This window comes from Carassius carassius, chromosome 28 (assembly GCF_963082965.1).
Source record: "Carassius carassius chromosome 28, fCarCar2.1, whole genome shotgun sequence".
Taxonomy (NCBI): Eukaryota; Metazoa; Chordata; class Actinopteri; order Cypriniformes; family Cyprinidae; genus Carassius; species Carassius carassius.
Genome location: NC_081782.1, coordinates 25,131,098 through 25,357,576, shown reverse-complemented (window position 1 = coordinate 25,357,576; position 226,479 = coordinate 25,131,098). Strand labels below are relative to the sequence as shown.

The following is a 226,479-nucleotide window of genomic DNA, read 5'->3' as shown; positions in this document are numbered from 1 at the left end:
AGCTTACTGTATTAGTACGAAAACTTGCTTAATCATTGTTTTACCTAATTAGTTAGGTATAAAATACCTTTCATAATTCAACTGCCTGGTTGCACTACATATTAGACTGTCATTTTGGCATTGTTTTGCAATCATGAATGAGTCGTTTGGCAGTTTAAAAGTCCTTATCCAACCAGGGGCGCGTATAAACTCTGGCCACCCCTGCGGCCACCCCTAGGATTATTTACAGTGGGTCCTATTCATCAGTGTTGGGAAGGTTACTTTGGAAATGTAATAGGTTACAGATTACAAGTTACCCTGTTTAAAATTTAATAGTAGTGTAACTTTTTCAATTACTTTATTAAAGTAATGTAACTAATTACTTTTGAGTACTTTTTGATTACTTTTCTAAATTTGTGAAAATTAAAGAATAATAAATAAAAGCATATACATCAACTTAAATACAGTTATCTAATAAGCATGTGACGTATTCTGTGTACTAAACTCCTGAAACATTGGTGTTTTTTTTAAACTGCTGTCTCTTTGTATATGATGATAGTTTTCTCAAAATAAGTAAAATGCACATGAAGTGACACAGAGCAGTTCTAGAAATTATGTTTATGTGCTCGTGTACTCCTATATTGAGATGGCAGAGGTTGAAAACACTGCGAGCTTCAGTAGGCCTATATATGTGTAGTAAATGAAACCATGTCTTTGCCATTAATTTACAGGAGGGGCGGACTGGGAAAAAAATTCTAACTCATACAAACAAATTCATGGACAAAACTATTTTTTTGTATGGACCTGACATAAAAAAAGGTTTAAATCTTTAATTTGGGGACATGCAAAATAATTTAAAGTTCTCTCCTAACCTGCACGTTCACTTCCATTTTTCTCTTCAGTCTCTTTATTTTGCCCTGTTATCCATCTCTCTCGTGACTTTAATACTCAAGATTGAACAAAACTATACTTTACAATACAATACTCTACAATACTATAATATCTTTAAAGAAAAATCCTAATACTGTAACATTACAACTGATAATAATGATGTCCTTTATATAGTATTTTGAGTGATGACTGATGAGCAACGTGCTGCTGCTTGATTAAATAAATAAAAAAACAAAGACAAAAAAGCATCTTTACAGATGAAACTGACCTGAAACCCTGAACAGTAGTTCTGCTTCTCTGCTCCAGCTGTCCACTCTATTCTCATTCTCTCATTCTCTCATTCATTCTCTCTCTCTCTCGCATTGATTACTCTGAGTCTGATCCAAACCGTTTGGCGGAGGCGCGGAGAGCGCGCGAGTCATGACTAACACTTGATCGCTTTAGTATACAATAATGATATTAAATAGTGGGGCAAAATCAGCTGCCAGGCCACCGGGAATTGTCCCGGTTCTCCCGGTGTCCAGTCCGCGCCTGATTTCCGCAGAATGTGCAAGTCATATATTGCATTTTTGGGGCTTTATATTAACAGACACTAGTCGATGTCATGTTTTGATTCAAGTGTACTGACCTACTTTTGATTTAGTCATCCAAAATGTGGCATATTCCGTCCGCGTTATGCATTTCGTTTTTATGACTGGATTCTACGAAACAGACTGTATTTCCGCATCCCGGAAATTATTAGGGCGGTATGTCTCAGAATAGTCAGTGCAATTTGGGAAAGAAATCAGTTAAATCTGTATGTGGATGTGTGTAAATATTCAAATGTAATCCCCTTTGTAATCGTTAAAAATTTCATAAGTAACTGTAATTTAATTACTCATTTTTTCGTAGTAACTGTAACTAATTACAGTTACAATAATTTTGTAATTAAATTACGTAACGCCGTTACATGTAACTAGTTACTCCCCAACACTGCTATTCATTTAAATGCAGAATGTAAATTCACAATAGTTTAAGAAGTGAAAAAAAAAGTGCAGCACCTGCTGCAGCCACAATTTTGCATCTCTGAGCAACATTAAAGTGTTTCGTTCCTGAATGAATCAACCGTTTAAATGATTCGGTTCAATCGCAATGACTCACTTATTAACAGTGACTCGCTGCCACCTATTGGCGGTTTTAATTTCACATTTAATGGAACCTTTTCATTTTTTAAAAAATTTCAAAAATCAGTTTTCAATGTTTTATCTTTAAAATATCAAAACATTATTTATTCATTTGTAACTGCAGGTTAAAGTATTCCATGTTCCACGGAGCTGCATTAAACAGTGTGTAAAAACATCTAAATGGCACTTCATATGCAGCTTCTGTTTTATCTGCATTGCAAAGATCAATTTTGTTGATACTGATTGCATTTGCTTGGTAACAGCCCAAATGCAAGTATTTGACCTAAATTATGGTGCACTCTTTTAGAAACAATGGTGTAAAGGTAAAAAAAAAAAAAAATCAGGTGTCAGCACAATCAAAAATAAGATATCAGCACAACAACACTCAGCAAAATAATGTAATTATCGTTATCAATAAAATCCTAGAACTCACAGAGATATAACTTTTTGTCTATATTGCAAACCCTTAATTTTTTTTTTCTTTATTTTAATGTGCCACCCCCAAAATTTACTGTGGCCTCATTTGGCCACCCCTGTTAACATTTTCTGGGGGCGCCACTGTATCCAACCAGGGTTTACATTAGCATTGAGGGGACAGCATTTCCCCATTGTTGCTTTAATGCTTTGTCTCCCATTCTCACCGACCTTGTCATAAACATCATAAAATTCTTTTAAATGATCATACGCCTTCTTGCTACATGCTGCGGTCGTTTGCTGTATTTTTTTTGATGGCGCGTCACGCATGCGTCGGACGGCTGGTGTTGCCAGATTGGATGTTTTTCCGCTACATATTAAGACCTGTTTATGGTGTGTTTTAGCCGGATTTTCGCATGGAAGGCTCTATAGAAATCTGGCACCCTATTGAACGAAGTTAACCCGAGAGAGCGTGCCGTTCACAGACACCAGAATGAACGAGTTCACAGTAACGTTCATCAGGCATTAATACAGCACGTTCAGTTCACGTTCGCCCAAAATATGAACGAGTTCATGAACTATCGTTCAATGAACGCGTTCAGGCACAACACTGGGTACTATTATATGCACAACATGAAAATAGATAACTATCATAGTGTCCCTTCTTCACTTTTTCAGTAATGTGTGATAACTTGATAAATATATTGGCAATACTATTAAAATAAGATCAAACTGAATGGTATTTAGGAGATGATCGTCTTTGCATAATTACTATATTGGGTTTTATGAAAGTTTATAAAAAAAATAATGAATATTTATTCTTTTTTTATTTATGCACATAAATGAAACCTTTTCAAGTCTTTGAACAGATGAGGTGTGCTATATCTTTTCTAACTGATTGGACTTACGGTTTTCATAAAAATAAATATTAAAAATCATAAAAATCCCATAGACTTTAATTGACAGGATGTTCAGATGAGCCAAGCTCCAAATCCCATTAGACTCAATCAAGCTTTGCTTCTATGAACTATTATAATCAATTTAAACTCATACAAACTCATCTAATATTTCTAATCTATTTATGTGCATAAATAAAAAAATTATAAATATCCATTTTTTTTTTTAAACTTCAATAAGGCCCAATATAGTAATAATGAAAAAACTATAATCTCCTAAACACCATTCAGTTTGATCTTATTTTAATAGTACTGACAACATATTTCTCAAGTTATCACACATTACTGAAAAATTAAAGAAGGGACACTATATAAGTTATCTATTCTCATGTTGTGCTAGTACTCACAGAAGGACTCATAATTTATTTGATCAGCGGATTCTGCCTTAGTTTCAAAAATACAAGTGAATACATAAATTGTCTCTTTTCAAGTAAAGTCACTTTAATATTCAAATCCAGTATCACGATCAACTTCCGATTTATATATCAAAGGTTTATGTTCACATGGCTGTTATGAAAGGGGCACATATTTATTGAAAGATTACAAGTATTTAATGATTAGTTTATTGAAATAGCTCCATTGAAATCTAATTTACTGAAAGCAGCTGGTAAATGCAGTCTCTTTTAATATTCAATCCAGCATCAATACCCATTTTCGATTCATTTCTCAACAGTTTATGTTCACCTGGCTGTTTTCGTTTATATTTGCCAAGCTATTATGAATTTTGAAATAATCGTGTACTTGATTTGTCCGATCTACCGACGAAAAGCCAGAATCACTGTCCTCTGAAGCTGGAGAGATGGATGTTATTTTCACCTAAGACAAAAAGATCACACAAGCACTCATTTTAATCTCTATAATATATTCTTCTAATTGTTTTGTGTTGATTCGCTGCACTGTTTTAATTTAAAAGGCTGTCGTGACTTTTTTTCCTTCCAGTATTCATAAGCTGTATCACGCTGTCAAATGATATTTCATTTTGCACACATACACCGCTCAAAAACACCTGGAATCTGCTCTTGTTGTGTTCTAATGGGTGGATTAGTGCATTCGCTGTGATATTTTATTTTTAAAAGCTCTTAAGAAATATAAAAATGCTTTTATTCTGAGCTCGTAGTGATAACTGGGCTGGCTCATGCAGCGCTCATTTCTCTCGTCTTTCTCTGGTTCTTTGGCCAGAGACATAATTTATTAATGAGATCTGACCCGGTAATAATAACATATGTTGGTTTAGCTTGTCAGTGTGAATCAGTGTTGCCAGACGTACGATAATTATCGTATTTGTACGATAATCTTTACCTTTGTACGATGTACGATCAATAATGAAAAAAATCCCGTAATGTACGATAATTTCAGAATTTTATGAAAAGTTAAATGATGACAGTTGCAGTCATAGGGCTTCTTAATCATACACTTAATCGGCTCATTACAGACACTCTAAATGTGTTCGTGTGCGCCTCAGGGAGGGTGGGTGCCCTGCTTTAAGGCCAACGAGCACTATGTTGCGGTCCATGACAGCAAGAAATCCTTCAACATCTGGCAACACGCAGTCTTCCAATGAAAGCGGCTCAGATGTGTAGTTATGAGTTAACTGCGCCACACTGCAACAGCTAAATTCCGCCTACACTGGACGCGACAAAGCAAATGTTAAAATCATTTTAATATGTTTTAATATGCGCTGCGACGCAGACAGTCACTGAAAAAAAATGGGATAGTATTTTGTTGTACTGCTTCCATCCAACCATACGGCTTATCGCTTATTGGTCATTTGCAGGCCGTGTTAAAATGTAGTTGGTTTAGAATAGATAACTCTTTTGACTGGTGTACGATAATTTTTAACTTCTGGTACGATACTTGGACATTTACAATCTGGCAACACTGGTGTGAATGAAATGTGTATTTATTTGTCCGGCTGGAAACGCGGCTGTCAATTCATGTGACTTTTTTTTCCTTCACAATGTCAAATAATATTTAATTTTGCATACATACACGGCTCAAAAACACCTGATTTTGCTCTTGTTGTGTTCAAATGGGTGGATTGTGTGCATTCGGATTAACATTTTATTTTAAAAAGCTTTTAAAAATCTATATAAATGACTTTACCCTGTTGTGCAGCGCCGAGCAATCGATGTGACGTTCAGCCTGACAAAGAAAATCTCACAAGCACATATCGCTTGTGGTGAGAATGCCTGGGCTGAGCAGCAGTGATTCTTCTCTCTCTGACTGCTCTCTGCCCAGAAATAAATTATTAATGAGCCCTAACTCCTGTAATAATCAGATATGTTGGTTTAGCTTGTCAGTTTGAAGGAAATTGTATTATTTACTTGTATTTTTAACCGATTTAAAAGTGAAACTAAGCCAGTCTCCTCCCTTCACTCCCGGGAATTGCTCCTCTAGGGGCGCAATTTTTCTCAGACATTGGAAATTGATTTTAAAAAATTAATAAAAAATATTTTTTTTATTTATTTAGCCTAGTTATTTACACTTGCTGTTTACACCTGGCCACTTCATGCATTTTCTCAGATCGGATAGCTATCTGATTTATCAAAACGGTTCCATTTACACCTGGTCACATGAATGTGTTTTTGCGAAACGGATTTAAATCCGATCTTCAATTCCCGCGCTATATGCAGATTTAATGGCGTGCACGTCACCGAAAGCAACAGATATGAGCTGCATTTTATTGATCATCAGCTAAAATTTCAAAATCAAAGACCGCAATAAGAGAGAGCGGCAACAGCACTGGTAAGATCATTTCGTTTCTCTACTATTAATGATGATGATTGTGTGTTAAGCGTTCGCGACTTACTTTCACTTTGATTTGCGATAGTTTGCACGTTGGTTTAATGAATATTTGCTCAGCTTCTCATCTGGTGGTGCGTGTTCCAGTAGCGTCGTCATATCTGGCTATAACATTACATATAGCCTATAACACGCCCTCACACGTTTATTTTTTTAGCATTTTGGGGAGGAGTACAATTTACATATGTGGTTTTAACAACCAGATGCATTTACACTTGTCTAGTTTTGTCTGGAATGCGGCCCTGACTACCTCCTGAAGTGGTTTGAGCGATCGGATTCAAATCCGTCTCAAATGCGTTTCGGAGGGCATTTACACCTGGTCTTTTCACGATCGGATAGCTATCCGATCTGAGAAAATATGGAGGTAAATCAGTAGCTAAACTCGAGAGGTTGAAGATCTGAATGTGAGAACTTGTCATATTAATATTTGTATTTGTAAGTTAAAATTTACACTCACAGCTCTGATGTGAAAATCTGAATCTTTCAATTTGCACACACAGACAATGATCAAAACACCCGTGTTTTGAATTGGAAGTTGTAGATTAATAGTCACAAATGTGTAGAATGACATTCACACAAAGAAAATGACATACACACATGTTTACGACATATTTACTTTTGCAGTTTCGCTGCACAACGTCAAGTCGGCACTTACAACCTCTCAGATCTGGAAGTACAAGTTCAAATCCTAGCGCTCTGACTTTTGCTACTCTTTTTGCGGTATTCTGTTGCAAAACTCACTTGTGCACTTGTATATGCAGATGTGAGAGAGCAGAGCTGGGGGCGGGGCTTTGGTGCGAATGAAGACATTTTATTGGTCGATGCCCGACCAATGAACAACGCCAATTGTTTTCACTGAATATCCTTAGCTTTGACAGGATTTTAAGACACTGCATTCATTTTGCCATTCAGGTATTATCTAGTAGACAAATAATGCAACATATTTTATATGTATATCCCACTGCATATTGCAGAGTAAACTCGCTTTACCAGAACATGCTTTGATCTCACTGCCACGCGGTCACGTGGTTCATTATATTTGCAGCGATTTCTAGTAATTTGTAACACATAAAGTGCATTGAGCATGCATGGATAACTACGTTGACTAATGACTATGCGTTACAATAGCATTTTATACTGGAAAATGGAACAGCATTATGTTCTCATACTCCTCCTTGGCAGTTAAATGTGACTAAACAATTAAGTGTAGCTTTTAACCAATAAAATAACTGTACTACATGTTAACTCAGTCCTGTTTAGTTAATTTGAAGAGATCATGGTACTAAATAATATGCGCAATAATTATGATCCATGAATGACCATTTGAAATATAACATTTTCTAATATGGTTATTTATACTACAATAACTGTAGTATTTAGGTTTAAATTCCAGTGCAAAGAGGCACGCTTTAAATTAGAGGCATATGCAAATCCATTGCTTAAACACTAGATGGCATTGTTGATGTTTAATAAATACATGTATTTAGCTCTACTAGTTGCTCAAAACAGTATTTCTGGTCATAAGTGCTTATTTTTTAGGTTTTGCTGTTTAATGTACATTTAGACATTATTAAACACTCGATTTTTATTAAAAAAATAATAATAATGTTGCATTTAAAAAGGTTCATTACTGACAAGCAAATTAGGAATTTAACCCAATGAAGATGTTAAAATTATTTTTACAAAACATAAAAATAATAAAAACAGCATTATATTGCAACTCTGGTAGAGTGATATGCAGTGGGATGTACATATAAAATATGTTGCATTATTTGTCTACTAGATAATACCTGAATGGAAAAATGAATGCAGTGTCTTAAAATCCTGTCAAAGCTAAGGATATTCAGTGAAACAGTTGGCGTTGTTCATTGGTCGGGCATCGACCAATAAAATGTCTTCATTCGCACCAAAGCCCCGCCCCCAGCTCTGCTCTCTCACATCTGCATAAACAAGTGCACAAGTGAGTTTTGCAACAGAATACCGCAAAAAGAGTAGCAAAAGTCAGAGCGCTAGGATTTGAACTTGTACTTCCAGATCTGAGAGGTTGTAAGTGCCGACTTGACGTTGTGCAGCGAAACTGAAGTAAAGTGCAAAAGTAAATATGTCGTAAACATGTGTGTATGTCATTTTCTTTGTGTGAATGTCATTCTACACATTTGTGACTATTAATCTACAACTTCCAATTCAAAACACGGGTGTTTTGATCATTGTCTGTGTGTGCAAATTGAAAGATTCAGCTTTTCACATCAGAGCTGTGAGTGTAAATTTTAACTTACAAATACAAATATTAATATGACAAGTTCTCACAATCAGATCTTCAACCTCTCGAGTTTTGCTACTGATTTACCTTTATAGAAAACGCATGAAGTGGCCAGGTGTAAACGGCCCCTATGTGTCTTTTCATGTCTGCTGCCTTTACTGATTAATCACTCACATGGTGTTTACTGCTCATATGATTGGCTCAAAGCAACCTATTATCTACATAATATTTATATTTTTGGATGGATTGAAGCTAAAACTAAAAAGAAAGACTCCTGAATAAGATGAGTGAAAAGTTTTCATTAGAAATATTCGCTATATTTCATAAAGGGGGATGTGGTTTCACTGTGGGTGGGATCAAGGGTTTTAAATCAGTGCTTCTGGCTCAGACTCGCACTGACTCACAGAATCAAAGACAATGAAAAACTCCACAGAGTCGTCTTCAGAGTATGTGTGGGATTACGAGTACTACTACGATTACATAGATCCGGTCTCCGTCAACGCCAGTGCACTCAAGTACAACAGATGTGAGATACTTGACATCCTCCTTTTGATCACCTCCTTTTGATAATCTAATGCCTAACTGTGTTCTCTTTATTATTAGATTCAGTCGTCATAATATTCTGGATCATTCTAGCTGCATTTATTGGGTTTTTCTTCTTGATTTTGTCACTTATATCACACTCAAGGCAACTTCCGAGGTAAGCAAGTATAAACCGTATAAACATTTTACTATTATTATTACAAAATTTGGATTTTAAATGCATGTTTATTTTTTCATTGTTTAAAAAAAAAAAAAGTACAATACAGCGTTTTTTTAAACGAATCCTTTTTTAATCTACAGAGATCATAATACTCATGCAGCTAATTGTTTAAAAATATCCATTGGGATATTAATGATTAAGAAAAGAACAAATATTTTATGCAGTGGATATTCATTTTCTTTTGTTTATGTAGAGGCCCTCGTGTCCAAAAATCTGGGTTGCCACTGATGAAAAGCTATGGATCTCCTCAGAAAAGAGACAAATAATAAGCAACTTCAAGAAGAAACTAAACCGATGAGGATCTATTTCATATTTCATTTCAAGTGACAACTGAGCCTCTGCCATTAAACCACATCATGATGAATGTGTCGGTTTATTTATATGAACTTTAATAATGACAAACGAGGTGTACATACAACACCTGAAATTAAAATGTATTGCATACAACACTCACTGAATATTAACTCCAACGGATGAGAATATATTCTAGACTTTGGCATGGTTTCTGATATTCTAGATGGATATCTGATATTCTCAGATTTTAACAGCCAAATATTGGGACGTATCAGTATCAGTGAAGAATACATCCTTAAATACAACCATCGGACTAAATCAAATTTTAAAAATGATTCAAACCACCACAAAAACCTGTTTGACGATCTTTTTTTATTTTTAAACAACTATAAAATTACAAAAAGATCCACTCAACTTTTTTTAGGGCTATTTTGTAAAACAGTGTAATCATGACTCGGACAGGATGTCTTCACACATGCGCAGGACGTGAGGTTTGGGCGTCCTGATGGCCGTCCTGTGGCGCAGCAGTCTGGCATGGGTCAGCAGGAGGTCAGGGCACCGCGCTCCACTCCAGAGCTCACTGATGTACAGCGAGAGCAGTTTCAGTCCGCTTTCTGTCAACAAAACCAACATCATATCAGTGGAAAGAGACAAAAATTCAGCCTTGCATCACAGAACTAAACTACACTCTCAAATACACAATCATACTTCACATTAATAGTGTTTTTACTGCATTTATGACAAAATGTTATGGACCCCAAAAAATATTTGCAAGCAGCTCATACATATGCGATCGGTTTAAGACTGCTCTATTTCGTGACATCACTGTGCTTCATGGGACTGGATATTTGGCAGAGATTTGCTATTCCAGACCACTCTCCCCAGCAACCGTTCTGATTGGTGGATGGCTTTTCAGGATTATGGGTAGTGTAGGTCATCACAAGGACATGCACTTTTTTTGCTTACTTTTTATTAAACACAATCACACTCTTGGCTTACTTAAATAGAAATCGAAATGCTGAAATTGAATGGGATTGACTGTAGTGCTCTCGGACTGTAACCTCACCTCTCTCGGCGTCATCGCCTGTGTTTGTAAGCAAGCAGGTTCTTAACACTGTCTGGTGAAAGCCATTCAGAGAAGTGCTGTGTGCCTCCAGCAATCGGAGCATGACTCTAGAGAACAGCTGCAGGGTGTCCACTGCGGAGCCATGCTCACATGTCCTGTGATATAATCTGAGGAAGTCCATTCGCATGCCTTCATCCATCAGAATGGCATCTATGATACTTGTACGCGGCAGTATGATGCTACTGAACCATTTTAAAATAGCTACTGTGCTGCTTTCATCATAGGGACTCTCCGTCAACGTCTTGAGGGCCCACTTGAGAATTAAAGACGCGGTGGCATCATCTAGATCGCTCGACTCAGGTTTGTTCGTGGTGAAGGCTTCAGGCTTGGAACTAGAAAGGCTTTTTTCTTTGGGTTCCCAGTGTATGAGGATGTTTCTAAGAAGCGGTTTACACTCGTCCAGCAGAGCCTGCTCCTGATTTCCCTCTTGTCCATTAACAGTTTCTGTCTGCTTTTCCATTCGAAATGGAGCGTGCCTCGCTGAGTGGCATTTTCCTTGCCCTTTCTCTCTTCCAGAGCCTGAATAAACACAAGAAATGTTTAGTTAGGAACAAGAATGTGTCAAAACACGTGATCTGTGTGTCTAACATTCATCTAGCTTCCACAAGGCCAAGGACTGGCTATATACACTAGTGTTCAAAAGTTTGGGGTTGGAAAGATTTGTTGAATGTTTTTAAAAGGAGTCACTTTTACTCACACCAAGGCTGCATTTTTTTTTTTTTTTATTAAAACTTACAGGAACAAAACTGTATATTGTGAAACATTATTATTTCAAGTTAAAATAACACCTGCTTATGTTCATATATTTGAATGTTTTATGTAGTTTGTAACCACAAAGCTGAATTCCCAGCAGGCTTTTGGCCAGTCTTCAGTGTCACATTATGCTTTTTGATGAACAGATTTCAAAATAACAGCATTTTTGAAAGAAATCTCATGTAACAAAAGAAATAAAATTCACTGCCACTTCTATGCAGTGCATGCACATGAATTAAGCAAATAAAAAGAAACAGGAATGCTAAAAGAATAATACATTTTCTGGCAGTCAGTTCTTCAATAAATATAAATAAATAACTATATATATTATGGCTACAAAACGATAAATTGCTTTCAAAATAAAAGTCTGTTAGCATACTATATGTGTGTGTGTACTGTGAGTATTTATTATGTATATATAAATACACACACACACACATATATAAAAATGTTTGTATATTTATACTGGTATATAATTTATATTATATATAAATCAAACATATTTTTCCTTAATACATACATGTATTAAGGAAAATACACCCAAACGTTTATTTTAAATGCAATTAATATATATTAAATAACCAAACAATGCATTTGTTTTTGATCACCACAGTTGTTTAAGTCTTTTTTTACCATCATTTTGGCATTTATACAACTGCCAAAATGAAAACACAGAAAAAAGTTGCTGTTGTTGTTTTTCACTCTAAAATCAGGTTAACATTGTTTAATTTTGTGTTTATACTATTAAACTTATACCCCATTCACTTAATTTTTTTAAAGAGAAAATTACAATTAACCTTTGAGGTAATCAACACCACACCACACATTTACAAAAACACGTGATCATGCTAAATACTACAATGCATGCTACAAAACATGGACACTTGACAGGAAACAGTCGTGACAGAATTTGTATTGGTAAACTGGAGTGTCAGTTTGAGTGGTTTGGAGTCTTACCCATCAGCTCTTTGACTCTGTGTTTGTTGACGAGCATCTGCAGAACAGACAGCAGTGAGGCATCGTGGGCCAGTGCCGCCCAGCGCTGCAGGAGACGGAGGACTTCAGAGCACTGTAGCTTCTGTGGGTGCAGTGTCAGCCAGCCGGCCTCCTCGTGAGCACCGAGAGCTGTCCCACAATGCAACAGTACAGAGGAGAGTGTGTGCAGGAACGCCTTCATCTGAGGTGCATTCACACCACTCCTAATCAGGAACAGAAGAACAGAAAACGCCTTTTTTGGAATGATTTTGTTTAACTAGACCTTTATCATTACCTTTATAGTCATCTTCCTTGGTGTGAACGGGCCTTTTGTAATTAATTTAATCAAATGTAACATTAAAATAAACAAAAGGGTCTGCACAATGAATCAAAACAAACTTGAACTTACAATCTTCATATTAAAATCAAACTAAAGTCTCACTAAAAAAGACTGGGGAAAAAGGTAGGCATCTATTTATTTGAATCAGAGAACCGTGAACATGAACGTGTCGCTAAATTACAGAAATATTAACTTAAAATGCAAGTACTTCAAGTAAATACTTGACCTATAACCCCTGTTCTACGGTTCAAAAAGAAAGTGGAAATTGGTTGTTAAAAAGTTAATATATGGCTGTTTTGGAACAGACATACCCATAAACCTATTATAATGTTGTAAGTTGACCTCATTGAAATAAATTATTAATTTGAATTTAATTTCAGTTTAATCTACCACTAATTTATCCTCACAGGAAGCCCATCTTTATGGATCAAGGTTGATCTTTTGATGCTCTTACCCCAGGTGTCGGGTGATGGAGAGCAGTGTGCACAGGAACTCATTGATGATCGACAGAGGAAGACATTTGCCTGAAGTCTGCGGCCGCTCTGATGTAGTGCTCTTTGCTTCTGGTTTACTTTCTTTATTACCCAGATTAGTGAACCACAGAGCATGAAGCAACTCGATGACTGAACTCAACAACTTGCTGTCAAAATACCTACAGGGAACAAACCCAATCAATGGCTGCAGGGGCCCAGTGAAGCACGCACACTTAAGGCACACGCCAAGGCGTCCCGTTTAGCGAAATCCACCCCTCACCTCTTGTCTATAAGCTGTAATATCCATGTCAAGACTCCATGTTCTTTGGTGAGGTTGTAAGCTGCCTTGTTCACATGAGCGGTCTGCCGCAGAACATTCACAATCTGAATCTGGAACAGCAGAGCAGAAACTTCAATCTTAAATTTCAAGCCATAGTAACCCATAATATAACGAAGTATAATACGATCCGTGACAATTGGGAAACGTGAACCGTGAAACGTGACTTTCTTTAGGGAATCTTTTAAAGAATTCTGAATTTTAGGTTTTAAATCTATGTCTGAGAAAAAGAGTTTAGGATATCAAACATTTAATTAAAACAAAAATATTAAGGATTTTTGACACATTTTTTGTCTAACACTTTTGTCAATTTTTTTTATTAAATAAAAATTTTTATTAAAATTTAATTAAAATGTAATTTAATTTAATTTTTGTCAAAAACACTCACATTTCACTGCTGGTTATATTTGCTATATATAATTTCGTATGTGACGAATAAAAATCTTGAATCTTGAATGTGCATCCTGTTTAGACCAGGAAAGGGCACATCTGAATATAATCGAAGGATACTAGAGTTTAATATAACCTCCATTATGTTGCTTTGCTCACTAACACCACATTTAAACAAAAGCGGAGGCAGATTTTGGGTGCACCTGAGAGGCCTGGTCACAGAGCGGTGTGCTTGCGAAACCCAGCAGGGTCTGATAGATGCCCTGCTTCTCACAGATCTCATAGCAGTGCTTGTCCCGGACCCCTTCCTCCAACACGCTCAACACCCACTCGCGCTCCTGTTTGCGCTGGACAGAGAAACAAAACGGTTCATTTGGAGACTACATCCTAGTACATTTCTGAATATATACTGTATACTCTATTAGCATGCTATGCAGCCCAAAGAGTCTAATAGCAGTGAGGTCGTCTTTTAAATCTGATGTTTAATACCTCCAGATCAAAACTGTAGAAGAGTTTGAAGAAATCAGGAACTCTCTTGAGGTCCAGAAACTGAGTTCCCAAAAGGAATTTGTTTACCACCATGTACATGTGTTCCTCTGCAGTGGGGGAATAAAAAAAAAAGTTGACCTCTTGGTTTTGGCAAACTTGGACGGAATTAATATTACAATGTGGAGTTAGTTTATACGGCTCTCTGAACTCTCTCACCGGGTCTCAAGATTTGCTGAGCAACTTTAGTGATGTAGGCCACGTGCACATTCGGCATCCGTTGGTTTTGCTTTGGGATCCCGTTCTTCACAGTGTCAAGCAAGTACAGTAGCTGGATGTTACATAGAAACAGATTACATTATATTGCACTGCATTATTTTACACTATTTAAAAATGGAGTCTTTTTTTGAAAGACGTCTCAAAGCAGCAATACTTCTAATTGCATAAATATGGGGGGTAACAAAAGAAAGCTTTTAGAATCTAACACTATTCAAATAAATCTAGCTACAGGAGTTAACGGTGAAAGTTCTCTACCTGTCTCTTCTCTCTGAACCGAGCGCCCTCGAGGTGTTGATAAAAGGATCCCAGGACTTGGTACGCTGCGGCCCTCACTTTAGGGTCGTAGCTGCTCAGGGCCGCCACTGTGACGCCCAAAGCATGACTGGAAACAAACTTCTGACAGTCTACTGCACACTCTGACCAGAGAGAGACCGGTGACAGCGCAGGTTAACACAGGAAAATATAACGTGACCTTCAAGATCAGGCTCAAGTACATGTACAGATTTAAACTCAAAACAAGTCCAATGCACAAAGCAAAAAAGAGCATTCTGGGCAAGACTCGTCAGGTTACCTGGCCGAAGGATGAAGCTGAACAAAGGCAGGAGGAAGCAGGGGTCGTACAGAGATGACAAATCTGGAGAAAGCTTGTCTTCCTGTGTGTAGAACAGGTTTTTACTCTCCTGTAGAAAGAGAGATACATGCTATTCAAGCAGCACGTAAAAGTCTGTACATTAAAAAGAGTAAAAGGAACAACACACAATAATATTAATAAAAAAATATATATATATATTAAGGCTGGACGATTATGGCCTAAAGTCAAAACCTCGATTAAATGAACACTTTACCTCGATTATGATTAATGACCGATTATTTTGTTTCTGTTTAGTTTTTTTTGCCCTCATAGGTTCACTTACAAGGATTGTACTGTAAACAGGGCCGTAGTTGGGGTTTGCGGGGCCCGGTTCAGGTTGTACCAGTGGGCCCTGTTTGAAAGTGTTTAATTTGTATGTTCATCAACATGCCCGCCACGTCCCAGAATGCAACGCGGCGCCCAAGCCCTATAAGGCGCGGTCACTTTAAGAGACAATGAATGCATCCAATATAATACACATACGATTTTTTCTCAACTGTTTACTTTAACTTAAGACATACCTGACAGTTTTTTTGAACATACTATCCAAGACGGGTATTTGTCGGTACAAGAGCAAAAACAGACAAATTGGGTGTTCAAGCGTTTTGAGACGCCTCTCTCTGCGTGACCTGAACACCAGAACACCGCGCGCGGTGCTGAAGTGGGCTCTTACACATCCTTTTCTGTTTGTTTAAACTGCCATTTGTTTTTGTTCATTGAGGTGCAGGAGGAACTTAAAGGAGAACTTCGCAAAGGAGAGCTCGGTTAAATCACAGGATTGTGGTTCGTGCCGCAATGCAGCTGCGAGAACATGGGAGCTCGATATAATAATACACATCCGATCGTCTAATCGCTTGAACGTCCAAACCATAAAACAAATACAACTAACAAAGTTTAGTGAAGACTCCAGGCTCACCGCTCGCGCGCCATCACTATGTGTTGAACCGACGTTCACCTCTGGGTTTTACTTTTATGACACTGACTGGCAGAATCATGTGGCTACACACGCTTTTAAGGGGGAGGTATTAACAGGAAATAACCGACATGGGAAAATTACGTCGGTTAGAGGTTCTAAATTTCGGTTTCGATTACTTTTCGATTAATCGTCCAGCCCTAATATATATATATATATATATATATATATATATATATATATATATATATATATATATATATTCTCCCTCATATCATTCTAAACCTACATGATTTATGTTTTAAGTGAAAAAAGGACATTTTCAAATGGCATGTTTCTTTCCATACAACAAAAGCATTTTTGGTTTTAGAGCTGAAACAACGAATCGATTTAATCGATTAAAATCGATTATTAAAATAGTTGTCAACTAATTTAGTCATCGATTCGTTGCTAAATAACTTTTATTTGCCGTAAGCGGCTCATTTCGTGCATATTTCAAATCTGCGGTGACCAAAGTGTGGCAGTAATGAGCCACCGGAGGTTTTACTCAGCCAGTACAGCAGGAGAAGTAGCAAATAGCCAATAGCTGGCCTCGTTTTATGTCACGTGCTTCCCGAACAGCGTCTCTGCAGCCATAGACATGATGTCTGCAGCATTCAGCGTGATGTGGGAGTACTTTACATTGAGCCTTTAAAAAAGAAGAGTAGGCCTAACCTGTAAACTCTGCACTACTGAACTGTTTAAGGGGACGTTCACATATCGCGTCTTTTGCGCGCTCAAGTTCGTTATTTCCAACACCGCACCGCATCGAGTTAAAAACATTTAAACTTTTCCGAATGCCGCAACCGCACCGCGGGTCATGTGACAAGAACTAACCAATCAGCTTCATCCTTTCCCGTAACAACGTTAAAAGCTCAGTCAAGATGAAAGGAACAGCTGATCATAGTTGTATATGGATTTCCATTTTGAAATAAATTTAGTAGCAGATTTTAGTAGCACATTTTTTGAGCTGCAAATCCATTTATCCTTTGCTGAAATTTCCGCGTCTTCAAGGAGAGAGCACGTCATGGTTGCTTAGCAAAGGCAGACGCCTCAGGGGCGCTTCTGCACGAGCGCTTTGGAAAGAAGGAGAAAGCGGTGCGCCTAGCGTTTTCCACGCGTTTTTAGGCGCGATTTGTGAACGGCCCCTAAGACTTTCATTTGTGCAGATTCTCCAGTACAATGTTGTTTGCAAATGTTTAGTTGTAAAAGCTGATAACATTGCTTTTTAACAGTTAACATTTAAAGCTTTACAAACATGTTCTGTGATCAGTTTGTCGTTTACCAGTTCATAATTCAGTCTTGCAGCCTAATTATGACTGAATGAGAGCGGTAAATGTAGATATTTGAAATGCACTTTTTTTTCCTAAGTATTATTCACTGCTCTTTTTCACACAGCAGGTTTTTTGTGTGTGTCCTATTTTTTTTTCTGGACAACCTTCTGATGGATTTTACTTTAAATTGTGAGTTCCATTCAGGTTTCATGCCATTGGCACTCTATTCGAAGGATTGTTTACAATTTCACAGCAAAAGCTATAAAGCTTTTTCCCAGTAAATAATAAAATACAATGCACTGCAATTTTATTCTGTTTTATCCTTATTCTTTGTGAAAATATGTTCTGAAAGATTCCTTAATAAGCTTTGTTCAGGATGTTAAACTACTTTAGGAGCTCTAAGGACTGCCATGGTGAAAACATTATTTTAAATCTCCTTGTGAAATTTGCTAGAGTATAGGTCAGTGTTCTGATTGCAGAAGAGTTCGACAAAGGATTACTAACACAATAAAACAACTCCAGGTATATTTTTGATGAGGATATGACAGTGCAAAATGGTTAAAATCTCTTAAATCTATCTATGATAAAGACCATTTATTAATAATTTACTTGGGGAAAAAATGGGAAAAACTAAAATATAAGTACATAAACCGATTAATCGTAAAAATAATCGACAGATTAATCAATTATCAAAATAATCGTTAGTTGCAGCCCTATTTGGTTTGTTCTTCACACAAAGCTATGTGTGTATGGATTATTTTTATGGTACCTCATTACACTTTTTGAACATTCTTTAAAAAGTCTTCTTTTGTGTTCTAAATTAGAAAAAACTAAACAAAGCATAACCAGCAATGTAATGTGGGCGAGTCACTTCTGTAGGTGAGACACTTTGTTTTGACTCCACCATACTTTCAATGTTTTACTTGATGACAGATTTGGAGAAATGTAGCATTACATCACTTGCTCACCAGCAGATCCTGTGCAGTGAATGGGTGCATTCACGTAACATCACGTAAAGTGAGAATCTGCATTTTTAAAAACAATTCTATCATTAAGGCGTTTTAACTTTAAACCATTGCTGCTGGCCAAAATAATCAATAATAACACTTTCTCTAGTTTTAAAATGTCCATCTCCGGTTGTCTCTCACATTAAAATCCACCCACATGCTTTGTTTAGAGCTGTTTTGGCCTATTTTTCACTTTGTAAACTGCTTGATCTGTGAAGATTTCCGAAGACTTGATTATTTTTCACTGGAGGAAGCAACACTTTGGATCGAGCACTTAATGAAAGATTTGTTTATTGCAAACATACGTTTCACTTCATAAATAATATGAAGTGACAGACTGACACTGTGTGGATTACTTGAGGATTATTGTGATGTATTTCTCAGCTGTTTGGACTCTCACTCTCACGGCACCCATTCACTGCAGAGAATCCTTTAGTGAGCAAGTGATGTAATGCTACATTTCTCCAAATCTGTTTCAGGTGAAGAAACAAACTCATCTACATCTTGGATGGCCTGAGAGCGAGTAAACATCCTTTAAAAGCATCTTTTATAATACTGTTTGTCATTTAGTCTAACAGACTGTCACTACTGACCCGAGGGATGATGTGTCGCTGCTGTGGGAAGTGTGTGACGGTGTTTAACATCCTGTCTGCAGCGAGCAGAGACAGCAGCTGCTCTGAGCTGGGCTTCTGCCACAGTGAATGTCCCAGACTCTTCCGGGCTTTATGGTGCTCAACCGCGGCAGGGCCCCAGAGCACATACCTGACAACAAATAGACACGAATAATGATGTCTGCACTAAACAACCATTCTCTGTTAGTGGAAATGAATGCTGAACACGTACTGAAACTCTGTAAGACTAATGTTGTTCTTCTCATATTCCTGGAGCAGGAGTAAAATCTTCTGATCTGTGAAAATCAAGAGATTTGACTAAAACACACAACAGACTTCATCTACAATCCAAACCAAATGAACCATGTCTAAGGGACAGGTCTACCTGTTGTGCTCAGCGAAGCTCCATATGCACCAAGAAGCACAAGGAAGTGATTAATGTTACAAACTTCAGGACATTTCTTCACCAGCATGAGCAAGAGAGACACCAATGACCCTGGGGAGGGAAAAAATACAGATCATTCAGACGGGGTTATATGAATACATAATCCCAAGTATAGTAATACTGTATACACACACACACACATTTTATATATATATATAGTGTTCCTGTGGCTCAAGTGGTAGAACATTCCCAGGGAACACATGTTAGGTAAAAAAAGTTAGTCTGAAGGTTGTTTTGGATAAAAGCATCTGCTAAATGCATAAATTTAATTTAAATTATTATTTTATATTTATATATATATACATACACATACATACAGAGACTTGGTTGAACAAACTCATTGTAAATATCACTTTGAGTGGACAGGATTTTTTGATGTTAGACAGATTCAAAAAAACAATCTTCTGGGTCATGTGTTCAGAAGTGTCTCTGGAGAAGGATCCAGAACTGCTGATATAACTTTACCTTTAGACAGATGAAGACTGTTAGAATCGTCCTGTGTGGAGAGCATTGTGGGTAAGAACAGAGAGTGACTGGTGGTCATCATGTGGACGGTAGCCAGAGGCAACAGCTCTTTAGGGGTCCCTGGTGTCTCATAAATGACCTCCAGCAGTGTGGTTAAGGTGTCCAAGAAGTTAGGGTCACGGTATCGATACCTGAGAGTGACAACGGTACTGTCAGCGGAGTACAGAGATAGCAAATAGTTTAGATCCAATTTAGTTTTGTTAATTAAGAGAAGAACCACTTACTTCAGCCCAGACTTAACGAAGGTGTTCCAGTCTGATGCAGTGATATTTTCTGGAAAGATCTGTAATAAACCCAACATGCAGCATACATCAGCTGAAGACTGAGCATTATACATGCTAAACAAGTACATAATACTGCTATAGTTATTAGGTCAGTACGCTTGTGACATTTCAACTAACAGCAGTTAATATCTGTAAATAAAATGATAAGTGTTGTGTGTTAAATACAACAGTGACACAACACAAACCCATTTATTATAAAAAAAAAAAAGTGAATACTTGGTCAACACATTACAACTGTGCTGTACCTTTGAATATAATTAATATGGATGATTGAAATTCTGACTTAGTACAACAATAATACTTATAATTGTTGGCAAGTAATATTGTACTTGTAAAAACTGCATCACTAATCTTTTTCAACCATCAACCCATCTTAATCTGGAAAACTCTGCATCACTTGAATAATACTGACACACTGCTATCAGAAAGTACTGTTTACAAGCTGAAACCATGGCCAGGACCATACGGACTCACCAGCAGTGACCTGAGTCTTGTCAGCATGGTCTCTTCATGATGGGATTGGGATTCTTTCTGTTCTTTATACACATCAGAAAGCCAGAGGAGAGCAGCTGAAAGCAGAGACTTCCTCCACTGACACAGTTCCTCTGAACCGGACAGTTTTTCACTGATGGAGTCGGCCAGCTTCCACCTGAAACCAGAAGTTTTAGAAAATGTTATGCAAATAAAAACTTTTGAATCCTCAAAGCTTCAGTTCAAGTATGTATCAATGTAAATGCAAAGCATACACAGAATAAAAGTAGGATGTGTCCAAATGACAACCAATTTACACCTCAAGTAACAAAAAAAGGAAGTTTCAATCTTTCCATGTATGAATATTTTTAATGCATAAGTTAAATTATTATGATTTAAAGCCATGTGTATAGCTCTATATGACCCCAAAGTTTTTGTCAAACAAACCCCTTTGATCTAAAATATTTACTTGAAGTGTCCCTCAGATTTTAAGTTTCACACAGTCTCTGATGTTTATTTAAAATCACACGTTGGTTAATTACATTATATGCAGACAAGCAAACTAAATATTTTAAGTAAATGTTTTGACTGTTTTTTAGGGCTGCACAATTAATCGAATTTCTAATCGCGATTAAAATTATGGATGCCACAATTATGTAATCATTCAAAGCAGCAATTAATCGTTCAAAGTCCTCTTATGTTTTTTTTTCTTTCTACATGTTATCTTAAGGGTTTTTCCTATTATTTGAATTTTAGTTTTAGTATAACATTTTAATACCATTAATATTTTTTCATTTTAATAAATATTAATCAATGTATAGTTGACATTTAAGTCTTAATACTATAGAAAAGCACTTAACGATTTTCAGTTATAGTGTTTTCAGCTGGTTTATTTTCATATAAAAATACGGCTTGCAGTTGCATCAGACAATGGTATAAACATAATTCAATGTAAATTGTGTTAATCGTAATTAATAATCGCAATTACACTTTCAAGGGAATAATCTACAATTATGTTTTTTGTCAATTGTGCAGCCCTACTGTCTTTAATTTCAAACTTTCTGTTAATAAACGTTTTAAATTTGACTTTTTTTGTTGTGTTTATATTATCTGTATATGTTTGTGTGTGGGGGGGGGGAGGGGGTGGGGGGTTGGGCAAGTTAACGTATTAATTAATTAACACAGACAGTTTTATCTTGCATTAACACTTGCAATTTTGTATTATTATTATTGTTATTTTGAAAGTCCGTCGCTCAGTGGCTCTGAATACACATACAGACAAACCGTGGGTCACAAGACGTTGACCAGTACTGGCTTGGGATGGGCATCATCACGCGTCTCATCCAATGAGAGCATCTGGGGTGGGCCTCAAGACTGCATCCCTCACATGAATGGTGTTCTGTCGATTTGTCCTACCCTGTCAGATTTTGCTACCTCCCATTAAATCAATAGGTAATACAATTCGACAATGAAAAATGCTACGCGTCAAATTATGGTTTATTGACAACAACACAGACCACAACACTAAACCTACCCCTTACAGTAATGCAAATACATTAAATATTGTTGTTCAGCATAATAAAAAGGATGCAATATTGATGTGTGCATGCAAAGTAAGCCCTGGTAGGACAATCTGACAGGTAGGATAAAACGTCGGACACCCGGCGCTCCCGAATAAAATTATTTAAGCATTAACATTCACAAACCAGTGGCAAATAGCTTTGGTTTTAAATTTAAGATAATTACATTAAGGTTTAAGTTAAATAATTTAACTGCTAACTATGTAAAGGGAACACTTCTGTAAAAAGCATTATTTAAAATGTTTGCAAACAAATGTTATTGAACTTCATATAGCAGTAGTTTTAAAATGTAAGTGTGCAATACACCACATTTGAAGTGTGTTATGTGAATTTTGCAAATAATGCGATTGACTGCAGAAAAATCACGTGATCAATCACGATTAAAATTTGTAATCGTTGCCCGGCACTAATATAAACAAAAACGTTTATTTTTTGATGCAGTTAATCGTTTGACAGCATTGATGCGAAACGATTCGTCGCGATTAATCACTTCCAAAATAAACGTTTTTGTTTACAAAATATATATGTGTGTATAGTGTATATTTATTAAGAATATACATTTATATACATAAATTACTTTAATATATATATATACATATATATATATATTAGTGTTGGGCAGTTATCGGCCTTAACGTGAGACTCTTATCGGGCAATAAAAAAAAAAATCGCCGTTGATCTATTCTTAAATTGGAATGGGAGCTGGGTCTATACTACGCGAGCTATGATGACTTTCACCTTGATATGTTAGTGTGGATGTATACCTAGCCGAATCTGTAGGGGGCGAGAACGAGTATTTAAACCTGTGTGTATGCCTACTGTAAAATTACCACATCAAACGTGATGTGCTAACATGGATGCAGATGAAGCCGCCAGGTTTGCTTCAGGGAATTTTTTTTTAAATAAGCTTCCCAATGGAAACCTCGACAAGACGCACGCCTGTTTCACACATACTCCGTCTGCAGTGCGTATGCAGTCCATGTGCGTTACATATGTGGTGCAGAAGCAGCACGGACTCATACTCATTGAGCTTTCACACAGGACGCGTTTGCAGTCCGCTACTCGGTTGGTAAACGATCGATCACCTGGAACGGATCATGAACGCTGGAATCAGTTAACATGGGTGCGTAAAAAAAATACGAAACGCATACGCACTGCAGACGGATTATGTGTGAAACAGGCGTAAGGTTGTTTGCACCTTGTGCAATGTGGAATTAGTTTACAGCTTTCTCAGTTTGTGATGCACTTTGGAAACAGGAGATGAGCAACTGGTCTAATGCACCACCTGTCTTGAGAAACCTGTTCTCAAAGAATTAACGTTACTTTTAGTCATCGTTTTATTTGGGTAGCACACATATTCTGAATGCCTTCGGCAGAATTCAAGTGAGCCATTTTAATCTAGATTAATCTAGATAAACTCTGACTTATTTCATGTCAGGCTTTCTGAGTTTACCTTTCATTACTGTCGGTTTTCTGAAGGATGGCAGGTAGATCATTCATAAGTAGTGTGAGGTCAGAGTTCACCGCAGTCAGTCGGATGAGGCCGGACACAACCTCCACGTGCAGGCCAGTCCCAACCCCAACTTCTGCTTGCTGCACTGTGTGCCACAGCTCGGAGAGTAAAGCCTTCTTCAGGACCTTCAGGACTGACTTCTGAACTGTGCGAGGTGACAGATGAGACCACATGAATCAACCTTTGGAATCAACTTGAACAGCATTATTTGAGCCCTTCTATGAAAGCAGCAGTACTGACTGTGCTTAGGGCGAGTGGGGTCATCAGTAGTGGCTCTCCTCAAGTAGGCGTCGAGTAAAAACAGGAAGCCGCTGTTTTGGGAGCTGATCTGTGTAAGGTTAGAGGCTTCCAGGCACCAGAGCTCAAAGCTGAGGACATGTGTGGAGCAGTTCTCCAGAAGAAGAACCCCCATAGCCTGAGCTGAAGGACTTTCTCTCTGGATGCAGTGCAAGAGAACGTCTGTCTGAATGAGTTTGGCAGTGCTTGGCTCCTGCGAGAGCACCTAGAGAGAAACATTCTGTTGATGAACTGTATCAGTGAGTGCATTACTGCTACTTTAAAGGCCCCGCTATACATGCAAGCGAAATCGGAGAGCAAACAAGTGTGAGATCATTCAGAACAACATCAGAACAAAACAAAGATCATTTTGGAGTTTGTTTGGGGAGACTGAAATAAGCCCGAAAATGTAGCTCTGGCTTTTAAACACCTTCAATCTAGCACGGATTGGCCCGTTGAGAATTTAAATATCTCCCAAGTACTTTTTCATTTATTAAAAGAACTTAAGGTTCTGCTAACAAATACTACAATATGAAAATAACTTTTTACGTGTCATCTGATCATATCGCTAAAAAGTGATGTTCTTTCTCAGTATTTTTGTCTTGCTTTCCAGTGCAAAAAAGATTCCTAAATCAGGATGATGATTAACTGACAAACAAGAAAAACGCAAGATGATACGTCTTGTTTTCTGTCAAAGTTATCCAAATGAAGTGAGTTTATGAATAACAAAATAACAAATATCTGCTAATGTGCTGAGAAAACTTGATTCAAAAGGAAAGTACGTTTTCATACCCCACCGAATGATATTTCTTCTTTGAAACCAATTAAATTTTGTTCAATTTCTCATCTAAATTTGCATCTAAATTAATAGTTTAAATGGGATTTAATGGTATAAATTAAGTCATTTCTGCTCCAACTGAAGAGTTTAAATTGAGGAAGGGTGTGTTATACGAAATAAATCACTTTTGAATCAATCAATGTTCTCCATTTATTCCTCTTCAACACACTTCGTCACAACGCACGTTCAACAACAACCCCCCACAGCCCGGAACTTGATTATAAGAGTCCCTTTTTAGTTTCGATTAACTGGCATGTGAAATACTAAACAATTTTCAGCATAGAGGTATAATGTGCATTAACACATTTTATAATGTCCTAAACTTAACAGGGTGAACTGAGGACTTTTTAAGAACTATATGGGTGGCTCGAGTGCAGTGTTTGTACCTGTAGCAGGAAGTCCTCGAGCTGCACACACTGGCTGGATGTGAGGAGAGCAGCCAGACCTCGCAGGTGGGCCTGAGACAGAGCAATGCAGCTGCTGTGGTCTTCAGAGAAGCGTCTCATGCTGTCTGAGAGCAGCTTCAGCACCGCACGGCCGTACACGCTCAGCTGCTTCTCAGGGCCCACCAGATACTTCTGAGGAAGCAACAGCAGGGCGGACACCACCTCCTTCAAGCTTGATGGGTCAATGTAATCATGTAGAGCCAGGAGCGCTCGGACAGAGAGAGATTCCTTTTTGGGACAACTTCTGAAAAGCAACAGGGATTTTTTCAGTGATGCATCAAACAAAAAATTTATACTTTAATATAGAATAATAGAATTCATCATAACATTTTTGCAGCATATATGTTCAATCCTTTTAAAATGTTTGGAGTATGATGTAGGTATCAAAGGAACAGCTTTAAAATGGTTTCACTCATATCTGCATGATAGAACATTTTTTGTTTGTTTTGCAAATGCTTCATCTTCGGTGGCTCCTTTAAAATATGGTCTTCCTCAAGGTCCTATTCTGGGCCCTACATTATTTTCATTGATGTCGTTGCTATGATATTTCCTATCATATGTATGCTGATGACACTCAGATATATTTACCACTTAAAGTCGGGAGCGAGCACTCGCTACAGGCCCTATTACTCTGTCTGGAAGAGGTCAAAATTTGGTTGTCAAAGAAATTTCTCCAGCTAAATGAAAAAAAAAATCTGAAATAATTACTTTTGGTCCACCAAAATTTAAAGAGATGATTTCTGATAAAAAAAAAAAGTGTAAGAAACCTGGGTATCATAATTTACTCAACTCTCACTTTTGACAATCAGATAAAGTCTGTAGTAAAACGTAGTTTTTACCAACTTAGAATGATCTCCAGGTTAAAACTCATACTTAGTTTTAAAGATTTAGAGACCGTTATCAATGCATTTATTACATCTAGATTGGATTATTACAATTCTCTTTATGTTGGGATCGATCAGCGACAACTTTCTTGTCTGCAAATGATACAGAATGTTGCAGCCAGGCTTTTGACAGGGACAAATAAAAGGGATCATATTACTCCAGTATTATCTTCTCTCCATTGGCTACCAGTTCAGTACAGGACCAATTTTAAGATTTTATTGATGGTTTTCAAAGCGCTTCATAACATGTCCCCAAGTTATATTACCATTCTTTTAAAGTACCATACATCGTCTAGGACACTGAGATCAGCAGATAAACTGTTACTGGAAGTTCTTCGCTCCAAAAGAAAGTCCAATGGTGATCGAGCATTTAATGGTTGTGGCCCCCAAATTGTGGAATAGTCTTCCACTTCATATCCGACAGGCTTCATCCTTAGAAGTTTTTAAGTCTCAGTTATTTATTTATTTTGTGAAGCACTTTGGGCAACAAAATTGCGTTACAACTTGCTATACCAATAAATAAAGTTGAAATAAAGTTGAAGTTGATATATAGTGAGCTCAATATGAAATCTTTCTGTACTACATGCATTTAATATCCTGATAACTAATTACAATTGTTAAAAAGGACATTACACATCCAGAGCACACTGCATAATACATCCCATAACTTGACCATCCATTTCTAGAGTAGGAATAGAAATGTAATATTAATCTCTTTTTTTGATGGATCACAGGAGTGTCAAAAGTTCCACACTTTTCTGTAAAATGTTTAAAAAATGCTAAACCATACTATACTGTTCAGAAGTTTGTGGTCTGATCATTTTTTTAAAGAAAAATTTATTAACATTTATGCTTTTGTCAGAATCTTTTATCCAAAGAATTGAACTTTATCCAGCATTTTATTCTTTTATCCAACAATGATTTATATATATATAAAGATATATATAAAGAGTTCAGATGCAAAAGCCTCTAAGTGCCATCTGAAATTTTCATCTAAAATTAGGATTTTTATCAGGCTCCTATATATATATATATATGTTCAGTTATTTCACTTTAATAGCCTGAAAAAAGGACCTGCACATTGCCATTAAAGTAAAATGACTCAAACTGAGCATAGGAGCTTAATAAAAATCCTAATTTTAGATAAACATTTCAGATGGCATTTAGAGGCTTTTACATCTGAACTCTTCATATATATATATATATATATATATATATATATATATATATATATATATATATATATATATAAAATATTATCTTGTGACATTGAAGTCTGGAGTAATGATGTAGAAAATTCAGCGTTGCATCACAGGAATAAATTCTAAATATATTCAAATAGAAAGCAGTATGTAACAAATTGTAATAATATTACACAATTTCCTTATTTTGCAGTATTTAGAAGCAAACGAAAGCAGCTTTGGAGAGCAGAAAAGACTTTGATGATAACTGGGCATCACTGGCTGAATTAAGAACGTTGTGAGGTCTACTGTTGTACAAAGTCTACTACTTTTATATACTACTTTAAAAATTACTTTTACCATAAGTTGTTCCATATACACTGCACAGTATGGTGTAAGCAGTATGCTAGTTTTCTATTCTTTATGATCACAATATATGTGATGCGATCTAGGAAAACCCGTCAGTTTTGGAAATGGCTTGAACCCAGCTGTTATATGGTATCAAAATGGTACCTTTTAAAATTTCGCCCAGTGGTGGGTTTTCCTAGATTGTATCATATATGATTCAATACAAAATCAGAAAAACTGAATATGATAGAAACCCCTTAAAGAAATGACGCAAATGAAATACAACTCATCGCTAATAATTTTTTTGTGTGGAGTAGCCCTTTAAATTGCGGTTCACTTTCTTCAAATTCTTCAAATAAGCACTTGTAAATGATGTGTCACATACTTGCTTCTCTTTTCCTGGAGTTCTCTCAGAACGGCTCTCTGCGCTGCGGTCGAGTATGTGTCTACGAGCTCTACAGAGTCCAGGTGTCGGAGCGCGGCGGCGCTGGACTCCAGCAGAGTGAGTGTCGTCTCAGTCAGACGGCCACACAGCTGCTTCAGCCGCACTGGATTCAGAGAGTGAGGAGGAAGAGAGCTCAGCTCCAGAGCCAGAAACCACTGCTCCACCACTGGGTGTTTAAACACTGATCTGAGGACAGCCAGCTGGATCTGGAGGACAGAAGAGCTGCAATGGATCGGTCTACCTCCCCATAATAATGCTTCTGAAAGCATCCCGGATGAAGATCAAGGCTACCTGTTCGGTGTTGTGAGCAGGTACGTGGTTGGTATCGAGGAAGAGGTCTGCCTCGTCCTGCTGCTCTGCGGGTTCAGGTTGAGTGGGCTGTTGTGTCTCGGAGCTCAACAGCTTCAGGATGAGAGAGTTCAGCACGCTCATCACACTGCCCAACACCTCTGCTGCGCTCTCTTTGGGGAGCTGCAGGAAAACACAGTGACGACGGCTCAGGAGCTATTCCCAAAAGCTGAATCAATTCCTAAAACACTACCCCCTGAGATTTTAAGTTATTATTTCCATAATCTATCAACATATATGGATGTTCATGGTTCTCGGATGTTGGCTAATTGATACAGAACATTCTTTTCCACTAGGAAATGGGTAAAAGGATGACTTTTTATAGTGTTTAACTGACTAATCATGCTTCACAAAATCATTCATTTAAATGTTACTAAACATACAACAGATAGTTAACACAAAAATGAAATTCGGTCATAATTTCCTCATCAACACGCCAAACCAAAAGTGTAATGACATTCGGTCTTCTGTAGAACCTCAAAGATGATACTTTTTTTCCAAACAATGGAAGTGCTCCATCAAATGCTCACCAACATTCTTTTTATGTTTCACAGAAGAAAGAATGTCATACGGGTTTGGAATGTCATGAAAGTGAAAAAAGAAAGTGAAAAAAGTGACATGACATACGGCCAAGTATGGTGACCCATACTCAGAATTCCTGCTCTGCTTTTAACCCATCCAAAGTGCGCACACACACACACAGAGCAGTGAACACACACACACACACTGTGAACACACACCCGGAGCAGTGGGCAGCCATTCATGCTGCGGCGCCCGGGGAGCAGTTGGGGGTTCGGTGCCTTGCTCAAGGGCACCTAAGTCGTGGTATTGAAGGTGGAGAGAGAACTGTACATGCACTCCCCCCACGCACAATTCCTGCCGGCCCGAGACTCAAACTCACAACCCTTCGATTGCGAGTCCGACTCTCTAACCATTAGGCCACGACTTCCCAACCATGAAGGAGAGTACACAGCAACAAAATGTTTGTGGTGAATTATCCCACTGAAATGAACACTAAACGCAAACTTTATAGTTCCTAGACAAAAACCATTCAAATATATGTCTGAAAGGCTGAATACCGAATTGAAAGTGAGTACGAAGTTTCTGAGGTAGAGAAGCACTTGATTGACAGCCACAGGGAACTGGGACACATGCAGAGTGTTCAGAGCTTCCTGTGCAGCCTCCTTAAAAGAGTCCAGCAGGAACGCATTTGGCCCTTCACTGTAGCAGGCCTTCAGCAGCGAGGAGAAGTCAGTGCCAGATGCACCATCCGCGACGTCTTTAGTGACAAACTGGAAGAAAGTTTGATTAGTAAGAAAATAAAAAAAAAAATTCAATTTTGTGTGAAATATTCCTAGTTTATAAAGGTCCTTAAGTATAAAAGGAAATTTATAAAATACATAAATGTTAAAAAAATATGAGAGAAGAAAATTTGTACATTTTGGTGAGAACTAGACCAAAAAATTAAATTAAATTAAATTATACAAAACAGTGAGCTCATCTGTGCCATATTTGATGTCACTGTTCTCATGATGAACCAAGAACACTTTATCAAGACTAGAGAGTAGAGTTGTTCCGATTCCGATACTAGTATCGGAAATATCTCCGATACCACAACAAATTCTGGCATTGGCATCGGCGAGTACAGGAACCCATATACCGATCCGATACCATTTTCAAGACCTAGTTATGAACGCTAGCTTTGCCTAACCGCTGCACGGTTCTTCTTCGCTGCTCAGAATGCATTGCAAACACAGGACGATGTGCTGTAATGCCACAAGCAACCCCTGTTTAGAGCAGCGAAGAAGAAATGAAAACGCGTTAGCAGCACTGATCTATATATGACTGGATCGCTCATCGCGTTCTAAACTGCCAACAGACAGTGAAGCCGCTTCAATATTACAGATCAGTGGTTAGCAGTATGTCCGCTGTTTAGCAATATTTCAGACTGGACCAACCAGACAGTAAAACGGCGACTAGGGATGCCACAAGTACTGGCACTTCACTACCAAGACGGTGCTGAAAATTTTAAAATGTGATGATACCAGCGTCTGTGTAGAACCGGTAGTAAGTTTGAGTATATTCGTTACCCGCAGCTGCGTTCAGTCGCTTCCGTGTTAGTCTAAGCGCAGGGCTCCAGACTGTAGCAGAATATATATACTAGTGTCTGTGAATATTAAACTGCAAAATACTATTTAAATATTACTCCTGCAAAGTCTACATCTCTGTGGGAGACGGGCGCAGATGCACGGGAGCTCGCTGTTTTGTGGCTTCTGCCGTGTGTCACTATATGAGGACATGAACGCATAAACCGTCACTTCATGACAATTTAACGTTTCATTTGAGAAAACTGTCATATCATAAACACAGACACTCAAAGATCTTCATGGCGAGTAAATTGACAATATATTAAGCTACTGTTGTAGCCTACAGTAGATTTAGCTACGTCTCTATGTAGTAATAATACGTCTCTATTAATAATAATAATTATGCCTAGACGGTTGCTTGTTTTTTACTTGTTTTGTTGTAAAGAGATTATCTGATTAATATAGAATTTTTTATATTCCTAGACTTATTTGTTGCAGTTTTTTATACACTAATATTGTAAAACTAAAATACTAAAATACCTTTTTTAGTTTGCGGTGTTAGATTTTTGGCTGCATTTGAAGTTCTTTTTCGCTTAAGAAATTAAATAATATTACTGTCAAATTCATGTCAGATAATAAAAATACTGTAATAAATACAGTAGTTAACCATGTATTTGTTCATGTTTTATCAAGGGATAAGTCTGGAGCACACCATAAAATACTTCTAGAAATTTACACAGGGCTAGTAGTATATACAGCTGTATATACAGATACACACCCAGGTATCGGATCAGTACTCGGTATCGGCCGATACCCTGAGCCCAGGTATCGGAATCGGTATCGGGAAGAGAAAAAGGGTATCGGAACATCTCTACTAGAGAGTCCAAATTTGCTTATAAACTGTCCTCTATCTGTATGCCATATTTCATAACTTTTCTATGTCCAGTTCTATACTCAAGAGAAGCAGAATCAGAAAAAGAAGAAGCAGAAACGAAAGGAAAAGGAGAAGACAGCTAACAATTTCCTCAGGTGCCTCTGGATCTGAGGTGCAGTGAAGGTGAAGGGCTCACCGGGGGGTCCTGTGTGTGTTTGGGGAGCCACTGAGAGTAGTAGCGGTAGAAGGAGACGACGGAGGCGTCTGATGAGTTCAGCTCTTTATCGTAGTGCTGGAGGGTCAGACACAGAGCCAGCGGGTCTCTCTGACAGTGCAGGACATCACACAGGACCGCAGCCATGTACCCAAACACCACACCTATACAACAGAGCACAGATGGTAACATAACAGCACACGAAAACTGTCCTGTCCTACACACTGCATTCTCACTGAACACTCCCAGGTATACAACGGTGAAGGGAATCTGGGGGCAAAACTATTATTATTGTTAACATTATTATTATTTGAGAATTTAATAACAATGATAACAACTTTACTTCATGGAAAAACAGGTCACATTTATTTAATTGCTTTCAAACATTTAACCAAAGAACTTTTATTTTGAATAAAAAACACAGATCTTAAAGTCCCTAAGCTTCTGTTTTGTTGACACAAATAATAAAAAAATAATAAAATAAAAAAAATAATAAAACTATTATAATAATTAAACATATCAATAAAGCACAAAATATTTGTATATATAATACAAGAGTTTAAAAAATATTATGGCATTTAATTAAAATACTCATTTTATTTTACAGAAGAAAATAGAGACTTTCATTTTGAAGAGAAATGACAAATAGAGCTTAAAGTTTCTAAGCTTCTCTTTTGTTGAAACACCAACCAGTTAAAAAAATTAATCGGCTCTATGACATATTTTGGATTACAAACTGTGATTTTCACCCATAAACGGACAACTCTGCAGGTAAATGTTACATTTAAGTACACAAAAAAAAAAAAAAAGTAAAAATGGATTGCAAATAGCAAAGATTTTTGCCTTCTGAGACGCAGGCTGGACTCTTTTACATGAGCACCAGGACTCAATGTGTACACACACCCCACAGCTCCGATGTCTCATTTTGTTATTTAATGAAATTGATTGATTAGATCATATCTATCTGTAAACTTTACCTTTCCCATCTTTAAAACTCTCCGGCAGCTTGTTGCGAACCTCTAGCACAGCTGGTACAATGGCACTGAACGGGAACGTCTGGAGGATGATGTCATCAGTGAGCGAAGGTCCGATCTCCTCAACATCCCCTTCGCTGTCCTCCACTATAACATCAACCATGTCGAGCACATCTAAAACACAGCAGAATACACACATAAGCATTTAAACAACCCAGAATAATTCGCATCGCTGCACCAGCTCCTCAGATCACAGACACACGTCTAACCGTCGATGTGTGATATGGGGATGCTAGCTTCATCTCCCTCCTGACCGCTCTGGTTCGCCTGTAGATACGCCGCCTCCTGAACCATACTCGCTGCTTTCTCAGTGTACACGTGTGGGTTACACACCACTCTCTTCAAAACCTGTCACACAACAGAGATGGACAACACTAAACAGCAAATATCAACCTTTTTTATTCAGAACTCTGAAAGGATTCTCTAAGAACCAAGTAAAACCAGATGTGAGAGGTTAGAATCCAGTACAAGGTCTAAAAACTGGATAACGGTCTCCTGCTGGGATGGGTCCAAAGGCGCCAGATGGTCCAACCATATCTCCAGCTCTTTCCACGTGTGCTCAAAAACACCACTGTCCCGCAACACCTGGAGAACAGAGGAGGTCAGCCATAGATACAACTTCTGTCTTTACTTCCTCTCCCTCGTGTCAGTCCAAATTACTGATCTATACAATGACTGGACACGTGGTGAAGTAGTTTTCCCTACTGGCAAAAACCTTGACCTAAAACCACCCGGTTTGAAGTGGATCAGTCACACAGGATCAGATTTTAAGAGGTGTACGTCAATTAATTTTTCCTTCAGATGTTATCTGCAAGTTTATGGTCTTTTCAGACGGGATAAGTGATATATTTCAATCATTAGGGTGGATGTGTCCGCTGCGCACATGCTGATTGATACAGGTAACTGATCAAACATAAAATCTATTTCTTTACGTACATAATATTGCAGGAAATATTTAGAAAATCTATTTGTAGTAGTATTTTTTTATTTAATGCCATGTCAGCATCTTAGGCCGAGTTTTAAAGTCAAAATCGTGAGATATAAACTTGCCATTGCGAGAAAAAAGTCAGAATTGCACGTTTTTCTCTCGCTATATATTGTGACTATATCACGTAATTCTGAGAAAAAAAAAAAAGTCAGAAAGAGTCAGAACTGTGAGATAAAATCGCAGCAATCTATTTTTTTTTTTTTTATTCAGGTGTGAAAACGGCCTCCCATAAATAATTAAATACTTATAATACATTTGCATTTTGAAAACATAGGTTTTGTATGCAGTTTTCTGTTGTTGAATGAGAATGAAACTTACTTTTAGGACCAACATCCTGGTTGAAGTCTTCAAGTAGTTACTGTTACTACTTACAAACATTTTAAGAAGCAAATAGAAGACTGATCTCTCTCCTTTTTCAGGATCTGTATCTGGCAGATCCTGCGTTTCGGGAGAAAAAAAGAAAAGGGGGGAAACATGATGATCTTAAGCTTAAAAGAAACAAAATACACATATACACAAACATCAGCAAACCAAATGTAGAAGACAAATGTGATCACGTAGACCATGGATAAAAAAAAAGCTAATAAAAAATAAGTTTTTACCTGAACACGGAACCAGGAGAATTTGCTTGCAGGAAGTTCCAAAGCCAGCTGTAGAATTTGATACTGTAGAACTGGAGGAACTTCCTGTTTCATTCCACTCTCTGTCACAATGCCTGCAAACATTGTGATTAGTCACTTATATCCATAGGTGAGAACAGGTGAGAAGGTAAATGCACTATATTTGTTATATCAGTTCTCAATCAATGTTGTCTACCTTTCAGGAGTTTGCTGAAGTCGAACTTGCTCTGGCTGACGAGGTGAGGCACCACCCTCTGATACAAACACATCACCCGCAGCAGCAGAGCCTTCACCAGGATGAGCTGTGGGTCGTCCTGCCGCGCTGTTTGAGGAAAACCATTTCAGAATGATAGTGTTTGAGCAAGACTGTAGCTTTAAAAGACGTTAACTATTACTGTGTTCTTCGCTTTGTTTTTGTCCTGTGCCCATCGTCTTTACTGCATCCTCCTTCTCCTTCAAGTGCGACTGCCAGTTGGAAACAACGGACACCGTGTCCGGTAGAATCTGAGGCAGCAAAAGGATGAATATTCATTGTGAAATAATATGATAGCATGAAATGTTAAAACCCTTTCCCATCATCCTCACCTTGCTCAGTGCATCTCTGTAAAGCTGCACAAACTCCTCCATCACGGCCGGGCTGTAAATGTCTGAACTCTCCCAGACTGTTTTGTCCAGACAGTGTTCGATGTTTTTCTGGGCTCGCTTCAGAATAAATGCCAGGAGGGAAAGTGTTGTGTGCTGGACCACCAAGTTGGGTAGCTGTAAGAGAAATATTACAGATTGAGCATACTGAGGTGTCCCTGTAGCTCTGTGGTAGAGCATTGTGTTAGCAGCGCAGAAGGTTGTGGGTTCAATTCCCAGGGAACACAGGTACTGGTAAAAAAAAATGTATAGCCTGAATGCACTGTAAGTCACTTTGGATAAAAGTGTCTGCTAAATGCAAAAATGTAAATGCATATTACAATGATTTCTGAAGGATCGTGTGTATTTGATGTGTAATAATATTTCACAATATTACTGTATTTTTGATTAAATAAATGCCTTGGTAAGCACAGAAGTCTCCATTAAAAAACATCCAAATCTTACAAGCCCCAAACCTTTGAAGAGTAATGTACAAGTCAAATTATTATGAAAACACATCTGCTTCTAATATTAATTAATTTGGATTTTAAAAAAATAACAAATACACTGAGATTGGCCTCTAATGGTACTGTGCATCACAGCTTGTGATTGTCTGATGGGTTGAATCTAGCGCTTACATTGAGACCTTGAGTGAAGAAGGCTTTATTGCACACTGAAGGAAGAGACGTGACCAACACCATAGACAGCAGACGAGGTAAAGGAATCATTTCACTCATCTGGAAAGCCTTGGACACCTCCGGCTGAGCCTCATAAATCTGCAACAATATCAAACCATGAGTAAGTCACACCTGTAAACCATTTCTGAGTCGAGGCAAAAGGACGCACAATATAAATAAGATGTAAAATGGCCTTGTTATTACAGTCAAAACAAAATGAAAGCATTTGTATAAAATCACTTAAAGCAACTAGTGCAGTCAAAATTGTCTAGTTAACGAAGGGGCGGAGTTTAGGTTGGCCACCCCATTCACAACTGCAGTTTCAGTCTCTTTTTTTCTTGACAAGGATTGCATTTATTTAGACACAGAACGTCTTAAAGAACACATTAAACGGGAGATTTTTATGTTAAAAGCACACTCCAACTCCATCTTCACCTCAGCGCTAGGCTCTAGTCAAACCTGCGCAGAAATAGTACAGGTGACGAGGAGCTTCAGTAGAACAACAATGAACTGCAGTCAGATGAGATGCTGTCAGTGATGTCAATAAAAATTTATTTTCCTGTCCTGTAGCCTGTGCTTTTCGATTGCATGCACAAATACAGCGGTGTGCGCTGTAGCCTGTATCATTTCATATTAAAGTGCAAACTACAAGCATCCGTGTCAGATCCGTGTCACGTTCAGCAGTGGCAGCTCTTAAAGTAATAGCAGTCAAATAACCTAATAACCCAGCTGCTGTGATGTCTGTTCATCAAAGAACAAAGTAAAAAAAAAAAGAGGAACTCAATAACTTTTGCAGCTTAAAGGATTCATCTATATTTAATTTAGTATTTAGTGTTTGATAACTTTATTAAATTGTTATATATTTCCTATTATATTATATATATTCCCATATTTCCTACTTGCTGAAGGGCAAAGGTAAATGCGCACAAAGGCTTTAGACTCACTTTCTTGAGTAGAGTGATGTTTTCCAGCCAAGTGCTTTTGTTTCGTGGACTGAATGAGAAATTGGTTTCTTTAAAGTATCTGGTCAGTATATCAGGACTGGCCTTCAGGACACCAACAACCAGCTCCGCTACCATCTCATCCTCGGCCGCCTGCTTCAGCCCCACCAGGAACTGCAGAAGAACAATGTTTCCTGCTCTGGATGGGTGCAAACGAGGTCATAAAAATACAGTGAGGGGAAAGCATTTAGGCACATCTGATTTGGCCTTATTTCTTCTACACTTGGGAGATTTTGTGCTAGTAGAGTCATATTTTACTCGGACAGGATTTCAAAACAGTGATTTAAAAAACAATAAGATTTAGCTGAAAGAATCTCACAGACTTACCTTCCAGCGGTGCCCAGGCTCGGGTCATGAAAGCTGATGCCATGTTTGCGAGAGCAGCAGAGGTCCAGCAGGAAGTTATGCACCAGCTCCCTCACTATACGCTTCCCTTCACCTTCATCACGTTTCTAAAAGACATTGGATACAAAAAGCTTAAAGACATTCTGAAAGGCATGCACGAAGCATTGGACATTTGTAATTTGATGCGTTCCAGAGCAAAACCTAAGAGGGGATTTAATGTTATCTATCAGAGTTTAATAAAAAATGTTAGATTATGACATTATTGGTTAATATTATTTTCATTCACCTACAACTCCTGTAATAGAAATAGGATTTCAGAGGTAGAATTACATTGTTATTACCTTCTAATTACATTGTTACTAGCAGGAACATGTCAAATAACTTCTTTTTAATTATCTAGAGGTCACAAGCAAGATTTCCCACAATGTCGGGTTTTTAGTACACAATTATCAAGGCCAAAAGAATTCACAATAACAAATAATATTTTGATATCAATGGAAATTTGGGGATAAAATAGATAACGCTAAAAGTTAATTTAACCTTTGACTTTGTTTATTTCTTGTTTTCTCTGTTTTGGCCTATGAACCACATTCAATAAGTATAGAGAGGTGGAAAGAGAGTTTATAACCGTGACTGTACAAAACCATATAACATTAATTTTCAGCTGATCAGCATAACACCCAGTCTTTTTTTTTATTATTACGCACTGCAAAATATTATGCAGCAGCAGCAACAACTTCTTTCTCTTCATCTTATGATATCACTGCATGTGTAGTATTATTAACATGATATCAACATTTCCGTTTTTTGCCAAGGTCCTTTTAGCTGAAATTAGTTAATGCATTAGCTACACGGTAAAAAATGACTGTGAATTTAACGGTAAAAGACTGCAAAAATGCTACAGAAAAAACCTGTTAAATGGTTAAGGGTACGTTCACCTTACTATATACGGTGAAAACCTGTATTGCTAATTACCGTATTTTCCGGACTATAAGTCGCACTTTTTTTCATAGTTTGGCTGGTCCTGCGACATATAGTCAGGTGCGACTTATCAAAATTAATTTGGCATGAGCCGAGAGAAATGACCCAAGAGAAATGAACCAAGAGAAAACATTACTGTCTCCAGCCGCGAGAGGGCGCTCTATGCTGCTCAGTTCTCCTGTAGTCTACACTGAAGACATAGAGCGCCCTCTCGTGGCTGTAGACGGTAATGTTTTCTCTTGGTTCTAGGGTCTAAATAAATGCGACTTATAAAGTGAGTGAAGTGAGTGAAAAAGTGAAGTGACATTCGGCCAAGTATGGTGACCCATACTCAGAATTTGTGCTCTGCATTTAACCCATCCGAAGTGCACACACACACAGAGCAGTGAACACACACACACACACACACACACACACACACACACACACACACACACTGTGAACACACACCCGGAGCAGTGGGCAGCCATTTATGCGGCGCCCGGGGAGCAGTTGGGGGTTCGATGCCTTGCTCAAGGGCACCTAAGTCATGGTATTGAAGGTGGAGAGAGAACTGTACATGCACTCCCCCCACCCACAATTCCTGCCGGCCCGGGACTCGAACCCACAACCCTTCGATTGGGAGTCCGATTCTCTAACCACCAGGCCACGACTTCCCAATAATCCAGTGCGACTTATATATATTTTTTTCCTCGTCGTGACGTATTTTTGGACTAATGCGACTTATACTCAGGTGCGACTTATAGTCCGAAAAATATGGTACATGTAATTTTACGGTGGTGTACCGTTTTTGGAAGTGACAAATATTGTATAATTTACAGTGAATAATGGTAAATTTACATTCCAAAACTTTCGGCATTACAATTCAATTTTTGTTGAAATAACTATGTTTCTTCTTAGTTTTTTTTCTTATCAGTTGTGTGCATTAGGGTTGTGTGTTACATTTAATGTTTATTGCATTATTTCAGTTTCATGTGTATTGTTACCGTGATGGTGTTTAGTGTACATCTTCTATATAGATATTAATTTTTAAAAGCTGGTTTATCATGTGATTATCTAATCACCACCTGCTTTTGTTGCAGTGTTTACAAAGGTACAGATTTCAGTACTTCAGTGGTGTGGTATATTAACATTATATCAGTTAATGAAATTACAATATTGAACTGTAAATTTAAGTTAAAACCATAAAACCTAAAACGCTATTACCATATTTTTATTTTTTTTTGTAAAATTCTGGCAACCATAACTGTCGGTTTTTTTTACCATAAATCTTACAGAATATTTTTACAGTGTAACATTAACAATGTGCAATAGATTTGCTACAGTTTTTCTTAATTAGTTAATGTTAGTTTATAACAATAACACCATCCGTTGCTAGTTCACGTGTATCTAACAGATACAACTTTTGATTATGTATTACTAAAAGCTGAAATTAACATCAACTTAGATTAATAAATTCTTCACAGATTTCTTTTAATTATTAGTTCGTGTTTACTAATAGAACCTTACTGTAAAATGTTGTTATGCACTTTTAAATATCAAGTTTATTGTCAACATCAGTACTTTGCGACAGACACCACAACCATAGAGTTAACAAATGTACCCATTCATATCTGTGGAGAATCTTCCAACAGATTTGACAATTTAGATTTGGGATTTGAATCACCCATGCAAATCATGCTCTGTGTAAAGAGACAGAGTCCACTGTACCTCTTTCTCAGCCACACTGACATCCACAATCCCGTTCCACTTATAGAGAGAGGCAATGTGTCCCAGTATGGAAGGACTAAAGAAACGCACTTTCTGAGTTTTCGTGATGGTTTTATTCTGCACAACCTATGGTTAAATACATTAATAAGTTATGACATTTATGGACAGCACTCACTCACTTTGGTAAATGGCATTCATAAGGAAGGGTCTTACTCTGGTTTGCAGGGTGGACAGAATCAAGTTTACGATGGATAATCTGTCATCTTTAAGTCCACTGGTCAAGATTTCAGACAAAAAATCTAGAGAACAACAGACAAATACTAATTTAAAACCATTTAAAGACGCAATTCATAATGCACACACAGATTTGGTTTGTTGATACCTTTAGCCTCCAGTATGTGGCCAATAGTTGTATTGTCTCCAGACATCAGGAATGAAAGGACAAACTGTATGTAAGCCATTCGAACATCTGGCTTTCCCTAGAAAATGAACACAATAATTCAATTGCTAAATGAATAAATGCAAATGTCATGTAAAAGTTATGTACTATTTAGAGTTTGTAAAGCACTTAACAGTTTTGTCTCTTCTCCGTGTGAGGCTGGTGAGACCTTTACTGATGTGTATTTGACTGAAGACATCCCTCGCAGCCTCCGAACCCTGAGATACCACTGCGGACAGGAAACACAGACACTGGCGGACAAACCTGTCCAAAAAACACAAGGTACACAAACCACAATGAGTGCGTTCAAAACATTCCAAATTATTCATTTCGCCTGCTTATCATATCATACATAAATGTAAATATCTGATTAAGATTTGCATAAGAAATACCTGTGATTCTCCGAATGTAGAGAGGACAGTATAAGTCTCATGTGAGTGGAGACAGTCTTCCTAACGATGTTGGAGCCCACCATGCTCAACTGAGAAAGATCACTGGCCGTCCGCAGCAAAATCATTTCTAGACCCTGAAATATCAGCATCATCTACAAAATATATTAAATAGAATTTAAGCTGTGATTATGATGCAAACAGTAAACTCTTTAACTGTCATCAACTGCAACTGCATATTTTGGGCACCAAAAATAACTAATGTTGGCAAATCAGCATACAGCATCTAAGTTTATTTTTTACTGTATGCATGAAACACCTCAATAAACTTCTTTAATTGCCAAAATATAAATAAATTGTTATCATTCAACTAGACCTTTCATTTCCTATGTGATGAAAGAACTGGAAGCGTATTCTCTCACTTTCTTGACTCACTGTATGATTATGGATTCTTAAAAGAAAGACATTTTACACTAAAGTAAATGGAAAATGCAAGGCATTTCTGTATTCAAAGAGTAGAACATGGCACTAACAATGGCTAGGCCACGGGTTTGAACCAGGGAATGCATGAACTTATTAAATATGTCTTGTGAATGCAGTTTACGTTGGATAAAAGCATCTGTCCAATGCATAAATGTAAATGTTATGTAAAATGTCCATGATTATTATGCAGTGTAAAAAGTAAGCTAATATAGCAATCCAAACACAGTGTGAATAAAACACAATTAAACACCAGTATTCAATAGACAAGGTTGCAACTGCTCAAGCCTGGTTAATAAAATAAAATAAAAAAGACAGACAGACAGATAATTGACTCACTTCAGACTCTGAATTATTTTCTTCCTCCAGTAATGCAAAAATTTCTGAACATTCAACTGAGATTTTTATGTATCCTTCGACTACATCATAGATTTCTGCGCATGGAAGTTTCTTCGCAAGTCTTACGAAGGTCTCCAATCCTACATAATATACAAAATAAGTTTAGGATTAAGTACAGTGTTAACATTTGCATTCTTACAGTAAGATAGGTACACATTTTGAATTATTTCTGCGTTTTTCCTGTAACTACAGCCAGTTCTGAGCACCATCAAATGAGAAAACAAAATAAAAGTCTGGTGGAGCGAACAGTGGAAGCGTGATTATTAGCATTTAGAGAAAACTACATTGTACACGAATCGAGCATTTACAAATAAAATCTAAAAACTGCACACGTGACCGGTCTTCAGCTGAAGGCAGATGACTGAGTAGCTAAAATACACTGAAGTTACCCTTTAGCGCTTTAGTTGAATCCTTTAGCATGGATTTAAAGACCGTGCCAGAGAACTCGTTTTCGTCTGTTTTGGTTTTCTTCGCTGTTGTAGCGGACTCGACAGGATCCCCATTTTGTCGTTTAGAAGCCATTGCTGTATCTCACTGTAAATGAAAACAGACACATGGGACAGCGGAAGTGTAAAACCAGAGCGACAGAGGAGCTAAACACGTGGAGACGCTTGTCTCATGAATATTAAATTTGACGTGCTGACGTCTCTCTATAGCGTCACGTAACCTCATTAATATTTTAGAAGCGTCTCGCGTAATGTGATATATATTAATGAGTTCTTTCAAATCTTGCAGCTAAAACGGTTTGCGTCACTGGTCTGCATACATTCCATTTAATCAGAATGAACCAACTGACTGGTCGAAGTGTTTACAAAATCAACATTTCACTATAGTTTCAGGACCAGTGTTGGGCTAGTTACTCAAAAATGTTATATATTACTCATTACAAGTTACTCCTTCAAAAGTTATATTATTAAATATTACTTTTTGGAAATAGAAATTAGCCCGTTTAATCCCAAAATTTTCCTAAGACATCAAAATATCCAAATTATGTGTCATTAGTAACCCTTTGAAATAATCAATATTATTTTTTGAATTTTAATTTTTTTGGAAAAGTGTGTGAAAAAAAAGTGTTTTATGTTCGTGCGATAATATAACATATTTCTGCTGTCATAAAAATGTTTAGATCTTAGCCCAGCTATTTTAAACTGTTTGATCGCATTCTAGGGTTACTATTATGCATTAAAAGAAAAACTTTTGCAACATTGATAGGAACACTGAGATAAATAAATCAATAAATACATAAATAAAAAGATTCATACATAACCGCATTTCAAAAATTTTTATTTTGTCAAATATAACATCAAATGCTTTGAGTATTAAAAAATAATTATTGTAAATGTTTTGTAACATTTGAATTTTTAATTTAGTGCAATATTTTGTCATTGCAATATTTTATTGTCATTTTCATTAGCAACTGCAGTCGGATTTATATTGTACACCTAAATTCACTGTAATCCCAGCGGTCACTACTGTGACCATTAACATGTTTACTCATTCTATGACCACACTCAACAAAACTGAATATATGTAAATGGATATATTAATACTAGACACCCTAAAGATCATGTGTACCAAAACTCATTGTCATATATTTATGTTAAGACACTTTACTAGTCTTTAGTGTTAGAGCCATCATCTTCTCAAGGTGCAAACAGGAAACAAGCTGCTCTGGTCATGTGACAGTTTGCACTAATCACGTGAAACTGCACGTTTAATTGAGACCCTTTATTTTTTCATACTTGCAGAAAGTGCAATGAAAAATCAGTCAGTAAGGTTTTTAGAGCTTTATAAATTAAAACCTTTTTTACGATCGTGGGATTAAATGGGATAATTACACTATTTTCATTTCTTTCACGAACCACATAAGTTGCATATCCCCTTAAAATTCTTCTAAAATGTTATTAACAACATATTTCTGCCTCATCATTAGACAAAGATCCACACTGAATCAGTCAGAAGTAAGGCTATTACAACACTCAGTGGTTTTGTAGCTATCATTTCTGTTATACCAATATAAAATTACATTCCATTATGTATTTTATCAAAATAAATCTTACAAGTTCATAAGAAAATGTTTCATTCTCAAAAAAGATTTTCTACAGTTTATATCAGGATCAGAGTGATGTTGATGGGCAAGCCATGTCATGCCAGAGTAAAGTAATTCTACAACTTCCAGAATGCCACAAATTACACATCTGTGTTCAGATCATCTTTGACAAAGTCAATGTAACGGCAATAATTCCATCCAATGAATGTAAGCTTTTTCATATTCCACTGGTGACTTCATGAGCCTGCCTGTGCAAGTTGTGAAATCTGAATGAAAATAAATCTAGGAATTATTGAATTATCGAAAGTAACTAACTAGCTGTTTTTTGGATAATAACTGTAATATTATTACTCAAAGCTTATTAGTACTATTTACTGCAAAGAGTAATATTATTACTGCAACTAGTTACTAGATACTGCCTAACAATATTCAGGACCATGTCACTAATGCTCTCTGATCATTGAGCCCCTGTCCCTGTAACGGCCAATGATATAGTGTGTTGCTTTCGGTCATTTATGGATGTAAAAATACTGTGTAATCATTAATGTTTTCAAACCAGAGGTCAAAAACTGTTAAAAAATAAAATAAAAAATTGGTCAAGTATTCTTAAATTCAAACTGCATTTAATAACTTTAAAAAAAGTGGACATTAGGGAATATATATATAATATAAACAGTATACATATACTTCAGATTTCAGCTTTAAAAGAAATGAGGAGAATGATTTGAATAGGGATGATTTTTCAGGAACTGTGCACATAGTAGTTTGAAGGTGAGTGTGGTTACATGATTCAGCCAGAAGTACACTTACCATGTACCATGTTACTTGACTGAGGTTTCCCAAAGAGCAGGTTTGGTGAGTACCCGAGGAGATACTCCTCCTGTATCTCTGTGCACAACCCGTTGACCTTCACGATGGGCTGAGAAACAGATGTCTGGAGCATCACTGTGCAGCCCTGGGTTTTATCCCTTGGATAATAATAACCCACCAATGTGGAGAAACACATGGACAGCCTGGACCTTGGTTAAGGCTAGAAGGGATACAGATAAACCTACTGGGCATGCGCACATCAATATAGCGTAATTGTTGTCACTCTGTACAACAATAATTGCCATTTTTGCATTACTGTAAGGGTAGGTTTAGGGTTGCGGTATAGACGTTAATAAAACACAATCTAATAGGAATTTAGTTTATTGTTAGCTTCGGTTTTAGCTGTATCCCTTCTAGCCAAACCCTGGACCTTCTCACCAGGTCAAACACGAGTGAGCCAGTTCAGAGCACCTACAAACTCAGGCAGTTAGGTTCAGATATGACAACATGGTGTTCAAGAAAAAAAAAGATATTTGATATTTTTGTTTTGTTTTAATATTTCAAATAATTTATCATATATTAGAATAAATAAACACGACCTGAATTATCATGAGAACTTCAGGTGTCCAGGTTCAGTGCAGTTTCAGTAAGAGCATTTAAAAGTTGGAACAATTTATGCAACTGAAATGAAAGTGTAGATTTGCTCTCCTATCGATGTCACGCAGCATGAGGTATTAACCATTTCTTGAACATACTATCCTCTATAGTTTTCAGTAGTGTGCTTTACATATATTACATTACATCATTCGGAGAGATGAATCTTCTGTTTCTGCTGCTAGAGAAAGCAAGATAGCTTTTGGACTGTTCTCAAACAGGGCAGCTCTGTTCTGTGTCTGGCCCTTCTTTACCCAGTGTCCATAAATCTTGAACGCACAGGCATCGATGAGCTTGCGGATAGGCTTTACTGCATAGGGGTCGCTCTTGATCACTTCTTTGGTAACTGGCTTGGCACGGCGATAATTGCAGTAAATGTGCATTGCTGCCAAAACTGTCAAGCAGATCACCTGAAAAACACAAGTGTTTGCAATAAACCTACATGGATTTACATTGGGACAATTTTAACCATTATAAAGACAAACCTTTTCTGTATTTGTCATCTTTTCTGTCAAGTTCTTACTTAAAAACTTACTTAAAAAGCTTACTTTTAAAAACTACAACTGGTTGTCTTAATAAGAGAGACATTGAATCATTCATTCAACCAATTCATTCAAAATGGCTATCCAGAACAATCCAAGTAACTGGTTTTATCGATAGATCATTGAATCATTCGCTCAGCCGATTCATTCAAAAATGATGTTTTCCTCTGGTTTGTTTATTGGTAATAACTACATATTATTCTCAGTTATATAGGCCCCACCTTGAACTTCCTGTAGGGGCTGAAATGTCGCACCTCTGCGACCACATACTGCTGGAAGAAAGGGTGGTTTAAGGCATCTTTGGCAGTGTAACGTGCCTCAGGATTCACCACCAACAACCTGGAGATCTGAGAGAGTTCGCAGGGCAGGTTAGCGGATCTATTGTAGGCTTTATTCATTGGCTGCTAAAGTTTAATTCCACTACTTTGATAATCCCAGATCTGCTACAGACGCACCAGGTCTTTGACAGTGTCTGAACGGTCGTCCCACTCCGGAGAGGTGAACTGGTAGCTTCCCACCAGGATCATGTGCAGCATTAGCATCTGCTTCCTGTGCCAGAAAGGAGGAGAACCTGCAAGAAGGGTGTACAAAATCACCCCTGCGCTCCAGCTGAAAAACACAAGAACCGGTGCCATTTCTCAACCCTACTTAGAAGTAGAATTTAAATTGGTTGGTCGTCAAGACTGAGCTCTTATAAGTCTATTTCTAATATATGAGCGTGTACTCATAGATCAACGGCGGTCCCGTAACCTTGGTGGTGAGGATCCATAGAGCATTCGATAATCTCTGGGGCTAGATAGCCTGGGGTTCCACATACCTCTATGTATGACAACACAATATCAAAGGAGACTCTAATGAAACACATTTCTATTTGGCTGTTATATGATGCATGCACATTCTATGTATTTGGAATCATATTTACTTTTTGATGTAACGAGTAAAGAAACGCATTACAAGTAACATGCATTATGTAATCAGATTACTTTTTGATGTTATGAGTAAAGAAACGCATTAAAAGTAACATGCATTACGTAATCAGATTACTTTTTGATGTTATGAGTAAAAAAACGCATTACAATAACGCACATTACATAATCAGATTACTTTTTGATGTTATGAGAAAGGAAACGCATTACAAGTAACATGCATTACATAATCAGATTACTTTTTGATGTTATGAGTAAAGTAATGCATTACAAGTGTCATACATTATGTAATCACATGACTTTTGATGTCAATGAAAATTACATTCTAATAATACAAATACATTTATTTACAGTAGAAAAAGTCAATGCATATTAAGTTTTTAAGTTTTAAATTTCAAAAACAATATTCACATTATAATTATGAATTGTAGCTGAAATATAGCCATTGCATGCATGACGTCCACTACAGTGGACATGTGATTAATCAGAGTTTTCTCTCAATCTAAAATCAAAACTGGGAAAATTTTACTGTGATATGACTCATTAGATATTGCTTTATGCTGCAATATTTTTTTTACCTACCTTTTTTAATAGCTGTCCACTGTAGTGACCACTATGCGTGAAAGGGTTAAAGGCAGGACAGACCCATATCATATTACCACTTACGCCTATGCAATCTTATAAGAACGAAATCAGTTCACACTTACATTTCTGTATCAATTAATTATCTAAAACAATAATTTATTCACAACAGATTTTTTTTATATTATTTAAAGGTGCCATCTGTCATGTCTGGCAAAAAAATCAAGACATACTCCACATTCCATACCAGATGGGGGCAGTATGCCTCAATAAAGTGAATTGGTCTACTCTAGAGTAACTAACGAGAAACTGCATAGTCTCTATGCTCCGCCCCTACCTTCACTACAACCCTAGAGCCATAGCCGAAGCCTAAGAGGACATTTTGCCTCCAGAGGAACGTTGGGTGATGTCAAGTGATTTTGAAACATGACATCTTCAGGCTACTCCCGTTCACCTTTACCAGTGAATATGTTCATATTCGTTTTGTTCATATTACATTTTGAGTTGTATATACACATTATTTGAATTAATTTGTCAGACAGCATTCTGTCAACATCATTGGTCAACATCAGACAGCTGATGTTGACCAAGCTAGCGCCAACCAACTTAACCAGAGCTGCCAACTCTCAAGCATTCACCGTGAGACACACGCAATTGACTCTTTTCATACGCTTTCACGCCACACATCAATTTTCTCACGTACAGAAAAACCACGAAGCAAAGAGGACACGGAGACCAACAGACTAAGTTAGACAGAGCAGGTTAGTTATGATATAAAAAATGGGTTATTTAAGTGTTATGTTAGCTAATTATCAAACGCAGCTACGGTTAGTCATCGCTAACATTAGCACATTTATCGAACAGCCTTCGATACATTTCTATGTTATAACCCGAAAAAAAATACACAAACATATAAAGCAAACTTATAGCGAAATACTAACAGCATCTTACTTACCAATCCAAAAGAAATGTTGCAAGTTCGGTGTCGAACCTAATTTCTTTCAGGTCCATCAGTTGTCTCCAGCGATGGAAAGCAGTGCCAATGTTTACTCTGGATCGGCTCCTTTTCTTATCGGATTTGATTTGTGATACCGAGCGCGGTTGTTTCCCTGTAGCGGGTGGTGGTCTCTTGCCAAGGGCTTCAGTCATCCTTCCGCTCTCTTCCCTGAACTGAAATGAAGTAGTGGGCTGTACTTTCCACACGATTGACATCAGGTTCAAGTACGCCCACAAGCCGTGCGAGTTATTCGTGTATTGCAGGTTGGCTGGTGGTTATGTTGCCCGCATACCGCCTCCCATGGCCGAAACTGGTATTACGACACCTGTCGGGCCGGGGCTAGTAATGCTAATACTAATTAAGGTTGATATCTTTTAATGACATCATCGCCCTTATTTCTTCTCATTCTTTTGATGCGTGTAGGTCATTTTTTGGATATTTTTACCTAAATTTTTGCACATGGCACCTTTAAAGGGGTCATATGATATTGCTAAAAAGAGCATTATTTTGTGTATTTGGTGTAATGAAATGTGTTTATGCCGTTTAAGGTTAAAAAACGCATTATATTCCACATACTGTACATTATTGTTTCTCCTCTATGTTCCGCCTTCTGAAATGCGTTGAGTTTTACTAAGCTCATCGTCTGAAAAGCGAGGTGAGCTGTGATTGGCCAGCTATCCAGTGCGTTGTGATTGGCCGAATACCTTAAGCCTGTGACAGAAATGTTACCTCCCTTAACATATTGTGATGCCCTGTCCGGCCTGAGCGATGAGACATAAACATTAAACCCCAATGTAAACGTGATATAAACATGATTTCTAGTGTGTCCTCTTTTGGAAGGCCAAACTAAGTAGTTTGTTTTCTCAACGAAACCGCGTCACACATGGCCTTGAGTGAGTGAAGGCCGGAGGCGGTGAGCAAGATTTCACCAAGTACAACATCCTTGTTGATCATGGAACAACATTCCAATCAACCAATCAGAATTGAAATATAACTTTTAAGAAAATATCTGTTTTAGGCTTATAATCAGGGTTAGGTGCTTCTACACTCTTGTTAATCAGCTATATTTCACCACGATTTTAGGAATAAATTATGGGTAGGTTAGTTGTAGGTTTAGGGGTAGGGATTGGGTTAAGTCTATATTTTTGGACAATAATGTTGATCCAGGATCATCAGAAGATGTTGATCCAGGAACATGTCTTCCTTGGGCTAGAGTGAGCCACGGTCTTGGGTGAGCAGAAGAGGGCGGGCTTGATAACGGCGCGGCCGGCAGATTCAACGAAGGAGCTTGCAGCAACCACATGTGATGACCGCGGACTGGACAAAGCCGCTCCGGTGATCCTCAGTGCAAAATGTTGATGTATTTCCTGAGCGACCAGCACAGATCAGCTCCAGGCATGACGAAGCAAATATCGTCCTCTTTTGGAAAGCCAAACAAAGTAGTTTCGCATTCAGTGATACACACAGCATCTATACGACATAGCAGCAGCAGAAGCAGCGACAACAATACTACAACAAGAATAAAAGGTACGCCATCGTGAACATCTGGGCTGTTATGCAAATCTTCCCACATAGTGATGTAGAGATGTGGGGGCGTGTTAGAACGAGCCGTTTTAGGGTGTGTGATTGACTCTTAACTTTTATAAAGAAAACCTCTTTGGTTTTGAGACTTTAGTCTTTGCAACTTTACAGATTTAAACCTTTAAATGTTGCCTACAAACATATATGGGAGATGATTTAACATCTAAACTTATTACAGAAGTTGAGATGACTGTAGTGTCAGCTAACTGCATGAATGACTATATTAAGGCATTAGTTATGCTATACTTGAATAGACACTGTGGGGAAAAAATTACAGCAAAGAGCAATGGGATGTTTCTGATCCTTTTATTCACTATTCAAGACCAAATCATTTGAATTAAACTTGTTTTAATAATATCACAAATTCTCCTGCAGAGAAATACACATTGTGATCTCTTCTACAGTCACTCAAGCAGAAAAGAAAAATCACCACATATATAAATACTATGCATCACATATGTTACACAGCATTTCTTCTTTTATTTTTCACATAGGTCCTAATATCTGATTGAGATGTATTTTTTAGAGGAATCATTTTCCAGAAGCAAGCAGACGGTGAATGGCTATGGGACAGTCGTATTCGTGTCTCCGATCCAAACCTTATGACAGTCCTGTAGGAGGAGGTGGGGAAAAAAAGAAATCAATCTTTTAATTACTTTAGAACAATACAACCCATATCCATTAATAATTGAAAAATACAGCAAAGGAATGTTGTTGAAGCAAACTGTTGTAGGCTAGTCCACTACATAATCAACAAAACTGTGTCACATACACCATATATTGCAACAAGAGAAAATATAAAGAATGAATAAATAGAATGGTTCGCGATAAACGGAAAATAATTTACCCTAACGTCATTCGCAAACCGTAAGACTTTCATTCATGTTCAGAACACAAATGAAGATATTATGAATGACATCAGAGACATTTCTGTCTCTCCATCGACAGTTCACAAAGTCCTACAGGCTTGGAGTGACATGACGGAGTAAATGATGATTTCTGGGTGAAATATCCCTTTAAACTAGCTTTATTTCAAAAGGTGTTGGAGGCAGACAATTGTGGAGGAAAGCAGAAAAAATAAAATATTTCTCTGATCTCATAAGAAAGATTGCTAATAATCTGAAAGTGCTATTTAAAACAACAGATTCGGTTTAAAATCCTGATTTAGCAACTGGACTTGATATCACTCAAACAACATGTTTTTTATTATTAACAAAACTGATATTCTTAGAGCTAGTATTCTACCCCCAGACTTTATCCTTGATTATATCATCCCACCCTCATTAGTACATTATTGAAGTGAGTTTAAACTGATTTCATTATCTGATTTCATTGACTTAAGCCCTATTCGGACGGGACTAGTTTTCTAAACTACGTTTGAGTTTCGATTCTTACCACCTGACGTCTGGGATTTTCATGTACCTATTCAGACGGGACTAACATCTCCGTGTTTATTACAGAGGTGGGAGGGTCTGTTTTGTGCATCTGGGCGTCAAAGAGATCACGCGCTCTGTATGCGTGCATTGCGTATATGCATTCTGATTGATTACCATTAGTATTATTCCACAATATATACTAATTTTTTTTTGTAGTAGGCTAAACCCATGTTTCATTTTCATGAAGGTACATCTGTATTTCAAACATTATGTAACTGAGTGCATAAATGAACGTGAGTAATCTTACCTGATGCTGATATTACAATAGCCGGTATTAACAGTTTACGTGATCTGGCTCTTGATTTTATTATTATTTTTTATTATTATTATTATTTCTTTGCCTGGAAGCAAATATCTTAAACATGCGCGCGGTAAGAGCGTCTACGGTAATTCACGTTGGCTAAAACACACAAGGAAACGCGTTGTGAAATAAAATATCACCGGCAATCACAGACATTCGCATTCGGACGGGATTAGTTTTCTCAGAGGATCACGGAGTTTGCTGGAAAACAGTAGGTAATTTGCTCTGGAATTATCACAGAGGTTGTGTGAGAAAAACACAGATGTGGCAGATTCGGACAGGATTAAAATCACCAAGTACGTCTGTGAAACACAGATTTCTCTAAAGACCCCCTGTAAAACTAGTCCCGTCCGAATAGGGCTTAAGTCTGCCATATGAAAGCCACTCAGTGTTCTTTGGACATTGTTCATCCCCGTTTCCTTATTCTGGTATTAAACGTGACTGGCCTAGATCTTTTGTCAGTTGTGAACTCCAGTTTACTGAGTGGCATCCTGCATCCCATTTGGATTCATCCGATTTAAAAAACTACCAGACATTTTCAAAACTGTCTTTCCTGTCAAAGATTCTGGAGAGGGTTGTCTTTCAACAGTTTTCTATTAATTTAAATAGAAATGGTTCTTTTGATAAGTTCCCATCAAGATTTAGAGCCCAGCACAGTACAGAGTCAGACTTTCTCAAAGTGTCTAATGATCTGTTTTTGGCTGTCGATTTGGGAAAGCATGCAATTTTTTACTTGATTTGACAGCTGCATTTGACACTATAACACATAAAATACTGATGGAGGACTTAAGAATGTGAGCTAGGATCCAAGGTATTGCTCTTAACTGGTTTAATTCATATCTCTCTAGGAGAACTTATTCTGTTGAATTAGGAAATTTCACATCCTCTTCTGCTCAAATGAAGTGTGGGGTTCCACAAGGATCAATACTGGGTCCAGCCTTATTTTCTATTTACATGCTTCCTTTGGCTGATATCTGTCAGAAACAATGTATATTATCATCTTTATTGACGATACACAGCTTTATCTGTCTATAAAAATGGGGGATAATTCAGCCTTACAATCTCTATTTGCATGTTTTAATGATATTAAGGAGTGGACTGAAGACTGAAGTGTTATTTTTTGGCCCTCCGAGTTCTTAATTTAAAGACTGATCTCTTCTCTCTTGCATTTGATTGTAATTAATTCTATGTAATTTTGTGATTGTTTCAGAGTTTTTAGATTGTATGTCTTATGTTTGATATGTAAAGCACTTTTGCCAATGTCTGTTGTTTTTAAATGTGCTATAGACTAGACTAATGAACTAGACTTAATTATACAATTTTGCAAACTGGTGCCACTAACAACATCTGTGTACATACCGCTGGAGAATTTGCATTGTTTCAGTACTTCGCTGAAGCCCTCACAGAGTTTGAGGTCGCTCTGTGTCTGAGCGCATTCAATGAACTGCTTCAGCTCATAAGCACATGGAACCTGCTCCTGCTGCTGGTACATGGATGGCTGCTGCTGCTGGTACATGGGCTGAGCCTGGTAGGGCTCCTGTGGGAAAGTTTAGGGAAAAAAAGTGTTTTAGGATTCTGTTTTTATGTGAATGTAGAAATCCTAAAATCATTTAGCAAGATCAACCAGATTTAAAAGATTATTAAATAAAGGAATTTAAAAAATATTTTGAGAGACTTTACTAAGTGCTTAAATGTATGGAATGTGCACTTGTTGTGTTCTTCCGTTCTTAGAAGTATATTTGGTATTTTACGGTGTCCTTGTTTCAAATTACATGTGCTTACTTTATTGATAACATCAAATTAAGCATTATTACATGCAACTAACCCCAAACCAAACCCTCATTCTAACCCTAAGCACATAGTAAGTACATGTGGCTAGCTAATATTACTTATTATTTACATTTATAATTGCACTGTAACAAAGACACCATAAAACAATTTTACTGTATATTTTAAACTGTACTTAAAGAAAATGAAATAATCTTAATGAAATAAAAAGACACTTAAGTGTACTTAAAGAGAGACTAACACACTTTAAAAAGTGCACATAAATACTTTGTAAAAACATACAATTTGCATTACACTTATTTTGATTTGTTGACCAACCTTCTTAGCCACATGTAAGGTACTTGATTATAATTTTATGTAATGTTATAACTTTTTAAGTTAATATATTTTAAATGTAGTACACTTCAAATATATTTAGATACATGAAATACAGTTGAAGTCAAGAGTTTAAATACATCTTGCAGAATCTGCAAAATTATTTTACCAAAATAAGAGGGATCACACAAAATGCATGTTATTGTTTATTTAGTACTAACCTGAATAAGATATTTCACATAAAATATGTTTACATATTTTACATTGTCCAAACTACTGTGTCATATTGTGTTGTTACTTGATTGATCCACAGCTGTGTTTTTTTGTTTAATAATAGTTGTTCATGAGTCCCTTGTTTGTCTTGAACAGTTAAACTGCCTGCTGTTCTTCAGAAAAATTCTTCAGGTCCAACAAATTCTTTAGTTTTATAGCATTTTTGTGCATTTGAACCCTTTCCAACAATGGCTGTGTGATTTTGAGATCCATTTTTCACACCGAGGACAACCAAGGGACTCGTATCGTGTAATGACATATGAAGAAGTACCTAAATCCTACTGGGAGAGCTGGGTGTAACTATTCAAACGGGTAGTTTGGCTTCGAGTTTACCTGATAGGTGACATCAGGCCTGGCAGCCTCTGAGTTTCCACCTCCGCTGAAGCCGCCGGTCATGGCGTGACCTATAGTGTGTCCGACAGCAGAGCCGACCGCGACGCCCGCCGCGGTGGACGCCATCTGAGCAAACATCCCCGGCTGACGGGGCGCAGCAGCAGGAGCAGCTACCGCCGATGGTGGAGGAGGAGCGGGAGCTGGGGCGTAGGAGCGTGGAGGAGGAGCTCGAGCCATTGGTGGAGGGGATGAGTAACTAGAGTGAAAACACACCATCATCTACCTGTACAGGAAGAGCTCCTAATACAAGGTTCACACGCTAATCAAATTCAATGACAGATTTTGGTTATCATCAGTATTTGATGTTTTGTTCTTATATGGTTGCTTGGGTGTTGGTATACAGGATCAAATAGTGACTGATACACAGTGCATATGGGAACATTATGGATTTTCAATAAATTTTATATATATATATATATATATATAATATTTGTCAGTAGATGTTGTACATTACTCAACAATTAATAAATATTTACTGATGTCTGTTAATTTCCATATTTTTTTTTTTTTAGACATTTTTTTCTTCTCATCTAATGTTCAATATTAATGTTTAAAAACCTGAATAATTTTTCGTATTTACCCAAAGCCTGGAAGTTTTAAGAATAGAAAATTTAAACAAAAATAATTTAATACACTTTTAAAGAATTCGTAAATTATAAAACAACTGCATTTTCATAACAGTGCATTTCTACTCAAAAAAAAAAAAACATTTCAGAGCAGAGAATAATTAGAAATGTTATAGACTGTATTCGATTTGATATTGTACACAAATATTATCCAAAGCGCCTCGTTCATACACTTATGTTCATATATAAATGCAAGCCATGTGTGTCCTCTGCAATCACCATCACTATAGCTAATAACTAATATGCTTAAAGAGACATTAAAAGAGTTTGTCTTGTGAAGCTGTAGCTGTCAGTGATGGTAAAGAAGTTTAAACCCGATTTAAAACGTACTGACGCATGACTAGCACGGACACATGTAACGTTAGTTAGCTCATGATAGCCCGCTCACCTTGGAGGACTCATCCTCGAAGTTCTGCTTCGGCTTCCTCTTGGCATGTTGTTTTTATATGACTAATTCCAGAAAAAGTTCCGAGATTCGCAAAGAAATTATGTTGTTTTAATATCACTGTAACGGCGTAAGTGCGCTACTGACCTTCGCAGTTCACACTGTACTTACAATCCGGGAACTTTCCAGTGTATTACATCATAACGTTTGACATCCGCTCATGCGCGTGCTGTACTTCCGGAATATGCCGCAACGAAGTGAAACGGTGTTTGTTAATCTTCAATCAAATAAAACTTGCTACTACTATTCTATTTTAATACTAATTGTATAGTTTATGTAAGATATTTTCAAAACTGAATTGCAAAATGTGTCGATAGTGTTTTGCTCGTAGTTAATTTGCTCATAATTACGTACAATGCATATGATACATAATTCATGTTTAGTAGTAATATAATTTATTATTTTTCTTCCTTATTACTTAACTGTGACTGAAGCTTTTTTCTTCACTATTTGTATCATTTTACGAGTATACACATTATATAGACAAGTATAAAACAGCACAGTACACGAAAAAAAAATACCAATTTTATAGTGCATTATAAGAATCATAGTACACGGTTATTAAAATGTTATGACCCCTGTATTTGACAAACCCATCATAGTTTTGTCATTTTAGATTGGCGAGTGTCGGTCTTGACTTTAAAGATCATGACTTTCTTCTTTATTACTGCATAGCGTCTTAATAATTTGATTTGAAAGCATCTCATCAGATTATTTGGGTTTCTAGGCCTTGCACAGGACCATCAGAGAAATTTACCTTGACTGTAGAAATATAATTTTCATTTCTGTGAGTTAGTTATCAGCAAGCGGCAAAACCCATTTTTGAATATGCAGATTATTTCTTTATTAAACTGATTACATATTTTATCTTCCAGATTCCTAATATACACTGGGCAATAACATCCAGGCAGCTTTTGAAAAAAAAAAACTAAAAAGATTAAACTGCTTTATACCATTTTAAACCACTAGTCACAATTGTTCCCTTGCAAAAGCAATAACAACAGAGAGCCATTATCACCATTTTTATTTTAGTCAAAAAAAAAAAAAAAAGGAAAGAAAAATGCAGTCTTCTTTACAGAGTGACATTTCTAAAAGTGAGGTGCTGAGCCCACAGCTAACAGTCAATCATGGCAAGCAATAAAAAAAAAAGGACCAAAACCAAAATACTGGTACAAAAGCATTTCAACTCTCCTCTTCCTTAAAAAACTATGAGTTCAGTCAGTTTTACTCTCAGCTTGTGTTGCTGCTCAATAAACATAAGATTAACTCAACACGTCTGCACACCCTCTCACAGATGAGCCGTTAAGGACAATAAAGTAGCAGGAAGGTGAAGTGATGGGGTGAGCGATGACTCTGGGACGTCACCATGATGATGGTGATGGGGACGAGATGCAGTTCAGTTTGCATGCTGTGCAGTAGAGAAGCACAGCTTGAGTGTGTATGGATATGGGCCATCTGCAGAGAGAAACAGAAAAACAAAGGATAAGTCCACATTTGTTGGTGGGAAAAGTGTGGCCAAGAAAGAACCAGAGATATACACATTACTGCTGCAAACTATAAACTGTCTATTTGACATCACGTGATAATTTCAGTTTTCTTTTGCAGCTTATTGTGTTTGAACGGGCAATTAAGACACAGCTGTTAAAACGTGCATTCTACAAGTGAACACAGTAGGTTCTGTCTTAAGTAAAAGTAAACAGCTGGGTAAAAAAACATTTCTCTGTATACTGGATCTGTGCATTCTTTCCTAAAAGGGACATCAGCCCAATTCTGCTCTCTGTGTCATGAATATTAAACAAACAACAAAACGAGAAAATCCCTCACTGCTCTTGACTAATGAATTCTTAGCAATGCAGATCACCAATCAAAAATTAAGTTTTGATATTTACGGTAGGAAATTTACAAAATATCTTCATGGAACATGATCTTTACTTAATATTCTAATGATTTTGGTATAAAAGAAAAATCAATGATTTTGACCCACACAATGTGTTTTTGGCTATTGCTAAAAATATACCCCAGCGACTTAAGGTTTTGTACTCCAGGGTCACATTATATAGTTACAGTGATATCAATTTCTCATACTATGAAATTTGGTCAACAAAATATTGGTCATATTTCCAACCCCTAGCAGCCAAATACATACATATATTTTTATTAAGTTCGCTTTGATTTTGTAGGAAACCCTGACACAACCAATTAATGCCAACAATATCTGAAACACAAGATGAAGTAACTCACTGGGGTTTTTCATCTGGTAATGGTTCATCATAGCAAGAGCTTCCATGGCGTCATTAACAGACTCCCACTCCAGAAGCCCTGACGAACTCCTCTCTGATGTGGAACCTATTCATTAAAGATAAGGAGGCACTGGACACATTACAATAATGAAGGGCCATGGATGACATTAGCAGTTAATAGGGCACACTTTAAATGATTTCATGCAGAGTTTGGCTTTCTATGTCATTATTTACACATTTTCACATACCTTTAGCTGCAAAAGGTTTGACATTGGAAGGGCTCTTTACCCCAAGTTCTTCACAGATCTGAAAACAGATGAGGGTGGTAAATGTACAGATCAAATAACATCATGTGACCTGACTTGATGGTCCTGACTTCCTGTATTGTGAACTGACCCTGGTGAAGGTGTCTGGTGAAGCCTCTGGTGCTGCGTTGAAGAAGTGTAGGACGTTGCTGGGATGCTGAATGCGGTTCTTTGCCGCCTGCTCTGGAGAAGTGAAACGGTTATTTCTGCTCCCGTGAAAGTCTTTGAAGCTGCTGGACCCGTCTTCCAGCTCATAGGACTGACCGGGCATGATGGCCTGCTGCTTGGACACACTGAGCAAAACAACAGATCAAACAGCTGTACTATACTAGTATGTGTTCATATGAAATCAGATTTTTTTTTTCTAAATAAATAATAAAATTTGCATTTGACTTTGATTCTCCTTCTAATTCTAATTTCCCCATAATGTAAAAAAAAAAAAAAAAAGAAGAAAAATTGACAAAACTAAGTATTTTAACACACTGGATGCCTTTAATGATTAAACATAATATATTGCAAAGCTGTCACAAATATATTCAAAATATCGGAATCTTATTTTCTTCTATTAAACACTATGTAATGAATCAGGCTGCTATTGTTACAAAACTTCAGTTGCAACAATTACCAAACATTGAGCTTCTGATTGAACAGGAAGTTGTTGTTGAGATGTGAGATGGCACGATCCACAGCATAGCAGTCTCCCATCTCCACCATAGCAGCTCCAGGCTTGCTCTTCATGAATTTCACCTACATTAAAAGGGGAAAAGTGGATTTCAGATAAAACGGTTTGCATTTTGACAGTAGCCAACCTACTTTTAGCCGTTCTACATACCCGTTCCACATTTCCATACAGGCAGAAGATGTTGAAGACCCTGTCTGCGTTTATTTTTGAGGGCTCCAGGCCATACACCATGATCACCGGTGAGTCTGCATGTGCGCCATATTCACCGGGGGGCGGAGGTGGGGGGCCGTACTGTGCACCGTACCGCTGACTGGTTCCACCACGCCTTGGACCACCCATGGGCGGCCCCATCCGTCGGCCTTCATAGGGTCCGCCGTAGCCCTCATCTTGGTATCCGTGATAACCTCCTTAGAATCCACAAACGACAAACAGAGCACGTTTGGGTGGGGGTTGTGGGCAGGATAGGGGTAAACAAACATTTGACACAGCCTTCACTTTAGTTTATGTTTTAACGTCAACACAGCACCATCTTGCTGCCACTGTGATAAAAGCACCCCAAATTTGTTTTCGTTTTAACATCCACTCCCCTGTTTGCGAGCAAATGAGGCAAATGTGTTATCACGTGTGCCCCCGCAAGCCTTACCATACTCTGGAGGGTGGTCTCCCAGCAGAGCCGGCTGCCTCTGGCGCTTGTTGGGGTTGGCGTTCATATCTGAGAGGCGAGAGAAGGAAGAGGGTGAAGAAAGGAAAGGGGGAGGGGCCAAAAAGAGTTTGGGGGAGAGAGAGAGTGAAAGATGAGTTCGCTGAGAGGCGACAGGACAGGACACTGGCTTTGTGAATGTTAATGTGATTGGCACAAGCTTTAAGTTCAGCAGAGAAGGGGACATCAGAAAAAAGGGCAGATAATATTAGGGTTACATTTCACCCCCCACACCAAAAAAACTAAAACAAAACAGGTACATTTGTGTAAAGAAAATGAAACCTACTTTTAAATAACTGAATTTTGTATGGTAACATTTTTATAAATCAAGTTCATTTTCTCCTTAAACTGTCATTATCATAATGTCTGAACATCTTTTGCCCTTTTGTATAAAAACACTGCAATGGGGCTTAAAAAGACCACGGTACATTCACAGCAGTATAAGTCTTTTTAAATTGAGGTGGGTTTTTATATTAATGATCATTACAGGGTTCATTTTCTTCATTTCATTGTTTTCATTTTAGGGTGAAATGTCATGTTACGACAGGTTGATGAGACTGACCTATGAAATGACTACTTACAAACCTGTCTATCACAGACAGCTGGATAATAAACATACAGGCTCTCTTTTGGGGTGTACCGGCCCCTGAACAAACTGCTGTGTTGGCTGTCAATGTAATTATTTCATATATTATGTTTGAGAGTGTGTGTGGGTGGGGGGGGACAGGATGTCTACTGCAGACACACACCTTGATTGCCCCCATTGCCATCAGCATCTGCACCTGTTCAGGTACACACAGTGCAAACATCAATCTCACGGACATTTCTGAACATTCACATAAGTTTCTTACTCTATTTAGGATCTTAAAATGCTTAGGGCACCATGCCTTTATTAACGTTGCTATTTACAAAAGACGCAACTGAAAATGATGGCAGGCCTTTCTTCTCTTATACCCCATTTACCACCAAAATGGTGCTGGTGATCATGCTCAGCTGGGTCTCAAAATGGACTCATGTTTTTACTTATTACATCACTTCACTGCAAACGGATATGGCTAATTACGTCATCTGCTAATACCTTTGAAAATAAACGTTTATATTTAAAGCAATTCTGTGACTGTATTTAAATCACAAGCTAGCTTTGATGTAACTACCAAAAGCTTAATTACATTTTTAAAAATGAAAATTGTTTCAAAGTATGTTACAAAGTATACTCCATTTGACAGCATGGGCTACATCACGGGCAACTGACACACGCTCAGTAAAGTTTCATCACTGGCTGCGCAATTTCTCTCCAGAATTTACGACTGATAAAACGTCTTTGCACTTAACGCGGCAGTATACTGTTGCTGGCGTTTGCTGTTCCATCTCATCCACTTATTTTAATTTTTTTTTTAAAGCAATTACAAAACAGTGTTGCCAGCTTGTGGAGCAACTTTTTAACGCAAACATTTTAGCCACATATGAGAACTTAATATATGCATGGTTAGAAAAGCTATACACACGTACAGTATTTCAGTGATAATGAAATTCACATTGAAAACTTTATGCACACTTCAGCAAATGCATAAAATTCAAATATATTCTAGGCTTTAGTGGCATAGCAGGCCATATTATTAGTTTAAACACACAAAATGGTGCCAGGGTTGGGAACTAGCGCCCCGTCGGTGAAAAAGGGGGTGTCAAAACATCTCTGAAATCACAAGTATAATAATGTTGCTCCCAGAAAAACAACCCATCCCAGGAATATACATTTTAATGCATCTTGCTGATCTACATCAATGTGTAGCCCAGTGAGGAAGACAAAAATTAAAAAAACTGGAGAGGAAAAGATCAAGTTAGTCAAACATTTGGTCAAACACCCCCATGAAACATTAGACTAGAAGCGTATCACTCCAAGACAACAGAAGCTTGGGGTTACTTACAGTACAAACGCAAGGGTTCGGGGTTGAAGGATGGTGCAAGAAGAACATGCCGTAAATTAGCCATCGTTGAGTGTCTTCATGGCATCCTCCTCCATATCCCACTTAAGAACTTTCCATTTCTTCCCCCACCAGTCCATTCCACTGATTTCCCAAGTACTCTTCCTCGTTTCAGATGGGTTTCAATGCTCCAATGATGCCAGCACACACGCCGTATTCTCATTTCAATGCCTGTTTTCCCATGGTGGTTGAAAAGCTGGAGCAATTTATGCCCAATTCAGACTGACTGGTACTTCCACTAGAGACACAAAGCCAACCTGCATCATACGGAAGGTGTTATACAGTAGTCAAACGACTGGGGAAAAAAAGGGAAAAAATGTCACATATTGACAGAAAGAGAGAGCAGGATTCGTGAAAAGAAAGGAATAGAGGAAGAGGACACATGTTGGGGGAAGAGAGAGTATCTGAAACACCAGCCTCCAGGGCAGAATGTCAGGGCTTAGAGTAAAAAATAAAATAAAAAACTTGACGTGTCGGCTGTCTGCATGTCAGTGCATCTGCTTGTCAAAATGTTGTCTGCAGTGTCTTCGGTGTCTCGAGTGGATTAGTGTCATCAGCTGGTGACGAGTGAAGAATCGGGCATGTCGATTTGTAGGTGTCTGGGTTTGTGTTGTAACGATCGGCACGGCGAGAAAGGCGACATACCCCAGAAAAGACAGACAGGTTCAGAAAGGCTGTTTGTCTGTGGATGTCAGCAGTTTGCCATGAATGAAGAGAAGAGGTCTGTTTGCATTGTGTTGTGGTGTCACTTGAGGATGCTTGTCAAAATCATCCCTTGTTAGCAGTGAGGTTAAGGTGGTGTGTGTCTTGCTCTTGACCCGTAAGAAACAACAGGAGAAAGTTGAATGGGTGTGGGAGACTTAACTACTTGCACCGACAACCCCAAATCCTTCAATGTCTTTCCTGGCAGTGTATTTTCTGTAGGAGGTGATGAATGCTAAATGTTGCGTGATCAGGTGTTTGTCAGGATGCCTTGAAGTTTCACGAGATTAAAATGCATGTTTGTCCTTCTGGAGAAATATTCTCGCAGGTATAAGGCAGTTGTGGTTTGATGACTGATACAGTGGTGGAAGTCTGAGGCACTTGTGTCTCCAGTGAAATCTAGGAAATGTCCCCCAGTGTCCAGATGTATTAAGTGTTCTGTTGTTGCACTTGATATTCTGGAAAGTTCTGTGCTTTCGTTTTGGTCTCTAAAATGTACCGCATGAATGTGAGGGGCAAATGGCCCTAGCAAGCACCAAAGAACATCCTGTTCAAAAAGAACATTGGTTGGTTGACCTGCAATTTGTTTACAACAGGAATTTCTTTGGGCACACCATTGTCCATGAATACCCATGGCCCAAATCACAAAATCGTAAAAGTCAACATGAAATTGTTCCCATTTACTTTGAATACGTTACTCGTTTATTGTGTACAATTAAATCAATGCATGCTATTCCGAAGAACAACATAGCACTGCTCGAAAAAGAATGAACACTTTTTTTCAGAGTCTAATAAATTCCCCCCAAAAAACAATCAAGTTGCACTGCAGTTTTTCTTCTTAAAGGTGCTGTATGTAAGATTTAGTCTCTACTAAAGCATAAAAATACCATAATATTTTTGCAGATATTTAAGAAACATAATAAGTTAGCATACTTGTTTATCTGAAAAACAATAATACAGTCAATTATTCTCCTTTGAAAATCTGTGTTCTGGACCGGAATGTCTGTGTTTGTTTTGGTGTGTGAAACCTGCCCAGTGCCAGGGTACCCAATTGTTCATCGCCAAGTGTGCTTGTTCCTGTTTGTCTACTAAATCTGGCAACCTACGAGTGCGTCAAGTCTGAGGAGGTGGTTCCAGCTAGGGCTGCACGATTAATCGCATGCGATTGTCATGCGTGTCTTGTCAGTAAAGCCGGTTCTGTGATTAGCAGTAAATGTCCCTCACCTGGTTTCAAATGAAGCAGCACTTCCCAGCTAGAATTGTTTTTGTTCTAAAATGTTCTCAGAACATTCTAATGGATTGTTCTAACAATGTTTTTAGCGGGTAATTTAATTTTTGTTTCCAGAACGTTCTCTGAAAAGATAGGATAAGGTTCTCTAAAAACATTCTAAAAATGTTTATTAATAACATTATTAGAACATTATCAGCTAACATTCCAATTAAGATTTAAGCAGATGTTTAAATGTTGATGTTGATGTCTGTTTAAAAGTAATAGTTTTGTCTGATGTCACCATAATGGTGGTTAGTGTTGGCTTGAGGTGTGCAATTTGACACTTGACTTGTCAGTGTCGTTCTTTAACTACTGTCATCTTTCTTGTGGTCCAAGAAAACATGTGGTTTGATGGTGCTATTTGCTTGCGGAGGATTTATATATCACCACATATGTGGTCTGGTTACCTGTTTTCACCCAAGCTAATGTGTGGTGTTAGGTAAGTATAGTTTATTAAAGTGACTCAATGGGTCAACAGCCTGACACCCAGGTGACATGCTTCATGCTGCAATGTATTCTGGGTACATCATGCAAAACTCATCCGTGGCACCCAGAATGCATTGCGGCATGAAGCATGTCACCATTGTTGAGATTCATACACTAATTCTTGAGGTGTCTGTGTGTCTAAGCATTCTGTGGTTTGAAGTGATTCATGAACAATGTAATTTAAAAAGATTAGACAAAAAAAAAAACATTATTCTGCAGGATCTTGTGTATTACAACACATCTGCTATAATCCCTAATATTAAATTAATAGCATAGGGTAGCCTCCTGATAAAAAGAGTTGATCAGACTGTCACATGAGGGAGTTTTTAAAGTCAGCAAGTAACCAACATCACCTGATGACATCTTTCTCTCTCTGTTTTTGCTGTAACAAATATAATTACAACCGCTAAATGAACATTTACACTGAAAAGACTTATACTGCCTAAATACCTATAACCATAATGGTGTCGTCAAACTATATTATTTTAAATAAACCATCAACAGCTCTGTTAATCTCAATAAGAACTTATTTACATTTATGACAGAAATAAATCTTGATTATAATAAGTAATTGGTAATACTGTTTTTGGAGTATTTACGCTAGAGTTTGGGACCAAACAGAGGTTGTGTTTTCACTTTCAACCAACATCTGACTTCTGAGCAATGTCAGTCCACAACTAGTGTGATGGGAAGCCGTAGTTCACTGACAAATTGCGCAATATTGTGTTCAGAAATCGCAAATAAATCGCATGCGGTTATGAACGCGATATTGCATAGCTTGTCAGCGGCTCTGTATATTAAGTGCGGCTCCAATTTGAAAGCAGCTGATGGACATTTACCGTTAATCACAGAACCATCTTTACTGACAAGACACGTATGACAATCGCATGCAATTAATCGTGCAGTCCTAGTTCCAGCTGAAAAAAACCTTCTCCAATATTTTGAGTTTGGACTGCAATACCTAGTTCAACCACTCGGTGTCAATCCTACATACAGCACCTTTAAATATTACTTCAACTGGAAAATGTAAAATGGGTTGTGAGCGTAGTTTCATGTTAACTGCATAAGATGTCTGATAATCTGCCTCTATGGTGCTTACCCAGGAAACCACTTGCCCCTCACACTACTGGCATGTGACAGGCTTTGCTGGAAAAAGAAGTTTGTGAGATATCAGCAGCACAACATTCTGAGGAAGCCTTAAAGATCACAGGGATACAGCTTTACCCTCCCCTCAGAGAGTCACGAAAACGTGGTGTAGACGTTGGTATGCCTAACACTCGGCACAGGGGAGGTGAAACAGCGGATTAATTGTCTGCGATTTTAAAACGTCCCAATCCCACCCACTTATTTTCCCCACAGTGGCAGTAAGGGCGCAGAGAAATGTCAGAGTAAATGTAGAGTAAACGGTACCTTGGCTGCTCAGGTTCGGATTGGTGTAGTCCCATGTGTCCTGGTCATTCTTGAACACATTAAGGCGTGTTGGCTACGAGTACAAAAAAGTAAATAAAATAAGTTCATTAAAAAAAAAATCTTTCTAGCAGCTTGAGTAGGGATGGGTGATATTGAGTATATACTTAAAATATGTGGGTAAACAAATGTCAACAAAAATAATTTCATTATTATGCATTAGTATGTTTGTTATTATATATTGGTGCATTGATTAAATAAGCTTTTATTTTTTTTACTTATGTTTTACTTCCTGCTTGAAGATTTTGACTCTAACTGGCTACAAAAAAAAAATTCCCTATAAAACCAAATGTGTAGACAGAAAATGCACAGAGTATTGTCAAATGTCTGAAAAATAATGAGTGAATTATTGTACCATTATCTCCGAGTACATCTGAAATGACCCTCACCTTGGCATACTCGATCTTTAGTGTGCAACAGCCAGAGTATATATCAGCTCCATTGAGTGAGGCCTTGGCCCTTTGGGCACTCTGAACGGAATCAAATGTGTGAGGAATTAAAGAAAAACAAAGGTAATCTTGTGTTCCCTGACTACAGAGATTATTAATTGAAGTATTTATGGTAGGTAACATACTTTAAATGGTTAGTTCACTGAAAAATGAAAATTCTGTCATTAATTACCCTGTCATTCCAAACCTGTAAGACCTCCGTTTAGCTTTGGAACACAGATTAAGGTATTTCTGATGAAATCGGAGAACTTTCTGACACTTCATAGACAGCAAGGGTCCTACCAGGTTCAAGGCACAGAAAGGAAATAAAGACTTGAAATAGTCTGTGTGACATCAATGGTCCAACCTTAATTTCATGAAGCCACGAGAGTACTTTTTCTCTCCCTAGGGCGCCATTTTGGAGAGTATCACTCTACATGTATGCTCTCCTTTAAGTATAAACAAGGCGTTTTTAACTTCAGCTGCACTATGCGCATTTGTTGTGTACATGCAGGAAAATGGTGCCCTAGGGTGGAGAGGAATTGTTGAATAAAGTCTTTTCGCACAAAAAGTACTCATATAACCTCGTAAAATTAAAGTTGAACCCCTGATGTCACATGGTCTATTTCAATAATGTCTTTACTACCTTTCTGTGCCTTGATCGTGGAAGTTTCCCTTGCTGTCTATGGAGGGTCAGAGAGCTCTTGGATATTCAAAATTCTCTTAATTTGTTTTCAACATGCTTGGAACAACAGGAGGGTGAGTAATTAATGATATTGCTTTAATTTTTGGGTGAACTATCCCTTTAAGATAATTGATTAACAAAGCTTGTAAGACATTCAGAGTCCACATTCAGAACTTAACTGACAAGAGCGTAAGGACTCATGAACACAAATTACAGCTAGAAGAATCTAACAAACAGCTTTGATCTGCAATGTGAAACAGTAAAGGATATTCCACCATGGCCTGGACACCATTCTTCCTAAAGATGACGATTCTTTGAACAGGACCACAGTTGTTGCAAATAGTATAGAGGACATCCTGTAGAACAACAAGAACTTTAGTGTCTATGGAGGATCATGCAATTTCATCAAAATCTAATTTTGTATAATAACAGGCATCATTGATATTGCACAGAGGATGTGGGCAGTACCGTGGTAATAGGATAAATGGGATTCATGATTGTAAGTAGCAAAACATTATTAACACTGCGGGAATCGTCAGGGTCACCCGGCCTGGATATCTTCTGACTGGTAGAGTAGTTTACAAACGCAGGATGTCCGGCGATGTAGATCTGGTTGTCGTTGGCATAAGTAACAGCATTGCAAGACCCATTCATATCCTCATATTCAACCAGGGCTTGACGCTTCTTCGGCATGAGTACAACATAACTGCAGAGAGATGGAGAGAGATGATCCTCAATGCCTTTCAATTACATTATGGCACACCTGACGGAGACGTAGCACAAGTTACCTGATGGCTCCAAACTCTTGCAGGGCTTCAACGATGTCGGCCTCCAAAACTCCGTCCACTAAACCTCGGACATGCACCACAAGAGAGGGCAGAGTCTTGTGCGGGTCAACATACTCCTCCTATGGAATAAATCATCACGTCAGTCCAGCAAACTGGAAAAAATAACAATTCTTTTTTTTTTTTTTTTTACCAAGAAATAGTCTAAATACATACTGCAATTTCTGTGTAACATGCACTTTTTTTTTACAATATGAGTCCGTTCTTAAATGTATATGTATTAATCATTATGTAAGTTATATTTTTCCCACTCGTTGTTATTAACAAAACACAATTCATGTGTTTGGTCGGTTTCATACAGCATAACTCATTCATTCAGCAGCTTTTAAGAATATATGTTTGGCGTGGAAAATAAAAGCGTTTCTTATGAACACATCAAACATTCGGTACATAATCATTACATGGTTTTATATTTTTGTTTTTGTAAAGCTTTGGGTGCAGAAAAATCAGTGTACTGTAGCTCAATTGTTTGATTAGCTTGTTCGCTAAACAGTGCTGTTTTAGCCAGCTAGCTAACTAAAGAGAAGTCAGATGAAGTCCGTAATAAATTAAATGATAGGGTGTAAGGAAAGATTTGGCTTACTGTCGCCATTCCCCCTTCGCCTTCCGTTTTTTGGCGTTTTGTTGCTCTGCCTCCTTCGCTGTAGTAGCGGGCCGCCTGCGTCGCCATGTTGTCCCGTTACGATTCACGCGCATCAAACTGAAATGGACGAAAACTACAGAAAATGGGAGAGGTGGGGGTGACGCCTTCCGGAGAAGAACCGGCGATATTACTGGTCAACAGGAACTGTCAATCACCACTGTAGTCCAATAAAAACAGCGAGGCACTATGTTGAGGTCAATGATTGGACACTACAGTAAAATTTTTGAAAAGCTTTCAGCTTTCTCCGAACTTGATACACAAAGGAAGCCCATTACAGTGATGAAATCAATGTGGTCAGAGTTTAGAGGAACTCAGCTTAGTCTGACAATAGTTTCCCAGCAGAAGTTACCTCAGTGACTGAGTTTTAGTTATGGTAATTTTGTTTTCGGAAACCAAATCAAGTGTCAATATATCAGAATAACTGAAATAAGCCTGGCTTATTGGGAGACTAGTTACGAACATTTTCTCACAAAAACAGATGTTCTAGTTTAACTTCAAATTAAAAAAAGATTGAGAAGAAAAAAAGACTGAATATCCATTGTGTTAATTTAATATACTAACAATCACAGGGGGACAATAAATATACAAATAAATAAATAGGGCTTACACTGAAGAATCAAAGACTATAACCAATTTATTGAACTGCAACAATAACCAAAAACTCTTCTCTGCACAGTAAAATACCCAGTGTCAAATTAACACTGATGGTTGTCTATATATGTGTCCACAGTACAGAGTGTTAAAAGTAATTCTGAGGAAGTGTCAAATTAACACTGCTGGGTGTCTATAAATGTCCACACTACATAGTGTTAAAAGCAACACTGAAAACGTGTTAAATTTAATGACGTAATTGAGAGATTTATTGAGAACTGATTGATCTTTATTTAAGACAACTGATGTTAACAGGAAAAATTACCAAAGAAGAAAATAAAATTTTAAGTCACCATTGTAGTGGTCAGTGTTTACTTTAGTTAAGGTCTTGACTTTTTAATAATAAATTATATTTAGTTTCTATATCTGAATTAGAGCAACTCGTTTTTCGCAAAGAGCAAAAGTCATTAGGTTGTGATGATTATGTTCTATCATAGTCACTATTTAACCTGAATCACTGAACTCATTCAGAGTCTAATCTCTGAGATAAATTTAATTTATTAATTACAACAATCTTGTGACTCCACAGTGAAAGATTGTTTTTTTTTTCTATAATTTTTGAAAAGGTTCCTTACAAGCTGTTCTGATCCCAAATAAAAAAATTCACAAAAAGTTTCTGTTCAGGCACACAGACATCAAGAACCAGCGTATGAATCTCAACAATGGTGACAAACAGCATAAACACATCAACTCTGAACATCACAAAACAGGCTACTAAACAATCACATAACAACAGCAAAAATAAAAGAAATAATAAGAAATGGAGCAATTCCAAGAGGGTCCTCGCACCTTGGTCCTCGGGTCCTAAATAGTAAGAATTAAAGAAATTACAAAGACAATTTGGCTCATAATTTATACATGCCACAATGCATGATGGGAGCCATGGATGATTTTTGATTGGCTACAACATGCTTTTTTGATGGTCACCATTGCTGTGATTCTTATGCTGATTCTTGATCTCTGTGTGTCTACACAGACAATATTTTTGGAGCCAGGAAAAAATTGGTACATTTGGGACCTGGTGGAAGAGGCCTGTGGATGGCGGGTGCATGTCAGCTCAAAGCGATACTGACTCCATGTCAGGTGGATGGCAACAGCTGGGCTGGGAATGGTCAGGAGATGGAGGAAGTGAGTAGTAAGTGAGACAGGAGAGTTGGGCAGCATTGGAGAGTTGGAAGACAGCAAGGGTAACAAAGAGTGGAATATTAATCAAAGTAAAAAGGAAAATAATAATACAACTGACTGTGGTGAAAGTGTATCTTTAAAGGATGGTGGGGAACAATATAAGGTATTAGTTAAGTTGGGGCAAGAAGGTACCACGTTCAGAGAGGGAAATCCGATACAACTTACATAGTTCTGAGAACCTCACTAAGAAAGCACAAGTGAACAGAAGGAAAGTGTTAGAAAGTTTCCCAGATGTTTGAAAAAAGAAAGGACATTCAGGAAATCCATTAGATGAACCTTTAAGTATGTTTGAGTTGAAAAAAGCAGTCCATAATGCAAAACAAACTACTCCAGGAAAAGACATGGTATGTTACAAAATGGTAGCAACTATGACAGATGAGACACTAGAAATAGTACTACATTTTTTTAATACAATTTGGGAAATTGGTCAGCTTCCATCAGTGTGGAAACATGTAATTATAGTACCTATTTTAAAGCCAGGTAAAAACCCATCTGACCCGTCTAGTTACAGACCAATTGCTTTAACAACGCAGTTGTGTAAAATAATGGAAAGAAAAATTACAGATAGAATGACCCATTATTTAGAAAGCAATTACCTTTTTCCCCTTATCAGAGTATACAACTTTCAAAAAATCATTGAATAACAGGGTTGTTATAATCAATGAGTTAATCAAATCTGTTTAGGCTTTAATTGAGTTTGGTGATTCAGGTCAAATGCCCATGTTTAGATTTTTTTCTTGTCTGTTTGTTACAATTCAGTTGTAACAGCCAAACCAAATCTGACTTTAAAAATGTAAGGCTCAAGAGCCCAACTAAAGCAAACACTGACCACTATAATGGTGACATAAAAATAGTGATTTTCATCTTTGTTGATTCTGCATGTTAACATCAGGTCTCGTCAATAATGGTCAATCATCACTCAATTAATCACTTAATTATCTCATTAACTTTAACTCAGCTTCAGTGTTAATTTAACACTTCTATTTTAACACTTTCACACTCTTGAGTGTGGTCTCACATATACTCCCAGCAGAGGTAATTTCACTCAGATTTTTTTGCTGTGTGGAAATGGGTGAGATGCCTTTGAGGATCAAAAGGGTACAACTGATGTTAGCATACTTGCTTAATGTGAAGGGACAAGTTGATAGCCACCAAGTTAAAGCTTTGCTGCAAGTTAAAGGATTGCTGGGAACATAGTATATCCAATTACAAAAGTTTTGGGTAGATTGGCGATGCAAAAGCTGAGAATATAGGGTTACATCAGTTACATTACTGTTCAACGGTTTCAGTCCCTCCTATTCCTCCTTGGTTTTTCCCTATACCAGATGTAGATTTAGGCGTTCATAAGGAAATCAAAAGTAAATTAAAGGAAGTAGCAGTGACTTTCAGCACCTAGAAAGGACCTCTACATCCCTGAAAGACAGTGGAGACCAGGACAACTAGAGCCTCAGATACAGATCCCCTGTAAAGACCTTGTCTCAGAGGACCACAAGGACAAGACCACAGGAAACAGATGATTCTACTGCATAATCTGACTTTGCTGCAGCCTGGAATTGAACTACTGGTTTCATCTGGTCAGAGGAGAACTGGCCCCTCAACTGAGCCTGGTTTCTCCCAAGGTTTTTTTCTCCATTCTGTCATCGATGGAGTTTCGGTTCCTTGCCGCTGTCGCCTCTGGCTTGCTTAGTTGGGGACACTTCATCTACAGCGATATCGTTGACTTGATTGCAAATAAATGCACAGACACTATTTAACTGAACAGAGATGACATCACTGAATCCAATGATGAACTGCCTTTAACTATCATTTTTGTATTATTGACACTGTTTTCCTAATGAATGTTGTTCAGTTGCTTTGACGCAATGTATTTTGTTTAAAGCGCTATATAAATAAAGGTGAAATTGACATTTACATTGACAGTGAGGGATATTGTTAAATATTATCTGGATATGCATTTTTCTGACTATACATTTATATTTACAGATGGTTCTAAGGATCCAAAGACAGGACACGCTGGGTCAGCAGTATATATTCCAAAGAATGGGGTAGTATGTCAGGAAAGAATAACAGATAATTTATCAGTATACACAACAGAGCTAGTTGCAATTTTGTTGGCCTTGGAATGGGTAGAGGGTAATGAGTTAAATAACTCAGTGATTATATCTGATAGTTATTCAGCTTTAGAAATCATGCAATCCGGGAAATCTATAATAAATTATATAATTTATACAATTTGTATGGTTTTGCATAAGTTAAATGCAAAGGTTTTAAAAATCAGGTTTCTTTGGGTTGTTGGAGTGTTGGAGTGAAAGGGAATGAGGAGGTTGATAACCTTGCAAAACAAACACTGAAACACAATAGAATATTACTAGTTCAATATATCAAATCTGAAGCTAAAATGTTCATTAAAGCATATGCAACAAGTAACGTGTATTAATTTGTTATTAAGTTTCTGAGAGACACAGACTTAGCCAAAAGGATTAAAACAATTATTTTAGTTCCAATGTCTCCTGATTCACACTCCAGCCCAGTCGGTGGCGGTAATGCACCATTAAGTTGGTTTTCCAACCACCATAAAAAAAAAACAAAAGAAGAAGACAATACTTGTTGATCAAAATATCATACTGAAAATGCCAGCTTTCGTGTTAACTCAGTTATTCAGGTCATTACATGATGATTATGCCAAAACAAAACCACCACCATCAGATGATGCTTGCTCTTTGCTTGTCTGCCTGTTATAATTCAGTTATAGCAGCCAAACAAAACACAATATTAAAAAGTCAAGAGTTCAACTAAAGCAAACACTGACCACTATAATGGTGACTTAAAAAATGATTTTGTTCTTTGGTAATTCTGCTTGTTAACAAATAAAATATACAAATAAAAGCTAGTCAAAAGACTAGCAGAATAAACTGCATAACCTTTAATGCAAATCAAACTGAAGCTCCTCTATTTCTACCCAATACTTCTCATCACTATTTCTTTGAAAATATATATATATTTGTATTCCATGTCAAATATTATTCCTTGGGAGTATGAGCAAGGTTAAGCTTATAGTCTGAAACAATGCATCCAGGCCCATTTCTGGCTAAATCATATAAAATAATATGAACCATATGAACTTTGATATACTGGTCTCAATAAAACACACCTATAATTAAACTGGATTATACACCTCTTAATGGAAGTTATTATTAATTCTTATTTAACAGCAAAATTATGAGAAACTTTTATTTGCTGCTTTGAAATTCTCTCAGATGGAGCACCAAATGAGTGTATTTGGTTGAAGCTGTTTATTAAAATTTATTTAATAAATATACACAGCATAACACCAAACCCAGGTGTGAATATCCTGTTATTTATTGAGCATTAGTTTTTTTTCTTGAAGACTTGATGGCAGAGTTTGTCCTGACAGTAGATCTCCTAAAAAGAGAGAGTGGTCAGCATGATAACTGGACATTTAGAAAATATGAATAAATATACACTTAAAAAGTGCCAAATTGGAATTGTGACAGAAGTTACAGTATCACCTTGTTTATTTGGGTATGTATTTTGATTTTGGGGTGTCATGTATGTTAGTGCAGTGGTATATTATATGATAATAATTCAGTACCCTGGCATATAATAAGGAATATTGTATGCCATAAGTGTAATCATTGATTTCTCCTTTTGATGATGTATCAATTGTACAAGTGCAGTTCTTTACCAAGTGAAGCAGGTCTCCTTCGATCCATTGCCTCCAGCCACGGTTCTCCTTTTCTCCCTTTTGCACACACAACAGTTTATCACCGTCCCACCTCACCAGAGTCTGAAAGAAATATTTCAGTATTTTGTCGATGTAAAAGATGAGTACTCTATATGGGACACCCCCACTCACGTACGGGACCCTGACCTGCACCTTTATGAGATTAAAAGTCAAATATTATTATAGTTAAATTAGAACTATATGGAACCCAAAGTGCATTAAAGCAGTAAATATGCTGTATTCATCATTCACAACAATGCACAAGTATAAAGTACTCAGGACTAAATTTAAGATTTTTTTATTTTTTTATTTTTACTGAAATTCCCTCATATTTGGATAATGCACATTTAATATAAACAAACTTAATGCAATTTGTGAAACCAGCAAAAGTACGATTTCTGAACACATGGCATAGTTTAACTACTATCATCTACTGGACAATTTTTTTTAGCGTGTTTTCAAAATGTATTTATTTATATCATCAAAAATCTGTTCAATATGAAAACAATTACATTTATTCAGTTTAAAAGGATGAGTATGGTTAAAATAATTGTGAAAAACACTAAAATAATTAGTTAATACGTAAAATAGTATGAGGTTAAAATAAATTGGATTTATTGATTGTAAACATATACGTAGACCTGGTCATTTTCTATTTGTGTTTTTTCAGAACTTATTGCCTGTTTCTTTATGTGTATGCATCTAATTGATTAGTTTATGTTCAAAATCCAAATGGATTAATATTTTTTTTATGCAACTCAAATCTGAAATATTTAATATTTGGACTTTGTTGCATTTTGAACACCTACCTTAACAATTCTGTTGTCCAGGCCTTTTGTGTGCTCCTCAAACTCCTCCCCGATGGTGAAATCGACCTCATAGTTTCTGAAGGTGCTGAGTGTTTTGGTCTCAAATTTGTCTCCATTCTGCACAATGACCTTAGTCTGTTTGAGATGCACTGCGATCTTACGAGTGGCAAAGTCAATGTCTGTTAAGGAGGAATAGAATTAACTATATAATAGCCTTGAAAAGGAAGTATCAGCACATTCCAAGTAGCATCTCAGCAGGCACCTTGATATCAATCTGACATCAGTATTTATCAAGACTTGATCAAGATGCTGTAACATCATTTTAAATTCAGTTTGGATGGCAATTTCTTCCAGTGGTAATTGAGTGAAAATAAGAAGTTAATGCCACATTGAAATTGGTTAATGTATATGTAGACCAATATGTTTGATTGAATTTACATCACAACAATGTCATGCCACGTTTTTGACGTCAGTTTGATTTACTTATTTGACCCTTTTTTCGACCCTTATTTGACCCTTTTCAACATAAATTTCCATGAGTGTAATGAAAGGAGACTTTGAAATCACTGGGGACACTGAAGAAACAGGGCCATATTTCTTCTGTTATGCAATAGATGGACAGAAATTACCTCACACATATTGATACGTTGGGACAAAGGTGGCTGAAGTGTTCAAGTTCGCTCATCTCCCACCTTTATCAAAGCCACTGATAAGATACTATGACCTTGCATGAACTTTGATCCTGAAAAAGCAACCCATTTATTGATTCATTTCTTGCACAAGTAAAGATACTCAAAGAGTTTTCTTCATTTCAATTTATTTATTAATTAACAAGGAATTCATTCATTTATTTTCCTCAAATTGCTATAACAGTCTGATCACCATTTATTATTATTATTATTAAGCATGAGTCCATGCAATAAAATCTGTTGAAAAAATGATGACTGAATTTTATGCAACCCCAGTGCATGCACAATTTTTCGTTTTCAAGTTTATTTCAAGCTATGCATATTTTGTTATGATTTTAGTTGCAGTTATTTATAATAACCCATATAAAGTCTCTAATATTAAGTGAGTACATGCATTCAAATCTGTTGCAAAATGACAAAAAAAATTCGAACTCTATTACTTTGGACTATATCGTCTTCTTTAACCCATTCTTTTGTAATAACTGCATCATTTATGCAGGGTTAGAGTGAACTCTGTCCTCTATGGACAAGATAAGTTACATGTAGATGCAAGAACCCAATCTGGATCTCTGGTGGTGTGTCTATGCTCCTGTTGATAACTACAGGATTCTAGTAGGCATTCAGTAATAGAAATCACATACCCAAAGCCTTCATGACATCCTCAAAGTTGTCATTGCTGACCATCTCCCATGTTCCATTGAAATCAACCGGCATTGTGAAGCTGGATGTTGTGTGAGAAGAGCAGAATGAGACGAGCCAGGGCCTTCTCTAGCAGTGTGTGTGATCAGATGAACCGTAGGGACAGAGTTCTTTTGATAAGACCCTTTATCTTCACTGAAAAAGGGGTGGGCTTTAGAAATGGGATGTACGTGTGCTAGCTTTTAATATGGTTTGAGAGAAAGATACAGACAAGCTGTGCAGATATTGCAGTTATCATGCCATTTTAAAGCTGTGACAGCTCTGTATTTCTATACTTCCTCATAACGGTCTAAATCAGCAGTTCTCAAGTAATCATGCAATGTGCGTTCATATTCTAATGTTTTTAACAATTGCATCATTCTTTGGAATACTCTCAAATCTAAAGTCCAGTAACAACTTGAGTTCAATAAGAACTGAACCAAAACGGGGTCAAACCAAATACTAAAAGTGTCATTCTGAATTTCTTGCTTTTTTCTTTTTGTTAACTCACCCTCACCTCACTCATCTGTATATACATTTTTTTTACTTGATGTTTGAAGTTTATATATATATTGGAAGAAGTCCGCACCATGGCTGCATTATTTTTAAATTCAAGAAAAAAATAAATAAACACAAATTAAATTACAGTAAAAATAGCTCATACATACAACAGAAATACTGAAATATTTTTACAGTTTAAAATTGTAATATATTTTAAAATGTAATTTATTCCTGTGATGCAAGCTGAATTTTCAGCAGCATTACTTAAGTCTTCAGTGTCACATGATCCTTCAGAAATCATTGTAATATACTGTAAAACATTTCTTATTATCGGTGTTAAAAAGAGCTTAATATGTGGAAACCTTTATACGTTTTATTCAGGATTATTTAATGAAAAAAAAGTTCAAAGAACAGCATTTTGTCTGAAGTATACTGACATGTAATTTGACAAATAATTCCTATGACAATGTGGAAGTCTTTATGGTCACTATGATCAACTTACTGCACCCTTGCTGAATAGATGTATTAATTTCTTTCAAAAACCAGAACCAGAATTTTTGAATGACAGTTGTATGTTTAGGTTCATTAAAATGTTGTTGCAATGACCCATGTGCAATAAAATAGCAAAGAATGACATGTTTGATTAAATTAATTTAAAATGGGATTAGATGTTTTATTGCATGTGCTGTATCTTCAAGTTTATTAATTGTATTATTATTACTGTACAGTAAAATCATCAAGTATTTATTATTATTTTGATACAATACAACTTTGATGTACACTAACAACTAAAATAAGTGTATTTTATTTTCTTCTGACTTAGGGGTAAAATTATAGTTTCAGCCAGTCTTAAGGTGAAAGAGAACATGAGTGATTTATCTGCATGCAGCTTTCACTGTAAAAAAATGTTAGTGTCAAAGGGCATATTGCTTAAGAAATAGAACTGAGGGAATTTTTTCTTTCATATCGATCTCATATCATTTATTGTTTTCAAGAATCTTCAGAGAGTTTAAGGTTTTAAGTCTGTTCTTAAAAACAATCTAGCAATTCTTATCCCATCAACGATATGTTTTTCTAATAATCATGTGAGGCAAAGAACATTTCAAGGCATTGATCAAACACAAAAAAAACATCACAGAAAAAAAAAAAACGTATAAGATCATAATTTTAGGCTGAATAAAGAATCATTAAAAGTGCATCAAATTTGTTCACATATAATCACATATACTTCAGGGGCCTCATTTATAAAGCGTGCGTACGCACAAAACGGGGCTGGAAACGTACGTACGCCAGTTCCCACGCAAAGGTTGTGATCTATAAAAAACAAACTTGACGGGAGAATGTGCGCACCTTTAAGCAAACTTTGAGCCGTGCGTACGCACATTCTGGAGACAAAGGGAATTGGCGACACCGATGGTGAGGTCGTGAACTGAAGTTAGATTGTAGAAAATAAATGTGAGAAGAACGATTATAAGAATGAATGACATTTAATTTTCACTCCATTTCATACGTTATATCCACATTATCATGAAGATTAAATCCAACAGTGTTATTTGTGCCGATTGTTTTAGGCTATATACATCTAGTAAAATCCAAACGTAATTCAAAATGTATTAAAAGTAAAATTAAATAATAATCAGCGCTGCCTTACAGTCACATTGTCCACAACGGGAGCACAGGAGGACATGGCGCGATACATGTGATAGCCTACAGAATAGCATGAAATACCCTTTTATTAGAGAACTGCAGAACACAGTGTAAAAAGGAAATATTTTCCTTAATGTACATAGCCTATATCATAAAATGTCAAAGTCTGCAAATACAGTCATGAAGCACAATCGCTACTCATCATCGGTCCTAACTATTACGGTGTTCATTACAAAACCGTCAAGAAGCATGTGTTCACTATAACATTTTCGTCTTAAATTTTCGCCCACAAATTAATTAAGTGATTTTGTCAAGGTGTTAACGATCAGTCTATTTGCTAGAAACATATAAATTCTCCGGTGACCCGGGTATGTAATGCTTCATGATGGCACTCCTGGCACTGTTGGAGGATTACGCTAATGGCAGAATAAGGAGAGAACGAGTTTTCAGGGACCATGATGATTTCCTGGCCCATGATGATGACTGGCTAATAAGCCGATTTAGATTCCCTAGAGCTGTGCTCTTGGATCTATGTGCTGAATTGGGTCCAGTATTAGAGAGGGCAACACGCCGGAACCATGCCATCCCAGTCCAAATACAAGTCCTCACCACTCTGGGGTTCTTGGCAACCGGCTGTTTCCAGCGGGAATTGGCAGACAGGTAAATTAATAATATAAAAAAACTATAAGTAATCCTCAAATTTGTCTCTAAGACCTTTTTGTATATGAAATAATTCTATTGGAATCTATCATCTCACCCTATAGGTCTGGTATATCACAGCCGTCCCTGAGTGCCATAATATCTGTCGTTTTAAATGGTATACTTAATATGGTTAGTCGATACATCAGGTTCCCCTACACTGTGCGAGAACAGGCCGAAATTAAAACGCAATTTGCAGCAATGTCTGGTTTCCCAAATGTAATCGGCGCAATTGACTGCACTCATGTTGCTATAAGGGCACCATCTGAAAATGAATTTGCTTATGTTAATAGAAAGCATGTGCATTCTATTAATGTGCAAATCATATGTGACTCCAACATGACCCTCACAAACATTGTGGCACGCTGGCCTGGTTCAACACATGATTCCTTTATCTTGACACATAGCAGTGTAGGGAACAGACTAAATGCAGGCGCAGTACGTGATGGCTGGCTTCTTGGTGAGTTTAACAATATTAAAAAGTAGAAACTGTAACAATTTTGTTTTTAATATAATTATAACCTGCAGGCGACAGTGGCTACCCCCTGAGACGCTGGCTCCTCACCCCATTTTTAAACCCGCAGAGCGCAGAGGAAACTCATTATAACGAGGTCCACTCTCGTGCCCGCGCAGTTGTGGAGCGTGCCATCGGCATCCTGAAATGCAGATGGCGTGCTCTGGATGCCTCGGGTGGCAGACTTTTATACCATCCAGCAAAAGTGTGCAAGATTGTCAGGGCGTGTGGTGTTTTGCACAATATAGCACTGAGAAACGGTATTCCTCTCCCTCCTGATCTCCCTCTACCCCAGCATTACGACCCCGAGCCACAGCCCCCTGGCCGACAAGAGGGATATCAACGAGGTGCAAGAATCCGTGAGGATGTCATGCGGCGTTTGTAAAGAGAGACAAAACTCAAGGTTCATGTTTTAACTGCATCTTTTAATGATTGTGCAATTTCTTGCATCACTTCTCTCATCTGCCGTAGCTCATCTGCAACCCTGTTGACAGCGTTTATTGTCTCTCGCTGTAACTGCAGGACTGCGTCAGTGAGTACCCGACCACTTTTGGACGTGCCAGACGCAGAAGGGGCACTGCTTTGAGCCGGACGCTGTGCATCTGCATCTGAGAACCCCTCACCCTGAACCTCCTGTTCATTTACAGCTTCAGACTCCGGAAGGACTGGAGGACAAACAATTGGCAACATTTATCCATTTATCACCCCACACACTCAAATGTACAGCGTTAATGATTAAAAATCGGTTTAACCTTGCTCCTCTGTGGTTTCAGTCACGTCAGTGTCTCCCTCCTTTTCCGACACAATACCACACACGCTGACCTCCCCAATTATAGCCGCGATTTTGCTGTCCACTGATGTGAGATCAGCTGTACATGGGCCCCCACCAGTTGCAGCCACGCTCTGGCGGTGGGAGGACAGTTTTCTCTTTGCCTCCACCTTGAATGAATGAGAATCTTTATTTCACATATTTTGCATACTGTAAGCACATGTAAATAAAACTTTTTGAAAATCAATATTGCTATTTATATAGGTATATAGCCTAATAAAACACAAATGTAATATGTTGGTAAAAAAAAATTTTGTATACCTTCAGGTCGGACCATTCTTTAATTCTGCAACTGTCCGTTCTGTCCCACTGACACAATTGACGGCAGAAGCAATACTTTGCCACTCGCACTGCTTCTTTTTATTAGTGACCCCACTGCTGTGGCCACCAAATAACACAGTTTTCCGAGCCTCCACCTCCCCTACAAGTGTTTCAATCTCAGTATCTGAGAAATTACGTTTTTTTCCTCTTTTCTCACCTGTCGCCATTATTAAAATTAGGCTAACAGAAATGCACGTTTTCACTTTCTTGGATTAATTAATTGGCGGGTCGCATGCCAGTTTTCCAGGTATATATGGGATTCCACTCTCATTTACATGCTGATCAGCAATCATGAGGTGATTTGCATTGACTATTTATGGTTAAAAATGGGCGTGTACAGGGCGGGATATGAGGCTGGTTCACGTACGCACATCTGCGGGTGATCTGTGATTTATAAAGGGAACATTGCTTACAGGTGTGCGTACGCACGGTTTTATAAATCGGAATATTTTTTGGCGTACGCCATTTTTGGCTTTTGGGCGCACGTAAACTTTTAGTAAAGATCCTACGCATAGTTTTATAAATGAGACCCCAGATCATTCAAGATTTTTATTGGTCACATACACAATTATATAGAGTATATATAACCAGCAGTGAAATGTGAGAATCCATCTACGTAGATCATGTAGGCCAAAGTTCAGTTTGATTTCTGTGACATGTACTCTTGTGCAATTCTTCCTGTACATAATATTACTGTTTAAATGATGGCAACAATTATGCAGTTTCATTGATTATTACGTTAGTCTTCTAATTTTATTGCACTGCTCACAGTGTTAACAGTGTAACACTCAAGATGGGTTTAGTGAACTCAGAGATAAAACTACCCCATGTGTACAATGAAATATACAGCTGTATTTTTAATGTCAAGGGCCTATATTTCTGCTGGAGGTCCTGGATGTCTTGTTCAGACAAATGACATCTTTTATTTGATCAAATACCAAGAGATAAAAAATTAAAACATGACTGACTCTGTTAGAAATCTTATAATGGACCATGTTTGGATCCAAACCATACAATAATCAATACACAAACCTGACCTGAACCGTACAGAAAATGAGTGGGGTGAACTGAAGAGGAGAAGCATCAACATAGAGCAGGGAATCTAAAGGGTCTGGAGTGATTCTGGATGAAGGCATGGTCTCTGATCTCTTGTCAGGTGTTCTCTTACCTCATCAGGCATTATAGGAAAACATTTAGAGCTGTTAAACCGTCAAATGAAGTCTTCAAACATTTATTTTATAATGACATTTCCCCCCCCCATTTTAAATAATTATTCTCCAATGAAAGGTTAGATTTTTGTGAATACGATTGGAAAGGTTAGATTTTCACTGGGGACCCACAAACCTCTGGGTCCTATGCACTCGGTCACCCTTTTTCCCATACTAGCGATGCCCCTGAGGACATAAACTGTACTTTAATCTCTATGGCATGTTTCCAGTGAAGTCAAATGACAGTATACAGTAGCCCTACTGATCGTTTTAATGATATTAAATAATAATATTGCAGTTATACGATATATAAATAAAATGAATAAAACTATTATATTTCAATTATGCAAACAGAATTCAATCCCACTGTCAAGCAGCTCTAAAAAGAAAATGAGTGTATTTACTCTAAGGACAGATAGACCAGTTTGTTGGCAGAGGCTACCCTGATAGCAAGCAACCAATGTTTAAAATGTTTGATTCGTCAATGTTAGTTGCATTGAATCAAAATTAATTCTGCACACGACATTAAGGTTAAAAAAAACAACAATGAAATTTCAACTAAGCACCATTATTGGGATCAGTGTTTCTATAGTTGGGCTCGACTCTTTTGTATTATGTTAGGTTTTCATTGTTACTTGTAACATGCTGTGTTGTTGCTAATCAAATTACATTTAGGCCTATGTAAGTAGTTGAACAACAAAAATAAAACTGTACATGTAATCATGATCAGTTATAACTGGTAAAAGAAATGTGAGATTTGTCTTTCATTTGTCCAGTATAAGTTTATTTCTTAAAGGAGTTAAGAAAAACAAATTCCAATTCCAACCTGAAACAGTACTTTATTCAAAGGAAGTCATCCCTCTCTCACTTAAGCAGCCAGCAGGCTTATCATCCTCAGTGAAACTTGTATTAAAGAAGCTCTTATGAAAAAGACAAGCAAAATGCCAAATATCAACTGCATTACATAAACAGCGATGCACAATTCAAAGACTGCATACAAAAGATAATTGCTGTTCACAAGTTGAGTCTGAAAAGGTATTAATACTGAAAGTATGCAACACAGATCACTAAAACATCTTCCCAATATGAGAAAAAAAACTGTACTTTTGCTGGAAGTACTCATTTGATTTACTGTACTTAGCAAATAGGTACCAATTCATAGTTCATGGCATGGCAATTCATCTAATTTGAATATAAAAAATAAAAATAAAAAAAAGTCATGCTTGACGAAGGAATTTAAATATACAACGCTTTGCTACAAACTGAAATATGGTCAAAGAACACAAAGAGGAACCAAAAGGTGACAGAAAGAAAAATATTTGTACATTTTGGCTCAACGGTCCCTTTAACAGTGACAATACAGAATTTGTGTCAAAGACGACTTGTTCGTTTTCATAAAGTGTTTTTGGACCTAAATGCTCATGTCAGAAATATGACACTAGAATCCTAGAGCTAAAAATGGAAAGAAGAAACAAATGCAAGTTTGAGAATATGGTAAACGTAGTTGACCCCTGAGTTTCTAATGCAGAACTAGTGTATAAAATACCTCATTACAGTGTGCCTTTTAGTGCAAGCCAGCAAATATGCTCTATTAAACAGGAGGTATAATTGGATAGCACCCAAGCAAACCATCCTTCTCTATGCAGTCTTTCCCATTGGCCGAATCACAGAGTGGGGCTGGTTTGAATAGCCAAACCAGTAGATCAAATACATCTTATTTATAATTCATCTTATTTATAAAACCAACAAAACATAAATATCCCTGAATGAAACCGATTCACAGTATATTGAGGACTCCAGTGCTACTACAATTGTTTTTAAGTTTGGACAATCAAGTGTGTCTTCAAGGTCTCCAGTTAGTGTCTCTTGCATGGCTCCACCGCCCAAGTCCTTCATTCACTGTCTTGGTAATTCACAGTTCGTTTGCCTCTGTTTCTGGTCCGGATGCGAGTGGCCCATCGAGGTTTTCCATATGACACGTCGCTATCCTCATCGGACACATCCCTCTGACGTTTCCTGGACTGGGCGGTTCCTCGGCCACGGTCTCTTAGCTTTCTCTTCGGACTGCTCCTTGAACCTGAGCTGGCATCAGATTCAGACTCCGCAGACTCTTCTCTCTCAGAGTCGCTTCCATCATCATCATCGCTTTCGCTTTGCTTCCGTTGTTGCCGGGTCGCCTTGGGAAGCTTCTCCTGAGACCATCGCTCCTGACCATTCTCTGATTTGCACCTAGTTTCGGAGTCACTTTCAGAATCCGTCGAGCGCTTGTAGCGTTTCGAATGCTTTCTTTGAGGTATCACACCCTCGTTTTCATCCCTGGTCCTACTACTTTTGTTGTCTGCGTTTTCAGACTCTGAGGAGCCACCACGTTTTCTTTTGGAGTTACTGCCTGATGGTTTTCTTGCCCTGGAGTTGGCTGACTCCTTGCTCTTTTCATTCTTCGACTGCATCTCCATCTCAGGACTGAATTCTTCATCTGAGTCCTCCATAGTGTAGCTCTTCTTGGGAAGAGTTCTAAGAGTGATTCCTTTGGATGCAACTTTAAGGCAAGTCTTTCTCCTCGGATTTGCCTTCTCCTCCTCTGATGCGTCACTCTTTTGCCATTCATCGGAGGAAGTATCCTCTTTTTTCCTTTGTCTTTGGTCTACCTCCTCTTCACTTTGCGAACTGGAGGCACCCGACATTGCCTCAAGCATCTTTTTGTGAGTGCTGGATGCACACTTTCTGTTTCTGAGCGATCTTCTTTCTTCACCATCACTTTGATTTTCTTCGTCTTCTGATTTTATTTTCTTCCTGTGAGCAACAGATTTTTCAGAAACATCACTGAGCTCCTCTGAGTCCTGGGTGGTTGATGTTAATGCATCTGTGGTTGAGGTTTTTTTGTGGGTAACTTGCTGTTTTGTGGGAGAAGCTTGTCCTTGGCTTTCTGTTGGTGCTTTACTTCTCTTCATCTTTCTTCCGTTTTGATAAGGGTGCTTTTGAATTTTGGGCACCTCAACATCCTCATCAGAACTTCTTTCAGAATCCTGCTTGCTTGGCCGATTTTTCTGACGTTGGACTCTGGAGCAATTCTCTTCTTCAGCATCAGTGTCATTCAATTTTTTGATTTTAGTGACAGCAGCTTTTGCAGTCTTCCTGGTGGACTTCCGCATGACAACGAGATCCTCATCTGACTCCCCGTTCACACTTTCATTCTGACTCTCCCCATCATCCGTGTTGTCCTCGCTTTCCACTCGTTGCCGTTTTGTGCCATGTCCATTAATGTAAGGAGACGTTTCTAAAAATAGAAATACAGAAATACACCTTTCTTTACTGTCAGTGACCCATTAATGCTTAATGTTAAAGGACCATACTTAATTTGAGGTTAAAGATCAGTCCATTTTTATTTAAGCCTGAACAAGTTGAGCATGTTTTTAAATGGTTAGTTCACCCAAAAATTTATAGTAGCCCATTGTTTTACTCACCCTCAAGGCATCCTAGGGTTATATGAATTTCTTTCAGACGAATCCAATCAAAGTTATATTAAAATAGTCCAGGTTATTCCAACCATTATCATTGCAGTGGGCGGATGTTTGTTCAACGGTCCAAAAGATGTCAAATAAAATGCGCATCCATAATAAAATGTGCCTCACACTGCTCCAGGAGGTGAATAAAGGCCTCCTGTAGCAAATCCACGCGTTTTTGTACGAAAATTATCCATATATCAAACATAATAAAGACTTCTCTCTCACTTCATCTAACTGTCGTTCCGGTGGATGACATAGAACATCGGCATGCATGATTAGTGATGAACGTGGATAAAAAAAAAAACATGACAACAAAACAGTCACAAATTTGAAGTACTAACTGAGGAATTGTAAAGAAAACCGTCAGGCGATTTCAATATTAGCCGAGAGGAGACTGGTTTTCCTTTGCTAAAGTAAGGAAACTTTGCTTCCTTTGCTCCTATAATCAAACTTGTGAGACTAGCTTATCTCAGAGGAGCTTGTGCTGCATCATCCGCCGGAACGCCTTCCGTGTATGACAGATAACAGAAGTGAGAGAAAAATATTACGTTTGAAATATGGATATTTTACTTCTAAAAATGCATGGATTCACTACAGGATGCCTTTATTCACCCCCCGGAGCCATGTGAGGCAAATTTAATTATAAATGGGCACTCTTTATTTGATTACATTTGGACTGTTCAACAGAAACACCCACCACAATGGTAACGCGAGTAGCCAGGACAATTTTTAATGAAACTCCGATATGATTCGTCTGAAAGAAGAAAGTCATATACACCCAAGATGCCTTGAGGGTGAGTAAAACACAGGCTCATTTTAATTTTTAGGTGAACTAACCCTTAAATGGTTTATTATCATTAAGATATTTTGTAATAGAACGCTTGATAAATTGTGCAAAACCTGTGTAGATGAATAAAGTCTGGATTTCATGTTGATTTTAGAGCTCAATGGATCTACCAAACACACCCTTTTTTACTGCTGATCTTCTAGATGGTCTGCACCCAGCAGTTCTACTCTCCGCTTTGCTATGAGAAGATGAATCACTGTCTGCGCTGCCATCACTTTTCTCTTCTTCGCTGGCTGAAACGTCACTTTCATTTGACTCTGTGAGAAAAACAACAATTTAAGTTACATGAGGTACCCCCCCCCCCCCCCCCACACACACACACAATTTCAATGTAAAGGTCATTGCATAATAAGTCCGAAATTTTCGTTCAAAATTTTTTGCACGTTAAAAAATAAATACGACCTCAAGCTGTGTTGTTTACACACTGTCTCCGAAATTTGTCATAACAAAAATTGGATCAGGTTTGATTTTCTGCATTTTCATATCCGTAGCAAGCATTTTGATAGGAAAGGTTGACGAATATGGAAAAAAACAATAAAAATCAGTCAGTGTGCAAGGACCTTAATCTGTGTAGATGTTTATACCTGCTTCCTCCTCTTCTGAATCAGAACTGCTCTGAATTACAGCAGAGCGTTTGCTAGCACGGGTCGCAGGTCGGGTGCTGCCTCCACACCCCTCCTCATCCGAGCCTTCATCTTCTTCCAGAGTATCCATGAGTTTTATCTTATTAACTGCTGCCATGGCGGTCTTGCGGGCCCTCGGCCGGCGACTGTAAGATGATGACGACTCGTTCTCTGACGCATCAGAGCCTTGCGAAGGCTCTTGGTAAGAAACGCTGCAGGGTCGTGGTCTCTGACGCTCGTGTGCCCTGCTGTGCCCATTCATCTTGGCATAGCCCTCTAAGATACATAAGGCAAATTTTAAAGGTGATTTCTATCGTCAAAATAAGACCAAAAAAAAAATGCTAAATGCTAAAATTGCTTTATATTTCTACTCAACCGCACACAATAACACACACAAGGATTTAACAGTTTGTCTAAAGGATCCCACCATGTCTGTGTTTTGCTCCATTGCTCTGTGCAGCTCTTCTTGTGGCTCTAGTCTCTCGTCTGAAGACACGAGATGAGGATGAAGGTTCCTCATCCTCTTCCGACTGACTCAGAGATTGTTTGCTGTCATGATCAGACCCTATATCAAAAGCACAAACTGTTATTCCAGAGTTTCTGAAAGTCCCATGTAATAAAAATCAATAGTTTACACTGCAATTACAGATTTACCTATAATGGGTTTAACCAGTATTTTCTACTTAATTATTGTCTATAATATCTGGTCAATGGATAAACTGCTCCACCTGGTGGGTTTCTAAAGAATGGTGTCCATTAAAGCACTGTCCATTCAACAGGAACCACTGGAGGAGGTAGTGGATCCAGTTCATAAAACCAGGCTGAATGATTCATTCACAACTTGTACTGATCTGGATTCCCAGAGGATGTAGAGTTTAGAACTTGTTGAAGACTCTCAGTGAATAATGCAGTCTCAAGTCTGTTCATAAAACCCACTTTTAATGCTTTGTGTCCTTTTTTAAATTCCAAATAAAGCAGCTGAAATAGTTTTAGCTCATCTTCATGTGAATGGGCAGTTCACTTAATAAAAGTTTATTTAAATTTTCTTTTTTTAATTTAACTGACCTGTACACGTGTTGCTGCAACAGAATGCCTTGTATTTTATTAACAGAAACAAATAATTTTTTAAATAAAGTTGTTTGTCTTACCGGATGAAGATGAGCAACTCCGTCTGAAGGTATCCTTGGCTTCGTTCACTCTGCGGCGCTCTGGTCCAGACACTTTGGCTGAGGTAGATTTGGCCGTAGACTGTTGTGTGTTTTCCTGAGTTTTTATAGTAGCCCTCTTTTGACTTGGGTCAAGAGGGGAGAAAAAAAAAAAAAAAGACACTTCATTTTCTGAATGCAAACAATTCAGAAAAAAAAAAAAAAAGTTAGAATGACAGCTGCATAAACATGTCAGGGCGATCCACTTACCGTGTGGATCCTTGACTGGAAGGAGCCGACTCCTGATGCTGTTGTAATTTCTTCCTGAATCTTTGACTGCGTCGCAGCTTTAAGCTACTTTTGATGGCAGTCTTATAGTCAGAAATGATTTTTCGTATACTCTCCTCGAAAAATGCTGACAGTCGCAAAGTCATACTGTAAATCTATCAAATCAAATAGTGCAAGAACATCAATGTGTCTTCAAGAATTAGACAAAAAGGCAGAAGGAAAATAGAAAAAGCAAAAAAAGACGAGATTGTCCAAGACATTAATGCATTACCTTTGACCGTTTGCTTGGCGTGTAGGCTTTAGCATTGGCAAAAATAAGCCTGGTGTCCTTGCAGAGGTCTATGGGATTTTCATAGTGGTCTTCTTCAAGAGTTTGCCGCACTGTTCCAAGGTCCATAGGAGTGTCAATGATATTACAGTAATCCTGGAGACACAATCAGGAGACATTTAACATCCTGTTTCTACTGACAATGCTTGATCCCACCTTTAAATCAGAGCCACATCTCCAGATTAAGACAGACATCCCTAACATTATTCCATCGATTGTTTTTTGGACTCACAGGATATTCTCTCTGATCTACAGGATCCCGGAACGGCTCTGAATCCTCACACTCAAACATGTAGTCCAGCAAACGTTTGCAGTGGTCCTTCCACGCATCCCTGTCCTGCACAAGCTCCAGTGATGGCTGACGAAATCAAGACAAAACAGCATTCGGTTTTGTGATGGATTTTTTTTTTATCAAAAGGGCAGATTTTAGTATGGAGCTTATAATACGACAAAACTAATTGAATTTGTATTGTGTAAATTTGAATTATTGACGTGTCATTTAACAAAACTGAATATGTGGCATTTAACATAGTTCTGAATTAGATTTTTTATATTTTTATGGCAGTTTTAAAGACATGTATTTTCAAACAGGGAATTTTCTGTTCTGGAATCCTCTACTGCAAATACACAAATTCAGAACATCATATTCAATATTCTAAAATTCAATACGCAGAAATTCAGTGCATACAGAAAGTAGGTCAGAAGTAATCCACAGGGAAGAGTAGATGATCTCCGAAAAGTCAAATGAAGCATTTCGGCCAATTAGTAGTTTTCTGGCATGAACGTGTGGTTTAAGATCTACCTCATCATGAAGTGATTCTTAAACATTTATGTAAATTATTGTCAGTAATTTACACCATACAAATTCAATTCGTTTTGACATATTATAAGCTCCATAATGTAGTAGGATAATCAACAGTGTAACATGATCTCTGGTGACATTTCTACCAAAGTGCAGTATATACTATCATAAATATCTCACACTACCTGGCGAAGTTTTTGTCCTGCAGAGGTTCCAGGTGCATCGATGTCATCCATGTCCTAAAAGCCACATCTGAATCAATCTCATGTTTTGCAGAAAAAGGCCGAGAAAATAAAGGTGAAATAAATACACAAACCTCATCGTCAGAGTACTCCATGTTTTCAACAGCATTGTAGATCTCCATAATATCTGTACAGTGAGGTTTACTGTGGCCGGGGCGAAAAAAAAAAGTATTAAATAACAGAACAAAACAAATATCACAAATGGATCTTCACTAAAGACCAACCTTATGAACTTCAGAACAACGTTTGTTATGATTTTTGCTGACTCCGCAATCTTGCTGTGGGGCTCATTAAAAGTCTTGGCATTTTGTTCAATGTGTTTTACATCCCAGATCAATGCAGACAGTCTCCTAAAAAACCCAAGATGTGGTAAAACACACCAAAAGTAGACATACACTGATGAAATGAAACACTAAAACATTCTAACTCTCATTCATTCAGACCCATTTCACTTTCTTTCTGTGGGACAAAAGCTATTTTGAAGAATGATCAAACTGCTCTTTTCATACAAAAACAAAAAACAAAGATCATAACAGTAGTGATACCAATGGGGTTAACATGCTTGCATGTTTAAGCTTTTGCAAAAACCAACAAAGTTTCTTCTTGCACGTCAAGCTGCAGGTGACAATACTTGATGTGCATTGATCAAAGTTTATATGAAAAAAGCCTTAATTAAATCTGTTCATATAAAGGGTCTCTTCAGCAGACCTGGATTAAACCAATAAATTCATTAAGATTACTTTTTGCAATGCCTTTATGAACTTTAAGTCAAAGTCTTGATGGTATGGATTTCTGATGGAGGGACAGAAATCTCTAAGATTAACCAAAAAAAATAAAAATAATTTTCTTGAAGATGAATGAAAGTCTTATGGGTTATCTGGAAAAGTGGAGCATGAACATTCTTCAAAATTTCTACTTATGTGCATCACGGAACAGAAAGATTTTCATATGGGTTTAGAAATGGAACGGGAATGAGTGAATGGTGACAATTTGTAATTTTAGGAGGACTGCACCTATTAAGCTACAAACCTGTAGAAGTTGTGCTTAAGCCGCAGTTTGATTGTGTTAAGGTCAGTGGGATATGCAATCACAGCACAATATGTTGGATACTGAGTGAGGTCGACCGGACCAGAGAAAGGTGCTGCGATATCTGTTGAAAAGGACATTTCATACATCAGAGCATCATAGTTAAAGGGTTAGTTTACAGAAAAGTGATATTTTCTGTCATTATTTAGGCTACGTTAACGCGACAATGATGTAGTCAAAAACGGAAAAGTTTTCCCTTGCGTTTTAAAGAAGTTTCATGTGTTCACGACAACGTTTTCAAAACGATTCGCATTTACAAATATCAGCAAAAATGGCCAAGAACGCTGTATTAAGTATGCCAGGCCTGTAGTTGGCGCGGTCTCCTTGTTAGTAAACAGTACCTGTAGGGAAGTGATGATTATATGTTGTATATGACGCGTCTCCACTGGTGTTTGTAATATTGAAGTAAATCCACATTTTGCTGAAGAAACGGTAGAAATCTCTTGAGCAGCAACAACTATACCATGTACTTCACCAGTGTTGTGTATGTTTGTTCACGCTTGCCTTTAAAATCTAGAAACTTCTGCACGTCTACATACCGAACACGTACAACGCACATGCATAACATCACCGTTTTCAAAGATAACAGTGGCATTTTCAAAAACTTGCACTTTGAAACCCGTTTTCTAAAAAATGCATTTTCAGTACCCAAAACACGATTGTCGTGCAAACGAACAGGCAAAACGCATAGTTTCCCATTTTTTAGCTGAAAATGTTGTCATTTAAACGGCCCCTTAGTCACCCTCATGATGTTCCAAACCACGAAGTTCATCATTGATCTTTGGAACACAATTTACCTATTGATAAGCCCCGCCCCCCTTACTTACTGTTGGGCACTCAGACAAACAAACAAAGTTGTTACTGTCTTCCAATGACAGCTGTCAGTGTGAAAACCATGTTCAAAGATATTTTTGATACGTTTTGGACATAGAAGGACCATCGTTTAAGTGAGACTTAAATACGACTTGGAGGTATATATAAAATATTTCAAAATAAAAATGTAAAAATACAGATCACAATGCAAACAGGAGAAGTCTCATGTTACAGTCGATGGTAGGATGGCCATGACAACATCTCAGATCAACGCTGTTCATGCACCTCAGGGTAGATATTTTAAATGTAAAATTTTGTCCATACAATGAAAGTCTATGTAATAAAAATAAAAAAAACAGCTAAATTCATATGGATTACTTTTACAAATCTCCTTATAAACTTTAAGCTTTTAAAACTCAAAAAAAGACAAAACAAAAAAACATTTGAGTCAAGGGATTGAAATGCCATTAGTTTAAGTAAAAGATGATTTTCATTTTTGGCTCAACCATCCCTAGTCCAAGTAGTTCATCAAAATTTGAATTGGTTAAAAAATAATAATAATAATAATAATAATAATAAAATAGGATAACGCACCCACAGTCACAAGCTGTTCTATGCCTGCAATGATGCGTGCACTCTCTTGGTCTCGACCCTTGTCCCACCATTCACCCTCCTGAGGTTTATACTGGATATCCATCATCTCCTCATCGGTCACTGGCACTCCTGCACTCACCGTCTCCGGCAGCTCAGCTGCAGAAACCCAAATAACCCAATAAATAAACCACTTGCTTAATTAAAACACAATGACGAAGTACCTTTCTGTTAGAAATGGAGTAAACACACAAACTCCCAATATTTAGTACAAAGATTGCTGATATGCAAATTGCATCTCAACTGGGGGGACACTGCAAGAAACATACATCAAGTATCTGGTTTAAGATAATGCTTGAGTAGTCAGAAGTACCGTTTTCAGGAATAGCCTCCACGTCCCATGGACTCAGCTTTTCTGTCTCCCCATTGTCCCACCTGCAAAAACATGACGTTAAAAACCACTGCCAATAACTAGAGCACACCATCCAATGATTCAGTTGGGGCTTACTTGACTTTGAAGCACTGAAAAAGGCTGTCAGGATATTCGGACTGATATGGTTCCTGACAAACTATGGTCCCAAACCACCAGGCGTCATCGATCACAGAGCGAAACCGATCATCTACAGAAAACAAGGCACGTAAACCAGGACAGACATGACTCAGTATGAATAAAATTGAACTTTGATGTAGACAACCAAAATAAACTCTGTTCTCAGGTCATGACTCAAACTTACTCGATGTCCATACTCTGTTCCGTGCCTCGTCGAAGCTTTGACGCAGCACCAGAAAATCAATTACATCCGGCATATCATGATATCTAAGAAAAAATGGCACCAAAACATGTTATTTTGTTTAATCTACAATATAACAGATAATTCAACTTATATCTTGCTAACTTACTTTATTGAAAAGGATCGGTCTGTTATTTTGCCTGTCCCAGGGTCAATCAGGGTCAGTTTCAGACAGCACAGGGTTGGAGGGCTCACTTCATACTTGATCCCTGTTATTTTTACAAACTCTTGGTCCTGGAAAAAACAAATTATTTATGTGATTTTCAAAGCCAGACGTGCTGAAAACATTCAAAATTGCATGTATTGTTTAAAAGAATGTTCAAGGTTAAATACAACAAACACAAGTGTATGGGAACTTAATCATCATGTGAGACAAATCTGGGAAGTAAATACGCAGATCATTTTGAAGATAAACTTAGGCTCAGGTATTTCAGATCATGACTGGTATTAGTTTAGTTACCAATGTATATATGCATAATGTTAAGATCACATCAATGCAAAGTTTTTCAAAGCACTTATGAAGGGATGCATCTGCTAAAATCAACAGTGTCCGAATGAAAGAAAAAAAAACCCCAGGACTGTTTTGCTCTTACTCTTAACTCCATCTTCTTCCATGGCTGTCTGTCTGGGTTAATAGGGTACAGGTTAGTCCTGCAGACTGCATCCACATACGCCTCATGACCCTGACGAAAATAGATGACCTGTGGACAGAGAAAAAATAATAAACTGATTAACACAAAAATCAGATGTACATTAAAACAGATGTGATGAAAGAAAACGTGTTCTGTACCTCGTCTCCCATTTGAGGGACGAAGGGGGACTTTCGGGGAATAACGTCAGTAATCCATGCTGAGGGACGGAACTCATTTGAGATTTCTCTATTAATGGGCGGTCTCGGTTTTGGATGCTTAGGACAACACATTTAAAAAAAAAAAGGTGCATTTCATTCCCAAAGTTATTTTTAAAAACATTTTTTCCAAACCACCCCCCCCCCAACACAGGACTAAATTAAGTGCTTATAATTTATTCACTTTTTAACACCATACCAGCATCAAGGCTATTTTCTGAATAACATATATAAGGTATACAATTGTAAATTAAGAGCTAGCCCTTAATTAAAATGGCTCTCCAGAGTTACAAATAGGAATTTGAGGAAACCAAAACTCAGGCGGAGAAGGGTTGGGTGGGGATCAACTTTAAAAGGACCATAGAAGAGTTTGTAATAGGAAGAGTAATGGTTGTGCTGCACACCTCTGGTGTTTTGCTTTTGGTTTTCTTGTGCTTCCGGGGTGAGGACACCTGTTCCTCTTCATCTATGGTCTCCTCCTCATCTGCTTCTTCGTCTTCATCTTCCTCGTCCTCTTCCTCAGAGCTGCTGATCCTGCGGCTTGCACGCCGCCGAGACGATGGAGACGCAGCTGGCCTCAAACTTATTCCTGCATCTGCCATCCAGTCGGAATAATCACTGGAGGAGTGACTTTAATTATAAAAAAAAGAGACATGTAAATATTTCCTCATGGACATGTTAGAGATGACAATTCTCTAATTAATTCACCTTATTGTCATTCCAAGCCCCTAAGTCCCCACTAAGATATTTCTGATGAAATCCAAGAGCTTACCCCGATCAAGCCACAGAAATGTAGTAAGGGCATCATTAACATACAGTCCACGTGACATCAGGAGTTTGATCGGTGTGCAGTGATGCTTCGAGTCAAACAAACGAACAAACACGCATGTATATTTGCATCGCTTTGATCGTTTCCTGTAGAGCTCACCTTTTCACGCACAGCCACCAGATTGGTCGATTATATACAATACCTGCATGTTATTGGTCAAACTGCTTTGGATGTTTCAGGCAATATTAAAATCCTGGCCGGGGCGTGTCCCATATGGCCACCCTATTTCTGGACCTTGATCGTGGCATGACTCTTACTCTCAATGGAGGGTCAGAGAGCTCTCGGATTTCATCCAAAATATTTTAATTTGTGTTCCGAAGATGAACGAAGGTCTTACAAGTTTGGAAAAACATGAGGGTGAGAAATTAATGACAATTTTGATTTTTGGGTGAACTCTTTCTTTAAAACTTGAAAGGTGTAGTTTCTATATCTGTGTTATGTGCAGGACCAAAGAGAAATCCAAAAATAAAAACAGTTTCCAAGTGAAGCATTTTGAAATGATGACCGTTCCAAAATGCTGATTTTACACTTACACTTTAAGAGTCTTTTCCAAATTTAATTGAAATTCATAATCACTGATGGAACAAACCTGCATATATTAATAATAATCATTTCCAAAATAAGTATTGCATTTCGTTATGCAATAGTACTTTTCCCCAAATCTCAATATTCACGAAGCATTGCGAAATGCTTGGAATTATGTGAATATAAAAAAATAAACCTAAAATATATCAATCATAATGAAAGGGCTTCACCTAGTCTGTGGCAGTCATTTGAAAAGTTTCAACTGAACATTTCGGCTTTCAATTTTAATTTGATTTACTAGGCATTATTATTGGAAACAATGTAATTTAACTTGTCACTGGTGGTAGAATAAATACCTTGAGCTATCACTCCTCCATTCCTCTTCATCCTCCACAGATGAATCAACATCACTGCCCTCGATTTCACCGCCCTACACAATTAATACACATATAATTATTAACATGTATGATATGGCATAAGAGTATATTAAATTGAATTAACCTAAACACTGAACCTCAGAAGATGCCGTTTCCTCCCCCTCCTCACATGAGAACTCGATGAACTCTTCAGCCAGACTCCCTTTACGCTCCTGATTCTTCTGCCGTTTACGTGACTGTGCACGTTTGAGGCCCAGCTCTTCATCATCAGAATCATCCTATGGGCAGAACAGGACGTTTAGTCAGTGCTGACATAAATACCCATGATGCAATTCATCAAGAGGCAGAACCCTACCCTGAAGGTGGTGTGGGCCACTCTCCTTCTCTTGGTGCTGTAAAGGGTGACCTCCTCCTCACCCTTCGCTATTCTGAATGACTCTTGTGCCCTAAATGAACAAGTAGTAAATTAAATTTGTAAATCTGAACCATCTGAAGACAAACCAATAGGTTTCTGGTTTACTTTACGATAACAAACAACTTTAAGTTGGCATACCATTTTTCATTTTAATATTTTCAATAAAGTGACAAATGTATAAACATCTATACACACATATACAAAACTCCATTTAGTAGTTTAAGTAGCTAAAGAACATTCAGGTACATATAAATATATATTAATCCGAAGTTCATGACAATCATAACTATTTCAAGGAATTATAACTAATGTAACTGAATTAGTCGCAAATAAAGCAAACGGTTTCAAACAGAAAAACAACAGCAAAGAATCTTATATTTAATCTAGTGGTGTCAAAATTAGCGTGTTAAATGTAGGTGATACATTTTTTTCAGTTTAACGCTTTAAAAATATTTAATGCATTAAACACAGGGGTGAGACTAGTTTTGGACACCCCACTCACAACTGTCACTCGCGTCTGCCACTTTTTCTCTTGACAAGAAGAGCATTTGTTGCAGAACGACTGAAAATGGGAGATGTTTCAGACGAGCACTCCACTTCAGTTCTGCACCAGGCGTGAGTCAAACGAGTGCGGAAACTGTACTGTGCTTGCAACGCATGCTCTTCAATTGCACGCACATAGTATATATCCTTTCATATCAAAGCACACAAACTACGTGCATGCAATGTCGTGGACAGTTACGTCATGAAGTTACCAAAAAGACGATAAAGCTGCTTTAAAACTATGCATGCATGTTATATATTTTATATGAGTCCCATTTAAGAACACGTATCTGAAATGGTTTTCAAAACGGTCCTGAAGTAGCCCAGCATCGCCTCACTCATCTAACACACTCGATTCAACCAGTCTCATTAATAGAGACTTTAAGACCGAAGTGGGTCAAAAAAGCTAAAAAGAGTTGAGAGAAAAAATTTTTTAACGCGCACGTGTGTGTGTAAGAGAGACGAGGAGAGATAGAAACAGGGTCAACACAGTGGAGTCGGCTGTCTTAACCGTCCATGGTTTGTGTACTGCAAACACATACAAGCTTCATCACTGTGTCTGTCACGCAACTCTGTTGCCCTTTCAGGCTTGAACTGATGGTAAAACAAAGGACAATATTATCTGTCTTTACATTGAAGCTTGCTATCATAGAAAGGGGATTTACATTTCCGACAAGTGTTTGCGGTGTTCGGCCAATCACAATGCACCATCTGGGACAGTTGGCCAATTAGACAAAATAACAGAATAGGAACCTGTAGCAGCTTGCTGTAAGCTCAGGCACCACCACCCTGCGTCTCCAGGCCTGAAGATCCCTCTCTGTGGCCATCTGACTGCGTGGAGCATTCTGGTGCATCTGCCGGACTCCCTCTACCTGTCCACTGCGCCGTAAACCCACATTAGGTGGAGACTGAACCTCCATGCGCTCGTTCAGTGACACTGTGCAATCAAAGCAGCTACATTAGATGAAACTGTACAGAAGTGGATGTCGCTCAAAGACTACATGCTAATGGAGTTCAACATATAGGCACCTCTGCGGGGAGTCCCTGGCTCTGGCACACGGGCAAGAGCAGGAGCACCACTTTCTGCCGGAGCTGAAACCCGTCTGTCCTGGTGCTGCTGGAGCTGGCGGATGGCAAAATCCAAGGCATTGTGACGAACCTCCTCGCTCTCCACAGACTGCTGACTGATCACCTGCTCCACGACCTCACCATCACCTGAAACATTTTTAAAGGTAGCAATCAGAAACACTTCATATGATCATATAGGATTTTTTTTTGGACTGTGCCTTAAAGTTCTGTGCTTTGTTATTTTATATGAAAAAGTCGAGCTTTACAAATTTCAAACAATAAACGTGGTTTTTGGTGCTCTTTTAATTTGCTACCTCCGTTCAAACGGTAGTGCAAAGTGCATGTGAAATAAAGATTCAAGATTCAAGAACTTTGTCATATTTACTACAGTACAATGAAATTCTTAAACATCAATGAACATCAGAAGGTATGTTGAAAAGAAACTTGCTTAACTTTACTAATAAATGCAAAAATGAGCGGTTCACACTGGCAACAATGTTCTGTTTTCACATCAGATGCAAATTACCAGTAAATTCTGTGACATCATTAACCAGAAATGACCTCTTAATGGCTGTGCCTCCTGATGTTGTTTGTAAAGGCCCTGATATACGTCAAACCAAGTTCATTTTAGTTTTTCGTTTCAGGGCAAAAAGAAGTTCGAAAAGGCTGAGTGACGGTATACTGTTAACAAACTTTCCGACACCCCCACGCTGCTGGAGGCGTGGTGTAAATTAATGTAAACATGACTCGTGCACCAATATAGACAAAAGAATAATGATTAGCAGCAGTTGAGAGTCAAGTATCATGTTTGCAATACAAAAGAACCATATTCAGTCCTTTATGGGAAGTGTTCGTTTGCCATTTCATTTACTGTATACCCTTTAAATTCGCTTATTGAAAGATAAGCAGCAGCAGTACGGTGTAACATTTATTTGAAACATGTATTTGGTACATGCTAACTTATATCTTTACTCTTTCCTTTCATGGCTTTGGAAAACTTGTCTCGGATGTTTCTCTGCTTCGCTTTTTGCATAATTCCGGCTCGTCGACACCAAGCTTCGTTGCTATTTCCCTCTAGGAATGAAATACCGTCTCGACATCTTTAAAGTCTCTCCGCGAGTGATCGTACAGGTGCGGATAGATTTGTGCAGCTCAGCGATTCGACACTCCAGTGTATTCAGGAGAGGTTGCTCTTCTTAATCACCTCCACAGAATGTGGACCAAACCGAGAAAAAATATATATATTGCGCATCATAGAAGGTGGAGTTTCAGAACACACACAATGATGCGTAACTGCCATGGACCAATAGAAACTCAAAGGTGTTTAAGAGCCAAACGAACTCCCCAATAAAGTTTGCTTTGGTACGAACTTAGTTTTGGCCTGATTTTGTTCAAAATGACGTCATATCAGTTGGTTGTTCGATTTCGTTTGAAGTATACCGGGGCCTTAAACATGGAGGGGTAAACGTAGGGGGTTCAGTGTTTGTTGATATTTTAATTTTGTGTCAAATGTTCAGATTAATGCATTTGCTTTTGGCCCAGAGAAATCTGTCAGAATGTTATGATTGGCCGAAGCCATTGAAGTTTGAATTTCAATGGCTCTGGATCGGAACGGAGTAGACGTCTTGCATCAGCGCGTTCTGAGCTCATATGTTCTCATACCAGTAATCTTCATTCTGCGTTCACACACAGCATCATTGCGGCAGTTTACTGGTAATGTTACAACAACTCATGCCAGTAAATTCTCTGAACGAATTTATCTGGTCCTATTCACACGTGATCTCTTAATGGTAATTTACCAGTTAAGTCTGTATCTGCGAAAGGGGCTAACGTTGTAACGTAATATTACATTTACAACAGGAAAGCTATTCAATGTCAATAAACTCGTTAATTAGCTGGAAATAGTATAGAGAGGAGTATTTTACAAAAATGTCTTGCATATTAATTATATTTTTGCTTAACCTGATGTAATTATGTTTGTGTAAATCTTTCATGAAAACAATTACATTCACAATTGTTTTCAACAATGAAATGACAGTAAAAAGTTATTATAAAACTGCCTTGTGTGCAATTTAAATTACTCCGTTTTTATTTAATTACTGATTATTAAATAAACTGATTTATTGTTTTTAAGCTTTTAGCTTTATTTTCAGTTTTGGCCTTCAACTAAAGAAAACCTTAATTTCAGTTTAGGTTTTTTTTTTTTTTTTTTAACAAAGGAACCAGTTCTGAAACTGTTTTTTTCAGTGCCGTTTACAGTGTACCCCACGTCATGTTAGAGCAGTAAACAAAAGTGTTGTGACAACAGAAGGGAACTTACTTGTAGCGACGTAGCCCAGCTGAGGGACTAGATGCTCATCTGCAATGTTTTCTCTTCCTGGGACCAGTCTTTGGAATCTGGGAGGGTGAGGGTTACCATCAACGTCCACCAGGAAGGGAGGAGGCATCAGGTGTGGGGCCTGCTGGGTCTGCTCATCCAGAACAAACCCATTTGAGTCCCGGATCAGCGGCCGATAGTCAGTGTGGAAAAACACCTGGTCCGGAAGCTATGAATATATATATATATATATACACTTGTAAATTGTTTGTCAAAGTTATCTTGGTGCAATACAAATATATAAAATTATCATCTTCAGATTTCACAGTTAGAAATCATACAAACCTTCTCATAAGGCTTAGAGCTCCCAAAGCCAAAAATAACCAGATGTCCATGAGAGTCTGTCATTGCAAAGCGATGCCCATCTGAGGTGAACTTACAGTCAAACACAGCACCATGTCCTTGACCTTCAATCTTTTAAACAAAAACACAAGATTTTTTTGTTTGGCATGTCAGTAATAAAGTTCTGTAAATAAAACTGAAAGATCATTGGGATACTCCACCATGTTAAAGTAATGCATGGTTTTGGTGCCTCTGATGAGGTCCCATATGAAGACATTCCCATCGTGGCCTGCAGACAGCATGATGCGAGGGTCATAGGGATGCGGCTCCAAAACAAACACCTCGGCCTCATGACCCTGTGAGGTGAAGAGAAATGCATTAATCTCCATATAACAAAAAAACATTTTCTCAAAATGTCAAGCTACAATCTGATTGGCTCTTTTTTTTTGCTCATTTAATTCATTCATATTAATGAGTTCTATTTTGGTTTGGCCGGGTCAGGTGAAATACTTCTGGAGCAACATAGATAAACGACAGTGTTCATTTCTGTGAACTCTTTCTTCAACTAAATCTGAGAATCTGAGCAGTGGAGGCTGCCTTACTTTAAGGATATGCAGCAACTGTCCAGTATAGGAATTCCACACTTTGAGCAGATGATTGTTGACCGCGGTGATGACGGTGTTATCGTGGCGATCCCAGGAAACCATGGTGACTTTGGGTTTGAAGAAATTCGCATCCTCTGTTAAAGGTGCAGACCTACAGTAAACAAAGGAGGGGCAATTTCGTTAAGAGATCAAGTCAAAGTCAACGCAAAATCTGTTTGAGTTTTCCCAGAAGGTTTTCATACCCTGGAAGAGTGGCAGACATGTCCAATAAAATGCTCTTCCATTGCTGTCTCTGATGCAGTCGCCATATACGAGCAGTGCCGTCTCGACTGCCACTCACAAATCTAAGAGAGAGACGTTAAAAGAATGATTCTGGGATAAAAATAAAAAATAGTGATGCACCAGATCGAATTTACCCAAATCAGAAATTCTCATTTAAGAGTAAAACTGAAGATTTTTATTTTACAAGTTTATTTAAAACTTAATTAATCATTTATTTTAGAATCAAAACTAACTTAGACTATAGACATTCATTTGTATGTATTCTCTAGAGTTTTTTCTGGCTAACTGTAGAAAAATGAACTTTTATTGACATCAGAAATCAATATTATCAACCCACCCCTAGCACACACACAGCTGACATGTTCACCTATTGAAATGTATTCTTGTGTACATGAACAAAAAAAAAAAAAAAGTAAAACACTAACAGTTCAAACATGGCATCAGAGAAGCACTAATTAAATGTTACTGCTTTGGTCATTGATTTTGGACCAATAAAACAATTCTGGCTGAATAAATTTGGATGCCAAAGTCTCAGTGCATCACTAAAACAGACTGGTTTGTGGTAAAGCAGCAATATTACCTCTCTCCTGAATGACAGAACTGGATGCTGTCCACCTTGTCCTACAAATTAAACCAAATATTGTAAATCATGGCAGACCATCACAATTTGGTTGATTATTCAACTACTCCTACAAACTGAGCGCTCTTACTGTGTGAGAGTCAAGCTCAGCTAGTTTTTCTGGACTGCCACTGCCCAGGTAGTATATCCTGATGACATCATCTGTGCTTCCTGTTGCAAGGAACATGCCACCTGCATAAAGAGAAAAAACATGTGCACTGAAGAAAACCCTTACATAAACATGCATGTGTCAAAAACAAAACATTCAGTCGTCTCACCAGGGCTAAAGGAAGAGCAGACGGTCTGGACGCCAGGCCTCGGCTTCTCTGTGAATTTATGTGGACGATCGCTGACGAACGATAAAGGAAGCAAACGATGAACCTCAATCTTTGACACACACCAGTCCCATTCCTCATCTTTTCATTCTAATGCGATGAAGAGCCCTCACCTGAAACTGTTATTATTCACATCCCACTGCCAGAAACACACCGTTGCATCAGTTCCTGTGGACACCAAATACCTTTTGGAGCCCTTGACTAATGGAGAGAACTACAAGAGAAAGAGGAAGTAGAAATACCGGTTAGAAGCACAGAAACACATGAAAATGACAACTGTACACATTCTCATTAAGATTAAGACGCTACTGAAAACACCATGGACTGGAGACGCAAACAAAGCCCTCCACTTTATTCTAAACACTTCAGAAGAGGAGTTTGATTAACTTCTTTATGAAATCTAATGTAAAGTAACAACACGGAGAGAAGGATTTTACTGCACTTTTACACTGGGAATGTTAAATACTATTGTACGACTGAATTTTTATTTGATTTAAGACAATTTTTTTTTACTTTGTTAAATCATGCCCACAAATTAGTACAGAACCATCGTGGGAATAAATGAGTTCATCAAATCAAAGTGACAAACTAGCAAAGTGGTCAAGATTTAAAAGACTGTCCTGTGTATGCATATTTAAAGACACACATACAGTATATATTTATAAAATATACACATTTTTATATTCGTATAATTTATATTATACATAAATATTTAATATACAAGCACAACATCTTTCTTAAATCTATACATGCATCTATATATCAGTACACACTCATATATTATGTACACAAAAACGTTTATTTTGGATTTTTTTTCTTTCACACTCAAAAAGTATTCTCGCATCTTTGTAAAATGACAGTTGAACCCCTGATGTCACATGGATTATTTTAACGATCTTCTTGCTACGTTGCAGTCTATGGAGGGTCAGGGAGCTCTCAGATTCGACCAAAAATATCTTAATTTATGTTCCGAAGATGAGGGGGAGTTAATTAATATATTATTTACATTTTTGGGAGAACTTTCCCTTTAAGATGTCTAATGTTGAAAACGGTTTTTGCTGCTTGATATTTTTGTGGAAACAGTGATTTTTATTTTCCAGAAGAAAAATTTTACGTATACATTATGTATGTCTTAACATGTATATTTGTCAAAAACTGTATTAGAATACATTTGGAATAAAAACAAATGACATGGTCAGTAAGATCTCCAATGCTGGTAAATTCACTTGCCAAGCTCCTACACTGATTTGGCGTTAATAAAAACAGGAAAAGGACACTAAAGGCATACGGCAGCACTCTCACCTGTAAAGAGGTAATAGATCCGCTGTGGCCCTGCAGGACCGCCACTGGGGCACAAGTACGAAGGCACCAGACTCGAATGGTTTTGTCGCAGCTCCCGGCCGCAATAAGGGTATTCTCAAAGTTAACTGCTAGATCTGATATCTCAGCATAATGTCCTCTAAGAGTAGAGTGAAGCCTTCCGTCAAAAGAGGACCAGATCTTCACCAAGGCATCGTCGGAACCCTGCGGGTTGGGAAATGAACAGAGTCAAGGCTTCTGCAGCAGACCAAGAGCCAAGTCTGAGACTACTGATGCTCACCGTAAAAATCCTGGAACCTGTTCGATCAAAGGCTATACAGTAGACGGCAGAGAGATGTCCCAGGATCCTCCTGTGCATCTTCATGTGCTGATAATTGCTGACAGGGTTGATAGAGCTGAAGCGCTGAGCTCCTGTGAGCTCTCTGCCTCGGCACACCTCCACTACAAACACAGAGAGGAAATCCATCAGATCACTCAACCTTTCATTGCTCTGTCTGCCAGGACAGACATCTAAATGCATTCAACAGGGATCAGAAGTGAGAGGAAAGTTCATCATCTTACATCAGAACTACTGTTTCATGGCAACTTAAAAAATAAAAAAAAACAGCGATCTTTGTAAAAAAATTTTATAGCCAGAAAAAAAATGTAGCCCCCCCCCCCCCCCCAATTAAAAATCCTCATCGTTGAGCCCTGACACAGCAAACTGAAGGTCCTCACCAATATTGGCATCCCTGCAGCTTAAAGGCCTCTCAGGTGGTCTCCCTCTATGAAGGGCCGCGAACGAGGAGGCTTTCCATCTGCTACTGCTGCAGTCTAGAGATGTTAAGAGAAGGAAGACAGTAGTAACATTTACACTTGGACAGCTGACAAACACACCAATGCAGAATGTGTTGAAAGCTCCAGCCTTATCTCACCTTTTGACGTTCGCAGTAGAGAGTGTTTCCCGGCCCCGAGTAGAGAGTGGACTCCTGGCACACCAGACGGAAACTCTCGGTCCAGAATCGGACCGATCTGCTTGCATATCTGCAACAGGTGGTCTGGTGCAATATGTCTGTTGGCAGCGACCTAACAAAGAAGAAAGGATCCTTTACTTTTGTTATGTCATGAATTAGCCAAAAAATAAAAAATAATTAATGTCTGTGGGCATGCATATATATATATATATATATATATATACACATATACACACACACACATGCATGCATACATATATATATATATACCGGTCTACCTTTGCATTGCTGTTAAGTAATAACGTATTTAAAAGCATTCTCAAGTAATACCATCTTGAATGTAGCTCTTTGAATGTAGCCGATCTAATGTCTAGCTTTTTATAAATGTGTTTTTTTTTAACTAAGCAGACAACTAAATGCAGAATTTAAACAGTTGCCTAATTATTTTACACACTTAATACACCCGTAAGATAACTGACCATGGTCACGTCCCTTCAGAAAAACATAAATAAAAGCCTGTATCATGTGGCTGAGCGCAAGGAGTTTATGTAAATGTAGTCCCTTAATCGGCCAATCAGAGCGCAGGTCACATGCAAAATAAAAAGCCGACGGCGAGTCCTGAAATCTGATTGGGCGGTTCAACATCCTGACGTAGCCACAACCCGACGAGGCCCCACCCTAACTGCAATACAGCACTAAATACTAGGGAAGCAGTCAAAACACAGCCCCCACATAACTGCTCATAAAAATAACGCTGTACAATGTAAACTAAGTGGTCAAATATGATACGCCAATTTAACCAATCGAAAATAAATAAATAAAAATAAATGATCAGATACCTTTCATTTAAAGCCGATCTTAAATCAGTCACGAAATGAACACGTGTAAGAATTAAACGCAAGCCATACACATACTCCAGACACAAAATCAAAACACTTAACTTACCAAATCTTCATAAGATCGCGGGTGTTCATTTCCTTCCCAATCCAACCGACGTGGAAGGAGCTATAAAAAAATAAATAAAAAAGCCGGGTTAATAAGGTCAAAAGAAAATCGATGGACGCCAAGTTATCTTAATAAAAACAATAGCTCAGAATGTAAACAAGTTCAAGCCAGGGGATAACGAAAAGTAGTATACTGCCAAAATCATGTTTCAATCCGAGATGGAAGCATACACACTGACAGACGGACATAAAGACTTAGTAATCGAGCAACACACCTGGTTTTCCTCCAGCTCGCACACAAGAGCCTGCAACAGATGAGAAAGAGCTCCGTTCAGTACTCGGGCATCATTTTAAACACAATACTCGTATAAAAGTCTCGAGGACTTTAGTCAACTCACCTCGGCTGCTTTCCGACACGGGCCCGTGCTCAAATAGCGCGAGATCAAGTAATATAACTCTGCGAAAGGACACCGCGAGACCGTTTATTGTTTGATTTAAGATGAAGAAACTGGAAAAGTACCTCTTAACGCTATTCCTAAATGTTACTTTTTGTGTCTTACCCGATTCAAGGGGTGAAATACTCCCATTTCTGGCTGCAGTATCGGCCATAGCTCAAAGAATACGGTGTTTGGAGACGAACTTTATGTGTGGTTGGTAAATTATATAATTATTTAATGTCGACTGTACGCTTCGTAGCCATCCACGATTGCTCCCGCTTTCTGTTCGGCCAGTTTTCGGTCGCCATTGGAAGTATCAGGCCTGAGCTTACAGCTACTTCCGCCTGAACACCGGAAACAGGGGGAGGGGTAAAACTCCTCGCCTTCTTTAGCAAAACAGAAGTCACGCGGAGATTTAAAAGTCTAAACATCCAGCGTTCGAGTCGTCGATGTAAACCGAAACGTTTCTTGCTGTGTCGTTCCACGCGAAGCGTTCCTCGAATAACGCAAACGACGAAAAGCCGCGTTCCCGTTCGAACGGCTGGTTCGTGACGTCACATCGAATGTGTACAGTAGAAGCGTTCATCTTTTGTCTTGTGAGAACGTGACGGTTTGAATATATAAAGACATCCAAACAACTAATATTCGCCACCACTAATATTATCACATATATGTAAACTGACTGGATTTACACAAATATGTCCGCTGACAGACAGCACAAATCATGTGATAAAAAATATCTGAAAATTTACTTTTAAATTAAGAATTCTTTCTTTAATTTTTATCCCAAAGTGTCATATTTACCCCTTTAAATACTGAAGCAGTTATTGGCCCCAAAAAGTATCCAGGCACTTAAAATGTATAAATGCCTTTGTATTTAAAAATAATAAAAGAAGTGCTTTAAAAGATTTAGCATCGGAAACCATATGTTTCTTGCAAAACATGTTACAAAATAAGGTTGGTGGGTTTTAAATTATAAAACAGCTTTTTATATAAAGTTCGTAATTAAATATGTCCATCATCATCCACACTTATGTAAAATGATACTACATCTCAAATCTCAACTGCCTGTTTATTTCTATTGTTGCAAATTGTAAATGATATATTATCGCCCATCTGCTAAATGTGACTATGGCATGCATATATTTAGATATTATTATTTTCAGTAAAGCTGCTTTGAAACGGTGAAATGCCTATTCAAATAAAACAGACTTGTTCAGATTTGGAGACTTTTTGCTACTGGGGTTCCTCAAGGCTAAGTGCTTGGACCTCTTCTCTTGTCTATCCACATGTCATCATTAGCATCTGTCATTCAGAAGCATGGCTTTTCTTATCACTGCTGTGCTGATGACGTTCAACTCTACTCATTGCAACCAGATGATCCGACGATCGTGGATCATCTAGTTGCTTTAAATAAAAGCGTCTGCTAAATGATTAAATGTAAATGGAGACATTCTGGTTATCAGTGACATTTTCTATGACCTTTGATATTGGGATGAACTACACCTGTGGTTACTCTGCTAACTGGAGGAAAACTGACTGACACACATCCACCAGCTGGTTAAAAAAAACATCATAAAAATGTATGAGAAAGTTAGTTCAGATTTTTAGTTGTTGTTTTCAGATGCCACTTGTTTTTATTGACATTTTAAGTGTGTCTTGAGTGTCCGGATTCATTTTTGTGCCAATTAATAAACTGGAGTGACACTTTGTAGTCAAATTGTTAGTATATTATTCTATTATAATGTGAGCTCTTTGAATATAGTAAGATCTAAGTATATGGTGTGCAGTGTTGATAACTCGTCCCAAGAAATGGTCACATGATTACAACACCATTGAAAGACGTTGATGACTATCGATAACAATCTTAGCCTGACCATTAAGACACTAAAATCCAAGAATGTAGACCCTTAAACCCATTTAGATAGCCTGAAATGAATCTTCTTATAACAAGAAAACATTATTAGAGAATTTTGATAAGGATCACAAATCATACAAATTAATTCCAAATCCTTCTGGTAATTCTCATAGAAGTAGTTTGTGTAGCTACAAAAGATTTCTGTTTCAAATAAATGCTTTTTTTTTAATTTACTTTTTTTTCATCAAAGAATCCTTAAAAATGTATAAAGTGTAGCACAAATGTTTTGATAATAAATCAGCATATTATGATTATACTTGAAGCATCGTGTGACACTGAAGGCTGGACTAATGGTTGATGAAAACTCGGCTTTGCATTACTACATTATATTTATAAGAATATTAATATTAAAACAAACATTTTAAATTGCAATTACACAATATTGCTGTTTATTTCTAAATTTTTTATCAAATAAATGCAGCCTTAATGAGCTTCTTTAAAAAATTTTCTGATCCTAAAGTTTTGAATAACACACGCGTTTTCTAACCAGTGTTACACAAAACTAGATGAATATGGCAAGGTAATGGAATATACATAATAACATCGTCAAGCACATTGATTTTATTCATTGCCAATGTCAATGAAGCATTAATTTTCTAGCTATTGCTTACAATTGAAATTTTATTGGTTTTATCTTATCTACTGTTCTTTTTAATCATAGAAAGGAAAACAGAACGGCAAAATATCAAGGTGGAATTACAACCATTTTATTGGTATGATACCAATCATTACAGATAAAGCTACATAAAAAAATTGAAAAAAAAAAAAAAAAAAAAAACTAAGAAGAAACTGTACACGTGTACTTTTAACCTAAAACCTTGAGTGATATAGCTACTGCTGGCATGTTCACATGAATGAAATTACAGTAATTTTCATAAGGTCAGCTACGACCTGCATGTTTAACACTGTAACACAGCTGTTATAAGAGTTGCTAACACACACAATTCCATTTTTCATCCTCTTAAAGTACCATCACATACTGCATATAGAAATTATGAAAACCTTTTCACAGCAGCTATAAAACAATGCTATCACCACACAAAGACAAAAGTCAATGTAAATCTCACATCCGATAAGTGTTCCAGTACTAGTGAGCAGGTTCATTAACCAAAGCTGTTGATTCATAAAACAGTTTGAATAAAGAGGTTTCAATTCATAGAATACAGCTTACAATCAATCCCAACCCCCCAGAAACAATAAAACAGAGCATACATACAGGTGTCCCTCATATTGCCGACGGAATGTTAGTGTCTCAGGCAAACTCTCCCAGTTTCAATTGAAAGATTTAAGAAATTTCATTTTTTTTAATCTTTAAAAATGGCATGATAACATTACATTATCTGTCGCAACCTGTCCCACTCCCCTCCTTTTTTAAAAACAAAACAGAGTCAGAAAAAAAATCTAATAATAATAATAATAATAAGAGGAAGTCATTAGTTGTTTCATGACTGCATTTCTTCAGGAAAAACTGGAGTGGGGAAAAAGTGGAATCCCTCTTCTAAGGCTTTCTCTCGATCGTTGTCTATAAAATGAGCTTCTAATATTTGAACTACTAAAAAACCTGCATTTTAGAAAATAGTCAGTAAAAATATTCCTCTGTATTGTACAAGAAAAGAGGTATGGGAGCTGTTGTGAAATGTTTTAATGTTATTTAGCAGCTCCCTCTTTCTAGTCAGCCTTCTCCTCCTCGCCTCCCACTTCTCCATTGTCCCCCTGAAACAAAAAAAACAATAAATGTTTGCAACCGAAATGCATCCCTAACTGACATTTATTTTCTCAAGCACTCTGTACTACAGTGATATACGGGGCCAAATAAGTAGGCAATATCTAATAAAGAGGATCTGGTTAGATGCATTATTCTAACGGTTATAAAATAACTTGCTACCTCAGCTTTGGTCTCTCCGTTCTCCACAGGAGTTTCCTCCTCAGACTCCGTCTCTGGCTTTGCATCCTCTTTCTTCTCCTCTGGCTTGGCCTTTTCTACCTCCTTAGCCTTCTTGCCCTTTGCAGGTGCCTTCTGTGAAGCATTTCAGAAAAATACATGGTTAAGCCACTTCCGATAATAAATTATTAATCTTGGTAACTGGTTTAACTTGATAACTGGTTTACCTTCACTTTTGGCTTGGGCTCAGACTTTGGCGTTTGGGGTTTCTGTAATAAAATAATTCAGCGTAAGCTGTGTGTGTCACAAAAAGGTAATGGGGTGTGCTTATGACTTCAGAAGGACTGACGAAGCCAACTTACACCTTGAAGTCTCTCAGACCGTCTCTTGGGCTGTTTGTTTATATGATGGGAAGGCAACAAAACAGGCAATAAGTGTCACAATTACATGCAAAAATATGTTGCATAACAACAATAGATCCAAACTTACCCCAGCTGCTTCAGTGTCATTGTTAGCCTGTTCCAGAGGAAACAGAATCTGTTAGTATGGGTACATAGATCAAGTCTTGGGGGGAGGTGTTGTACCCCACACCCCCTCCAAATTAGGGGCAATTATGTAATCTAAAAGTGAACATGGGGGAGGGGAGACGATTGGTCCTGTTGTACATGCAACTTAATTCCTATAGAACTAATTAATTGTAGCAAAAAAAGCAAACTGAAAAAAGACAAAATAGTGCGTTTATTTGCATTAGTTTTGCACAGCGTAGCTAACTTATTGTCGCTGGTAACGGTGTTACCGAAAAAATTCCGTCCCGAAGTAGTTCCCATGGAGGAGGGGAACACTGGCTCCGCCCCCACAGACAGAATTCATTCACTTTCGACGAGCAAATACATTAAACATCGACACGTTTTACCAAACATCGATAACAAACTAGGTTAGCATCGAAAATAAAACAGAAAAGTTAAAAAACGAGGTTAATACCTTTAATCGACCAATACGCGAATTAAGTCGGTGAAAACTTTCTTAAGCCACTCTACAAAGTCCGTTTCTAAGGTCAAGTGAAAAATTAAGGCGGGATACGCAGCCAAAACCAATTTATAAAATAATAAAACCGCCGGAATGACAATTTGATATGAATATACGGCTTGTAACGTTAAGGGTTTAGTGCAACGGCAGCCATGACACTCGAGACTCAAGTGTGTAACGTTATGTGTCCTACTCGAGGACCATATGGAGCCATACACAACACGCTAACGTTACTATATATGTGTTTACAGTTACACGAGGGTCTAAGAAAAACCCCGCAATGCCTTTAAACTTTGCAACCTCGACTGATTAGTATGTAACGTGGTTATATGTGTATTAAAAAAGCAAAACCTTCGCCGAACAAGCTTCTTCTCCGTAAGAAATAACGTGACCAAACGTTACAAGGTTACACCCCTTTGTTTGATCATTACTTTGCGTGTTCTAACACGATTTTAATGTAAAAAATAACGCAGAGAATGCTCTATTTTTTTAAATATCCACACGCGGTCAACAGAATATCGATTGCACAGCTCCAAGTAAAAAGGCGCCAGATTCACGCCATGTATTCACATGCCCTAGATTACGAATTAACACACGCACCAATGCAGTCAACACTCACATAACTTCACATAAAGCGTCTTTGGGACGTGCATATTTAAAGATATAACTATAAAAGAAAAGAAAACATCCAATATTTTTCTACTTACTTTGCTCCTTTTAGGCATGGCTGCTTAAAGCTTGTATGCTTTCACAACAAAAAAAGAAATAAATTAAAACAGCTTACGCACCGATAAGCAAAGTGTAAAAACAAGGACTAGGAAACACTGAAGAACGCGTTAATGTTCTATCGGAACAGAAACTAGCTGAAACCGGATTGGATCTCCTCTTTCTATATTCTTTCCATTATAGCACTAACCTGATGCGAGCTACGCTCCGCCCCTTCTCAGCGGTGATTGGCTGAAACGTCTTGGCAACCACATTTCAAACCAAAGCAAAGAACATGTGTGGATAGGTTGAGTTGTCAATCACAGATTTGCTTGTATGTACTTTAGGCGCCACTTTCTGCATTTGTTGTTGCTGTAAGCATGCAAATATAAATTAAGTGTTATTCGAATGGGTTATGTGTTCAGATTATTTGAATGCATTTTAAGAAACACGCCGCTTAATAAAGAAAACAAAAACCTTATGTCTTATAAACATGTTCTTTTTGGATATGTTACTGTGTTATTTTATATGACATAAATACACATTAAACATTGGAACTGGTTAAAAAGCAGCGCTAGTGTGTTTGTATTATTGGGGGAGGATCAGGCTGATGAAAGGAAAATGGCTGCCGGGTTTAACTGGTTCCTTGTACTAAGCTCGGTTTTTTTGTGCAACCTCGTCAAAACATTGCTGCCATCTATTTCTTCATTTGTAAGTACTGATTTAAAAGAGTTTTAGGGACGCTTAAGCACATATATATAATTTCAAACGTACATTATTAGTAATGTGAGGCCATAAATGCTCTGTGATACAGCATGTCTAGGAGCTTCTCTCAGTCACAGCAAACAAAAGCTGCTATTAAACTACCACCAGGTCTAGTTTTAACTCATTCAGCTAGCGAACAGTTAATGGTGCCAAAGTAAACGTTTGATGTGGGCTGGGAATATTTTGATCAAGCGACAAAAAACACTGCACTTCTTTCATGGTATGACAGTACCATAAATTATTATTTATGTATATATAATAACATTTCATGGTACTCCAACATAGTTGCACCATCTTATATGTCCAAAAACGGACTGTTTTAGTATAGCACATTTTCCAAAACGAATGTCTAATTATTTTAATGTCTGGATTATTGTTGTTATAAATTGTAATAATGACATTCAAAGTTTGCTTTCTATGGATACATTGGAATAACGTGTGCACTTGCAACCCAAATGTAATGCTTTGCCTTCCTAGGTCTTTATTAGTGTATCACCCTTCGATTCTAGTAATAGTCAGTGTAAAAGTTATGAGTAAAAAGTAATGCAATTTAAAATGAAAGATTGTGTGTGTTTGATCTCATAGCTGTCAAAGATCTTGCAGAAGGATGCTGATCAGGAGATAGAGATGAGGACGGAGATCCAAAACATGAAGATGGAGCTGTCCACCATCAGTATGATGGACGAGTTTGCCAGATACGCTAGACTGGAACGCAAGATCAACAAGATGACTGATCAGCTGAAGACACTGGGTAAAAATTATGTGCTTTTCTTATAGGGCTATGTGCAGCAAGATTGCAGATGAAGTAGTAAGCTATTCCTTTCTAACCAGCGCAATACAAAAAGAAGCCCACAAAACAGCCAACTTGTACAGCAAACAAAATGAGTAATATACCGGTAGTTCTGTTGACAACAAGAAGCAAGTGTTGAGATATTTACAGTCACCAGCACACCTCACTGGAAGCATATAAATTGCCTTTGTCCACTTTATGGTGGGATGAGAAGAACTGAGAAAGCAAAGGTTTCTTCATGCTGCTGTGGAGAATTCAAAGTCTCAGGCCAAGTGTGGAAAATGGCAGGTGGGTTTCAGATAACGGCTTCAGCATTCATGAAGGAAGACAAATGGCTTTGCTGCTGTCTGTCCTTCATGGTATTGGAGGAAAGTGTTAAAGTGTGTATAGTGACCCACACTCAGAATTAGTGCTCTACATTTAACCCATCCAAAGTGCACACACAGCAGTGAACACACACCCAGAGCAGTGGGCAGCCATTTATGCTGCGGCGCCCGGGGAGCAGTCCAGGGTCCAGTGCCTTGCTCAAGAGCACCTCAGTCATGGTATTGCCGGCCTGAGACTCGAACCCATAACCTTAGGGTTAGGAGTCAAACTCTCTAACCATTAGTCCACGACTTCCCCAGGATAGTATAGATATAACTTGTTAAAGGGAAAGTTCACCCAAAAATGAAAATTCTGTCATCATTTACTGTCCCTCATGTCATCCCAAACACATAAGACTTTGCTTCATCTTTTAGAAACACAAATGAGAGATTTCTGTCCATCCATTAAAATTGTAAAAAATAATCCATATCGATAATCGAGTGGTTTAAATGCAATTCATTTCACATTTATTTCTGTAGCACTTTTCACACAAAATATCGTTTCAAGGCAGGATCACATAAAAATAATGTTTCTGCAATTAAGAGTGATCCGAGAAGTGTTTATGGGTTTGGAGTGACACGAGGGTGAGTAAAACATGAGAGAATTAAAATTTTGGGGTTAACTAACCCTTAAAGAGTTTTATGTTAGATTTGGCATCCATAGTCTAGAATGATTTTGATCCATCTGTCAGTTGAATCTAACTATAATAAACATGGAGTGGTTCACACTGTTGACTTCCAAAAGGATGGAAATGTACCTGAAATGTAGTTTATACTCTTGTGCACTAAGGAACAGAAGAAAATTTACATTCAGTCAATTATGAAACTCTGAAAACCATGCTCTTGTCTTTATTATCTTTAATCTCATTCATGTACATCAGGCGTGTCCAGTTCTTGTTTCCTGGAGTGCGATCTTTCTGCAAAGTTCAGCTTCAGCCCTGATCAATCAACCTGAAGCAGCTGATGAAGATCTGCAGGAGCACTTGATAATAACAGACCGCTGCGTTGGAGCAGGGTTGGAACTGAAATCTGCTGGAAGGTAGCTCTACAGGAATAGGAATAAATGATTTTTCTCAAATCTGGCCCAGGGAGTGTCACTGCCCTGCAGACTTTAGCTCCATCATTAATCAAACACCTGAGCAAGATAATCAAGTTCTTCAGAGCTACTAGAAAATTACAGGTACAGGTTTTGAGCTCTGCAGGACCTGTTTTAAAGAAACCATGACTAGACAGATTTTTTTTTGTTATATTCTTATGTCTGACTTTTTCTTTTCTTTTTTTTTTTACACAGTCAAATCAAGAACTGCACAGCAGGCAAAAATGAAATGGATTGTAAATATTGTATTTTACATTCTTCAGGTGGGTGAGGATTGAGGAACATTTTTAATTTTCGTATTGATATGATTGATGTATGATTCATGCTTCTGTCTGTATGTATAATTTGTTAAGTTTCTCTCTGTTTTCTGCTCTGTTGTCAGGCGGCCCTCATGATCTCGCTCATATTAAAGTATTACGCCGAGCCGGTCACAGTGGTGCCCAGTAAATGGATAGCTCCACTGGAGAGACTAGTAGCCTTTCCTTCTGGAATTGCAGGTATGTAAGTCACCAGTGGTGGTATTTGATGGCCACTTTTGGATGTTGGGATAAATTGATAAAGAAATGTAATTGTAAATGTAATTATGTGAGGTTTAAAGTGTTTTTGTTATTTCATCTCAGGTGGTGTTGGAATCACATGTTGGCTAGTTGTCTGCAACAAGGTTGTAGCCATCATTCTACATGCTGTCAGTTAATCTAACAGTGCTACATCAACATGAATAAGCAGCCAATGATTTTTTTCATACAGTTTTGTTTCAAATCCCTTGCTAAAAAACACAGTTTTCTGCATTTTGTTCAAGAATGGTACAAATTGATTGGTCTATTTTTTTTTTAAATGCCGTTCCGTTCAGTGGTTTAAGTCTATTGTAAAATTATTTTAGCTTTCCTTGTATACAAATTCTTGTTTAATACATTTAAAGGTTTTATTTGCATTTAGTAATAAATGCTGACATGTAAACATTCCTGACAATTTTTTTTTAAGTTCTACTTTCAAGCAAAGCCGAAGATTTTGTCTATTTATTGCTTGTACCACAATTGTATTTTCTTTTCTTTTTTTGGACAGTGTTACAAATGTATTTATTGATTTTCGTTTGTCAAAGAAAAATGTCCATGCATTTATAAGTTTAAAAGAATTAAAATAAGTTTTGTATAAGTTTTTTAAGCTTTGAAAATGTCTGAAAAATTTGGTCTTATTTAATTGAATCTCAATAAACTAGTAACACACCAACAACTAATTTTTTCCCCTACATTTTCATTGAATATTGGGTAATAATTCACAGTTGCAGGATGGAGAAAGTAAGTGCCTTGAATTCAATAACTTGTAGATGCTCCTTTAACAGCAAAGCTTCCAAAGAGTTTTTCAGGTCCAATTTTATACCATCCGTCCCCATAAAACTGTTTGTTCATCACCATTTATTGGCTGTTTCGAGGGCAAAAATCTCTTTAAGTTATGACACATCTCAACTAGTTTAAGGTTTGGACAGAAAAACTAATAAAAAAAACTAAAAACTTTATTTGATTTACTTCTGTGCTTTGGGACACTGTCTTGTGTTGCTCAACTTGAAGTCATTAACTGCTGAAATTCTCCTTCAAAATTTCTCGGTGTACTTTTGAATGGATTGTTCTTTTGATGATTGCAAAAAAGTACAGGCACTGAGGAAGCAAAACCATGATGGTCCTTCCACCTTTTTTCATAGTTTGGAAGAAGTTTTACAATGCCCTTTTTTTTTTTTTTTTTTTTTACTTTTCTCAGTTGTTCACATACTATTTTCCTTGGGTTCGTCCTCACCTCTTTCAGGATTGCCCGATGTGTTCTTAACGGTGATCTTTACTGGATTCTAGGTATAGCAATAGTCCAGTCATTTTCAAACTTTCCCTGTCAATGATCACTAAATGTGCATTTTGAAAAAGATTACTGCCACAGTGTTTGTGTAATCATCACAGAAGTTTAGATATTATTAACACTGTATTTAGTTTATATGTCATTGTAAAAAAAATAGGAATGACATTTTATCTCAACATTTTGAATCGATCACCAAGAACTGACTCTTGGTTCATAAGTATATCATGGCACACAGGTTTGAGTCTTGACTGTCCTATCGATCTTCAGTTCCCTGTGTGTTCTGTCACCCTTCAATGGTCTGACTGGTAAAAAACCAACAATTACAACAAACAAAAGCATGGCATCGAACCTAATTCACTGCAGAATTTTTTTCACTAAAATATTGCCAGAATATTTGATCAGTTATGTTATTAGTAATATTTAAATGTGGGATACAAATGCAAAGTAATACAGTGTAGCATAAATAGGAATACTTCAAAGTCTTTGGTTTAATTACATACACACTTGGCAGGTGGAATAATGGTAGTCTTATGTTGTCTTATTCAGCACTAACATAAGAAGCTGTAGCACCATCCCTGTGACGGATTTAGAGCAGGCTTGTGTTGTTTTGCTAACAGTTACAATGGCAGATTACTTCAGCAATGATGCTGTGTGTGAACCCAGTTTCTCCACACACCCACTATCTGGGCTCCCTTGTGTACTACACATGCTATTGGACTTGATACTCACCTAGAGACGTACTTGTGTTTTCTTGTTGATGTCCTTATCTCCCCAGTGTCCTTATCTCCTGCATTTCCTTGTCGCTGTCATCATCAGTAATCGCAAGTATTTCTTGAATTCTCCATATGTCCAGTGTATCCCTGCAAGTTATTCTTCACCCGTCACTGCTTCACTCACCATCTCTGTGAATAAATAAATCTCTGCCATTGAGTCTAATCTGTCTAATCTACGGACACCAGGTGTAACTTAAGGTTAAAGTCAACATGAACTTAAATCACAATTTATGTATTCTATACTGAGACAATATTCTGTGAAACAGAAAATTCGACAAGGAAATCATCTAGAAGACTTTACTTCCAAATCTGTACATTTAACAGTATTTTCCTTTTCTTCCCTAATTCCTTTTTAACTTTCCGATCAGATATTTACTGAGATGTTTTGAGTGTTTCCTGGAGGTTTGCTAGGAATTTGTGTGTGTGTGTGTGTGTGTGTGTGAAAATAGCATATTTTCTTAGCAATAGATGCTACACTGAATGCAAATAGCAATGGATATATATATATATATAGAGAGAGAGAGATACATTATTATGGAGTAATAATGTAGCTATTGAGTTTAAATGAATTTCAATAATTTTAATTGAATCAGATTTACTTAACAGTAACCTACCGATACTTAATTTTCAACTTTTCGATATTTTCCTTACATTTTTATTGAAAATAACTGCCTTTTCCGATGTGATGTGAAAATAATCATGGGACAAGAATGAGTTCAGCAAAAGGCGGATTCGAACTCGGGCCTGTGCAATGCAATTGACCACTCTGCTGTTCTCCAACGTGCACCTTCTAGTGTTGACTAACCAATCCATAGACATAATAAATACCTAACATAACATAATAAATAACAAAGTAAATTTATTATGTCTATAGGCCAGACCACACATTGGCGGAGTAAATAACCTCTTCGTGCTTTTTTTATTATTAATTTATTTGTATTAATTAACTTTATTATTATTATTGTTTCTTGTTGCTCAGAGTCAAAAAAAAAATCCCACCACAAAGCCTCTATGATGTCCTGTTACAGAGCCCAGGAGCACATTTTGATGGGTAGGCTAGGCTATCTCTTCCTAGGCCCAGTCAGTAACTAACTTTAGAAGACCTCAGTGGTCCCCCCCTTAACAAAGAGCCCAGGACAACATTCTCTGCTGTTTCCCTTGACAACAACCCTGGGAGTGTGGGAACTTTCCATTTTATCATAAGATGAAGTTCATATAATATAATAATAAAAGCAACACCAACAGTGGTTATTAGCAATATTAACTAGACGATTTTAAATAGTACCAACTCTTTAAAAAATAGTTTTTGTTTACACGTTTACAAATTACACGTTTCTTAAAAAAAAAAAAACAGCAACTCTGTCCATATGTGCAAGTCGCTCCACTAACTTTAGCAGCTCCTGATGTGGACAGACAGCTGAAATTGCCAATCACTCAGACAGCAGTGGGTCAAACCAAACTCATGATGATGCGCTGGGGACAGAAATAGACCGAGAGCTCGAGTCGAGGCTGCAGAGCTAGAGCTGTGTGCTTTCCAGTGGATTGCGGTGTCTTTTAACACTTTCCCATTGATCATTTATTCTGCAATTCCACAAAATGGTCATTAAAGTATTCCTGGCGTCCTCCTCTGGATCGACAGCGGTAAGAATCTGGACAGCGCGTGTGTTATTGTTCAGTCATTCAACAGGTCACTTCGCCGAGGCGCTTTGATTGTGTTTGAATCTATCGATAGTTCAACGCATATCAGCTTTAATCAGCGGTGGATGTGTTTTAAACTCTTCTTAACTCAATTCAGTTTAAATAATCCAGAGTGACCTAATAACAGTTGCAGCTCCGCCAGTTTCCTTAAATATCTCTGAGATCACGTTCCAGACTGCTGCAGCTATCCCTTTAAACATGAAACTTTACTTTCAGAATCAATTTCAGCTGCTAATCAGAACGAATGTTTATTCGCTGGTATCGGTAAATATGTTTATTTATTGGTTTTTAGAGATAACCGTGCTAATGATCTAATCTTCTAATTTTATCATGAGCAAAAATATACTTTGATACAATCATGTTTTAACAAGTTATCGAGCGAGTTTAAAAAATTGGCCTACTTTAGAAATGTACAGTCTGAACCATGGAGACTAGCATTCAAGTGTTACAAGAGGTCGCAATACAAACTTGTAACAAATCAGGTTAATTTTTGGACTTTCAATTTGTTGTGGTCATTATTTGAAATAAATATACCAAATTGTAACAGTTTTTTTTGCAGAAATATTGACCAGATATTTGTATTTTTCACATATTTAGACCAGAATGACATTTTGTTGTCATGAGATGTCTTTATTTCTGTACAAGAAGATTGTAAATGTCAAAACGTTTCATTTTATTTTGCAGTAATTAATGCACTTCTTATATTAGAGTTACATAATATGGTACATTTCAAAGCAATAAATAGTGCAAAAATAAAATAATGTAAATAGTGCAAACATGCAAAACAAAACACTAAGCTACATTTGTTAAAGCATTATGTGTCACTCACACCTAAGTAGAAAAGTTTCTGTTTCAAGTTTCAAATATCACATGATGTAAATAAGTTGTCACAGAATGTAAATAACTAAATTATGATAAAATTGTCAGCTAGACCCTTATTGTTTCAAGGTGATGATTTATTTGATCTGAAATCATGTGTGTGTGTGTGTGTGTTTGTGTGTGTGTGTTAGTTTTACATGTGGAAAATGTCAGTGTATCTAGTTTTGGACAATGATTATGGGTCCCATAGGTACATGTTATATAACCCTATCTTGTAAGGATTTTTCTATGTGATAACTATTAGCACCTGATCATTATTTCAAGATATCTACTACAATTCACATATATGTATTATCTGGAATGCATTTTGAATTTGGAGAAATTTACAATGTGGAGAAATATAAAAAAGTTGTTTCATCTTGGGATTCATGTCAGTACTCTGTTATTACCAATACCACAGATAAAAAAGAAACAGCAAGATGTTGTCGGGTTTCTTGAGGCCCTTAAAATCGATTACGCACCGCTTGACATTGCTTCAAACGAGGACAACCGGATGTGGATGAGGGAAAATGTCCCTGGAGAAAAGAAGCCCACCAATGGAATTCCTCTTCCTCCACAGATTTTCAATGAAGAGATGTATTGTGGGGTAAGAACCTTCTAGAACAGAGGTTACCTTCTGAAAACCTAACTTTGTGTGTTCTGGATACACACAGGGAACTTATTTACTTGCAATGGAAACCACAGAATATAGAATTTAGTGAATAATGGCAAAAAATAAATTATATATATATATATATTAAACCTGTTTTACTGTAAGTTATTGTATGGCTTCATAAGATTTTAAATATAGTGAAAATAAGTCTACATCCATGTTTTATAGATAAAAAAAGAAAAAAAAACCCAGCATGGACATTGTTTTATAGCTTCTTTTGAATTTTACTGAAATAACATTGCTGTGTTGCTACCTTAATTGCTATAAAATGCTAATACTATTTTCCTAAATTGCAGGACTATGACACATTTTTTGAAGCCAAAGAGGACAACACAGTTTATGAATTTTTGGGTCTGACACCTCCACCAGGATCTAAGGTTGTATTTATGTGTGTGTTTCCCTTTTCTTGTGTGACATGAACGTAAAAAAATATTTGGCCTCAGCTATCCTGTAGATGTAATGAGAGTATCAAATGTAAATGAAATAACAGAGAAAACAGAAGTAGGGTAAAAAAGCTGAAAGATGTTTTTCTTCTTTTTCTCAAAACTCTTTAAATCCTTTGTCCACTTTAAAGGTGCCATATGTCATGTCTGGCAAAAAAATCAAGTCATACTCCACATTCCATACCAGATGGGGGCAGTATGCCTCAATAAAGTGAATTGGTCTACTCTAGAGTAACAAACGAGAAACGGCATAGTCTCTATGCTCCGCCCCTACCTTCACAACAACCCTAGAGCCATAGCCGAAGCCTAAGAGGACGTTTTGCCTCCAGAGGAACGTTGGGTGATGTCAAGTGATTTTGAAACATGACATCTTCAAGCTACTCCCCTTCACCTTTACCAGTGAATATGTTCATATTTGTTTTGTTCATATTACATTTTGAGTTGTATATACACATTATTTGAATTAAATTAATTTGTCAGACAGCATTCTGTCAACATCACTGGTCAACATCAGACAGCTGATGTTGACCAAGCTAGCGCCAACCAACTTAACCAGAGCTGCCAACTCTCAAGCATTCACCGTGAGACACACGCAATTGACTCTTTTCACACGCTTTCACGCCACACATCAATTTTCTCACGTACAGAAAAACCACGAAGCAAAGAGGACATGGAGACCAACAGACTAGACAGAGCAGGTTAGTTATGATATAAAAAAATATCAGATTCTGTCAATTTTATTACGCAATTCAAACAATACTGTTTTGGCACTTGTAAATGTTACACAGCAGATCCCTAGCGCACGTGAACCGATCATCTCTACTATAGTAACAAACGCAGCTACAGTTAGCCATCGCTAACATTAGCACGTTTATCGAACAGCCTTCGATACATTTCTATGTTATAACTTCCCGAAAAAAATACGCAAACATATAAAACAAACTTCTAGCGAAATACTAACTGCATCTAACTTACCAATCCAAAAGAAATGTTGCAAGTTCGGTGTCGAACCTAATTTCTTTCAGGTCCATCAGTTGTCTCCAGCGATGGAAAGCAGTGCCAATGTTTACTCTGGATCGGCTCCTTTTCTTATCGGATTTGATTTGTGATTCCGAGCGCGGTTGTTTCCCTGTAGCGGGTGGTGGTCTCTTGCCAAGGGCTTCAGTCATCCTTCCGCTCTCTTCCCTGAACTGAAATGAAGTAGTGGGCTGTACTTTCCACACGATTGACATCAGGTTCAAGTACGCCCACAAGCCGTGCGAGTTATTCGTGTATTGCAGGTTGGCTGGTGGTTATGTTGCCCGCATACCGCCTCCCATGGCCGAAACTGGTATTACGACACCTGTCGGGCAGGGGCTAGTAATGCTAATGCTAATTAAGGTTGATATCTCTGCAGCACTATAACTTGACATTTTTTTAATGACATCATCGCCCTTATTTCTTCTCATTCTTTTGATGCATGTAGGTCATTTTTTCGATATTTTTACCTCAATTTTTGCACATGGCACCTTTAAAGGGATACTCCACCCAAGAATGAAAATGTTGTCTTCAATCACTTACCTCCATGTCATTCCAACACCGTAAAAGATTTGTAGTAAGAAAGTTTGAAGTAAGACAATCAATATCAGAATCGTCCATCTGCCATCAGTTGTTCAACCATAACATTATGAAGCGACGAGAATACTTTTTGTATGCAAGTAAAACAATAACACAGAAGAGTGTACACTGCCTGCATACAGCTCAGATTCGCCAAAATAGGGCTACACTTATGTGGAGTGACACAGAGGAGACAAATAGCTGAATTAAGTCATTATTTTTGTTTTATTCACATACAAAAAGTATTCTTGTCACTTCATAACATTAAGGTTGAACCACTGATGGCAGATGAACTATTCTGATGATGCTTTTCATACTTTTCTGGACCTTGACAGTGTATTTTTCTTGGCAGTCTATGGGACAGTCACAAGCCTCGCAGTTTTCATTCAAAATATCTCAAATTGTGTTCTGAAGAAGAACAAAGCTTTTACTGGTTTGGAACGAAATGGGGGTAAGTTATTAGTGACAAAGTTTTAATTTTGGGCTGGAGTATCCCTTTAATGTATGTAGATTAAATTCACATAAATTCTCATTGAAAAATCGAATCAAATAACTGTAAATGCAATATCTCAAACTTCTTGGAATTTTCTAAAACATCAAACATAACCAGAGGGCTTTTTGGTGGTGGATGGATAAACATCAGTGAAGTGATTTCCTTATGTGTGTGTCATCACTATCGGCTGTAGAATTCTATCCATCTGTTTTCTTCCTCTCTTCTTTTTAGCATTTCTGGTGAAACTTTCCCTTGCTGACAACGATGAAATTATTTCTCCACTGTTTTAATAAAAATCTTTCTTGGTGCAGGAGGCACAACAAGCGGAAAATGCACAAAAGCTTCATAATGGATCTGGCACAGAGGAAGATCTTGATGATGACACAACAGTAATATCCGATGATTTTTTAAACATCATATTTAACTGATATTCACTTTCAGTGCATTGCCAGACATGTCAACTGTATGCCCCTCTGTCTACTTTTCCAATCACTAGGTTTTTGTTCACCTGTCTATTATAACCTAACTTAACACCTAGGCCAGCGGTTTTCAATTCCAGTCCTCGTGCCCACTGCTTTTCACATATTGTATGTCTCTCTTTGTTAAGACGCCTGATTCAGATAACCAGCTCGTTAGAAGTGAGCTCCGTGCATGAACTGTGTTCCGATTGACATGGTCTCTACACAGTATTTACTGCTCCCTAATCCCTGAGCAGGGGAAATCTGTTGAAGTTTACTTCACTTCGGAAAATTAATTCACAGATTTGCGTTGCACAACATCCGTCTGCACACATGGACAAGTGTGACATCATATACCTCTGTAAATCAATACAATTTAAATTCACGTTTTGCACACTTCAATGCACTTTGAATGGAACATATCTATTCGAACTGGAATCATGGTGGAATATCTTGTGTTGTCCACTTCGCAGGGCACTTATGTTCGAATAGAACAAACGTCTGAAGCAATTAGAGACATGTACAAAACGTGCAGAGCAGTGGGGCGCGAGGACTGGAATTGAGAACCGCTGACCTAGGCTATGTTTGGGTTAGTATACAGATCATTTAACCTTTGTTAGTGTAAGTTAATAAAGATACAGTTGTCCATTAAAGTTCACATTGCATTAACCAATGTTAACAGATGTTTTGATTAAATGTAGAAATTAACATTAACTAAGATTAATAAATATTGTAGTATTGTTGGTCATTAGTGCATGTTAGGTAATTAACTGATATTAAAGTGATAGTTCACCCAAATTTTGTCATCATTTACTCACCCTCATGTTGTTCACAAAAGAAGATATTTTGAAGAATAATGGCAAGCATAGAATGGAAGTCCAACTGTTTGATTACCAACATTAGAGTTGGATTAGAATGTTAGAATGTTTAGAATGTTTTCCTTTGTGTTCAACTGAAGAAAGTAACTCATTGGGTTTCGGAACAACATGAGGATGAGTAAATGATGATTTTTGTATTTGGGTGAAATATCTTAATATTCCATTCCAAACATAGCCTCATATAAACCTTTCCACATGTAGCATGCTGTTTCTGTTAACCCACTGCATTTGTGCTGTGATATTAATGACATTTAATCAGGCATGCTTTCTCATGCTTTCAAATACTTCAGTTAAAAGAATTGCAATTTTGAGTTACTATATATTTGCAATCATGTGGTTACTTGTACTTACACCTATATTTTGTATATGCATCTTTGTAATTACAATCCTATTACTTTAATGTTTCTTTGAGGGAAACATTTTTCTTCCAGTGTCTTGAAAGAAGAATGGATTTTTCAACATTGCAAACTGATTGATAATGTCCATTTTACATGTAGCTTGGCATTGTCTAACACAACCAACCCTCTTTCCTATCACTATTTCTCACTTTTCACTGGTGAATGTTCCTCCAGTTCATTAACTCATGCCTGTTTTCATCCTGAGGGTCCAGTTCTAAAACGAATCAACGGTGCTTTATGCCAGTGCCTTAGCAGATCCTGTACTGTCAAAACAGTTTTAATTTATCTTTTCCTGGGATGCGCTGTTTGTTCTTCTAGAAAAAAGAACTCGTAGAGGCTGAGCAGAATGGAGATGCACACACAGAAGACGATTCAGGCGAGAAGGCAGAGACAGATGCTCAAGAGGAGAACGCAGAAGAGAAGGAACCAGCAGAAGAAGACGAAGAGAGTGTAACTGACCATTAAAAGTCCTGTTTAACCCTTATTCCTCTTCAAGCACCATCTGTTTTCCCATAGCAGCTCATTCTTCTACCACATAATCTCATCCTTTGCTTCATCTATTAACCTCCAGGTCTTTTATGCAGGTTCTCTCCCATACAACAGAAATTAACATCTAACTCTCTGCTTTACCCAACTCCTCTCTTGTAGTTTGATTCTTGCTAGTGTTGACAGTATGACTTGCAAGATTGTTGTGGATTTTACAGTGTTCATTCAGTAAATGTGTTTTTCTGCCTAATGTAATTTGCTAATTTTAGTATTTAACTTTTTTTTTATAGAGAGAGGTGGCTGAGGAGGAAGAGCAGGTAAGAAAAAACTGCTTAATTCTGCATGTCTTGATCACTGTATAACAACATAACCATAGAAAGATTGATAGATTTATAATTATGTATATTACTAATCTGACTTAACCATTTCTTTTGTTCTATGACTCACAGGAGGAAGGAGAAGAGGACAGGGTAAGACAGAAATCAATATTTTTTGTCACTTAAGAAGCAAATTTAACAACATTGGCTTCAGTCTGCATGCACTTCAAGAAGATTTATGTTAGTCTGTGACATCATTCATAGCAGATAAATGACTGCTTCTGGTTTATTGAACTGCAGCATGCTAAGGATGCAATCAAAATGAAATTGTTGCTCTTGCTCAAAAAAATGTGTGTAGCACAAGGTGGAGGGACAGTTGTCTCTTTGCTCTGCCAAACAGTGGAAGTCATTCATCCCAAAACAAGAATTGCTTTATTTGAATTTTGTAAATGTATTATATGTGGTTGGAGTTGTTCAGGATTCTCATGGTCATGGAAAGCCTGGAAATATCAGAGAATAATTATGGTTTACAGGCCTAGAAAAGTCATGGAAACAATCACATTCATACTTTTAGTGCATATGTATTATTTATAATTTTGTTCTGCCTATTATTTAATAGTATTCCTGGTTATGAGAGTTTGTATAGAGTAGATCTTTTTTTATTATTATTGAAATTATTTCTCACCAAAAACTTCAAGTTGAGAGTTAAAAATGCAATTAACCGCTTGTCAGAAAGATCATTAAAGAAAAAGCTAATGTTCACTATTCGTTGTTTCAGGTTGAGGACAATCATCTGGTCTCAGAGGTGATTTTTATTCTAGAATGAACAGATTGTACAGTCGTGGCCAAAAGTTTTGAGAATTACATAAATATTAGTTTTCAAAAAGTTTGCTGCGAAACTGCTTTTAGATCTTTGTTTCAGTTGTTTCTGTGATGTACTGAATTATAATTACAAGCACTTCATACGTTTCAAAGGCTTTTATCGACAATTACATGACATTTATGCAAAGAGTCAGTATTTGCAGTGTTGGCCCTTCCTTTTCAGGACCTCTGCAATTCGACTGGGCATGCTCTCAATCAACTTCTGGGCCAAATCCTGACTGATAGCAACCCATTCTTTCATAATCACTTCTTGGAGTTTGTCAGAATTAGTGGGTTTTTGTTTGTCCACCCGCCTCTTGAGGGATTGACCACAAGTTCTCAATGGGATTAAGATCTGGGGAGTTTCCAGGCCATGGAACCAAAATTTCAACATTCTGGTCCCCGAGCCACTTAGTTATCACTTTTGCCTTATGGCACGGTGTTCCATCGTGCTGGAAAATGCATTGTTCTTCACCAAACTGTTGTTGGATTGTTGGAAGAAGTTGCTGTTGGAGGGTGTTTTGGTACCATTCTTTATTCATGGCTGTGTTTTTGGGCAGAATTGTGAGTGAGCCCACTCCCTTGGATGAGAAGCAACCCCACACATGAATGGTGTCAGGATGCTTTACTGTTGGCATGACACAGGACTGATGGTAACGCTCACCTTTTCTTCTCCGGACAAGCCTTTTTCCAGATGCCCCAAACAATCGGAAAGGGGCTTCATCGGAGAATATGACTTTGCCCCAGTCCTCAGCAGTCCATTCACAATACTTTTCTGCAGAAGATCAATCTGTCCCTGATGTTTTTTTGGAGAGAAGTGGCTTCTTTGCTGCCCTTCTTGACACCAGGCCATCTTCCAAAAGTCTGCACCTCACTGTGCGTGCAGATGCGCTAACACCTGCCTGCTGCTATTCCTGAGCAAGCTCTGCACTGGTGGCACTCCGATCCCGCAGCTGAATCCTCTTTAGGAGACGATCCTGGCGCTTGCTGGACTTTCTTGGACGCCCTGAAGCCTTCTTTACAAGAATTGAACCTCTTTCCTTGAAGTTCTTGATGATCCTATAAATTGTTGATTTAGGTGCAATCTTAGTAGCCACAATATCCTTATCTGTGAAGCCATTTTTATGCAACGCAATGATGGCTGCACGCGTTTCTTTGCAGGTCACCATGGTTAACAATGGAAGAACAATGATTTCAAGCATCACCCTCCTTTTAACATGTCAAGTCTGCCATTCTAACCCAATCAGCCTGACATAATGATCTCCAGCCTTGTGCTCGTCAACATTCTCACCTGAGTTAACAAGACGATTACTGAAATGATCTCAGCAGGTCCTTTAATGACAGCAATGAAATGCAGTGGAAAGGTTTTTTTGGGATTAAGTTAATTTTCATGGCAAAGAAGGACTATGCAATTCATCTGATCACTCTTCATAACATTCTGGAGTATATGCAAATGGCTATTATAAAAACTTAAGCAGCAACTTTTCCAATTTCCAATATTTATGTAATTCGCAAAACTTTTGGCTACGACTGTGGATCTGGAGTGTGTTTAACTTTACTATTCTCTCCCATCCATTCCTTCTCATCTTCCAACATTTCAATTATTATTATTTATTTTGCATCCATGTTTTTTTTTAATTCACAATCAGTCATTAACACAAGAGAATTTTCTTTTGGAAGGCGACTCGTTTGCATTGTGTTTTGCCTGTGTTTAACTTTCCTTCCCCCTTTTCCTTACAGGTGTGATGGATGCATTTTCTGTTTTAAAAGCCTTTTACTTGAAAAGTTCTCCATCAAAACAGTTCTTTAGAATAGTTTTTTTCTCTCTCTCTTTATCTTTTTGCTGTTAATAAAATAGCAAGCAGGAAAAATATGAATCATCATTAGGGTGACGCCTGTTCTGCAAATCCAAAAAGAAAAAAAACAAGTTCAAGATGCACTGAATTCTGTAAAATGCATAGTCTATTAAAGGAACATAAACTAGCTGTTGCTTAATTATATTTAGCAGACTGTATGAGTCCTGTGGAGTAAATTACATACCACATGTACCTGGTCAAATTGAGTGGCAGTAACAGAACCGGTCACCATTAACAAAGCTTATTGGTGATTTAAATCATGTTGTCATCTAATCATCATCAATAATTACGTAATCTAACAGTAGAAATATACTCTAATGGTTTATGTTGATATTAAATACTGACACTGTTCTGATATTTAATGCCCACTTGTCAAAATCTTGATATTGATATTTTTATTGAATGTATGGCTTTAATAAGCATAATATAGAACATGTATGTATGCTGTAGGATTTATTATGCATTCAACTTTAATAGCTGGGCAATAATGTAATTAATATTTTTGGATGGTACAACAATCAAGCAATTAAGATTTGCTTTAAGAACATCCTGCTTAACCTGAGTGTACTGTAAGTATCTGATTTTTAATTGAAGGCTTTTTTAAATTTATGTAAGTATTTAATTATACCATATAGCACACCTGCTGGAAATTACTGAATTCAGTTAATCCATTCTATTTCTTTTGTCCAAATTCGGCAAGTTAAAAGCTTCTTTCTATCCCTTCTTCTCTCTCCCCATCTATTTTTTCCTAGGCAGAAGATGATTTGGTGTCTGAGGTAACTTGGATTTGATGAGCAGTGTCTCTCTGTCTCTTTTGTTGTACTTGTGATTTGCATTTTTCCCCTCATTTGGCCACTGATTTTCCTCATTCCTTAATTCTTCCTTCTAATCTTCTGTTTGAATTCTCTCCTCTAGCTGCCTCCCACCAGCCTCTTTCTTCTCTCTCCATCTGTTTCTTCAGTTGCATGTGTCTCATGTTTTGTTCTCTTCAGCTTTAGCTCTCACTTTCCTCTCGTCTCATTTAGTCTGTTCTCCCCTCTAGGAGGAAGAAGAACTCAGAGAGCTTGAGGTAGATTGATACATGTTTTTCCTTTTCTTTAAGATTTTGTCTCTGTATTGCTTCTCTTTTTCTTTTGCCTTTGTGTTTTGTTTTTTTCTAACTGCACAAGATATCCATTCACTGCTATCACCTGTATTGTCAGTCCTGCAGAGTTTTGGACCAAATGTAACATACCAGAGACATAAGTGATACACCCAAGCCCATCAGTGTATCATTCATACAACATAAAATAAATTTACCTTATTTAGTTTACGTAGGGGTCTAAATTAAAATATGTATTATTACATGCAACTAACCCTAAAGAAAACCGTAATTCTAACCCTAACCCTATAGTGCATGCTGATACTTAATATTCTTTAGTACTTTAATGTACATTTATGCGGTAACAAGGATGGTGTGGTAAAAACAACATTGGGAGGAGCGGGTGGGATACTAGGGAGGAGGTTCCGGAGGAGGATGGTCACCCGGGAGGGAGCCGGCAGACAGAGTCTAGGGGGGTACTGCCGGCGGAAATAGCCAGGGAGGAGACAGGAAGGGCTTGAAGCAGGAGGAGCCAAGCTGGACTCAAACCTCAGCCATGACGGCGACCGCGGTGGATCCAGAGCAACAGAGGACTGAGGAGGATCAGGAGGTGTGGAGTCACGAGGTGCAGGATGGTCAGTGAAAGATGCTGAGCTGGAGGGACAAGGGAGCCTGGCAGAGCCAGTGGACACATGGGCCACGGCGGAGAGGAGGGAGCCAAGAGCTATGGTGGAGCCAGCGGGTCAACAAGCTGAGGTGGAGTCTGGAGCTCTGGCCATGGTGACGCTGGAGGATGGCAGTCCCGTGGAGTTCACACTGTATAGATGGTGGGCTGAGGGCAAGCAGAGGGGCTGCCAGACGACATCAGTGAAGGAGGCAGGATTGGGTGGAAGGGCAGGTATTTCTGAGCATTCCGGCTTTCAGGGATGATCTCAGGAATGGGAGCCCTCTCTGGGCTTAACTCTGGAATGGGAGCCCTTTCTGCGCATAACTCTGGAACAGGAGCCCTCTCTGGGGTTGACTCTGGAACAGGAGCCCTCTATGGGCTTAACTCAGGAACGGGAGCCCTCTCTGGGCTTAACTCGAACGGGATCAGGCAAACTTTCTAGGAACAGGCTCTCCATCAGTGGTGGGCTCTGACACGCGCTCCGTGCAGTGGGGAGATGGTGGGCTGGGCACTGGATCTGGGGTGACACTCAGGACAGACGGTAAACAGGGATGCGTGTCTTGCCTGTGTCCACTCCACAAATATGGTGAAATTCACTCGAGGAACTTCCTCAGATGACGGCGTGGTGTACGCGGAGTTTAAACTGGCATCATAGAACACACAGAGTGCATTGTCCAGTTAGCTGGAGAAGTTGGCAAGCACCAGGAACAGTCTGGTGTGGCCCTCGAGCGATCTAGAATAGAACAGAATAGAAGGACCTACCAGAGAGGTAAGACTTGAACCACTGGAGTGCAGTTCCTTCAAAGAAGAGAAGAAAAGGTTTTGAAAAGCATGATAGAGTCAGAACAGTTGTTAATTTTGTTGTGGTAGTATGTTGTTTTAGCCGTGGAGAAACAGAGAAGGAGGAGAGGAGTGACTGATATACACTAAGGTCAGTAGAGTAGAGTAGAGTAGAGTAGAGTAGAGTAGAGTAGAATAGAATTGGTAAGTGCTAGTATTAATTGGTCAGGTGATGGTGAAAAGATGTGTCTTTAGATGTTTTTTGAAAATGTTAGAAAATTTAAAAGGTTGGTCCACTAGCCGGTAACAGTCCAGGAAAAGGTTAGTGAGAGTGATTTTGTGCCTCTTTGGGATGGAACCACGAGGCTTCGTTCACTTGCAGAATGCAATCTTTTTAAGGACGTAAAGGTCTGAACTAGCGAGTTTAGGTATATTTGTGCAATGCCAGTGGTTGTCTTGTAGGCAAGCATCAGTACCTTGAATTTGATGTGAATTTGATGCTTTTGGCAGCCAGTGCAAACTGATGAAGAGATGTGTGATGTGAACTTTCTTCAGCTCGTTGAAGACTACTCTGGATCAGTTGCAGAGACTTGAAAGTTTATGCGGGAAGGCCTGCCAAGAGAGCATTACAAAAGTCCAGAGAGAGCAAGAGCTTGGACAGGAGTTGTGCAGTTGAGTTGAAGGTCATGATCCTTCATCCAGCAAGAAATATCTGTCAGACAGGCTGCAATGTGAACAGCTACTCTCGGATCATATTCTTGGAATGAGAAGTAGAGTTGAGTGTCATCAGAACAACAATGATGATAGGAAAAGCCATGCTTCTGAATGACGGATCCTAAAGATGACATGTAGATGGAGAAAAGAAGTGGTCTAAGTACTGAGCCTTGAGGAACCCTAATAGCAAGAAGTTGTGACTTAGAAACCTCACCCCTCCAAGACCCCCTCCTCTTCCTGAGATGCCCATCTTCATGAGGTTGAACAGGAGGATCTGTTAGTTAACTGTGTCAAAAGCAGCAGACAAATCCAGCAAGATGAGTACTGAGTTTTTGGAAGCTGCTCTTGCCAGTCTCAGGGCTTCAGTAACCGAGAGCAGTGCAGTCTCAGTTGAGTGGCTTTGGTCTTCACACTCATCGGTCTTCACACGAAAGCTGCCGCGGTATACTTAGCACATATATACTTCCCTGGTTCCACATGATTAAATTCAGCTGGCCATGCCTTACTACTTATTAAAACAAAACTGCAAGGCCACGTGATACGCGTGAGAACAAACGCGACTTTAGCATGTGTTTACCACAGTACACACAGTAAACAAAACAATGTGTCTTAACGACAACCGTGCTAAAATCTAATTAGAAAAAATACAAAACACTTACAGACTATTCTTCAAATATATTTTTGAATTAGTATCAATCTGAAATGCAAAAAAGAATTGCAATCAAATCATTGTCAGATTAAATATTTGCACTACTTGATGTACTAATTAGTCAAATAACACCTAGGCCTATATTACATTTCCATAATACAGCCCAAAATCTAAAACAATTTTATACAACATCAGATGTTTATATTGAAATGTTCCTAGGTATACTGTGCATACTTTTTGTGTTTATTAATTTTTTTTTTTTTTTTTTTTTTTTTTTTTTACAAAATTTGGGTATACACTTATACACATTATCAAGAAGTTAAAAAAAATGCTACAAAAAATCCTAACTGCACATATGAATACCTTTGTATACTCAAACAATCATGTTGTACAAAGATGGCACATGATCAGGAAATACTGTGGACAAGATTTACTCACATCAGCCACATGAGCTCTACTCGGTGTGTGAAAGCATGTGTACTAACCAGCTATGTGATTTTATATATATATATATATATATATATATATATATATATATATATATATATATATATATAATTTTTTTTTTTTTTTTTGTGACCTTACAAATCATCTTTTTATTGCTCGCATTCAGTTGTAGTGTACTTTGCAGACCATCTCCATGATCATCGTCTGCTCTCCCTTACACTCAGACATGCTGCTTAGCTCTTTATGTCTCTCAGTTCTCTGGATTCTTTCGTTCTTTGCTCATCCAGTCATTCCAGCCCTCACTTATTTTACAGGAGCAGAAATCATGGAAGTTCTATCCAGTTGCTGTCACTTTTCAGATCTTTCTTAACTGTGGAAAAACACACATATATACACTCAAACGCTCTTCCACTGCCATTCTCTTTTATACCTTTAGCTCAAAGAACTTTAATCTGGGTGTAGCATAACCTTCTACCTCAGCAGCTTTTTCTATCACTCAAATACATTGATGCATTATCTTCTGTTTTAATACTGAATTCCTTCATCACAGGAGGAAGAGGAGCAAGCCTCAGAGGTACTATAGCATATCTTAGTTCATTTCAGCATGTTGTGGTCAGTGGAGATCGGGGCACCGGTGCATGTCATCAGTTGTGTTCCAGATCTTTCAGATTGAGTAGATCAGTGGTTTTCAACCAGGGACCTCAGTACACTTACAATGGGCACACAATACAGTTGTGCTCTGACAGATATTTGTTCTTGTTTTAATCATAAACTCTAAATTAAATTTTGATCAGTTCTACAGAAATCAAGACTTCATTATCTAATGTAATTTTGCTTATCAAGTAATTTCATCTTTATTTAAGAATCTTTAAACTTTTGCACTAGAAAAAATAACAAAAAAATATTGAGGAAGAACAACACTATTTTGCAGTGTGGTAATAAGTTGTGGTAATCTGTTTGAAGTTGTATTTTCGACCTTTGAAGTGTTAAATTTTTCGACCAATTTTGTATGCCATCAGTTAGCTGGCCAGTACTCAATATTAATTAAACAAACTCAGCTTATTGTCTAAAACTACATAATGTTGACATAAATTGAAACTGGTCTGCGCTTACGTTCTCCCCACACTGCTGTGTGTCATGTAGCTTTGCCACACCGATTTTGATAGGAGGATACCTGATAAATCAAGCGATGTGCCAAAGGTGTAGGCTAGTAGGTAGTTAAGAGTGCAGGTGCGAAGGAAATTAATATTTATGAGATAAACTAATATTTCATGGGTAGGTTGCAAAATTTATGCCTACACAAAAAGAAAGCTCTGTCTTAGGTCTGCCTCTGTATGGTTTGTGTCAAGTCATTCATTAATCTGGCTGTTTGACGAAGAGAAAGTGATAACATGTAGTAGAAATAAACTATTATTATTACATTTTTAGGACTATAATTATGTTGTAATGTTTGGTTGACCAATCAGTGGGGAGGGGTGTTTCATTTCTGCCCACATGCAGTGATCAAATATTCAAGTTTTTTATTCATTTTCTATCCCTGAACGTAAAAACGTAAAAATTTTACTGAATTCTAGATCTTCCATTTTGTTTGAAACAGGCAGAGATCAGAGAACAGAGTCAGGTATGTCAGGGGATATCCAAAATCAGCAACAGAAACAAGCAGAGGTTGGGGCAGGCAGCAGAGAATCACAGTCGGTATACACAATCCAAGATCAAACACAAAAGGAAGGAACAAACACAGGGAAAATGCCAGACAGAACTGAACAAGTCTTCCCAAATATTGAGAGTCCAAACACAGTTTATATAGGGGAGTGGTAATGGGGAACACCTGGTGGTAATTAGCCCTAAGCACGGGATTATAGGAAATGGAGTAGGGAATGGAAATGGACACCAAATACAAGAGTCCTGAGTGGAGTGCCCTCTACTGGAGTTAATGGGCACTCCAGCTGATGATCGTGACAATATGTAAAAGAAAAAATGTGCCGTTTTTTCATTTTTTTTTATTAAATGAAAAAAACAATTGGATGGAAGATATCCTGATTATACCCACATAGCAACATTGTGTCGGCCCAGATCCGGTCCACATCTGGCACCCGTGGAAAGATGATCTGGCCCACATGCAGCGTGGAATAATGGCACCTGTTTGCCAGATTTGAGCCACAAGCAGGCCATAGCAATGCCACATGTCAGCCAAGAGTAAAGAAATTAACCAGAACTGGACCAGAATATATGTGTATATATTAAATATTAAGTAATATCAGCCTTAATAAGCCTGTTAACAAGCAGAATCACTGAGGGAAAGAAAAGAACAGAAAAAGAGAAGAGCAGAAACACAAGAACTACAACTGACTTCAGCCACAACCTTAGATGAAATCAATTGAAGATAAAAGAAGACATTAAATCTCTGGAGATCTCACCAGAGGAGGATTAAACAACTCCACAAACTGCATTACCAGCTTCACCTATTACTAACCAGACTGACTTTATTTCTGTTATACATCTACAAAAGTTTTTTTGAGAATGAACAGAGGTTTAACTCTAATTTGTGTCACCATAACAGTGATTAGTGTTTCCATTAGTTGCGCTCTTAACTCTTATCATATCTTTTGTCTTTTTTGGCTGCTGTGACAGTGTGTTTGTTAAACACATTTGCGGCATCAAAGAAAGCTAAAGAGAATTGAGGTCAGGTGATGGCAGGTATCTGTTGATGATTTTATAATCCTCGTGAAACAGGCTGTTGTGCAATTTTTTTTTTGAATCTAACAATTGTTTCATTAATATCTTCACATCACAAATCATATGTTTCTGCAGCATGAGATCCAGCAGTATTACAACAATCAGTTAGAAGATTTTAACGAGCTTAAAAAAAGTCAATTTATGATGACACACACAGACATCAACAGTCAGCACATGAATCTCAACAATGGTGACAATCAAATGTACCTTGCTGCAATGCATGCTGGGTACTAGCATAGTACAAAACTCCCAGCATGCACTGCAACATGAATAAATTATGCAGCTGAATTGTCCTATTATTTTGTTTAATTCTAAATTTGTGCTTATATTTTTGCTGTTGTTTTTGTTGTGACTTAGTAGCTTTTCAGTGAAGTTCTGAATTGATCAGTTTATCTTAATAATTTTGATTGTTACCATTATTGAGATTCATATGCTGATTGTTTATATCTGTGTGTGTCAACATAGGTTAAGTTTTTTGAACTCATGTTTGTTAAAAGATTTAAACTGATTTTTATAATACTGCTGGATCTCATGCGGCAGAAACACAGGGTTTGTAATATGAATGTATCATTGGAACAACATAACTGTTAGATAAAAAAAAAACATAAATGAACCAGTGTACTTCAAGATGATTATAAAACCATCAATAGATATCAGCCGTCACTTGATATCATGTCACTCTAGCTTTCTTTGAAGCTGCAAATGTGTTTAAGAAACACACTGTCACAGCGGCCAAAAAAAAAATATATATATAATAAGAGTTAAGAGCCCAAATAATGAAAACACTAATCACTGTTATGGTGAAGAGTTAAACCTCTGTTAATTCTCAATAAAAACGTTTGTAGATGTCTAACAGAAATAAAGTCAATCTGGTTAGTAATAAGAGAAGCTGGTAAAGCTGTTTGTGGAGTTGTTTAATTCTCCTCTGCTGAGATCTTGAGAGATTTAATGTCTTCTTTTATCTTCAGTTGATTTCATCTAAGGTTGTGGCTGAAGTCAGTTGTAGTTTTTGTGTTTCTGCTCTTCTCTTTTTCTGTTCTCTTCTTTCCTTCAGTGATTCTGCTTGTTAACAGGCTTATTAAGGCTGAAATTACTTAATATTTAATATATACACAGATTTTGTAGCTCAGATAAGGTCCAGTTCTGGTTAATTTCTTTACTCTGGCTGACATGTGGCATTGATATGGCCTGCTTGTGGCTCAATTCTGGCAAACAGGAGTGGTCCGCCCAAGTGCCATCATTCCACGCTGCATGTGGGCCAGATCATCTTTCCACGGGTGCCAGATGTGGGCCGGATCTGGGCCGACACAATGTTGCTATGTGGGTATACTGTACACTGGATTATTTTTAATTTGTTTTGCATTAAAACTATTTAAATTAAAAAATTGCTTAAAATCTTAAAATAAATAATTTATTAATATGTATATATAATAAACGTCTATAATATTGTGTTTGAGTCAGTGAGGTTGAGAACCACTGGACTAGATACTTGCATCTGAATAAGTTTTTCCTTTATATTTGTGTAACTAAATTGCTTGATTATACAAAAAGTCAAGCAATTTAAACGTATCGTTACAGTGTATAAAGCTGCTGAAAATGATTCACTTTTTCAATATTACAAACAAAATGTCCCTGTTATCAGACAGGAGTCACTGATGTAGGCGTCTTCAAAATCACACAGTGTGATTTTTTTAGCTTTTTCTTTCAGATTTCTTTAAAGTATAAACTTTGGATGAGATCTTTCTCATAAATTGCTTAGAGAAGAATACAGAAAAAAATAAAAACACAAGTGACCTGACTTCCTTTAAATAGACACATGTTAGCCAATCAGAAAACTTTGATGTGGCACTCTACCTGTCAGTCATTTTGCGTGTACAAGTATTCAGGGGGTGGGTTTAGTAGTGATCAAATTCACTTAACACTGGCAGAAAGCAGCGGGACGACCTACTACACTTACAGCAGCTTTAACTTGCTCAAACAAAATACTTTTGAAATGTTTTTATTGAACACTTGAACAGTTTAAAATGTTTGCCATGGCAATTGCTGGGTCCTATGTGTTCAATAAAGACAGAGTTGGATTGTTATTAGATTTACAATCTAACAAGTATTTGAACCTTGTTTTTTCAATTATTTTTAGGCTTCTATCTATGTTCTATATGTTTATATGTACTGTCTATGTTGTACTTTTTACAAATATATATTTCTATTGAAGGTGCGTTTAGTATTTTTTGGTTTGTTTGTTTGTTTTTCTGGCTGATATGAGAGTGTTCTTGGTTCTTGTCAACATCATGCATTTATTTTCGGTTAATAAAATGTGCTATCGACATGTCTGGATGGCCAAATACTGTTGGGGTTTAGGGCTTTAGTTTTATTATTTTTATGCTCTTCCTGTCTTTTATTTTATTTATTTATTTATTTAATGGAATTTACACACAACTGTTTTTTTTGAAGGCCCAGGATGCAGAAAATGCCTTGTTCAAAGTGCGTCAGATAGTTTGGTGAACTACACCAAAACAGTGAATAAAACTCTTGAATAATGGAATTATGGCTATAAACACGTTATACAGGAAGCATTTATAGCACATGATGGAACAGTATGCTATTAACTGTGTGATTGCTGTCATTCACAGGAAGACTAGTGGTCTGAAGCTGATGATTTTGGACCTGGATTTTCCCACACAGGTAATACAAGTGTTTTTTCTCTCTTCTCTGCCACGTGGTGGCGTTGTAGGATACCATTTGGTAGAGTATAAAAGACAAGTGTCCAGGACTGAAGATATCTTAGCCTGGTGAATCAGGGACAATTGATTGCTCAAAAGAAAATTCCTATTAGCAATGGCTCGCTTATGTACCTTCAATTTTATTTATACTTTAAGATAGCAGAGTTCATTGAATACTATGAAAAGGTACTGTAACTGTAATAGCATATATACTATACTAAGCATATTAATTCATGAAATTCAGTGTTCAGAAATCTGACCCTCACAGTTACTGTAAATAACCTTAGATCTACTGATATATGAGTAACGTTTTTCAAAGTACTGCTTTTCATTTAAAAGAGAAAGACAGCAAAAATGGACTGTTTAATTCTAAGGAGTGACTTCTAAGGTAGAAAATAAATTGACTAACATTACAAGTGGCCCTTAAAACTGATTTACTGAGATCTTAAATAGTAATACATAGTTTATAATATGGATAATTTACATCCAGCTGGTCATTGTTTTAAATTAAACTATAACAGAGTGATCAGGACTCTCATTTTTTATGGCCATTAAACATTTATGTTCATATTTTGGTCTTTTTTTTCCAAATGTTTTTATTTTTATTAAATTTATTAAATTATTATTAAATTTATAGAATATTAACAATATTATTTGTATATATTTACATTAGTTACAGTAATGCCCTGACAATGAATTCCTAGCAGGCAAGTAGGCTGAACGGTAAATAAATAGACATGCAGGTTGTGAAGTCATAAATATTATGTATAAATAATTTAACATGCACTTTTACTGTTTTGATGAATTGGCTTTGTGATGTATTGATGAAATGAACAACATGCAATATCAGGAGGATTAGAAAAGTTCAAAAACCTTGTAAGCAGCGATTTTAAAAGTACAATGAGATGTTAATTTTGTATAATGTCTGATTACACTGTGATTTAAGGAGAAAACATGAACTTTTTTTCTGCCGCAGTCCATCGCAGGGTTTTATTGGTCAGTGAAGAAATGCATGGATCAGCATTTGAATGTCAAGCATGATTTGTTGGTCCGGCATTAATCTTTTTGCAAGGTCGGGGTTCTGACCCGCTATAAAATAACTTTTTGTAATAAACCAAAGGTTTAGGTCAGTGAATGTCAAGGGTGGCGACACATTTGTTTTGTGATTTCATAACAACAGATAGATACATCTGAGAGCTGCGAGAGAAATTGCAGCTGTCATTTTCAGACACTAATAACAAGTGGAACGTCCACTCAGCAAAAAAAAAATTAATTACACACACTAAGGAAATGAAATGAAAATCTTATCTACAATTTAAGATGATTTAACGTATTAGATTTATATACACCCTGCTGCAAGCTATTTCATAAAGTGCTGAGGACAGGATTGGCCGTGGTGGTGAGTCACACAATACAAATGATTTACACTCTCTAAAACATATGATTTCAAGGCTTCTATTATAAGTATATTACTATGAACACATTTTCCATGTTTTTTTTTTTTCAGTTATTTTGTGCTTTATATTTCAGCTTGAAGTGACACCCCACTTGCCCCGGAGCCATCAAAAATCGCCCACAAATACTTTCACCGCAGCTTTGCCCAAGCCAAATGTGATACCACTGCTCTGCAGAATATGCACTCAGGACCCCAACTTCAAGCTCCCATTATAACCCTACCTTTTTGAGTTTGCAAAATGCCTTTTTACACTAGAGTTGCTTTATCTTAAGAGGCAAGTTTCAAGTGAATTTAAAAGGATGTGTTTTTCTTATTGTACATATAGAAAATAGCTTATTGTACTACTTTTAAAACTAATATTTTGTGTCTTTATTCTATAGGATCCCAAATAGCTGTGCCAAAAAAGTGGCAAACTAATACTTACAAATACCTCTCTGTGTGTCTTATATTGTACAGTAAGTACACTAACAGTCATATTTTGGACACACTTTGCTACAGTGCTAAATGCTAAAAGTAGACTGAACTTATAGGAAATTAATAGTTATAAACTTTCAGATGGTTGGAGAATAATCCCATTATGTTGTGTTATTCGATCAAATTCGTCAAGCACTTAGCCAAGCTAAGCTAGCCATAAGCTATCTGTTGTAGATGCTGACATGAGCAGGTACTTGATATCCCCTTCTTATTGAAAACTATGAATAAAACAAGGTTTATTGGGTATGAACACTGACCACAGTTTGTTTTTGCTAATACCATGAAACTTTACAAAATTTGACAGAATTCAATTTAAAAAGCCAATATCCATAATATTTGTAAAAATTATTTTGCATACTGTTGAGCCTGTACAGCTATTACATGGTAATATTAATAATATAAAATGTCTTATTGTCTTACAGAATGATTGGTAATTGCCTAGTAAGTTTTAGCTAATTGAAAATGAAATGAGGGAAGTTTTTTGTTTATTATAATAGTAATAATTAGTGCTGTCAAACGATTAATCACAATTAATCACATGCAAAATAAAATATTTGTATTTAATATATTTAACATATTTTTTGTAAATGTATACATGCATGTGTTTGTATTTATATATACATAATAAATATACACAGCACACACACATATTGTAAACAAAAACTTTTATTTTGGATGTGATTAATCGCGATAATTCGTTTGACAGCACTATTAAAAATACAAACACTATGTAAAGTTTAAAATTTGCACCCTCAGACAAAAACAAAACAACAGCAACAACAACAAAAACATTGAAAATACATTAAGCTACAACATAATAGTTTTGATTTGTTTGATATTTCTGTTATTACCCTGAAATATGGAAAATGGTAATAATAAAGCCTGAGTAGATGTGTCCAAAACTTCTACTGTACTGTACTTCACTGTTCTTGTACATGCATAAATTCTTCAGTTAGACTACACAATATGGTTCTAGGATGTAGAATTGTAGTTACAACCACAGTGAAGCTAAAGTTAAAATTAGACAGAAACACTGTGAAAGGACGTCAATCACAATTCGCTTTTTCAGTCTATTGTGTCTGATTTCAGTCTGAATGTGTGATGTCAGTACCTGCTGGAAGCCATTCTCTGCTGTCGGTTGGCCGTTCTAATGCACTTTGTATGCAGACAGAAATGAATGGTTGATTTACCAATAAAGAGAGTTTTACAGGCACTGTCTGCTTCATTATGTTCTATTCTTGAATAATTGTGTTTTTAAAGAGCAGAAATGTTCTACCTGGGTGGTGCCAATTCAGCAAATAGGATGTGACCTTAAAAAGATTCCCTTGAGATAGTGAATGGAAGACAAGGAGTGGGCCTCACATGTGACTTAACAAAAGCAGCAAATTTCAAACATTATTTTAGGCCATCACTAAAATATTCACCATAGCCTGTGAGTCACTGATGGATATTTGCAGTGGTCAGTTCAAGGCTAAAAAGGCTATGTTGCTTTCAGTAATATTTAACTGGCTGGTTTTGGCCACAACCTACAGTGGCCAAGAAACTGCTACTATACTGACTGTGGGAAACATGATTTCTGTCTGGTATGCTGTATAACCCATCCTGGAATGCTCAAGGTAAGAATACAGCAGCAGAATTCATAACCTAGATGACGCTTTCGTGATTGTGTGTTGGTACATATACGATAAATTATTTTATAAGTTAGACAAAGTTGGGTCATAAGTTTAAATGGTGACTCAACATTTTAAGGTAAAACAGTATTCTGTTTATATGTTGCCTTGAATTATCTTATATTTTTACTACGTTAGCAGTAGATTCAGGTAATATTTAATCTAAACTTGAAAGAGAAAGAAAGAGAAAAAGAATAATAATAATATATATATATATATATATATATATATAAATTCTTATTAGTGACATTTTTTTCATGACCATTACTCACAGATTCTTAACAGGTTTGTTTCCACACATTGTATGAGAATTATGCATTTTTTATTATACTTGAATTAATATTTTTATTAATGCATATATTTAGGTTATACACTTATGAATGCTGAATGGAAAGTGTATATTTAGGCCCTATAACTGGTCACCATTTCTAATTTTAGATTATTAAATCATATTTATTTATTTTCCTGAGGTCCAGCAGCGTGACAAATATATTTTTAAGTACATATAGTTCACATAGTTTCTCAGTTAACATGAGCTCATAGAAAAATTTGATTTACAAAATAGTAACATTTTGGAAGTTTTAGCTAAAGCATTTGTACATCAGGCAGTATTTCGTACTGGCTTTAATTTTTTCATAATATCCATAGAGGATAATTTTGTAATGTGAATCATATGTAACACATAATGTATATAATACATAGATATCATATATCTTAAAGTTTAATGGTATCACTTGATAAAGTTTTTCCTTTTAATACATATATGCAATTCCATAAGATATACGTAATTCAATAAAATTAATTTGGTTATTTAAATAGTATGAGAAACACACATCTGGACTATATTTCACAACAATTTAATGTAGGCTGTTTACGTATGACTGCACCATTCCTGTGAGTAGCTGATGTTGTAAACAAAGTAAAAAGTTTCTACAATTTTATATAATGTGGCATTGGAAATATTTTCTCTACTGTGTCCTTGCTGTGCAGAACAATGGTCTAACTGCTTCTCTGGCAATATGCATTGCCACATCCTCCAGCTATGTGTAATCCAAGGTGAGTGTGTCATCTGCTAAGTAAAGGCTTGTGTGTTTATCCGACTTTGCTTCCAAGAAAAAATGCTGTAGGATTAAAGTTGAATGCATGTTAATACAGAATATCACTTGGCTTACCTGAAGATTAGAACAATGGCTGCTGACAAAACAAGTAATTTTTTTTTTGTTTTATTTTTTGATCACAGGAATAAATTACATTTTTAAATATATAAAACAGTTCTTTTCAATTGTAATGATTCTCAAAAAATGATTTTTTTTAAATAAATGCAGCCTTGGTGAAGATAAGAGACTTATTTAAATTTAAACCGTACAGAACACATTTAGAACATTTTAAAAAAGAACATATTATGAAATCAGAAATTTAAAAGGTGTTTATTAAAGATGATGGATGAAATGCATCTTCTTCTTCTTCTTTAATAAAGTAATACACTTTAACACAAAGAATGTGTGTCATGTCAGAAAACATCACAGACTCCAGTGTCTACAGTTCCCTATCAAGACTCCACTGTGTCTTTGCTAGACGCTATTGTCACAATCACGCCAGACTCCACCCTCACTCAGTCACAGCGCACTCCCTCTCCTGAGTATTGATCACACATACCATCTATCCAGCAATTACCTCCAGCACTCAAGCACCACTCTCACTCTCAGTCATTGTCTGGTAACATTTGCACCAAGACGCTAACGCTGTGCTTACCTATAGGACTCCAGTGCTGTTTACCTGTTCCCTTGTATTCTCTCCAAGTCGTCCTCGTTGTTCCTCGTCTCCTGAGTGTGCTCAAGATTCTTCTCCAGTCCTGTGTGTCTCCATCCAATCTCCATCTACAAGAAGACGTACTAAGTCTTTTAAGTCTACATCACCTGGATATCTACTCACCTCCTTACCATTACCTGCACTGCCGAGCACTCATCTGGTTGTTCAAAATAAACTCTCATTACCTTTATCCGTGTGTCTGCCCCTTCTGTCTTGTAACAGCTATGGGAAAAAGTTATTTTTTTCAATTCTCCTGATATGAAGCCTTTGGTCCATGCAGTATGTTTTAAAAGCAAACCAATGGCTCGGCAGTGGTGCTGCACAAACCTATGGCCGCGAAGCCTGCACAAAACCCATCAGAATGGGTGGAGTTATCTGCCTATATAAGCGCCCACTTTGCCATAGGATTCAGATTTCTTCTCCTTCAGTGACGACAACATTTCTTCATAATTGCCTTTGATTCGCATCACAATGGAACCAGTATGCTCAGCTGATTCGCCGTTATTCCGCTGGTTTCAGTGATGCGCAGCAGCGATCCGCTAGCACATAATAGCACATATCTAAAGAGCAAATTTCACGGCATTGTTTCAAAAATGACCACCCTGTTACTGTGGTATGTTCAGGGCTCCCTTACATGGCAATGACGGCCATTACTTCCTGCCTAGGGAAATCCCACGCAGAATCCACGCTCACCGAGATGAATTGCTCCCACTGTGGGAGCATGAATCTCGCCTCTCTGTGCTTGGCTCAGAACTTATGAGGAAAAACAGTGGCGCAGAGGATCTCAGCACTCAGATGCGAGCAAGCTTATATCAGCTCAGGTCCCATGTACCTTGCTCTCTCCACACAGAGAGGCTTCCCCCGTTCTCTTCACTCTGCCTGACCGGCATCCCTCTGCGTGCATGAGTGATCTGGTCTTGTTCAGTGGGAATGATGATGACAGCATGCCATTAGCAGCTTCGGATGTGGAGAAGCTGTCGGGCTCGATCGCTGACCCCACCCGTCGGGGAATTAGGTTTGGAATGGTCTCTGTCTTGTAGGCATTTACCAGGATGTAGTGGTTTTTTGAGGCTTTATTGAAAAACCACTTGGAACAGCAACTTTTCATACAGATTCAGAGCACAGACTGATTCACTTAGTTTGTGACTTTCCCATACAGCACTCCTTGAGTCCCTCAGTGGGCTGGATATAGTATCATGCAGCCGTCTGGACGAGGAGCCAAAGAGGTGGACCCTATGACCCAGAGCGAGTCAGGTTTCTACAGCCATTACTTCCACATCTCCAAGAAGGACAGACGGCCTTCAGACCATCCTTGATCTCAGATGTCTGAATCACACCCTCATGAGACGGCCATTCAGGATGATTACACTGAAACAGATCATCTCACAAATCTGCCTAGGGGACTGGTTCTTTTCTCTGGACCTGAAAGATGTCTACTTTCAAATCCAGATAATCATGGGGACCCACTCACTAGTAACGTGGTGATACTGTCCTTTCTGCAGGAGCTGTTGGATAAGGGATGCTCCCCATCCACGCTCAAGGTCTATTTGGCAGAGATAGCAGCTTCTCATGGCCATATAACAGGCCAATCGGTGGGCAGGAACAACCTTGTTGTTCATTTTCTGAAGGAAGCCAGGAGGTTAAATCCGCCCAACCCCTTACTGTCCCGACATGGGACCTGCCACTGTTCTGAGGGCCCTAAAGGGTCCTCCCTTCGAGCTGCTGCAGTCCGTCGACCTTCGTTCCCTGATGTTTAAAACCGCTCTGCTACTAGTGTTAGCATCAGTCAAGTGAGTGGGGGACTTGTAAGCCCTAATTCCTTGGAGTTCGGGCCTGGCGACTCCAATGTTGTCCTGAAACCATGGCATAGCTATATACCTATGTTGCGTTCAACTCCATTCAGAGCACAGGTTATCAAGCTCTCTGTGCTTCCTCCCTCAGAAGAGGACCAGGAGTTGAATTTATTCTGCTCTGTTAGGGCTCTGAAAGTTTATATTGAGTGTTCCATCCAGTTTAGGCAGTCAGAACAGCTCTTTGTTTGCTTTGGTGGCTGTGCTAAAGGAAACTTGGTCACGAAGCAGAGACTTTTTAAGTCGATAATTGGCATTATTCTGCTAGCCTACTCTTCCTTGGGCCTACAAGGGCCCTTGGGAGTATGAGCCCACTCAACTAGAGGCATCGCCTCTTCATGTGCATGGTTTGGTGACATGACCATTACAGAAATTTGTGCGGCGGTTGGCTGGACCTCGCCTTCCACTATTGCTAGGTTCTATTACCTGGATGTCCCTGCCTTGCTGGCAAGGGTTCTTTCTGCTTAACTGGTGCACAGTTCACTCTGAGTGCAGTTTGGATGTAATATTTCAATTCTCTTCAATTCTCTACTCAAAAGTCTCTCCTTTTCACAGCTGTAGCCTCTTTTATCCATCTAGAACCTAAGAACGCTACTGTGTTACGAGGTAGTGAGGTCCAATTTAACTGGAGCACCGATGAATCTTGGGATCTCATGACGCATGGAATTGACGTTGATGGTGTTGAAATTATGCAGCCAAGCGATGATATCTCAGATCATTATTTAGTTTTGTGCAAATTTCATATAGCTAAAACTGTAAATTATATTTCTTGTTGGTAGAACCATCACTTCTAACACAAAAGACTGCTTTGTAAGTAATTTTCCTGATGTATCCCAATTCCTTAGCATATCCAAAAACTCAGAACAACATAGAACTATGTACTCTCTTTTTTTTAGCATTTTAAATAGTTGCTCCTTTACGCTTAAGGAAGGTTAAGGAAAACAGTCTGACACAATGGTATAATGAGCACATCCGCACCCTAAAGAAAGCAGCCCAGAAAATGGAGCGCAGCTTGGAGGGAAACAAAGCTAGAGGTATTTCGTATTGCTTGGCAGGAAAATGACCTACCCTACAGAAAAGCATTAAAAACTGCTAGATCTGATTACTTTTCATCTCTTTTAGAAGACATAACCCCATGTATTTATTCAATACAGTGGCTAAATTAACGTAAAATAAAGTATCAACAAGTGTTGACATTTCCCAACATCACAGCAGTAATGACTTTATGAACTACTTTACTTCTAAGATTGATACTATTAGAGATGAAATTGTAACCATGCAGCCGTCAGCTACAGTATCACATCAGACAGTGCACTATAGCTCTCCTGAGGAACAGTTCCACTCATTCTCTACTATAGCAGAGGAAGAATTGTATAAACTTGTTAAATCATCTAAACCAACAACATGTATGTTAGACCCTCCTAAAAGAGGTGCTTCCAGAAGTCATAGATCCTCTTCTAACTATTATTAATTCCTTATTGTCATTAGGATATGTCCCCAAAACCTTAAAACTGGCTGTTATTAAGCCTCTTATAAAAAAAACACAACTTGACCCCAAAGAACTAGTTAATTATAGACTGATCTTGAATCTCCCTTTTCTGTCCAAGATACTAGAAATATACTAGATACCTGAAAACTTTGCATGTAATAACCTAGAATGCTGTCTAAGACTTGATGGCTGCTCTGTCAATTCTTCATCATCAGTTAGGAACCTATGTGTGCTATTTGATAGCAATCTTTCCTTAGAAAGCCACGTTTCTAGCATTTGTAAAACTGCATTTTTCCATCTCAGAAATATATCTAAATTATGGCCTATGCTCTCAATGTCAAATGCAGGAATGTTAATCCATGCATTTATGACCTCAAGGTTAGATAATTGTAATGATTTATTGGGTGGTTGTTCTGCACGCTTAATAAACAAACTCCAGTTAGTCCAAAATGCAGCAGCTAGAGTTCTTAATAGAACCAGGAAGTAAGACCATATTAGCCTGGTTCTGTCAACACTGCACTGGCTCCCTATCAAACAGCGTATAGATTTAAATAAACAATTTAAATCTAATTTAAATTGTTATTTGGGGGCGCATGCACAAGTGCTGATCCCAGACGCTGGTGTGCTCATGTGTTTGCTTGCTTGTTTGTTTGTTTTAAACTGTAAACAGTCCACGTTCTAAAGGCAACATGCTTTTTAAGATAATCGTTGTGTTCTGGATTCTAAAATGCGCTATAGACTGTGTGTCTGCGCTGGGAAATGGAGTGGATTTTGGAAATCTATGGAACAACGGACTAATGAGGACAATGTTTTACAGCCGCGAAGATCTGTTGAGATTCCGACACAATGTTAGAACCCCACCAAAGTTTCTTCATGAACCTTCCGAAATAATCTGTTCCATCCACACAACAAACAGAAAGAAGAAAATAAAACGGAGGGGCTCTAGAGGCGGAATCCGAAACAGATTTAAATCTCACGGTTTCCTCTTCCTACAATAACTTTAACTAATGCTCGTTCGTTTCAAAGTAAAATGCTCGAACTTACAGCATTGGTGAAATATAACAGAGACTTTAAAAGAGCTAACCTGATCTGCATTACGGAGACATGGCTGACGGAGGCGATTGATAACATACACTTGGAAGGATACTCATTAATCCGTCTGGACCGCGACAGTGCCAAGTCAACCAAAACAATCGGAGGAGGACTGTGTATGTTCGTTAGTAGCAGGTGGGCGAATAACAATAATGAACTATTGACTGTGTCTTTTAGGCCATATTATTTGCCTCGTGAATTCGGACAAATAACAATTATCTTAGTCTATGTGCCTGGACCAAACTTTGCACTTGCTGCCGAATGCATAGCTGCTAGTTACAACAGAGCGCTTTGCAATTCTGCCGATGACCCAGTCTTCTGGCTTGGAGATTTTAATAAATGCAATGTATCTACGCTGTTGCCAAATCTTGAGCAATACGTAACCTGTCCGACAAGACTGGTTAAGACTCTGGACAAATGCTTTGGTAACGTGGAAGGTGCATATGTGCCAAAGCTATATCCACCTCTGGGACGTTCGGATCACAACGTTATTCATTTGTTACCAAAATACAGGCAGCTTTTAAAGAGGATCAAGCCTGCCGTTCAGCAGGTTCAAACGTGGTCCAGGGACGAAATAGAAAAGCTAAGAGGCTGTTTTGAGTGCACTGAATGGGACTTATTTTTTAACGATGATGACTGTTGTAGTAATCATGAATTGTTGAATGATACAATAACCTGTTATGTTAATTTCTGTGTAAATTCAGTGGTTCAAACAAAGAATATCAGAGTCTATCCAAATAATAAGCCGTGGATTAACAAAGATTTGAAACATTACCTAAACATGAAGAAAATTGCCTTCTTGCAGAATGATCAGCAGAAAGTAAAAGAGTTAAACAAAGCAGTAAAACGTAAGATAAAAGATGCACAGAATGAATATAAAGAGAATGTTGAAGAGAAATTAAAAACAGGGAATGTAAGAGACACATGGAAGGGTTTGAATACAATGATGGGTAGACAAAAGAAAAGAGTTCAACAACATGAAGACCCTCATTGTCTCGCAAATAATCTTAATATTTTTTATTCACGATTTGATAATGATTTTAATGATGATTTGTCAGTTAGTAATGAATTAATGATGACCATGACTCAATCACAGCCTATGATTATACAGGAGAGGGATGTTGTCACAGTGCTTCATAAAATTAAACCGCATAAGGCATTTGGCCCAGATGGCCTGAAGGGGAAAGTCCTGAAAGAATGTGCAGCACAACTTGGACATGTGTGTACAAGGTTATTTCAAATCTTCCTGGACAATGGTTTCGTACCATTAGCTTTGAAGAATTCCATTGTCATCCCGGTGCCGAAAATACCTAATGCAAAATCTCTCAAAGACTTTCGCCTAATCGCACTCACATCTATTCTGTGTAAATGTATGGAACGCATAGTATGTAAGGAACTGTTATCCCAAATCGAGACATGCATAGACCCCATGCAATTTGCCTATCAGGCAAATAGGAGCACTGTGGATGCCTCTCTCACTCTCTTAAATAAGGTTCAAAATCATCTAGATAACCCAAATTCCTATGTTCGAATACTCTTCATGGATTTCTCATCTGCTTTTAATACTGTACAACCTCATCTTGTTTTAAAGTGCCTCTATGAGTAAGGTGCTAGTAGTTGGATGATTTCATGGATTAAGGAGTTTTTAAAAGGTCGCCCTCAACGAGTTTGTGTTAATAATGTTATGTCGGATTACTTGGTATTCCCGCAGGGATGTGTACTGTCTCCAATACTTTTTTCAGTATACATAAATGAACTAAAGTGCAATGACGATAACCTTACCCTTATAAAATATGCCGATGATATGGCATTGGTCTCATGTCAGAAAGAAATGAACTGCACCTCATATTTTGAGTACATTGACAGTATTATCTGTTGGTTTGAGAGTAGTTTTTTACATCTTAATATTGAAAAGACAAAAGAGCTATGTTTGAGAAATCAGTCGAGAAGAGTAGATACCGCATCTGAATATAAACCAGTTGTCATAAAGGAAAAAACTGTAGAGCAGGTCTCGAATTTTAAATACTTGGGTACAATTATAGATGAGAAACTTAATTTTGAAAGTAATGTGGAGTACATTCATAAAAAAGCACGACAACGCCTGGGTCTCCCCAGGAAACTCAGAAGCTTCAATATTAGTCAGCAGACCCTAACTATGTTATATCGATCAATGATTGAGAGTATTCTCACATGTAATATTGTTTCATGGTACGGCAATCTAACATTAAAACAAAAGAACAAATTCTCACAAATAATTATTCAAGCAAATAAGATTACTGAACAAAAACAACAGCCACTTCAGAGCTTGTTCGATCATTTTATGGGTAAAATGGCAATTGCGATTTTTAAAGATAAAACACACCCTCTTCACTCTGCTTTTGAATTGCTCCCATCTGGACGTAGACTAAAAATTCCCTTGGCTAGAAAAAATATCGCAGTGTTTAACTATAGAATTTCTTTTGTATCTGTGCTGTTGATGTGTGATGTGATTTTTAAGCAGTGAATGTATGTTACAGTGTCAAAGAAAAATTTCCTCTCTGTGAAAACAGACTGGACAATAAAGTTCAATCAGTCAATCAATCAATCAATCAATCATAAAGCTCTGAATGGTTTAGCACCTCAGTATTTGAACAAGCTGTTGTTACATTATAGTCTTCCACGTCCGCTGCATTCTCAAAACTCAGGCAATTTGATTATACCTAGAATATCAAAATCAACTGTGAGCAGCAGATAATTTTCCAATTTAGCGCCTAATCTCTGGAATAACCTACCTAACATTGTTTGGGAGGCAGACACACTCTTGCAGTTTAAATAACCTGGCTTACACATAACACACTAATACCAAATTTTGTTACAAGAACATTCTTCAAATATTCAGTGTTGTTTCTAGGAACATAAAAAAAGTGTCCAGTTTTCTTGATGTTAGAGGAAAGTTTTTAAAAGGTATGATTTTCCTCAAATGTTCTGTCAACTTAATTTTGATTTTAAATTCAACATTCTAGGAACATTGATTTGTAACATTCCAAAAACAAAAAAATGTCCAGTTTCCTTAATGTTAGTATAATGTTATTTAAAGGTTAGTATGATGTTTCTGAAACATTCAATCATTCAAACACCTGCTGTGAACAAGCACTGAAAGAAAGAGAAATAAGAAAAACTACAACTTTCTTCGGCCACAGCCTTAGATAAACCGAAGATATGAGACTTTAAATCTCTCAAGATCTGATTAAACAACTCCACATACAGCATTACAAGCTTCACTTTCAATATTACTTACCAGATTGACTTTATTTCTGTCACACGTCTACAAACGTTCTCATTTTAGATACAGGATGCTGGTGTTTGGGAGTGTATAAATACTGACATTGTTAATTTTTTGTTTAAAAAATGTTTAGCCATTAATACACTCACAGACGTGAACATTAGGCATATTAACCACATCAATGGTGACATACTTCATACCAGCACACAAAACACATTCAGGGCTCCCAGGATGCATTGCTGCATTTTTTTTTATTGTCACCGTTGTTGAGGTTTGTATGATGAGTGCTGATGTCTAAGTGTAATGTATTAAACTTTTTAAATAGTTTTGGACAATCTTACAGAAATCATTAAAGTGTAAAAATTATTTATCTTTTCATATTTGAGTTTACTTTCTTTCCATATAACATTTCAACTCCAGAAGTAAAATAACACATAGAACTACTGTCTAAACTATTTTAAAGCAGTCATTTTGCCTGTTATTAAAACAGACATGTTGATCTGCTTTTTCAAATCAGAAATGTTTTCTGAAAACATCTGCAAAAACTATCGCTAACTGATCTCAGTGATGGTGACTTTAAATGAAACATTTTCAACAAGAGGTCAACATCTAATCCTCTGTTAATTCTCAATAAGAATTTATATAGACGTCCAATAGAAATGAAGTAAATCTGGGTAGTAATAACTGAAGCTAGTGATGCTGTTTGTGGAGTTGTTTAATCAGATCTAGAGAGATTTAAAGTATTGTATATTCAGTTCATCTAAGGCTGTGACTGAAGAAAGTTGTAGTTTGTGTTCTTATTTCTCTTTCTTTCAGATTGGTTCTGGAACATCATACTAACCTTTAAATAACATTCTACTAAGGAAACTGGACATTTTTATGTTTTTGGAATTGTGGCGTGTAACACGAGGGCAGTAAGGGGGGTTTCTCAAAGAATTATAATTAACAAGATGGTACCATTTGCACACCGACTACGCCACTCTGGGAAATTTGCCCAAAGAATTTAGAATGAGCCCCAACTAAAGGCATACACAGGTTCGTATCACCAAATAGAGTCAGAGGCATGGGTCATCATACAAAAATATATTTTATTAACAATTTTTTTAGAAAGAGCATAAAGGATATAAGGCACTGTTCAAGTTTGGCAAACCCTTATAGGGTTAGGACCCGGTCAAGGCAGGAACGAGAAGCGCAGAGGCAGAGGGTCGCAGCAAGCCATCCGCAGATGCAGGACCACTGCAATTCACTGTGCGCACACACTCACACACGCGCTCACACAGGTGTAAATACCAAACACTGCACACTGTGAGAAAGACACCATCACCCAATAGGAATCCTCTGCCCCTGGTGCTCAGGCCCTGACAACACACAAGAGATACAATAAATAAATCAAATATGAAAAATAATAAAATATGAAAAATGACCTTGATGGCTGGAAAGATTATTAATGCCCAAAAGAGACCAAATCTTAGAAGTAATAAATTTAAATAAACAGTTGGCTAAACCTCAATGTCAATGGCGGCCAAATATACAGAGAGATCAATAAAGGAAACAGAACTTCAGTTTGTTGAGCAACTTGGCGCAAAATAAAGCAAAATAAAGGAAGGAACTATTCCAGAAAATAATTAGAAAATGAATAATTCAATCTTTAGAACCAAAATCAAATACAAATGAAAAGCAAATAGAGGAATCAAATGGATGAGAGTCCTTGTAGTTAATATCAGTTAGGCAACCAGCTACGTAAAGACCAAATCAAAATAAACAATCAACCGCGATTCCGAGTTGTAGTTGAATCAGTTGATTGTTGTGAACAGGATTGAAACAGGATCGAAACAGGACAGCACTGCGGCCGTAAAGGAACACGGAGCACCCCGACTGGAATGCAGTTATAGCTCTTTACGGGTCTATAACCAGGGCCCTATAAACAACATAAGACTGTTACTCTGCTAGATAAGTTCTCTAACTTAATGCATGCACGTACAATGAATATACATACCGATCGTCGAGGACAATTTAAGCGTAGCTTTCTCTGGAGGGAAACTCAGGTTTTTACAACTGAGAAAGGGGTATGGATTAAAACACGTTGTTAAAGGCAAACTAACACATCAAAACACACATTTTATACAGAGCACGATTAGCGAGGGTATCCAACTCTCCCTACCTTTTCCAGTGTCCACATCCAGCACATGCATCCAATGCATGCAAACAATAACAATCAGTAGCTCATGTTGCTCTCCAAGCAAAGTGGTGTCTCCAAAAGATACATTAAAAGAACGCACTCCTTAAACTGAATACATTTCGTTAAATGCTAAAAACAACTAGCAGCGCATTCATCTTACCGCCTCAGGTGATCGCATCCGGGTTTCCAGAAGCAGTGACGGAGCGCGTTAACGACACAGCGAGTCAAAACGTAACGCCTCATGAACGGCAAATGCGTTGCTATTTTAAAGCCCAGGGGCACCAATGCTAGGCTAGAATGGCCATCAATCTCAATGATGAAAACAGAAACGCCCTTCCTGCCACAGAATGTTACAAATCAGTGTTCCTAGAATGTTGAATTTAAAATCAAAATTAAGTTGACAGAACGTTTGAGGAACATCATACCTTTTAAAAACTTTACATTTACATCTAATCATTTAGCAGACGCTTTTATCCAAAGCGACTTACAAATGAGAACAATAGAAGCAGTCAGGTCAACAAGAGAACAACAACAGTATACAAGTGCCATGACAAGTTTAGTTAGTCTAGTATAGAATGCATAGCCAGTTTTTTTCTTTATATAAATGAAAAAACAAGAAAAGGAAAAGTGCTAGCATTAGTTGGTTAAGTGCTGTCGAAAAAGATGAGTCTTTAGATGTTTCTTGAAAATGAGTAAAGACTCAGCTGTTCGAATTGAGATTGAGAGGTCATTCCACCAGCTGGGCACAGTCCAGGAAAAGGTCTGTGAGAGTAATTTTGAACTTCTTTGGGATGGCACCACAAGGCGTTGTTCACTTGCATAGCGCAAACTTCTGGAGGGCACATAAGATTTAAACAGTGAGTTTAGGTATGTTGATGCCTTGCCAGTGGTTGTCTTGTAGGGAAGCATCAGTACCTTGAATTTTATGCGAGCGGCTACTGGTAGCCAATGTAACCTGATGAGGAGAGGAGTAAAGTGAGCATTTCTGGCTCATTGAAGACAACCCTTGCTGCTGCATTCTGGATCAATTGCAGAGGCTTGACAGTACATGCAGGAAGGCCCGCCAGGAGAGCATTGCAATAGTCCAGTCTGGAGAGAACAAGAGCTTGGACAAGAAGTTGGGTGGCTTGCTCTGACAGAAAGGGTCTAATCTTCCCAATGTTGTATAAGGCAAACCTGCAGGACCGGGTCGTTGTAGCAATGTGGTCTGTGAAGCTTAACTGATGATCCATCACAACTCCTAGGTTTCTGGCTGTCCTCGAAGGAGTAATGGTTGACGAACCCAGCTGTATAGAGAAGTTGTGATGAAGCAATGGGTTAGCTGGAATCACCAGGAGTTCTGTCTTCGTAAGGTTAAGCTGAAGGTGATGGTCATTCATCCAGCTAGAAATGTCACTCAGACAGGCTGAAATGCGAGCAGCTACCGTCGGGTCATCTGGTTGGAATGAGAAGTAGAGTTGGGCGTCATCGGCGTAGCAGTGGTAAGAAAGTCATGCTTCTGAATGACAGATCCTAATGACGTCATGTAGATGGAGAAGAGAAGTGGTCCAAGTACTGAGCCTTGAGGAACCCCAGTAGCAAGGTGTTGTGACTTAGAAACATCACCCCTCCAAGACACACTGAAGGATCTGTCAAAGAGGTAAGACTTAACCCACAGGAGTGCGGTTCCAGAGATGCCCATCTTTCTGAGGCTGGACAGGAGAATCTGGTGATTAACGGTGTCAAAAGCAGCAGACAGGTCCAGTAAGATGAGTACTGAGGATTTTGAAGCTGCTCTTGCTAGTCGCAGGGCTTCAGTAAACGAGATCAGAGCAGTCTCAGTTGAGTGGCCACTTTTGAAGCCAGATTGGTTGCTGTCCAGGAGGTTGTTCTGTACAAGGAACATAGAAAGCTGGTTGAACACAGCTCGCTCAAGTGTCTTTGCAATGAATGGAAGAAGGGATACCGGTCTGTAGTTTTCAAGAACCGCAGGAATTAGAGATGGTTTCTTGAGCAGTGGGCTTACCCGAGCCTGCTTGAATGCTGAGGGAAATGTTCCAGAGTGAAGAGAGGAGTTGATAATGTGAGTAAGCGAAGGTATGACTGAAGAAGAGATCGCTTGGAGGAGGTGAGTGGGGATTGGATCAAGTGGACAAGTAGTAGGATGATTGGACAGAAGTTTGGAAACTCTGAGAGTGGGGAGAAGGAGGAGAAAGAGTGTGCGTCGGTCATTGTGAAGTCTTCCTCAGTGTGCGGTGTGGAGAATTGGTCATTGATGGTTCTTGTCTTATTTGTAAAGAAAACTGCAAAGTCGTCCGCTGTAAGAGTCGATGGAGGAGGTGGTGGCGGCGGATTAAGAAGAGAAGAGAAAGTCTTGAAGAGTGTCCGAGCATCACAAAAGCTGTTAATTTTGTTGTGGTAGTAGGATATTTTTGCCGTGAAGACATTTGCAGAGAAGGAAGAGAGGAGAGACTGATACACACTGAGGTCGGTAGAGTTTCTTGAATTCTGCCATTTCCTCTCTGCAGCCCTGAGTTTAGAGCGATGTTCACGGAGAACCTCGGACAGCCAGGGGGCAGATGGGGCGGTGTGTGCTGGTCTAGACAACAGTGGGCAAAAGTTGTCCAAGCAAGATGTTAAAGTGGAGCAAAGAGTGTCCGTAGCGCTGTTCGTGTCCAGAGCTGAAAACTGAGAGAGTGCAGGAAGCGAGGATGAAACCACAGAAGATAGGCGAGATGGAGAGAGTGAGCGTAGGTTCCGTCGAAAGGTGACCTGCATTGGAGTTTGAGCCACTTTAGGAGTAAGTGCTAGGTTAGCAGTAATGAGGAAGTGGTCTGAGGTGTGCAGTGGAGCAACTGAAGAATTGTCCACAGAGCAACAGCGCGTGTAGATGAGGTCCAGTTGGTTGCCTGATTTGTGAGTCGCTGTAGTAGACACTTGCTTGAGATCAAATGAGGTGAGCAGAGTTTTGAAGTCAGCAGCCTGGGGTTTATTTAGGTGGATGTTGAAGTCACCAAGCAGTACCAGAGGAGTACCATCTAAAGGAAAGTTTGATAGCAGCACATCCAACTCCTCCAAGAAGTTTCCCAATTGACCTGGGGGACGATAAATGACCACAAAGTGGATTTTAACAGGGTGGGTTACAGTAATGGCATGCGATTCAAATGAACCATTACCTGTAGGTGATGGCTGAAGATCAAATTTCCATTCTTTTGATATAAGGAGACCAGTACCTCCACCCCTCCCAGTGGTACGAGGAGTGTGGGAACAAGTGAAATTAGTGGAGAGGGCTGCAGGGATGGCAGTGTCTTCAGGTTTGATCCAAGTCTCAGTCAGTTCCATGAGGTTGAGACCCGAATGAGTAGCAATTGAAGAAATGAAGTAGGGCTGGGCGATATGGACAAAAAGTCAAAGCCAAATATGATGTCACAAGTAGTTTTATTGAAACCGGCCATTTCAGTGAACAGTTGCAAAATCAAATGAATAAATAGTAAACAGGTTTCTTCACCTGGTTCATAATTAAATGCTTAGCTGTTCAAATAACAATAAAATGTAAAAAAAAAATACTGTATAACAATAGGACAGGAGTACCTTTTTTGAAATCAAAGCTCCATAAGGTGCACATTTACATAAAAAAAATATCTTAAAAATAGCCTATAAAATAAAATAGGCCAATCTTTTTACGAAATAAATATATTTATATGAGAAAAGTACAATATAAAACAATTTTAGTTTTACAACTATAAATGGCTTATTAAAATCAGATAACAGATTTTATTCTCCTTTCTAACAAATCCACAGATGCGAATAACGAACATTACAAAAGAATATGACAAACCCTAGTAACTTAAGGGCAGCATTTACATATAAAGAAAGAACAAAATAAAGTGCTCAGTTTAAGAACATTTTTTTAAATATCAGCTTGAGATTACCTTTTCCTTTTTCTTAACTCAATTTCTTATCTGAACAGTCTCAACCAGTCTTAACCAGAAACAGATTATCAACTCAATAAACATTTTCCCCCTCTTTTTTTACTTTGATAAACAGTAATGCTGTCTTGAGGTAGACATTAGAACAGGGGTTTTCAAACTGTGGGTCGCGACCCACTCGTGGGTCACGGAATGGAACAAGGTGGGTCGCACAAAGTCACTTGGCTGCAGCTAATTTTGCGTTTCAATGACACACAGACACTAACACAGTTCAGTCTAGGGCTGCACGAATGTGACGAGTGGGGCGGGGCCTAGTGCCATGGGAACAGAGCTAGGCCGGTGGAGTGATTGGGAAATGAGCAACACTCACCGGTCTCAAGAACCACGGAGGAGATCGGAAAGATACAAAAGAGGAGCGATGACAGTGAAGGACGAGAGAGGACCAGGCCTGGGTTTTATTTTGTGTTTGTTTTTTATTTGTGCACGGCAGTCATCCGAGAGGGGCTGTCGCGCTGTTTTGTGTTTATTTGGTTATTAAAACTTTGTTTGATTGTCCGCCGGTTCCCACCTCTTTCCACGAAGGAGTCATCGAGGCGGTGGGCTGGAGTGAGTTCGCCCCCCCGGCAACTCACTCCAGCCCACCACATCGAGCACCCTCGGCGGCAGACTCCTTCGCCCTGCTCGATGGCACTGCGGATTCACCCCAGCGGCGAAGGATCTTCGGCAGCGCGCCCCTCCTTCCTCCCTGGCTTCGGCACCAGTGTAAAACATTAAAATCTTCACAATCACAGGAAGAAGGAGGCGGGAACTGGGAACCCACTCATCACAACGATATAGCCCACCAACATTAATAATGAACTGCAATATCCTTAGTGTGATTTTCAAATTGCAATTAAGTCCGTGTGCGTTGCGTGTTTTGAAGGTCTCAGAGCAATGTCATTAAAAGGTTCAATCGGTCTTTTTTTACCTATTTCACAATTATTTTAATCTCCAAACTGTTTTAGATAGTTCTGCTTTGCTTCTTATGCTTTTCTAAAAAAGTGTTGGATTGTGCTCCGTTCTCGCCGACACACACGGAAGGATCATGAATGCAACAAAACACAGCAGCGCAGATCACACTTCACTGGAGTGAGCCTGCTTCACGTTTTTATGGACACTACATATTTTAACGCCAGTAAACAAAAATTAAAACTTGTAAATTTGTAGTGAAATTTTCAGTTGTACTCTAAAATAAAATGGTTATTTTTCTTAAATACTTAATTTCTGTCATAAAAATTTTAAGTAAGATTAGGTTTAAAGTAATTTCACTCGTTGTTTTTTTTTTTTTTTTAATATTTTGGTGGGTCGTGAAATATATTACACTTGTCTAGGTGGGTCGTGGAATGGAAAAGTTTGGGAACCACTGCATTAGAAGACAGACAAGCGTATCCTCCTTCGTTTAAAGATTTTGTGCGAGAAACACCAGCCTGTCAACAGCATCCGGCTTCAGAGATGCTCTGTGGCAGGTCACGATATTGCCACTACAGCTGAAAACCCTTTCGGAGGGTGAACTGGTAGCTGGTACCAAGAGATACTTTTTTGCCAGGTGGCTCAGAGGTGGAAAAAAAACTTCATGATCCTTCCACCACTTGAGAGGATCAGTGTCACTCTCCACACTTGCGGACTGCAAGTAACTTGACAGTTCATTTTCAATAGCCCCCCTCTTGGTTGGTGCAGTGGTGGTGGCTGTGCGCTTCTTGAAGAAGCTTGCCAGTCTCTTAGCTTTTGGTGCTACTGCTGCTTCTCCATCTGCAGGCTCAGGCACAGTGGGCACACATAGGCAAGGCGGTTGACAGCTGCTCTGATCAGCCAGTAGCGTCTCCACCTCCAAGACAGCTCTGTGCTTCAATGCATCAACTTTTTCACTTGGGATGTAGGTGGCCCTGAACCGAGGATCCACAAATGAAGCCATCTCCAAAAAGTCAATAGTGGCTGGGTCAGAATATTTGCTGTTGATTTACTCAACAATGCTGGTCTTGATCGATTTACAAAGCTCGCTATCACCCTCTTCACAACTTTCGTTAAAAAGGTGCAGCACAGGTTTCACATATGATAGAGTGACGTACTCCTCACCTGATAAAGCATCAGTAAAGTCCTGGAGAGGTTTCAGGACCTTTTGGACTGTTTCTAGGACCTCTAAGTCCTGCCAGGTAGGGACAAGGTGCCTGGTCTTTTTGTCATTAGACAGGACTTTGGCCAGTGCTCCTTCCTGCTCCAGGACTCTCTCTATCATCTGCTGCCTGGATCCCCAGCGTGTGGCAGACTCGGTTTTGAGTTGGTGACTTGGCAGACCCAGCTGAATCTGGACTTCAGCTAGATGTCTCCTTTTCTTCCAGCTGTACGAAAAACAGCTTACAATTCTTTTGCACAAATAAATGGCCCAGGTGACACGCTTGTCATTCATGCCATGTCCTGTCAGAATCATAAAAAACTATTAAACAAATGTGCTTATGCGAGAAATTTGACTCTGGTTTCACTTTAACACATTCATACAACTAATCCAAAATCAAGCTTTAGAAATATTCTACATTAATATAATTTTCTCGTTTCATAGTTTATTTTTTTTAATCAACACCAGTACTAATCTTGTTAATTTTAACAATAAACTGCACTTGTTAAAATTACAAATGACCTGCTCCTTGCGTCAGATCAAGGCTGCATCTCATTTCTAGTCTTACTTGATCTTAGTGCTGCGTTCGACACCATAGATCATGACATACTCATAGATCGATTACAAAACTATACAGGTATTCAAGGGCAGGCTCTAAGATGGTTTAGATCCTACCTGTCCGATCGCTACCATTTTGTTTACTTAAATGGGGTGTCATCTCATTTATCATCAGTAAAATATGGAGTGCCACAAGGATCCGTCCTAGGTCCCCTTCTATTTTCAATATACATGTTGCCCCTTGGTAATATTATTAGAAAATACGGAATTAGCTTCCACTGTTATGCTGATGATACTCAGCTATATATCTCAACGAGACCAGATGAAACTTCCCAATTATCTAAGCTAACAGAGTGTGTTAAAAATGTAAAAGATTGGATGACAAATAATTTTCTCCAATTAAATTCGGATAAGACAGAGATATTAATTATTGGACCAAAAAACACCACACAGAATCTTGTAGATTACAATCTGCAACTAGACGGATGTACTGTTACTTCCTCTACAGTCAGAAATCTGGGTGTTATATTGGACAGCAATTTGTCTTTCGAAAATCAGATTTCCAATGTTACAAAAACTGCATTCTTCCATCTCAGAAACATTGCCAAGCTAAGAAACATGTTATCTGTTTCTGATGCAGAAAAGCTAGTTCATGCATTCATGACCTCTAGACTGGACTATTGTAATGCACTTCTAGGTGGTTGTCCTGCTTCGTCAATAAACAAGCTACAGGTAGTCCAAAATGCAGCAGCTAGAGTCCTTACCAGGTCAAGAAAATATGATCATATTACTCCAATTTTACAGTCTCTGCACTGGCTACCTATTAAGTTCCGTATCAGTTACAAATTATCATTACTTACCTATAAGGACCTAAATGGTTTAGCTCCTGCGTACCTAACTAGCCTTCTACCACGCTACAACCCATCACGCACCCTAAGGTCACAAAACGCTGGACTTTTGGTAGTTCCTAGGATAGCAAAGTCCACTAAAGGAGGTAGAGCTTTTTCACATTTGGCTCCCAAACTCTGGAATAGCCTTCTTGATAATGTTCGAGGTTCAGACACACTCTCTCTGTTTAAATCCAGATTAAAAACGCATCTCTTTCACCAAGCATTCGAATAATGTATCTCTTAAATTGTGAGTGTAGTTGCATCTGCATTTTTATTCTTTAGCTTGGGTTAAACTAATTTTACTTTGTTGGATCAGCAGCTATGCTAATGATGTCTCTATTTTGTTTCTACACAAGCTCCAGTCTGGATCCAGAACACCTGAGAAGAGATGATGCTGACCCTCAGAGGACCCCAGATGATCCTAACCTTGAATCAACAAACAGAACTAACAATTATTGCTACATGTGTGACTGCATCATATAATTACTATTAATTAATAATATTGATAGTTCATCATCTAGCTGACTACGTCTTGTATTATTATTATTATTTTTATTTTTTCTAAAATCCTGTCAAACGTGCACAAACTACTAGCTACTACTAAATATTGTAGAAACATAATTTTCTGTAAAGTTGCTTTGTAATGATTTGTATTGTAAAAGGCGCTATACAAATAAACTTGAATTGAATTGAATTGAATACTAATCATAAATATCAAATATTATATATTTTTTTTTCTGAATTTTAATCATGTAAGTGATTTTTATGTATTAGTATTTTTGTATAATTTATAAATGATGACTATACTGTATGTACATTTACTCGTGTTCCGTTCTTGTTGTTGTTCTTAGTATTTAATATTTATGCAGTTTTTTAATGCTACTTCATTTTTCTACTCCACTAAAAACTCCACAATGTTTAGGCATGTGTCAAAATTAGTTTCTAGTTACTTTGCAGTTTGCTCTTTCAATCCAGAGAAAAAACTATAGTCTATCATAATAGCTAAATATATGTTACCTTGATGATATCAACAGGCTAACCAGCATTTTAAAGTCATAATTACCTCACCTTTACCAGCTGTAACATTAAAGTGGTAAATACATCAATGCATCACTAATTCTTATCCAATAATGGAAACCTAATAAATATGGTTCTGAAATCTACCATTCTGTATTGTAAATGATTTTACATTAAGCACTTTAAGTTTTGTGTTTTATTAATCTATTTAACCTATATTTAACAATACATACTGCATTTCAACGGACACCTGGCCAAGACAGCAGCATAAAACACAAAGTTGCAGAAGGCCAAACGGGGGGAAAATAAGGAAAAACTAACATTTTAATATATTTTTGATTAAAGTAAAATATCTGAATACTCCTTACAACACTGCACTCACCAATAGCCAAGTGCAGTCTGTGACCGAAGCACTGCATCCTCAGCCACTCGTTCAGCTCAACCGCTTTGACGATGTTGCTCCCGTTGTCGGTTGTTATAGCAACCAGATACTTTTCTTGGAGTTTCCAGCTTGCAATTGCGTTCTGCAGGGCCTCAGCTATGTGCTCACCGGTGTGATCCTGAGGGAAATAACTTGTTTGCAGACACGCTGTTTTCATCTCCCAGTCTTGAATGAAGTGAACTGTCACGCTCATGTAAGGCTCACACGTCCTGCTTGACCACATATCGCTGGTCAATGCAAAATGGGTCACGTTAGCGAGCCGGTCAGCAAGGCTCTGTCTGATTTCAGTGTACATTTGTGGCAGTGCTTCTCGTGCAAAGTAGTTGCGACTGGGAAGCTCATATCTCGGGTCCATAGTTTTCAGTAGCTTTTGGAATCCGACTTGTTCCACAGTTGCAACAGGGACCATATCTTTAGCAATGTGATAGGACACCGCTTTAGTTATAGTACACCACTTGACACTTTTCTTTTCATAAGGCACATTGCGGGAAAATGAAGTTTGCAGTGAGCTTTGTTTCGGGGCTGGAGCTTTTTCGGGTTGTCGATGGCTTGTGGATGGGGCTTCTGCAGCACGCAGTTTCAGCTCTTCGTACTGCAGTTTGTGCCACTGTTTTAGGTGGTGAAAAAGATTTGTAGTGCTTCCACCCCTGGCTGTAACTTGTTTATTGCACTCCCTACAAATAACGTGATGTTGTTGGTCATCTGATACTTTGAATCCGAGCCATCTCCAAATTACTGAGCCACTGCTTTTTCTTTTACTAACCAATTCCACCGCGCGCTCCGCAGACGTAGTTGCTTCCTCCATGTTTTTGAAGAGTGGCTCTGTGCCAATGAAGTCTGCTTTGTTAACTGCAGACTGGCAGTTCCAGAGACCAACTGGAATAGAGAGCTTAGTAGTAGAGGTCAGAGGGACAGGCCGTAGGTTTGTCAGACAGGCCTTCCTGCGATGTACGTAGCGTGCTCTTCGAAAGTTAGTAGTGATAGTAGAGATCTTAAAGCACACAGTGACTACAAGACTACAAGACTACAAGAACGAGCTATAAAAAAAGTAAAGAAAGAGGATAAAAGCAATACTCAAGTGCCCTGTCGGTGTCCTTGCTCGGTGGAGTCGTGCAGGTAGAGTCGATTGTCTTTACACTCGTCCGTCTTCACACGAGGAGGAATCACACGAGGGCTGCCGCGACCGCTGCCATGGTGAAATCTACCGCTTTTGTATTTGCCTGATTACCTGTGATTGAAGTCAGCTGGCCACGCCTCACTATTTAGCAGATTGAAACTGGGCAGTCCCGCGATAGGGAAACGCAAAACCAAGCGCTACTTTCAACACGTATTTACCAGGGTAAGACACACACAATTTAAACCAAAAAATCGGAACGGGACTAAGTTCCTTGTGAATGCAGTGTTATTTAGAGATCTCCAGTGAACACCCGTCTCTATGCACTGCGAATCTGTTGCCATGGCAGCAAGGCCAATTGCCCGATTGACAGCAGGTGTGGAGTAATTACAGGGAGTGCTGTGAGAGGGACACGTATCTTGATGGGGCTTTAAAACAGAGAGGAAGCAGACTGTGAGGGTGGTTCTCCTTCCGTGAGATACTGTGTATGTCGGCGGGTTGTTCTTTTTATTGAGGCTGGGCTGTAGAGCAGGAGAAGATCGAAGCTGAGAAGTAGAAAGAAGAGAGTGAAGGATTTGTCAGCGAAAACCCAAGGAGCATCGTCAGCAGTGGGAAGGACGCAAAGTGATGAGTATTGGATCCGTTGTTTATATGCACTAACACTGAAGTGGTGTTGAGAGTTTGGAAAGTGTGTGGCACGAGTGAATTAGTACACCGAGTGAATTGTTGATCTGTCTCCAACGTCTGTCCTCCCCTTTGCCGAATGCGACAATAGCTGCACCCGTCTTCTGCTTTCTCTGGAGAGAAGTTGAGCCCTGGCAAAAGATGAGACTTGACCTGGGGGGAGAAAGACCGGTGGGTGAGTGCTGGCCCGATTGCACGGTGTGCGAGTGGAGATGCAGTGCCTGAAGTGACGATTCACACGGTTTGTGTTATGGAGTGAAGTTAATTGTGTGGAGAAGTAATAGTAGTCTGCTGTGCACTCTCCCCCTACAGTCTTCTACCCGCCGTCTCCAAGGAAAGGCTTCTGATACAACAAGCGCCCAACTTACTACTTCGAGACAACCCGGCTCTGTCAATGCTGAATGTTCCATTTACTGTTGAACAGATAAACCCTGCAACATTGTTACAGCCCACAGCCCAAGTGGAGCGTTCCGCTCAAAGTGTCTTCCCCGCCTGGTGGTCTCCACTCGCCCTATTTTAAGCCTCTGCCCTGTTCAGAAAGAGAGAAGGTATTTCAGCTGAATGTTTCATATACTGTTGAACAGTTAAACCCTGCTACATTGTTACAGCCCACAGCCAAAGTGGAGCGTTTCGCTCAAAGTGTCTTCCCCGCCTGGTGGTCTCCACTCGCCCTATTTTAAGCCTCTGCCCTGTTCAGAAAGAGAGAAGGTATTTCAGCTGAATGTTTCATATACTGTTGAACAGTTAAACCCTGTTACATTGTTACAGCCCACAGCCAAAGTGGAGCGTTTCGCTCAAAGTGTCTTCCCCGCTTGGTGGACTCCACTCGCCCTATTTTAAGCCTCTGTCCTGTTCAGATAGAGAGAAGGTATTTCAGCTGAATGTTTCATATACTGTTGAACAGTTAAACCCTGCTACATTGTTACAGCCCACAGCCGAGGTGGAGCGTTCCGCTCAAAGTGTCTTCCCCGCCTGGTGGTCTCCACTCGCCCTATTTTAAGCCTCTGCCCTGTTCAGAAAGAGAGAAGGTATCTCAGCTGAATGTTTCATATACTGTTGAACAGTTAAACCCTGCTACATTGTTACAGCCCACAGCCGAGGTGGAGCGTCTCGCTCAAAGTGTCCTCCCTGCCTGGTGGTCTCCACACGCCCTAATTGGAAGCCTCTGCCTTGTTCAGAAAGAGAGAAGGTATTTCAGCTGAATGTTTCATATACTGTTGAACAGTTAGACCCTGCTACATTGTTACAGTGTGCAGCTGAAGTGGAGCGTCTCACCCAAAGTGTCCTCCCCGCCTGGTGGTCCCCACACGCCCTAATTGGAAGCCTCTGCCCTGTTCAGAAAGAGAGAAGGTATTACAGCTGAGCGCTACGTATACTGGTGAACAGTTAAACCCTGCTGTATTGTTACAGTGCACAGCCGAAGTGGAGCGTCTCGCTCAAAGTGTTCTCCCCGCCTGGTGGTCTCCCCATGCCCTCGCTGCAAGCCACTGCCCCTGTTGAGAAGGAAAGGTAGATAGACCTGAACGTTTCATGTACTGTTGAACAGTTAAAGTTTGCTGTATCGTCACAGTGCGCAGCTGAAGTAGAGCGTCTCGCTCGAAGTGTTCTTCCTGTCTGGTGATCCCTACGGGCCTCACTCAAGTTCCGCCTCCCCCTTGAGGAAAGGGTAACTCCACCTGAGTATCCTCACCTGTTGGTGTCAGCTAACTGTGTCGTTCTAGGAAATAGCCAAAGCATGTGTCTCGATCGAAGTGTCCTCCTGCTGTCTAAAGGTCTCCTCACACCCGGGCTAAAAACCCCCGTTCTACTCCTGCCCGGCAAGAAAGAAGACACCTACCGGGGTATACTTACCTGTTTTCCCTCCTGACCCGGGCCGCTCATCGCCTGTTCACCTGCGTCCTGTCTGAGTCTGAGGCAACCGTCCCCTGAATACCTACCTGGTTCCAGCCCGAATGGGGTCCGTATAACCACGACCTCTTCTTGAGTCCTGTGAAGCGGACTTACCCAGTGACCTACCTAGGCGGTGCGAGTACCCACGGATTCCCCTGCAACGAGCCACAGGCCCGCCACGACTGTTCCCCCTCTAAGGTCCAGAAGACTACCGAACGCCCTCTGGCAGCAAGAAAGAAGATTTTAATTAGGGCTTTTCCAATTTACTGTTTTTAACTTAATAAAGAAAACTGTTATTCCCTTACTTCCTTGTCTGTCTGGTCCCTGACACGTTCCTCGAGGTGGTTCCCGGGTTTCAGGGGTGGGTGCAGTCTGGCTTGGCCCACCCCGACCTGTGACAACTTTCCTAGCAATGGCGATGACACAGTAGTCTAATGAGAAAACAAGACAAAACACTCACAAGCTGCTGTCCTTCTCTGTTGCTCGGCTGTTTCTTCTGACACAGCTTTCCTGTAACATCAAGAAAACTGGACACTTTTTATGTTCATAGAACTAACACTGAATATTTGGAGAGTGTTCTTGTAACAAAATTCTGTTAGCTGGGTAATATCCAAATCCGTCAAAAGATTTTTAGGCTTCATTAATTAGGTAAACCGGAACTGGGAACAGTTCCCATAACACCCGATGTACTTGCTATATCGTTAGAAGAATGGCATCTATGCTAATATTAGTCTGTTTCTCTCTTATTCCGAGGTCACCATAGCCACCAGATCCAGTCTGTATCCAGATCAGAGGGTCACTGCAGTCACCTGAATCCAATTCGTATCCAGACCAGATTGTGGATCAGCAGCTAGAAAGGACCTCTACATCCCCGAAAGACAGCGGAGACCAGGACAAATAGAGGCCCAGATACAGATCCCCTGTAAAGACCTTGTCTCAGATGACCACCGGGACAAGACTACCAGGAACAGATGATTCTTCTGCACAATCTGACTTTGCTGAAGCCTGGAATTGAACTTCTGGTTTCATCTGGTCAGAGGAGAGCTGGCCCTGACTGACCCTTTTTTCTCCAAAGGTTTTATCTCAATTCTGTCATCGATGGAGTTTTGGTTCCTTGCCACTTTCTCCTGTGGCTTGCTTAGTTATGGATATTTAATTTAGATATTTAATTAAACTGCTGCCAAAGAAACTTGGCAGATCATCATCAGCTCTGTTTGTACAAGGTATGCAAGGTTCCCTTTCAGTCGGTCACATTCTACGTTACGTCAGAAAAAGACTGACGAATGGGATCTCGCCCGAGAGCCCCATCACCTTTGAGTGGTTACAAAACGAGCCAATGGTATGCCGAGTACCTTGGTCTGGGGAATTTGCATCGCGAGCTCCGCCCCGCAGAGCGGGTATATAAGGAGCAGCGCGAGCAACTCGCATTCAAGATTTCACCTCGGAGCAGAGCACATCGCTTGCTTCTGTCATCGGAGTGTTTACAAGCGAGTCAGCTGGTGTTGGTGTGACGGCGCGATTCAGCAGTTCGTCTGGGTTTCCTGCAGTCAGCTCCCGCATTCCCCTGAGCGCTTCATCGCCACTGAAATAGCTTTTTCTCTCACAAAAGTGTAATGGGTTGATTTTGCGTCTTTTTAAAGACGTCATTTCGCCCGTGTGTTTCTGGGTGCGGTCGATATATCTCTCCTCGTGTTGGCCACGATCGCTGTGTCACGTGTCTGGGCTTTTAGCACGCTGACACTGCGTTTGTGGATGGCTCATGTTCTCATTGCGGGGACATGACCATCTCAGCCTTAAGATCGAGACTCGATTACCTTAAAGGTACAGAGTCCCCTCTGCCACACCCTGTTCTAGCTTCTCTTCTAGTAAGAGGGCTACATCACAAGACGGGCTTGAGTCTTCGGGAGATGAGGATTCGGCTGCGTTGCCTTCCTCGGAAGTGCCAGCGTTGCCCGAGTCCGATCTCGAGCTGACAGCCGTGCTTTCCCGGGCAGCTGAGAGCATCGGGCTTGACTGGAATCCTCCACCCTGTCCCGAGCACTCAAGGCTGGATGATTGGCTGCTCGCCAGCACCCCCCTCCAGTTCCTTTCTTTCCGGAAGTGCACCAGGAAGTGACCAGTTCATGGAAGGCACCTTTAACTGCCCGAAACCGTTCTGGTACTTCCTCCGCCTTCACTCCTGCTGCTGCCTCCACTGCCACCGGCACAGCCGCCTCAGCCAGCTCGTCGCCGAGGGCACCTCCCTGCAGTCTTCTCCACTCCCGCTCGGCCACAGCAGCAGCCTTCACCCAGGCCGCAGCGAGGAGACTGCCACAGAAGGGCGGCGCATCCCATCTCTGCCCCTAAACCTGCCAAACATCAGGCCAAGCAGCGTTCCTGAGACGGGCGACCCGGAGTTGGAGACGTCAGCTCATCAGGAAATGGTAGCAGGACGTTCGTCTGATGGATTGGTTTGCAGCAATAGACCTGAAGGACGCATACTTTCCATATAGTCTCCATTCTTCCTCGACACAGACCATTTCTTCAGTTTGCTTTTGAGGGGCAGCTATTTCAGTACAAGGCTCTCCCATTCGGGTTGGCCCTGTCTTCCCGCGTCTTTACAAAGGTCGCGGAGGGAGCCCTGGCTCCTCTCAGGGAACAAGGTGTCCGTATCCTCAACTACCTTGACGACTGGCTGATTCTAGCTCACTCTCAAGATCAGTTGTGTGAGCACAGGGAGCTGGTGTTCAGGCACCTCACCCGACTGGGCCTTCAGTCAACTGGAAAAAGAGCAAGCTCTCCCCTGTGCAGAGGATCTCTTTTCTCTGTATGGAAATAGACTCAGTCGCTATGTTCGCGTGGCTTACGAATGAGCGCGCAGTCACTGCTGAATTGCCTGAGACAATTTGAGATCAAGAGAGCGGTTCCACTAAAAAACTGTTTCAGAGGCTCCTGGGGCATATGGCATCCGCGGCGGCAGTCATACCGCTCGGGTTACTCCATATGAGACCGATTCAGCACTGGCTTCACGACAGAATTCCGAGATGGCCATGGCAACAGGGCATGCTCCAAGTGACCATCACTCTGGCCTGCCTTGAAACTTTACCCCGTGGTTGGACCCCTCGTTTCTACGGGCTGGCGTGCCCCTAGAACCGGTGTCCCGACATATTGTTGTGTCAACAGATGCCTCTGCCATGGGGTGCCATGTGCAACGGGCATGCTGCGTCAGGCTCCTGGATGGGACCCCGACTCCAGTGGCATGTCAATTGCCTCGAGTTGCTAGCAGTATGGCTTGCTCTGCACCGCTTCAGGGCCCTGCTGAAGGAGAAGCACGTTCTGGTCCGTACGGACAACACTGCGACCGTAGCGTACATCAACCGCCAGGGTGGTCTACGCTCCCGCCGCATGTCGCAACTCGCTCGCCATCTCCTCTTAGGGAGTCAAAAGCATCTGAGGTCGCTTCATTCTATTCAAATTCCGGGCAGCTGATGAGCTCTCACGGCAGCAGTCTCGCCCTGGGGAATGGAGACTCCACCCCCAGTCGGTTCAGCTGATTTGGGAACACTTCGGAGATGCTCAGGTAGACCTGTTTGCCTCTCCAGAAAATTCCCACTGCCAGTTGTTTTTCTCCCTGACCGAGGACACTCTTGGCACAGATGCCCTGGCACACAGCTGGCCGCTGGGCCTGCGTAAGTAGTGAACCTTCTTGCATAGATGTTGTGCAAGATCAGGGAGGACGAGGAGCAGGTCCTCATGGTTGCACCTTTTTGGCCCGGCCGGACCTGGTTCCCCGAACTTGTACTCCTTGCGACTGCCCCTCCCTGGCCAATTCCTCTTCTTTCTCAGAGACTGGGCACCCTCTGGCACCCACGTCCCGATCTCTGGAACCTACATGTGTGGGTTCTGGACGGGTCACGGAAGGTTTAGGTACCTTGCCACCACAGGTGGTAGCTACCATCACTTCAGCTAGAGCCGTGTCCACCAGAAACGCCTATGCTTTGAAGTGGAACCTCTTTGTCACTTGGTGTTCTTCACGGCATGAGGACCCCTGGAAATGCCTGCGCTCCTGACGGCTTTGGCTTCGGTGAAGAGGGTCGGGGACCTGCAGGCTTTTTCAGTTGACAAAGCATGCCTGGAATTCAGGCGTACCCAATTCCTGGGTACGTGCCCAAAGTTCCCACCACTCCTTTTAGGGATCAGGTGGTGAACTTGCAAGCGCTGCCCCTGGAGGCGGCAGACCCAGCCCTGGTGCTGCTCTGTCCAGTACCTGCGCTCCGCACCTATGTGGACAGAACTCAGTGCCTAAGGACCTCAGACCAGCTCTTTGTCTGTTACGGAGGCCAGGAGAAGGGAAAGGCTGTCTCCAAGCAGAGGTTATCCCACTGGACAGTGGATGCTATTGTCCTGGCTTATCAGGCTCAAGACCTGCCATGCCCCCTAGGGGTGAGAGCTCACTCAACTAGGACTGTAGCTTCCTCCTGGGCACTGGCGCATGGCGCCTCGCTAACAGACATTTGTAGAGCTGCGGGCTGGGCGACACCTAACACATTTTCGAGATTTAATAATCTCCGTGTAGAGCCGTGTCCTCCCGGGTACTCGCCCCTTCGGGCCAGTAAGGACCTGGTCGGTGTCAATCCGCTTCCTGCGCCATTCCACTCCACGGACTGGATACGTGCGCGGTTTCCCTCAGGTAAGTTCCTCAGTTCAGAACCCTGGGTTCCTCCAGCACTGTTGATGTCCAGCACTTGGGTACATGCCCTTTGGTCAGCCCTGTGTGGGACTAGGTGCCTCCATGTGTTGTGATTCCCCGTGTGTATGTCCACAGCAAGTCTCTTCATAGCATGTGTCTTTCCCTTGGCAAGCCCCTTGCCAGCTCTGTTGTTGAAACTTCCACCCTGCGGGCTGGGTACCTCAGAGTTCATGTTTATCACCACCTTTTGGTTGATACCTGCCTTTGTAAGTCCTCCTACAAGCAGGCAGCCTGCTAGCATACGTCCAGCTGGAATATGCTACCCAGTGTATTCTGTGTTAGCTATAGGCCCTCACTTGTGCTGGCCTCACGACAGGGTGCTATCACTCACACAGGTCACTGGAAGACAGCCATGTGGCGTTTTGTAAGGGACCCCATTCATCAGTCTCTTTCTGACGTAACATAGAACGTGACCGACTGAAAGGGAACGTCTCGGTTACGTATGTAACCGTCGTTCCCTGAAGGAGGGAATGGAGACGTTATGTACCCTTGCCACATCGCTGTTCTGCTGAACGGCCGGGTCACTGGCTCGGCTCCTCAGCGAAGACTTGAATGCGAGTTGCGAGATCCCATTCGTCAGTCTCTTTCTGACGTAACGTCTCTGTTCCCTCCTTCAGGGAACGAGGGTTACATACGTAACCAAGATGTTTTGTAAAGCACACCTTAAATATTTGCAAATCAATTATTAGTGTCATTCTCAGGAAACTATCAAATGTAATTTTAGAGTATTTATTACTTAATCTGAAATGAAGTGGGATGAAACTCAAGTTGACTTTTTAATATTTTTAACTGAAACTGGACAGTTGATTTTTAGCTCCCAGCATACTTTGCATAGGGTTGGACCAGGAGAATGTTGAAATGAAGTTGTATTATATGTGCTTTTGAGAAACTGAAAAAAATCTTATGTTTGGGATGTGGGTGACTTCATGAATTAAGTATGCGTATGTTGTGCCACTTAATGACTAATAATATCTGTACTAGCATCAGTGCAATGAAAGTAAGTTCATATTTGCTTTTTGAATATTTGCTATAAAAACTATTTTACGTATGTGTAACGATATAACCTTCATATTCTTCCGGAAGAAGGAGGCGGGAACCGGCGGACAATCAAAAACATTTTAATAACAAAATAAACACAAAACAGCGCACCAGCCCCTCACGGACGACTGGTGCGCATAAAATAAAAACCAAAACACAACTAAAAGCCCAGGCCTGGTCCTCTCTCGTCCTTCACTGTCGTCGCTCCAGTCTTATATCCTTCCATCTCCTCCATGGGCCTCGAGACCGGTGGGACGAACAGGTGTAGTTCATCTCCAATCACTCCCCCGGCCTCGCTCCCATGTCCCTCGGCCCCGCCCCACTCGTCACATACCCCCATCGCCCCTCGCAGGCCGGGGGGTACTCCCGAGACTGCGCTCTACTCCCCCCCCCCCCTCCCTCCGGGGGGGCCGCTCCCGGGGACCTGCGGGAACCTGGGGGTAGGACAGGCGAGGCGAGAGAAAAGGAGATGGAAGGAGGAGCGACAGAGACGAGAGAGGGGAGAGAGAAAAAAAAAAAAAAAAAAAAAAAAATTCCGGTTCCCAGACGCACCGCTGCTCGGCCCTCCACCAGCTGGGTGATCTCCTCCGCGGTGCCTGGCGGTGGCACTGGACGGCCCTCGGCGGACGGCACGACACTCCTCCGCCGCCCGGTGGACGGCGACGGCTCCTCCGGTTTTGGGCAGCCGGCAGGAGTCCCCCGTTCCCTGCTCCTCCCCGTTCCGGCGGAGGCAGCAGGCTCCGGCCACCTGGCGAACGGCGCCGACTCCTCCGCTCCCTCACGGACGGCAGCCGTCTCTCCACATCGTGGGCGGCCGGTAGCGAGCTCGCCCGTCCCCGGCAACTCGCTCCAGTCCACCGCCTCGAGCGTCCATGGCGGCACACTCCTCGCCAGCTCGATGGCACCGCGGATTCACCACAGCGGCGAGGGATCTTCAGCAGCACGTCCCTCCTTCTCCCGGGCTTCGGCACCACTGTAACGATATAACCTTCATATTCTTCCGGAAGAAGGAGGCGGGAACCGGCGGACAATCAAAAACATTTTAATAACAAAATAAACACAAAACAGCGCACCAGCCCCTCACGGACGACTGGTGCGCATAAAATAAAAACCAAAACACAACTAAAAGCCCAGGCCTGGTCCTCTCTCGTCCTTCACTGTCGTCGCTCCAGTCTTATATCCTTCCATCTCCTCCATGGGCCTCGAGACCGGTGGGACGAACAGGTGTAGTTCATCTCCAATCACTCCCCCGGCCTCGCTCCCATGTCCCTCGGCCCCGCCCCACTCGTCACAGTATGCAATAATAACAATTAAGAGTTCATAATTATTGTCTTTTTGTAAGTAGTTAGTTGTGTAATGTATTGGCAAATGTTGGGTAGATTTTACCTAATTTTCTTTAAATGTTATAGCTGTTAAAGTTAACCAACAACCATGACCCACATGAAAAACTACTTTACCTCTTAAATTTAAAATCTGTACCTGCCACCCTTAGCAGTAATAAACACAACCAAACTCTTCTGATAATAAGGATCAGTATTTCACAGTGGAATTTTGAGCTACTCTTCTTTGCAGAACTGCTTTAGCTGTGTTATATTGGTGGGTCCATGCACGTACCACCAATTTCTGGCAGCCATATCACCCTGGAGCCCAAGACCGGTTGCCCACTGAAGCTAAGCAGGGCTGAGCCTGGTCAGTACCATAGACTGTATAAAAACATGGACGTAGTGTCCGTGACGTCACCCGTAGACTCCTGAAGAGAGTTTTTGAAGCCTAAAGTGTGTAGAGCGGGCTGTCGCCATCTTGGCAGCGCGTCACCGCGCGACTCTCCCGGACAATCAAACTTGGGCAAAAAGGCGGGAGCTAGTTGCTGTAGCCACACCTACCTAGCACGACGGCAGTGTCAGCAGCGGCAATCCACCTGTCACTCAAGTGGCTACGCCCTTAGTTATGCAGAACTTTAAGTCTTAATATAATTTAAACGGATGAGTTATAAAAAAATTCACCCCCCTCACAGTTGTCATGAAGGGCAAAATTAGCTATTTAGACCAAAATCATTTTTTGAACCAGGCTGTAAACATGTTTTTTCCTGCTGTAAAGTTGGGCATTTTAACATGGGGAGTCTATGGAACTGACTCCCTTTTGCAGCCAGCCTCAAGCGGCCAGTCGATGAATTGCAGTTTTAGTCAATTCCTTATTGGCCTCACGAGAGAGAGCGGGAGGTTGGCGCTCGGTCAGTACCTGGATGGGAGACCTCCTGAGAAAACAAGGTTGCTGCTGGAAGAGGTGCTAGTGATGTGTGGTCTGTGTGGGTCCTAGTGCCCCAGTGTAGTTATGGGGACACTATACTGTCAACAAGCACCGTCCTTCAGATGAGACGTTAAACTGAGGTCCTGACTCTCTGTGGTCATTAAAAATCCCAGGAGGTCTCTCGAAAAGAGTAGAGGTGTGACCTCGGCATTCTGGCTAAATTTGCCCATTGGCCTACGACCATCATGGCTTCCTAACAATCCCCGTATCTGCTGATTGGCTTCATCACGCTGTCTCCTCTCCACCAGTAAGCTGGTGTGTGGTGGGCGTTCTGGTGCACTATGGCTGCCGTCGCATCATCCAGGTGGATGCTGCACACTGGTGGTGGATGAGGAGATACCCCCTGACAATGTAATCACTTTGAGTGCCTAGAAAACCGCTATATAAATGTAATGAATTATTATTATTATTATTATTTAAGGTACTTCTACAGCATTGATTTCAAGTCATTACTTTGACTAGGCCACTCCAAAAAGTTTATTTTCAGAGGTAGATTTATTCCTGTGGTTTGGATCCATTGTCTTGCTGCATAATCCAGTTGCAGATTCAGTTTACAGACTGAAGACTGAATATTCTCCTTTAAGATTTTCAAGTAGAGAGCATGTTTCCCTCAATTATTGCAAGCTGCCCATGCCCTGAAGCAGCAAAGTTCCTTCACTGCTCTTCCTTTGTTGCCACATTAGCCAGTGTCATCAGATATAGTGGAGTCATAAACAATGACTCGCAAAGAGAGGCCTGCAATTCCTTCCATGCTGTTCTTGGGTCTATTGTAACTTCCTGGCTGAGTTTTCACTTTGCTGGTGAAGGGTTCTTGAAAGGTTGGCCAATTTTAAAAGGTTAGCAAAGGTTGCTCCATTTGGCGATAATGGGGTCCAAGAGGCATTGAAATAGCTTTATAACTGCCCCCGGTGGGTATAAGCAAGATGTGGAGAGTCTCGACTGATGTCCTTACGGTTTCTTTATTTCCTTTTCCATTATCCGTAATACACCATGAAAACTATAAAAATATACAGATAAATACAAACATAAATACTTTTATACACATTTCCTTAGCAAAATCAAACATACTCAAACAATAAACCTAAATAAATACACCACTAAACAATCATAATTTTCCATCAAAATCTATATTTCACTACACCATAACATTTAAATTACACACAGATTAACTTATCAAAGCGAAATGGCTCTTTGTCAATACAAAGCTTAAATAACTTACAACAATAAACATGAACACCTCACTACCGCAGCACCCACATATAAACAACTACACGTACCTCGTTCCGCTTCCCAAGGGCGCTAAACCAAAACCTGGCGATTTCCTTTCTTCCTTAGCGTTCCTAAATTTGGCGTCTTTGCTGTGTGCTCCCTTCTGTTCGCTCTTACTTTGTATATGAGTTTGCCACAGCTGTAACTCGTAAGCACGGGTTTATTTAGGGTTAGTTTAGCCTAGTGGGAGAAACTATACTGCCCACTAGTGGAAGTCACTGGTGCCCGCACAGAGTGAAGTGCTCATATCTACGCCACAATCCCAATAAAAACTTTCTTTATAAATAAACAAAATATACATTTACACTCATTAATCAAGACCTTTTAAATAACTCCAAGCGGACAGTTACAAGCTTTATAACCTTTTCCAGACTGATGTATTTCATAAAAAATTTTCTTTATTATTTCTTGTATTTCTTCCCCTAGAGGTTCTATTATCTCAAATCATGAATATTTCACAAATCCTAAAGCACTGTATTTTAATAGTAAATAAAGGTAATACCACTCATTTCCCTCCCATGTTATTGTTCAGTCTTTTTGGGGTTTTCAATTTGATTTTCGCTTTGACATTTAAATAACATTTAAAAAGAAGTTAAAACAGTTATCAGTGCAGCTTTATAAATTTGGTACCACACAGTTTTTTCTCATAATTTTAAGAAAATATTTAGTAAATTTAAGATTAGTGTGTTGCATTTTTGTGCCTTTGAATGGCACGTCAGTCTATGAATAAATTTTTTTTATTTGTACACTGCACAGTAAGTAGGGTTACATTTATAACAAGAAGTTCCAATTTCTTATTATATCATTAATAAGGGATACTGACACCATTTCCCAAGAATGACTCATGTATTAACATAAATAAAATGTTTTTCTCTAAAAAATAGCAAAAAACGGTCTCCAACAAACCATTCAATGACTATTTTGCTCCATAATAATGAAATCAAGATAATTTTGCTCACCCATTGGTGACATAAAGGCCAGAGCCTTCTGCATGCAGGAGAGCTTTCGGTTTTTATATATGTGATGGCTGATTTAGGGGTAAGCATCGACTAAGGTGTTTTTCATGCTGGGGAATTCATTTGCTGCTGGCTGGAGTAAAGACTGCTGCTCTGGCAGTTTTGACAGAGCATATGACATTGTCGATGAGAGCAAGGGCTCCTGGGATGGGAATCGATTGGCAGCCATTAATAATACCTACTGCAAAGCCACTCTACCGGGCAGTAAACACAGACAGAAAGCACAGCTCGATGCTAATCTTGGATTCAGTGGCCATCAGCATACATCTGGTCCACTCATTTCTCACTCTAACTTGTCACACTTATGGGAACCAAAAATGACAGTCATATTGCCTTTTACTGCTATCGGAATAGACTTCTACTCTTAGTTCTTAAGCTCTTTAATAAAATAAGCCAATATTTGGAGCATTCACACAATTTGTTCACAATTTTTTATTATATTATATTATTGTAGCAGGGTTCATTGATACGGTAAGGAGGAGGCAGGAAATAAACAGACGTTTAATTATGAAAAAAAAGAAAAAAGAAATTCAAGCAGCAGCTACCTCATGCTCATCTCACACACACAAAATATAAATTGTCCCAGGTCTGGTCTCTTTTGCCCTCCACTGTCATTACACCTCCTTGCATCCTTTCAACGCTCCTCTGTGAAACTGAAGACCGGTGTGTTGCTCATTATCACTCGTGCCACTGGTATCCCTCTGTTTTCACGGCTCTTGGCCCCACCCTGCTTGCCACATACCCCTACTGCCTGGGGAGAGGGCCAACATGGAGATCCTGGCACCTTGGGGGGTAAGGATAGAACAGGTGAGAGAAAGAAGACAGAAGAGAAGAGACGGGCTCCTTGATATACTGCCACTTGGTCCTCCATCAGCTAAGAGGCCCACACTTGTAACATGATGCGGTGGTACAGGATATCACTTGGTGGATGGCTTCACTCCTCCACCTGGAAAGCAACCTCCTATTGCATTATAATCTTTCCAGTTGGCTACGTTCTCAAAACTCTGCCCATTTGATAATACCTAGAATATGAAAATTAACTGTGGAACAATTTACCTAACATTGCTCAGGAGGCAGACACACTCTGTCAGTTTAAACCTAGATTAAAGACCCATCTCTATAACTTGGCTTGCACCAAGACCACAGGAACCAGATGAGTCCTCTGCACAATTTAACTTTGTTGCAGCCTGGAATTGCCCCCCCCCCCCCAAATTAATTTGTTGTTGCTGGTTCTCCATGATGGTGAATGGCAGGCCCTGGCTTCTTGTTAACCTCTGACCCCTTGCGAATAGCAGCTACCCTTCAACAATCCTGCAGACCAAAATGAGCCCATTAGTCTCTTCTGTGCACCACTGCAATGAGCAGCAGTAGGTAGTTGTCACCACCAGCCCGTCCTCCTGGGCACTGTGTTTCCCCTCAGCAGTGAGAGCTCTTTGAAAGCATGTTCTTCCTTAGAGGGGCAGTTGTGGCCTAATAGTCTCAGCCTCAAATGTCACGCCCACGGACCGCTGGCTAAACGTCTGATGCATAAGGGACACAAAAGTGGAAACATTTCAGGAGTATCAAAGTCGTCATTGGATTGGTTGAATTCTACAGGATTTCTGGGAGACATGTGTGTCATGTTGTTTAACGGTCTGCCTGGAAACAAAGATGCTGTGGCAGGCCCGGCTCCAGATATGGGATGAAAGGTGGGCCAAATGATATTCCAGGTGGGCCGGTCGGATTTCGGGGTGGGGGGGGGGGTTGCAATTGTTAGAGTTGTTTGTTATTGTTTGTGTTTTCTTCATTTTCTTCGTTTTCTTCTTCATTTATATATATATATATATATATATATATATATATATATATATATATATATATGTACATATATATAAATATATATATTATATTTATTATTATAATATATATATATATATATATATATATATATATATATATATATATATATATTTATATATATATATATATATATATATATATTTATATATATATATATATATATATATTTATATATATATATATATATATATATTTATATATATATATATATATATATATATATATGTATATATATATACATATTGTGTTCCTGTAGCTCAATTGGTAGAGCACTGCGTTATCAAGCGCAAGGTTGGGCATTCGATTCCCCGGGAACACATGATATGTAAAAATTTATAGCTTGAATGCACTGTAAGTTGCTTTGGATAAAAGCGTCTGTTAAATGCATATATTTAATTTAAATTTTTTTTTATTTAATATTTTTTGTACATATTTTGGAACTATTAGTAACTTATTAGTGTATATATATAAATGGTTAACATGTTTACTTTTACATTCTCTTTTTGCATGTGTAATTTTTTTTGACCCCTTAACAGATCTTGTATCAATTAAGTAACTTTAGATGTAATAAAAAGGGGCAGTTCTTTTAAAATAACTATTTACATCAACTAAAACAAACTTGTTACTTGAGTGAAGCATGAACTGTAAGAATTGGGTTTATTCTTGTAACGTTAATGTTTTGTTAAAAAGGGGCAGTTCTTTTAAAATAACTATTTACATCAACTAAAACAAACTTGTTACAAACTAAAAATGTTAATTTTATCTGAAATGCTGATTTTCTTAAGAATTATTTACAGCATTAGCTTTCTACTCATTTTAGAGAATTCTGTTACAAACTCATCCATGTCCAGTTCATGTATTATTGCTTTTTCATGAGCTAAAAGCACAAGGTTCTTTTTCCTCTCATGAAGCATTGTTCGGCGGAACGGTGTCAAAATTCTTGCCAGAGTAGAGAATGAGCTCTGACATGAAGCAGTAGAGACACCCATGACCATAGCAGATACATACAATTTATGAAGACCTGCAAATGCATCTTTGTATTCCTGCAAGAGTTTGCAAACAGCAGAACATTCAGCATCAGATGGAAGTTTTTTAGACAGCATTGGTCTGGCAACAAGAATTTCATTCTGGAGTTCAGTTTTTGCAACCCCTGCAAGACTACAGAGAGGTTCAAGCAACTGGATGTCAAGAAATTTGTTGGATTTTGGCATTAAACCTGAGAGGGCTTGCATCAGCTGTAAATTCTTTGTGGAAAACCTGTTTTCTATCTCTGATACAGCTGTATCTAGTATGTTCAACATCTGTCGTCTTAGAGCTGCAGTGGCACATTCAGAACCCGACTGCCCTTCTTGCCCTAAAGGTGAAAAAATGACAGAGTCACCATAGGAGTGATTCACAGTCCTTAGACGTTTTGGTGAGGGCTCAACAGTAGATATGTCAGTGCAGTACTGCTGAAATTCAGTGGCATTTTCTCTGAGATTTTTCAGGGCACCAAGACATCACTGCACAACTTCAGCTGCACTGCACAAATCAACATGCTGAGACTGTAGGATGGCATTAGCTGGTTTTAAAATGGCGAGAACATGTATCAGAAATTTGCCAATTTAAAAAAAATGACGTCGTTTCAGCTGGGAGAGAAGCCCGGATGATTCTTTTGCAAGGTCAACTGATGCATTATCATCATTGGAAACCTTAAAAAGAATGTCAAGAATGACTTCCTCATTATCCACCACACATTTTGTGACTTCATAATGACTTGTCCAGCGGATTTCCAACAGTCTTTTGAGATACGGGCAATTGTATCTCTGAGAGACAAAATGATGCCTGAAAAAAGAGTGCAGGGAGCCTGACAAGTCAAAGAATCTTTTAGCACAAGGTTCACTTTGAATCGCATGTATGACAGTGAGGTGAAGCTGGTGGTTATAGCAGTGGATGTAGGGGATATGCCTGCCCAACCTTTGTTGTAATAAAGCCTGAACACCACCTCGCACCCCACTCATCACTGATGCTCCATCATAACACTGGCTCATTATATTATCAGCACTGTATCCTGATTCAGACAAGTGTTGTAATATTTCAGTAGTGATGTAATCTGCATCAAGCTGCTGGAGTTCTAACAAGCCAATCAGATGTTCCTCTGGCACACCATTGCACACAAAACGAATTATAATGGACAAATTTTCAGTGTTGCACCAATCCCTTGTGCCATCACTTTTCAAACAGAATGCAGCTGAATCAGCAGTGTCATATTTCTGTTTAATTTTTTTTAGAACCATGGATGCCAAAATTTCAATAACTTCATTCTGGATGGTTTCTAAGTGTACTTTGCATTTTGTGGGATACCAGATGTAATGTCAGCCAGGTATTTATCTTTTTCCAATGTGTATTTAAACAACTTGGCAAAAAGCCCCGCAGCTATGCAATCTTCCTCACTCTCACGTTTCACTATCCCCGCGTAGTGGAAGCTCATTGACTGTTAAAAACTTTACAACACCTGCCATGCTTTTTATATAATAGCGATTCTTTTCTATCTGTTGGGGGCTGAGCAAACATGCTACGGTCTCCCCTGACACCGATCAGCGGCAAAACTCTGTCCATGAGGTCGAGGCTTGTAAATGAGCTTGGCTGCACACATGTTTTTGAAGATGAACTCGACTCATCCATATCTCCGACCTCATTGCCGCAAATGGATGAGGAGGTGGTAGCCCTGGTGTCCTGGTGAGCTAAAATTGTTTTCTTTTGTCCTTTCGGAACAAGAAACCTGTACATATTGTATTTTATTAGGCTACTATAGTGTGGTAATTGAGTTCACTAATAGTTCTAATAAAATGAATTGGCTTTTACTGTCGTTTATTGCTTTATAATTCAGCACGTCCGTTTACCTCAAAAGTTGCGAAGTGAATGAGCTAAGTGTGTCTGTCTCAGTGTTGCCAGATTGGAAATGTCCAAGTATCGTACCAGAAGTTCAAAATTATCGTATTTGGAAGAAACTTTTCGTACATGAGTCTAAAGAGTTATTTATCTATTCTAAACCAACAACATTTTGACACGACCTGCAAATTACCATAATAGATAACAAGGCTTATTGTTGGACGGAAGCAGTGAGACAAAATACTATCCCTTTATTTTCAGTAACTGTCTGCGACGCGGCGCATATCAAAACATATTAAAATGCTTTTTAACACTTGCTTTGTCGTGTCCAGTGAAGAAGGAATTTAGCTGTTGCTGCATGGTGCAGTTAACTCCACATCTGAGCCGCTGTCATCGGAATCCTGCGTGTTGCCAGATGTTGAAGGGGTTCTTGCTGTCATGGACCGCAACTAGTGCTCGTTGGCTTTAAAGCAGGGCACTCTCCTGCATTCTTAACACACCCTCAGGTACACACGAACGCATTTAGAGTGTCTGTAATGAGCCGATTTCGTGTATGAGAAAAGAAGCCCTATGTCTGCAATTAACTACCATCATTTAAATTTTCATAAAATTCTAAGATTATCGTACATTACGGGATTTTTTTCATTATTGATCGTACATCGTACAGAGGTAAAAATTATCGTACAAATACGATAATTATCGTACGTCTGGCAACACTGGTCTGTCTGTTGCGTAGGGAAAAAAAGAGGGGGTTGGGAAATTAGAAAATAACGTATTATCTGGAGCTGAATTGAATATCGCACTAATTTTGTGATTGGCTGTTATGTGGTGAGGGGCCAGGGTGGGCCAAGCCTCTGATTGGGTGGGCCAGGCCCACCCTGCCCCCCCCCCCCCATGGAGCCGGGCCTGTGCTGTGGCGCCAAACCCCCTCAAGATAGAAGAAAGCCATAGTGTTTATAACTGTGACGACGAGCACTTATCAGGATCAACTAAACACTGGAGTTTCAAAAGTATGTGAAATATGTCAAGTTTGCGGCATACAATATTTAAAATTGAACTCCAGACCTTCAGCCATCAGTCTGAATGTCTGGCTATGTGAGACCTAGTGAACTGGCAAATTATAGGCCCATTTCAAGTCTTCCATTTATGTCTAAAATTTTAGAAAAAGTTGTGTCTGCTCAGTTGTGCTCCTTCCTGCAAAAAAAAATCTGTATCAAGTATTTCAGGTTTTAGGCCCCACCATAGCACAGAAACTGCACTTGTTAAAATTACAAATGACTTACTTCTTGCGTCAGATCAAGGATGCATCTCATCTGCTAGTTTTACTTGATCTTAGTGCTGTGTTCGACACCATAGATCATGACATACTCATAGATTGATTACAAAACTAAACAGTTATTCAAGTGCAGGCTCTAAGATGGTTTAGATCCTTCCTGTCCGATCGCTACCACTTTGTTTATATAAATGTGGAGTCATCTCATTTACCACCAGTAAAATATGAAGTGCCACAAGGATCTGTCCTAGGTCCTCTGCTATTTTCAATATACATGTTGCCCCTTGGTAATATTATTAGAAAATACGGGATTAGTTTCCACTGTTATGGTGATGATACTCAACTATATATGTCAACGAGACCAGATGCAACTTCTAAATTATCTAAGCTAACAGAGTGTGTTAAAAATGTAAAAGATTGGATGACTAATAATTTTAAGACAGAGATATTACTTATTGGACCAAAAAACTGTACACAGAATCTCGTAGATTACAGTTTGGAACTAGACGGATGTACTGTTACTTCCTCTACAGTCAAAAACCTGGGTGTTATGTTAGACAGCAATTTGTCTTTTGAAAACCATATTTCCCATGTTACAAAAACAGCATTCTTCCATCTTAGAAACATTGCCAAGCTATGAAACTTGTTATCTCTTTCTGATGAAGAAAAGCTAGTTCATGCATTCATGACCTCTAGACTGGACTATTGCAATGCACTTCTAGGTGGTTATCCTGCACCTTCAATAAACAAGCTACAGGTAGTCCAAAATGCAGTGGCCAGAGTCCTTACCAGGTCAAGAAAATATATTCATATTACCCCAATTTTACAGTCTCTGCACTGGCTACCTATTAAGTTCCGTATCAGTTACAAAATATTATTACTTACCTATTAGGCCCTAAATGGTTTAGTTCATGCGTACCTAACTAGCCTTCTACCACGCTACAACCCATCACGCACCCTAAGGTCACAAAACGCTGGACTTTTGGTAGTTCCTAGGATAGCAAAGTCCAGTAAAGGAGGTAGAGCTTTTTTGCATTTGGTTCCCAAACTCTGGAATAGCCTTCCTGATAATGTTTGGGGTTCAAACACACTATCTTTGTTTAAATCTATATTAAAAACACATCTCTTTCGCCAAGCATTCAAATAATGCATCTCATAATTTGTGACTGCAGTTGTATCTAGCTTGGATTAAACGAATTACTTTTACATGGTTGGAACAGCAGCTATGCTAATTATGTCACTATCCGTTTCTCTGTTTTGCCACCGGATTTACATCCAGTGGTAACTAGGATTTACACAAGCTCCAGTCTGGATCCAGAACACCTGAGAAGAGATGATGCCAACCCCTCAGAGGACCCCAGATGATGCTAACCCTGAAACAACATACAGAACTACCAAATATTGCTACAAGTGTGATTGCATCATATAAAAATTGCTGTTAATAATAATTGTGTTCATCATCTGGTTAACTACGTCTTTTATTAATTTTTCTGAAAATTTCTGCCATATGCACTTAAACTGAGTCACCACTGATAAGCTTCTACTAAATATTGTAGAAACTTAATTTTCTGTAAAGTTGCTTTACAATTATTTGTATCGTAAAAACTGCTAAACAAATAAACTTTGAATTTAACTATGATCTAATGGTTAGAGAGTCAGACTTGTAAAAGGTTGCGGATTCAAGTGTCAGAACCAGCAGGAAATGTAGGTGGGAGGAATGAATGAACAGAACTCTTTTCCTTCTTCAGTACCCACAACTGAGGTGAGCAAATGGGTGTTCCCACTAATCCGGGTGTGTGTTCAATACTCACTGCTGTGGCTGTACTTGGTTGAGTTAACAAACTTGGCTACACGTCATATTGCTTTTACTCCTTCCCCCTGGGTTTCAGCAACAATATAGCAATTCTTGATACAAGAAGAATACAAGAAAGAAAATACTTTTAATTATAAAATAATCAAAAGGGAAGAAGTGAATCCCCCCACCCCACAATCAAACTGCTCCATACACAAAACATAAAATATCCCAGACCTCACTCTCTATCTCCCTCAGCTGTTGTCACTACTCCCTACATCCTTCCGGAGGTCCTCTGTTCAGATCTGTGGACCAGTGTTTGCATGTTGCTGTCACTCATGTAATCTCTTATTAAATATTCGCATTCTCTTGCAAAAGCATTGCGTTTAACAAAATACTTGTTAGCAAAACATTAGTGCTCTCTTGCAAAACTATTTCATGTTCCCAATATACTTTTGAACTCGTAAAACATTTGCGTTTTCTTGCAAAAATATTGTGTTCAACTTTCACAAAACCATTGCCTTTCCACAAGATACTTTGTGCTCGTACTACTTAATTACTTTGAGATACTTTGCTTTCACTTGAAAAATATTTGCATTCTTTGAAAACACTATTGCATTTCTTAAAGATTCTTTGTGCTTGATCACAAAACATTTGTGTTCTCTCCCAAAACTGCCCTGTCGAAAAATGAATACCTTACCTCACTAAATGTCCCATCTTTCTCAGTATTCCATAGAGAAAACATATCAATTTAAAGACACATCACCAAATCAATCAGTTTTTAAGACCCAGCCTGATTTACTTCTCATTAATTCAGCTATTCCGTGACTCCAACTAAACCACAGCTCAAACCAAAGAATTTTCCTGACACTCTCTATAAATTATGGAGTAATCCTATTCATCACCAAGATTACAAATTTGACTTGGTATATGTCCCTATTAACAGTCGTGCATGTTTAATAGAACTGTTCCCTGTGGATGTGGGGTAAGTCTGTGACTAACAGAGCATTGAAATTAATTGGGCATCTTGGTGTTTCCGGTTAGCAGTCAGCATCTCTCACAGTGATTTGTGGCACACTAGGTCAGACGTACAGTTGGAGGGTGCCCACAAATCTTCAGGGAACCACAAATCCTCCTCTCTCCTCTCATTACAAAAGGCTTATTTTCATTTGCATGTGCAGGACTAAACACAATAGCTGTTTCTCTTCAAGACAAACAGACCAGCCCATGTATGAGTGGGCATGTGTGCAGAGATTCATAATCGCTATTGTTTTTACCTTCTATTACTGTATTGGCTTTTGTATTGATGCAAATTGACACTAAGAAAATGATTAAAAAAAGGTCAAAAAGTACCACAATGTTTTGAACATTGTACTTTTTTTTAAGTAAATTTTTTGAGGTGGAGTAGACCATGACTTCCATAAAAATTAGCTTAGTTACTATTTGCTTAAGTACAATGTTGTAGAAGATGAAATATAATCCAGATAACATTAAATAAATATTTCTGCATCAGGTTAGATTTAGATTTTTTTATCACTCAAACCCCTTTCTCTGCCTGTCCGTCGGTCTTGCATATTCACCATGTTTGTAGTTGTTCAACACTATATGTACGTCTTTGTAGTTCTAATCAAATCTACGTCCAAAGCACAATGTGTTGTGTGCAATATTAACTGTTATAGTGTGCATCGATCTGCACTTTGAATTCCAACCGGAAGTAGTAAACCATCTGGGAATCTTTGGCAGACACTTTTCAACATACTATGACTTGGGACATACTAATTCTATTTTCTAATACTATTTACATTTACATTTAGTCATTTAGCAGACACTTTTATCCAAAGCGACTTACAAATGAGGAAAATGGAAGCAATCAAAATCAACAAAAGAGCAATGATATACAAGTGCTATAATAATTCTCAGTTAGCTTAATGCAGTACACATAGCAAGGGCTTTTTAAATAATATAATAAATAAGAAAACAGATATAATAGAAAAAGAATAGAGCAAGCTAGTGTTAGAGGTCTTTTTTTTAAATAAGCAGCAAATGAATAGAGTGCAAGTCTAAAAAGCAAATGAATAGAGTGCAAGTCTAAAGGGGACAAGTGTTTTTTTTTAAAGAATAGAATTAGAATAGTGAGTGTTAAAGTTAGCGGGTCAAATAAAGATGGAAGAGATGTGTTTTTAGCCGAATCTTGAAGATGGCTAAGGACTCAGCTGCTCGGACTGAGTTGAGCAGGTCATTCCACCAAGAGGGAACAATTAATTTAAAAGTCTGTAAAAGTGACTTTGTGCTTCTTTGGGATGACACATTCAAGCGACGTTCACTTGCAGAATGCAATCCTCTAGAGGGCATATAAGTCTTAAGTAATGATTTTAGGTAAAGGGGTGAAGTTGAAAATGGTGGGTTTGTAGGCAAACATCAATGCTTTGAATTTTATGCGAATAGCTAATAGTAGCCAGTGCAGACTGATAAACAGAGGTGTGACATGCATTATTTTTGGCTCATTAAAAATTGATCTTGCTGCCGTGTTCTGAATTAATTGTAAAGGTTTGATAGAATTGGCTGGAAGACCTGCCAGGAGAACATTGCAATAGTCCAGCCTGGACAGAATGAGAGCTTGAACAGTTGTGCAGCATGTGCTTGATGTTGAATAAATCAAATTCTGGAGGACCTTGACAGTTTTTGCAATGTTGTCTGAGAAAGTCAGCTGATCATCAGTCATAACTCCAAGGTTTCTGACTGTTTTTGAAGATGTTATGGTTGATGTCCCTAACTGACTATATTGAATAGTAATTGAGAATAGTATTTAGGATGGATAGTATGTGAACTAGGAAGTAGCCTGTCTCTTATCCATATTTACTTCTGTATGGCTTTCCTCAATTAATTAGCTTGGCAAGAGAATCAGACTTAGGATGTAAATCAGGAAAGGCTAAACGTGTGTCAGCCTTTCAGACACAGGATTGCTCACAAAGCATTTCATTAGGGGCATGGGCAGCCATACTTCTTCCAGATTAAACGCTGTCTCATACACAGTAATTTTCCCTGCCTGGCCCTCCTGCTGGAGAAAAATCACCCAGCGGACAAGGAAAGAGCTGCTTTGCTTTCAAATACACTGTCAGGACCAGAAACAGGCTTACAATAAATATCAGATGATATTTATGTGAAATCTTATTGTTATTCCCAAAAATTCAGTATTTAATACTCAATCTGTATTCTTATTTAAATTTGTAAGAGTATAACTTACTTTGACTCCAAACTTCCATACTGTTTGTGCTATGGATGTGACGTATCAACCTGGTGTCACAACTAGGGTACAAAAAGAGACTTTTATGAATATATATATATATATATATATATATATATATATATATATATTAAACTAAGACTCTAAGTTTAAGGCATGATTTAGAGGTAGCCTACATTATAAGACAACCAATTATCTTACACAGTAAAGCCTTTACAAATGAATTGCTGTGGCTATTCAATTCACTAAGAGAAAGTGAAACTTTCAACTAATTATGCAGCTGTCTATAACAAACCACTGCTGTACCTTTTGTTTCTCTTTCCAGGGTAAATAAAAAAGCTCATAATGTGGGCTTTTAAAAGAGGCAATTTAGCTGTCACACATTTACCAGTCACACATCAACCAGTCAATTATGAGCCATCAATCATTTTTAAAAAGAATACAATCACGACTGCTTTTAGTGGAAAGAAACGCACGTATGCAGTGGCTCCAAAAGGTATTTAACACCTGAGCCGCACTGCAGTATATAACAAAACATCAAACCAAGTGACATTAATTAATAAAAATAGCAGAAGAATGATTCCCAAGCAAAACATTTAACAAAAAATGACTAAAAGAAATTTGTAAAAAAATGGTGTGTGTTTTATATATATATATATGTATATATATATATATATATATATATATATATATATATAATTTTTGCCGTCAAATAATGAATAATTTTTATAAACTAAATATAAAAGTAGATTGTAAAACTATTTCTACAAATATTTTTATTTGGAAGATAAACATTTAGGCTACTGGACTGAAACAGCATAGGTTCACTTGATTAAGCATGTGTCACTTTCTAGAAGAATCATGTTCAAATGTCAATATCAAATATGATAGGCTTTTGAGGAACATTTGTTTGTGTTGCATTGTATTGCTTATATATATGCTGTCTGATATCTGTATGTATTTTTTGTCTGTTATACTGCTAATGAGACTATATGAGCCATAAAAGCTGGATACATCAAATGTGATACATAGCAAGAAATATATACATAACAAAAAAATAAAAAAAGTGGCTGGTACCCGACCCTTCAGTGTCCTGGGTGGTCAACGGCACCACTGTGGACAGAGACGACTACAACACCAGCAGTCTTCAGGACCCCAATGATCTTCTTCTTTTTTTTAAGCTTCACCAGTGTGCTTCAGATGAAAGCAGAGACGAGCACCATGGTTGAGTGATGGGCATCTGTGTCTGCCGCTCGAGCACACCAGAGCAGCAGTGTCAAGCTGACTGTAGGCAAGAATGAATGCATATTAATGACCTCCTCATGCACATAAACTAATTAGCTGTTAGAGTGTTTTACAATCAAAATGTTATGATATAAGTGACAGTTTATGTGATATAAATGACAGTGGGCTGAAAATAAGTTCTCTCATTGCTACAAAATACTGAGTGAATGCACTGGGTCAATTTTGTCCATATAAAACAGCCATAAATGTACAAATGTGTTTTGCAGTGGCCTCAAAAACTCCACAGGACTACACAGTTGTGATCGCTGTGATAGTGACGTGTGTATGATCATTCTGCTGGCAGTGCTCATCCTGATCCAGTAATAGAAATAAAGATGACAAGTAAGCTAATTCATTTTACATTTCTCTTAAAAGTTCCTTTTAAAACTCTCCTGCAAGTTATTTAACCAATGTAGAGGGAAGTTAAAGCAGTGCTTGCTATAAATTGGACCAACAGCAAGGACACATTGTAGGTTGAGCTGTCAGCAGTGAGGCAGTTTTACTGCATCACTCACCTGTCCTGCAGTGTGCTTGCACAGCACTTAGAAAAAGACAGAAAACCTAATAACGAAGTCTTTGTTCTAAAAGTTCTTTGTCATTATCACTCTTTACACATTATCAGTTAAATTAGAGAGATGTTATAACAAATGTGAGAACATTTAGAAAACATATTACAGCACGCTCCCTACACTTTAAAATGCCATTTATATTTTTATTTTAAAACTGTACGAGCTATTATTATATTCATTAAGAATAGTGGGAGATTTAAAAATGGGAACTGTCCCCTGTTCTGTTCACACATTTAACAAGACTGTGATGTGCAGACAAATGTGTTTCAATACTAAAACATTTTTATGTTTAATGCAATTCAAGAGAATGTTAATAAATGTTTAGAGAGTAAATATATTCTGTAGGGTTTTATAGCATGCCTACGGAGGGACATGGTGATGGAAAAAAATGTGAGAAGGGAGTAAAACATTAGATTTCAATGCTTTTGTGTTTGCTCACAAAACTTTGCACTTCTTCACAAAAGCACTGAAATGCAGCTTTTCTTCCCACCTCATATTATTTCCATCACACGTTTTGCAAGAGAACATTCAATTTCCCCCCCACCCTGTCCTTTTGTGCTCCATGCATTTTTAAGACTGTATAGCATTACATTGAGGAACAGCAATGTCATATTAATGCAAAAGGTATATTTTGACCTGTGCAATTCCACACACACACACACACACACACACACACACACACACACACACACACGCGCACACACACACAAACACACACACACACACACACACACACACACACACACACACACACACACACACACAAAATACAACTCTGGAATTTGTTACTTTCTCATATCCTCTTGTGGAACCAGCTACTTAGATGTCACTGCTGGTCAAGTTTGCTACTAGTTGACTAATGCTGCCTAAGGTTAAAAACAGAAATATCAAGTTACATATATGTTATTTTCGTTTCTTTTACAAAATCGAGCTCTGAAAATAAAGTCAGGTAAGACATTTTTTTTTTATACCATGCCATGTTTTGAGGCTTTTCTGAATGCATCAATTGGACCTCTGTTGAAAATGTAACATCCAGAAGAAGGAAAATGATCCATATGTGATTCTCTCTGAACATTACATCTGCTTTTCCAGTTCTACACTGACAGGCATAGAAAGACAAAAATCATATCAAACTACTGTTGTAATATGAACAGATAGCTTTGCTTGTTTTGGACTGTAATTGCACACACAAGTGAATGACCTTAATGACTACATCTTCTTCTGTAACAAAGCAGTACCATTACACATTTTCAAGCAATTGAAACAGCGGCCTTGAAACAAATCATGGAAATACTGGAGAGAAATAGAGCATTTTCCATAAATTCCAAACACTGCTACAAAATTACATGCTACCCTAGTACTTAGCATACCATCATACAGTACTTCTGATAGTTCAAGTTTCTTTATGCAAGACAACCTGATGTCCTACGTCATTTGTCAGAATGTGGAGTATTCATAAAAAATACAGTTTTGTACAGAAATCAGTATATGATATATACTTCACACTATACAGTAAAGTGTACTATAATGTTCAATTTGGAGCACATGTAGCCACATTTAACATCACTAAACCAAGTTAACATGTTAAATCAAGTAGAAATCAAGTTAAATCAAGTAGCAATGGCTTTTTAAGGTAATAATTGCAGGTTAGCACTTTTTACAGTGTGGCTTAAGAGAAATAGTTATATGTTGCGTTTGTTTTTCCAGCCCTTCTTTGTGGTCAATTTAAGCAGTAAGACGAGGCCTGTTGCTGATGAAACCGCAGGAAAAGTTAACCCAGGATACTATGCTGAAGATTTACTAATTAGTTTCCTTGATTTGCTAAATCGTTCACACAAATTATAAATAGAGAAAACAAATTAGTAAATTATGTGCATTATTTAGCAAATCAAGGAAACAAAATAGTAATCGTGCACATATTAGTACATCGAGGGAATGAATTAGTGCACACTATTTATTTATTTATTTCTTGTATGTCATGTGCGGGGCGCCGTAGTTAAGGGTTTTTGTAAAAAAAAAAAAAAAAAAAAAAAATATATATATATATATATATATATATATATATATATATATATACTTTTTGCACACTGAAAAGAAAATACAAAATTTGAAGTAATTTAGAATTAGAAAGACTGAACTAATATTATCTTATAAAACATATATTGTAAAACGTATAATCTTTGTTTAGACTACAATTGAATGTATCTTGATGCAAGAACTAAGTACATCCTTTTTTGCATTATAGATATATCTTTCTCTGAAAAGATTTTATGTAAGAGAATATAAAAATGTATAAATCTTATTATCTTAATTTTAAATATGTTGCTTTATTTCTACTGGGAAACTAGACACGCATACTAAATATGATGCTTGTATTTAAGTGCAGCAAAAAAGCACATTGTGCAGTGTTAGTTATGTCTGTAAGACGTAAAGTCTGAACTGCACTTCACCCCTCAGGTTCAGGACAAAAGCTGACTGTCACAGTGTCTGGGTTGTGTTCCCTGGGTTTCCACTAGGTGTCCTCAGTTCCCACGGTGTTTATCATATTATCACTTCCTGTCTCCTTATTTGGTCACCTTCCTCCTTGTTTAGTTAATTGATTGTTCCCCACCTGTCTCCTGTTTCCCCATTATCCTTTTGTGTATTTATACCTGGTCTGTCTGAGTCTTAGTCACGGAGTCCTTGTTGTATTTGAGATACAGTTCATGTCTATTGTTTTTCCGTAGTCTTGATCTTGCCTTGTGTTTTGTCTGTTCCTTGTCTATTGGATATTCTGGTTTTGACCCTGCCTGGACTGTTTACCCCTTTGGATTACCCCTTAAAGGAGCATTTCACCCGTGGGAACATTGATCTTCATTGAAAGTGGGTCATATATGTAGTCGAAATCTATTAAAACTTTCGAATTTGGTGCCTTTTTGACCGAGTTATTACAGAAAGTAACTTTAGGGCTCATTTGTATGTAAAACCACAACTCCCACAATGCACGCATTTGCACAGCTCCATAAGCCACTCCCACTAATCCAGAACACCGCTGTTAGGCGATATTGTCTACAAGACATTGAGGACACAGTTAGCGATGTATGGTATTTACGTGCCACAGTAGTAAACAATGCCACAGTAAGCTTTTTGTGCATTAAAAAAGGTACTGCACAAACAGTTTACAGTTGACGTTACGTAACTTATTAACCGGGAATCATTTCGTGATAATAATGCTTGAAGAAATTGTGTACATTTCACGAAATGAATAATAAATAAAATTGAAACACTTATTTTACAGTTAGACGTCTATTTGTCCCTGCAGGCTTCGGCTGGCGTTTCCAGTTTACCTTCGGAATTCTGAAGTATGTCTCCAGGACGCCTCTGTCCATATGCGGGGCGAAACTAGGATGGTTCACAACGCAAACATCCGTGTCCTTGTCTGCCTCAGACATTTCTTCGAGGAGAAATTGGCATCTTTCAAATTCTTGCAGCAGACGGACTCGAGCTCTGTGTCCGTAGGCGCACAACGAGAGCACAGCCACCACCAGTCCGCACCAGCTCGAGCACGCCCGGGCTCCTCGGACGCGACAGGCAGGTCTCCGGCCTCGGCTGCAGCCGCCGCCTCCTGTTCCTCCATCAGCCTCAGCTGCTCTGCGCTATATTGTGGCTCGTATAGATAGCCACGAACATCTGTTTCGAGCAACAGACTTTGAAAATCCTCTTCTTCCGTATCATGAGTTGTTCCTCCAGCCATTCTCGTAAATCTGACTCCATAAGCGCTTGTTAGCTTAGCTACATAGCTTCCAAACAAGATGGCGGATTTTCATTTTCGTTTCTGTAAGTTTAGTCCCACCCACTGATCTGTAATAGGCCTGTAGGGTGAGTGGGTCCCATCCCCTGGAATAATAATAAGCTAGTGTCTGTAGTCTCTACACTTTTCAATGAATTTTGACTTCCTGCTTATTATGACGCAAAATGACGATTTTTACGTCATAATAAGCAGGAAGTAAAACACTTAAATCCTTATTTCTCCCATCTCTGGGAAAAACAAAGGAAAAATCCATGATCATTATAATATATGACTGGGTTTCTAACAATACAAAGCTAAATGCAAATGGGTGAAGTGATCCTTTAAAGAGTAACTAAACCCTAAACCAACTTTTTTTAGTTAATGATCTATAAGAATGGGGCTTTATTAGTGCTGTTCATTGATTCGAGTAACTTTTCTGACATTTGAGTATAAAGTGTTTTAATTCTACAATATATGGTGTAAAAACGTGTGAGTGCTGCCCTCTTCAGGTTGAACGGTGGCTACTGCAGTTGATTTTTCTTATTGGATGTTGCGGTGGCAAGTGACGTAAGCGGTGGCAGGTGACGTAAGCAGTTTCCAGCTCACCACGCCCCTTGGTACGAGCTACCACGCCCTCGACAGTATAAAACCATCAAAATCACTGTAGTGAGTCAGGAGCTGGAATTGCGAGTATTGGTAACGACCAGGATAGACTATTATAGCATCTATTTAGCATAGCAATTATATAGTTATTTAGATCTTCAAGTTGGTGTAGATTTATCTGTATTTAGTACAGTGGTCAGGATGGTACAGAGGTGTGTTGCTGGTTGTGACAGCACTGCTGGACTGCATAGTTTACCAGCAGACTTTAAAATTAAGCGCCAGTGGTTGCATGCATTTGGCCTGGAAGACCGCAAGTTCCCGTCTAGAGCTCGAGTGTGCAAACTGCGTTTTACACGGGATTGCTTCTCCAACGCAATGGAGGGTGCTTCTCCACACAGCTCGCGCTGAAAAGCGACGCGGTGCGGGAGATAAGACCGCAGTTTGAGCCAGCGGCTCGAATTGATATGAACAGACACCTCGACACCCTCCACTTCAGGTAAAAGTGGGGGAGAAAAGTCCTCTACTTCAAATGATCGCTCTGTTGCAAAGCTACTTGCGTCATTACAGTCACTCTCTATTTTAGCGTCTCTGACAGCAGCTGTCAATCAATCCGTCACTGCGGGTCTCAGGATCACGCCGCACTCGCTCAGCCCCGCCCTAGGTTCGTCCCCTTCTATCTCCGCTGTGATCTGCCCACTTTTCAGCATTTTTCAAATATTGTCAGTGGGTGGAGTCAGGCTCTGAGCAGGGGTTTAGTTACACTTTAATAAATATCATACCCGCACTTGGATCTCTCCATGTTTCTTGTATCACCACACGTGACAGAAGGACTCCATCTAAGCGAAGATCCAGCGGTATGTCTGCTAATGTCTCCTCTCCAGCCACAGAGCGGGAGAGGAACGGATTTGAGGGAACTCGCCTGGTGGTTTTCCGGGGGACCAGGTGAGGTCGCCGAGGAGGGAGTGGTCGAGAGGAGATTCAGCACCGCTCTCAACCATGGCCTCCCTTCGACCCGGGGCTCGTGTGGGATGGATCAGAGCCACCGTCTCACCATGGCGGATGGAGAGGGGAGAGGAAGAGTACGTCCGCCATGGTGGCGCCACTGCCCATGATTGCCGCGAGTCGGTGGCGGCATCGGCCGAGGCGGTGCCCGATGCCGTTCCGGAGGCCGAGGCGGTGCTCGATGCCGAGGCGGTGCCCGATGCTGTTCCGGAGGCCGAGGCGGTGCCCGATGCTGTTCCGGAGGCCGAGGCGGTGCCCGATGCCGAGGCGGTGCCCGATGCTGTTCCGTAGGCCGAGGCGGTGCCCGATGCTGTTCCAGAGGCCGAGGCGGTGCCCGTTCCCGATGCGGTGCCCGAGGCCGCTCCCGATGCGGTGCCCGAGACCGGTCTAGAGTCAGGGCTAGTTCCTGTTGACCTTCCATAGTCGAGTCAGGTTCCAGTTGACCCTCCAGAGTCGAGTCAGATGTTTGTGGACCCTCCAGAGTCAGGGTTAGTTACCGTTGACCCTCTAGAGTTAGGGCTAGCTCCTGTTGATCATCCAGAATCAAGTCATGTTCCTGTTGACCTTCCAGAGTCGAGTCAGGTGACTGTTGAATTTTCAGAGTTGAGTGAAGTTCCGGTTGACCTTCCAGAGGCTAGTCAGGTGCTTGTGGACCCTCCAGATTCAGGGTTAGTCCCCATTGACCTTCCAGAGTTAGGGCTAGTCACCGATGACCCTCCAGAGTCAGGACTAGTCACCGATAACCTTCCAGAGTCGGGGCTAATCACCGATGACCATCCAGAGTCAGGGCCAGTCACTGATGACCGTCCAGAGCCAGGGCTAGGTACCATGGACTTTCCAGAGACAAGGCTAGTCATCGTGGACCTTTCAGAGTCAGGTCAAGTCACTGGGTGGCCTTCTGCTCCGCCCTGTTGGACTCCGGCATCGACCACAGGGGCGTGGTGGACATCTGCTCCGCCCTGGGGGGGCGCTTGCCCTGACTACACGGTTGTGGTAATCTTCCGCTCCGCCCTGGGGGACTCTGGCGTCGACCACGAGGACGTGGTGGTCCTCTGCTCCACCCTGGGGGGCTTCCGCTCTGACCACACGGACGTGGTGGTCTTCTGCTCCGCCCTGGGGGGCTTCCGCTCTGACCACACGGACATGGTGGTCTTCTGCTCCGCCCTGGGGGGCGCTTGCCCTGACTACACGGTTGTGGTGGTCTTCCGCTCTGCCCTGGAGGACTCTGGCCTTGACCACAAGGGTGTGGTGGTCTTCTGCTCCGCCCTGGGGGGCTTCATGTTGTTTTTTCCTTTTGTTTTTGTGTTAATGTCTGTCCCTGTTCCTTTCTGTTAGTCTGGCCCTCCGTCCCTCCCCCTGAACCTCCTACGGTCCTCCTCCCTCCTGGTCTTTCTGTGTTGTGTTTACATTCTGGTGCCTGTTCCCCATGTTTTTCTTTTCTGGCCCTCCGTCCCTCCCCCTGAGCCTCCACCTGTCCGCCTCCCTCCTGGTCTCTGTTTTGTGTCTGTCTTGGAGCATCTGGGAGCCGCTCCGTAGAAGGGGGGTACTGTCACAGTGTCTGGGTTGTGTTCCCTGGGTTTCCACTAGGTGTCCTCAGTTCCCACGGTGTTTATCATATTATCACTTCCTGTCTCCTTATTTGGTCACCTTCCTCCTTGTTTAGTTAATTGATTGTTCCCCACCTGTCTCCTGTTTCCCCATTATCCTTTTGTGTATTTATACCTGGTCTGTCTGAGTCTTAGTCACGGAGTCCTTGTTGTATGTGAGATACAGTTCATGTCTATTGTTTTTCTGTAGTCTTGATCTTGCCTTGTGTTTTGTCTGTTCCTTGTCTATTGGATATTCTGGTTTTGACCCTGTCTGGACTGTTTACCCCTTTGGATTACCCCTTAATGAATATCATACCCGCACTTGGATCTCTCCGTGTTTCTTGTATCTCCACACGTGACACTGACAGCAGGGTAAACATCATCAGCCCTCCGCGGGTAAGAACAGAGAGAATTACAGCCACTGCATTATTCAAAACTAAAGGTGCACAGGATTTCTGACACCTCAGTCTAAAGTTTTCTGCCTCGCACTGATCATCTCTCCATACTATTTGTGAAGGAAGTTTCAGTCAAACAATTAAGTACTGTAAATGATGCATAATGATACTTTGATGCAATAATTTATTTGGAAAATATTGTATACTTTCTGTAATTACATACAATTACGTAGTATTTTTAGATAATAAAAAAAATCACATTAATGCCAATTGTATGCTGGATCATTTTCAGGAAACAACCATGCACTTTTTAAAGCATTTAATTTGAAACTGTTAAACTCTCATGAAATAATATTTTTTTACCTCAGGCTGAAACTGCCAGGTTCATAATCATCATAGACACTAGGGGAGTCATATGAATGCAAAATCGATCTATTGTTCTCAACAGGTTCCTATCATAATTTCCCGCTCTCAAAATCAAAAAGAGGACGATTTTTCTAACTTGTACTACAAGGGAGGAAAGACAGTCCATCGGGTCACCACTGTATGCAGTGTAGCATGGGATTTTAAATAATACAATAAAAAAAAATAATCTTGCTGCCGCGTTCTGAATTAATTGTAAAGGTTTGATAGAATTGTCTGGAAGACCTGCCAAGAGGGCATTGCAATAGTCCAGCCTGGACAGAACAAGAGCTTGAACAAGGAGTTGTGCAGCATGTTCCGAAAGAAAGGGCTTGATCTTCTTGATGTTGAATAGAGCAAATCTGCAGGATCGGACAGTTTTAGCAATGTGGTCTGAGAAAGTCAGCTGATCATCAATCATAACTCCAAGGCTTCTAGCTGTTTTTGAAGGAGTTATGGTTGATGTGCCTAACTTGATGGTGAAATTGTGATGAAACGATGGGTTTGCTGGAATCACAAGCAGTTCTGTCTTGGCAAGGTTGAGTTGAAGGTTATGGTCCATCATCCAGGAAGAAATGTCTGTTAGACAAGCTGAGATGCGAATAGCAACCGTCGGATCATCAGATTAATTTATTAATGAAATTAATTTTTAATGAGCCAAAAAGAATACACATCACACCTCTGTTTATCAATCTGCACTGGCTTCCAGTAGCTGCTCGCATAAAATTCAAGGCATTGATGTTTGCCTACAAAACTACCACTGGCTCTGCACCCATTTACCTAAATTTGTTACTTCAGACTTATGTGCCCTGTAGAAGCTTGTGTTCTGCAAGTGAACGTCGCTTGATTGTGCCATCCCAAAGAAGCACAAAGTCACTTTTACGGACTTTTAAATTAAATGTTCCCTCTTGGTGGAATGACCTGCTCAACTCAGTCCGAGCAGCTGAGTCCTTAGCCATCTTCAAGAATCGGCTTAAAACACATCTCTTCCATCTTTATTTGACCCGCTAACTTTAACACTCACTATTCTAATTCTATTCTTTAAAAAAAACTTACTACCTTACTAATCTTTTCATATTCTATTTTCTTTTAATTTATTATGCAATTGTATGTGTGTGTGTGTGTGTGTGTGTGTGTATGTGAAAAGATCTCTAACACTAGCTTGCTCTATTCTTTTTTTATTCTATCGGTTTTCTTTTTTTCTTTTTTCTTTTTCTTTAGAATTTTTTTTTTTTTATTACATTATTTAAAATCCCATGTTAGGTGTACTGTGTTATCCTAACTGAGACTTATTATAGCACTCATATATCATTGCTCTTTTTGTTGTTTTTGATTTGCTTCCACTGTCCTCATCTGTAAGTCGCTTTGGATAAAAGCGTCTGCTAATTGAATAAATGCAAATGTAAATATATCATAATCATATGAGCCTTGCAGTCAACAGCATGCAATCATTCATAGTCATGGCTGCTGATAAATCAGCCACATCAACACTGCATATGTTCTTTTTCAGAACTAATTCAATTGGATGTGATTATTTTGTACCTTATTCAAATGAAAATATTTAAGTTATTTTTTGTTACTCTATACTTTACACAATTTTGTACATCAGTAGATGCATCTTCATCAGTATAGAGGGCTGCAGTGATGATGTATTTTTGTGGGCCAAACCAGAAGTTGGCATTGACCTGGCTCCATCGCCAAAAATCCAACTGTATTTTCCCAGTGGCCTTTAGAATATTTCAGAGAATAAGCTCTGAGAGCAACAAAAGTTTATAATTACACGGTTTGCTCATCATGATATATCATTATTTCAATCCTTATAAAAAAAAAAAAAAAAAACTGAAAAGTTTTAGTTAGAAATTATTATAAACACAGTATGCTGTGCAGCCGCCTTTCACAAGAGAGTAAAAGCTTTAAAAAAAAGTCAGTATTATGCATTTGTTTTTTGTTTTGTCATAGAATCAAATGTGAAAATTCTTGAACTTTTTTAATGAAAGCTTTTAACCACAAACCCATTCAAAAACACATTGGCTTCATTGGAATGGAACGCAAAGTGATAAAATGTGAAATGATTTTTAGGTTTTGTCCTATAAAAATATGTCAACATTGATATGTCATCAATTTATTTTATTGTCATTTAAAAAATAAATAAAAATAGTGTATCTTTACAATATCTTTGCAATAAACTACTGTACTATTAAGTATTGCTTGCTATACTGAACGGCGTTCCTGAGTATTCAAAAAAAAAATAAAAAAAAAATAATAATAATACATATATATATTCACAGGGTTCAAGTAAGGTAAAGTTCAGGTAATTTATTTTCCTTCATGTTTTTTCCTGCTGGTTGCTGGTCAGTCATGGATGACAACTGCTGAATAAATTAGGGTCACCCTCAGTAGGTCACACAAAGCTGGCGTGATATGAGAGGGTGATAACATAACTGTTTTGTTTTTGATTGGGTCTCCAGACCAGTGTTATCTTTCCTAGACCTGCTTGTGTTACTGAGGTTTTCATTTGCCATTCAAAAGTAGTGGATTGATGTCAGGGTCAAGCAGACCATTTCTCTGGGGGGATTTACAGAGGTCAAAGACTTCTGCATCTTTGCTTCTGAAGTCTGTTCCCTTCTCTCTGCCACTTTTGCCTTGTTTTATTTCACGTGATTTCACACAATTGTCTCTGTCTGTGTTGTGAAAATGTAGCAGTGCAGTATTGTGCACTTTGATATTGTTATACAAATTTTTTTTGTATCTGTTGTCTGTTATTGTTCTTTTTGTAATAAATGATGAAGTGTCCCAGCATAATACATAAATAATTAAATAAATAAATAAATAAATAAATATATATATATATATATATATATATATATATATATATATATATATATATATATATATATATATATAATTATCTATTCAGCTTTAATCACTGAAAACTTTATAGTTATATTAATATATTTAGGTTACATATTTAGGTTTAATTTTTAGTTTGCTACCAAGAAATAATATTTTTAAATTAAATTAAATTAAATTAAATTAAATTAAATTAAATTAAATTAAATTAAATTAAATTAAATTAAATTAAATTAAATTAAATTAAATTAAATTAAATTAAATTAAATTACAACAGTAACCCTTCTTAAAAAATTTAATCTACAGTTTTGAAATCTTCTAAACCTTCTAAGACATGCAACTGCATTCAGTTATCCCATATACTAATGTGCAGTGAATGTTACAGTGTATCTCGGAAACACATTTCTGTTATATCTGGCATATATGAGATAAAGGCACTGGCTGCAAACATGTAAATGAAAGCATCTAATCATCATCATAAATATTTACTCATGCATATTAGAACCCAGCCACCACATAAAGGTTTTCGCCTCCAAACAATGATTGAGTCTTTATGTAACTGACCTCAGCTGAATGAACCCTTTTGGAATCAGTCACGGTACTTTGAAACAATTGCAGCCTGCTTTATTCACTGCAACACTGATGAATAACTTAGCATGTCTTCTCTGTGATTGAAATGCAACCCTCTACAGTGCATCCTTACAACAGGACATTTAAGTGCCTCCAAAGTCAGTTAAGTGTCACTGTATTAAATGACTGGCTATTATAGGAAATTGGAGACAGGAACCCTTGACATGGTGCTGTTAGCATAATTTAGGTCCACGTAATTAGCAGATTAATGGCTCTTAAAACCTGATGAGGTGAGTAGGAAATGCAGAAAAGCTTTACATTTGAGATCTAGTGTATCATTTATCTGCAAACTCAGAGCTCAGAGAAAGGCCACCATGTGAATTCAGGCTAACAGCAGAACACTCGAAGCCTTGTTTCGCTTCCCAAAGTGAACAGCCCTGTCTGAATAAATACACTTCAAGCAACCCAGAGTTTCATCACAGAGAATGCGTAACGACAAAACCAAACCCACTTTGCTGAAGGACAAAAAATGATTCCTTTAAGCTTGAGGTATCAAACTCAACACATTTGCTCCAATTACTCATGCAGGCAGCATGTGACAAATAAAAATAGGTTTTGGCAACTAAATAATGCAAAGTTTTTGAAAGGCAGTCTGATGGTTTAAGGCAGGGGTGTCCAATCCTGCTTCTGGAAGGCTCTACAGATTTCAGCTCCAGACTGCTCCAACACACTACTCATTAAGACCTTGATTAGCTGTGTTTAGTTAGGATTTCAACTAAATCACAGTAATTATCAGATTCTGATTTAGCGTATTTGTCACATTTATTTGTCAACATTTTTTGCTTCAGCAGTAAAAAGTTAAGTTATATTTTTTTGCTTAATAATGTATTATAATTTATTATTAAAGACTATTGTTAATGTCTTAACAATAGTGACATTATACACGATTATATACCATTTGAGCACCCAGAAAAGCACTATATAGTTGTAAGGAATTATTGGGATAATAATCTGGAAGACAAAAAAAAAAAAAAATTGATCAATTGATCTCATCCCCCAGACTTTTGATTGGCATAGTGTAATCAACTTAGTTTCTCTGGAGAGTCAGTGTTGCTGTAAATTGTTCTTAATTGAAAATCATTATTTCAAGTTACAACTGTGATGCACAAATGTCTCTCATTACAAAGCTCTGTTGTTGGCCTCACATCTCATTCTTGGGTGTCACTGGAATGTTACTGAAATATATACCTTCATAAAAGCACAAGTCAAGTCAAGTCAAGTCACCTTTATTTATATAGCGCTTTAAACAAAATACATTGCGTCAAAGCAACTACACAACATTCATTAGGAAAACAGTGTCAATAATGCAAAATGATAGTTAAAGGCAGTTCATCATTGCATTCAGTGATGTCATCTCTGTTCAGTTTAAATACTGTCTGTGCATTTATTTGCAATCAAGTCAACGATATCGCTGTAGATGAAGTGACCCCAACTAAGCAAGCCAGAGGCGACAGCGGCAAGGAACCGAAACTCCATCGGTGACAGAATGGAGAAAAAAACCTTGGGAGAAACCAGGCTCAGTTGGGGGCCAGTTCTCCTCTGACCAGACGAAACCAGTACTTCAATTCCAGGCTGCAGCAAAGTCAGATTGTGCAGAAGAATCATCTGTTTCCTGTGGTCTTGTCCTGGTGCTCCTCTGAGACAAGGTCTTTACAGGGGATCTGTATCTGGGGCTCTAGTTGTCCTGGTCTCCGCTGTCTTTCAGGGCAGTAGAGGTCCTTTCTAGGTGCTGATCCACCATCTGGTCTGGATACGTACTGGATCCGGGTGACTGCAGTGACCCTCTGATCTGGACACAGACTGGATCTGGTGGCCACGGTGACCTCGGAACAAGAGAGAAACAGACAAATATTAGCGTAGATGCCATTCTTCTAATGATGTAGCAAGTACATCGGGTGTTATGGGAAGTGTTCCCGGTTCCGGTTTACCTAATTAATGCAGCCTAAAAATCCTTTAACGGATTTGGATATTAAAAGCATATTAGTATGTTATGTGTAAGCCAGGTTAAAGAGATGGGTCTTTAATCTAGATTTAAACTGCAAGAGTGTGTCTGCCTCCCGAACAATGTTAGGTAGGTTATTCCAGAGTTTAGGCGCCAAATAGGAAAAGGATCTGCCGCCCGCCGTTGATTTTGATATTCTAGGTATTATCAAATTGCCTGAGTTTTGAGAACGTAGCGGACGTAGAGGATTATAATGTAAAAGGAGCTCATTAAAATACTGAGGTGCTAAACCATTCAGGGCTTTATAAGTAATAAGCAATATTTTAAAATCTATACGATGTTTGATAGGGAGCCAGTGCAGTGTTGACAGGAACGGGCTAATATGGTCATACTTCCTGGTTCTAGTAAGAACTCTTGCTGCTGCATTTTGGACTAGCTGTAGTTTGTTTACTAAGCGTGCAGAACAACCACCCAATAAAGCATTACAATAATCTAACCTTGAGGTCATAAATGCATGGATTAACATTTCTGCATTTGACATTGAGAGCATAGGCCGTAATTTAGATATATTTTTGAGATGGAAAAATGCAGTTTTACAAATGCTAGAAACGTGGCTTTCTAAGGAAAGATTGCGATCAAATAGCACACCTAGGTTCCTAACTCATGACGAAGAATTGACAGAGCAACAATCAAGTCTTAGACAGTGTTCTAGGTTATTACAAGCGGAGTTTTTAGGTCCTATAATTAACACCTCTGTTTTCTCAGAATTTAGCAGTAAGAAATTACTCGTCATCCAGTTTTTTATATCGACTATGCATTCCATTAGTTTTTCAAATTGGTGTGTTTCACCGGGCCGCGAAGAAATATAGAGCTGAGTATCATCAGCATAACAGTGAAAGCTAACACCATGTTTCCTGATAATATCTCCCACGGGTAACATATAAAGCGTGAAGAGTAGCGGCCCTAGTACTAGCACAATAACTAGCAATTATGCAGCAGTCAGCCAGAACATATGATACAACAAAACTAATGAGTGGAATTGTCTCACCTTTGGTTAAATGCTTTGAAACACAATTAAAAGGGTGAGAAATCTATTGTGTCCACAAAACAAAAAAAGATTCTCATGGAACATCAACTGAAATACAATCGGTTTGGGCAATAAGATGAAAAAAATTGATTTAATTGCTCAGCAATGATTTCACACCATTTCAGATTTATAATATGGGTTTAGGCATTTACAGCTTTCACAGAAATATAACACTGTATAATATAATACCAAAAAACTGACAAACATGCACCTAAACTAAACCAGAGAGAAACAACTATTCTGGGGAAAAATATTTTTCTGTAGTACCACAGTTTTGTATTAATACTGTACTATAGAAATACCATGGTATGTGAATATGGTAATCATTTAGTAGCGTGGCATATATCAAAGTACTATAGGGTATTACCATCCAGGGCACTACTATTTATCTTTCTACCAATTTTACAACATCCCACCAAAATATGTGAGGTCATCAAAAAAGTGACACTGTTGATAGATCACCATTAATTTCATTCAAAGCCTATTCTGATGACTTTCCTGATAATTTAGCCCAGAAGCTTTGTCAGACTCCTTGCTTGTCCGAGGGCAGTTTAGCAGGGGCATTTCCATATATGCCACTGCACCCCATATGTCAGAGCTGGGCTCAGATGGCAAACACAGAGGCAGACGGCAGGCCAAACGCAAGCTGTCACTTCAGCAAATAAGTCTCTCAACACTTTCAGACGTCCCCTGAAATTCCCTGTCCTGATAAATGGAACTGTGTTAGTTTTTGGCAGGCAGAGAGGCTGAAGTTGCAACTACACAAAATTTAGCTGCGACAGCTTCTGCAATGTAATAGAAATTCAGACAGATTGCACTTCTGATACATTTTTAGGTCTTTATAGTGGTGTATAATGTCACTATTTATTGCACATGTCAGCAATGAAATGCTCCCTGCATGTGTGACTGAAAGGAAAACCATTCTATCATGACACAAATTTTATTTTAATAATTCAAACAATTTTCTTTGATGAAAAAGTTCTTTGGCTTTAGATGTTTCAATTAAAACACACACACACACACACACACACACATATATATATATATATATATAGATATTCTGATGTGTTACTTCGGATGTACGTAAGCTGGTGTTTAAAATTTAAAGTGAATAGACATGTTCTAAATATCAACTTCAGAATTAACAAATTTGCTATGCAATACATATATTAAAATGCGTTATGTTCAGTTTGCATTTAAGTACATGTATATTTGTTATAATTTTTTAATGTCATAAGTTGCCTACAATATGTACTGTTTCTGTAAGCAAAAATATTCTAAAGTGTCCTTCTTTTTCATTTGTTGGAAAATAAACAACCTCTAGTTGGTACGAGCCATCTTCTCTCTGTTGACTGATTAGCATCTTCTCGATCAAAACTGCAAGCTGCACATAGTTAGCGACTGTCTATCGAAATCCTGAATAAAAGTTCTGTTAATGCTGTCGATTACCACAGAAACAACCATTTTATTTTTTTTCAAAATCACTTAACTTGTATTTAGCCTGGAACATTCCTTGGATGACCGTACTTGTCATACCCTCACACAGGGGTCATTCATATTCACTGCTTCTTATGCAAGGAATGAAGAACTGAAGATCTGTGTTACAAATCACCAAAGGATGAATTTCCTGTTTAGAGCACATACTCTTAAAGAATGTTAGTCTTACACTTTCAACCTTTTTGCTGTCAACAAACTTCAACACAGCAGTTACTCTCACAGTATGTGCTGTGAAGAAAAAAAGCTAATTAAAGGGATAGTTCACCCAAAAATGAAAATTATGTCATTAATAACTCACCCTCATGTCGTTCCAAACCCATAGACCTACGTTCATCTTCGGAACACAGTTTAAGAAATTTAAGACTTAGTCCAAGAGCTTTCTGTCCCTCCATTGAAAGTGTGTGTACGGTAAACTGTCCATGTCCAGAAGGTAAGAAAAACATCATCAAAGTAGTCCATGTGACATCAGAGGGTCAGTTAGAATTTCTATGAGCATCGAAAATACATTTTGGTCCAAAAATAACAAAAACTTTGTCTTCTCTTCCGGGTCTGTTGTGAGCGCGTTCACTGCAGTGTAGTGATATCTGGTTCGCAAACCAATCATTCGATTTAACTGGTTCTTCTTAGTGAACCGGTAGAACCAGTTCACCAAATCGAACTGAATCGTTTGAAACGGTTCGTATCTCCATACGCATTAATCCGCAAATGACTTAAGCTGTTACATTTTTTAATGTGGCTGACACTTCCTCTGAGTACAAACAAACCAATATCCCGGAGTAATTCATTTACTCAAACAGTACATTGACTGAACTGCTGTGAAGAGAGAACTGAAGATGAACAACGAGCCGAGCCAGATACTGACTCGTTCATGAGTCAAGAACCATTTCTGTCAGACGCATCCGATTCGAGAATCGAGGAACTGATGATACTGCGCATGTGTGATTCAGTGTGAAGCAGACTGACACACAGAGCGTCTGAACCAAACTGATTCTTTTGGTGATTGATTCTGAACTGATTCTGTGCTAATGTTATGAGCCCAGGTAAACCGAAGGCTTGCAGTCATCGCCAATGACGCCATTACGTCGAGCGCAAAAGAACCGGTGAACCGTTTTCTTCAACCGGTTTATTGAATCGAACTGTCTGGAAGAAGTACTGGTGATCCGAAAACTGATGCAACCGGTTCCTGACTCGTGAACGAGTCAATCTTTCGTTCATTATCTGGCTTGGCTCGGTGTTCACCTTCAGTTCTCTCTTCACAGCAGTTCAGTCAGTGTACTGTTTGAGTAAATGAATTACTCTGGGATATTGGTTTGTTTTAACTAAGAGGGAGTGTGAGCCACATTAAACAAATTAACAGCTTAAGTCATTTGTGGATTAATGCGTATTGGAGACGCGAACCGTTTAAAACGATTCAGTTTGATTTGGTGAACTGTTTAAAAAAAATCCGGTTACATCGAATGATTCGTTCGCGAACCGGATATGACAAACTGCTTTGTTTTGAACGGTCTTACAACAGACACGGTAGAGATGACAATGCTGAATAAAGTCTTAGTTTTTGCTATTTTTGGACCAAAATGTATTTTCGATGCTTCAAAAAATTCTAACTGACCCTCTGATGTCAAATGGACTACTTTGATGATGTTTTTCTTACCTTTCTGGACATGGACAGTATACCGTACACACAGTTTCAATGGAGGGACTGAGAGCTCTCGGACTAAATCTAAAATATCTTAAAATGTGTTCCGAAGATAAATGGAGGTCTTACTGGTTTGGAACAACATAAGGGTGAGTTATTAATGACATAATTTTCATTTTTGGGTGAACTATCCCTTTAACAGCTTAAATAATTTGTGGATTAATGCTTATAGGAGACGCAAACCGTTTCAAACGATTCAGTTCGACTTGGTGAACTGGTTCAACTGGTTCACTAAGAAGAACCGGTTAAATTGAAGGATTCGTTCGCGAACAGGATATCACTACACTGCAGTGTAGTGCACTGACCCACTCACAACAGACCCGGTAGAGAAGACAATGCTGAATAAAGTCGTAGTTTTTGTTATTTTTGGACCAAAATGTATTTTCGATGCTTCAAGAAATTCTAAATGACCCTCTGATGTCACATGGACTACTTTGAGGATGTTTTTATTACCTTTCTGGACATGGACAGTACACCGTACATACACTTTCAATGGAGGAACAGAAAGCTCTCGGACTAAATCTAAAATATCTTAAACTGTGTTCTGAAGATGAATGGAGGTCTTACGGGTTTGGAACGATATGAGGGTGAGTCATTAATGACATAATTTTCATATTTGGGTGAACTATCCCTTTAGCTATCTAACAACTACATGATATCTAATAAATGGCTTTGTGCAGAGCAAATAAAAACATATTTTTTCAATAATTGACATCAATAATAAATCTACAAGCTAAAACTAAATAATTATTAGCTACTAGATGATCATTATTGTTAGTACAGTTGAAAAAAATCTATTTTCATAATTCTGAATCTGAAATACTTGGTTCTGTTTGGTCAATTCTGCAGTATTTTTAAATAATGAGTGCTAAACTTGATTGGCTGTCCTAGGCAAATAAAACCCTACATGCTATATGCTATATAGCTTTATGTTTCTTGTATCACTCCATTGTCTCTGTGATTTCACATGATAAAATAAAGTAAACTGAAATCATTCAAGTTCATTTCCATTTATGTATTTTTTAAGAAGCCATGTAATGATTAGAATAATGTATAGTTAACACAAACTAAGCCTTTCAGAGTGACACAAAACCGACACAGATCTGACACAGGACACCAAGCTTACTCTCAAAGACAGTCATTGGAGAGAAGGAACATTGTGCACACTTTGTTGTTACACAAATTCAATTTTCTATTCACAAAATTCATACTAAAAAGTTTATTTCCAAACTGCTTTATCAAACCAGTCTGTGTATTTTCAAGTAATCCAAAAAAAGCTTAATAAGCTGGTTCAGGTGCGTTTGATTGGGGTTGGAGCTGAACTCTGCAGGATGGTGCACTCTAAAAAATAAAGGTGCTTCACTATGTCTAGAAGGTTCTATAAAGAACCATTAACATCTTAACAACCTTTCTGTTTCACAAAAGGTTGTTGCGAAATAAGGTTCTTCAGATTTTAAAAAGGTAAGAAAGAGACTGAATGGTTCTACGTGGAACCAAAAATGGTTATTCTATGGCAATGCTCTGAAGAACCTTTTAAGCACCTTTATTTTTAAGAGTTTAGGTCCCCAAAAGAACGGTTGAAGACCTCTGTATTGGAATAAAGAGTACATATACACCGTTGGTCACAGTGTTGTCCAGGTGGACCAGCACGTGCTTGCCTCGTAAGCAGCCCCTGAGACAGCTCAAGGCAAGGCATACTGCTAACAACTCTAGGCAGTTGATGTCCCAGTGCAGTTTGGGGCCTGTCCAAACCCCTGACACTGCATGCCTGTCGTATGTAGCCCCCCAGCTGGTGGAAGAGGCATCCATGTAAACCACAGCATGCCTGTTCCAGGGGCACTCTCCTGCCACAGAGTTAAGGTTTGGTGGCAGGTCAGTGTGACTTGGACCTGGTGAGTGCCACATTGCTACCCCTACCTTGGGACTCAGCCATGGAGACAGTGTTGAAGTGGTCTCAAATGAAGCAGCCCCAGTGGCCTGACTGCTGCTGCGGCTGCCATATGTCCCAGATGCCTCTAAAACTGTGAGTGTTGATAGAAATTGGTGAACCCCAGAAATCCCTGCAATACCTTGTGAGACTCTGGAGTTTGGCCAACTGGCTGTGGCCATCACCTTAGATGAACCCTAAGAATGGAACCATCTTTACGTAAAGGGAACAGTTCTTTGAATTAGTAGACATATGATTATTGAGTGATCATTGCAGCACATTTTGAACATGCTCAGTATATACCTGGAAGGACTAGAAGAAAATCAAGATATCATCTAGGTGCACAAGTTATTAACAATGTCCTGGAGCACGTCATTGATACGAACTTGGAAGATGGCTGGGCCATCAACTAGCCCAAAAGGAATCAAGCTATATTCAAAATTCCCTTTGTTAAAAGCCATTTCACATGCACCCCTCTACCTAATACACTTAAGATTATGTGCATTGTGAAGATCCAACATGGTAAAGATGGTCACCCCCTCTGCAGTAACTTGAAGTCTGACGACATCAATGGCAATGGGTACAGTTTCTTATCAATGATGTCTTTCACCCTCCACAGTCAATGCCCCTGAGCAAACATACTGTCTCACCACAAAGAATTCCACACACCCTTAGGATAGAGAAGCATGGATGAGGCCATCCTGAGAGAGCCAGATCAGTGGGCTCCACCTGCAGAAAAGAAAGAGAACAAACGGGAGACAAAGCCAAACCAAAACAATAAGAGAGCTCCAAGAGATACAGTAACATAGAGTAGTTGCCATCCCAAGTGGCATGAGAGGACCTTAGAAGTTAAACACTAGATGATTCCCAGACACTCATAGACTCCTTGGAATAGTGATACTGATGATCTCCTTCAAGGGGCATCTACTGATCAGACTTGTGGAAAGGACAATGGGAGGCCATATTAACATCAAGGAAGTTGCTTGCAGCCCAGGAGTTGACCAACATGTGCCGCGTTTCCACCGAAATTACCCGGAACATTTGTACCAGGAACTTTTTTCCCCAGGAACTTTTTTCCCCCCAGACCTGCTTCCTGCGTTTGCACCGCGGTGTAAAGTACCAGGAAGATTAGGCAAATAGACTGGTGACGTAGGTCTGCGCGCATTTCTCAATACAAAGTACGCTGATTTTGGACGTGCATCCTCGGTAGTTCAGACTTTGTGCATTCGACTTGGGAGTGTGATGTCCGCGACGACGCGAATCAAGTAAATCTGCAAATAGCAGTGTACTTGATAACATCAGTCAGCTCACCTTGAGTACTGCAATTTTCCTCACTGTACATTTACAATAAAACAAATTATGATAACAAATACCACTGCCTCCTTTCGTTTTCATTTAAACATAATAACAGCTGCAGACATGTACTTAGTTCAGGGATATGTGTATATAGTCAAGTCAAGTCACCTTTATTTATATAGCGCTTTAAACAAAATACATTGCATCAAAGCAACTGAACAACATTCACTAGGAAAACAGTGTGTCAATAATGCAAAATGATAGTTAAAGGCAGTTCATCATTTAATTCAGTGATGTCATCTCTGTTCAGTTAAATAGTGTCTGTGCATTTATTTGTAATAAAGTCAACGATATCACTGTAGATGAAGTGACCCCAACTAAGCAAGCCAGAGGCGAAAGCGGCAAGGAACCGAAACTCCATCGGTGACAGAATGGAGAAAAAAACCTTGGGAGAAACCAGGCTCAGTTGGGGGGACAGTTCTCCTCTGACCAGACGAAACCAGTAGTTCAATTCCAGGCTGCAGCAAAGTCAGATTGTGCAGAAGAATCATCTGTTTACTGTGGTCTTGTCCTGGTGGTCCTCTGAGACAAGGTCTTTACAGGGGATCTGTATCTGGGGCTCTAGTTGTCCTGGTCTCCGCTGTCTTTCAGGGCAATAGAGGTCCTTTCTAGGTGCTGATCCACCATCTGGTCTGGATACGTACTGGATCCGGGTGACTGCAGTGACCCTCTGATCTGGATACAGACTGGATCTGGTGGCTACGGTGACCTCGGAATAAGAGAGAAACAGACAAATATTAGCATAAATGCCATTCTTCTAATGATGTAGGAAGTACATTGGGTGTTATGGGAAGTATTTCCGGTTCCGGTTTACCTAATTAATGCAGCCTAAAAATCCTTTAACGGATTTGGATATTAAAAGCATATTAGCATGTTGTGTGTAAGCCAGGTTAAAGAGATGGGTCTTTAATGTAGATTTTGTCAAGGTTCATGAGTTCACTCTCTCTCTCGTTTAGCGTGCTGTTGTGTGTGTGTCTGTGGGCGTTGTCACTGATCAGCGATGATCAGCAGTGCCAGCTGGTTTCAATTGTTTGTTCCCTATATAAGTTCAGTAACTTGTGTTTCATGTTGTCAGATCGTTGTTTCTCCCCGGTGTGCTCCCGTACCTGTTCCTGTGTCCTTAGTTCCTGCCTGAGTCTTCCTGTTATCGTCGTTCGTTCCTGGATCGTCACTCAGCACTGGATTACCGAGCACCATCACGAGGATTACCCACACACCGGGATTCAAGGGATCATCACTGGACCGAGCACCGCCATCTGTTGTCCACCGTAGTCCCTGCGTCACCATTCCATCAGCCTTGTGTCCGCCCGCCTGTGTTTCCTGTGATCCTTCGTTTATATCTGACTCTTGTGCTGTTTGTCAATAAATACGCCTTGCTATTACATCCTGTCTCTGTCATACGTAACAGATTTAAACTGCAAGAGTGTGTCTGCCTCCCGAACAATGTTAGGTAGGTTATTCCAGAGTTTAGGCCCCAAATAGGAAAAGGGTCTGCCGCCCGCAGTTGATTTTGATATTCTAGGTATTATCAAATTGCCTGAGTTTTGAGAACGTAGAGGATTATAATGTAAAAGGAGTTCATTCAAATACTGAGGTGCTAAACCATTCAGGGCTTTATAAGTAATAAGCAATATTTTAAAATCTATACGATGTTTGATAGGGAGCCAGTGCAGTGTTGACAGGACCGGGCTAATATGGTCATACTTCCTGGTTCTAGTAAGAACTCTTGCTGCTGCATTTTGGACTAGCTGTAGTTTGTTTACTAAGCGTGCAGAACAACCACCCAATAAAGCATTACAATAATCTAACCTTGAGGTCATAAATGCATGGATTAACATTTCTGCATTTGACATTGAGAGCATATAGGCCGTAATTTAGATATATTTTTGAGATGGAAAAATGCAGTTTTACAAATCCTAGAAACGTGGCTTTCTAAGGAAAGATCGCGATCAAATAGCACACCTAGGTTCCTAACTGATGACGAAGAATTGACAGAGCAACCATCAAGTCTTAGACAGTGTTCTAGGTTATTACAAGCGGAGTTTTTAGGTCCTATAATTAACACCTCTGTTTTTTCAGAATTCTATGCATTCCATTAGTTTTTCAAATTGGTGTGTTTCACCGGGCCGCGAAGAAAAATAGAGCTGAGTATCATCAGCATAACAGTGAAAGCTAACACCATGTTTCCTGATGATATATATATACAGCCATTACAATGAAACAAAATATTATATACATATGCCTTTTTTATTTTCATTTTAACATATGTAATGTCAATTCTTAAACTATGGGCACTTCCATGTCCTTTGATCATATTTTATAAAAAACATTTAATTTTGAAAATTTCACACTTTCATAGTTAAATTTACAATGAAAGTACTTTAGGAACTTTTTACCAGTAGTCTATAATTATTTTTTCACCTTTTTAAACATCATTAAACATGCAAATATTGCTGTTTTGTGCTTGTCCCATGCCCAGACTTCTGATCTTCAATAATGAAAAAGAAGTGTAAAAAAATGATTCATCCATTTTTTTTATATGATTGAATAAAGTATCGGTAAAAGAATCAAAACATAATTGAGGATTTTAAGGTCAGACAACTATTAATGTGATTTTATATACAAAATGTAGTTGTCCCACAGTATTGCCTTCATTTCCACCACAACGCTGTAATGTCCTTTTAAAAAGTTTTTTTGAAAGATTGTTTGGGTAGTTTCTATGGATATTAACAATGACATCACAGCACATGTCTGACATGGAGAAGATTTTAAATTTCTTCAGCAACTTCGAGAAGAAAACTCAAGGTAAATATTGCTTGCAATGAAAATATTTTTATTGTATGTCATTTCCAAACATGGCGTAACATCAAATGAGTCTGTAAATAAATTGATTTTTTTTTAACACAAATAGATTTATTTTGCATGCATGGAATGCTTGCTACCAATTCATAGCTAATCTGTAATACTAGCTTGGATTTTTTTACAAAATACTGTAGAATTGTCATTTCCACCACCGTCATTTATGCTTACAAGGTGCAATTCATAGAATGAGTGGCTACATATGAATATTTTATTTATTGAAATGTACAACGCTAATGTTTTTATTCAAATATATATTTGTTGAAATTTCATTTTATCTATTTTTAAGATGCCACGGAAGTCAACTGGAGAAAAGTCTCAGTGGTGCTCAAGTGAAAACAATTACCGGTATTGGGGTCAATCGCTTTTATTGGCCACTGAGAGATGATGTCATCTGGTACCAACCCATGGATATAATAGGCCTCATCCCTGAGCCCGTACCAGTGATAAAACGGCACAAGGAGATTATGGCCCAATCCCAATTCTATTTTATACCCCTTCCCTTATGGTTTAGTGATTTCTAATTATTGGGGGGATTAGTCCCCATCAATGTCTACGGCAGTTATCGCCCTGATCAGACATATGCTGTGCCACTATCATGCAGTCTGTAATGATATGACGTTAGCAAATATTAGCAATTTTTTTGCAAACATTTCTTTGAGTAACATGATCATTAATATGAACTCACAATTGAATGTAACATAAAACAAATGATTACTTTTCATTATAATCTTTATTTATGCCAAAAAAGCTTACATTTATGTGTCTTTTTGTTCGCTGTAGCAGCCATGTTGACGAGATAATCATACCCCTTCGTTTGAAGTGTGCTCCCGAAAAATCTTAGTTTGAAGGGCTATCTAGCCCTTCCCCTTACCCCTACCCCTCCAACCAAAAGAGAATCAAGACACCCCTACCCCTTCACGTGAACGCGCGTTAGTTGGGGTAGGGGAAAGGGGAAGGGCTAAGGGCAGGGATAGGCAACTCCGGTCCTGGAGGGCCACTATCCTGCAGAGTTTAGCTTCAGCCCTCATAAAAACTCACCTGCCTGTATCTATCTAGTAATCCAGAAAACACTAATTGCCTTGTTCAGGTGTGTTTAATTAGGGTTGGAGCTAAACTCTGCAGGACATTGGCCCTCCAGGACCGAAGTTGCCTATCCCTGGCTAAGGGGTAGAATTGGGATTGGGCCTAAGACGGAAGTTTGGAAAGAAATCTGCAAGATTTAGCCTTGAATCACATCTCTCTCTCTCTCTCTCTCTCTCTCTCTCTCTCTCTCTCTCACACACACACACACACACACACACACACACACACACACACACACACGCACACACACACACACACACACACACACACCCTCTCTCATAAACTCTTTAACACACACTACCTCACTTTCATGCACATTATCTCTCACACACATACCGTCTGGTCACCATAATTGCCCTCTGGACAAGCCTCCATGTTACTACATGTGTCTCTCTCTCTCTCTCTCTCTCTCTCTCATACACGCACAGCCCTCGTGATCTAGATGCTTTACAGTTCATGTTATATGATAATTTATATGTTATAGTTTAAGGTGTCTTTTAAATGTTCTCTTCAGAACAGTGTTCATCTAAGAGACCGATTAGAATTGTACAATACCAAACTAACTCACATACAATGTGTGCATGCTCAAGATGCTTATTAGTTCATGTTACAATGCATTTACATGACTAACTTTTTAAGTGTTTTTTAAGTATTCCAAAATTCAAAACAGTGTTCATCTAACCAATTATAATGTTATAATTTTACAATTACAATTTATGCATAACTTACATTTTTCATGTGATTATTTGTGGTTAGTTGTTTACAGTAAGGCTGTAACTGTTAATCTGGTTATGGAACCAAACAGACTAATGACTAATGATTTGTTAAATGTGTTTCAAATAAATGTTTTCTGTTTTTCTACATGGTATCCATTCATTGTCATTTCCACAACACCCAGTCATTTCCACCACCTCATAACTCTTTTAAAAAATATGTACAAAATTCTAATCACTCATTAAAAATTTCTGCATAGTTTATGGGATAATGTTCCACTTAATGTAATAACACAAGTAGTAATTTTCAGAAATGTATCTAACCAATGCAATATTATATTTCAGGTTGTGGTGAATGTAAGCTTTGCGTTTGGGCCTCATGGCAATTAATTTACTTAATCCACAAATCTATGGTAATTGTAATATAGCTATAAATTGGTAAAACTATGTGTGACAATGGTCTTACACTGTTAAGAAATTATGTATATCATATTAATTTTAAATAATAATCAAATATTTCCATGTGATGGAAATTACATTTGTTTAGTGCGGATCGGAAAATATGTCAAAAAACAACAATTTGTCTTATAATGTAAGTGCGTTCTCTTATGGATTACTAAACTAGACTAGTTGTATTTAATTGTTAGATTGTGACAATTTTGATTTGAACACTTTTTTTTCCCTCAAGTTCACAAGGCCAAAAGGGCCTGTAGTTGAAGAACCACCAATATACAGACCAAAGATTACCTGTTAGATTTACCCAAAACGAATTATATTTTATGTTCAACCACTAAAGAGACATCAAAGCCAGCAGCACATATCAGAAGGTCTAGCCGAGGTGAGACTGCTCTCGGCGGATACATGATTACTGAGATTACTGAGCTCCCACTGATCGCATGGAGCTCATGTCTCCGAACTCGGCGCAACACATTTTTAAATAGGTGCTGTCTTTATAAATAAACCACAGATTTGAGTTTTAAACAACTACATTCTCGCCTGAAATACTTTTAAAATTACATTTCATGACAATAACAGTAATATTTTGAAAATGATCCAAATAAATGGTGGTCGAAATCACAATGCTGCTTGAACTCAACCAATCAGCATGTTTAGCGCCCAAGTCCCGCCTCCAAAAGTTCCGGAACTTTGAAAAAGTACTACCTCGCCAGCAGGGACTTTCTGAGGGGCATATTTTTTTTACCCAGAACTTTATTTAGTTCCTGGTTCCTGCGGTGAAAACACAAAGAGTACCAGCCCAAAACCCTAGTTCCTGGGTAAAGTTCCTGCGGTGGAAACGCAGCTATGGATGCTTGATGACAGGTGCTCTGCCAGCTGATGACAACAGGCAAGACATTCTATCTTTGCATCTAGAATATGGGGTTATATGTAAATTTCATAAATGGCCATGAAATATACATAAGTTTGAGTTTAAAATAAAACAAGGTTAAGAACAAATTCATGTGCATACATACCTGTTGTAAATCTTTGTATAAGTGCAAATAATCCACACATTTATGAGTGAATAAATTTTTCTTTATTCACTGCTGGTCCTTTCCTCTTATCAGCATTACATCAGTAAGGGTCTCCTTGCCTCACTGTGGAGATATGATGTGACTGAAGAAGATCCTTCCCTCTTTCTAAAACACAAAGCAACCAACTGCATCTTAAAGAACCCCTGGTGCTCTCTAAGATACAATTAACCTGAGATGTCTTTCTTTTCACCATAAGGAATCATCAGTACATGAGATTCTGCTGTCAAATATGAAGTAATGTCTGGCAGAATCTTAAAATAGCTGGTCTGTGGAAGGCTGCTGAGGTTGAAGAGGGATTTCTCCCCATGTGGGATTTTCTTTGCAGCATTTCCTATACACCCCCGACTGGATCTTCTGCTGCAGAGACACTCATGTGATTAAAATATGTTACAGAAACCAATTTGAAGAGAATGGCTATAGGCTTCTTCTGACGTAATGTTTATTCTCAGAGTAAACATCTGCAGAAATGCCCATGGTGTTACATTCTGGGGGAGTCTGAAGGCTTTTGATGGAAGAGAGTATTCTGAATGGCACACATGGGTTGGAATGGTTATATAATAAAAACAGAGTGTAGAACGTGCATATGGATTTCGGCAAAATATTGTTTTTGTGCTTTTCAGAGTTTAATAATATATAAAAAATAGGCTATATATTATATTAGACAGACAGACATGCAGCTGAATTACCTGGCATCCACTACATTGCATTGAATGTGTGTGATACTCATATGTAAGATAGCCCACACATATTAACGGAAGCGAATGGATATTGGAAAGTCAAGTCAAGTCACCTCTATTTATATAGCACTTTAACCCTCTGAGGTCTAAGGGTATTTTTGGGGCCTGGAGAAGTTTTGTCATGCCCTGACATTTGTGCTTTTTTCAGTTGCTTATAAACATCTAAATGGCTTAAGTCTAATCTCACTGTAATCAGCACAAACTGGGCTATAATAATATGTGAGCAGCATGTATGTACATGATTGTATTTTTGAGGGAAAAAATGTTATGCGTGTTTAGTGAAAAACTAAAAATGTTAAATCACTTGAAAAAGGCAATAAAACACATACAGAACATTGGTTCCCTGGACTTTTGAGAACTGGAGCTTGTAGCCTAGAATTTTTCTTTCTAAATTATGTGAAAATCATCTTGTTTACTCACTTGATTTAAATTTTCTAAGACACTTTTTGTTTGTAAAAGTCATAAGTAGGCGTCAACTATCATGAACATCATTGTGATTTACACCTGAGAAGACAAATGCCCGCATAATGAGCTGCATAATGAGCCATTCAGTCAGGTTTGTGACTGAGAGGGAACAGTTACAAGAAAGAATGTGAGGACAAAATAAATGTATATATTTTTATGTTTGTAGTTTATTTAGAATATATTTAATTATCCCACAACATAATTTAATATTCACTTGCGAGTGCAGTTAAACAGTTTATTAGGAACAATCAAAGCTGACTTTCACAGCTGAATTTTTAGCATCATTACTCCAGTCACACAATCCTTCAGAAATCCTTTTAACAATCTGATTTTCTACAAAAAAAACAAACAAAAAAACAAACAAACAAACAAAAACATTTATTGTTATTATTATTATTATTAATGTTGAAAAGAGCTGAGAATATTTTTTCAGGTGTTTTTGGGGGGATAAATTGAAAGAACATGTCACGCTGTCTGGTCTCTGTTTCCCTGGGTGTCCACTAGTGGTCTCACTTCCCCATAGGCACCTCACCGTAGGCACTACAATTCCCACTAGCCTTGTCAAATTCACCTTTATTTATATAGCGCTTTAAACAAAATACATTGCGTCAAAAAAACTGAACAACATTCATTAGGAAAACAGTGTCAATAATGCAAAATGATAGTTAAAGGCAGTTCATAATTGGATTCAGTTATGTCATCTCTGTTCAGTTAAATAGTGTCTGTGCATTTATTTGCAATCAAGTCAACGATATCACTGTAGATGAAGTGTCCCCAACTAAGCAAGCCAGAGGCGACAGCGGCAAGGAACCGAAACTCCCATCGGTGACAGAATGGAAAAAAAAACCTTGGGAGAAACCAGGCTCAGTTGGGGGGATAGTTCTCCTCTGACCAGACGAAACCAGTAGTTCAATTCCAGGCTGCAGCAAAGTCAGATTGTGCAGAAGAATCATCTGTTTCCTGTGGTCTTGTCCTGGTGCTCCTCTGAGACAATGTCTTTACAGGGGATCTGTATCTGGGGCTCTAGTTGTCCTGGTCTCCACTGTCTTTCAGGGCAGTAGAGGTCATTTCTAGGTGCTGATCCACCATCTGGTCTGGATACGTACTGGATCCGGGTGACTGCAGTGACCCTCTGATCTGGACACAGACTGGATCTGGTGGCCACGGTGACCTCGGAACAAGAGAGAAACAGACAAGTATTAGCGTAGATGCCATTCTTCTAATGATGTAGCAAGTACATAGGGTGTTATGGGAAGTGTTTCCGGTTCCGGTTTACCTAATTAATGCAGCCTAAAAACTCTTTAACGGATTTGGATATTAAAAGCATATTAGTATGTTATGTGTATGACAGGTTAAAGAGATGGGTCTTTAATCTAGATTTAAACTGCAAGAGTGTGTCTGCCTCCCGAACAATGTTAGGTAGCTTATTCCAGAGTTTAGGCGCCAAATAGGAAAAGGATCTGCCGCCCGCAGTTGATTTTGATATTCTAGGTATTATCAAATTTTCAAGGGTTTTGAGAACGTAGCGGACGTAGAGGATTATAATGTAAAAGGAGCTCATTCAAATACTGAGGTGCTAAACCATTCAGGGCTTTATAAGTAATAAGCAATATTTTAAAATCTATACGATGTTTGATAGGGAACCAGTGCAGTGTTGACAGGACCGGGCTAATATGGTCATACTTCCTGGTTCTAGTAAGAACTCTTGCTGCTTAATTTTGGACTAGCTGTAGTTTGTTTACTAAGCATGCAGAACAACCACCCAATAAAGCATTACAATAATCTAACCTTGAGGTCATAAATAACATGGATTAACATTTTTGCATTTGACATTGAGAGCATAGGCCGTAATTTAGATATATTTTTGAGATGGAAAATGCAGTTTTACAAATGCTAGAAACGTGGCTTTCTAAGGAAAGATTGCGATCAAATAGCACACCTAGGTTCCTGACTGATGACGAAGAATTGACAGAGCAACAATCAAGTCTTAGACAGTGTTCTAGGTTATTACAAGCTGAGTTTTTAGGTCCTATAATTAACACCTCTGTTTTTTCAGAATTTAGCAGTAAGAAATTACTCATCATCCAGTTTTTTACATCGACTATGCAATCCATTAGTTTTTCAAATTGGTGTGTTTCACCGGGCTGCGAAGAAATATAGAGCTGAGTATCATCAGCATAACAGTGAAAGCTAACACCATGTTTCCTGATGATATCTCCCAAGGGTAACAGATAAAGCGTGAAGAGTAGCGGCCCTAGTACTGAGCCTTGAGGTACTCCATACTGCACTTGTGATCGATAGGATACATCTTCATTCACTGCTACGAACTGATGGCGGTCATATAAGTATGTTTTAAACCATGCTAATGCACTTCCACTGATGCCAACAAAGTGTTCAAGTCTATGCAAAAGAATGTTGTGGTCAATTGTGTCAAACGCAGCACTAAGATCCAATAAAACGAATAGAGAGATACACCCACGATCAGATGATAAGATAATTTGTAACTCTAAGGAGAGCAGTCTCAGTACTATGATACGTCTAAATCCTGACTGGAAATCCTCACATATACCATTTTTCTCTAAGAAGGAATATAATTGTGAGGATACCACCTTTTCTAGTATCTTAGACAGAAAAGGGAGATTCGAGATTGGTCTATAATTAACTAGTTCTTTGGGGTCAAGTTGTGGTTTTTTGATGAGAGGCTTAATAACAGCCAGTTTGAAGGTTTTGGGGACATATCCTAATGACAATGATGAATTAATAATAGTCAGAAGAGGATCTATGACTTCTGGAAGCACCTCTTTTAGGAGCTTAGATGGTATAGGGTCTAACATACATGTTGTTGGTTTAGATGATTTAACAATTTATACAATTCTTCCTCTCCTATGGTAGAGAATGAGTGGAACTGTTCCTCAGGGGGTCTATAGTGCACTGTCTGATGTGATACTGTAGCTGACGGCTGAATGGTTGCAATTTTATCTCTAATAGTATCGATTTTAGAAGTAAAGTAGTTCATAAAGTCATTACTGCTGTGGTGTTGGGAAATTGTCAACACTTGTTGAGGCTTTATTTTTCGTTAATTTAGCCACTGTATTGAATAAATACATGGGGTTAAGTTTGTTTTCTTCTAAAAGAGAAGAAAAGTAATCGGATCTAGCAGTTTTTAATGCTTTTCTGTAGGATATGTTACTTTCCCGCCAAGCAATACGAAATACCTCTAGTTTTGTTTTCCTCCAGCTGCGCTCCATTTTTCGGGCTGCTCTCTTTAGGGTGCGAGTATGCTCATTATACCATGGTGTCAAAATGTTTTCCTTAACCTTCCTTAAGTGTAAAGGAGCAACTTTATTTAAGGTGCTAGAAAAGAGAGAGTCCATAGTTTCTGTTACATCATCAAGTTGTTCTGAGGTTTTGGATATGCTCAGGAATTTGGTTAAATCAGGAAGATAACTTAAAAAGCAGTCTTTTGTGGTAGAAGTGATGGTTCTTCCATACTTGTAACAAGAAGTAGAATTTACTATTTTGGCTATATGAAGTTTGCACAGAACTAAATAATGATCTGAGATATCATCACTTGGCTGAATAATTTGAACACCATCAACATCAATTCCATGTGACAGTATTAAATCTAGAGTATGATTTCGACAATGAGTAGTTCCTGAAACGTGTTGTCTAACACCAATAGAGTTCAGAATGTCTATAAATGCTGATCCCAATGCATCTTTTTCATTATCAACATGGATATTAAAATCACCAACTATTAAAACTTTATCTGCAGCCAGAACTAACTCGGATGTAAAATCACCAAACTCTTTAATAAAGTCTGTATGGTGCCCTGGTGGCCTGTATACAGTAGCCAGTACAGTAGCCTTGTCCCTTCATCACAGTAATTGCACTCCTGTTAATTGCACTCAGGTGTCTTCACTTGTTAGTCATTATCCTCCCTATATTAACCAGTCATTTTCTATTTGTCTGCATGGAGTCCTTACTTTCCGTCATCAAGTTTCCTCGCGTTCCTAGTCTTCGAGTTCCTGTTCCTGTTTGTTTGTTTGTTTTTTTCTGTTTTGGACTGATGTTTGGTTACGACCCTGGCTTGTTTTGACTCTGATTTTGGATAACCCTATTAAACTCACACTGCACTTGGATCATCCGTCTCCTGTGTTCCCGTACGTGACAGAAGGACTCCACCATGCCAAGATCCAGCGGTGTGGGATTTTGTATGTCACCTTTATTTATATAGCGCTTTAAACAAAATACATTGCGTCAAAGCAACTGAACAACATTCATTAGGAAAACAGTGTCAATAATGCAAAAATGAGAGTTAAAGGCAGTTCATCATTGGATTCAGTTATGTCATCTCTGTTCAGTTAAATAGTGTCTGTGCATTTATTTGCAATCAAGTCAACGATATCGCTGTAGATGAAGTGTCCCCAACTAAGCAAGCCAGAGGCGACAGCGGCAAGGAACCGAAACTCCATCGGTGACAGAATGGAGAAAAAAACCTTGGGAGAAACCAGGCTCAGTTGGGGGGCCAGTTCTCCTCTGACCAGACGAAACCAGTAGTTCAACTCCAGACTGCAGCAAAGTCAGATTGTGCAGAAGAATCATCTGTTTCCTGTGGTCTTGGCCAGGTGCTCCTCTGAGACAAGGTCTTTACAGGGGATCTGTATCTGGGGCTCTAGTTGTCCTGGTCTCCGCTGTCTTTCAGGGATGTAGAGGTCCTTTCTAGGTGCTGATCCACCATCTGGTCTGGATACGTATTGGATCCGGGTGACTGCAGTGACCCTCTGATCTGGACACAGACTGGATCTGGTGGCCACGGTGACCTCGGAACAAGAGAGAAACAGACAAATATTAGCGTAGATGCCATTCTTCTAATGATGTAGCAAGTACATAGGTTGTTATGGGAAGTGTTTCCGGTTCCGGTTTACCTAATTAATGCAGCCTAAAAATCCTTTAACGGATTTGGATAATAAAAGCATATTAGTATGTGTATGCCAGGTTAAAGAGATGGGTCTTTAATCTAGATTTAAACTGCAAGAGTGTGTCTGCCTCCCGAACAATGTTAGGTAGGTTATTCCAGAGTTTGGGCGCCAAATAGGAAAAGGATCTGACGCCTGCAGTTGATTTTGATATTCTAGGTATTATCAAATTGCCTGAGTTTTGAGAACGTAGCGGACGTAGAGGATTATAATGTAAAAGGAGCTCATTCAAATACTGAGGTGCTAAACCATTCAGGGCTTTATAAGTAATAAGCAATATTTTAAAATCTATGCGATGCTTGATAGGGAGCCAGTGCAGTGTTGACAGGACCGGGCTAATATGGTCATACTTCCTGGTTCTAGTAAGAACTCTTGCTGCTGCATTTTGGACTAGCTGTAGTTTGTTTACTAAGCGTGCAGAACAACCACCCAATAAAGCATTACAATAATCTAACCTTGAGGTCATAAATGCATGGATTAACATTTCTGCATTTGACATTGAGAGCATAGGCCGTAATTTAGATATATTTTTGAGATGGAAAAATGCAGTTTTACAAATGCTAGAAACGTGGCTTTCTAAGGAAAGATTGCGATCAAGTAGCACAGCTAGGTTCCTTACTGATGATGAAGAATTGACAGAGCAACCATCAAGTCTTAGACAGTGTTCCAGGTTATTACAAGCAGAGTTTTTAGGTCCTATAATTAACACCTCTGTTTTTTCAGAATTTAGCAGTAAGAAATTACTCGTCATCCAGTTTTTTATATCGACTACGCAATCCATTAGTTTTTCAAATTGGTGTGTTTCACCGGGCTGCGAAGAAATATAGAGCTGAGTATCATCAGCATAACAGTGAAAGCTAACACCATGTTTCCTGATGATATCTCCCAAGGGTAACATATAAAGCGTGAAGAGTAGCGGCCCTAGTACTGAGCCTTGAGGTACTCCATACTGCACTTGTGATCGATAGGATACATCTTCATTCACTGCTACGAACTGATGGCGGTCATATAAGTACGATTTAAACCATGCTAATGCACTTCCACTGATGCCAACAAAGTATTCAAGTCTATGCAAAAGAATGTTGTGTTCAATTGTGTCAAACGCAGCACTAAGATCCAATAAAACTAATAGAGAGATACACCCACGATCAGATGATAAGAGCAGATCATTTGTAACTCTAAGAAGAGCAGTCTCAGTACTATGATACGGTCTAAATCCTGACTGGAAATCCTCACATATACCATTTTTCTCTAAGAAGGAATATAATTGTGTGGATACCACCTTTTCTAGTATCTTGGACAGAAAAGGGAGATTCGAGATTGGTCTATAATTAACTAGTTCTTTGGGGTCAAGTTGTGGTTTTTTGATGAGAGGCTTAATAACAGCCAGTTTGAAGGTTTTGGGGACATGTCCTAATGACAATGAGGAATTAATAATAGTCAGAAGAGGATCTATGACTTCTGGAAGCACCTCTTTCAGGAGCTTAGATGGTATAGGGTCTAATATACATGTTGTTGGTTTAGATGATTTAACAAGTTTATACAATTCTTCCTCTCCTATAGTAGAGAATGAGTGGAACTGTTCCTCAGGGGATCTATAGTGCACTGTCTGATGTGATACTGTAGCTGACGGCTGAATGGTTGCAATTTTATCTCTAATAGTATTGATTTTAGAAGTAAAGTAGTTCATAAAGTCATTACTGCTGTGGTGTTGGGAAATGTCAACACTTGTTGAGGCTTTATTTTTCGTTAATTTAGCCACTGTATTGAATAAATACCTGGGGTTATGTTTGTTTTCTTCTAAAAGAGAAGAAAAGTAATCGGATCTAGCAGTTTTTAATGCTTTTCTGTAGGATATGTTACTTTCCCGCCAAGCAATACGAAATACCTCTAGTTTTGTTTTCCTCCAGCTGCGCTCCATTTTTCGGGCTGCTCTCTTTAGGGTGCGAGTATGCTCATTATACCATGGTGTCAAACTGTTTTCCTTAACCTTCCTTAAGCGTAAAGGAGCAACTTTATTTAAAGTGCTAGAAAAGAGAGAGTCCATAGTTTCTGTTACATCATCAAGTTGTTCTGAGGTTTTGGATATGCTAAGGAATTTGGATACATCAGGAAGATAACTTAAAAAGCAGTCTTTTGTGTTAGAAGTGATGGTTCTTCCATACTTGTAACAAGAAGTAGAATTTACAATTTTGGCTATATGAATTTTGCAAAGAACTAAATAATGATCTGAAATATCATCACTTGGCTGAATAAAAAAAAAAAAGTGAAGTGACATTCAGCCAAGTATGGTGACCCATACTCAGAATTTGTGCTCTGCATTTAACCCATCCGAAATGCACACACACAGAGCAGTGAACACACACACACACTGTGAGCACACACCCGGAGCAGTGGGCAGCCATTTATGCTGCGGCGCCCGGGGAGCAGTTGGGGGTTCGATGCCTTGCTCAAGGGCAAAGTAATTTCATAATTTCAACACCATCAACATCAATTCCATGTGACAGTATTAAATCTAGAGTATGATTTCGACAATGAGTAGGTCCTGAAACGTGTTGTCTAACACCAATAGAGTTCAGAATGTCTATAAATGCTGATCCCAATGCATCGTTTTCATTATCAACATGGATATTAAAATCACCAACTATTAAAACTTTATCTGCAGCCAGAACTAACTCGGATATAAAATCACCAAACTCTTTAATAAAGTCTGTATGGTGCCCTGGTGGCCTGTATACAGTAGCCAGTACAAACATAACAGGGGATTTATCATTAACATTTGTTTCTTTGGATAATGTTATATGAAGTACCATTACAAATGAGTTATACTTGAAGCCTGCCCTCTGAGAAATCCTGAAAACGTTGTTATAAATTGAAGCAACACCTCCACCTTTGCCTTTTAGACGTGGCTCATGTTTATAACAGTAATCTTGGGGGGTGGACTCATTTAAAATAATGTAATCATCAGGTTTTAGCCAGGTTTCTGTCAAACAGAGTACATCTATATTATGATCAGTGATCATATTATTTACAAAAAGTGTTTTCGTAGAAAGGGATCTGATATTCAATAAGCCAAGCGTTATCATTTGTTTATCCATATTGCTTCTGTTTTTTATTTGTTGAACCTCAATTAAATTGTTAATCTTAACTTGGTTTGGACGTTTTTTGTATTTTCTAGTTCGGGGAACAGACACAGTCTCTATAGTGTGATATCTAGGTGAAAAAGTCTCTATGTGCTGAGAATTAACTGACCTCTGTGACGGGAGGCAGCTAGCAGACGGTCGGTTTAGCCAGTCTGTCTGCTTCCTGACCTGGGCCCCAGTTAGTCAAGTATAAACACTAAGACTATTTGCCATATTTCTAGAGAGAAGAGTGGCGCCACCCCAGGAGGGATGAAGACCATCTCTTTTAAACAGGTCAGGTCTGCCCCAAAAGCTCGTCCAATTGTCTATGAAACCTATGTTATTCTGTGGGCACCACTTAGACATCCAGCCATTGAGTGATGACAATCTGCTATGCATCTCATCACCACGGTAAGCAGGGAGGGGACCAGAGCATATTACAGTGTCTGACATCGTGCTTGCAAGTTCACACACCTCTTTAATGTTATTTTTAGTGATCTCCGACTGGCGAAGTCGTATATGTTCCCCAGCCACCATAGAGGAGCGGATGGGGAGACTTTCTAACCTAACCACTCTCCGTCAAAAGGGGAGTGAGGTTGGTGGCTTGGCGCAAATGTTCTGGACAATGGCAGTGGGGCTGGGGTATAATGATGAGGCCCTGAAGGACCTATTCAACGACTGCCTGGATGACCCTTTGCCTGGGTGGGAGATGAAGGGGCTGGAGATCCTGGACTTTTGGGGGTTCACCAGTTACCTACAGCATCGATCTCGGTGGGATGACTCAGCCACACCTGTCTCTCTCGGTGGGATGGCCGAGTCTAGACCGGGGTCTACAGACAGTAGGACCGCCAGCCCAGCACCACTGCACAATATGGCCGCCAGCCCAGTGCCACAGCACAAGGTGGTCGCCAGCCCAGCGCCACGGCGCAAGATGGCCGCCAGCCCAGTGCCACAGCACAAGGTGGTCGCCAGCCCAGCGCCACTGCCCAGGATGGCCGCAAGCCCAGCGCCACAGCACAAGATGGCCGCCGGCCCAGCGCCACTGCCCAAGATGGCCGCCGGCCCAGCGCCGCTGCCCAAGATGGCCGCCGGCCCAGCGCCGCTGCCCAAGATGGCCGCCGGTCCAGCGCCACTGCCCAAGATGGCCGCCGGTCCAGCGCCACTGCCCAAGATGTCTGTACTGGTGATCTTCAAGGACAAAATCAAGTCACCGGTGTTCTTCATGGGCAAATTCAAGTCACCATTGATCTTCATGTGCAAAGGCAAGTCACCATTGATCTTCATGGACAAAGTCAAGTCACCAATGATCTTCATGGGCAAAGTCAAGTCACCAATGATCTTCATGGGCAAAGTCAAGTCACCAATGATCTTCATGGGCAAAGTCAAGTCACCAGTGTTCTTCATGGGCAAAGTCAAGTCACCAGTGTTCTTCATGGGCAAGGTCAAGTCACCGACAATCTTCATGGGCAAAGGCAAGTCACCATTGATCTTCATGAGCAAATGCAAGTCACCATTGATCTTCATGAGCAGAGTCAGGTCACCACTGATCTTCATGAGCAGAGTCAGGTCACCAATGATCCTCATGAGCAGAGTCAAGTCACCAATGATCTTCATGAGCAGAGTCAAGTCACCATTGATCTTCCTGAATCCAGTCTAAACTCTGCGGAACTACCAGAGCTTCTCCACGTCTCTGCTGAACTACCAAAGCCTCTCCACTTCTCTGCTGAAATACCAGAGCCTCTCCATGTCTCAGCCAAACTCTCTGAGCGCTCGACTGGTCCTGTCGTGGCCACGGAGGCCACCCTTAACTTGTTCATGTTCTCTGTTTCAGACTTGCCTATCCAGACTTGCTCTCATGTATCATCGATCCCACTGTGGTGGTCCTCGGTGCTGCCCTGGTGGGCTCCTGTCTCGACAGCACGGCTGTGGTGGTCTTCTGCACCGCCCTGGTGGGCTTCTGTCTCGACCGCACAGTGGTGGTCTTCTGCGCCGCCCTGGTTGGCTTCTGTCTCGACCGCAAGGATGTGGTGGTCTTCTGCGTCGCCCTGGTGGGCTTC

General features: G+C 38.8%; 10 protein-coding genes and 1 long non-coding RNA gene across 30 annotated transcripts; 3 read left to right on the top strand and 8 right to left on the bottom strand.

Annotated features, from left to right (window-relative positions):
• The first annotated feature begins 8,871 nt into the window (after positions 1–8,871).
• LOC132108495 (melanocortin-2 receptor accessory protein-like) lies at positions 8,872–9,628 on the top strand. The gene is made up of 3 exons (XM_059515195.1): positions 8,872–8,991; positions 9,069–9,165; positions 9,422–9,628. The coding sequence occupies exons 1-3, from the start codon at positions 8,883–8,885 to the stop codon at positions 9,492–9,494; spliced, it is 279 nt and encodes a 92-aa protein (XP_059371178.1). The 5' UTR covers positions 8,872–8,882; the 3' UTR covers positions 9,495–9,628.
• Positions 9,629–9,875: 247 nt separating this feature from the next.
• On the bottom strand, positions 9,876–42,225 carry urb1 (URB1 ribosome biogenesis homolog). The gene is made up of 41 exons (XM_059514908.1): positions 41,989–42,225; positions 41,540–41,679; positions 40,724–40,875; positions 40,466–40,595; positions 40,275–40,371; positions 40,106–40,191; positions 39,893–40,018; positions 37,184–37,308; positions 36,800–36,995; positions 35,817–35,954; positions 35,143–35,316; positions 34,953–35,061; positions 34,754–34,879; positions 34,540–34,652; positions 34,256–34,375; positions 33,418–33,534; positions 33,159–33,297; positions 32,893–33,063; positions 31,898–32,079; positions 29,820–30,032; positions 28,684–28,863; positions 28,333–28,598; positions 25,475–25,778; positions 24,215–24,476; positions 23,915–24,119; positions 20,885–21,059; positions 20,351–20,409; positions 20,067–20,257; positions 19,542–19,652; positions 19,389–19,452; positions 19,139–19,307; positions 15,253–15,361; positions 14,937–15,097; positions 14,622–14,733; positions 14,406–14,512; positions 14,120–14,263; positions 13,470–13,579; positions 13,171–13,368; positions 12,359–12,600; positions 10,589–11,167; positions 9,876–10,136 (listed from the first exon to the last, which is right to left on the bottom strand). The coding sequence occupies exons 1-41, from the start codon at positions 42,119–42,121 to the stop codon at positions 9,970–9,972; spliced, it is 6,702 nt and encodes a 2,233-aa protein (XP_059370891.1). The 5' UTR covers positions 42,122–42,225; the 3' UTR covers positions 9,876–9,969.
• Positions 42,226–44,991: 2,766 nt separating this feature from the next.
• LOC132108494 (phosphorylase b kinase gamma catalytic chain, skeletal muscle/heart isoform-like) lies at positions 44,992–46,305 on the bottom strand. The gene is made up of 3 exons (XM_059515194.1): positions 46,111–46,305; positions 45,877–46,002; positions 44,992–45,523 (listed from the first exon to the last, which is right to left on the bottom strand). Exons 1-3 carry the CDS (start codon positions 46,288–46,290, stop codon positions 45,257–45,259), a joined length of 573 nt encoding a protein of 190 aa, XP_059371177.1. The 5' UTR covers positions 46,291–46,305; the 3' UTR covers positions 44,992–45,256.
• Positions 46,306–50,032: 3,727 nt separating this feature from the next.
• Positions 50,033–55,454, bottom strand: LOC132108238 (coiled-coil-helix-coiled-coil-helix domain-containing protein 2-like). The gene is made up of 4 exons (XM_059514906.1): positions 55,262–55,454; positions 54,188–54,443; positions 52,838–53,015; positions 50,033–50,352 (listed from the first exon to the last, which is right to left on the bottom strand). The coding sequence occupies exons 1-4, from the start codon at positions 55,306–55,308 to the stop codon at positions 50,342–50,344; spliced, it is 492 nt and encodes a 163-aa protein (XP_059370889.1). The 5' UTR covers positions 55,309–55,454; the 3' UTR covers positions 50,033–50,341.
• An 871-nt stretch (positions 55,455–56,325) lies between these two features.
• On the bottom strand, positions 56,326–67,845 carry LOC132108237 (heterogeneous nuclear ribonucleoprotein L-like). Of its 3 annotated transcripts, XM_059514902.1 has the most exons (14): positions 67,694–67,845; positions 67,054–67,172; positions 66,734–66,971; positions 66,536–66,621; positions 65,542–65,638; positions 65,096–65,168; positions 59,995–60,027; positions 59,189–59,257; positions 58,696–58,952; positions 58,489–58,610; positions 57,955–58,156; positions 57,807–57,864; positions 57,560–57,664; positions 56,326–56,773 (listed from the first exon to the last, which is right to left on the bottom strand). In XM_059514902.1, exons 1-14 carry the CDS (start codon positions 67,778–67,780, stop codon positions 56,715–56,717), a joined length of 1,605 nt encoding a protein of 534 aa, XP_059370885.1. In that variant the 5' UTR covers positions 67,781–67,845; the 3' UTR covers positions 56,326–56,714. The 3 variants fall into 3 exon arrangements, with proteins under 3 accessions (XP_059370885.1, XP_059370886.1, XP_059370888.1); XM_059514903.1 differs by lacking the exon at positions 59,995–60,027; XM_059514905.1 differs by lacking the exons at positions 59,189–59,257; positions 59,995–60,027.
• Positions 67,846–72,863: 5,018 nt separating this feature from the next.
• LOC132108493 (retinol-binding protein 2-like) lies at positions 72,864–75,637 on the bottom strand. Its single transcript, XM_059515193.1, has 4 exons — positions 75,474–75,637; positions 74,144–74,322; positions 73,296–73,397; positions 72,864–73,012 (listed from the first exon to the last, which is right to left on the bottom strand). The coding sequence occupies exons 1-4, from the start codon at positions 75,544–75,546 to the stop codon at positions 72,959–72,961; spliced, it is 408 nt and encodes a 135-aa protein (XP_059371176.1). The 5' UTR covers positions 75,547–75,637; the 3' UTR covers positions 72,864–72,958.
• Positions 75,638–82,048: 6,411 nt separating this feature from the next.
• LOC132108236 (bromodomain and WD repeat-containing protein 3-like) lies at positions 82,049–105,487 on the bottom strand. The gene is made up of 42 exons (XM_059514901.1): positions 105,173–105,487; positions 105,011–105,069; positions 104,888–104,917; positions 104,614–104,673; positions 103,630–103,780; positions 103,433–103,528; positions 102,996–103,156; positions 102,698–102,919; positions 101,509–101,609; positions 101,339–101,409; positions 101,152–101,252; positions 101,022–101,062; positions 100,402–100,503; positions 100,157–100,310; positions 99,776–99,910; positions 99,558–99,686; positions 99,216–99,441; positions 96,857–97,042; positions 96,581–96,764; positions 95,225–95,315; positions 95,007–95,147; positions 94,849–94,922; positions 93,543–93,768; positions 93,082–93,198; positions 92,885–92,992; positions 92,401–92,525; positions 92,235–92,317; positions 92,009–92,120; positions 91,874–91,935; positions 91,504–91,659; positions 90,040–90,160; positions 89,235–89,360; positions 89,085–89,154; positions 88,954–89,007; positions 88,199–88,324; positions 87,910–88,062; positions 87,621–87,793; positions 87,354–87,496; positions 86,633–86,770; positions 86,167–86,481; positions 85,702–85,839; positions 82,049–84,506 (listed from the first exon to the last, which is right to left on the bottom strand). Exons 1-42 carry the CDS (start codon positions 105,219–105,221, stop codon positions 83,122–83,124), a joined length of 6,495 nt encoding a protein of 2,164 aa, XP_059370884.1. The 5' UTR covers positions 105,222–105,487; the 3' UTR covers positions 82,049–83,121.
• A 2,165-nt stretch (positions 105,488–107,652) lies between these two features.
• Positions 107,653–110,767, bottom strand: LOC132108234 (non-histone chromosomal protein HMG-14A-like). Its single transcript, XM_059514900.1, has 6 exons — positions 110,583–110,767; positions 109,339–109,365; positions 109,212–109,241; positions 109,077–109,118; positions 108,853–108,984; positions 107,653–108,680 (listed from the first exon to the last, which is right to left on the bottom strand). The coding sequence occupies exons 1-6, from the start codon at positions 110,598–110,600 to the stop codon at positions 108,636–108,638; spliced, it is 294 nt and encodes a 97-aa protein (XP_059370883.1). The 5' UTR covers positions 110,601–110,767; the 3' UTR covers positions 107,653–108,635.
• Positions 110,768–110,927: 160 nt separating this feature from the next.
• Positions 110,928–114,559, top strand: get1 (guided entry of tail-anchored proteins factor 1). Its single transcript, XM_059514899.1, has 5 exons — positions 110,928–111,291; positions 111,931–112,096; positions 113,792–113,859; positions 113,979–114,093; positions 114,217–114,559. The coding sequence occupies exons 1-5, from the start codon at positions 111,202–111,204 to the stop codon at positions 114,288–114,290; spliced, it is 513 nt and encodes a 170-aa protein (XP_059370882.1). The 5' UTR covers positions 110,928–111,201; the 3' UTR covers positions 114,291–114,559.
• A 1,089-nt stretch (positions 114,560–115,648) lies between these two features.
• On the bottom strand, positions 115,649–117,714 carry LOC132108235 (uncharacterized). The gene is made up of 3 exons (XR_009424422.1): positions 117,601–117,714; positions 116,168–116,340; positions 115,649–115,736 (listed from the first exon to the last, which is right to left on the bottom strand). It is a non-coding gene; the product is annotated as an uncharacterized LOC132108235 (long non-coding RNA).
• LOC132108232 (SH3 domain-binding glutamic acid-rich protein-like) lies at positions 117,673–138,648 on the top strand. Of its 18 annotated transcripts, XM_059514879.1 has the most exons (12): positions 117,673–117,852; positions 119,189–119,374; positions 119,737–119,817; positions 122,284–122,361; positions 124,025–124,156; positions 124,483–124,509; positions 124,642–124,662; positions 125,288–125,314; positions 127,979–128,002; positions 128,269–128,295; positions 136,931–136,982; positions 138,551–138,648. In XM_059514879.1, the coding sequence occupies exons 1-11, from the start codon at positions 117,808–117,810 to the stop codon at positions 136,937–136,939; spliced, it is 657 nt and encodes a 218-aa protein (XP_059370862.1). In that variant the 5' UTR covers positions 117,673–117,807; the 3' UTR covers positions 136,940–136,982; positions 138,551–138,648. The 18 variants fall into 18 exon arrangements, with proteins under 18 accessions (XP_059370862.1, XP_059370870.1, XP_059370864.1 ...); XM_059514887.1 differs by lacking the exon at positions 124,025–124,156; XM_059514881.1 differs by lacking the exon at positions 125,288–125,314.
• Positions 138,649–226,479: the final 87,831 nt, after the last annotated feature.

What these genes read in the sequence shown, in the direction of transcription:
- LOC132108232 (XM_059514879.1), top strand. Translation starts at nt 117,808, where the DNA reads ATGGTCATTAAAGTATTCCTGGCGTCCTCCTCTGGATCGACAGCG. An exon ending in CCTCCTCTGGATCGACAGCG is followed by an intron (nt 117,853 to 119,188) that starts GTAAGAATCTGG and finishes CCAATACCACAG; the next exon opens with ATAAAAAAGAAACAGCAAGA. An exon ending in AAGATGATTTGGTGTCTGAG is followed by an intron (nt 128,003 to 128,268) that starts GTAACTTGGATT and finishes TCTCCCCTCTAG; the next exon opens with GAGGAAGAAGAACTCAGAGA.
- urb1 (XM_059514908.1), bottom strand. Translation starts at nt 42,121, where the DNA reads ATGGCTTCTAAACGACAAAATGGGGATCCTGTCGAGTCCGCTACAACA. An exon ending in CTGCTCACAACACCGAACAG is followed by an intron (nt 28,599 to 28,683) that starts GTAGCCTTGATC and finishes TCTGTCCTCCAG; the next exon opens with ATCCAGCTGGCTGTCCTCAG. An exon ending in TCTGTGACCAGGCCTCTCAG is followed by an intron (nt 13,580 to 14,119) that starts GTGCACCCAAAA and finishes CTGCTGTTCCAG; the next exon opens with ATTCAGATTGTGAATGTTCT.
- LOC132108236 (XM_059514901.1), bottom strand. Translation starts at nt 105,221, where the DNA reads ATGGCCGATACTGCAGCCAGAAATGGGAGTATTTCACCCCTTGAATCG. An exon ending in GCCAGGGACTCCCCGCAGAG is followed by an intron (nt 96,765 to 96,856) that starts GTGCCTATATGT and finishes TTGATTGCACAG; the next exon opens with TGTCACTGAACGAGCGCATG. An exon ending in CTTACAGCAAGCTGCTACAG is followed by an intron (nt 95,316 to 96,580) that starts GTTCCTATTCTG and finishes TTGTTCATTTAG; the next exon opens with GGCACAAGAGTCATTCAGAA.
- LOC132108493 (XM_059515193.1), bottom strand. Translation starts at nt 75,546, where the DNA reads ATGCCGGTTGATTTCAATGGAACATGGGAGATGGTCAGCAATGACAAC. An exon ending in GGATGTCATGAAGGCTTTGG is followed by an intron (nt 74,323 to 75,473) that starts GTATGTGATTTC and finishes CCTCCTTAACAG; the next exon opens with ACATTGACTTTGCCACTCGT. An exon ending in AAGGAGACCTGCTTCACTTG is followed by an intron (nt 73,013 to 73,295) that starts GTAAAGAACTGC and finishes CTCTCTTTTTAG; the next exon opens with GAGATCTACTGTCAGGACAA.
- LOC132108237 (XM_059514902.1), bottom strand. Translation starts at nt 67,780, where the DNA reads ATGGCGACGCAGGCGGCCCGCTACTACAGCGAAGGAGGCAGAGCAACA. An exon ending in GGTGTCCAGGCCATGGTGGA is followed by an intron (nt 65,639 to 66,535) that starts ATATCCTTTACT and finishes AATTCCTCACAC; the next exon opens with ATTTGATTCCGTTCAGAGTG. An exon ending in TGTATGGAAATGTGGAACGG is followed by an intron (nt 58,611 to 58,695) that starts GTATGTAGAACG and finishes CTTTTAATGTAG; the next exon opens with GTGAAATTCATGAAGAGCAA.
- LOC132108238 (XM_059514906.1), bottom strand. Translation starts at nt 55,308, where the DNA reads ATGCCAAGAGGAAGCCGAAGCAGAACTTCGAGGATGAGTCCTCCAAG. An exon ending in TCGAGGATGAGTCCTCCAAG is followed by an intron (nt 54,444 to 55,261) that starts GTGAGCGGGCTA and finishes TTTTCACTCTAG; the next exon opens with TTACTCATCCCCTCCACCAA. An exon ending in GGCCTGATGTCACCTATCAG is followed by an intron (nt 53,016 to 54,187) that starts GTAAACTCGAAG and finishes ACTTTCCCACAG; the next exon opens with GAGCCCTACCAGGCTCAGCC.
- LOC132108495 (XM_059515195.1), top strand. Translation starts at nt 8,883, where the DNA reads ATGAAAAACTCCACAGAGTCGTCTTCAGAGTATGTGTGGGATTACGAG. An exon ending in TGCACTCAAGTACAACAGAT is followed by an intron (nt 8,992 to 9,068) that starts GTGAGATACTTG and finishes CTTTATTATTAG; the next exon opens with ATTCAGTCGTCATAATATTC. An exon ending in CACTCAAGGCAACTTCCGAG is followed by an intron (nt 9,166 to 9,421) that starts GTAAGCAAGTAT and finishes TTGTTTATGTAG; the next exon opens with AGGCCCTCGTGTCCAAAAAT.
- LOC132108494 (XM_059515194.1), bottom strand. Translation starts at nt 46,290, where the DNA reads ATGGCACCGGTTCTTGTGTTTTTCAGCTGGAGCGCAGGGGTGATTTTG. An exon ending in CAGACACTGTCAAAGACCTG is followed by an intron (nt 46,003 to 46,110) that starts GTGCGTCTGTAG and finishes GAACTCTCTCAG; the next exon opens with ATCTCCAGGTTGTTGGTGGT. An exon ending in GCCCCTACAGGAAGTTCAAG is followed by an intron (nt 45,524 to 45,876) that starts GTGGGGCCTATA and finishes TGTGTTTTTCAG; the next exon opens with GTGATCTGCTTGACAGTTTT.
- LOC132108234 (XM_059514900.1), bottom strand. An exon ending in ATGACACTGAAGCAGCTGGG is followed by an intron (nt 109,242 to 109,338) that starts GTAAGTTTGGAT and finishes ATAAACAAACAG; the next exon opens with CCCAAGAGACGGTCTGAGAG. An exon ending in ACGGAGAGACCAAAGCTGAG is followed by an intron (nt 108,681 to 108,852) that starts GTAGCAAGTTAT and finishes TTTTTGTTTCAG; the next exon opens with GGGGACAATGGAGAAGTGGG.
- get1 (XM_059514899.1), top strand. Translation starts at nt 111,202, where the DNA reads ATGGCTGCCGGGTTTAACTGGTTCCTTGTACTAAGCTCGGTTTTTTTG. An exon ending in TGCCATCTATTTCTTCATTT is followed by an intron (nt 111,292 to 111,930) that starts GTAAGTACTGAT and finishes TTGATCTCATAG; the next exon opens with CTGTCAAAGATCTTGCAGAA. An exon ending in TTGTATTTTACATTCTTCAG is followed by an intron (nt 113,860 to 113,978) that starts GTGGGTGAGGAT and finishes CTCTGTTGTCAG; the next exon opens with GCGGCCCTCATGATCTCGCT.